The sequence below is a fragment of the Lutra lutra genome, chromosome 2 (assembly GCF_902655055.1).
Source record: "Lutra lutra chromosome 2, mLutLut1.2, whole genome shotgun sequence".
Lineage (NCBI taxonomy): Eukaryota > Metazoa > Chordata > Mammalia > Carnivora > Mustelidae > Lutra > Lutra lutra.
This window is the reverse complement of record NC_062279.1, coordinates 187105025-187393382: the sequence shown is the minus strand read 5'-3', so window position 1 is coordinate 187393382 and position 288358 is coordinate 187105025. Positions and strand designations below refer to the sequence as shown.

The window sequence follows — 288358 nt, the reverse complement described above, 5'->3', positions numbered from 1 at the left end:
TAGCAGGACCTTAGGATCATGACCTGAGTCAAAGGCAGATGCTTAACCAACTGAGCCACCTAGGCGTCCCTCAACATCTTCCTTTTACTTCCTACCCTATGTTAAGGCTTTGGTCCATCTAAAGACCAAATAAAATCTTGACTTGGGTTGCTCTGAGACCTCTCTCCTTGTATACTGAGCACTCTAAGGGAGATGTTTTTGCAGTGGGTGAACCTGTTTCCCAAGGGTGTGTCCTCTCTCTGGTTGGACAAGACATGCCCTCAGAGCTTGCCAGGGCATGATTTTCCAATAATGGAAGCACTGTTCAAGTTCAACAGTCAGGGCAGCAAGAGCACAGCAGCCAGGAGCATCCATGAGAGACAACCAGCAAGCCCAGGACAGACAGACACACATGAAAAAATAAAACTCTTGCATTAGAGCCTAACTAGGGCTGGAAATTCCACTTTGAGTGAAATCCTAACAGTTCAGAGCCAGGAGAGTTGGAGGAAACAGAAACACTCCCATCTATACATACATTTTCCACTGGAGCCCATTCCATCTGCATTTGCTTCTTCAGATCCTCACCAGGAGGACCTTTCTTGCTTTGACCATCAAGAGCATTTGGTTCACGGAAACAAAGGAGACAAAAATGGAATGAAGGAAAAAAGAAAATGGAATGAAGATAGCAAGACCACAAAGGACAAAAATGGGCTGCTGTGAAAACACTTTCTGACTCTAGAGGATGTTGATTTCCGGAATTTCCCTGAAGTCTCCTCTAGACGCTTCATCTGCACAAGGAGGAATATTACAACAGGGAGAGCCATGGCCTAATGGCCAGCAACGCCTGAGTTCTACCACTCCCAATGGTGCCACTCACTTTGCCAAGTGACCTCAGACAAACCACTTCACCTTGAAACTCAGATATCTCTTTCATCAAGTGAGAAATTCAACTCAAAAAAAATGGCAAAATATACATACAATTTTCCATTTTACCTACTTTTAAGGATATATAGTTCAGTGACATTAAATATATTCACACTGTTGTGTAACCATGACCACCATTCATCTCCAGAACTTTTTCATTTTCCCAAATTGAAATGACATACCTATTAAACAGGAACTTCTCATTCCTCAGCCCCTGACACTCACCATTCCATTTTCTGACTCTATGAATTTGATTATTATAAGCACCACATATAAGTGGAATCATATAGTATTTGTCATTTTTTTGTCTGGTTCATTTCACTTATCATAATGTCTTCAAGGTTCATCTTTATTGTAGCATGTGTCAGAATTGCCTCCTTTTTAAGGATGAATAATATTTTTATATGTTTGCCCCATTTTATCTATTTATCCATTGATAGACACTTGCGTTGCTCCCACCTTTTGGCTATTGTGAATAATGCTGTTGTGAACCCGACTGTGCAACTGTCTGAGTCCCTGCTTTCACTCCTTTTGGGTATTTATCCAGATGTGAAATTGTTGAATCATAGGGTGATTCTGTGTTTAATGTCTTGAGGAACCACCATACCATTTCCCACAGTGCTTGTACATTTTACGTTCCCATCAGTAATGTACAAGGGTTCCAATGAGAAACTGAATTTTTATTAGTCAGAGAATCTATTCTTCAAAGGAAATGTTCCAGGAAGCTCTACATGCAAAAGAATTATAGGGGAGTATCCCAGAAGCAATGGGGGTGAGGAGCCCAATAACTCTACAGAACACTTCTGTGGAGTGAAATAAAAACTATAGAAGACATTCTCTCAGGCTTCTTCACACATCAAGCATCATTAGCTTACATTCATGTGATGTACTGAGCAGGTGTTAGACATATTTGATTTACTTATGCATTACCTGCTCCACAAAGGATTTGAAGAGATTTGCAAAAACTCATACAATAAAAATGGATGAAACACATAGGTAAGGGTATCAGGGCAGAGAAAGGAAGAAGGGGTGTCTTTAAGATAGATATATGAGCCTCCACTGCCTCTGCCCACAGGGTCCCTCAGTCCAAGTGTTATGGATGAAGGAATGTTGGAGAAATCCAGGGGGAGACTTCTCTATGAACATATGGAATCTCATATGTCAATGAGGCCAGATTGTTTATGTTATACATGCCTTCACCCAAAGCTACATTGCAAGACTCAAAGAATAAAAGGAATCTATTTTGAGTGGAACAGAAACATGTTGAGGCAGCAGAGTAAGTGCTTCTAAGCATCCACCCAAGTCATAGAGCCTAGATTTAAATCCTAGCTCCACTGCCTGCTAATCCAGGGCAAAGTACTTAACCTCTTTAAGCCTCCATTTTCCCTACTATGAATGAGAGTGATGCTAGAGATTGTTGTGAGAATTAAGTGAGACACTGTATTCAGACATGAGTCCAGGACCTGGTCTATGAGCTATCAGTACCTGGTAGCTAATCCCACGGGAATGATATTTCAGAGGTACACATGCCATATCATTCTTGTTCATTTCTCTGTCCCTGGCACGTAGCAGAATGCTGGCTTATAGTAGGTGTTAAATGGTATTTGTAAACTTGACTTGATGTAACTGTCTTTCCTGTTTGACATGCCCTGTGCCACATTCCCTCTCAGAGTGGTAGGTGACAGGGTTGAAAAGCATGAGGTCACATTATTTAAAAGCCCAGCTCACTAGGTAACACCCAGAGACTAAATGCTCATGGGCTTTGATGAAATGCAAGCTGTGTAATGTACATAACCATGACTGCCCAGGTCAAGGGCCTCTATAGAGCTTCATGCCCTCCCTCTTTAAAGGAATGTGTCTTGCTTATTCCAACAAAGCATGTAAAATAATAAATTAGATAATAAATTAGGACCAGAGAACTCCACGCTTCAATTCAAATATTACTTTCTGAATGTTTAACATGAACATGTTTAAGACTCTTTGCTGGGCACTGTAGGATATTTGAAGTTCAACAAGAAAGCACTACTCTCAAAGCATGTACTTTCTAATAATTGAGTGGCATACGGATTATGGTATAAATATAAGAAAAATGCCATAAAGAAGATCAAATGAATGATACAGGAAATGAAAGAAGGGAGAGAAATCATATTAAGTTGCAATTATCTGGATATGTTTCTTAAGAGAGGTGGTCGTTTCTGATGGTCTTTGAATTTGTCATCATGGGAGGGTTGGGAGGAAGGTTTTGGAGGCAGGAGGAATGATGGGGGTAGGAGGCATGGGGCAGAGAAGTAGAGAAAGCTTGGCAATCAGTAAGTCATCTATTTTAGATGGATCATACAATACATGTAGAAGAACATGTCTAGAAAGAGGGCTTTGGGGGTCTTGAAGGTTCTGATGAGGAATTTACAGAGAAAGGGGAGCAACAGAGATTTTGAGCAAGGGGTTTATAAGATTAGATTGGCATTGGGGAAGGGTAAACTGGCAGTGGTATGTGAAATGGATTGAGGTAGAGAAAAAAACAGGAAGTGGGGTATGACTTAGGGGACAGTTGAAGAGATCCACGCAGAAGTTATGAATGGAGGTGTTGACAGCAAGAACAGATAAGAAGGACCACTGGAGGACGGGTTTTGCAGAGGAAGCTGCTACAAGGTTTAACACTCCTGCTTTACTCTGAGAGAAAATGAAGCATGGCTACTTCATCTTTCCCAAATCAGCTCTTGCAAGCTTCTGGTGAACAGACTCCAGGCTTGGAAGCTAAGTGTGGACCCTGGGTCTGTTGATTGGCAGATGGGTTGGAGAACTGGAAGCATCTCTCATTCTCCCTGATTCTCCATGTGCTTCAACCCAATTCACAGCCTCAGGGGAAAGAGTTAGATGAGTGAGATCTGAGAAGGAAGATTCTCCCCTTGACAGCCTCATCTGTGACAGAATATTGCACAATAGTCACGTGTCTTTTGGAATGTGACAAAGACCAAGATTAGCAGCTTATGTGTTCCTAGCCTCCTGTCCTGTCCCCGCTCCACATCCTCCACCACCTAAAGAGAATTTTCTCTTGATTGCTCAGCTTCTCTCTCTCTTCACTTAGAAGAATTCTGTCTACATGTTCTGTGTTTTCCTTATGACATAATAACAGGGAGAGAGAAACCAGATGGGACAACTAGGAAGAAAGGAGGCAAATTCCTGGTGGCTTGGTTAAGTCCAGGATTACCCTTTGCTCTGTAAAATATTTAGTCATGGGCTAAATAAACAATATAATAAAAAATGAAGCCAGAAGACCAGGTCAACCTATATAAAAAGGAGCTAAGAGAGAAATAGGGAAAAAGAAAATGAATAATAGCCTGGGCTGGGTTTCAGAGAACACTTGAAGGAGAGACTTGGCAAATGAAAGGCTCTGAGACACAAAACGTGTTGCTGGAGTTTCAACAGAATCTTTTAGTGATAATTAAATGTTTCTGTTTGGGTTAATTAAAAGAATTTCTGTTTGGATTGCTTAATGTTTTTAAATATTTTATGTTTTTAATGTTTTAATGTCATAACACGCTGAGACTGGACAACATTGCACCCCGGCTTATAGTCAAGTTGTAGACCAGCAGAATGGCTACCAGTAGGAATTCTGGAACCAAACACTGGAATCTCAATCCCAGTGCTACCACTTAATAGATGTGTGACCTTTGGCTAGACACTTCTCTGTGACTTGGGTGCTTTGTCTATAAAATGAGTTAACAAGAAGGTCCACTGTTGTTGTATTAAGTGAGTTAATATTTATAAAGCTCATATAATGCTCACATAAATCCTGGCACATCGTTAGCACCAGATAAGCATTAGCTATTATTAGCACAGCAAAATGTAAGATTGTAAGATTTTTCTGCTTTAGTTCAAGATGACTACCAGAGAATTATCCTCAACAAAACAGATCCTAAGTTTTGGGGATCTAGGTGGTTGTGATAGGCAGATTTCTTTTCTTTTTTTAAATTTAGCCTTTAAAAAATTTTTTTTATTTTTAAAATGTTTTTCCATTGTACCAGAATTCATTGTTTATGCACCACACCCAGTTCTCCATGCAATACCTGCCCTCCAGAATACCCGCCACAGGCTCACCCAACCTCCTCCCCATCCCTGGCTCCTTCAAAACCCTCAGATTGTTTCTCAGAGTCCACAGTCTCTCATGGTTCATTTCCCCCTCCAATTTCCCCAACTCCCTTCTCCTCTCCATCTCCCAATCTCCTCTGTGTTATTCCTTATGCTCTACAAATAAGTGAAACCATATGATAATTGACTCTCTATTTGACTTATTTCATGACAGGCAGATTTCTAAAATGACTCCCAATGGAGGCAAACCATAAGAGACTTTTAATGATAGAGAACAAACTGAGGGTTGATGGAGGGAGGTGGGTGGTGGATGGGCTAACTGGGTGATGGGGATTAAGGAGGGCACTTGTGATGAGCACTGAGTGTTAGGTATAATTGGTGAATTGCTAAATTCTACTCCTGAAACTAATATTATACTATGTGCTAACTAACTAGAATTTAAATAAAAATTTAAAAGAAATAAAAAAGAAATAAAATGACCCCCAGTGATTCCTACCTCAGGGCTTTCACACTCTTGTGTAATTCCACTCCCCTAGATTGTGGGCTGGGCCTGGTGACTGGTCTGTAATTCATAGAATATGGCAACAGTGATGGGATGCCACCCCTGTGATTAGGTTACAAAAGGTTGTGAGTTGGGTCTTGCTAGCAGACTCTCTCTTGCTGTTTTTGATGATGTCAGATGCCTTGTTGGGGAGAGGCACATATGGCAGGCAAACTGAGGGAAGCCTGTGGCCAACAACCTGTGAGGAACTGAGGCCCTCAATCCAAAAGCCTGTCAGGAATGGCCAATATCCACTGAGTGAGTTGGCAGTGGATCCTGCCTCATTTGAAACTTGATTGTAGCTTTTGAAGAGATCCTGAAGCAAAGATCCCAGCTAAGTCATGTCCAGATTCACAAGCCCAGAAACTGTGAGGTAATGAATATGTGTTGTTTTAAACCACTAAGTTTTAGAGTGATTCGTTGCATAGCAATCAATAACTAATACAGCCATGTGCCAAAGCAGGAACTTGGGAACTGAGCCAAGGGCAGCAATCCAGGTGTAGGACATTGGGTGGAAATTGGGGAGGGCTCGAGAATGATAACCACGATAGAAGGAGTGTCCTCTGTTCAGCACTGGAGAAACCACACCCCAGGTCTACGTGCAGGACCAGAAGAGTGACTCATGCTGAGCCCTTGGAGTTGGGGTAGCTGGGGCTGTCCTAATGCTTCCTGCTTCGGGTGTACATCAGTCCAGGAACACGAAGTTCTCATCTTGCATCAGTGACCTCTCCAAAACACTTGCGTGTAGACTCTTCTGGAAATGCCTCCTTATCTTTAGGAAACCACTCCATTTGCATTTGTTTATTAATTCATGCAACAACTGTGAGCTGGACGGTTCTATGTGGTCTGGATACACCATAAACAAGAAGAAGTGGTCCGCACGCACTTTACAGTTTCTTTTAGCTTTATTCCTATCTTTTAAATGCACCTCTGTCTCCTTCACTGTTGGCGGGGTCGGGGAGGGGTGTACCTCTGATTGCATACCTCTTAAAGTCTGGTGTTCTCCATGGCATTGTCCTGTCTCTCTTTTCTTCTTATCTTCTGTGTCTCCCTGTCTCCCTGAATGATTCCAGGCTCTATCCAGCACTTGTGTGTTGATGATCCTAAATTTGCATTTCTAGCTCAGAATCCCGAATGTCAGATTATACATCCCACTGTATGTGTTCCTTCTATCCCAGATACTTCAAGCTCAAAAATGACCAAAAATTAAACCTATTTCCTCTACTCTTTCCCTCTCCAGTCCTGTCCAAAATTTTTTTCTTGAACATTTCCTCTTCCAAATAACAACTTCATCATCCAGCCCCAAACAGACTGAGTACAAGCATCCTCCCAATTCTTTCCTCCTGGCCTCCGCCTTCCTCCTCCAATCTCGCGAAGTCTTATAGATTTTTACCCCCTCAAGAGCCATTTCCTGTTCTCCATCATGTCTGGGATGGGCCCATTTTAAGCTTGTATCTTCCTTTAGTACGTCTGATGCAATAACCTTTACATTGATTTTCCTGTCTCTGCACTCACCTGCGCTCACACTAGCATCAATGTGAAGTTTCTAATTGCTGGGCGATATAGCTCTGGCTCAAACCCTGCAATGATTCCCCATTGTCCACTGGGTGAAGTCCATATTAGCTTGCTGTTTGCAGCCCTTCATAGTCTCAACCTTATCTCCAGCTCCTTCCGCACATAAACTCTGCACTAGCCACACCGTTTGCAGTCTTCCTCACATGCTGTGAGTAACTCTCTTTTGCTTGAGAGGCCATCCCCTGATCTTGTCTGTCAGGCGAATCCCAAGTCCTTCCTTCCTTGGAATTCCAAGTTCCATCCTTCAAGCCTCAGCTTCAAACATTTCTTTAACTCTAGGCATCTAGCGACAGTTTGCTAAAAGAATAAGGGAACGAATGAGCAAATTAATCAACTGACAGGCCTGAGTCTGCAGATGGGGAGATACAGGGGCCCAGGCATGGGAGATCTAGGAGAGCAGAGGAAGTGGAGCTTTTCCTCTCCATCCTCAGGGCCCATAGCCCAGGCTTGTGCTCACACCTTTATACAAATACACCTGCCACAAGCCTTCTAACCTAGTGAATTCAGCCCATATGGTAAGAATCACATAAAGTCAGAATTAGCCCCTTGAGAATTCCTTAAAAAGCCTCTAAAGAACATTGTGCAGATACACCGTTTCTCAATCTGGTATATCTGGTTTTCTCCAGAGCACAGGAACAGATCTAGCTCTTCAGTTGAGAACCCAGTGAAGAAGTTGGCTTACGTTCAGGTGTCTTGTTAAAAGATAAATGATTATCCTACTCATCATGGTTAGATGCTCCTCACTGAGAGAAGTAGGAGAAAACACAGGCTGAATAAGGCCAGCTGACCCTCTTTCCACATACCTCGATTCCACTCAGGACGGTACATACTCAGTTAACAACCACTCACTTCCCTACTTCAGCCATCCAAGTCCCAAGTCCACTTCTTGACCTCAGAGCCCCTGCCTAAGCCTGGCCTCTCCAGACCAACCCAGACATGTGAACTGCTTCTCTCAAGAAGTACTCTCTGCTCGAGTGAGGTCAACATTCTCTCTGATCTCTCTCAAAGCTCTTTCCTAACTTTCTGTCTTTGCTCAAGCTATGCACTCTGAGAGGAGACCTTCTTGTCCCACCGACAGGTCAAAGCCCCACACATTTCAACCTCTCCCAAGTTTTTTCTCTCCCATGTTGCTGCTAATCTCTCCCATTTCTGAGTTCCTGTTGCCCTTAGGGTCAGGACTGAATATTCAAGTTCAGACTTTAATGGTTGGTCTATAGAACCTTTCCCATGGCCAGGAGTCTTGCAATCCATTAGCAAACATCTGTATCGCTTTGAGAAGGGTATTTGACAAATCAAGAAGAGTAGAGAATTAGAAGGACTGATAAAACCCACTGTTGGCAACTGAAACTCTCACACCCTGCTGGTGGGAGTGAAAACTGTTTGGCGATACTTATTAAAGCTAAATATTTACATATCCTTTGACCCTGCAAAGCCATTCTTGGATATACACATCCAAGAGAAAGGAGTGCTCATGTCCACCAGAACACATGTACAAGCATGTTCATGCCAACTCCATTCTTAATAATCAAAAACTGGAAATAATTCAAATATCTATCAATAGTGGCTTGGATAATATTCTTTAGAATGAAATGTTAGACAGCAATGAAAAAGGATAAACTACTGCTATACAAATACCACGGAGGGACCTTACAGTCGTAATTTTTGTTTCTTTGTTTTTAAATGTAATTATTCTTCAGGTGGCCCAATTCTACATGTACTCTATTTTCATCTAAACTACATGTACATCTATTTTCATTTAAACTATTGTTTAAAATAAAGTATAGCTGACACACAAGGTTATGTTGGTTTCAGGTGTGCAACATAGTGATTCAACAGGTCTATTTGTTATGCTGTGCTCACAAGTGTAGCTGCCATTTTCCACTATGCAGTGTTATTATAATACCACTGACTGTATTCCTTCTGCTGTACCACTCATCCCCGTGGCTTACTCATTCCATAACTGGAAGCTTGTATCCCCACTCCTGTTAACCCTTTTGCCCATCCCCCCTTGCCCCTTCTCTCTGGCAGCCACCCATTTGTTCTTTGTATTCATGTGTCTATTTCTGCTTTTTGTTTGTGCATTTGTTTTTTTAGGTCCCATGTGTAAGAGAAATCATATGGCATTTGTCTTTCTCTGATTTATTTCACTTCGCATAATATACTCCAGGACCATCCATATTGCTGCAAATGGCAAGATCTCATTCTTTTTTTAGCTGAGTACTATTCCGTTGTATAGTCACAGACATAATATTGAGTGAAAGAAGCAAAACACAAAAGATTCCACTTATATGAAGTTCAAGTACAGGCAAAATAATCTATGGTAATAGTGGTTATCTTCAGGGAGTTCTGAGAAACTTTGAGGGTTCTGAAAATAATACTGGTTTGGGTGGTGATTACCCAAGTGTGTATGTAGAAAGTTATCAAGCTGTATGGTTAAGATTGGTATAGTTCACCTGCTTTAAGTGATACCTCGATAAAGAGATAAACAAGAGTGTTCTATAGATATGTTGCTTTTGCTACCCAGCATTTATCTATCTTTTTCTTAAAGTAATTTCACCCAGATTCACCACTGGTCTTCACCTTCAGGGATTGTAAACAAGGCTGATATATAGGTCACATGATCCAGGACTCTTTAATCAGAATGTTCTACACTCTGGCCATAGTAATTGATTCAGGGATAGACATCTGATTTTAAACAAACCAATGAAATTCAAACCCAGAACTTTTATTTTTAAGATTTATTTATTTTAGAGAGAGAGAGAGTGCACACACTGGGAGGGGCGGAGGGAAAAAAAAAAATCCCAAGACGACTCCCTGCTGAGCACAGAGCTCTACCACAGGGCTTGATCTCATGACTCTGATCAGGACATGAGCCAAAACCAAGAATTGGTCACCCAACTGACTGAACCACCCAGGTGCCCCAAACCCAGAACTTTTAAACAAATCCTAAGCTTACATATACATTTACAAGTAGATGACAGGTTCTATCAAAACATGTCGACTGCCTGTTGTTAGAGCTAGCTCCTCAGCAGGGACGGGAGGAACAGAAAAACGATTTCCTAATCCTCACAGTTCCCGTGCTGAAGCTGTTGTGTGACTGTGAGAAACAACTCCCTTCTATGCCCATCCTTCACTTGCCTTAAGGTTGTTGCCTCCCCGGTGAAGTGGATAGGAGTAGAAAGAGTATGTTTTTGGGGTTATCAGATGCCTCCATGAAGACTCAAGGATCACATGACCACAGTCTTGCTACCAGAGAGGCTGGGCAATGTAGGAGTGCTGAAACAAACACATTTGGTGGTCCAAGTTACATCATGTTGGCCACCACTAAGCTTGGCCATGGCTACCGTTCTCACCGACAGCATCCCTCCTGTAAGCATGAGGTCTTGTCCTTGAGCATCCTGCCCCAGGACCTTCTCCAACACCATGAGACCTTGCTTAGACAACAGGTAAGAATAACTCCAGGTACAGGGGAATTCATGTCCCTCTCAGTAACTTCCAGTCACTGAGAGATGGAAACTGGCTGCTAAAGTCTCATCTAAAGTGATAGGAAACCTGTACCTTTCTCACCTTGATAACATGTTCTTTTTTTTTTTTTTTTGAGACTTTATTTACTTGACAGAGAGAGATCACAAGTAGGCAGAGAGGCAGGCAGAGAGAGAGGGAAACAGGCTCCCTGCTGAGCAGAGAGCCCGATGCGGAACTCGATCCCAGGACCCTGAGGTTATAACCGGAGCCAAAGGCAGTGGCTTAACCCACTGAGCCACCCAGGCACCCAACACTTTCCTTCTTGACATCACCTTCCCTACTCCTTCACTCCTACTTCAGATGATCTTTCTGGTAAATTCCCTATGCTAAGCGTTTCTGTCAGACTCTGCTTTGAGGCGGGGGAGGGTGTGCACTCAAAGTAAGACAAGAGCTCATGGAAAATCTGGGGAGCACTAACTTTTCTCACACAGCAGGCTGCAGGGCTTTGTCAACATAAGGTAAGGAAAGGCTTGGAGATGTGAGAACCTCTCACAGGCCTCAGCGGTGTACAGAGCCTTTGGGAGAGGCAGGAGTACAACACCTTAGCCTCCCTCCTTCATGGATACATGTTGGATTTTACTCCAAACTTATTTTGGAATCCCATTTATTGTCTTATTGGCTTATGTTAAAGCAGATTTTTGCTGAGAGGGCATCCCAGGGCTTAGTTCCTTTATGTAAAGGGCAGTGACATGTTGTAATTCTGTTGTTTTTCTTTTCTGTTGAGCTAATGTGAACCTGAGACTTTAATTTTTACATAAGATTATGCCCTCATTTTAGCCCTAATCTATAGCAAATCTGGTTGACACATATAAAATCTAATTATTATTACCTAGCTGTTATCTAACTTTGGCAAGTCATGCCTCAAAGGTAGTTCTGATCCCATAAGTATCTAATTTGGCCTAGAAGTTTCTGGGCCTTGCCAAGTAGATTTACAAATTTAGATCCCACATGTTGGTGGTAGTTAAATATCTACTTTTTAAAAAAGATTTTATTTACTTATTTGACAGAGAGAGAGAGAGATCACAAGTAGGCAGTGGGTTAAGCCTCTGCCTTCGGCTCAGGTCATGATCCCAGGGTCCTGGGATCCAATCCCACATCGGGCTCTCTGATCAGCGGGGAGCCGGTTTCCTCCTCTCTCTGACTGCCTCTCTGCCTACTTGAGATCTCTGTCAAATAAATAAATAAAATCTTAAAAAAAAAAAGAAATATGTATTTAGCTTTTACTCTGTGCTAGCCCCACAGACATTGTTAATCCCTACAGTGCTCTGGCCAGGTGGTAGTCATAATCTCCTTCCTTAGAAGCAAGGAAGCAGGAAGCTCACAGAGCCTCTGTGACATCATGGGCCCCAGGTCATACAACAAGTACAAGGAAAAGCAGAGATCTGAATGTGGGTCCAGTTGAGTCCAGATTTCTTGCTCTTTCATCTGTAGGTCATGCTGATATATCTCTGGGTGAGAGAGTGTATGGGAAGGAGAAGGGGAAGGAGTGTCCCACAAATCAGAGAGTCATAAGATCAGAGGATCTCAGCCTTGAAGGCAGTTTAGAGACCATCTATCCATACCTATGGGCAGGACACACGGGTCCTTCCTGAGGTAGTGCAGGCAGGTCAAGAATCAGGGGGAAGGTCCTGGCCAGGATGTAGGGCGGGGCCTATGTTGTGGGCAGGTGGTTGATAATGGCAATTATAATAAATGAACCACCTGTGCCTGCTTTCCCTGCCTTTTTCCACAGCCTTGAGTTGTGTATGTGTGTACGTGCACACTTGCACATAAACACAAATAGAATTCACCATTTTAACCATTTTATAGTGTATAATTCAGTGGCATTTATGATGTTGTACACCCATCATCGCTATGGAGTTGCTTGGCAAAGGGAAGCTCACTTCTTTTGTAATCTTAAAAAGTCACTTAAGAAGTCACTCTTGGGGCACCTGGGTGGCTTAGTTGGTTAAACGTCTGACTCTGGGTTTCAGCTCAGGTCATGATCTCAGGGTCATGGGATCCAGCCCTACTTGGGGCTTCCTGCTCAGTGCAGTCTGCTTGAGATGGTCTTTCCCTCTCTCTCTATCCTTCCTCTGACTCCCACAGACTCTCTCACTCTCTAAAATAAATTAAAAAAAAAAAAAAAGAAGAAGAAGTCACTTCATTCCCCTCACGCCCAGCCACTTCATTCCCCTCACGCAAGCACTGCTTTTTCTCTATGGATTTGCCTACTCTGAACATTTTACACAAATAGATCACACAATATGTACTCTTTCTTGTCCTCTTTCTAGTCTCTTCTTTCCTACTTGGTATAATATTTTCAAGGTTCATCTCTGCTGTAGGGCATATCAGTACATAATTTCTTTTTATGTCCACAATCTTTTTTTTTTTTTAAGATTTATTTATGTCAGGAATGCCTGGGTAGCTCAGTTGCTTAAATTTACCTTCAGCTCAGGTCATGACCCCAGGGTGCTGGGATTGAATCCAGGCATTGGGCTCCTTGCTCGGCAGGGAGTCTGCTTCTCCCTCTGCCTGCCACTTCCCCCTGCTTGTACTCATGCTCTCTATCTCTGACCAAAAAAATCCTAAAAAAAAAAAAAAAGATTTATTTATTTCAGAGAGAGAGAGAGAGAGCAAGCAGGGGGAGGGACAGAGCAAGAGAGAGAGGGGAAATAGACTCCTGAAGTGTGCAGAGCCCAACAGGGGGCTTGATCTCCTAAACTAGAGATCATGACCCGAACTGAAACCAAGAGTCAGATGCTTAACTGATTGAGACACTGAGGCACCCCAGAATCATTACGTTGTACATCTGAAACTAATATAATGTATGTCAATTATGGCTCAATTTTTAAAATTATAGGTAAAAAAGAAAATCATCTAATCAATCCATTATCACCTTTCCTTATCTGAGCCCACATCTGTTCTATGTAGTGCTACCAGAGGAAAACTCCCAACTCCAGTGACTAATGCCTATTTCTGTGGGGCTCTTGAGATGCCCAGTGACACTTCCTTCCCTACGTCCCTGGGAAGGGCTTTCTTTTGCTCCCCTGGAGCTATTTCAAGGTTTTCTTGTCCAAATTCATTCCATGAGACCATTTCCTCCTTTGCTCCCACTGAATGACCTCCAGCTTCTCAGTGAAAAGATACCATTTGAGGGAGGCTCCGTGGTTGCCCACAGTATACCTCTCACTCTCCTCTTCCAGTCCAGTTCAAATGCAAGTGATTTCCCTCCTTCTGTCAAGAAGCATTCTGTTCTCTGGATCCCATCTCTTCAAGCCCCTGAAAAGATCTCACTTTCATAAGGCTCTAGGATTTATAAATCAGTCTATGCTCCCTTTGGCTAAAGATTTTACCAATTCCTTTTCATCCCAACCCCTGGAGATTCTGAAATGTTTTCCCCTCACAAGGTGTGCTTTGGCACCCTTTTCAGAATCCCTCTCTCTTCTCTATATCCACATCAGGTAGGAAGGATCCTGAAGGCTCATTGTGGCTCATTTGCATCATGTAAACCTTAAATACATATTGTGTAGTGTGTTCCGATATGGCAGGATAATACACTGAACCTTTGTCCTGGTATTTCCTGTCACACTTTCTCTGCCCCACTGTTCAGGCAACCAGGCATTTTGTTCCGTTGTCTCATGGAAACGATGACACAGCAGAATGTGAACAAAGGACACTCATTTTTGGCTTTGGAATTTCAAAATCTCAGGTCTCAGGGCAAATACAAGAACTTGGGAAGAATATAAACAAAGCCAGGCTATCCCTCTAGACTTTATAAAGATTCTACAGTCCAATGAGAGAGGAGAGAGAGGGGCCAGGGTCACAAAGAAAGCTCAGAGGCCAGTGGGCCACCGTGGGGGATGCTGTGGCGCTGCCCACATATCCCCTTCATGACTGAACCCTTATTCCCCCCAGCTTCCAAGAGTAGAGACATCTCACTGAGAGACACCTCCCCAGAGCAGGTGAAGAGGCTGCCTGGCCCAAAATAATACCCCTTCCCTAGAGTCAACCAATAATAACGATTCTTCTGTGTGGAAGGAGACAAGTCTGGACTGCTAGCTTCACCCTAGGGGGCCTCTGAGATGTCATACACCTGCACCTGTACCCCACTTCAAGCTCTATCTCTGTCATTCTGAAAGACCCCCCCACCCCACCCTTACCAGCTCCTGGCGTTCAAATATTCACCTACATAAAAAGATTGCTCAAACACGGCCTGGCTAATTCCAGGAAGATACTCCTGTAAACTGAGGAATGGAAGGAACCTGAAGAAGACCCCAGAGTTCCTGAAGTTTAGCCTAGGGCATGAGAGGAGAAATGGCATGTGGCTTACATAGGTTGAGAAGGCCGGAGCCAGCCTCAGTGTTCCCCACAGCCGTGAACTTCAGCCAGAACAGGATAGAATCAGGGATGTGGCCCGGAGGATCTGGTCATGGCACTGGCAGACAGCGGACCTGAAGATGCCTCAGGGTTAGGATCTGCATGGATGCAGAACTGAGGACCAGATGGGAACAAGGACATCTCAGAAGGTGCCACCGTGATGCCACAGAGCACCCAAATCCAGCCCCTTTCCTCGAGGTCCTGATACTATCTACACCCCCCTGAACTTCCTCAAGAAAAGGAAATCAAGCTGGGAATAGACAGAAATGTCACTCATAGGGCACCTGGGTGGCTAAGTCAGTTGAGCGTCTGCCTTTGGCTCAGGTCACCATCTCAGAGTCCTGGGACCGAGCCCAATATCAGGCTCCTTGCTCAGCAGAGCGTCTGCTTCTCCCTCTCCTTCTGCCTTCCCCACCCCACTCATGTTCTCCCTCTCTTTCAAATAAATAAAATCTTTAAAAAAATAAATATCACTCACATAGGCTATGAAATCATGTTTATCATACCTCTGTGTGACCTCCAAGCCAATAATCAAAACAAAAAATAAGCAACAGATTGGGGAAAATCTTCAACAAGTATAAAGACAAAGGACTACCGTTTTTAACAGGAGTCCACACAAATGGACGAGAAAAATTCAAAGACCCCAAATGGGAAGTGGGAGAGGAAAAATGGGCACCAAAGAGTTGTAGTCAAGATCTTGGGTGGTGTGGGTGGAATTATGGAAGATTTTTACATTTCTGTAATGTTCAAGTGATTCCAAACTGTCACAATTGGGTTATAGTCAAAGCCAATCTTTCATTGTTTATGGTCAGACATTACATTCTGTTTGTATAAACTCTATCAGTTTATCTCAATTGTCTTTTGAAGCACATTCTATCTTATTCTATGTGAGAAAAATGAAGCAATAGGCCTCACGTAGTAAGTGGTGGAGTTAGGATTTATACCCAGAGCCTGGCTCTAGTCTTGGTCTTGACCAGTATGTTATGTTGTCATATATTACATATGCCAAAGCAGCATATTTATCACAGTATGATTTATATGTACATATGTTTTATATCTATAAATATATATTTTTTTAAGAATTTATTTATTTGACAGAAAGAGATCACAAGCAGGCAGAGAGGCAAGCAGAGAGAGAGAGAGGAGAAAGCAGGCTCCCTACTGAGCAGAGAGCCCAATGTGGGACTCAATCCCAGGACCCTGAGATCATGACCTGAGCAGAAGGCAGAGGCTTTTTTTTTTTTTTTTTTTTTTTTTTTAAGAAGGCAGAGGCTTAACCCACTTAGCCACCCAGGTGCCCCTACAAATATATTTATATATAAAACATTCTTTGTACTGGAGGCATATATATATAAACATATGTGGGTTTTATTTTTTTATTTTTTTTTAAGATTTTATTTATTTATTCGACAGAGAGAGATCACAAGCAGGCAGAGAGGCAGTCAGAGAGAGAGGAGGAAGCAGGCTCCCTGCTGAGCAGAGAGCCCGATGCGGGGCTCGATCCCAGGACCCTGAGATCATGACCCGAGCTGAAGGCAGCGGCTTAACCCACTGAGCCACCCAGGCACCCCCATATGTGGGTTTTAATTTGCAGTTAAAGTATTTATGAGGACTACAGACATTAAAAATACTAATGACATAATATTACCCAAAAGATGACCCACGAAATGTGTATACACAGTGATATGTAATTTTCTACACTAACATAAATCTTTGAAGAGGCGCTCATCATGGCATGGCTGACAGTGATTTTTCTATTTGTCAAAGTGCATAAAGTACTACAGGCCAAGGGTTGAATCCATTTATATGCAGTCCAGATGTCCAGGTTAGACCAGCTCCCTCTCCTTCCCATACCACCATCCTGGCTTATCCCGCCACACTATCATTGTCAGGGTCATTGTTTGCTCTGGCACTAGGAATTTGTGAGGGAACTGAAGATCAGAGAGGAGAAGGGTCTTGGCCAAGGCTGCACAGCTAGGAAGAAGCCAAGCATGGACTTAAACCAAGCTTCTCCAGGTTTACTCTAGTTTTTCTGACCCCTATTGTAGTTGCTATTTCCATGCCATCATTCTTCCTTTTCTACCTAAGAATCCAAAGTTTTCAGAAAGACAGAGAGCAAGCTCATGCATAGGAGCATGCACAAGCTGGGGGTTGGGGGACAGAGGGGGAGAGAGAGAGAATCTTAAGGAGACTCCATACTCAGAACCTAACGTGGGGCTTAATCTCACAACTCTGAAATCATGACCTGAGCTGAAACCAACAGTTGGTCATTTAACTGACTGAGCCATCTAGGTGGCCCTGGATTTTTTTTTTTTTAATATGCTTATTTTGAAATAAGTTTGGACCTCTAGGAAATCTGCAAAGATAGCACAGGCTCTGTATACTCTTCACCTGGGTTACCTTAATGTTAACATCTTTCAAAATGTGATACACGTCAAATTAAAAAAAAAATCACTATTACTGGGGCGCCTGGGTGGCCCAGTGGGTTGAACCTCTGCCTTCGGCTCAGGTCATGGTCTTGGGGTCCTGGGATCAAGCCCCGCATCGGGTTCTCTGCTCAGCGGGGAGCCTGCTTCTTCTTCTCTCTCTGCTGCTGCTCTGCCTAATTCTGAACTCTCTTGTCAAATAAATAAATTTTTTTAAAAAAAAAATCACTATTACTAGGATTATTAACCAAATTCAAGACTTTATTCAGATTTCACCAACTTTCCCACCAAGATCCTTTTTCTGTTCTAGGATCCAATCCAAGATACTACATATAGTTGAGCTAATTTTTTCTTTTATTTTTCTCCTAATTTTTTTTTCATACACTAAAACCATCAAAACCCACTCTTCAATTCCACTGGAAAAGACTGCATAAACCTGCCTGTGATTTCCCAAGGGTGCGCAAGGAAAGTTCGCTTTTTAAATGGCCATCCTCAAGAATATACAATCCAGTCAACTCTTCTAAGTACAAGGAACAAAGAAACCCCCAACTCAGCTCAAGGAAGGCTGTGGGGAGAACTCATGGGAGTTCATGGAAGGGGAGCAAAGACTCAAGAATGGGAACTAGAAGAACTGTATGGAATGGAGTCCATCATTTCTGGTTTGTCTCTGAGTCTCTCTCTCCCCGCTGCTACCCACCTCCCTTCTTGGCCTCCTTCTGTACCTCTCTTCTCTTTCCTAACCTACTTCCTCAGCTTAATTGTCCCACAAGTGCCCACATTGGCCATCTTGGCCCACAATCCTGAGAATTCAGCATGTGTCACCAACTATAATTTCACTCTGATTAAATCCCAGCTCATATATCCCAGCCAACCCCCGATTCTCATGGGAGCTAGTCAGTCAATGAATGGCGGTTAAACTTGGGTCTCATTTCCAACCTAATCAACCTTGTAATACATTTATTACAAAGTTCTTTTTTACTGTGGCATAAAAAAATTTATGATGCAAGTGGTCACTAATCTTTGATAATAGATCCATTAGAATCTACTAAAAAATAGAGAAAAGGGATCAAAAATGGAATTTTTAATTGTTGAGGGTAGACAAGAATAAATTCTCTAGGGATTATTAAATATAGCTTTCAGAGGGGCACCCGGGTGGCTCAGTGGGTTAAAGCCTCTGCTTTCAGCTTGGGTCATGATCCCGGGGTCCTGGGATCGAGCCCCGCATCGGGCTCTCTGCTCGGTGGGGAGCCTGCTTCCTCCTCTCTCTCTGCCTGTCTCTCAGCCTGCTTGTGATCTCTGTCAAATAAATAAATAAAATCTTTAAAAATATATATATAGCTTGCAGAGACTATCTCAAAGGATTTTGGACAAACTGCAAGAGATTCAAACATTTCTCAGAATTTCAGGGGAAACAGAATTGAGCTAATGTCCTAGAAAAGGAAGTTCACAGCTAATCCAAATCTCCTAATTAATCTAATAGAATATACTGGCTTTTGATGGTTTTCCCCTTTGGCAGAAGAAAAAATAACCTGCTTATAAATCAATGTTTCCTTAAACAGACAGACCGAAATTTACTACAGTTCTTCAGGGATTTTATGCTTCAATAAACCAACGAGAAAATTCTTCCTTGAATGTACTTATACACCCTGTTCTGCCACTGATACTTTCCACAATTCCTGTCTCTCTCTCGCTCTCTCTCTCCCTCCTTCACTCCTATCTGAGGGTCTACCAGGTGCCACATATTCTTAGGCCTTGATGAAACAGCAGCAAACAATAAGTAATAAAGGGGTTCAGAACATGTTACTTCAAAATATGCTGCTTTGGCATATTATTTTGAGCTAAAGTCACTTGAGAAACAACCTGTACAAGGAAAGTACTCAGAACTTCCCTTTTCTTCTTGAAAACGGGAGATGAGACTCCCAGTGTGAAAGATGCCCTCCTAATACCAGGAGGAAAAAAGGAACATTTTTGTCACCAAAGACAGGTTGTTGAGATTGAGGGAAATTTGTACACACAGGCCTTATTAAAATCTCTTATCTTCTTCTAGTCTTTCCACAACCGACACTCTTTTTTCCAACTTAGTATACAAGCACTTGGACCTAGATACTTCTTTTAATCTGTTAAGACAGTCCCAGCCAGAAACCCTAGGAGGATAGAGAAATTTTCCTCCCCTACAGTAGTAAATAAACAAACTACACAATTAGATGTGTAACACGTTTGGGGACATATAAAGCAAGGGAGGGGCCAGGGGGTGCCGGGGAAGGACACTGCTACTTTAAATAGAGGGTAAAGGAAGTCTCATAAAAATGGGATATTTGAGCAAAGCCTGAAGCAGGTGAAGGAGAAAGGTTTGCAGGAATTTGGGGCAAAAGCAAATGGGAAAGTGCTGGGAGTGTGAGAACAAAGATCAGGACTAGCATTAGTGGGAGGCAAGCTGTACAAAATGCGCAGTTGAATCCAGCTCTGTGTCCAAGTTTTTATACTTTGTATGCCATGGATTTTTTTTTGCATTAATTTTGGTATTTCATTCAAATGTTCTTTATCTTTTTTTTTTTAAAGATTTTTATTTATTTATTTGACAGACAGAGATCACAAGCAGGCAGAGAGGCAGGCAGAGAGAGAGGAGGAAGCAGGCTCCCTGCTGAGCAGAGAGCCTGATGCGGGGCTCGATCCCAGGACCCTGAGATCATGACCCAAGCCGAAGGCAGCGGCTTAACCCACTGAGCCACCCAGGCGCCCCTGTTCTTTATCTTGATTACTGAATTTTTTGGCATCTCAAGACTGATGCCTCCTCACAAGCTTCAGTCTGGCCCAGGCCCTGGAGTTGATGGAGGCAGGGAGGGGAGCCTAGGGGAGAGTAATAGGAAATGAGGTTAGAGAGAAGGGGAGGTAGGGATTCTGCAGAGCTTGGCTTTCACACTGACTGCCATGGGAAGTTGCTGCCCAAACAAACCACTCCAAATGTAGTGGCTTAAAAAACACACATTTGTATGTTATAGTTCTATAGCTCAGAAGCTCAAGCTGTCTTACCAGGATACAATTAAGCTCTCTACCAGGTTGCATTTCTTACCCTGGAAGCTCTGGAGGAGAATCTGTTCCATTGCTCACTTGGTTTGCTAGTGGAATTCAGTTCCAGGCAGTTGTCTGACTGAGGTCCCCCATTCCTTGCTGGGGGTTTGGTGGCCTCTTCCTGCATTTTCAAAGTCAGTACTGGAGGGTCAAGTCCTCTCAGCAAACCTCTCATAGTCTTCTGCTTCCCTCCTCCATGTTTAAAGACCCACGTGATTAGACTGGGCCCACCTGGTAATCCAGAACCATTCCTTCCCCCGCCCCCCACCAACCCATCCCATAAGCACACCTGCACAGTCCCTTTTGCCATGCAGGATATCATCCTCACAGGTTCTGGGGATTAGGACGTGAACATCTTTGGGGGACCATCATTCTGCCCATCACCAGGGCTTTGAGCAATAGAGCAATGATCCCTCCAGCTGCTCTGCTGAGAACAGTGGGGGGACAGGGAGGGGCAGGGAGGATCAGAGCAGAAACAGGGAAACTAGTAAAGACGCTGATGCAGTAGTAATTCAGAGGAGAAATATGGTGGCTTCAACAATGGGATGGCAGCTGTTACTTGCTCAGCGTTACTTGTCAACGGAGCTAGGCTACAGCCAGTAATTATTCAATCAAACACTAATCTGGGTGTTGCTGTGAAGATATTTTGTAAATATGATGAAAGTCTCTAGTGGGTTGACTTTAAGTGAAATGGTCCTAGATTCAGGGTAAGCCTGATTGAATCTGTGAAGAGCCCTCAGAGCACACCTGAGGGTTCCCAGATGAGCAGTCAGCTCTGCCGGTGGACAGCGGCCTCACCTGGTGCCTCAGGGCTCCTGCTTGGCTTTCCTGAGGGCCCACCCTACGGCCTTCAGACTCTCCTAACCAGCCCCACAATGAGGTAAGCTGAGTCCTTGCCATGAATCTCTTACTATGCATATCCAACTGCTTCTACTTCTCTTGTAGAACCACATAGAGGTATAGGTACGGACTCGCTTTTATAATTTAGATGGCTGTCGATACAGATACTAACTGATAGAGATACTGAAGGACTTTTGAATGCAGAGCCAATGGGACTAGTGGACAGGAAGTAGGATGGGAGAGAGAGAGGAATCAAGGATGATTCCAGAGTTTTCTCCCTGAGCCCCTAGAAGGATGGCTCAGTTGTCTCCTTCTAAGACAGGGGCTCACTCTACCATGAAAGCCACTCCAAGAGCACATTCAATTTGCCCCCAAAACAGCCCCTTTCAGAGAGAGGACGTGTCCAGGCAGGAATGGCTGGGCGGGCCTGGCCAGCCCTGAGGTGAGCAGGCTCTCATCCAAAGGGGGAAATGGAGAATAGAGTCACCTCTGTGCTCATGCCACTCATCCAGAAACACTGTGGTTTTCCTTTGCATATTGGAAGAGCAGGTCTCCTTACTGTTCTCTACTCTGAACCTCACCTCCCCCGCTGGTCTGTGCTCTGTGGGAACCAGTTAGCTAAACCCTGAGCCAAAAACTGGCAAGGAGAGCTGAATAGAGACTTTATGAATAAATGTTGCTCTGTGGGCCTTTTTCCTTGTGAGGGAACAGGGTGTGCTTGAAAGTAAAAAGTGTGTTGGGTTTTGTTTTTGTTTTTAATCTTCCTGGAAGGCAGAAAATAAAAAGATTAAAAGGAAAGAACAACATTTATTTGTCTGTCGGTACTGTTCTGGTTAGCAATGGTTGGGTCCCTGACCCCTCTCCAGGCCTCCCAACCTGGCACTGAATAAAACTGAAGACTTGAAAGGAACTTTTCCAAGAGTCTGGCAGCTCAGACAGATACTGAGGTGGCAGAGCTGTGTGGTACCAGCCCACACGCAGAGGGCCCCATTTCTTCTTACCTTCCAGAATGTGGCAACCAGGGCTCCACGAATCTGCAGTCCTGTTCAGGCAAACCTCCACTGCCCATGAACTGTTCCCAGAGAATCGGAACCCCCACCCCTGCAGGGGGCAGGGTGGGATCACTTTCTAGCCTAGTCATTGCCAATATAAATGTTTGAGGGGCTCTCTGATAAGTCAATCAGTAGAGCATCTTCAACCGAAAGGGGACCAAGTATTGCGCTTCTTTGCTCTCATACAAAAGGCAAAAGATTTCATGTCAGGAAGTACTTGGTTGTGCCTGCTAGTTTCCAGAGCCTCATCCTCCTTCCGCCCCTCTTCTGTATTGGCCCACCACCAGTCAGAACCTGATCCTTCCTCCCAGAGAAATATCAGGTGTTTGCTGTTCCTTCAAAAGCCAAATCCTTGAGTTTCTGGTGGACTTCCGCGGATTCCTGCAGGGTCTTTGGTTTTTCTTCTCCAGAAACGCTCACTGCTGAGGTAAAACCAGATGAAGTCCTTATCACCTCAGACCCATACTGCAAAGAACATGAAATATGTTTGTCCCATCTCCCCCCTGCCCTTGATCTCTAAAGGAAAAGGAAAAAGCCCCCAAGGAGTCAGGTTTGGAATAAAAATATGCACCACACAAGATTTTTGTGAAGATTAAATAACTTGTGCCAAAACACGTTGGAAGCTGCCAAGGGCTCTACAGATTAGATATACAGAAGTGTTGGCTGAAAGCCAATCTAGATTGACAAGCACAATGCAGATATAAGAAGCTGAAGCCAACTCCGAGTCCCTGGTGGGTGGCAGCCAGACAAGGGATGTACAGTCATGGTTTGATGGGAAAAGAAGTCTCCCAAGAGAAAGAGACAAGATGAGATTCTTGGCCCAGGAAACAAAATCAAGAAGAGGAGAAATGCCACATAGTAAAGTAAAAAAAAATGATCGTGATATAAGAGGATCTATGGGTTTTTCTTGTTTCTGTTCACTAGGAGTAGAGATGTATGAGAGACACACTCCATGCTAAGGGCACACCCCAGGGGCCCGTGGGACAAGCAACCCCAGAGTCCTTGCCATCTCTGTCTCAGTGCATGGGGTAAAGGACATCCAGAGCGTGGGATCTGGGGAGTGAAGGGAATTTGGGCTTCTACACGGTGTTTCCAGACAAGAGATTTGTTACTTTCTCTTAAACTTCTTTTCTGATGGTCTTGTGGTATGAGTGCTAACGAGAGGATTGAGCTGCCTATGTCTGTCCCACATTTCATCTATTCCCAGAAATGCTTGGCAGAGGAAAACGTAGGTGGAAAGTGTGACAGAAAATGCCTTGGAAACCTGGGGAAGGACGGGGCATTGCTGGAAGGATGAAAACAAAGCTAATGTAAATTGATTGACGACTTGCTGTGGGCCAGGCACTGTTCTAAGTATTTTTCTATTTATTAGTTCATTGGATCCAATTCTAGGAGGCAGGATGGTTAATTCCCATTTAATGGATGATATAACTGAGGGACAGAGAAGTTATTTTGCCCAAGGTCACAGAGGTTAAGCCAGGCTTCGAATGTGGGTTACTTAACTGTATAATCTTCCATGAAGTGGGTATAGCATATTTCCCTAGCCTGTCTCCAGTTAGAAAATGGGGAAGAACATGCTAGCAAGGGCGAGATACATTTGTTTTGACTTGGGTAACCTACAGAGATATAGTATTACAGCTTTGAAGGTTAAAATGTTTTGGCCACTGCATAGTAAAAATGCTTTTGGTGACAAGTAACAGCATACCTAACCAAAATTAGTTAAACAATAAAGTCGTTTATTGGTTTATATACCATTAAGTTGGATTCAGTCTGATTTTAAAAGATTGGATCAATGATTTCATCAGGAACTCTTGGCTTTGCCTTCCTCAGTATGTTTCCATCCTGTCTACCTCATACTAACAAGATGGCTGCAGCAGTTCCAGGCATCCCGTGTCAACAAGATTATGTCCAGTGGAGGAGTTTCCCAACAGAGTCAGGTCAGCTGGACTAAACTGGTCTCATATCTATGCTCTAGCTACAAGGACTCTGAGGATGCCAGTAATTAGAACTCACAGCTTTGGTGAAAGGACAAACTCCTCCAACAAGCAAAAGGGAGGTAGGATGGGGGGGCAGGGGTTGTGCCACTGATTTGGGCACCTCCTGAGTGTTTTTATGTTTTACATTTCTTCATTTCTTAGTTAGATGCACAAAGGACAGACTAAGGTCATGACTTAATGCAAATTGCTGAATCATAACCTAAACAACCCATAGCTGGCTCCAGAGGGGTTTCTGATCTGAGGCGGGACTTACGAGCTACACAGCTCGAAACAGCTACGTGATTCTCTGAAGAGACTGTGCCAACTGTGAAGCCGCATCTGCCCCTGCGTCCCCAGGGGGTTATGGTGGCAGCAGCCTAGGGTCCTCAAGTTTAGCCCAACCCTGCCTCCTCCCTGTCTTTTTGGAAAGAATCTATATCGGTTTCTCTCTCTTTATTCTTCGATCTCATATCCTCCTGCTCACTCTGAAGAGAAAGCCGGCCAATGTAGGAAAGACTTAAATTGGGTCATTCCCTCCTAATAGAATTTTTTGAATACCAGAAATGAAGTTCCCAATGGTCACCAGAGAGAAGGGCTGCTATTTCCAGCACCAGAGTGACAGTAATTGTGCCTGTCAGAATTCAGTTCAGCTACAACAGGAATATTAAACATGGCTTCCACATGGCATGGAAAAGTCATGATTCGGGGCTGGTGAGAAGGCTCCAGAGCTAGGACAGAGCTAAGGCATGATCTATTACCTTACAGGGTTGTCATACAAATTAAATAAGGTAATTTATTTGGTGTCTAGCTCATTATACACTCTTTCTTTTGGTTCGATAATGAAAGTAATAATAAATAATATTAATTGAGCTTTATCTGTGTGCCAGGTCTTGGATAAGGGCTCATTTAATCTTCACAATAGCTCTATGAAGAAGGGACAGTCATTGTCCTAGTTTTATAGACAGGGACACTGAGAGATTAGCTGTCTTGATAAAGATTTCCTAGATAGGTAGTTAGGGTGGAGCTGTGATTCAAACCCAGGCTGTCTATTCCTGAGCCCGAAGGCCTAACCACCATGCTATACCACCACCTCCTTGTTAAAACCCTCCCACCTTCCAACTCCTTTACTCCCCTGACTGTAAAGCAGTCACAAGGTACCTGGGAAAACAGAACATGTAGAAACAAAGAGCAAATTTATACTATTAGGCAATGGGGTCTAGGTGTCAAATGAAGGTTATAGGTCAGATCAAGGAGAAGACCCACTTCCCTGGAGTGGGCATGGAAGGTGTCACAGTAGAGAAGGTGGCCAAGCTGGGTTATGATGAACATGCAGGATTTAGAAGAGTGGAGGAGCGTGGGCCAGGCAGGAGAAATGGAGTAGGTAAGGCTTGGAGGTGGGAAAAGAAATAGCATGGTTAAGAAATAACAAGGAAACAATCTTGACTAAATCATAGGGGTCTTGCAGAGGAATCCTGGGAGAGCAGTTTGGAAATAAAGATTGGAATTAGATTAAGAAGGAATTTAAACGTCATTCTAAATTGCTGAACTGTAGACATCGGGCATTCATAAGGGGTATGTGGTGGGGGGTGGCTTGAATGGTGAAATCATGTGATAGAAGCAGTTTCTTTGGGGAATAATGTGGTAATTGCGGGAGGGGTGACTTGGAGACGCAAAGGCTGGGACTCTAGTTAAGAGGCTTTTGAAATGAACTAGACATGAGGTAATGAGAACTTGAAATGGAGTGTTAGCAGGAGGCATGAATGGAATGGCAGGGATGTGAGAGACACCACTGGAACAGACTTGAGGGGCTTGGCGACTAGGGCTGGGAGTAAGGGAACAGGAGGGATCAGAGATGCTTGCCAAAGATGGGGTGATGGGAGAACATTGTTGTTAATAGAAGCTCTGACGCTTCTAGTCAGGTAGGAACTCTATTGGCCATCCATCCTCTGCAAGATCTTGTGTCCACTGAGCACAAGTGTGTCCACTTACACACTTGGCATGTACCAAAGGTACCTGGACCGGATGGCATCTGCTCTTTCTTCTTTGCTGCCAAGTGTTGCTTCCACTAGGGAAGACTCTAAGTCAGAGGGGAAAGCATAGAGTTTGGGCCAAACACATAGGAATTTAAATCTGCTCTATCCATCACCAGCATGGTAAGCTTAGGCACATTCCTTAATTTCTTTGCAATTCAGTTCTCTTTAAAAAAGGGATGATGATAAGAGGCACCTGGGTGGCCCCCCTGCTTGTGCTCTTTCACTCTCTCTCTCAAATAAATAAATAAAATCTTTTTTAAAAGGGGGGGGGACAATAATACCTACTTGATTGGGTGTTGGAGGGATAAGATACAGAAAGCATTTAGTACTTGACTAACACAAGTTAGATGCTCAGTGATAATGGCTAATATGCTGAGCTTACTATGGGCACTGTTCTTTTTTTTTTAAGATTTTGTTTATTTATTTGACAGAGATCACAAATAGAGAGAGGCAGACGGGGTGGGGGGGAAGCAGGCTCCCCGCTGAGCAGAGCCCAATGTGGGTCTCGATCCCAGGACCCTGAGACCATGACCAGAGCCCAAAGCAGAGGGTTTAACCCACTGAGCCACCCAGGCGCCCCTATGGGCACTGTTCTAACTGCTTGACTTACACTCACTGTTCATTCCTCACAACAATCCTATGAGGAGATACCACTATTACCTCTAACTCACAGATAAAGAAATGAGGTATGAGGAAGATACAGAGTTCACTAAGGTCACAAGGACAAATATGAGGCTGAACCAGAGCTTGAACCCAGGCAATCCAGCTTCAGAATCTGTATTTTTTTTTAAAGATCTTATTTATTTATTTGACAGACGGAGATCACAGAGAAGCAGGCAGAGAGAGAGGAGGAAGCAGGCTCCCTGCTGAGCAGAGAGCCCGATGCGGGGCTTGATACCAGGACCCTGGGATCATGACCCAAGCAGAAGGCAGAGGCTTTAACCCACTGAGCCACCCAGGCGCCCCCAGAATCTGTATTCTTTACCACTTCCCTGCCCTTAAAAGAATGTTGTTTATGGGATGCCTGGGTGGCTCAGTCGTTCAGAATATTGTTTGCAAAAAATTAGTGTGAAGATATTGTTTGCACTAAAGGGATGCAAGAGGAGCAGAAAACATCTCCTCTAAGGGGAATATTAAAAGAATAGCCAGGGACACGTGGGTGGCTCAGTGGGTTAAAGCCTCTGCCTTTGGCTCAGGTCATGATCTCAGGGTCCTGGGATTGAGCCCCGCATTGGGCTCTCTGCTCAGCGGGGAGCCTGCCTTCTCCCCCTGCCTCTCTTCTTACTTGTGATTTCTGTCTGTCAAATAAATAAATAAAATCTTTAAAAAAAAAAAAAGACATAGTGAGAACAGCTAGATCACCAACATGAGAGAAAGGCAACTGGTCATAGTTTGGAGTTGGTCCTTTAGGGCCCCTTTGGTTGCTGAATTCTGGAGAAGGTGAAAAAGGGAGATGTCTCAGGGGAGGCACAGAGTTCAATGCCTGTGGTAGATCCACAGGAGGCTTAGGGCAGTGGTTTTAAACAATCCACACAGAGATTTCAGTATCTTAATTTCTGGTATGGCAGTATGAGTATGTCCCAGCAAAATACCAGAACTGGTTCTCTTTTACCAGTGTTCTCTAGTCAATCTGTAGACAAAACACAATGATTTTTTAATGAAATTCTCAGTGTTGAATATTATGTGTTTTATTATTAATATTATTTAATATTATTAATACCATGTTTACATTATTTAAAAAAAAGATTTGAGGTGCCTTTGAGTAAAAAATTCTTTAAAAATAAAATCATTAAGACATGTATAAATAATAAACATTGTGAATGTAAAAGTTTTATACCTGAAAATCTAAACTAAGATGAACTGAAATATGAGATGAGTTTGCTACTATTGATTAGGAAAATAGACCTAACTGCTTAGATCCCTGTGTTTAGAATTAGGAGTGCAGAACAAACATGGCATTTTGATATGAAGATGAGAAGTCTGAATTTATACTCGTTTTTTTTTTTTTAAGATTTTATTTATTGGGACACCTGGGTGGCTCAGTGGGTTAAGCCTCTGCCTTTAGCTCAGGTCATGATCTCAGGGTCCTGGGATGGAGCCCCCAGTCAGGCTCTCTGTTCAGCGGGGAGCCTGCTTCCCCCTCTCTCTCTGCTTGTCTCTCTGCCTACTTGTGATTTCTCTGTCAAATAAATAAAAATAAAATCTTAAAAAAAGAGAGGGCACACATGCACAGACAGGGGGGGCAGGAGAGGGGAAAAGCAGGCTCCCTGCTGAGCAGGAAGCCCAATGCGGGGGAGGGAGGGGCAGTTGTCAATCCCAGGACCCTGGGATCATGACCTGAGCTGAAGGCAGAGGTTTAACAGACTGAGCCACCCAGGCACCTCCTGAACTTATATTCTTGCTTAGAAAGAGGCCCACATCATACACTATTCTACCTGAGTATCCTGTAATCAAAGCAAAACATACTTTACTAGCTGTATTTCCGCCAAGTAAAGAGCCAATCACAGCTTTAAAGTAAGTCACTAAAGAGAGAAGGGAAAGGGTTTGCTTGGTAAATTAGCAGAGGAGCTTGTGATTTGCATTTGTTTTTTGCTTTAATGGCCTGCCTAAGAGTAAAATGCTGGTTTGGGTAGAGTCTTGAATGATCTTAAATAGGATAATTTGTATGCAACTATTTTTCCTTCACTCAAGTATAGGACCAGCCAATGATATGCAATTTTCTCTCATCAGAGGAAAAACAAAGAACTCTGCAAATACTAGGGAGCGTTATGGTGCCTACCAGTCTTCCTGGGGAGGCAGCCACATAAGATGTCTGGGATTCTGTCTGGCAGCACCTTCCTAGAACTTAGGAACGATCATAAAGTTTGCTGTCATTGTTTGTTGGCTTAAGACTAGACCAAAGAATTTCAGAAGGGTTGTTTCAAGTAGCGTCTCTGATCAAGAAGATTGCAGTTTTCTAAGACGAGAAAAAACACCTTCCATACCATTTGTAGGATTGATAAGTGTGCTGATTTTCCCAGATCTCATCACTCAGTGGGTAAAATGAGATTGCACTGGGATGCCCACCAGCTGACTGGGGCTTCATATCCCAAAGGTTCCCCTTCTGATTTCTGAGATTTCTCCAGGCATGTTTTATTTTATTTTAAGATTTTATTTATTTATTTGACAGATGGAGATCACAAGTAGGCAGATAGGCAGGTAGAGAGAGAGGAAGGGAAGCAGGCTCCCTGCTGATCAGAGAGTCCGATGCGGGGCTCGATCCCAGGACGCTGGGATCATGACCTGAGCTGAAGACAGAGGTTTTAACCTACTGAGTCATCCAGGTGCCTCCAGGGGTGTTTTAGAAACACGAAGAACAGGCCTGCTCTCAGTGGGTACCTGCTAGACCCTGCCTCATCGGCTGCTCCTCCAGTGACTGCAGAGCAAAAGGGAAAGTGGGCATCTGGCTTCTGGGAAGAGGGGAAAGGGATGGGGTTGTGAGAATCTGTTCTTTGGTTTGCACAAAACAAAGCTTTAGCTCATGAAATGGCAGACACTTGGGTCTAGTCCTGATTTGTTATACCGCCTTGCACAGGTCACCTTGGTGCCTTTTGCTTCAAATCCCTTTACTAAAAATGGCACGAATCCTCACATCTCACAAAGATACAGTGGGAACTGGCTATTTAAGGATTGGATGATATTTTGAAAACATCAAATACAAGATAAGTGCTAGGTCAGGAAAACCAAAGACTTGTGGCTTCCCTAATGAGGCAGCAAGAGGTGCCTGTCTTTCTTTCTTCTTGCTTTAAACATCCAAAGGAAATACATTTTTAAGTGTCTGCACAAGATTAGGAGAGAACAATCTCACATTCCCCAAGTCAATAAATTGTTCTTTTAAATGAACGAAGTTGCTGCGTAGATATGAGGCCCATGTTCCAAGGAGGATTAAGTCTTGAAAAATCTTACACAATTTGAAGTTCTATAACTAGTGGCATTAAGATTTTAGAGAATTTGAGAGGAAATGAGGTTCCATAACCAATAGCTGATAATGACATTTGAAATTACTTATTTGTTTATCTAATGACATTTTAATAAAAAACACTTTTAGTCCTAAAATACTGGCATCGATAGCTTTAATGAAAACCTTTACTAAAATTTGAAGGGGTTTAGGAGATAGGAGAGAATGGTAAGGACCATGGAAAGAAGATATAAAATTTGAAAATGTTACTTGCAATTGTGTTCTACTCTCCCATTTGTACTCTTAAAAATCATATCAAAAGAAGCTCCCACCTTTAGAAAATGTGAGACATGTGGGTTGAATGACACCCCCCGCTCAAATTCACATGTTGAAGTCCAACCCCAGGAGCTCAGCATGTAAACTTATTTGGAAATAAAATCATTGCAGATATAATAAAGATGAGGTCACACTGGAGTACTGTGGGCCCCTAGTCCAATAAACTAGTGTCCTTATAAAAAGGGGAAATTTGGACAGAGACACTTGTATCAGGGGGAATGCCATGTGAAGATGAAGGCAGAGATGGGAGGGATGTTTCCACAAGACAAGGGACAACAGAGAGTCCCAGCAAACTTCCAGAAGCAAAGGGAGAAGCGTGGACCAATTGTTCTCTTCTGACTCTCAGGAAGAATCAATTCTGCTGGCACCGTTATCTCAGACTTCTAGCTTCCAGAACTGAGAGACAATACATTTCTGTTGCATAAGCCCCCCAGTTTGTGGTACTTTATTATGATGGTCCCAGCAAACGAATACAGCACATTACATCCACGTCTTTGACCCAGAAGAATCAGAGGTAACATGGAGAAGAAAGGGTTGAAGGAAGTTAACACAAGGTTCTTCAGTACATATTTCACTAATTTAGAGATCAATTGGGTTAACATTATTTTCTTTTTTTAAAAAAGATTTTATTAATTTATTTGACAGAGAGAGACACAGCAAGAGAGGGAATACAAGCAGGGGGTGTAGGAGAGGGAGAAGCAGGCTTCCTGCTCAGCAGGGAGCCCAATGTGATGAGCAGGACCCTGGGATCATGATCTGAGCCAAAGGCAGACACTTAATGACTGAGCCAACCAGATGCCTCAACATTATTTTCTTAAAATACAAAAATTTATTTTAAACTTTATGATAATCAATTATCCTATCTATGGCATATTGTATTTTCCAAAGATGGCCATAATATCTCCTACCCCACATCACTCTTCTGGGACCTTGTCATTTCTCCAGTAAGAATTAAGAATTCTCCACTAATTCCCCTTGAGTTAGGTGGCCTTATGACCCACTTGTAACCATGTGAGAATGTCGTAGAAGTGATGCCAGATGACCTCGAAGGCCATGTCATAAAAGTTGATGCTGCTGTCTCGGAAGCTGAATTACTTACACGGCAGCACTTGACCTCCATATTGTGAGGAAGCTCAACCAGCCGTGGAGAGACTGCATGGACAGGCCATGAGACTACCTGAGGGAGACACCCATTAAGACTGCAGCTTCTCTAGCTTCTCTGCCATTCTAGTTCCAGCCACTGTCTGACTACAACCATATGTGGGGTCCCAGACCAGAACCTCACCACTGAGCCCTCCCTGCATTCCTGACCTCAGAAATTGAAAAAGGTAATAAAATGATTGTGATTAGTTTAACCACAGCTTTGGAGTGATTTATCATGCAGTACTAGTTAATGGTCATGGCTTAATGCATTACTCAGATAATCAAATCTCTTGACTTTTCAATTAATTGTTCCAGACTTTAATTTTCTTTAGAAAGGGGTGGGCAACACAGGAGAAAAATAATTTGGTGACCTAGAAGCATCTACTTTGCAGGTTTCCTCAGAGTCTGGTGGGCCCTTTTGTGTGCCACCAAAAGCTGGAAATATCACTGTCCTTGGCATCCTCCCCCTCATTAATTTGGGATATAAATATGAAGGAGGCACCATTGGATTTGAAACCACCAATCACACTAATGTTTATGTAAATCAGTAAATTTCTGATTTGAGAGTCCTTTTGTTTTCTCCTCCCATATGTGTCCTGATTACACAAAATTGTGCCATCAGCTGCCTTGGACTCGTTAGTTATTACTGGTGCCAGAGTCTTGCATGTTGAATTTTCTAATTTCTGCAACCTTCTATTTTCCATCAGGATCTGGCAGTAATTCTAATGTCTCTGACTTCATTTGTGGTGGGGTGGGAGGGCTGGGATGGTAATGATGGTCATGCTTTGAATCATCTCCAGCCCTCGGCACCTTCCTAATAAAAGCCCCCTCATGTTGTTGGTGCTGACAATACTAGGAAGGACCATTTTCCCCAGTCATTTCCTTCTGTTCAGAAAGAGCCTGGATTTTTTGACACCTTCATGTTCCAGATACTCCCTATCAGTCTGCAGCTTGTTTTCTTTGATTAAAGCTTTCTTCTATCAGGACATTTGAATAAATAATTCCCTCGCCTCCCTTTTGTTGTTAGAGTTCTTGCTCGCTGCTTCTGGTCTCCAAGACAGCCCTCAGCATCTACTGCCAGGGATTAAGACATCTGTGAAATTCACCCTTGGGTTGCAAAAGGCCTTGCAAGGGAGTCTTTTGAAAACATTAACTTCTATTCCTTTTTCAGCCCTGAAACAGTAGTTACTGGGAAATAGTTACTCAGAACATGGCTAGTAGTTAAGAATCTCCACGCACAATAGCTGAGGGGCAACAAGGAAGCTGAAAAGAAAGGGCTTCGTAATCCTTTATTTGTGACTCCTAAGTGGTAGCTGCTAAAAGTGACTTCTGCAAGTGGGCAGCTGCCTCTGCCATTTACACTTAATCAGATAATCACACGGCTGGGAGACACCTTAATCCAGCCTTCTGCATTAGCCAGGGCCGCAAGGCTTTCTGGATTGTTCCAGAATCCTCAAGTGTTGTGCTCACACCTGCACTTGGGAAGGTCAAAACACACGGGGGAGAGGACACATTTCCTCCTTGAAACAGAGGCACAAAGACATTACTTTTACCACCCAATCTTCTCTTTTCTCCCTAAACAATCTTTGGGTGGATATCAACCCCACTCCTCAAATATCACATGAGGTGCTGATCATTATCTTCATTTAACATATGAGAAAACTAAGGTTCAAAGAGGTTAAATTACTGGAGCACCTGGATGGCTCAGTCAGTTAAGCATCAGACCCTGGTTTTGGCTCCAGTCATGATCTCAAGGTCATGAGATCCAGCCCCACATTGGGGTCCATGCTCAATGTGGAATCTGCTTAAGACTCCTTCTCCCCCTCTCTCAGCCCCTCCCCGCTCAAATAAATAAATAAATCTTGAAAAGAAAAGAAAAAGGAGGTTAAATTACTGGCTACAATGTAAGAAAACTAGGACAGGTTGACCAACCCTCCCAGTTTGCCCAGGACTGGGTGTTTCCTAAGACATGGAATATCCAGTGCTAAACCAGGACAGTGCTGGGGAAACCGGGGCCATTGGTCACCATAGGTCTGAGCTAGGTCCATACTTTCTCCAGAATCTTCCCTCTGAATCCTGGTACCACCCTAAATTCTCTTCAGCCTGAGATTTGGCCTTGGGACAGATGGGACAACTACCAGCAGCACCATGAAAAATGCAATTTATTTCCCTTTGAGTCAGGGGACAAAGTCAGTGGTGTTGATGTGAAATGTGAACTAACAGTCAAGAAGGAATTCTGCAGATGTCTTCGGTGCTAAAAGGTAGTTTCATTATAACACAGGGATAGGACCTGTGGGCAGAAAGACCTGCCTGGGGTTGTAAAGAGTGGCTGACTGATCACGTAAGGTTTTCTATCCTGCAGAGGGGCGGGTGATGTTAGGGCCTCAGGAAATTGAGTCTGTAGGTTTCCAGAGGTCTGGCTGTTGGTAAGACTGCCTTTTCTTGTAAATCATGAGGACTGTTGCAAAGTGGTGGAGGCTTATGTCCTGAGTGGCTATGATCTCTATCCTTTGACCATTTCCCCTCTTTGTCCTTGGGCAGCCAGGAGTGCCTGAGCAAGGTCACAAATATTCCACCTGGGAGGGGAGTGTGCTTTGCCCTCAGCTTGCCTTTTGCTCCCTCCTCAATGTCCTCTTTGGGAAGTCAACTCAGGGCACCAGGCCCATTTGCAGTTTATTCAGAACCCACTGGAAAGACTAGTCTGGGAGCTGACTCTCCAGAGAGGTAGAAGTCAGATGCAAGGGTGTACACCACCACTTATGTAATTCACCACAACAGAAGCCATTTTACAAGAGACCTTAAATCATCGCCCACTGCCCTGCCAGGACCTCATTACAGAAACCTCAGAGAAGGCCATGGAGGAGGGAGGTTTTTGCTGAAACGTGCAGAGCAGAATTGTGCTGAATTAGTTAAGAAAATCAACATATTTTTGCCAAAAGCAGAAATTAAGAGCTTTAGACATTTTTTCAGGGATGACGTATAAACAGTTCCACCCACCCTCCCTTCTTCACCCACCCCCAGCCCCAGCCCGCTAAACTCCCCCATCTCTCAGTTTTCTCTTTTAAGATGTTTCCCTGGACTGTAGTGGAAAGTCAGCACTGACCAAACACATGCCTGAAGTATTGTAGCTGGAGCTGGGTCCTGGTTGCTCCCTCTGTTATGTACGCACGCACGCACGCACTAACGCACGCACGCACGCACTAACGCACGCACGCACGCACACATAGAGCCAGGTTTTACCTCTATTTGTTGGATCCCAGGAGGCTTAGGGAGGCCCAGGTGGTTGAGGAGGGGGACTAGGGAGCCCTGGGGAGTGGATCCTTACCAATGGTAGTGAGTGGAGGGTTTCAGGGTCACAACAGTTGCTCACATTGTACCCATCCACTGATGTTTCCTCTCATTTCTCTCAGCCCTAAGTGAGGGGAGCCATTCTCCCCTATGGCTGCTAGGGGTCCCTCCTCTCCACCCAGTAGCCCCCGACTCTCTCCCCTTGGAGTGCGGAAGATTAAAACAGAAAGGACCTCAGAGAGATCATCTACTCAACTCCCTCTTCACTCAGACAGGCAGACGGGGACTGAGGCAGGGAGAAGGTATGGGAGGTTCTGGAGTCACATGCTGAGTCCAGCCTGCCGCAGCCGCTGAGGTGGAGAAGAGGGTGGAGGAAGGAAAAGGTCTGTAGCTGCTAATCAAAACTTATCTCTCCCTTCAGGAGCCCAAAGTATGTTCAACCCCTTCTCCACAGTTCAAACATGCATTTTTTGTTGTTTTTTGGTTTGCCTTCAAGCTTTATATTTTTGTTAGTTCCCTTTTTTCCTTTCTTCTTCCTTTCTGTTTCAAAATCACACAGGGAAGTCAAGTATCTTAAACAGACGGAGCTTGGTGGGCGTACCCCTTGGGAGGAGGGGGTACGGCTCTTCTTTTCCTCCTTGGGGATCCAGTGAGTCACCCTGAGAAGTGGCCACAAAGGTCATGCCAGGTGGTGATTGGTAGCGTGGACTGTGCTGGGGTTTGACACCCAGTCAGGCAAGTTTCAACCAAAGGATTTAGTTTTTCTTCACCCCAGCTCCCCACCTGCTGCTTTCTAAAAGCACAGGGTCCACCCCTGAAATTTCATGGGTGTGGGGACTCTCTTTCCTCACCCTGTGTATTAGGGGATGACAATCAGGCTGAGGTGGCCCCAACCTGCATTACCTTCCTGTCACTCAAGGAATGGCAGCCTCTTTGGTGAGGTTCCACCCCTCTTGAGAATGTCACCCAGCAGCTCCTGCTGGCAGCAGGGAGCCCTCACACAGAGGGAGAGGAGAAGACGCATTTGGAGGCATTCATGGGTGAAGACAGATACCCGCTCCCCCTCTCTCCTTCTCCCACAGGCTGATGCTCCCCATTACCAAGGGCCTTCCCCTCCTCCAGTCAAGAGCATGAATGGGGTTTCTAGGGAAAACAATGCTTTGTGACCTCCCCATTCATTAGACTCTGGATGAAACAAAATGGAATGAGAGGAGACGATGAGTTTTAAGTCAAAGAGCAAAGGCCACGTGGACCATACCAGCTCGAACAGCCTTCCCCAGGCACCTTCGGCAGTGGGGGTGGGGCATGGGCTGCAGCATCCTGACTCCTCATCATGCACTGACTCAGGACTCATCCACAAGGACAGAGGTGGATTAGGTAAGAGGACAGAATCCACACTTGGAAATACATATGGCAGTTCACTGAAAGAATGACCCAATCTCTACCAGTTCACAAAAGGCCAGAGTGCAGTTCTGTTATAACTCTCAGTCCCTCCTCACCAGGGACAGCCATGGGAAACATCTCCAACCCAGGTTAGCTGACATCCTTTTCTGTAACCAGTTTCTCTGCCACTGCTGATCCTCTGCTACCTCCCATGCTGGTTTGGGAAGGGCACCCTGGGGTTCAGCGCTTCCACACCATCTGCAGAGGGAATGAGGTTCTTGGTCGCTCTGCAAGTTCACACCTTGGGGGTAGAAACTTCAGCAAGTATGCTTCTATACTCTGGTCACCCTTCTTCCTAATCTGTTTCTGTCCAAGTCAGATTTTGGCCCTGGGGAGGTTTATATCCCTCATGATAAATTTTCTTAAATGTCTTTGGGAGTTTTCTGTTCCCCAGGAAATGGCTTTTTCTCTCCCGCCACCATTGCACACTTCTCATACATAAAGTGTCCCTCTGCACTTTGGTGACCTGCTTTGAGCAGGAAAGGAATAGCTGCCCACTGTCCAGATATCACCGACTTCTATGTAGCTCTTCCGTGGGTGTTCAGAGTGTTCTGGTAGATAATTAGCTCACTTTAGGGGACCAGTTGAAACAGGGTCTCCTACTTCTCCACCATCTTGCCCCTCCAGTCTATGTAGCTCTTCCAAACACTCCCATTTGCTATGACACCTGGGGCTTTCAGTTCACTATTTTGTGCCCATCATGTGTGGGTTCCACAAAAACGACTAAGGAAAATTGGGTTTCTTTTTGTAACTGTTAGTGGCAACTACCATTTCTTGAACATATACTATGTTCTAGGCATTATGCTAAGTGCTTTACGTATATTATCTCTAGCCCTTCTGGCCAACCTATTTTATAGATGGGGAAACTGAGTCTGAGAGAAGTTGTATAACTTGCCTTGGCTCACATAGATGGGAAGTGGTAGAGGTTGGGACTTGAATGCAAGCCTGCATGGTTCAGCAGTCCGTACTCTTTCCTTTCCACCATTCTTCCAGTCATGCAACACACACTTACGAGCACCGAACATCTCCCAGACACCATTCTTTTCACCACATCCTTCATCCTAATTCTCTTGATCTGTGACAATGCAGAGAAGAGTTCCTGAAGCCCACCGCAAGGAAGAGGTCTAGAACAGCGAAGAAAAGGAAAACAAAATTGCCTATTCGTGTGTTAATTTGAAGTTTGTTCATCACTGGGAGAAGATAAAAACTAAGTGAGAATTACTGTATCAGCCATCTGTTTCCAGCTTACAAATCTGAAGCAGTAGCTGGAGCTCCCAGATGCAAACGTGGGACTATGGGACTCCTCTGAAATATAATAGACAAGAGGAGGAGCAGGAAAATGAATCTTAAACCCTGATAGACTGTTTGGCAAACTTTTTATGCTTAGTTGCAGCAGTAGGCTTGATGATTCTGAGAACTAACAGCATCATCAATCCCATCTGACATAAGAGAAGATAAGAGGCTGCTAGATTCTATGTTATTCCTCGGATACGCAGAAAATCAGTGGTGATACAGACTTATAATCTAAGCTTGTAGACAAAAATCACTGTAGCCAGCTACTTCCCTTATTTGTGGGCTGTTGAAATAGTTTTAACTAAAAATATAGTAATAAAAAATAGTAATAAAATAACTAAAGCTAAAAACATTAAAAACAAATAAACAAGAAAACAAGTGCCATGGCCAGAGAGAGCTGCTTGAGTGAAGCAGAATTGCCATGGCCTGGGCCGGCCATCATGGATTCTGCCAGTGTGGTGGCCACGTGACCCAGTTCTCAGCAAGGAGACATAACCAGAAGTCTGCCGATGGCTTCTGGAAAGACTTTTCTTTTTTTTTTTTTTTTAAGATTTTATTTATTTATTTGACAGAGAGAAATCACAAGTAGGCAGAGAGGCAGGCAGAGAGAGAGGAGGAAGCAGGCTCCCCGCTGAGCAGAAAGCCCGATGTGGGGCTCGAACCCAGGACCTGGGATCATGACCTGAGCCGAAGGCAGCGGCTTAACCCACTGAGCCACCCAGGCGCCCCTGGAAAGACTTTTCTAACAGAAAGAGACACTAAGGAGAAAGCCCATTTTCCCTCCTACCTGTCTTTGATTTTTTTCATTTAGGGATGGGACATACCAAGCCACTGCATCAACCTTGCTGCCACGACATGAGGCAATGCTGTCACCCCGGAGACTACAAAATGGAACACAGAAGATGCCTGGGTTCTTGGTAACCTCATTGCACCACGGGCAACCTGAAACCACACACCTGCAGAGTTCTTAAGTGATGTCAAGTTGCCCAATGGTTTCTGCTGCTTTCGGTTTCAGTTCCATGATACACCGGATGGAGAGGAATTGCCTGAAGCCAACGCGTTATGCAGGAATGAAAGAAACATGCGTGAACCAAGATGGGACCGCTGATTCCAAAACTTCTGTCTATTGGGTTACACAGCCTTCAAAGGAATTTAGAAACTAAGCAAACAGCACCTATCTGTTGAGCACTTACTAGATGCCAGACACTGTATGGGGTGTTGGGGTTACAAGAGTGGGCAAGGCTGGCGAGGTCACCGCGGTCATGGGAATCACCTTCCGGAAGACTGATGGTAAAGAAACAAATAAGGATAGTTGAAAACATTCTGAAGCAACTTCCTAAATATTGATTCAAATCAGTCCTGAGCATAAACCCAGACATCAGCATCACCATCGTCATTGTCACTGTCCTGATAATTCGTGCCAGGCTCTGTGGGTGTTAAATGATAAACAAGACATAGACCCTGCATTCAAGAAATCTGGGAGGCGAGAATCCAGATTTGGCCATAGAACAGTCAAAAGTTAGGCAATGAATTAGGCAACAAAAGAATTCTTCTGGTAACCAGGGTTGGGATAGGCCAGCCCCCCTGTCTCTACTATTCTCCCACACATGTTTTATAACCATTGCCCCCTTTTCCAAGAGAGAAAGAAATATTCTTAATGATTGCTGCTCTTCTTTCCCATATGGCTTCTGTTCCTGAGAGAATCAAGGGGGCTTTTTCTTGTCCAGCGAAGTAAAGAATGTAGGCTGTGTAAATCTGGGTGGCACTTACCCGTCTGTGCAACGTACCAGCAAATACTCACAGATACTCCCATAAATGATCTCACCAAAGCCTGTCTCCCTCCCTTCATCCTCTCAAAATCATACTCAGCTCATGTGTTTAGCAATGCTGTAATTGACTATTAACTGCCATATCTAACTATAAAAAACAGATAAACATCGTCTAACTGGGTCCCCACACCCACGCACATACCCTCACCCTCAGAAACGCTTCCACTGACAATCACACAAACCACGGAACACTCTCGCCCGTTTGGAGCGCTTCTTCCCACAGGCTAGCTCACACACTGGCTTTTTATTTGAGCTCTCATGGGGAATCTCTCAACTCTTAGATAGGAATTTCATTAACAAAGAAAGGGGAGGGGGGAGTCAGGAGGAAAAGTACAGCCGCAGAAGAAAGAAATTAAAATCATTTTTGAAGGGGATCTAAAATTGTATCCTCCTAGCCTGAACCTCCCCTATAACTGTTCTTTATTTGTGCATTCTGTGCCTGAAACATGCGCGCACACACACACACACACACACACACACACACCTTTTCATTGATCTGGAAACTGTCCAGGCTCCCAACTTGGCACCCAACCCACAGAGCTGTGAAATCAACCTCACCAAGCCTGTGGTTTAAAACACGGCACCATCTAACTGGAAACCCATTCAAAATAAGGAACTTGGCGCAATGATCCAGGGTCCTTTGTTTCTTCCTTCCTCTCTCAGCTGCATCTCTCATGTCATCTAGGCAGAGTCTTGCCTGGCCAAGAAAGAGAGCAGGGACAAGAAGGTGGTGCCGAGAAAGTCCCGTGGAACTCAGAAGTCACCGCCCGCCTATCGGACTCGAAGAACCAGGCGGGATGGAACCTGGGCATACTTCCGGCTGTTCCCCTGCTGCCCACGCTGCAGGTTTTTCAGGTCCTTGCTTGAGCGAGCACTCACAGGCGTAAATAAACGTGCTACCAGCAGCCCGCGTCAGCCAGACCGGCTATTTAAGCGGGCTGGCATCAGCAAACTCGGCTTCCAGATCCCGGACTTGCCTTTGCCACTCCACGTAAGTAACTTTCAGAGGTTTGCCTTTACTGCAGAGGAATGAAACTGTGGAAACTGGACCGCAGCGCTCTTCTGTTAGTTACTGCATGTGCTCTTCTGTCGGGGCAAGGCAGGGCTGAAAGGGAGGATAAAAGTTCAGAGCTGGTCCGGAGCAGGGAGCTAGAGACGGCGGCTGGGTGGAAGATAGCAGACCCTTGTAGACAATGCAAGGGGTTGGGGGATCAGGGCAAGGTGGAGTCCGGTCTGGCCTTTTGGCCAGCAGGTGAGATGTTTTTCTTGTTCTCTCCTCTCTCTGGAAGATACTCTGAAACCAGTGTCTGCGTGACTGGGCCAGATGCGTTTGGGTTGATCCCTTAGAAGCTGATGTTATCATTCATATCGGTCTCAAATCAGACATCGCATTATTTTTTAATATCTTTTTATGTCCGGTAAAGCAGAGTAAGAGGCGGTATCTCTGGAGGAAACAGAGACGGCTCAGCAGTGAACCTGCAGCGCTATTTCTTGTTTTGTCTGGTTCTTCTAACACTTATTTACAACAGTGCAAACACTGATCTTGTTTAAGATGAAAAGGAATCCCACGCTCTAGGGGTTTGAGGCAATGTCGGTTTGTGATATTGGAGCCCAGCGTTACCCGGGTGTTTCGGTGGACTGTTAGGTACGGTAGGACAGGAATCATTGAGTACAGAGGCCCCCAGCACTCCATGGGACTTGGGTGAGAGGGTCTTGAAGAGAAGAGGAATGCAGAAAGTTCCCGGGGGACAGCACTGCCAACCCCACAGGCCTTGAGTGGAGCAGGGTGAAGTATAACCAGGGCAGGCGGAGAACAAAATAAAGGTGCTGAGGGGAGGGGCAGGGAGGAGGAAAGGGAGCGGACTGGAGAGGAGTTCCTATTAGGCATCATATTAATAAAATACACGTAGGATTGTAATAGGAATAAAACACGACATAAATTCCGTAGTTCCTCCTTTGGGGTCAAGAATCTGGTGATTAAGAATCTGGCGAAAGCCAAGGACCTTTCCCAGGTAGTTCTCTCCACCCCCCAACACACACCCCGACACTCATTTTCTGGAGCCCTAGAACTCCACAGACCCCCAAATGAATGCATTTAGCTAATTTATCTTTTTTTTAAGAAGATTTTATTTATTTATTTGACAGATAGATCACAAATAGGCAGAAAGAGATCACAAGTAGGCAGAGAGGCAGGCAGAGAAAGAGAGGGAAGCAGGCTCCCTGCTGAGCAGAGAGCCCCATTCGGGCTCGATCCTAGGACCCTGCGATTATGACCTGAGCCAAAGGCAGAGGCTTTAACCCACTGAGCCACCCAGGTGCCCCTAATTTATCATTTTTAAACTGAGTGGAACTGCTGGTTAGGAACCTACAGAGGAGGCGTGGGGAGCTGACCACCCAATCGAAGCTCACTTGTAAGGTCACAAAGATTTGATTCCCATCAAGCAAATAATGAATAAGGGGTTTCTCTGGGCAAAGATAACTTGGGGACCTGGAGGAAGAGAAAAGAAATACAAGATGGGCTCCTATTCTCAAAGAGCTTGATATCTAAAATTTAATAAGAAGAAGCTGGGTGAGGGGCACCTGGGTGGCTCAATGGGTTAAGCCTCTGCCTTCAGCTCAGGTCATGATCTCAGGGTCCTGGGATCCAGCCCCGCATCGGGCTCTCTGCTCAGAGGGGATCCTGCTTCCCTGCCCCCCCCCCTTCCTGCCTCTCTGCCTACTTGTGATCTCTTTCTCTCTCTCTGTCAAATAAATAAATAAAATCTTAAGAAAAAGAAGCCGGGCAAAAATTAGAGCATATTGTACGACTCCATTGGTATAAAGTGATAGAAAATGCAAAGTATAGTAACAGAAAGCAGATCAGCAGTTACCTGGGGAAGAGAATCGGGGGAGAAGAGAGGTAAGGGAATTACCAAGGGGCCCCGGGAAACTTTGGGGGGTGGTGGATATATTCACTGTGTGATTGTGGTTACCATTTCTTACAGGTGAAAATGTATCTGATGGTCCACTTTAGACATGTGTGGTAGTCTATGTCAATTATGCTCCAACAAACAATACTTTAACAACACAGCTTTTCTATATAATTAAGGGCATTTCTAAAAAAATCAGCCTATGCAACATACTGAAAATAAAAAGTATGTTTGGAAAAAAATTAATTCCATAAATAAAATGGAGGATCAGAGGGTCAGGATTGAGGGCTCGTATAGAACCTGGAAGGTTCCAGAGATCATCTAACTCAGCAATTGCAGATCAGGAAAACTGTTTTTTAAAATACCCAGGATAAGCCCCACCCTGACCAATTAAGGAGGATCCCTGGGCATTGTTTTTTAAAGCCCCCCCACCCCCACCCCACCCCCTCCCTGGATTCTAATGCACGGCCTGGGATGAGAACCAGTGAAACCCCAACCTCTCCTTTGCCACAGGAGGCTAGGGAAGCCCAGAGAGAAGGTGGGTCTGCCCCTGACCATAGAACCACCCCTCCCATGGCCCAGGGAAGACAGCCGCAGGATCTCAGAGGAAGAGGAAGCCCTGAGACCACGCTCCTGGGTCCTCAAAACCACACTGGCAGCTCTAGCTAGGACAAGGCATCCAGCGCATTTCATGCAAATTCTTGGAATCCAGACAGGCTCAGGGCAGCCAGCGAGCGGAAAGAATTACTCAGAACCACAAAGGTGCATTATTTAGGGATTGTGCTAACACGTGAGAAGGGATGGTGAAAAGGGATGTTTCAAAACGAAGGCTTCCTTTTGTTCCCTCCCAAAATATCTGGGATAAGCCAGGGGATTATACTAATGGAGAGACCCGCAGCAGACACACCAGGCTCTCTGCTGAGGTGCCCAAGGCGGCCAAGTTGTTCTTGTGGGGATCAGCTCGAGTTCTCAGCCCTGGAAGGAGCCAATCTGGCACCGCGGGGGCGGGGGGGGGGGGTGTTTCTGTGTGAGTTCCAGTCGGTCCTGGGCAGCAGCGTGAGGGGGGTGAAGTTTGCCTCTGGGGCTACTGCTGCTCCTGTCTGTTCCTCACCATGGCTCCTGGGTGGGTGCAGGGGTACCCCTGGGACCGCCCACCACCCCTGCTCTGCCTGGGCCAGCTCCACGTATTAGCTGGTTTCTCCGCTCCCTTCTAGTCCAAACGTATCTGATTTCCAGGGTCTCATCCCCTCCGGGCTTGGCTTCTCCATCTCTGGAAAACTAATTAAAGTTATGATGTTAATAGACAATAATTGTTTAATGAGTTATGTCCCAGGATATTAAATAGGTCCTAGCAAGATAATGTATCTGGGAATTCTTTGAAATGTTATCTAAATATAATTACCATTTGGGGCAATCAGGAGGATCAAAGTTTTAGGAGAAATGTATAATCCCGACTGGTAAAAATTCCAAGCAACTTGCTGGGGGAAAATACACCAAGATTGGGGGTTTGGAGCAGAATTCCTCAAATTCCATCCTGCAGGGAATTCCCTATGGACTGCGGGGCCACACAGCATGCTTTGTCTGAATTGGTCTATTTTTTGTTAAGTGCATATGGGCTTATTGGAGATGGCTGCATTTATCTTTCTGAAAAACAGAGAGCCACCTTAAGGACACTACAGTGGAGATAAAATGTTAGGAAATTCTGCTCACAGGGCTTTACAGGTATTACATGGCTCACCCTCCTGTGTGGACAGCTGGCACTAGCAGTGCCAGTGCCTTGTCCTAGTGACAAGGGGCTTCCTTCCTTGGGGATGCAGTCCTGCAGCTCCGGACAAGGGATCCCCTCAGTTCCTGGGACTCTGGGTCCTTGACAGCCCTGTCTTCCCTCAGAAGCCTGAGATTGCTACAGCTCTCCTTGGCAAGTGGCAGTGGCATCTGGCACGTCCTGCCTCCAAAGAGGGGTGTGGCCAGGTGTGTGATTAACCTGTAGGGAAGCAGAGTCTTCAGGCAGCTGGGAACCCAGAGCGGCTGGGCAGCCGGAGGGCAAGGAGTCTTCCCCCGTGAGCACGTAGCGTCGAGGAGAGGAGGGAGAAGGTAAGCACTGTCCTGGCTCCGGGGAGACCAGGTGCTCAAGTTCGGAGGAAAGGATTAGGCTATTGGCATCAGGTGGCCAGCCCACACTGGTTTAATGCTGCTGTTGGGAAGCCTGATGTTTCTTTCTCTGGCCAGAGTTTCACCAAAAATTGTTTTTTGAAAGATGAGTTGACATGATTGCACAGCTGATAAACATCATTTTTGTAGAACAGTGACAGAATTTCTGCCTTCTTTGGATGGCTTGTCTTTGAATACATCCCTCTCCCCTTTGTTTTCAAATTCTCTTACTGTGGAATGGCTTAACTCACTTGGACTTTTTTTTTTTTTTTAAGACTGTGTCATGACTGAACCCAGATTAATTTTTAGATGTTGTTGATGGCTCCCTCGAACTTTTAAAAAGCCAGGTGGATGGGGATGGTCAAAAGAACTGTGCAAAGATGCAAATGTGGGCGGAAGTGTGGCATATGACTCATGGTAATTTATAAAGTACTTACCTGTCCATCTCAAAGCCAGCACCTGAGGATCCCGAGGCAGCCCCTGGACCACAGCCATCCTGTCTGCTCACTTTGGACAGGCTGGTAGAGAATAATCTATAAGGGATTCTCCTGGTGCAGGGGGTGTGTGCACCTGTTCTTTTCCTGGCTTTGGGTCCCTTGACCGCCCCACCCTTCAATGACCCCAATATGGGTTTGACATGTTGGCGCTGTTGATTCTGAACACACGTGAGTTTTGGGTGTGTGGATTCGTGACCAAACAGGTACAGGTCAGGCTATCCTTTCTATTTGCTGGGAAACTCCCTTCACCGATCTTCAAGTCATAGGTTAAACACTCTTCCACAGAATCCCAGTGTAGACAAGTCCCGGCAGATAACAGTCGAGCCTAGGGAAGTATGAGTCTGATGTTCAGGAGCCTGGGTCCTATCTTCAGTTTTCATTCAGCTTTAATGGAGTTTTGAAACAGAGGGAGCCTGAAATATCTGTTGTTCCAGTGGGTTATTTTTTTTTAAAGATTTTATTTATTTACTTGATAGAGATCACAAGTAGGCAGAGAGGCAGGCAGAGAGAGAGGAAGGGAAGCAGGCTCCCCACTGAGCAGAGAGCCCGATGCGGGACTCGATTCCAGTCCGATGCGGGATCATGACCTGAGCCGAAGGCAGAGGCTTTAACCCACTGAGCCACCCAGATGCCCCTCCTGTGGATTAATAGCGCCCCCTTTCATTTCCAAAAGTACTTAACCTGAGCAATAAACTACATGGTCACCTCTGAATACCACACATAAAGGTTCAAGAGTACAATGAGTTGCCCTGCATCTTACGATGAGTTGGTGGCTGAGCTGGCCCTGGTACCAGCCCTCCCCATGCCTCATTCTGGTCCCTGCCAAGTCACTCACTCGCCCTGTGACTCGGGTTCCCGGTGGGAAGCATTGTGTCCCGACAGCCCAGACGGAGAGCCGGTATATTTATGTTGGCTTGCCAAACAGAAGTTCAACATGAATGCTAGGGGCTCAAGGAATTGTTCATCACAAGGTCAAATTACTCTATTTGCTTCAGGTTCTAATGTTAGCTTATGGCCATGTTTGGATAACGATAGAAGTTCTTTTAAAAGTAGGGAAGTTAATTTTTACCCATTCTCGTATGATTTCTTGTAATTTGCTCCTGGTAGTTTTGATAAAATGTGGCCAAACATGAAAATCCTCCAGATCTTTCAGAGCTACTCTGTCCTTTGATGTTAAAACCAAAACCAGAAACAATCTAAGGCAGACATCGATCGGTTCTGATCTCTTAGTGTGTCCTGGGCAGGAAACTAATGGCTGCCACTGCAGCCACTAGGTCTGGAGGATCATAATGGAAGTTTCCTTAAATTCTTGAGGACATGACGGGTCTGCTTAGATAGTCTAGTCTTCACTGCTGTATCTTCATTTCCTTCCTGTATGGTTTCTCCCTAGGAAAATTTATATAAACAATGTCTCTAGCTCTTATGCCCCTCACTCCTTTCCAAATTTCTGGTCTACTAATGCCCAGGAGTGAAATGTGTTTTAGAAAATATTATTTTTTTTTAAGATTTTATTTATTTATTTCACAGACAGAGATCACAAGTAGGCAGAGAGGCAGACAGAGAGAGAGGAGAAAGCTGGCTCCCCACAGAAGAGAGAGCCCAATGTGGGGCTCGATCCCAGGACCCTGGGATCATGACTGGAGCTGAAGGCAGAGGCTTTAACCCACTGAGCCACCCAGGCGCCCCTAGAAAATATTCTAATTCAGTAACTTGTGCATGGAAGTATCTGTCCTTCTATTGTGTGTTCTTCGTGCTCTTCTGTGGGAATAGAATGGCATCCTTTGGCATTGGGATGAATGAAGCAGGACTAAAGAAAGGGGGAGGTTTACTAAAAAAAAAAAAAAGAGAAAGAAAGGGGGAGGTCATCTCCTCTTTCATTAGCATTATGCCTGGTTCAGGTTCCACAATTTATTTATTTATTTATTTTTAAAGATTATATTTATTTATTTGACAGAGAGAGACACAGAGAGAGAGAGGGAACACGAGCAGGGGGAGTGGAAGAGGGAGAAGCAGGCTTCCTGCAGAGCAGGGAGCCCAATGTGGGGCTCGATCCCAGGACCCCAGGATCATGACCTGAGCTGAAGGCAGATGCTTAGCTGACTGAGCCACCCAGGCACCCCAGGTTCCACAATTTAAAAGGGAGTTTTTCTAGTCCTTGGAACTAGCTTAGAAGAGCTCCTAAATGGCTGAATAATAATAAAATAAGGAACAGCAAAAGGATAACTTGGATAAGAGCAGGCTAGAAAGCCATTTGATATCAGTGTTGAAAAGCCTGGAGGGTGATCATGGTGGTCAACTATCAGCTCTTCACCTGGCCAGCTGAGAGGAAACGGACCAACCCAGGGCTGGTGTGGGCTGCAGCATGAAGGGTACTGAGTAAGCCAGGAAGCAGTCCCTCATTATACAAAAAATACCTTAGGAAGAATTACACAAGTAAACTCTGAAAGAGGGGGCAGCCCAACAGTCCTTTATTTTTTAAAGTCTTTGTTTTGTTTTGAGGCTCATGTCATCATATTCCTTAATTTGTGGTACACAGAAGACCCTTCTTGGGTTTTCCTTCTCATTCTACTTATTTGCTCTCCCACTCACCCTTTATCTTGTTCTCTTAACAGCATATTCTTAAGACTGACCTATGTTGCCAATTATATTTCTAATGTATCTAACGCATTGTTTCTAACTGCTTTTTATTGGTCTCCTATTTCTATGCACGCCATGCATATTGAATCCTCTAGTATTGAACGTTTCTGCTGCTTTCAGGTCTCACAAATGATGCCATAATGAATATACTCCTACGTATGGATGAGCACTCTTTAGATCTGGTTGACGGGAAACAGGAAAGGGAGAGGGGTGGGCTAGATGGTCTATGTTTTCTTTAAGCGATGAGGAATATTGAATTGTCCGTGAGAAATGGAGACACATGATATCACAAGTCCTAGTCCAGTATTTCAAATGTTTAGAAGTTTTTCTTAGTTCCTTAGTAACTTCCTTAATAAGAGACTGAAATAATATTCTGGAGCTTAAAGAGTGTGATCTTCAATGATCTTCCCTTTTCAACGTCATGTTCTTCAACTTGGGCTGGTCAGTTCTGGAAGCATTTCATTTCTCCATATTGACCATTGATTACCTGGACAAAGCAAATGAAATGTTCTAAGGGACCTTATTATTCATAGGGTTGGGTGAAGTTTCTAGAATGTTTTGCTATTTTAATGTTTGCAAAACCTGTTGGCATTCAGTTGCCCAACAGCAGATCCTGAGTCACCAGGAAAGGCATAGGAACCATAATAGGGATATCTTGTATTTATATAGTGTTTATAATTTATAGTGTTATTCATAAGCATAATCTATCTTATTGAATCCTACAACAAATCTGTGAGGCAGGTGGGGGTAGGATTGGTGTAGCAGGGGATACCTTCATCTGTAGATGAAGAAATGGCAGTTCAAAGCAATTAAGTTGTCCAAAGTCACTTGGAAATTTAAGTAACCTTTCTGGAAGCAGAGTGAGGGTCTTCTGAGGCTCCATCGAGCATTTCTTCTTCTTCTCCTCCTCCTCCTTCTTCTTCTTCTTCTTCTTCTTCTTCTTCTTCTTCTTCTTCTTCTTCTTCTTCTTTTTTTAGATTTATTTATTTGAGAGAAAGTGAGCAAAAGAGCATGATTTGGGGGGTGAGGCAGAGGGAGAAACAGAGTCCCCACTGAGCAGGGAGCCCTCCAAGGTGCTGGATCCCAGGACCCTGGGATCAAGAACTCAGCCGAAGGCAGATGCTTAACTGATGGAGCCACCCAGGTGCCCCCTCATCCAGCCTTTCTGCAACATCTCTCTAATGCTCAACGACATGACCTACAGTAGGTTGAGTTATCCCCTGGGCTGGACTTTGTAGAGTATCTGTCTTTTTCAATTATTTTTTTTTAAGATTTTATTTATTTATTTGTCAGAGAGAGAGAGAGAGAGAGAGCGAGCACAGGCAGACAGAGTGGCAGGCAGAGGCAGAGGGAGAAGCAGGCTCCCCACAGAACGAGGAGCCCGATGTGGGACTCGATCCCAGGACGCTGGGATCATGACCTGAGCCGAAGGCAGCGGCTTAACCCACTGAGCCACCCAGGTGTCCCTGTCTTTTTCAATTATTTTGTGATGTTAATAAGAAGGCTCTAGCAGCATACCCTCTGTTTATCCCATTAGCTGAACATCTGTTCATAAAAACAAGTGGGTAAAAAAATAAGGCCCATATAACTGAGTTTCATGGCAACAAGCAAGATGCATGGTTGGACTTTGGCATAATTTGGAGAGCTACAAAGTACCAAGTGCATGTCATCTTATTCATTACCTAATTACAGTCATAAAACAAGAATGGTGGTCGGACCATAAAAAAGAATAATTGATTGAAGTACATTTGCGTAGAGATTATCTTCAAAGAGTCTTTTGTTTCTTTTTTTTTTTTTAAGATTTTATTTATTTATTTGACAGAGAGATAGAGTCCAAGTAGGCAGAGCGGCAGGCAGAGGAAGAAGAAAAAACAGGCTCTCTGCTGAGCAGGGAGCCTGACATGGGCCTTGATCCCAGGACCCTGAGATCATAAACTGAGACAAAGACAGCCCCTTGACTGACTGAGCTGCCCATACGCCCCCAAAGAATCTTTCCTAGACATTTCAAAATGCAAAATCAACCTGAGAAAGTTATGCCTACTTGCACTATGTTACAAACTCCTACAAATAGGCAGCCTAACCATCGACCCATCATGCATGTGCAATACCAGGAAAGTCCCTAACTACTCTTCTTTACCATGCAATTATGGCTCAGGCAAAAGTATTGTAGAACCCAGTATACATTTTTAAAAAGTAAATCATGATGAAATGTCCCCAGAATGACAAATGAATAGCCTTTTTGAGAGTCAGGCACTGGGAATAAGAACCACTTCAGAAAAAAACTCTAATTTTTGTTGACATTCTAAAGCGACTAGATGGGGCGCCTGGGTGGCTCAGTGGGTTAAGCCGCTGCCTTCGGCTCAGGTCATGATCTCAGGGTCCTGGGATCGAGTCCCGCATCGGGCTCTCTGCTCAGCAGGGAGCCTGCTTCCCTTCCCCTCTCTCTGCCTGCCTCTCTGTCTACTTGTGATCTCTCTCTCTGTCAAATAAATAAATAAAATCTTTAAAAAAAATAAATAAAGCGACTAGATGGCTACAGGACAATATGACAATCCTACTCGACTCTCAGTTATCTGTGTGTGGCTTCACTGGATTAGATTTTTAAAATACCAGGCTGATTTCTATCATTAGTGTTTAAATTTTGGAGCGCCTTTCCTCTTCTAAGAAAGAAACCTATTTCTCCCTACCCTGCAGCCTATTAATCTAATTAATTTAATTAATGTCTTCTAAGTCAAGCAGAATTAGGAAGCTAAGTGGGTTACCCAAAATGAAAAGCTTAAAACATAGAAAGGATATTGATAGGGGCATTTGGGTGGCTCAGATGGTTAAGTGTCTGACTCTTGATTTTGGCTCAGGTCATGATCTCAGGGTCATGAGAATCAAGCCCAGAGTTGGGCTCCTCAATCAGCTGAAGATTCTCTCTCCTTCTTCCTCTGTAAGCCCCCAAAATAAATAAATAAGTCTCTTTTTAAAAAAGGATATTTATAACCTGCCATTTTGACTTACTTGTGCCATTGTTCCTCTCCACAAACAGTTTAGAAAGGTGGTCTTTTTTTTTTTTTAAAGATTTTATTTATTTATTTGACAGAGAGAGATCACAAGCAGGCAGAGAGACAGGCAGAGAGAGAGGAAGGGAAGCAGGCTCCCTGCTGAGCAGAGAGCCCGATGCGGGGCTCGATCCCAGGACCCTGGGATCATGACCCGAGCCGAAGGCAGCGGCTTTAACCCACTGAGCCACCCAGGTGCCCCCTCGAAAGGTGGTCTTTTTGTTATTTGCTTCTAGCCTTAGCACTGCAAATTTCTCTTTATGTTTAATGGTTTGCTTTGGAAAATATTAAAGATTTCCCCCCCTCATAACAGAAATCTATTTGTCTAAAAATCTGTTTTCTTAGTGTATTAGGGCATGAGACATTTTCAAAGAGATTTGATAAATCAATTTACTTCACAAGTCTCACCCCTCCTGGATTATCTGGTTTGAAAAGCCCTGAGCACACGGCTGGGCTGGTGGAAATCTCTAGAACAAGCCGTTTTTGTCCCTTTGTTTATATTTGGTCATAGGACAATCTCTGTTTGGGACGTAATGAATATTCACACTTACTAAACATTAGCACAACCATACTAACAATACCCAAAGCAGGCAGAAGCCCAAGTATATTCACCCCATCAGACAAATTTCTTTTTTTTTTTTTTAAAGATTTTATTTATTTATTTGACAGAGAGAAATCACAAGTAGGCAGAGAGGCAGCCAGAGAGAGAGGAGGAAGCAGGCTCCCTGCTGAGCAGAGAGCCCGATGTGGGGCTTGAACCCAGGACCTGGGATCATGACCTGAGCCGAAGGCAGCGGCTTAACCCACTGAGCCACCCAGGCGCCCCGCATCAGACAAATTTCTATCCTACCTATTCAAAGTGGGGTAAAAAGGAAAGGTCAGGAAATTTGAAGCTATAGTGTGCTCTCTGATCGGTGACCACAAAGCTGTAACCATATGATTTCTTAAGAGCAAAAAGCAGCCTCCTGTTCATTACCAAGGTTAGGAATATGTGTTTCTGTCCTACAAGATTCAGAACCACATCTTGTTAAACTCTAACAGCAGTAATGGATACCTAAATTCAATAGGAATGTTTGTACTATCCCACACCTCAGTGAGAAATCGAATGTTTTATGTATACTAAGGGGACCAGATATCCAGATTTGCCTGGGACGCTCTGACGTATGCTGTTGTCTTGGTGTAATTAATCACAGCACCCCCTTTACACACAGATGCTCCAGGTTAGATGGCAAATTATTTGGTTAAATATTAAAGAGCACCTTGGTTCAAAATGTATTGTGGGCTCTTCAGTGGTCCTTTGAAGTAGAAACTAGGCACAAAGTGTTCAGCATACCAGGGACAGAGCCTGGAACAAGCCACTGCATTCCCCTTTCTCAGGTCAGTGACATTAGCAAGCTGCTATTGGGAAATAGCATGATCATTTAAACCCAGGCCATGCCAAGTGTCAGAATTTTAGAGGAGAAATGATCTCCGAGGTCATCTGGCCCAACATCTTCACTTTTCTGGATGAATAAATTATTACACTTCTGAAAACATAAAGGTCATTTTATAGTTTTCTAAGTTGTTTCTTGAGCAGAATCTTAGTGGATCACAATTGAAGTAAGGAAGGAAGTTTTTAGCCACATTTTATAGAGAAGAGAACTAAGTTTCAAATGTTAAAAACAAACAAACAAACAAAAAACCAAACACCTCAGCCAAGGCCATGTGACTACTAAGTAGAAGAGCTAAAATCGAAATGCAGGTCTGACTCTTTGCCCAGTGCTCTTTCCAATATCCCATACCAGTTTAATATTTTCATTCATTAATGAGGATTTAAAATCTCTCTCCTCTATGTAATTCAATAAAGATATATAACACTCCCTCTGTAACTAATGTTGTACACTCAAAATAATTTTATTTCTGCTTCTTTCTCCTACCTGCAAAGAGCTCAGGCCAGCAACTGAACTGTTCTGGCCTGACAGCGCCTCTTGGTGGCTGCCCCAGGAAATGCAAGGCACAAAACCTTTCCTACCACCTTCTTCTTGTCCCTTGGGTAGAAGAAGGAGGAGGTGAGGACTGTGCCGAATAATCTTTGACTTTTTCTTTATTGTTCATTAATTATGTCTCTATAGGAAACTATATTTTCCTATAACTATAGAATATAGTTTCTATAGGAAACTATATTTCCTATTAATTATGACAACCTACTTCTCACATCAGTGCTTCTCAGCATTCCCCTTCTCCCTCCTTCCCCCATTTTATTTCATTTCTGACCCGAATACAGCTCTGATGATTATGTTTTTATGGGTAAGTCATACTTCCCAAAGTGAAAATAAGTTTCAATCACCCCGAATCCAATACGTGTTCACTGTATACCCTACAATGTGTCAGGGACTGCTCCTGACTCTTGGGATACATCAGATTTGGGCTATAAACCTCTAGCCTCCTCCAAGTTCCCTGAACCCCCTTCAATGTCTGTACCAGAACCTCATTTCTCTGAGCCAAGGCTTAATTAAAACTGCTGTTTCTTAAGCATTTGCCTTCAAAGTGAGAGGATAGCTTATTAAATTTCCCTGGGATATTTCAACAGGATGAGTTTCTACCTTTTTTTTTTTTCCTGTAACAAACATTTTAGTTACACTCCCTCCAGTCGGTCAGTAAGCCTGGGATTCTACCTACAGTTTACAGCGTTCTGTCTAGAGAAAACTTCTGAACTCCTAACGATCACTATATAGACTTTCGGAAAAACAACTGAAACAACAGGGAGATCTCCCGTGAGGAGATTAAGGAAGTGGGGTTGCCTTCTTTCATTTGCCTGTTTATTTCTAAGTAGGTTGACTCATTCCTCTACTTATTTCATAGAACAAAGAAGCCCAAGGTTTTATTACTGTCTTTAACCATTTCCCCCACTTCTCTACCTACAGAGTTTCTACTTAGAGCATGAGTTGGGCTACCAGTGAAAAGAATTCTGTGTATACAAAGAATTTTCTGTCCAGGGTTAATTAATGATTAATTTACTGCTGGAAGACCTTCACAGACACTGCCCCCTCCCTTTTCATATCTTGCTATTTTCTGTAAGTGGCTGTAGAAAGTCTAGACCACTGACGGACTTGTTTCAACAACAGTTTCAGGAGTTTCCTTAATCACTTTGACTAAACTCTGTAAATCTAGGGAGTAAGTAGCAGCCATAGTCACTAAGATCTACCTGGTCTGGTTGAAGCCAACCTTTCTGTTCCATTCTGTCAAATGCTGACATCTTTTCTCATTTGTCCACTATATTTTTCACATAATGTCATCTTTCATTTATGTCTGTACCCATTAAAGAAGAGCGTGTGGGGGAAAGCAAGCCAGCCCGGCTGGTGGAGCTGGTAGCAGTCACTGAAATCACTAGCTAATCCATTTCGCTGGGTCACAGCCACGTCTGGTCACCATGTTTCTGTTTCGAAACATGCCACAGGGAGGGGGTCATTGCTGCAAGACTGGCTCTGCCCCACAGGGGAGCCGGCATAGACGCAGGACACTGCCTTACTTTTGTCCCAGGAGCACCACCTGGCTTCACTTCTCCTCTTTCCACAACCACCCTTCAAGGCTCTTCTGTCTACACGGCTACTCCAAGCAAAGAGGAAATCTAGTGTAGTGGCTAAGAACACGGATGCAGAAGCTAGACTTTCTGGGTTTGAATTCCTGCTCTACCACTCACTAGGCTTGTATTTGGGGAAAGTTATATACATCTCTTGGGGAAAGGGATAGAAGTTTCCATTTACTTTTAATTGAATTCCATTCAATTACTACATGGATAAAATGGAGACAAGAAGAGTGCCTGTCCCGTAATGCTGCTTCCTCTGATGGTTACAGGAGTTAACTCGTCTAAGATGTATGACGGTGCCAGGCACGGAGTAATTGCTCAATAAGTATGTTGTTATTGTGCTAGCAGGGATGAGGTGTCTGTATGCAACTCAAAAACAGGAACAACTCTGTGCTGTTTCAGGCAGTGTGGACTAAAAGATATTAGAAGGCAGGGAAGTTATTTTTTCCAATGTAATGTTTTGGTTTTGAACTTGGTCAGTCCTGGTTGTTGAAAACCATGTCTTTCCAACTTATGTCCTCAATCAAGTCATGCCAGATGCCACTGGCTAAGTTCAGCTCAGCAGACAAATGATGAGTACCTATCCAGTGCCAGATTCTCCTAATGAATGCTGGCGAGATGGAAATGTGTAAGACCCATCCCCCACAGGGGAGCATGTCATTCAGTGGAGAAGGCAGGCCAGCAACAAATTATTTTGAAACAATTACAATTTGATCATTATTCTCATAAGCCAAGACAGCCTAGAAAAGTCTACTCACTAGCTTATAGAGTCTTTGTTCCTCCTATTTTAACTCCTCACTACTCATCTACTGTATAGTAATGCTTCCTCATTAATAGATGGGAGGATAAATTGAGAAGTACCAGTGAGAAATGGTGGGGGAGGAATCCAACAACTAAATTGAAATCCACACACAGTGTAGAAGTGCTAATGAGAAAACATGCTACAGATATGACATCCTCACCCTCGCCCATCCCCACCCCGTTAGTTTTGAGAAATTCCAACCAGGGATACATCTTATGATGAAGCAATACAGACAGCATTTGATTTTTTTTTCCAAAAGGTTATGATTTCAATGCTTATATGTTACCATTCCAGGAAAAAAAATTTTTTTAAATAAATTGCAGCCCAGAAAGACTGAAACAATAAATTGCTCTTACCAGTTGTCCTCAGGAGACACCCCACTGAAGGCCTAGCTCACAGTTGTTGAAAGAACAGTATCTTCTGTAAGCAAGCACTTCACAGTTTAGAAATACTTCCCCTACAATAATATCATATAAACTTTACAACAAAGCTGTGAGCTAGGTGAAGGTGTTTGTATCCCTTCTTCACATGAGAGAAACGGAGGCTTGTCAAACTGATGTTTTCTGTTTTGGTTTGTTTTTAAAGATTTTATTTATTTGATAGAGTGAGAGAGGGAACACAAGCAGGAGGAGTGGGAGAGGGAGAAGCAGGCTTCCCTCTAAGCAGGGAGCCCCATGCGGGGCTCGATTCCAGCACCCTGGGATCATGACCTGAGCCTAAGGCAGACACTTAATGACTGAGTCACCCAGGCGCCCCTTGTTTTGGTCTTTTTAGGTAGGCCCCACAACCAGCATGGACCCCAGCTCAGGGCTTGAACTCACAACCCTGAGATCAAGGCCTGAGCTGAGCTCAAGTGTCAGACACTTACCCAACTGAGCCACCCAGTTGCCCCCAAAGTGATGTCTTGAATGATCAGTACTTGGGACTTTTAATTGTTTGTACTCAGGACTGTACTAAGTCAAATTTCACTTTGCTCTTCATTCTGCTGGGTTTCCTGGAATAGGGGGGGTTCTAAAGCAAGAGGAAAACAAGTTGAAAGCGGAATTCCTGGGAATTAGTATGGTGAGTTAGCAGCTCCACACAGCACGTAACAGCACACATCAGATAGGCGGAAGTTCAAAGAAGGCAAGACTTCATATTTTTTTTTAAGATTTTTATTTATTTATTTGACAAAGATCACAAGTAGGCAGAGAGGCAGGCAGAGAGAGAGAAGGAAGCAGGCTCCCTGCTGAGCAGAGAGCCCGATGCGGGACTCGATCCCAGGACCCTGAGATCATGACCTGAGCCTAAGGCAGCGGCTCAACCCACTGAGCCACCCAGGCACCCCAAGACTTCATATTTTTAAGCCTTGGATTTCCAGCAGCAAAGAGAGCTGCCGTCCCACAGCAGGGCTGAAGCGTCAAAAACTAAACCTGATGACACCTTTGCCTGACAGAACCCAGGGGCACAGAGAGGTCCTTGGGATGGGGTGGGCCGGCAACCGGCTGGAATGGCACGTATTCAAGGACAAGTTGGCCTCTCAGTCTTCCTGCCTCATTGAGTCAAGAGCAGCATGTTCTGGGAGGACGGGTGCTTGTCGTTGTGAGCTGGCAGGGGTTCTCCATGCACCTGAAGCTGTTACACGGAGTCCAAAACTAGAAACTCAGATCTTACTGCACAAACTTGAACAAATGTCCCCAATTTATCCATACCCCAAACAATGGAGTCAGAACAAAACCAGAGAGGGGCAAGTCTGTTATGCTTGTGACCTTGGTGTCAGCCACACACCAGGCTTTCTCAGGAGACGTGGGGAGGTTTCTAAGAAGCCTGCAGAAGCAGCTAAGGGAATGAGGCTGCAGAGACCACAGCCAGTCAGCAGTGCCCACCCCACACTGGGAAAGACTGGCTGCCACCAGCACCTGCTAGTCCCTAAAATAACGGACAATGCCAATTAGACCTCACAATCCAAACAGGTGATCCAGTGATATCTGAGAACCTCTGACATCAGTAGAGCATAGGGAAATATATATATATATATATTTTAAAGATTTATTTGAGACAGAGAGAATGTAAGAGTAGAAGCAAGTGGGGATGTAGGGAGGGGTGAAGCGGAGGGAGTGGGACAAGGAGACTCCACGCTGAGCTTGGAGCCCGATGTGGGGCTTGATCTCGTGATCCTGAACCCATGACCTGAGCCCAAATCAAGGGTCAGCTGCTTAACTGGCTGAGCCACCCAGGAGCCCCGAGGAGAATATATGTTAAAGGTATAAATCAGTGTTGTTGCCCAAGATACCACAAACTGCATTTCCTGCCTAGGCCAGAATAAAAGGTAGGATTCCGAGCCTTCTGCAGATGCTACAGACAAATCAGTTAACTTTTCTCAACTGCAAAACAGGACTAATTCCATTCTGATTACTGAGAGAGACAGACCCAAAGAACTAATAACAACTCGTTTATGAACTGGAGTTCAGCACCCCGAGCTCATGGCATCGCAGGCCAAACCCTTGAGCACGTTATCTGTTTTTTCATGTTTATACCGTTTTTTTAAATTTTTTTTAAAGATTTTATTTGTATATATGACAGACAGAGATCACAAGTAGGCAGAGAGGCAGGCAGAGAGAGAGGAAGAAGCAAGCTCCCTGCCAGGCAGAGAGCCCGATGTGGGGCTCGATCCCAGGACTCTGGGATCATGACCTGAGTTGAAGGCAGAGGCTTTAACCCACCGAGCCACCCAGGTGCCCCTGTTTATACCGTTTTAAACCCACAACCTAACAGTCTCTTTTAGACTTCCTGTCTATCCCTACATCCTTTCTTTTTCTTTTCCTGGGTCATTTGAAATTCATACCCATTGTTTTCATTCGGAGACTTTGATATTCACTTTGCAGAGGTGGGGGATGGAGGGGTGGATAATTGATATGGTTAACATGTTTTTTTTTTAACTTTTTTTTTTTAACTTTTTTTTTTTTTTTTGAGCACAGAATCAAGTCGTGACTTCCAGGAACTCTGTAAAAGGGAAAATAGGAACATTTTTAGAATCAGACAGACAAAAGATCTACTATAATTGGTTTTCCATACATCTTTTGCATTGTTTTTGGTGACCCATGGAAAGAACAAGCTACCCTAGAGACAACCCTAAACTCTCAAAAAATACCTCAAATCTCCTGCTTGGCTGGAACAGGAAATACTTTTACACAGTAAATAGTAAACATATGGAACCTTCTAGCCCCGAGAACTTAGGCAAGCTGCATACCTAAATAGCTGAAAGAGGTTTAGGTATTACTCATGCATGAAAAGCATACATAACCATTTTGGCAAAAATTTAAAAGTTTGGCAGTATTGGGGCACTGGGTGGCTCAGTGGGTTAAGCCTCTGCCTTCAGCTCAGGTCATGATCTCAGGGTCCTGGGATCGAGTCCCGCATCGGGCTCTTTGCTCTGCAGGGAGCCTGCTTCCTCTTCTCTCTCTCTCTGCCTGCCTCTCTGCCCACTTGTGATCTCTCTCTGTCAAATAAATAAAATCTTAAAAAAAAAAAAAAGAAAGGGGCGCCTGGGTGGCTCAGTGGGTTAAAGCCTCTGCCTTCAGCTCAGGTCATGATTCCAGGGTCCTGGGATCGAGCCCCACATCGGGCTCTTTGCTCAGCGGGGAGCCTGCTTCCTCCTCTCTCTCTGCCTGACTCTCTGCCTACTTGTAATCTCTGTCTGTCAAATAAATAAATAAAATCTTAAAAAAAAAAAAGTTTGGCAGTATTGATGAGGATGTGGGGCAAAGGAAATGCTATGCACCATTTGTATAGTTTTGTTCAACAGCTTTGGAAAAGAAGTTGATAATATGTTATAAAGTTAAAAGCCGCATATCTTGGGGCTCCTGGGTGACTCAGTCGGTTAAGCGGCCGACTCTTGATTTCCGGCTCAGGTCATGATCTCGGGGTTTGAGATCGAGCCCCAAGTAGGGCTCCCTGCTCAGCAGGGATTCTGCTTGAGATTCTCTCTCTCCCTCTACCCCTTTCCCTGCTCACACACACACGCTCTCTCTCCCTAAAATAAATAAATCTTAAAAAAAAAAAAAAGTCACATATCTTATGACCTGTTCCACTCGTGTATACCCTAGAGAAACCCTCCCAGATGCACTTCAGAAGACATATGATTAAATGTTCCAGGGCCCCTGGGTGGCTCAGTGGGTTAAGCCTCTGCCTTCGGCTCAGGTCATGATCTCAGGGTCCTGGGATCGAGGCCCACATCGGGCTCTCTGCTCAGCAGGGAGCCTGCTTCCTCCCTCTCTCTGCCTGCCTCTCTGCCTATTTGTGATCTCTCTCTGTCAAGTAAATAAGTAAAATCTGTAAAATATATATGTACATTTCTATTTCTATTCAGAATCCTCTTAGGTTATATGTATATGGTATATTCATAGTCTAATGTTCAGTTCTAAGTTCTATTATACAAGTTGCCCATATAAATAACTTAAATCTTAGCCATTCTCTCACAGGAAACTTTAAGAAACAGGAGAAGGACGGGTTGGGAGAGGGGGGGTGGGGTTATGGATATCGGGGAGGGTATGTGCTATGGTGAGTGTTGTGAAGTGTGTAAACCTGGCGATTCGCAGACCTGTACCCCTGGGGATAAAAATATATGTTTATAAAGCTGTAAAAAAAAAAAAAAAAGAAAGAAAGGATGAATCCCCAAGTTTTGTAGCAACATGGACGGGACTGGAAGAGATTATGCTGAGTGAAATAAGTCAAGCAGAGAGAGTCAATTATCATATGGTTTCACTTATTTGTGGAGCATAACAAATAGCATGGAGGACAAGGGGAGATGGAGAGGAGAAGGGAGTTGAGGGAGATTGGAAGGGGAGGTGAACCATGAGAGACTATGGACTCTGAAAAACGATCTGAGAATTTTGAAGGGGTGGGGGGTGGGAGGTTGGGGGCACCCAGTGGTGGGTATTGTAGAGGGCACGGATTGCATGGAGCACTGGGTGTGGTGCAAAAATAATGAATACTGTTATGCTGAAAAAAATAAAAAAATTAAAAAAAAAAAAGAAACAGGAGAAGGACAATCATTTGTCAAGTTTGTCAAATATTCTCCACTATAATTTTTGGCTTCTAAATCAATTACAGGTATTTGTATGAAGTGGAATTTTTCTTTTAATGACCTGCCTTCTTAAATTCTGATTTCAATATAAAAATACAGTTTTCTGAAAGATTTTTAAAGGGTTTCATATTATTTCTAAATTTTTGAAAGCAGGAGAAAATTTCTCTGGATAATTCATTATTTTTTTTTAAGATTTTATTTATTTGTGTGTGAGAGAGAAAAAGCAGGGGAAGAGGCAGAGGGAGAGACAGAGGGACAAGCAGTCTTCCCACTGTACATGGAGCCCAAGGGGGGGCTCCATCCCAGGACCCTGAGATCATGACCTAAGCCAAAGTCACAGACTTAACTGACTGAGCCACTTAGGTGCCCCAATAATTCATAATTTTAAAGGCAATTTCCCCATTCCTGACCATACATATAAAAAGAGTAATAACATAGTGGGTGCCTGGGTGGCTCAGTTGGTTAAGCAACTGCCTTCAGCTCTGGTCATGATCCCAGAGTCCCAGGATCGAGTCCCTCATTGGGCTCCAGCTCCACGGGGAGTCTGTTTCTCCCTCTGACCTTCTCCCCTCTCAGGCTTTCTCTGTTTCTCTCTCTCTCAAATGGATAAATAAAATCTTAAAAAAAAAAAAGATTAATAACATGGTTCTAAATTTTTTTTTTCTGGTGTGTATTTGTGTATTTTAAAAACTTTATTCCTTTAAAGGCAGCTGGATGGCTCAGTCAGTTAAGCATAGTTTTGGCATAACTCTTGGTTTTGGCTCATGTCCTGATCTCAGGGTTGTAGGACTGAGGCCATATCCAGCTCCATGTTCAGCAAGGAATCTGCTTGGGACTCTCTTTCTCCCTCTCCCTCTGCCCCTGTCCCCAATCTCGCTCTGAAGTAAATAAATAGAATCTTTTTTTACCTTTATTCCTTTAAAACCTCCTCAACCTACCATTTACTCAGCTGTTGAGATGATACACAGCATCAGAGGCACAAAATATTTTAATGGTTTTTATAGGTATGAAGTATTAAGTTCTAAACATTTATCATTGATTTTAACGATTAAATTACAAAATCTTGTAAATAAGAGCTGAGATATTTTTTACATCCCTTCCCCACTGGGTTCCTAAAGTAGATTCTGATTCAGGAGGACTGCGGGGGCCCTGGACATTTCTACAAGTGACCCCGAGGCCCAGCCAGGCATGAGAGCTACTGATCAAAGCTTAAGGACATTAATCAAACAAAAAACAAAAACAAACAGACACACAAACAAAAACTCTCTTTGAAAGCAGACTTCTTGTTAGCCTGGAGAGGCTGATCAATATTCCACTCCTATTTTTTTTTTTTTTTTAAGATTTATTCATTGGGGACAGAGAAAGAGGGTGGGGGAGGGGCAGAGGGAAAGGGAGAGAGAGAATGCCAAGCGGACTCCACGATGAGTATGGAGCCAGATCCCAGGACCCTGAGATCTTGGCCAGAGGAGAAATCAAGAATCAGACGTTCAAGCCACTCGGCCACCTAGGTATCCCCTGTTTGTCCATCCTGAGACCCACTGACAGCTTGGGTGCTGCCCCTGGCACCCTGTCCAGAGTAGTTCAGCAAGTGATAAATGAAGAGCCTCCACTTCTCTTGGGGTTGGGGCAGCACAGTGCATTTTCCTCACTTAAGAAAATACTAATGCTTCAAGGGCCCATGGGTTCGTGGAAGTCTGGAGTGAACACGAAGGAAATTGGGGCCAAAGAAACTTGGGAGATGGCCTTAAAAAATGATTCCACGGCTTTTTTCTCTTTTGGCCAGCTCACCACGGGACTGTCTACGAGTATCTACCACTGATAACCATTTGGTTTGATGCTAGTGGTTTTACAAAGAGGTCAGATGGCTGGGAGAGGAAGAAGATAGTAACTGTGAGCTCACAGCAATTTCTGCAGGTTTGTAGAACCTGTAGAATTTGTAGAACTCGTAGAATTTCTACGAGTTTGTAGCACTGTCTGTGAGCTAGCTCAGACAGGGAAATAGCTTTAAAATAACTATCAGGTTAGAGGACAAGGGCAAAACCGTCAACCAGGTGTTGGGATTAATTCAGGAAAAAGCCGGCCGTTTTCATTTAACCTCTTGAAAAGGTTTTGTCTTCCCTTGACCACGAAAGAAAACACGACTACAGGACGCATTACTCTTGGAATGTTCCGTAAGTTATGAATATAACAACAGTGACAACAGAACTTGTGCTGAGATTAAAGTTTAAAGGGCTTTAAAAATATGTTTAGTTCTTTTCATCTGAAAGTGTCTAGACTACCTTCAGAGAGGCTTTTCAACAGTTTGCTTACTGGAAAGAGTTGAGAAGCTTTATAAGGCCCAGGTCACCAGGGTGATTTGGTTTTTACATTCCCTTGAAAAGAAAGCGAAGGAGAGAAGAAATGAAGCAACAGCCGTAAACACTTGTCAGCCGACGAGGGCTGAAAGGACAGAAACTAGGTTTTGTGGAGAAACAGCAGATTGATCTCACTCTAGAGGTCAGATTTGTTTGTTCGGTGTATCTTGGAGAAGTAGGTACGTTCAAATGGACCTCCCACAAGTCTCCTTAGCCGCCAAATGAGTCCAGTGGCCCTCAGCCAACTAACCCACAGAGAACTTTGAAGTCAACCGGAAGCTACCCATGAAACCTCATACAAAGTCCTGTAACAGGAAGCCACACAAATAGAAAAGAAAATGCACCTGATTAAATGTAAGGACAGTAAGAGCCTCTGAGTTACATAATAGTAAGTATGTAACAAAAAGAGATAAGTACATGCAGAGCAGTCCTTGAATCTGAGTCCAGTTTAGAAATCTATGCGCTTGGTTCATATTTCTGAAGGACTGAGAATTCTACAAAGCAAAAATTCTCCTAGAAAAGAGGCAGCATAACTGTGTCCATGGGATTAGATGGAAGCTTTCCAAGAAATAAAATCCGAGGCAGTAGTGTCTCCTCTCCTATACTCTTCTGGGCAAAATGATCAGTGGTGGGGGTTTCCAGTGGGCAGATTTGGCTGGAGTTGGTATCCTATAAGGACAGTCAATGCTCTTTCCAAAGCCCCTGCCTTTAAACTGTTGCCCTCCTGATCTTTTCTGCCAGACTAAAGAAAGGATGGCCTCCTGAGAGGGGTCTCGAAGAGTGCAGGACCAAAACCAAAGCTAAGGCTCTCCCCTCTAGGGTGCTGGTCGTTAATTGGGCATGCTGGAATAGGAAGTCTTCCTGTGCCTCATTCTCCTGGGCTTTTCCAGGAGAGGACTGAAAGTGCTCATCTCCAAGTTTCTTTCCAGCTCTGAACTTCTGGTTCAAAGAAAAGGGGATACAGGTGCCAACAGGAGAGGAGGTGTTTCTGACCTAGAATCAGCAGTTCAGATTTTTAAATGGGGGAGGGGGCATATAACTCACCTGAAAACAGAGATTTCCTGCTGACCTGACAAGTGCCTTAAACCCAAGACTCCCTCCCAGTAGAATGGCTTCTTGTCCTCCCTGCAAGCCTCTCCAAGTGACCCAGAATAGCGGTAAAGACCTTTATCAGGGAGCGCAGGAGGCAGGTCCCAGAAAACCTTGTCCCAGCATCGGGGACGTTATGCAGGCTCCTAGGCAGACTGCGGCTCCTCCCCAGGCACAAACCACCTCAAAACCGACTCAGGATTGTGCTGGATGATTTTGCAATGGTTTGTTTAAACAACAAACCAACCTGATTCCCACACTTGCGCTTCTCTTTTACTGCCAGCGAAGTCGAGCCCTGACCTGTCTCTGCCAAATCCTCCCGGACAGCTTCCAGACTGCAACGTCCGGCACCCCGGTACCTCTTAAATTGTGGGAACGGAGAGGAGGGACGCACGTCTGCCCCCCCCCACCTTTTTTTGGACCCAGTTCAGAGGCTATTTAGACATGGAGAGGATGCAGCAGGCAGTCTTGGTACCCCAAACCTGCCAGAGCGGTGTTTGGCTCTGAAGTAAGGAAATACAAGAGACTTTGAAGCTGGTCATGCAGGGGGCTCCCGGCAGTAGCTACGCCACCGTGTCCAGACCACGCAAGGCAGCGACCAGCCGCGTTGACTGGAGGCTGTGGATTCTTGGCTTCAGGATAATGGGGGGGACGGGGCGGGTGGGATGGCAGAGGAGGTGGCAGATTGCAGAGTGACTCACACAAGCCCTCCAGGGGACATTTCTCCTGATGCTCAATTCCCGGTCCCGGCACGGGCGGGAGGACCCGACATGTCTGCGGACGCTGTCGCCAGCTCTGTAAGAGGCAGAGATGGGAAGCGCCGCTCCAGCTCCCCAACTTTAAGAAGTAACTTCCGTCCTTTGGGTCTTTTCTTCGGAGGAGGGGTGGGGTGCACTGCCCTCCTTGGCTAGAAGCCACTTTAGAGGCAGAAGGACGCGCGGACCGGTGAGGTGTGTCCCCACCCCCGCGACCTGTCGGGACTGTCCCCGCGCAGCTCCCTCTCCCGCGGTGGGCGGGATTTGAAGGCGATTTTCAAAATCGCCGCCGCGCTTCTTCCCCTCCCGCTTAGTCCCCAGGGCCTCGGGGCCAGGAGGGCGCGTCGCGTCATCTTCCTCCCGCCGCCGCCACGGGCCCGGGCCCCGGGGAAAGTTGCCGTGAGAACCGCCCCGCACCCCCCAGTCCCGGGCAGGCCCCGAGGCCCGGAGACGCGCGGCTCAGCCGGCGGACCCTGGGGAGGCTCGGCCGGGAGGGACCGGCAGCCGCCGGGGACTCGCGCGACCGTGCGCCCGCGGGAGAGGCGGCCCCGCACCCCGAGGTGCCCGGCCGGCCGCGCCCCGGATCTCCGTCCTCGCCCGCCGCCGCGCTCACCGCAGCCGCTGCTTTCCTCCCCGCAGCCGCGGCGAGACCATGTCGGCGGAGACCTCGAGCGGCCCCACGGAGGACCAGGTGGAGATCCTGGAGTACAACTTCAACAAGGTTAACAAGCACCCGGACCCCACCACGCTGTGCCTCATCGCGGCCGAGGCCGGCCTTTCCGAGGAGGAGACCCAGGTGAGCCCGGCACGCTCCGCACCCCCTTCCCCCGACCCTGGCCTGCCGGGGCCGTCTCGCGCATGCAGGGGTGCCGCTCGCCCTTCTCCGACCTGCCATCGCTACCGCCCGCACCCCGGGAGCCCGGACGCCGCCGCGCTCCCCCCGCCGCAGCCCGGCGATCTGGCTCCGCGCGCCCGGTCTGCGCCCCCAGCCCCAGCCCAGGACCGTTCAGAACCCTCACGACCCCGCTTCTCCGCGCTTCGCTGCTCTCCCCCGCAGGCCGGGAGGAGCGCGCGGTCCCTGCTCCGGCTCGGGAGCTGCGGCCCCGGTCCCCTCTCGCCTGGCTTCCTCCTCTTCCCGCAGCTCAATTTCTCCCCAGGGCCGTGAGCAAAACCTTCCGAAGAAGTGACTTGTGCGCCCTCTGAGGCCCCCGCTCTCAAATCTGTTCTCGAGTGAGAGTGTCGGGGCGCGAAGGGACTTGAGCGATCGGCTGTAAACTCAGTCCTAGCGTTGGCAAACGCGGAAACTGAGGCCAAGAGGCAGAGAGTTGCCAGGATAGCAAGGGTCTTTCCACCATATCACGCACAGCTTCCCCTTAGCGGCAGAGCTAAGATTGTATATAGTCAGGGAGATTTCATATTTTAAAAAATTCCCGGGCTCTAAGATGTAGTCTTTTTCTGGAGTTTTCCAAGAAGCAAAGCATCTGACATTACAACTGAAGGGAGTGGAAGCAGATGTCCCATTAAGTGCGCTGATTCATTTATCTATTTTTAAAAGCTCCAATGTTATTCGGAATATTGTTTAGGGTAGAGAATGCAACACTGCCCATGATTATTAAACTCCAGGTGCAATGTTGGCTCCTTCTGCTGACTTAAAAAAAAGAAAACCCACAACCCTATCCAGAGTTTTTCTGATTTCTATTTTCCCCCTGGTCATGGAAAGACAATTAGTTATGCATGATAACACTACTTGGAACTGCCCTAGCATCTTTCCCAGGGGAGCCCAAAGCACTTCCACACTTCTAGTCTCAGCTCTAAAGCAGAGATGGTCTTATTTTTCCCATTTTATAGACCAGAGCATCAGGCATTTTGACCTCTCCTCACCTTGAACCATACTCAGCTGAGCCTTTATTTTTTTTTTAAGATTTTATTTATTTATTTGACAGACAGAGATCACAAGTAGGCAGAGAGGCAGGCAGAGAGAGAGAGGAGGAAGCAGGCTCCCTGCTGAGCAGAGAGCCCGATGCGGGGCTCTATCCTAGGACCCTGGGATCATGACCTGAACTGAAGGCAGAGGCTTTAATCCACTGAGCCATCCAGGTGCTCCTCAGCTGAGCCTTTAAAGCTTGTAATGGGGGGCACCTGGGTGGCTCAGTGAGTTAAAGCCTCCGCCTTCCACCCAGGTCATGATCCCAGGGTCCTGGGATTGAGCCCCGCATCCGGCTCTCTGCTCGGTGGGGAGCCTGCTTCCCTTCCTCTCTCTCTGCCTGCCTCTTTGCCCACTTGTGATCTCTGTCTGTCAAATAAATAAATAAAATCTTAAAAAAAAAAAAAAAAGCTTGTAATGGGTGCTCCAGGATAGTCTAGAACCAAGACCCTGGATCCCAAGCCTAAAATGATTTTTACTAATTAAGCCAGATGCACTTTGGAGAATTTGCCCACAGAAAATCCTCTCATCCCTAGGTCAAATAGAAAGTCAAGCATATCCCTTTTTAGCAAAGGGGACAGAGGGAACAGCTGTCGGACTACCCAGAACCAGAACTTAATGGAGGGTGATTTAATGTAATCCAAGTCCTGCAGTTCATGTTTCTTGGAACCCCTGGAGGGGGCAGCTTGCTGAAGCTTTCTCACTTAAAATCCCACACTATATTTAGGAAAGAGGAGTGATCAGAGAGATAATAATAATGTGTCTTTTAAAAAGGCTGTAGATTTATTGTGGGCACAGTTCCAGCTAGGGGTCTAAGCTGCTCTCAGCCTGTTACTCCCACGGTAAATCACCGTCACCAGTGAGGCAGGATAATTACATCGCCCTCTGTGATGGCTGATCCTTGCCAGGTACTGTGCCAGGCGCCCTCCGTGTAGTAAGTCATCTGTGTGTCACAACAGGGCTCTGCGGTAGGTAGCATTAGCCCAGCTGGACAAATAAGAGAACCAAGGCACAGAAAGGTTGGATAACTGGCCCAAGGCCACAACTAGGAAGTAACAGAGCTGGGATTTGAACCGTGGCAGTCTGGGCCACAGTCCAGACTCCTCTAGCTCCCTTGTTGTCTTCACAGAGAGAAAGAATGGGACTGACTAGGGGATGGAGGCGAGGACCGAACATTCCATTTCTTTTCTTTTTTTTTTTAAGATTTTATTTATTTATTTGACAGGCAGAGATCACAAGCAGGCAGAGAGACAGGCAGAGAGAGAGGAAGGGAAGCAGGCTCCTTGCCAAGCAGAGAGCCCGATGCGGGCCTCGATCCCAGGACCCCGGGACCATGACCCAAGTTGAAGGCAGAGGCTTTAACCCACTGAGCCACCCAGGCGCCCTGAACATTCCATTTCTGTTGTATTCTTCCCGAAAAAAAAATCCGTGGATTACATGGATTTTCCATGTATTAGATGGGGAAAAAAATCTATGTATTACATGACGGACATCCCGGCTATGTTCAATCTTTTCTTGACCATCACCTTCTATGAAAGAACTGAAATGAAATCAGGCGAGGGGCAGGAAGAAAGAAAGGGCGCCTAATTCTTTTTGTGATTAAAGTCTACCAAGTCAGACTTCTGATAGCAGGTTCACCTGCCCCCCTCTCCCCCACCACACGGCAGCCGCTCTCCATTGCCCCCCCCCCCCGCCACCATCCTCAAGTGAACAAATGATAGATGTAACCCTGAAATGAGTGGGTGTAGGAGTGAGTCAGCCTCAGAGCAGGGCCCCTGGCTTCCTTTTCCTGCCACAGGGCCAACACCTTCTTCCTCTCTGGGGCTGCCACAGCTCTCCTTGCCCCTCTGCCTTCCTGTATGGACCTGCAGGGGAGCATCAGAGAGTCCAGAGCTCAGAAGGAGGCAACATTTAGCAAGTTTGGGGGAAAAGGCTTCCTCAGGGTATCCATCCTCTGCTTGGGTCCCATTTTCCAATTTCCCATCCTTTCCACCCAAACTCTTTTGCAGCTCGCTCCATCCCCAAGTGCATGGCTTGGTAAGAATGGTTTCTTCTTTAATCTTCTCAAACAACATATATTTATTTTAGAGAGGGGGAGGGGCAGCAGGAGAGAGGGAGAGAGAGAGAGAGAATCTTAAGCAGTTGTCATGCCCAGTGAGGAGCCCAACGTGGGGCTCGATCTCACAACCCTGAGATCATGACCTGAACTGAAATCAAGAGTCGGACTCTTACCTAACTGAGCCGCCCAGGCACCCCCTCAAATAACATTTACATATTTTAAAAAATATTTTATTTATTTGACAACAGAGATCACAAGTAGGCAGAGAGGCAGGCAGAGAGAGAGAAGTGGAGGCAGGCTCCCTGTGGAGCAGAGAGCCCGATGCGGGGCTCGATCCCAGGACCCCGGGACCATGACCTGAGCTGAAGGCAGAGGCTTAACCCACTGAGCCACCCAGGTGCCCCCTACATTTATATTTTTTTAAAGTGTCTTCTGGAGATATAATGCCCAATGGTGAACTTTCAGGCATAAATAAAATTCTTTTTTTTTTTAAGATTTTATTTATTTATTTGACAGACAGATCACAAGTAGGCAGAGAGGCAGGCAGAGAGAAAGGAAGGGAAGCAGGCTCCCCGCTGAGCAGAGAGCCCGATGTGGGGCTCGATCCCAGGACCCTGGGATCATGACCTGAGCCGAAGGCAGCGGCTTTAACCCACTGAGCCACCCAGGCACCCCAGGCATAAATAAAATTCTGTTACATTGTAGCAGGTTTTGCTGGGATTCTAAATAACTCTGTGAAGGCCAGGGTCATGGGGCCTACGTATAAGCTGTGTCTGGTATCAGCATGTCCCTGTTTCTAGTCTTTATCTCTGTTGCCCCTTTCCACAGGGAGAGATCTCCAAAGCCAAAATAATTCTTATTTTTTATGCCTGATCCCTCACCCCTGCCAGAATCAGAGCCATATTCCGATTCAAATAAGCATGAGATGCTCCTTTGACATAATGAACTAGAGCTGATTCACATTGCTGGTACTTTGGCAGGGGGAGGAGAGACTAGAAGTTTGAGACATTCTCTGACATGATGACATTGATGACCTCTTCGTAACTGTCCCACTATAGGACAGTGCTCTCTGCTATTGGGGGGACACCTGCAGGAACCAAGAGAGAGGTGAAGGGAGCTCTAATGTTAATAACTTTTTAAGTGGCCTTTGCTGGATCCTAGAATGGGTGTTTTTGTTTTTTTTTTTTTTCCTCATGACAGTAATAAGATACCTCTTCCATTTAAAAGATAAACCTTACAGAATCCCAACCCCTGTGTCTTTTATTATTTTGAAGTCAGTGTTAGAAGGGGCTGGGAAAAGTCTTTTATCAGTCCCTGGGGAGGTCAGGAAGACCTGGCGTTTTCTATGATCACAAATCCAAGCCCAGCGTAGCTGGCCTTGGTTCTTAGGGAGGTTCCCAGTATCTTTATCTTCTCTTAATGCCCTGGGACTATTCCCAGAACTCCGTGGTTTTAGTTGTTGGAGGTTTTATCAGCGGAATAAAGACCTCTAGAGGTCTCCCCCTGAAATGAACAAAATGTTAGTTACTAGAGAAAAGGACAGGAACAATGTTATTTTGCCTCCATCCCTCCCCACCGCAGTGTCTAATTATCATCTGTTCACTCAGAGTAAATAAATCTCCATCAATGGGGTGAGGTAATGAGGGCCTTCATTTATGAGCCAGTGAGGGATGAATGTCTTTCCCAGGGGATGACTGAAACAAGGAAGAGAAGAATAAAGCCAGGTGGAAAGTTCGTATTGATATGAGGGAGATGTGATAAGACTCACCTCTGGAGGGAAAAAGAAGCAAGCGAGGGGTTTGATGGTTTTTGTCGGACAGCAACTCGTTTGCCAAATTATTACATACACACCTGATTTAAAATATGTATCTTGAGAAAATTGTTACGCTGTTCTTGAACCTCGTTCCATCCCCCAGCACCGGGGTTCGCTTTGTTAGGCATGTGGACGCCAATTTTCCAGTTCACAAATGTGGTCCTCACCGAAGTTATTTTTGGAAACTGTCCATTAATATTCATTACTAGTATAAAGATATGGGTGGCTCTTCTGAATAAGACCAGCTCATTTTGCCTTAAATGAATCCTGACAGAAAATGAGACTTTCCTCCTCCAAGTTTTAATTAGTCAGTCTTAAAAACGTCTCCATGTATTGAGCGGTAGTAACGGGAAATCTTATTGAATCAGACCTTGTCGCCCCAAAACCCCCACAGAGCTACCTCATTAGTGAAACTGGCGCCATGCAGCTCTCAAATATTCACATCTCACAAAAGAGACCATGGATTTAGGAAAGGCCCCAAGATACGATGCTTCTGGACAGGGTCCTTGCCTTATACCGTGCTGCTAAGGGGTGGGGGGATTCTGTGCACAGGGGACCGGGAGACCCAGGCTGGCGAACAGACTGGGATGTAGATCAGGTTGGCTGGGAGGAAACTGGGTTTTTAAAAAAAACAATGTTGAGGAGGGACTAGTGAGGAAACAGAAACAGCAGACACTGATCCTCATGGGAGCCGATGAGTCAGAGGGCCCTGTGGGAAGTCAGACCTCACGCTTTATTCTCCTGTTTCCCAGCCTTTCATGCATCATGGCAAACATTGGGAATGATGATATTTCATGTCACACTGGGACAAACTGGCAAGTTGCTTGGGTAGGTGACCACTGGGGACTCTGCAGTCCGGGGCCTTCCCACAGGAATCTCTATGGTGATCAGTTGTCTATGAGAACTTGAGGAAGCAGCCCTTGTGCTAGAGGTAAAGGATGCGATCAGTGATGATAAAGTGAAAACAGTCTCTGCTTTAGTGGATCTTATATTTTAGAAGGAAATGTAGACTAAAAGCAAGTGAATAAACATAGTAATTACAAATGGTAAAAGTTCTGTGAAGGTAGCAAAGTATTAAAATAGAGAATAAGGAGACGGATGGAGAACCTGCTTTAGGTTCTCACAAAGTGGTTAGGGAAGACTTCATTGAGAAAGTTCTTTTTAAGCTGAGGCCTGAGAATGAGAGAGAGAGATCATCAGATAAAGAATGAAGACAGAACACGCTAAGCATAGGAAATAGCATGAACAAATGTCCTGGGGCAGGAAAGGTAAGTGTCACAGTGAGAAAAACCATCCTTGTGGACACATTCCTTTCCAGTTGGGCCACAGAGGCTACCTTTTATAAAAGGAAGGGATGTTCCAGTTTGCCAGTATGTGACAGGTAATTTTGTACATTTCCCTCCTCCAGAAATGGTTTAAGCAGCGTCTGGCTCAGTGGCGGCGATCGGAAGGCCTGCCCTCAGAGTGCAGATCCGTGACAGACTGAGGAGAGGGTGGGCACTGGCAGCTGCCCTCCATGAAGACCATCCGCCGTTTCTCTCCTCGGCTTAACCCAGCTTTTTGGTTTTTCAGTGTAGTGCTGTGTGTTCCATTGTTAGCTGTCCTGCTATTTAACACAACATTGTATTTTTTTAATGTACATAACCAGAAAAGAAAGTAACCCTAGGCAACTCCATGTAGCTTCTGTGTAAAGCAGTGGCTTGGCTGGGAAGTGGTGGGGCTTGCATTTCCTTTTGGTTCTTGATAACAGATGGTGTGAAAATCATCTAAGTTTGCCTTTTACCATCACCTCCCAGTACCAATTTATTTTTACCATCCATTTCAGAGTAGGCAAGGCCTCTGCTGAAAACGTAACATGAGGAAAACAACTTAGGGAAGTAGAGTCAGAAGGAAATGCTTCCTCCCTCATGTTATGTTTATGAAAAAACCCAGTCAGGCTGGGAGACAGAAAACCAAGTAACAGGGAAAAGATCCACAGAAGTCTTCGATTTACCTTATTTAAATGTATTTGTTAAATTTATTTTACTAAACAAAGTGAACTGCTTTTTGTCTCTGAAATATTCTAAATAAAAACTTTTTGGTTGAAAATGTACTGGATTCTCTGCAGATTTTTAGCTGAATAATCCACGTATCAAAGAAAAACAGAATAGTCCCAAAGTAGGAGCAGACAGCTGTCATTTTTCAAGTCCTTGCTACTCAAAGTGGGGTCCCTACCGGCATCCTCAGCACTAGCTGCAAGCTTCTGAGAAAGGCAGACCTCGGACTCCAGTCCAGACCGACTGAAACCATCTGCGGTTTTAACAAGGTCCCCAAGGGTTTTATAGGCACATGGAAGTGTGAGCAGCACTGGTGTCTCAGAGACCCTACAGGAAGTTTGCACCCATTTTCTATTATAGCACATTTTTTTTAAAGATTTTATTTATTTTTATTTTTTTAATAAATTTTTTTGGTAAACATATAATCTATTATTAGCCCCAGGGGTACAGGTCTGTGAATCGCCAGGTTGGCACACTTCACAGCACTCACCATAGCACATACCCTCTCCAATGTCCATAACCCCACCACCCTTTCCCTACCCTCCTCTCCCCGGCCACCTCAGTTTGTTTTGTGACATTAAGAGTCTCTTACAGTTTGTCTAAAGATTTTATTTGTTTGACAGACAGAGATCACAAGCAGGCGGAGAGGCAGGCAGAGAGAGAGGAAGGGAGGCAGGATCCCCGCTGAGCAGAGAGCCTGATGCGGGGCTCAATCCCAGGACCCTGGGATCATGACCTGAGCCAAAGACAGAGGCTTTAACCCACTGAGCCACCCAGGCGCCCCTATAGCACATTATTTTTTAAAAAGACTTTATTTATTTATTTGACAGAGAGAGGGAGAGAGAACACGTGCACAAGCAGGAGGAGCGGCAGAAGGAGAGAGAAGCAGGCTTCGCGCTGAGCAGGGAGCCCGATGCAGGACTCGATCCCAGGACCCTGGGGATCATGACCTGAGCCAAAGGCAGAGGCTTAACTGACTGAGCCACCCAGGCACCCTTTATCATAGCACATTTAATGTCTTAATGGCCTTACTAGTTCAAAGTGTGTTTGATTGGGGTGCCTGGGTGGCTCAGTCAGTTAAGTGGCCAACTCCGGGCTTTGGCTCAGGTCATGATCTCACAGATGGGGAGATGGAGCCCCAAGCCAGTCTCTGCACTCAGCGGGGAGTCTGCTTGAAGATTCTCTCTGCCCCTCCCATCTCCCCCCAAATAAATAAAAAATAAATAAATAAATAAATAAATAAATATTTTCTTAAAAATTGTGTTTCATTGCATGGGACAATAACTTGACCATAATGGATTAACCAAATTGGCTTTTTGTTTCTTTATTTAATTGATTAGTTGACTATTTTTACCTGAGACATCAGCAAGTAAGTGCCTCTCTAATGTTGTCAAGGACTTATGGTCATTCTGTCTCCTACTTTGCTATCTTTAACTTGTAGCTTTTGTTTTCATGGCTATAAGGTGGATGCTTGGCCATTGAGTCTGCATTTCAAGCAAAAAAAAAAAAAAAGGCGGGGGGGTGTGGTTGTAGAATGCCAGTGAAGTCTCTGATCTTTAAAAAGGGTCTCCTGGAGGCCCCCACCTGGCAACTGTCACTTACATATCATTGGCCAGAATTCAGTCCCATGTTACTCCTAACTGCAAGGGAGCCTAGGAAAGTGAACATTTTTATTTGGGCATATGGCTGCCTTAAGCAAAATCAGGGTTCTGTTAGTAAGAAAGAAGGGGAGAGGGGCACCTGGGTAGCTCAGTTGGTTAGGCATCTACATTTGGCTCAGGTCATGACCCTGTCGTCCTGGGATGGAGCCTCATGTCGGGCTCCCCACTCGGTGGGGAGTCTGCTTCTCCCTCTCCCTCTGTCCCTCCCCCACCCTGTGCTCACTTGTGCTCTCTCTCTGGCCTCTGGCTCTCTCTCTCTCTCTCAATAAAATTAAAAAAAGAAAGAAAGAAGGGGAGGATGGATATTAGAAAGGCCACTAGCAGTGTCTGCCAACCCACCCTGGAATGACACTGGTCTATACTTTTTTTTTTTTTTTTTAAGTAGGATCCACACCCAGCATGGAGCCCAGTGTGGGGCTTGAACTCAGGATGCTGAGATCAAGACCTCAGTTGGGATCAAGAGTCCAACGCTTAACTGACTGAGCCACCTAGGCGCCCCATGACTGGTCTACACTTCTGACTCCGACCTACAATGCAGGCACAACTTTTTTTAGATCTTTAAAATAAAGAGTCCAGAATAAGAAACACTAACAGTTATTCAGAATACAAATGTTTACAAGAACCCATTAAACATCCTTGGCAAATTTCCTCTCCCTATACCTTAAAACATTTCTTCTGGGAATAACACACACTGACCCAGGGTCTGGAAGAATAATGGTCCCCCACATGCTCCCCTGCAACCTAATGAGTGGTATCCTGAGCATTTCCCAGCACCCAGTGCTGGATGCTGACATCACTTTCTGGAAAGAAGGGAGGAAGGGAAGGAGGGAAGGAGGGAGGGAGGGAGGGAGGGAGGAAAGAGAAGAAGGAAAAGAAAGAAAGAAAAGGGGGAAAGGTGGAGACAAGTTAGGAATGTGTGCACGTAAGAAATACCTACAGAGAGAGAACATTCTTTACGTTCCAAAGCACTTTCATAGACACTTGCTAACGGAGAAAAGTAACTGTGGGCGAAGCAGATGCAGAGCACAGTGATGTACCCATGTCAGGGCCTGAGAGAGATGGTAAACCAGGTCTCAGACCCACATCAGACGTCTTCCTAGCACACCAGAGACATGTTTCGAGAACAATCCATCCAGGACGAGAAGAGCTGACGTGTTGGGCAGAGAGCGTGCCCTGGGACTGAGAAGTACAGTGTGTGACAGAAGCATCGCTTCCTGTGCTCCTCAGGCCCAAGAGTCAAGAGTCCTTGACTGGCCCATGCTGGGACAAAATGAGATTCTGTGTCCTTTTAATTAACTAACTAGTTTGTTTAAACCAGTGCCAAGTTTTTATTTATTCATTTCTTGCCTTTGAAGTACTCCTTCATGATGTCCTGGGCTGAGTCTTTGCCACGTCGTTCACTAGCGCACAACAACACCCCCCACCCCCGTCTTCAGTTTCCCAGAATGGCTCCCAGAAGCCCACCCATTCCCCCAGCAGGGCCTCGCCATCAGCCTCCGTTAGGTGCATCTGGTGTTCGGCACGAAGGGTGTCCCCCAACCTGACATGCACGGGCTCGTCACCATAGGATGCAGCACACAGGATGAGTGGCCTTGGAGTTCATCTCAGGCCTTGGTGGCCGGGGCATCCCCGTGCCAGGCCCTCATGGACCCGGGGGTCTTCAGCTCTCCTGGTGTAGCAGTCCTATCGGCCAGCTGCAGGGCCCTCCTTGCCCCGGTGGATCTGTTCCCCGTACTTACCATCCTGAGTTGACTTTTTCAACTGTAATAGGAGGCTGGCAATACCCTACCTCGGAAAAAACACTTTGTAAATAGGAATAATAATTACTATCATTGCAAAGTACTAACGAGATTGGGACCAGGATCGGTGTGATGCCTGAGAGCAGTCATAATGAAAACCCAGAGCTCTACGTTTTACGATCAGGAGTCCCTTCTGGACACCCAGGGCCACACACCAGAGTGGTAACACCCACACCAGACCGAGAACAATCGTCCAATCCTTCTGCATTCCCCGGTGTCCCAGTTCGGCTGTTGCAGACATACTGGCTGCCTAGACCGATCATTGCGCCCGGCCCCTTCCTCTGCAGCCACCTTTCTCTAGCAAGATTGTAGAGGCTGAAAACACTGAAATACTCCTTTTTCCATCCTCACTGGAGACTGTGGTGGTCATGTGATGGGGTCCTGCTGCAGAGGCTTAGGATGAAGGCCTGGCTGGGGGTGAGGAGGTGGGAGGCTTCTGCAAGGGGGTTCACGTTTCTCCCTAAAGAGGACGGGGACAGCAGGCTCTGCTTCTCCTTACTTGCCTTGAGCCAGTTTCATTTATTAATTGTAGAAATAGAGACAAGCAAAAAAGAGAAACAATAAACCCAACAAAATCCATAAAAACTACCCATGATCCCACTACCCAGAGGTAAGCAGTGTAATATATTGAAGGGCGGCATGCTTTTGAGGTTTTATATCAAAAGTTCCCAGGACCCCCTCCTTGGGTGTGATTAAGTGGCTAGAACAGTTCCCAGAATTCAGGAAAACAGTTTACTCACTGGATGACCAGTCTATTGTAGAGGATTTGGTTTGTGGAAGATACGCTGGGCTTCCATGCCCATTGTGGGCACCACACACTTCCCAGCACCTCCCATAAGCTCTGTGAATCCTGTACTTTGGGGCTTTTCCGGAGGCTTCCTTATGTAGGCACAATTGAAGAAATCTTCAACTTTTAGGAAAGCTTTAGTCCACAAAAGCCTTGCCTTGGTGATCCTTCAGGGGATGGGGAAGAAACTGCTGGAGGCACGTTTCCGGCACACGGCGGACTGAAGAAATGTGTGTTTCTTGTAATGGGGTGACAGCATCCTTTTTCCTTTGGAGAACTCCTCCCTCTTTGTGTGGTCCTGGTAGAGCAGTTAGAGCCCCCCCACGCTCCCTACCCAGGACCCCAGCTGGCCAATCACAGTGCCATCTCCCTGCACACACAGGGACTGAAACAAGGTAAGGGCTCTTGACCTCATGTGGGCAAAGTCCTACACCAGAGTTTTCCCAGTTGGAACTGGAGGGGTAATTCTCTACTGTGCGCTTGCATGGAGAGTTAGGAGGAAGAGGGCTGGCGTTGCGGGCAGCCTTCTACCCAACCCCACAGAGAAGGGCACTCTGCCGTGGAAGAGAATGAAGCCAGGCAGAGATGGGGTTTCAAAGGGAAGAAGAGGAAGAGAGGTCAGGTCCTGGGGCCCCAGTTCCCACTCTTCCCTTGGGCTACCCCAGCCTTCCAGGCTCTGTGAATGAAGGAATTCTTTTCTTGCTGTGTATCTGTTATTGGCAGCACAAGGAGCCTGACTAATGTCAGAGTAAAGAAAAGAAGAGACGAATGCACGGAAGGAAGACTATCAGCTACTAGAGTAATTAAGAATCCAGGACAGGGGCACCCAGGAGGCTCAGTGGTTAAGCGTCTGCCTTTGGCTTGGCTCGTGATCACAGAGTTCTGGGATCCAGCCCCAGCTTAGGCTCCCCGCTCAGCAGGAAGACTGCTTCTCCCTCTTCTCCCATTCCTCCACTCTCTCACTGTCTCTCTCTTTCAAATATATCAATAGATCAATAAAGTCTTAAAAAAAACCTAATAAGAATAAAAAAACAAAAACAAACAAAAAAAAGAATACAGGAGAAGCAGTGAATCCAAGCCAAATTTTGAAAAAAAGATTAAAAAAAACAGGAATTTACAGGCCAACAAACCTTGAAAATAATTGGACAGAGTATCAGATTTTTCTCAATTGATGGAGACTCAAGAAAAAAAATTAGTTTTGCACATTAAAGGACAAGATGACAAGTAGGTAATTTATGGACATCAAGGACATACTTTTTTGAACGGACAAAATGTTGTGGGTGGCATTTTGCTCTTCTCTCTTAACCCTCTCCATCTCCATGTAGAATTTTGTTCCCCAGAGTCCACTGTCCACTAAAAGGTCATTTTAAAACGCTTTCAAATGTATCCTTGCCCAAAATCAATGCCAAAGTATCTAGCCATAACAATGCTGATAAGAAAAATAATTTGAACCTTCACATTCTTTTCCCATGATGGAAGTACTGAGAGGTGGTGAAGTGGATGTAAGTCAGGCAAAGATCTGGGACATCAGCCACTGCTTCTGTTGGCAGGAAAGAATGAGATTTGGGGGTTTGATGAAGCCCGGGGTTATGCTGCTGTGCTCTACGTAAACAATTACAGGCATGAAGAAGTAGAAGCTTCTAGAGATCTTCTCCCTTCTCCTTCACCGTCATTTTGTATGCTTAAAAGTATTTAAGTGCTGTTACACTGGGGATATGAGTCTGTCAATATAGATTTCGATGTGGCTTCCTGTAAGAGTTTACCACCTTAACTTAGACAAACATAAGAAACATTAGATTTGAATCTCATTTATGCAACTCATCCAACTCCTTACATATGATGGTAAACTGACTCATAGTTCATATGACTCATCTTTGGAGTTCCAGATTAGCAATGCAGAAGGGTTTTCTTTTTCTTCTTCTTTTTTCAATAGACAGAGAGAGAGAATCCCAGGCAGACTCCCTGCTGAGCAGAGAGCCCAACCTGGGGTTCAATCTCACAACCCCGAGATCATGACCAGAGGTGAGATCAAGAGTCAGTCACTTAACCGAATGAACCACTCAGCTGCCCCGAGAAGGATTTTCTTATTCTTTCCTTCAGATGGAAGCTCCCTCTCTCCATTCCTTTCTTGGAAAGTATTTTATATGGGAATTTGGCATTGTCTGGGAGTGAAGAAGGCAAGTTTCTGGGGATAGAGACCCTAAGGATGAGAATCCTCTAGGCCACAGCTTTGAACTATAATTCAGAAACCTAGAATCTTTTTAGGATATAGAATATATATTCACGTATGAGAAAGAGAGTGCACATGTATATTTGTGTGGCTAGAGGCAGGTGCAGAGAATTCTGTGTGTCCCCTCAGCCCTTCTCTGCTTCTTCCTATAGTTTTATCTGAGGGGATGGCTGCCCAGCTAAAGACTAGCTTTCTCTTCCAGTGAGGTATTTTAGCCTCCAAGATGCCTCCAGTGATCTCTACCTCCTGCTGTTCACACCTTCCCATAGTCCCTCCCCACACTGTACCAGGATTGGTCTGTGTGACCAGTAAAGAAACAAATGATGATGGATCAGTTCTGAAATGAGGTTAAAAGACACTGCAGCTTCTCTGTCTGTGTGTGTCTCTTTGGGATTGTCTTCCCTCTGGGGGAAGCCAGCTGCCATGGCGAGCAGCCCTAGGGAGACGCCCACATGGCAAGCAACCAAGGCCTCCCTACAACAGCCAGTAAGGACAGAGGTCTGCCACCAGCCATGTGAGTGAGCTTGGAAGTGCATCCACCAGCCCCTGTCAAGCCTTCAGATAACAGCAGCCCTTGAGATGTAACCTACCCAGCTAAGCTGCCCCTTATAAATGTTTGCTGTTCGAATCTCCTAAGCTTTGGGATAACTGGTCTTGCCGCAAAAGAGAACTAAAGTACTAGGTGTGGCTGAGGAAGTGACGTGTGCTACTTGTGGGTCATGCCTCTAAAAAGAATAATGTGCCCTCTTGTTTCTCATCCCACTTCCCCTGAACTAGAATAGGACTATGATAATGAGCTGTCGCGTTCATGTAAATGACAGCAGTACCTTAGGGATTGGAGGGCAACAGAACAGAAGGAGCCTGGGTCTCTGTATTCTTCAAAAATATCAGGCTTAGCTGCATGAACAACTGACCTCCAACCAGTGGCTTAAAAGCACGCTTTATGAATAAATGAAACAAGATGGGGTCAGGAGGGAGACAAACCATAAGAGATGCTTTTTTTCTTTTTTTTAAAGATTTTATTTATTTATTTGACAGACAGAAATCACAGAGAAGCAGGCAGAGAGAGAGGAGGAAGCAGGCTCCCTGCTGAGCAGAGAGCCTGATGCGGGGCTCGATCCCAGGACCCTGGGATCATGACCTGAGCTGAAGGCAGAGGCTTTAACCCACTGAACCACCCAGGCGCCCCTCATAAGAGACTCTTAATGTCACAAAACAAACTGAGGGTTGCAGGGAGGAGGGGGGTAAGGGGAAGGTGGTTGGGTTATGGACATTGGGGAGGGTATGTGCTATGGTGAGTGCTATGAAGTGTGTAAACCTGGTGATTCACAGACCTGTGCCCCTGGGGCTAATAATACATTATATGTTAATAAAAATATATATATATTTTTAAAAAGCACGCTTTATTTCTCTATTTCTCCCACAAATCTGCTACAGCTCTGAGAATCTTTACAGGATAGCTGTCCTTCATAGTAATACCGCTTCCTTGCAAATATCAGTGAAAGGGAAAACATGGGCAACTAAATGCTTCTGTGGCACACTCCACACTCACATTTCACCGGCTAAAGCAAATTGCATGGCCCTCTCTAACCCCAACAGGGCAGAGAAGTACAATCCTCCATTATTTTCAGAGAAGGAAGACTGGAGATGTTTTCTCAACAGAACTAATATCTACCAAAGCACTGAACACCATCAAGTCATCACATCAGCCCTGGACTCCTTTCCTGGAAGGAGCCCAATAGAGAAATAACCTTTTATTTTGAGAAAGTCATAGTGTTTGGGGATCTCATTACAGAGCCTAGCCTGCTTCCTTTCTGTTTTTAATTTTTTAAGAGATTTTATTTATTTATTTAACAGAGATCACAAGTAGGCAGAGAGGCAGGCAGAGAGAGTGGGAGGGAAGCAGGCTCCCTGCTGAGCAAAGAGCCCGATGTGGGGCTCCATTCCAGGACCCTGAGATCATGAGCTGAGCCGAAGGCAGAGGCTTAACCCACTGAGCCACCCAGGCACCCCTGTTTCCTAAACAATAAAAGCGCATAGCTTTAAAGAATGGATCTAGGACCTGCCTATCTATTAACTGGTTTTTTAAAGTTATCGACAAAGAAAGTGAAGGCACACAAACGGATAATCCTATTTACTCTTCCAGATCCACTCTCTATCCTTTTCTACCCTGTTCTGTGGCCAAGGAGGGTGACATTTATAGATTGCCTCAACCAAGCTCCCTTCCCTCTGACTGCCGGTTGAGTTACCCAATGATGTTCACTAGCACCAAGATCCAAGAGGATAAGAGTAGGGTAATGTCAGTGTATTTTCCCCCGTCTGTCTATCCAGAGTCCTGGTTTGACAGCCACTATGTTCTTCTAGGCAAGGCCATAGCTTCTGGCAGGAGGCCCTCCCAAAGCTATTGATCTCTTCAGTTTCCAATAACATCTCCCTTCCCTTGACCCATTCCAAGCCTAGAAGTAGTCATTGGTATTCACCTTAATGTCTCACTCCCCCTTGTGGGTTTCCCGTAATACTCTCACATCTTCGGAGAGCCCTTTCATGAATCATTTGCAGTACACTCTGCCGTCTATTTCCTGCCAGTACCCTGACCAAAACAGAGCTTCTCCCTCAAATCACAGCTATAAATCAAAACAACCAATGACATAAAAAATGGGCAGATATGAAAGCCTCAAAATGATGATGACGACCTTTTGGATCAACAGCATAATTGTCAAAGCGAACAGGCATTAGCACCCGGATCTCACAGAGTCTGGGAAAGATACTGCCCTTTATTGGCATCATCACCATCAGGTGAGAAGCCAAGTGGTATCTCAAATATTTGTGATGCCAGGTCATTCTAGCAAAAGCTCTCTGGCATACTTATTCCAAAATTAAAGCTTATCCCCAAATATCTCCATTATTCATTTCAAATATCACTGGCTTACCAGCTTAATTCCTTAGCTGGAGTTCCATGGAGTTCAGCCAGGAAGCTCTGAATTAGGATGGAATTTGCCAGGTTTCTGTTTGAACAAGATTCAGGGAGCCTCCAAAAATCCCACAGGCCACAAAGAACACTGTTTGCAGCCCAAGTGAGAGAAGAAAGAGAAAGAGAGAAGGGAGGGAGGGAGAGATGAAAAGAGAGAGGGAGAGGAAAAAGGAAGGAGGGAGGGTAGGAAAGAAAGAAAAAAGAAAGAAAAGAAAGAGGGGCGCCTGGGTGGCTCAGCCCTTAAGCGTCTGCCTTTGGCTTAGGTCATGATCCCAGAATCCTGGGATTGAGTTCCGCGTGGAGCTCTCTGCTCAGCGGGGAGCCTGCTTCTCCCTCTGCCTCTGCAGCGCCCCCCCTTGCTTGTGTGCATGCTCTCTCTCTCTGACAAATAAATTAAATCTTTAAAAAAAAAAAAAAAGAGAAAGGAAAGAAAGAGGAAGCGAGGAAGGAATCTGCCTATCAAGTTCATCATCATCAAATGAGGAGCTGCCTCTTCTACATTAAAAAACCAAACCAAACCAAACCCAAAAAAACAGAAACAAAAAACCCTTTCATTTGGCGGTGCTCTCCAAAGGGCACAAAGTAGGGACCTAAAAGAAAATATGGTTTTGCTTCCAAACATATCTGCTTCCAATGGGGTATCTGCAGTGGCCAAAGAAGGGGTCAACAAGGAAGGTAATTTTTTTTTTTTTTTTGAGAGAGAGAGTACAAGTGGGGGTGGGGAGGGACAGAGGGAGAGGGAGAAAGAGAATCCCAAGTAGGCTCCCTACCCAGCATGGAGACCAATATCGGGCTCCACTCTAGACCCTGAGATCATGACCTGATCTGGTATCAAAGGTCAGATGCTTAACCGACTGAACCATCCAGGCGCCCCACGGAAGATGATTTTTATCCAGAAATATATCTACAATAGAAATTCCTCCATGATCAAACAGCACAGCTGAGAAGAAAATGAAAAATATCAGATTCTTCATTCATTTATTAAACTATTTCCCCATTCTAACCCAAAACAAACAATGCCAACAAAATCACGTGCATTTGTTTACATGCTTCTGGCTGTAAGCGACCAAATATCCAGCTGAGAGTAGCTTATCAGACTTTCTTTGTCTCATATAAAAAATGTAGGTGATTCCAGGTGTGCCTAATTCAGTCGCCTAACTAGGCCAGAGCTCTAGGTTATCCTCTCTGGGATCTCTTCCCCATCTCCTCCTGGTTGCAAGACACCCCTTCAGTTCCAAGCATCACACCCCACATAATATCCTCCAAAATGCAAGAAGGAATAACCCTGGTTTTCTCTTTAGATGACTCTCATTCTACCTTATCAGGGAGGAAAGCCTTTTCCCAGAAGCCCCCAGCAGTCTTCCCCCTCCCCCTCTTTATCTAGAATTGGGCCCCATGCTCCAACCACCCCATGCCTACAATGGTGAAACTAGCACTTAGAACAGAATAACACATGGCAGGAGCTCATTAAATATTGGTTGAGTGAATGAAAGGTGAATTGGATTACCATGGTTGCCCTAGACTAATTACAGGCCATGTCCTGGAACCCACGCTCTTAGCACACATTGTTGCTTAATTGATCAGGAAAACAGGCATTTCTTATCAAGGAAGATGGAATGAGTGATTTTTGGGCAGTCAGTCAATAGCAAAGGCCACATTAGGCTATTTCTTCTTTTTTTAACTTAATTTTATTTATTTACTTGAGAGAGAGACAGAGTGAGAGAGCATGAAAGGGTAGGTCAGAGGGAGAAGCAGACTCCCCATGGAGTCGGGAGCCTAATGTGGGACTCGATCCCAGGACTCCAGGATCATGACCTGAGCTGAAGGCAGTCGCCCAACCAACTGAGCCACCCAGGTGCCCCTAGGCTATTTCTTATTAAAGCAAGAATGAGAGCAACCCAGGAAAGGGCTTATTGTTTTTTAATAGTTACTTTGGGGGAAAAAAATGTTTTTGGGTTTAAACAAATCGTTCATGCAGGGAGGTATCTCATTAGCAGACAGTTACCATAGTCTAAAAAGAAATTAATCTCCCCCCCCCCCCCCAGCTTAGGCATCATTTCCTTCTGGATATTCTCTTTGCCCAAATGCAGGCTGGGTTAGGTGTATTTCCTGTATATTACCAAGCACTGTCTACTTCCCATAGAACAGCACTTACCACCCCGGATTGTATTTCCTGTTTCTTCTTCGTCCCTGCAGTAGCGGCTGTAAGGGTTCACTAAACTCGGTTTCCTTTTCTTTCCTTTTCCACCCAGCTACATTTCCCAACCTCCTTTGCAGCTGGGGGCGGCCACTGCCCCAGTCTGGTGGATGCGTTGTGGGTAAGGTGGGGCGCGCCCCTTGCAGGCTTGGCGGTAAAAACTCGCGTGAGGTCCCCGGGCTCTCTCCTTCCCCTCTGCGGGCTGAACGCAGAGGGCTCTGCGGGCTCGGAGGATTGTGGAAGGAGCCCGACCTGAAGGGCGGCCTGGAACAGAATTCCTCTCCTCTTACCAACCTGAACTGAGCTATGAGATGCTGAGCTCTATGAGTTTTCACTGTGCTAAGCTACCGAAAACAGGTGCCCGAGTGTGTGTGCGCGTGCGGGCGTGGGCGTGCACTTTTGTTACAGGTTACCCGCCCCCCCCCCCACGCCCCTGACTAATACAATTTCCCACTAGAATGAAAATCTCTTGAAACCAGAAGTCTCTTCCGTCTTGTATTTTGTTTGCTTGTTTGGCTCCAGAGATGGGTGAAGCAGGCTGGGGTCTGCGGGAAGGGGTGGGGGAGCAGAGAGTCAGGTGGTTGAAGAGGGGCCGTTGGCCCAAGGGGCCTCTAGTGGCCTGGGGAGCCGAAGGTCAAGTTCGGCCTGAGGGGGCAGGAGGAAGAAAGCTTTGCTAGGGTCTCAGCTAGCACGGGCCAAGGGGCGTTTGTCTCCCACTTTTTTTCATGGATTTTATATGCACTTTCCACGGGTATTCCTTATCCTAGAGTAGTGCCGGTCACGTAACTGGCACCCAGTGTATTTTTTATGAAATAAATGTAATCAAGTCGCTACTATGTGCCAAAATTGGCTTAACTTTGTAATGTCTTGGTAACTTTTTGTAGCTCCTCACAGCTCAACATTGAAACTAAAAGTAAATCCCTTTAAAAGGGGAATGGGGTTACCTGAGGTAATTGTCCTCCTTGCAACAAGAAAGGGAGAGAAAAAGCTTCATTACCAGATAGAACCTTTCCATCCCCAGCCCCAGGGAAAAAGTGAATGCTGGAAGCTTTTCCCTGATTTTTATGTGTTTAAAGGGACACTCAAAACGTTTTCTGATCAAAAGGACAGTGTCAACAAGGTGCCCTAATATAAAGTCAAGTTAGATGGGCATATTCGTGCTGTTATCCCCAGCACACATTACGTGCAAACATTCCTGAACCTCTAAACAGTGGGAGTAGGGTTTGTTTGTTTTTTTAAGATTTTATTTATTTTTGTCTGAGAGCCCAAGCAAGGGGAGCGGCAGGCGGAAGCAGCAGCAGCCCCCCCACCCCACCCCCCGCCAGCAAGGAGCCCATGGGGGCTTAACTGACTGGTCCACCCAGATTTCCCTCTCAGTAGTTTTTGAAACACCAATGGTATCACCTGGAGTGTCTCTTTAGAAGTGTGAATTCTGGGGCGCTTGGGTGGCTCAGTCCATTAAGCAGCTGCCTTCGGCTCAGGCCATGATCCCAGGTCCTGGGCTCCCTGCTCAGCAGGAAGCCTGATTCTCCCTTTCCCTCTGCCTGCTGCTCTGCCCACTTGTGCTCTCTCTGTCAAATAAATAAAATCTTAAAAAAAATAAAAGTGTAAATTTTGTGGGGTGTCTGAGTGGCTCCGTCCTTAGGCAGCTGCCTTCAGCTCCGCTCAGGTTATGATCCTGGGCTCCTGGGAAGAGCCCAGGGCGTTGGGCTCCCTGCTCAGCGGGAAGCCTGCTTCTCCCGCTCCCAACCCCCTGCTAGTGTTCCCTCTCTTGCTGTCTCTCTGTGTCAATTAAATAAAATCTTTTTTTTTAAAGCATAAATTCTGTGTTTTTAACCAGCTCTCCTGCTCAGTGAAGTATGAGAAACATTGCTACTACCTACCCTGCTTTTTCTTTTTTGTATTATTGTTTTCCAATATGTTAATTGAAAAAAAAATTTAGCATCTCCCATTCCATCAAATCCCTTTAGCTAATGTCCACTCTAGGAAAAAGACCCCCAAATAACGGAGGGTTTCCTTCCTGCGGGCACTGGATGGGGCGGGACAGTTACAGGTGCCCTTTCTGGCCTCTGTTTTTATTCCTTTTCTTTCATCCCTCGGCTGCAGTGTTGCTGGTTCCCTATCTTCCAGATCCTTGCAAATTTCATGCTGCCAGGAGTTTGGCTCAGGAGTTTGCTGACTGCTCTTTAATCTCAAAACTGACCATGGGGGGGCGCCTGGGTGGCTCAGTGGGCTAAAGCCTCTGCTTTTGTCTCAGGTCATGATCCCAGGGTCCTGGAATCGAGCCCCCCACATCGGGCTCTCTGCTCAGCAGGGAGCCTGCTTCTCTCTCTCTCTCTCTCTGCCTGCCTCTCTGCCTACTTGTGAGTTCTGTCAAATAAATAAATAAAATAAAATCTTAAAAAAAAAAACAAAACTGACCATGGGAATTCTCACTGTTGGTGAGTGAAAAATGATACAACCACTCTGGAAAAAAACCCTTCTGGCAGGACAGTGGATAAGCATTTATATTACGAAAAACTACACAGCAATATCAGAAGAACAAACTATAGATACACATAACATGCGTAGACCCCCAAGACCTTATCCTCTGCAAAAGAAGACATACACAAACCAACCCACGCTGTGTAATTCCATTCATATGAAGTTCAAGAACAGGTCAAACTAATCCATAGTGATAGAAATAAGGACAGGGCTACTTCTGGGTGAGAGGAGGGGGCTATGACCGGGAAGAGTTGTAAGAGGATTTTCTGGGAAGAAGGAAACATTCTCCATATTGATTTGGCCTGTGGTTTCACAGATTTATATATGTGTAAAAAATCACTCAGCTAGATTGAGACATGTGCTTAATTCAAGAAAGTTAGTTGGTTTCCACGGCTCTCAAGAAGCAGATCCACATGTCTACACTTCCTACTTCCCTACCCTTCCTGCATTCCACAGGCCTCCGCGATTTCTTGTGTTCTTATTTACCAGAAGTTTCCTGAAGTCGTCCGTCTCTGCCTAGTCTCCCTTCTAGAGTTTCCTCCCATCGCTGTTGCTCTGAGCGGCGCCAAGGCTGATCCCATGTGTTTACTGCCGTCACCCACCTCAAGAGAGGGTTACCAGCCAGAACTGCACAGGCTTGGCCTTCAAAGCCTAAAAAGTAGCTGTTGCTGATCCTTTTCTTTTTTTTTTCTAGTTCTTTTTAATTTTCTATTTTTTTAAGTTCTTCACCAATTTCTTTTTCACAAATTGCCTCCAGCTTCTGGGGACGAATGAAAAAAAATGTTAATACTTCGCTCGGTTGGTGGATTTCATTAGGGCCCCTGTGATTTGAGACCCGAGCCCAGATAGTTTAGCCAAACAGTGCACGTGGCACCAAAGCAAGCTGGTGATCTGCTGGGCAGCGGAGGATTCAGGACCCCAGAGGCTGGGGCTCTGGAAGCCCGAGATTAAAGACGGTTCAATAAAGCCGAGACTTAGAGCTCGATTAAAAAATAAAAAGAGGGGTCAGCAGCCCGGTGTAAAGGTCTTCACATTCCCAGCTCCTTGCATCTTATTTTTTTGTTCAGAACTTCACAAACTATAACATCCAGATTTTTCAGGGCAGAAGTGCCAACCCATTTGGACAGAGTCCAACTTCGGTTCCGCACGGGAACAAATGATGCTCTCTGTCCGCAGTTGAATCCCAGCAACCCAACCCACGGTGAGAGAAGAATGGGAAAGCATAAAATAGGCCCTCTCGGAAGTACCAAACATTCCGAGACGCCCCCAGAAAGGAAAATAGCAGGGAATTAGAGGGGAGGTTAAGGGGCCGTATTGACTTGGAAGAGAGGCTTGTCCTTGAGTGCCACGCAGCTTTCCTTGCCCGTTACAGTTACTGCAGTTACTGGAAAGGAGATTGAGCAGGAGAGTGGTCACTTCTTTTTTTTTTTTTTTTAAGATTTTTATTTTATTTATTTGACAGAGAGAGAGATCACAAGTAGGCAGAGAGGCAGGCAGAGAGAGAGAGGGGGGAAGCAGACTCCCCACTGAGCAGAGAGCCCGATGCGGGGCTCGATCCCAGGACCCTGAGATCATGACCTGAGCCGAAGGAAGAGGCTTAACATACTGATCCCCTCAGGCGCCCCAAGTGGTCACTTCTTGAGTGAACCTGACTTGCTAAGGAGTCATGACTCTCTCAACCTTGGTTACACATGGGAAATCTGCGTGGAGTTTTGAAAACCCCTGGGGTCTGGACCCCACCGTGGAGATTCTGACCCAGCGGGTCTGAGTGTCCCCTGAGCATCAGGGTGTTGTAGGCCTCCCGAATGATTTTAATGGGCAGCTGAGATGAAAACCAAAGATCTAGTTTTGAGACCCTAGGCCCAGCAGGGTAGCTAGTGGGCTACCAAACAGTGAATAACATTTGTTGCTGTGGGTCGTAGTAATCTAGAAAAAGATTTTTTCACATATAAAATTCACTGCTTTTAAGGCCTAGAGTTCAGTGGTTTTTTGTATATTCAGAATTGGGCAACCAGCACCGCTGTATAATTTCAGAACATTTCCATCACCCCCAAAGGAACCTTCGTACCAATGAGCAGTCAATGCCTTTTTCCCCTTCCTTCCGTGTTTGCCCCTGGTGAATAATCCATTTTCTGTCTTTCTGAATTTACCTGTCCTAGAGATTTCAACTAAATGGAATCATATACTAGGTGGCCTTTTGTCCCAGGCTTTTTTCACGCATCATAATGTTTCCAGAGTTCACCCATGTTGTAGCCCATACCACTACTTCATGCCTTTTTTTTTTTTAGAGAGAAATTTTATTTATTTATTTGGCAGAGAGAGAGAGAGGTCATGAGTAGGCAGAGAGGCAGGCAGAGAGAGGGGGGGAAGCAGGCTCCCTGCTGAGCAGAGAGCCCGATGTGGGGCTCAATCCCAGGACCCTGAGATCATGACCTGAGCCGAAGGCAGAGGCTTAACCCACTGAGCCACCCACGTGCCCCTACTTTGTGCCTTTTTATGGCTGAATAATATTCCATTGTGTGGATGGAACACATTTTGATTTTCCATTCTGTTTAATGGGCATTTTCATTATTTCTACTTTTTGGCTCTCATAATGTGGCTATGAACATTCACAGACAAGTTTTTTCTGCAAATGTGCAGTTTCTTTTTTCTTGGGGCTATACCTGGGAATGGCATTGCTGGATCATGTAGGAATGCTGCATCAAACGTTTTTGAGGAACCACCATTGTGGCTACAATGTTTTACACCAGCAGTGAATGAGAATTCCAATTTTTCCATATCCTTGCTAAAACGTGTTTTTTCCATTTTTTTAAATAAACATAACGTGAATGCCGTGATATTCACTGTGGTTTTGATTTGCATTTTCCTAATGATTAATGATGTTGAGCATCTTTTCATGTACTTATTGACCATGTGTATACCCTCTTTTGAGAAATGTCTTTTTAAATCTTTTGCATATTTTTTAAATAAAATTGGGAGTGCGAGAGAGCACAAGGAGAGAGAGAGAGAGAGCGCACAAGCATGGGAAAGGGGCAGAGAGGGAGAAGCAAACTCCCCACTGAGCAGGGAGCCCCATGCAGGACTTGATCCTAGGACCCCGAGATCATGACCTGAGCCAAAGGCAGCCGCTTAACCCACTGATCCACCCAGATATCCTTCTTTTGCATATTTTTACATGGGATTATTTTTCTTTCTATTGTTGAATTGTAAGAAGTCTATATATTGTGGATATGACACCCTAACACATGTATGGTTTGTGGGTTTTTTCTCCCATTCTGTGGGTTGTCTTTTCACTTTCTTTTTTTTTTTTTAAGATTTTATTCATTCATTTGACAGAGAGAAAGATCACAAGTAGGCAGAGAGGCAGCCAGAGAGAAGGGGTGGGGGGAAGCAGGCTCCCTGCGGAGCAGAGAGCTCGATGTGGGGCTCGATCCCAGGACCCTGAGATCATGACCTGAGCCGAAGGCAGCGGCTTAACCCACTGAGCCACCCAGGCGCCCCGTCTTTTCACTTTCTTGATGCATAAAATTCTTCATTTTGATGAAGTCCAATTCACCTAACTTTTCTTTGATGGCTTGTGTATTTTGTGTCATATTTAGGTCATACTACTTTGATTACAAGTAAAATGGTCACTTTCTTTCTCTCTAGCTGCGGTAGGCTGCACCTAAGATGGCTCCAGTGACCCCTGTCACATGATACTCATTCCATTAAGGAATCCCCTTCCCTTGACCATGGGCAGGACCCTATGGCAAAAGCGATGGCATGTCACTTCCAAGATTAGGTGACAAAAAGACCATGACTTCTGTCTTGCTCTCTTTTTCACACTCTTATTCACTCTGAGGGAGGCTGCTGCTGTGTCGTGAGCTGCCTTCTGGAGAGGCCCACACGCCAAAGAACTGAGAGGAGCCTCTGGGAGGGGGAGCTAAGTCACCTCAGCTGCTCCCAGATTCCAGATGCACAGAAACTGAGCTGCTAAGTACTCATGTTAAGCCACTGACCTTCGGGGTAGTTTGTTACACAGCAATAGGTACCGCAAACAATGACTTTTTTGCAAAGACGAAATGAGGGAAATTACTAAGCTGAACTAAACCCCAGCAGCTAAGCCCTCTTGCCCGTTAAGGTCAAGTGAATGGAATTCAGCTGGTTAGCACGAGCAGTCACTGAGCCCTCACTGCACAAGCATTTCATTTACTAAAGGGATTTCCAACCAGATAAGTATATATGGTAATTTAATATATGATATGCATAATAGAAATATAATAAATGATACGTAACTAGTTGCAGCTCAATAACACCAATATCTCTGAAACACTCTTTCAGATCACCTGAACCATTTTCTCTTCCTTGCTTCCCCTCCCCCACAGCTGTTTCACTACCTTCAGACTGGTGTGAGGTTACAGAATACAAGAAATAATACTACCTAAGCAAGGCAAGGTTAGGGAAATGACTTAGTTACCTAAATAATATGCAACATACATCAAGTGACTATATCTCTTGCTCCCAGGGCAGTCTTGATTTCAAGTCCTTCTCATGCTCTGAATGTGTCCTGTTTGGGATTCGGAAAATAGGATTATAGGGGCACCTGGGTGGCTCAGTGGGTTGAGCATCCAACTTTTGATTTTGGCTCAGGTCATGCTCTCAGGTTTGTGGGATCAAGCCCCCCCCCCCCGTCCCCTCCCCCGACATTGCGCTCTGCGCTTAGCATGGTGTCTACTAGTCCTTCTCCCTCTGCTCCTCCCACCGAATGCACTCTCTCTCTCTCAAATGAATAAATAAATAAAATCTTTTTTTTTTTTTTAAGATTTTATTTATTTATTTGACAGACAGAGATCACAAGTAGACAGAGAGGCAGGCAGAGAGAGAGGGGGAAGCAGGCTCCCTGCTGAGCAGAGAGCCCGATGTGGGACTCGATCCCAGGACCCTGAGATCATGACCTGAGCCGAAGGCAGCGGCCCAACCCACTGAGCCACCCAGGCGCCCAATAAATAAAATCTTGAAAAAATAAAAAATAAAAATTAAATGGGGATACCACACATAGACTGTAAGGTCAAATAGTAACCATTTGGAATCTCCTACAGGTTTATATAATTCACTTCTGTTTCAACTAACTCAATCCATTTGCACCATAATTGGGAGCTTTGGGGGCTCATGAGTGAAAACTTGACCAAGAACTCGAGATTCTGTAATTCAAAAATAGGTCACAGGCCATCTTCAAAGCCCAGAAAGTTCCAAAAGAGCAGCAGCAACATAAGGGCTCCTGTGTATGGATTTAGCTGAGTCTACACAAGGATAATAATAAAAGAACTTGCCTTACACTGTCTGGGGGAAAAGCCACGGCAGGGTCATGTTTAACACAAATCCCAGACAGAGGGTTGTTTGGCTCCGAGGAGCAGAGCTGCTGGCTGGAGGGAAGAGGAAAGCTTTGGCGTTCTGTCCTAGTCAGGAATCCACTATTGTCCAGTCCTGGTGCAAAATACTTATTCCATAAAAGCACATGAGTGTCTGGTCTGGCAATAAGAAGGGCCCTCTCCCTTCATTTTCTACTCCTTTGCACAATGTACTCTTTACTGCTTGGGGGGAGCAGAAGAATATGAATCTTCTGAGTCAATTAATAAAGTTAATTTCTCTTGTATATGGAGCCAGAGAATTGGGGGGATGTTAAAAAGCTTGGTAAAGTAGACCCAGATCCCATAAATGTGGGTTAAATGCAGTTTCATTTCATGATGATATACACCTACTGAGTGACTCTGGGGTGACAGGTCTGGGGCCAGAAACTGGGGTGTAGGAATGAACGCTCCTGGACCTACTCTCACTAGATAGATCGCTCAGCATCCAGCCCCGGCACCGCAGCTGAGTCCCAGGGGCTGTCGGCTCCGGCCCCATGTAGTACAGCTGCTCCCTGAGGCCGCGAGCAACTTCAGAACTGAACTCAGCTCAGGATCAGGCAGAAGCTCAGACAGGGTTTCGGTAAGGGTCTCTGCCTTCCTTGCTTTTAAGAGGGGCAAAGCCAGAAATGTATATGCTCAGCCCATTGTGAGATGTCCCAGCAGGGCCCTCTTAGCCACTTTTCAGCTCATTTGGGGATCAGGGATCACCCCAGAGCCACTTAAATGGGAACTCGAGAGGGGAAGGTGATCGCTCCAAGCAGCCGGTTCTCCATCTTCCACACGCGACAGAAGGCTGGGCACCCAAGTCACTTGGTATGATCCAGCAGGGGCAGGATGGACCTGTTGTTGGAGAGGAAAGACTAGAGGACTAGAAAGGTTTAGAATGAGAGTTAATGGCCTTGACAAGGTTGCAGGTGGCCGTGGCTATGGAGAGCGCCTCCAGCCCCGCTGTCCCAGGACTGGTAGCAGACTGGGCGGCTGGAGCAAAGAGTTCGTTCTCCCTTCCTAGTCAGCATGGCACCTGCCAGTGGTGAGACACCCACCCAGAGCCCTGGGACTCCAGCGCACCCAGCCTGGGGAGCCACCTACCCCTACTGAGTGGAGCGGAGAATGAAAAAGCTGTCATTTGACAACTCGCACTGACGGAAGTCCATAGGTTCATACAATCCCTTTGCCCCAGAAATAGGGTCTCTGTATCCTGGACAAAATTTTGAACTTCTGTCCTGGTTTCTGAGCCCCTTTCATACTTTATTTCTAATCCATGGGAGACTGGCCTTTTCCTTTTCAAATTTTCATCCTTTTTCATTACAACATACCTGTCCTATATCTCATTCCTTCAGGGTTTGTGTTCCGCTGAGTAACTACCAAGGTAATCTAAGACCATCATCAAATAGCACGTTCACATTTTAAGATGGGCCTTTGGCGCCTCAGCTTAAAGGAGTATAATACGTGAAAATTCTGAATCAACACAGCAGCGTTTGCAGGTAGGAGACTCAATGTATTAAGGTTTCTGCCTCTTCCCTCCCTGCCCCCCACACACTAATAGTAATATGATGATTTATACTCCCACCCTATTTAATGATTTAGACCCAAACCTTGCCACCTAATGAAAAACAGTTTTAAAATTCCATCCATTCTGATGAACTACGTTTAGATATATGCAGTATCTCCAAAGGTGACCAAAAATGTAATAGTTGTCAATGACTGAGAAGGGAAGTCTTGTGATTTAGCATCAGGGATGTGACCATCATGACCCCACAGGAGTGCTCCAGAGCCTTCCTCAAAACTGGACAAGGCGTAACGAATAACCACCCAAGCTTGTCAGAGGACACACCTTCTCTCTGCACAGGCATTGTGGAGGAAACAAGAAAACAATTCACTCTATCAGAAGGCTTAAAATATACTAGGGGAAGACAGACCTACGTACAATTAAAATATATGGCCAAATACTATTTTGAAACATGGATTTCTTCCCTTTCTTCTCTGTAAGGCTCCTTTCCATCCCTGTAGGCTTCAGCCTCCTTGCCTTGGGGAAGGGATGTAGCAAGGGAGAAAAGAGATAGAATTTGAAAGTAATTTTGCTCCTTGTTCCAAAAGCTTACGCCCTTAGGGAATCCTTGGGGTGGGGCATTGCAGGGGAGATGAAAGGAAGAGAATCTGTGTCATCCCCAGACTGGAAATGTTTGCTCATAGGTGGGAGTAAAGGGGCAAAAATGAGAGGTCATGGATTCCAGGAGCAGAAAGGATCTGTGTCTGGCTTTGCAGAATAGTCACTACTAAGGCAAGAAAATCCCAGGGAATATGGCTGTGTCCAAGCAGGCAGGATCAAAGGCAGCCCTGCCAGAGACTCCCACATCCCCGCCCCAGCAGGAAAGCAGCAGAAACCTGGAGGACCTGCCGGGAGCATATGGAAAAGGAATGACAAGTCTTGGCAGTAACTGTGTGGACCGAGCCGGAGGACCTTCTCCACCCCACCCCTCCCTCAAGCCCCACTACTCAACATCTTGGCACTGGGGAGGCTCCTGGAACCCCAGAAAGGTGTGAGGCTGTTTTTTCCACTAGCTCAGTGGCAAAAGGCTCAAAGTTAGAAAGCAAGCTGAGTTACAGAGAGGAAAAGAATGTTTTCCACAGACCTGAGTTTATGTCCATGACCAAAGGCAGAGAAAGTGAGTGGTCCCAGGGCTGGGGGAGACTGGGGTCTGCTTGTGGACAACGAGTTTGAAGTCTCCTGGATTACCAGACTTCCATCCCAGGGAGGGTATTAAGGAGCTTGTTCTCTGCCTGAGCAAAAACTATGTGTTCTGATGGTGAACTTAAATGAGGGATTGCTGATCAACGAGATACTAATAATTAAGCATTTTGTTAAACACCTTCATATATGTTTGTTGATGTGGTGAATCCTTTAATAAGAATCACTAAGATACAGCCTTTATTTACTGAGTAAACCGAGGGAGATTTGGAACCTTTCCTAAGGCTGAGATTTACTTCTCTGAGACTGATTGAATGTTCATGGCCGTTAACCTAATGAGAGAGCTTATTTTGGCAATGGCTGTGAGACATGCTATTGCTCTCGTTTTGTTCTTTTATGCCCTTGCAAAATAAACAGTGCACCTTTATGCAAAGTAAATGAAGAACCAAAAGCATGTTTTAGCCTGATTTGTGTTGGATGATTCAAGATTTCCCCAAGAACGTACCTACCATGCAGCAATCTCCTCCTCCACCAGTTTACTTTCTCTCCTTAATTAATAATTCCATTTAGGGGGCAGCTTTAGGTTTTCAGAAAAATCAAATGGAAAGTAGAGAGTTCCCATGTCCAGGTATACCTCCTTTTATTGAGTTTCACTTTATTGAGACTTGCAGATACTGTGTTTTTCACCAGTTGAAGATGTGTGGCAGTCCTGAGCAAGTCTGTTGGTGCCATTTTCCCAACACCACCTGCTCACTTTGTGTCTCTGTGACACATTTTGGTAATAGTCACAAATATTTGAAACTTCTTCATTATGATTATATTGCTATGAATGATCTATGATGAGTGATCTTTGATGTCACTATTTTAATTGTTCCAGGCACCACGAACCATGCCCTTATGGGATGGCAAACATAACTAACACATGTTGATGTCTTCTGGCTGTTCCATCTACCAGCCACTCCCCAATTTCTCTCCCTCTCCTCAGACCTCCTTGTTCCCTGAAATTAGGTCTATTAATAACCTACAATGGCCTCGAAGCATTCAAGTCACATATCTCTCATTTTACATCAAATTCTGGGAATGATTAAGCGTAGTGAGGAAGGCATGTTGAAAGCCAATAGGCTGAAAGCTGGGCCTCTTGTACCAGTCAAGTTGTGAATGCAAAGGAAGAGTTCTTGAAGGAAACGGAAAGTGTTACTCTAGTGAACATATAGCTGATAAGAAAGCAGAACAACCTTATTGCTGATATGGAGAAAGTGTGAATGGTCTGGACCGATGATCAAGCCAGCCAAAACATTCCCTTAAATCAAAACCTAATCCAGGGTCACCTGGGTGGCTCAGTGGGTTAAGCGTCTGCCTTCAGCTCAGGTCATGATCTCAGGGTCTTGGGATCCAGCCCCACATCGTCTCTCTGCTCAGGAGGGAGCCTGCTTCCCCCCACCCCTGCCTACTCGTGATCTGTCTCTCTCTGTCAAATAAATAAATTTTTAAAAATTTTTAAAAAGTCAAAACCTAATTCAGAGCAAGGCCATGACTCTCTTCAATTCCAGGAAGGCTGAGAGAGGGGAAGTAGCTGCAGAAGAAAAGTCTGAAGCCAGCAGAGGTTGATCCATGAGGTTCAAAGAAGGAAGCTGCTTTTATGACATAAAAGTGCAAGGTGAAGCTGTAAGTACTGATTAGAAGCTGCGGCAAGTTCCCCAGAGGATCCAGCTAAGAATGAAGGGAGGAGACTAGAAGAAACAACAGACTGTTAATGTAGATGAAACAGCCTTGTACTGGAAGAAGACGCCATCTTGGACTTTCATAGTCAAAGAGGACAAGTCAATGCCTGGCTTCAAAGCTTCAAAGAACAGGCCTTTGTTGGAGGCTAATGTAGCTGGTGACTTTAAAAGGAAGCCCGTGCTCATTTACCCTTTCAAAAGTTCCAGGGTCTTTAAGAATTATGCTGAATTGGCTCTGCCTGTGCTCTGTCAAAGAACAGCCAAGCCTGGATGACAGTACATCTGCTTCCAGCACGGTTTACTGAGTATTTTCAGCTCCCTGTTGAGACCTAATGGGCAGAAAAACAGATTCCTTTGACAATATGACTGCTCATTGACAATGTACCTGGTCATCCAAGAGCTCTGATGGAGATGGACAATGAGACTGACGTTTTCATGCCTGCTAACACAACATCCGTTCTGTCGCCCGCGGATCAAGGGATCATTGTGAGTCTTTTCTCAAGTCTTATTGAAGAAATACATTTCATAAGACTATAGCTGCCACAGATAGTGAGTCCTCTAATGGATCTGAGCAAAGTAAATTGAAAACCTTCTGGAAAAAATTCACCATTCTGGATATCATTAAGAACTTTTGTGATTCACAGGAAGAGGTCCAAATAGCAACATGAATAGGAGTTCGGAAGAAGTTGATTCTAGCTCTCATGGAGGACTTTGAGGGGTTCCAGATGTCAGTGGAGGAAGGAAGTGCACGTGTGGTGGAAATAACAAGAGAACTAGACTGAGGACTGGAGCCTGAAGAGGGGACCGAATTGTTGCAGGCTCATGAGAAAACTGAAGAGATAAGGAGTTACTTCTTATGGGTGAGCAAAGAAAGTGTTTTTTTTTTTTTTTAAGATTTTATTTATTTATTTGATGGAGAGAGAGATCACAAGTAGGCAGAGAGGCAGTCAGAGAGAGAGGAGGAAGCAGGCTCCCTGCTGAGCAGAGAGCCCAATGCGGGCCTCGATCCCAGGACCCTGGGACCATGACCTGAGCTGAAGGCAGAGGCTTTAACCCACTGAGCCGCCCAGGTGCCCAGAAAGTGGTTTCTTGAGATGGAATCTACTCCGTGAAGATGCTGTGAAGACTCAAAATGAGAGCAAAGGGTTTAGGATGTTACATAACCTTTTAGAGCAGCAACAGGAATTGAGAGGATTGACTCTAGTGCGAGAGTAGTTCTACTGTGAGCAAAATGCTATCAAATAGCATCACTGCTGCACAGAAATTGTTTGTAAAAGGAAGACAACTGATGTGGCAACTTCATTGTTTTATTTTAAGAAACTGTCACAGCCACTCCAAACTTCAGCAACCACAGCAGCATTCCACCATCAAGGCAAAACCCTCCACCAGCAAAAACATTATAACTCACTGAAAGCTGAGATGGTGCTTAGTATTTTTTTAGCAATAATTTTCTTCTGCTGCTTTTTTTTTTTTTTTTTTTTTTTTTTTTTTTAGGCAGACTCCACACCCAGCATGGAACCCAAAATGGGACTTGAACTATGAAACTGAGATCAAGACCTGAGCTGAGATCAAGAGTTGGATGCTTGGGGCGCCTGGGTGGCTCAATGGGTTAAAGCCTCTGCCTTCAGCTCAGGTCATGGTCTCAGGGTCCTGGGATCGAGCCCCACATCGGGCTCTCTGCTCAGTGGAGAACCTGCTTCCTCCTCTCTCTCTGCCTGCCTCTCTGACTACTTGTAATCTCTGTCTATCAAATAAATAAATAAAATCTTTAAAAAAAAAAAAGAGTTGGATGCTTAACCAGCTGAGCCACTCCAGCACCCCCGAGTATTTTAAAAGTAAGATCTGCACAGTGTAGGGGTGCTTGGGTGGCTTAGTCAGTTAAGCCTCTGCTTTTGGCTCAGGTAGTGATCCCAGGGTCCTGGGATGAGTCCTGCATCAGGCTCCAGGGAGCCTGCTTCTCCCTCTGCCTCTGCCTCTCTTCCCCTGCAGCCCCTGCTCATGCTCACTCTCTCTCTCTCACAAATAAATAAATAAATAAATAAAATATTTAAAAAATATATATATATGTACAGTGGTGTTTAAACATTAATGTTATTGCACAGTTAATACAGTATAGTATAAACATAACTTTTATGTGCCCTGGGAAACTAAAAATAATGTCTCACTTTACTGCGATATTCATTTTATTGTGGTAGTCTGGAACCAAAGCTGCACTATCTCTGAGATGTGCCCGTACCCCAATACAGGTTAGTTTCTACCTTAACGTGCTACTTAACACGCTACTGCCTTCAATCATGTAGCTCTAGGAAACTCTTGCCTAAAAAGATGAAGTTGCAAATAACTTTTGCAACTTAACCTGGAAGTTGCAAATTAACCTGGAAGTATTTCACTGGTCTCATTAATTCTCAAAGCCTCCTTCAGAAACTCTTGCCCTGCTGTCTCTATCAATCCGTCACCCAATCCTAACTGATCCCAAACTCATAAATACCTCGCCACTGCCCTTTCCTTACTAGATGTGGCTAACATTCCATGAAGGTAGAGATCTCCCTTATCTTAGCGAGCTATAAACTCAGCTTTGCCTCATTCACAAGCTCTTTGGTGGTGCTTTGAGGGGAAACAGTTGGCAATACTATTCTTACTTCCATTTTACAAGTGAGGAAATTGAGGCCCAGAGAGGTTGGTTAATTTATCCAAGACCAGAGCTAGTAAGTGGTGGGTCCGGGGCTGAAATCCTGCCATTCTTCTTCCAGAAAGTGCACTGCCAGCCACAAGTCTATACTTCCTCCCTGTATATTTGAAATCATGCAATGCAGTCATTTATTCTTTCTCGGCCTATGGTCAGCCTTGCAGTAATGATCTCAAAGAAGCCAGATCTCAAAATGGCTTCCTGAGCTAGGCTATGCTTTAAGCTTGCTGAAGCCAGGAATGTGGTGCTTTCAAACTCTCTAAACCCTGAGGCCCTCCCACCTGCTTAAATTGTTACACAAAAAGAGCTGTATTACCTGGGGTCTGTTACCTCTTTGATGTCCACCTGCGTAGGCCACTGCTGTTTTCCACAGAGTGGCTGCCTGACCACCACCATTGTGTCCCTACTATCCTGGGGCGACTTTGCCCCCCGCTTCACACTGAAAACAAACTGCTTCTTTCTGCTCCCCTACGGCACACAGCCACCCTTCTCTGTCCCCCGTCTTATGCCTGCCCTGTCTTGCGATCCAGCCCAGGACGCTCAGCGTCCTGGAAGTTCTAGCAGACCACACCTTGGCAACAGAGAGCGGGCAGGCAGACGCAAGCTGCCGCGGGTGGGGAAGTTCCCCCGTCTGGCAGCCTCTCCCAGACGGAAAAGAAAAACCAACACAAATTAAGAAAGAACGTGTATCTTCAGGCTCTCTCTCCTTACCGCCTGTGGTATGTCTCTGCTGCCAAAGGAGGCCATGGGCCAGGACCTCCTCAGATACGTCCTTAGGAAGCAAAACGCTCCGGAAGGAGGAGTGGGAACTAGTTAAGGTGTGAGGTTTGTCAGCGACCAGCACACTCCCCTGCCTCAGTTCATGAAGGTTCTCACTAGCCAACTGTGGGTCACTTCAGCTCAGGCCTGCTGTGGGTTGCAGGTTATCTCACAAGTGGAAAAAGGGGCTTAAAACACCTAATTGAGGGAGAAATGTCTGCCTGCTCATTGAGCAGACCAAGACCAAGGACATGCTCACAAACCTAATGGAAGCCAGCCGCTGCCACCAGAACCCCTTACTCCTCCCCAACACTCTTGGCATCAGCCTGAGGCTCCACCAGCGTATTACCGTCTCAGTTAACTACTGCTGAATAACCAGTCAACCCAAACTTTAGTAGCTTAAACCAATAACCAGTTTTTCCCGACAATTCTGTGGATTAGCTGGACAGTGCTTTTGCTCATGTTGCTGCCTCTCTCACATGGGCACACTTAGCTGAGGGTGAGCCGGAGGATGGGCCCAGATGGGGTGTCTGAGGGGGCTGAGCCTTGCCATGTGGTCTCTCAAGGAGGCTGGTGTCTTCCCAGGCAGCCCCAGGGCAGCATTCAAAGATGGCAGGAGCAGAAGTCACAAGGCTTCCTGAGGCCTGGGCGTGGAAGTCATACCATGTCACTTCAGCCACAGTCTCTCAGTCTAAGCAAGTCACACAGGCCAGCCCAGCCTCAAGGCGTGCGGAAGCAGACTCCACCTCTGGAGGAGCTGGGTTTCACTGGGACTGCAACGGGCATCACCAAAGGGAGTAAACCCCATTATCCAGAAAGACAGGAGAAGCTTCTTAATCCCACTAATAAAATTGAGAAAACAAGACCCACTTCCTATGTCCTGGATAAGTACTTCCCAAGCACCCAGTGAGGTAGGTGTTACAGACGAACATTTATCTCCCAGTGCTCCTTGGGAAGTCCCACTCTTCCATGTGGAGCGGCAGAATTCCCCAGACAAGGACTTCTTGCCTCTTGCCCTCGCCCACCCCTATTTCCTCCTACCCATGGGAGCAGTGACTCCTCTCCTAGTGAATCTAGGAGGAGTGCATGTCTTCCTTCTCGAGATCTCAGAGGGGTACATTGGCAAAGCCACTTGGTTTACCAAAACCGCCTTCTCCAAATAGCTTTATCCTTTGTAAGTGAGTTATTTTGAACTCTATCTGCCTGGGTTTCTCAATTGTGTCTGAACTCAGGGAGGGAAAGGAGAAGTGTAATTTATTGGCAACTTTCAAATCCCAGCAGTGAGTACTGTTGACCCCTTGTCATTGAGAAGGCAAGGATTTGTACATGGTTGCATAGCTAATACTTGGTGAAGTTTCTTTCCAGCACCAGCCTCCTCCACCCTATCCCTGACTGCAGGAAGTCATTTAACATTTATGTCACCATTGTCCTTCCTTCAGTCAAATCCAGGTTGACAAACAAGTATCTTCAAATCTTCTCCTTCCCACTTATTCTTTACATTTCACATGTCATGCATTTGCAACCCAGAGGTCAAGGGAAGCATGCTGACCCTTGAACATTCAAAGAGAATTAACTTGAAAACCCTCCTGAACCATAAGTTTGGTGAAAGTCCTGAATCCCTCCCATTCCCCTGAATGTGGGGTAGAGTACCAGTTTATCTTATATTACCTTATTCCCAGCGAATTGTAACCCCACAAACCTACTTCCACCAAATTATGAATTAACTCACCATTTTGTACATGCGATACATGTACAAAATGGTGAGTATCCCTGTATCTCTGGACATGGGATACAGACATGTTGCCTTGAATTCTCCCCCTTAAACAGCCATGACACCAAACATTTGGGAGCAAAGCAGACCTGATTGAAAGTACCAGTGTTGGGGCAGTTCTGCATTGCCCAGGACCCCGAGCCTCTGCTGAGACCTGTCGCTGTCCATCCTGGCTCCCCTTCCACTTTGCACTTTATTACGCAAAGCTTGAAGCACGTCCAATAGAAGTGAGAATGCTATAATGAACCCTCTGTCCCCATCACTTAGTTTCAACAATCAACTCACATTCTCATCCACTCCCTTGTTGAGGCTGTTTCAAAGCAAACTCCGGCTATCCCTTCATACACAAGTGCTTTAGCCCACACCTCTAAAAGACTGCTTTTGGAAGCATAATCCCCATACCAATACCCTCCTAAGTATAATTAGCAATTCCTCAATATCAGCAAATACCAAGTCAAGGTTCATACCTTCCTGGTCCCTCATCTCTCCCCGCCTCCATCCCAGGTTCAATCACACTTGACAGAGATGACTTGCACCTGTTAATCCTCAGTAGACAGGTCCACTCACAGCAACACAGACCCATATATGGACTGCCTACCTGAACAGGGCCATCTGTCTTATTGGGGACAGTAGGCCCAATGCCCTTAGCTCACAGTATTTTTAGGATACATTTTTAGGAACAAAAATGTTGCAGCTTTAAATGAGAATGGAAAAAGAAACTTTTAGTTAAAAAAATATTTTAAATATGCAATATTAGTATGTCCATCTTTTTTTTTCCTTTTTTTCAAAGATTTTATTTATTTATTTGACAGAGAGAGATCACAAGTAGGCAGAGCGGCAGGCAGAGAGAGAGGGAAGCAGGCTCCCTGGAGAGCAGAGAGCCCGATGTGGGGCTCGATCCCAGGACCCTGAGATCATGACCTGAGCCAAAGGCAGAGGCTTTAACCCACTGAGCCACCCAGGCACCCCTAGTATGTCCATCTTTATACAAACAGTCATAAAATGTAATTTTTCATATTAATATAAGGAAGAACCCAGAAAGGCAAAAGTGCCCAGGAACCAAGCAAGTCTTAAGATAGCCCGGCACCTGGCATCTCCTTTGAGCTCAAAGCATCCGAAAGGCGTCTTCTAATCTAAGTGTCCAGAACTGAACACATGCTTCACCAGTTTCCTCTTCTGGTCCTCTCCCACTGAAGGGATAAATTGTGGAAATCAAGATTACCCAAATGAGGACACGCCAGGCTATTTATTTAGAGCTTGCTATTATGAGTCAGACGCCGCTGCTTGCATCTGGCAGAGACTCAAAGACAGAGTGTTAGAGCTTTACAGGGGACAAGGAGGAGGTTTGGGCATGCTCTGATTAAAGGCTGCTGGTGTGGGGAGCTCGGAGACGAGCCAACCAGAAATAGGGCATCCTGTGTGACTGGCCTGGGGAGTACGTTTGGCTCTCTCTGGTTGGCTCGGACTTGGAGTTGGGGGCAAAGTCGGCAGCGGTAAGGACCACTGACCAGACAGATCCTGACCCTTCCGGGCTAATTGCTACAGGGGCTGCGGTTTAGGTCCCTAACCTGGTGATCGCTGCGAAGGCTGTAAGTCAGAGTCTACTGTCGTAACGGCCCGGCCGTTGTCCATTTGTGTATTCAGACACTTCTAGCTTATTTCATAACTTAGAAATCCAGGAGTTCTTAACCGCTTCCCTCTCTCTCACACCATATCCAACCCGTCACCAAATGCCATAAAAATTCACTTCCTCAAATCTCTTGTCAGTTTGTCACTCCTTACCATCTCCACTATGGTACCACCAAACTGTTTTCTTCTTTCGTCCAACCTACTAAATAGCCCCCTAACCTGGTCCACCTACTTCTACTGTCTCCTTTCTGATTTATTTGTCCAGGGACGTGTTTTCAAATGGCAACCCTGGTTACATTATCCCTGTGTGTACATTACTCCAACAAGTCTCACGGGTTTTAGGATAAAAAGCAAAGTCTTCAACATGGCCGCCAGGGCCCTGCATGGTCTGGCTTCCCGCCTTCTGCTCCTCTTGCATCGTGCAACCCCATTTCTACCTTTGTTTGAATGAAACCGCTTTCTTTCAGTCCCCACTGCATCTGTCTACCTGCCACAGGGGATTTACTAGAAGGCTGTGGGCACCTGCTGAGTCAAAGGAGTAGGTGAAGGGTCACAGCAGCTCCAGGGACTCAGGGGATAGGAGCAGAATGAAGTCTCATCAGGGCACCGGTACTGGGAAACACCAGCCCTTGCACCACTCTGCATAAGATCCAAAGCCCCTGGGGTGCCTGGGTGGCTCAGTCGGTTAAATGTCTGCCTTTGGCTCAGGTCATCATCTCAGGGTTCTGGAACTGAACCCTGCTTTGGGCTTCCTGCTCATTGGGGAGTCTGCTCCTCCTTCTCCCTCTGCCCCTTACCCCCTGCTTGTGTGCTCGCTCTCTCTCTCTCTCAAATAAATAAAATATTTTAAAAAAAAGTACCAGTAAAGCTTTAAACAATGAAGATAAAGTAATTCTCCAAAAGCAAATTGGGAATTCTTATCAGGAGGAGGAGAAATGGATGCAGGATGGCCCCCAAATCAACAAATGTCCACTAAACACACGTTCCCACTACCTGGACTGAATTCCCATCTCCTATGTGGTTAGTTAACCTTACTCAATTTTTAGATTCCAGCCCAATTATCCCTTCATCAAAGAAATCTTCCTTCTGCCCTCCCAAGGGAGTCAGAGTTCTCTATTCTGTTATTTCCAGCATTATAGTCTCTCTGGCATGGCACTTTGCCACCTGTGTAGTTTTACATTTGTGAATGTGTGAATTACAGCCATCTCTCCCAATTGGCTCAACAGCCCATGAGAGCAGAGCCCACACCTGCTGGGGTTAGTGTGATTATCTCCAATGCCTGGTACAGTACCTGCCAAAGCAAAGACACTCAACAAACATTCACTCAATGTATGAATCAAGCCATAAAGTTTTTTATTTTCCCATTGATACGAACTCTCCCTTCCCCCTCTTAGAAGATAAAAAGAGCTAAATTTGTAAACATTTTTTTCCCAATTCATACTTTTTTACATGATTTTCTTTTTTTAAAAGATTTATTTATTTGAGAGAGAGTGTGAGAGAGAGGGAGTGCAAATGGGGGGAGTGGCAGAGGGAGGGAAAGCAGCAGAATCCCCACTGAGTGCAGAGCAGGATGTGGGGCTTAATCTCACAACCCTGAGATCATGACCTGAGCCGAAATCACAAGCTGGATGCTTAACTGACTGAGTCACTCAGGAACCCCCATAATTTTCTTATTTAATCTTTACAATAATGCAGCAGGAACCCATTTTACACATAAAGAAACAGGCACGGGGTGAGGGCAGAGGTTAGGAAATTTGTTCAAAATCACATACCTGGCATGAATGATCCAAGGAGTGACTAAGCCAGGTCTGCCTCATTCCGAAATGCAAGTTCAAAATTACTACATGATATTGCCTCTCCATAGCACTAGTTATCTCCTTAACACAAAGCTCTGGAGACAGAACTCAGCCAACTGTAAAACCGGTTATCAGATAAGTTCATTTTCATGTAAATCTAAACATGTCATAAAGCTTAGTTTCATTTGTAAAATACTAATCCATGAAGAGAATAAAACAATTAAATTTTAAAAACTCTGGGCAGATGTAACTTGACAGAGAATCCAATGCCTGCCAAATACCTTGCTTTTTCTGTCATTCCTGATAAATGACGCAGCCTGAGTGAAGGAACAGAGATTGGGGCAGGGGCGATTATTTAAGGGAACCTGTTCCCTAAATTTCACCTACGGATTATGAAAAGCATTTCAAGTTATCCCAAAAGGCTTCACCATTTCCGTGTTACTTCTCGGTTAAGGAGGGGAGGTTGGAAAAGCAACACAAAGAATTATTCCCGTTCCCAGGACTTACTAGAGCAGGGACTGAGCAGAGACCAGCTGCTGGGGAATACGGATCTCTCCAGGCAAAGAAAAACAAAGTCGGCAAACGTAAGGAAGTGTTTGCTCAGGTCAGCCAGAGCAATGAGACGGCCAAGATGCTTGTGAGGAGATATAGCAAGGATAAGGCAGGCTCTCAGCTTCTCTTTTATTGCGTGCTCGAGTCTCCAAATCTGCTAAAGACATGACTGCAGGTAACACCAGGAATTGCTATTTGATGGTCACAGTGGTGTTCCCTGGAGGTCTCCATGGTTTGGAGAGGATGCGGGAATACAAGATGATGAGATCAGAGTAGGGAACAAAGTCACCTAATATGTTTTCTAGACACATAACTAGAGTCTGACTGATGTGGCTTTCTGTATTTAATGCACAACTGGTTCTGCCAGCTCGTGGATCCTTGGAGAACACTGACTTTTCAAAGCAGCTGGCTTGACTTTAAAGACATCTGGATCATAATATATAATATGCACAGGAGACCTGAAATGGGGGAAAAAGAATGCGACCTGAAAAAAAATGAACAGAAAATGGAACTATGGTGTTATTCTGTTTTGATTTTTCATAAGTGCCCCATTGTACAGATGAGGACCTGAAGGCTCAGGGAAGTTATAATAACGACCTGTGGTCAAATCCCGATTCATGTATCTGTTAGATTCCAAAGCCCTGGCTCTTTCCACAGAAAGTTAATTCTGGAAAATTTTCAATAATCTGACAATGTTAAAACAAGCCCAGCAGTCCTCTGGTGGCCTAAAAGAAATCAAATTTTTGAAGTTCCCACCTGTAGCACCTTCCCACCAAATAATAACTTTGCCACTGGGGTAGACCCTGACACCTTCACCTTATTCTTCCCTTTCCTTTGTCAATGAACAGAGAAAGAGCTTCATTTCATTGCTGTTGAACTTTATTTCTTTAAAAGGCAAAACACATCATAAAAATATAAAAAGATTATATAAGAATGGACACATCCCCAGTTCCCCGAGCTGAAGGAAGACTTCTACGATACTTTCAGCTTCTCCTAGGTTTTCCTGACGATGCTTACAAGGGGGATCAGGCATTATCTCATAAAGGAAACAATATGAACTGAGATTCAGGCAAGTTAAGAAATCTAAAAAGTAAACAGGAATTAGAGTCCCTTTCTTCTTTGTTGAATGTATTATTTATTTCAAGTAGGTCATGAACACACATGATGCAAAGATATGGAAAAACACAAAAGCTCTATTTAGTAAAAAAGTAAATCTTGCTCCCATCCCAGTTCCCTCGGGCTCCCCAAAAGCAAACATTGTTACTAGCCTCTTGCATACTCTTCTGAGATATTATAGGCACACGCAAGCAAACATATGGCACATACCTGTTTTCTTAGAACATTCTTAGCATCGTGTGCTCTGTTATGTACTTGTATTACTTAACAATATGTTAGATAAATAATCCCATATCCATCCTTACAGAGTTGTTTCCTAGATTAAGTTTCAGTACTCGTCCACGAACCCTTTAACTGCTATCTTATATTTATGGTAAGACCATAGATTTGTCACAATTAATATAACAAGTGATGTTTTTGAACATTTCTTGTATTTCTATGATTATTTTCTTTGGTCTTATTAGGTTAATTTTTCCCCCTCCCTCACACCCCCAGCTTTCCTGTCCCATCTTAGTGATAAATTTGACATACCTTTTATTTGGATTGGCTAGTTCTTGAATTCTGGGAGATAGTTTGCAATGGATAGCGGCATAAGATACTGGCCAGTGGGCATCACGGTCAGGTCGATAATCTCGATGAAGAGGCCTGGCCTTAGCTAGAGCTATTATTCGAGGGGTAGGTTTGTATAGCAAGGCAGCACGGGATATCTATAGTAGAAGAACAAGATACGAAAATAGATCCCAATTTTCCCATCTCCCTCTCTTTACAATGATGGCCCGAACTGAATCACCATCCAGGATTCTTTCCTGGATCACTGTAGCAGACTCCTCATTAGTCTCCTGTTTCCATTTTTGCTCTGTACGATCTAGCCTTCACATACCAATTACTGACGGAGAGAATGAGCATTTTAATGAGAGCATTCCATGAGCCAGACAGTGTTCTAAGTGGGGCACCTACATCATTCCAACTGAATCATCATAATAACCCTATGAGGTATGTACTTTCTGAAGCCCAAGTCAGATTATGTCACTCTCAGGGTCCAGAACCTTCCAACGGTTTCCCATTTTGCTGTGAATAATATTTAGACTCCTTACTGTGGCCTAGAAGGCCCCACGTGATCTGACTGCTATCCCATTCCTCTGACCTCATCTCCCTCCCCTCCCCACCTTCATCACGATGAGCCTTGCCACACAAGGCCCCTCAGGCCCAGCCCTTTCCACCTTGGGACTTTTGCACCTGCTAGCTCTTCTGCTTGAAATCCTCTTCCCTCAACCGTGTCATGGCTGCCTCTTCCTCATTCAAGTCTCTAGACTCAAACATCACAGTTTCAAGGACACCCTCACCATCCAAAATATATCAACCTTTCTGATAACCCTCCTCTACAGAACACTTACTCAATCTTCTTCTTTTTCTTTTTTTAAAGATTTTATTTATTTATTTGACAGAGATCACAAGTAGGCAGAGAGGCAGGCAGGGAGAGAGGAGGAAGCAGGCTCCCTGCTGAGCAGAGAGCCTGATGCAGGGCTCAATCCCAGGACCCTGGGATAATGACCTGAGCCGAAGGCAGAGGCTTTAACCCACTGAGCCACTCAGGCGCCCCTCAATCTTCTTTATAGTACATACCAACACCCCACTTTGTGCACTTATCTCTTTGTTAGTATGTTTATTGTCTGCTTCTCCCCATTAGAATTTAAACTTCTTGAAAGAGGTACATGTTTGCCAAAAGCTAGAGTAAGTGCATAACTGGTGTGGAATATATGTTGATTGACTGACTGATCAACTCCTTCTGCTCTTACTTTGAAAATCACACCTGCCAGGTTGCCTTTCTCTTATGTTGCTTTATCGGTGAAATTGGAAGGATGACATATAGCTCCTGGTCTCTCTCTCTTAAATGCTCACTCGAAAGAATCACGATGGATAAAAACACCCCCTCCGCAGCCCTGAAAGTACTATTTTGCATTGGTACAGACTTGTTTTGGGTTCTAAGAGTATGATTATCCACAGTGGTATCACTTTTTTAAAAGATTTTTTCATAAACTCCCAAACAAACCTAGCAACCAAAGAAAACAACTGTAGCCCCATTTTGTACACCAAAAAACTGAAAATAAAGTGATTTGTCCAAGGGCCACAAGGCAAGTCATTTTAGCAAACTCAAGACGCTTTCCTGAGGGGTTTTGAATCCCAGGCTAGTTTTCTTTCCTAACAGAATTGCATATTATATCCTCAGTTCTCAGAGGGTAAAATTTATCCAACCTCCTTGGCAACATGGTCACTAGATACTTACTGAAAATTAAGTGGGGACTGGGCACCAAGTTGGCACTATAATGAATAGAGGGGAGTGTCAAGGAGAAAGAGGGAGGGAAGCCACTGAGTGTGCTAGGCTCTATGCTGAGCACCAACGCCTTCTCAATGATTTCAGTGGGAACTGTTACCATTATAATCTCTTTGCTCACCTTGCTCCACTCAGCTTCAAGGTCATCCCCACTTCAAGATTTTGTCACGTGCTCTTCCCTTTACTAGAATATTCTTTTCTCAGACTTTCACCTAGCTGACTCCTTCTTGTCACTCAGATTTCACACCAGATAGTCCTTCCTTAGAGAGGCTTTCCCTGACTACCATATATAAAGTAGCTTATTCCTCATCCTCACCCATAGTCAATCATTTCCTACTTTATTTTCTTCATCGCACTTATAATACCTGACCTTATCTGTTTACTTATTTTACTTATTTTCCCTCCATCTTGTTCACTGGGAATGGTAGCTGGCATACAGTAGGCCCTCAAATATTTGAATGAATAAATAAGGTTCAGGAACACTGTCACAACATCACAGAGCTAGTGGTGAGGCTAGAATCTGAACTCAGCTCTTACAGATTCTAAAGCCCATGCTCTTTGCCCTCTATCCTCAGTCTCTCGACATACTTCCAGCTAGGTCTTCTTCATGCCACGGACCACTCTTTCAAGACTATCTTTCCCAATGACTTTGGCCTTTGCCCTATAGTAGCAAAATAACACGGGAGAAACAACCAAAAAATGAAGTGAAGGATGCCAAGGCAGTGGTGGCTTACAGGACGGATGGGCAGTTCACTTTGTTCTCTTTCAAAGCACAGACCCTCTATCTTGATCCTTGGATGGGCAAGGTCTATAGTTCTTGGAGTTGCAACAGCAGTCAGGGCAGGAACTGAAATCTCGGTTCCAATCTAGGGGAGAAAAATAAAATAGGGTCTGTAAGTATTAAATCATAAATACCATCTCCATCAAGGTTCCAAAGAACTGTCTGACCTCTGGACCAGACTTCTCAACAAATCCTGCAGAAAAGATGAGAGTCTTGCAGTAACCCATGGTCATAGCTAAGAGGATCAATTTCCATCTTTCTCAAACTAGGTTGTATGAATTTCAACCCAGCTTTTCAGGAACTTACTGTTAAACTAAAGATGGGGAGGAAATGGCAACATTACTTATTGACTAAGAGATAAACAGTAATGCTGATTTGTGGAATGAAAACTCAGCCAAGAGGATAGGCTCAGGCCTGCTACATGAGAACACCATAAAAGGGAGAGCTCTGTTTTGTTCTTAACTATTTTTGGCCTTTGGAAACTGGGACTCAAAACTGGGACCCAAAGAAAAACAACTGTAGCCCCGTTTTGTATACCAAAAAACTGAAAATAAAGTGATTTGTCCAAGGGCCACATATTACCACAAATCCCCATATTAAATCCCCGTATTAAAATGAACTCAAATGGTTCTCTTCTAATTGGAACAGGTAAGAAAAAGAAACCAAAGCCAAGAGGAAGTAAGGCAGAATCACATTCTCCATAGACAATGCTGTGCTAGTCCCCCAAGTCATTTCTAACTATCTGAATTGTGGAAATGTACTCAACTTATATGGTCTTCTATTTCAATTACGAGTATTTCAAACTCAAAACTTACCAAAAGACTTTAAGAGGGAATATAATCAATAACTGGAAATAAAACAGGATTTTTACTGTGGGCAGAAAAACAACATACAAGGTATGTTGCGAATCTCTTTTTGTGTTAAGACAATGATGATACTAATGCTGACAGTGTTTTACACGTACTAATTCATTTATTCTTCACCTAGGGTATCATTTTTATTTGTATTTCACTCATGGAGAAACTAAGGTACTATATGAAGTTCAGAAATTTATTTAAGTTTTTATTGTGAATAGGTTGCACAGCTGGGATTCAAACCTAAGGTCTTATTTGTCTGCACAATTCCATGATAAGAAAGTCTTTCTTGGATTTTCCCACTCTTCCTCTGATATCTCTCAATACTTTATTTATTCTCTTTTATGAGTACCAAATAATCTTAATTATTTACCTATAGGTCTATGGTTTCTTCTAAATTGAAATTTACTTTAAGGAAAGGAACCATTTTGTCATTCTTATTGTATCCTGTATTATATAACTGATTAAGAACTATGTGCTTAATGAATTGAGTAAATGATTGATTTATTTCCTTTTTTATTATAAGCCTTAATTGAAAATAGCAGTTGTCATATATTTCTTTGATTTTTCCAGAGCCTATTGGAGACAAAGCTTTATTCACCAGAAATGATTAATTAGTACTTCTAGTTAATATAGACACTAAGCCCAGACTGCTTCAGTGATAAATTCTATCAAATATTTAAGAGGAAGAAATAATATAAATTTATATTAACCTACAAAGAATAAGAAATACTACTAATCTATGGTGATAGGATTCTGGAAGTGGTTGGCTCTAGACAGGGATAGAGTGGGATTAACCAGAAACAGGAGGAAATTTTGGGGGATAATGTTTTGTATCTTGATTGAGGTCATTATTGAATGGATATATACATTTGTTAAAAGCTCACTAAACTATACACTTAAGATCTATGCATTTTATATAAATTATAACTCCAGAATTTTAAAATATAAGCTGGGAAAAATACATATCTATATGGTGAAGAATATCTCTAATATGTAAAGAACTGTTATGAATCAATAAAAAATATACAGACCACTAGAAAAATAAATACAGCCATGAATAGACAAAAGTTTACAAAAGGAAACTACACAGGTAAATAAGTGTTGGGAACTATTGAATTTATTAGCAATCTGAGAAGTTGAAGAGTTTTATTAATGAGATAGCATTTTTAATTTGTATTTAAATATTTAATATTTAATAAAATAAATAATATCTAATGTTGCCAAGAATGCAGTGTGAAAGTCAGCCCAAATAATCCAAGTGAATATATAAATCAAAATCACTTTTGTTGGAACATATTTTGGGATAATATATGAATCACCTCAAAAATATTCATACCCTTCATCTGGTAACGTTACTTCTCAAATTTTTGTTCTCAGAAAATAACCAGATTGAGAATGATGGGGGAGGGACACACTGGTAAAATGACCTTATAAATTAGGACAGTAAGTTAGACAAAGCCACGTGAGATATGCAGAGTACAGGTGGTCAATACTCAAAGGTATCTGCTAAATATAAAGTAAGTCTTCAAAGGCAAAATCTCTTGAGTCAAAGATTTTAAAAATCTACACAGGTCTATCAGTCTGAATAGGAGCTGTGGACATCTGTAAATAGAGAGAGAATGATGGATAGCAACTAAGTGAGCTAGGAAACCAACCTTTTTTAAAAAGCGTTGCAGTCTCTGTCAAAGTCACCATAAGAAGAGACAATATGACATTCACAGAGGTTGAAAGACCTTCTACAGGGGCGCCTGGGTGGCTCAGTCAGTTAAACATCTGCCTTCAGCTCAGATCATGATCCTGGAGTTCTGGAATCGAGCCCCACATCAGGCTCCCTGCTCAGCTGGGAGCCTGCTTCTCCCTCCCTCCTGCTCATTCTCTCTCTCTTGAACTGTCTCTCAAATAATTAAATCTTGAAAAAAAAAGACTTTCTACAGTTCATCCATCCAAAGTCTCTGGTGACAAGTAACCTAAGGTACCTATGAGAGTAACTTGGCTTCCTTCATGGGCATGTGTATTTTAAAACACTGGAAGATTCAGCATTAACTGTAAAAAAGTTAAGAGAATTTAAGTAATAGGATTAATACTTTGTATTAAGAATTGCAGGCGCCTAGGTGGCTCAGTGGGTTAAACCTCTGCCTTCAGCTCAGGTCATGGTCTCGGGGTCCTGGGATGGAGCCCCGCAGCAGCCTCTCTGCTCAGCAGGGAGCCTGCTTCCCCCTCTCTCTCTCTGCCTGCCTCTCTGACTACTTGTGATCTCTGTCTGTCAAATAAATAAATAAAAAATCTTAAAAAAAAAAAAGAGTAAGTTGTGCAATGGAGGACTTGGGTGTCTCAGTTGGTCGAGCATCTGACTCTTGATTTTGGCTCAGGTCATGAGTTGGAGTTGTGAGATGGAGCTCTGTGTCGAGTTCTGTGTTTTGCAAGAAGTCTGCTTAAGATTCTCTCTCTCTCCCTCTTTTTGCCCCTTCCCCATGCTCTGTCTCTCTCTCAAATAAATAAATAAATCTTAAAAAAAAAAAGAAAAGAGTAAGTGTGTGCAAGAATTGAGGAAATTTGGACATGGACCATGGAGTAGATATAGTATTTATTAAACTTCCTGATTTTGATAATAATTCTGTGGTTACATAAGATGATGATCTTGTTCTTAAGAAATACACACTGAAATATTTAGGAAAATGGGTGTATGATGTCTGTACCTCTCAAAAATGATTCAGAAAAAATTAAATACACCCACAAACATACATTCATACACACACCCCATATGGAGGAGAGAAAATGATACAACAAATGGAACAAAATGTTAATTCTTACATTTTTTCAGTAAATTAGAAATTGTTATTAAAATAAAAAGTATGTTTATATTATTAAAATTAAAAGCATATGCATGGCGGGCGCCTGGCTGCCTCAGTCAGTGGAGCACATGACTCTTGATCTTGGGGTCCTGGGTCCTGGGTTCAAGCCCCACATCGGGCTCTCTGCTCAGCAGGGAGTCTGCTTCCTCCTCTCTCTCTGCCTGCCTCTCTGCCTACTTGTGATTTCTCTCTGTCAAATAAATAAATAAAATCTTTAAAAAAAAAAAGAAATGTGAAAAACAATCTGAGGGCTTTGAAGGGGCTGGGGGGTGGGAGGTTGGGGGAACCAGGTGGTGGGTATTAGAGAGGACACGGATTGCATGGAGCACTGGGTGTGGTGCAAAAACAATGAATACTGTTATGCTGAAAATAAAAAAAAAATAATTAAGGTAATTTAAAAAAAAATAAATCAAATTAAAATATTAATAAATATAATTTTAATTATTTGAAGGTATTTGATTATGCTTAGAAACCAAATCAAACATTATTCAGGACTCTTCAAGGTCATTGTTAGGACTGCTAGAATTATAAACAGTCATAAAACTTGCAAGCTAAATCTAAAAACCTAAGAAAGAAACAGATTTTTAATTTAAAGTTTTAAAGATGGACTATTAATTATTTAAATCAAGAGCATACTTCTGAACAGTCTATTCCATATACAAAAATCGTGCTCAAGGATACCAAGGTTTTTTTCTTAAATTTTCTGCCACCTCTCGTTGAGAGGTGGGGTTTGTATCCCTGTCCCCTTGACTCTGGCCAGACTTGTAACTGCATCAATCAACAGAATATGACTGCAGTGACATTATGTGACTTCCGAGGCCAAATCATAAAACAACAACAACAACAACAACAACAACAACAAAAAACATGCAGCTGCCACCTAGTTCTTTTGGAATGCTCACCCTTGAAATACTCCATTTTGGGATACTACTTCTCAGAATAAAGCTGCTATGCTGAAAAAAGTCTAAGCCACATGGAAAGGCCCCAGAAGATGTTTCTGTGAATATTCCCAACTGAGTCTAGCCTTTAAGTCACATCAGCCTCCACCCCACATACAGATGCTGTCATGGTCAGAGTGTTTATGTCCCCCTCAAATTCATATGTTGAAGTCCTTACTCAATGTGATAATATTAGGCCTTTGGGAGATAACTAGGTTTAGATGAGGTGATCAGAATAGAACCCTCTTGTGGGATTGGAGTCCTTATCAGAAGAGAGGTACGAACTCTTTCTCTGTGCAAATACAAAGAAGTCATGTGAGAGCACACAGCAAGATGGTGGCTGTCTGCAAACCAGGAAGAGGAGGACCTTCACCAAGACAAGAATCTGGTGACACCTTGATCCTGGACTTGTTGGTCTCCAGAACTGTGAGAAATAAATGTCTTTCAAGCCACCCAGTCTCTCGTATTTTGTTATAGCAGCTCTAGCTGACCAAGGTAGGTGTGAAGGAACTTCCAGCCCTCTACCATTTCAGACAACCAAGCCATTAGAGATATCCCAGCTGAGAGATTTCTAACTCATAAAATCCTTGAGTATAATAGAATGCTTATTGTTTTACACCACTAAGTTTGGGGGTGCATTGGTAGAAAGTAACAGATAGCCAAATCACAACTTTAAGAACTGGTTCTCTGTGTTGATTCTAGATTATCTGGAATTTGTTTTCTGAGCTGACTGGATTTAAAGGTATTAATGATCCTACTGCCAGTAGTGAAAGAAAAAAAAAATACTAGTAGTCCACAGCATGCTGTAGCAAAACAAAAAACAAGGCTTCAGGTGACCAAGCAGGGGCTGCCAGAAATTATTTTAGTGAAATAAAGGAGTATAATGGGATTATTTGGTTTTATTTAATTTATTTATTCGTCAGAGAACGAGGGAGAGCACAAGCAGGGGGAGCAGCAGGCAGAGGGAGAAAGAAGCAGGTCCTCCACTGAGCAGGGAGCCCAATATGGGACTCGATCCCAGGACTCTGGGATCATGACCTGAGCTGAAGGCAGACGCTTAGCCAACAGAGCCACCCTGGCATCCTTAGCTGGTTGTTTCGAAGCACGCTAGAGAAAAGTCAGTTAAGAAATGACTGGCTCAGGCCTTGAAGTTCCCACCTTAATGTCTGAGTAAGGGACCAGAAAGTTTCTGTAATTTCCCTAAAAAATACCCTTATATTCCATGGCCCATAGGGCTGAAAATTCTGAAAACCGAACTCACAATCTAATTCTGTGAGTGGGTTAATTGCAGTGCAAACTGAATTACCAAATTTGTATGGTCTCCTGTGTTAAAGTTAGAGCAACAGTTGGAAAGGAATAGGACCTTGAAAATTGGAATAGGGATATATGATCATATTCCAACAAAGCTAGGGACTTTAAGCCCCTAAATACTCCTGAGCCTTCCTTACTAATACAATTAGCCATTTTTCCCCTTCCTGAAGGGTTTAGGGTCCCCTTGCCTGAAGAACCTATAATAGGTTCCCCTGAAGTAGATTCCTTCCAGGTAACTACTGACCTATCCCTACTATCTCTCACTGCTTCTAGATTTATAACCAGACCCAAGTTCCAACAGCCAAAAGAGCCTTCCAAAGACTTCTCTATCAGCTTCCATACTTGCTTAAGGTCTAATTCTGCACTGTTGTTCTGCTTCTCTGATCAAATCCTAGGTGACACAGTAGCATAGAGGAGGTAGTCAGAAAGTTCATTTGATGAGAGGAGAAAATAGAAAGGGAGAAAAGTAAAATATACCTAGAAATAAGAGGAGAGCATGTTACAGTTATAAACGTGTTTTTACAAAATCAATTAGGAAGTGTTTCACATGGACCCACTTACCTTTTTTGGAGGAACATAGTTTGGATTTGTGGTTTTGGCTATAGAGAGTTGTAATATCCGGGCAGAAGGATAAGAGATTTGAAGAGAATCTCTTGTTAAGTAATCACTGTAGGGCCTATATGCAAATGAACATGAAATATTAAAATCATTGGAGGAAAAATAACTGCATTTTTTCATTGCTGTACTCAACCTCTGATCAATTATGTATAATTTTTCCTATTTCATAAAACTTTTCCCCCATAATCATTACCATAATCTGCCATATTGGTATTTTGTAAAAATTTTTTTTTACTATGATCCACATTAAGACGTTATACTGTGATACAGTACATGTAAATCTGTGTGTGTGTGTGTGTGTGTGCGTGCATGTATCTAAAACAAAATTATTATGAAACAATGCTTGCTCTGAGCAAGGTATTCAGATTTTTAAAATTTCATTTAAAAAAAAAACTGGAATCAGTTTCATGATACCCTGATGGATGGAGACTTGCAGTTTAAAAAACACTTCACTTCCTACCAAAACTTTGTATTAAACTGCTGAGATAAAAATTCCAGCTACCACCAAGGACCCCTCTGTGATAGCCAGTCTCCTCTGCAGTGCGGCTTGAGATGGTACTGGTCATAACTCCCAGCAACTCAGCCAATTTTCACAGGCTGTTCCCCACATATTCCTTTCCTGGTACAAAAATCTATCAACCAACAAACCTACAAACCTAATTTGAAAAAAGTTTTTCATAAATAAATATATGATTGCACTCTAGGGGTAGTCTGTTAGTTTTTAAAACTGACACACAATTAACATACCATAGAATTTACCTTTTTAAAGTGTACAACTCAGTGGTTTCTAGCATATTCACAGAGTTGTGTAAATACTGTCACTATCTAAATTCAGAATGTTTTCATCCCCCCAAAGAGAAACCCCATACTGATTAACAGTTCCTCTCCATTACTTCATTCCCTAACCCTGTGTCCCCAGAACCACCAATCTATTTTCTGTTTCTATGGATCTGCCTACTCTGGAAATTTCAAATAAATGGAAACATACAAATATGTAGCCTTCTGTGTCTGGCTTCCTTCACTTAGCATATTTTCAATATTCCTATATCAGCACAGCATTCTTTTTATGGCGGAATAATAGTCCATCAAATGATTTATCACATTTTGTTTATCCATTCATCCATGGTGAACATTTGAGTTGTTTCCACTTTTTGGCAATTATGAAATGCTGCTACGAATATTCAGTACAAAATTTTGTGTGAGTATATACTTTTAATTCTCTTGGGTATATGCCTAGAAATAGAATGCTGATCATAAAACTCTATTCTTAACATTTTGAGGAGCTAGAAAGTGGTTTTCCAATTAAACTGCACATTTTGCATTCCAACCAGCAATATATGATGGTTTCAATTTCTCCACATCCGCACCAATATGTAGTACTTTCTATAAATTATTATTATTATTATTATTGCCATTCTAAAAGGTTTGAAGTAGTATCTTGTCATTTTAATATGTATTTTGAAAATGATTAATGATATTTGGCATCTTCATGTGTGGTTTCTGTTCATCTGTATGTCTTCTTTGGAGAAATATCTATTCAAATCATTTGTCCATTTTCTAAATTATATTGACTTTTTTTGTACAGTTCTAAAAATTATATAGATATAGATATAGATATAGATACATTCTGAATATTAATCTCTTACCAGATATATGATTCTCAAATATTTTCTCCCAATTTGTAGGTTGTCTTTTTACTTTCTTGATAGTGTCCTTTGAGACACAAAAGTTTTTACTTTTGATGGAATCCAATTTATTATTTTTTGTCACTTATTTCTGTTGTCATATCTAAGAAACCATTGCCTAGGTCGCAAAGATTGAGGTCTATGTTTTTTTCTAAGGGTTTTTATAATTTTTTTCTCTTATATTTATAGGTCTGTGATCCATTTTATTTTTTAAGATTTTTAATTTTTTAAATTTTATTATTATTATAATTTTTAGGTAGGCTCCACGCCCAGCATGGACCTGAGATCAAGAGTCTGACACTTAACTGACCGAGCCACCCAGGCACCCCCAAGATATTTTTATTTTTCAGTAATCTCTACACCCAGTGTGGGACTCAAACTCATATCCCTGAGATGAAGAGTCACATGCTCCTCTGACTGAGCCACCGAGGTGCCCTTGTGATCCACTTTAAATTAATTTTGGTGTGGGGGCGCCTGGGTGGCTCAGTGGGTTAAAGACTCTGCCTTCGGCTCAGGTCATGATCTCAGGGTCCTGGAATAGAGCCCCGCATCGGGCTCTCTGCTCAGCGGGGAGTCTGCTTCCTCTTCTCTGCCTGCCTCTCTGCCTACTTGTGATCTCTGTCTGTCAAATAAATAAATAAAATCTTTAAAAAAAATTAATTTTGGTGTGAAGTAGGGGTCTAACTTCATTTGGATGTCCAGTTATCCCAGCACTAATTGTTTAAAAGACCATTCTTCCCCAATTAATTGTCTTTTTTTGGCATTTTTGTCAAAAATAAATTGACCATAAACATAAGGGTTAACTTCTGGACTCTCAGTTCTATCCCATAGATTTACATGTCTATTGTTACGTCAATAACATGCTGTCTTGATTACTGTAACTCTTAAATAAGTTTCCAGGGGCACTAGGATGGCTCAGTTGGTCAAGGATCTGCCTTCGGCTTAGGTCACAATCCCAGGGTCCTGGGATAGTTCCCCACACTGGGGCTCAACGGGGGTCTGCTTCTCCCTCTGCCCCTCCCCTCACTTGTGCCCGTGCTCTCTCTCTAATAAATAAATCTTTAAAAATAAATAAATAAATAAGCAAGCTTTCAAATAAGCTTTCAAGACTGTTTTTTGTTATGCTAGGTCCCTTCCTTTTCTATAAGAAAGAATTAGAATTAGAATTGCCTTGTTAATTTCTACCAAAAATGGCAGCTGGAATATCAACAGGGATTGTACTGAATACGGAGATCAGTCTGGAGAGAGTTACCAGCATAACAAAATTAAGACTTCCAATTCATGAACAGGAAATTTCTTCCCATTCATTTCAGTCTTTGATTCTTTTAACAATGTTTGTAGCCTTCAGTGTACATGCCTTGAACTTCTTCTAAGTATTTTGTTTTTTATTATTTTTAATTTTAGTAAAAAACATATAACATAAAATTTACCACCTTAGCCATCCTTTTTCTTAACATTTTTTATTTGAGAGAAAGAGAGCACAAGTAGGAGGGGGTAGAGGGAGAGAATCTTCAGACTCCCCACTGAGCTCAATTTTACGACCCATGAAATCACGACCTGAGCCAAAATCAAGAGTTGGATGCTTAACGGACTCAGCCACCCAGGGGCCCCCAACTTACCCATTCTTAAGTATTAAGTGCATTCACATTGTTGAACAACCCTTCTGCAGAACTCTTCATCTTGTGAAACTCTGTAGTAAACAATTAATTTCCCCTACCCTCTAGTCCCAGCCAGCCATCATCCTACTTTCTTTCTTTACAAATTTGACTACAGTTGCTACCACATATAAATGGAATTGTACAGTATTTGTCTTTTTGTTACTGGCTTATTTCACTTAGCTTAATGTCCTCATGGTCCATCCATGTTGGAGCATGTGTCAGAATTTCCTTCCTTTCTAGGACTGAGTAATATGGCATTACATGTATTATAATGTTCTTTTTGGTGCTACTACATATAGAATTGTTTTCTTACCTTCATTTTCAGATTGCTCATTGCTAATGGATATACAATTGTTTTTTTGTATATTGCTCTTAAATTCTGTGCCTTCCTAATTAGAAATAGTTTTACTTTTTCCTTTCCAACCTCAATGCCTTTTACTTCTTTTCCTTGCTTAATTGCTCTAACTAGAATCTCTAGTATGATGCTGAACAGAAATGGAGAGAGCTGATATCCTTGTCTTATTCCTGATCCTAGGGAGAAATCATTCAGTCTTTAACCATTAATTATTATGTTAGCGACGGGCTTTTTGTAGATGCCCTTTATCAGGCTGAGGAAATTCCTTTTTGTACCCAGTTTGTTAAGAATTTTTATCGTGACAGTCTTGTGTTGAATTTTGTCAAATGATTTTTTGACTCTATTGTAAAGTGATCACATGGTTTTGCTTTTCTTATTCTATTAATTTGATGTATTATGTTGATTGTAGTCTGTTGATTCCAACATATTCTTGTATTCCTGGGATAAATTCAACTTGTTTATGAGGCTTTGTTAATTTTATTTCATTCTTTTCTCTTTCTGTTCCTCAGATAGCCTCAATTAACCTATCCTACAGTTTGCTGATTCCTTCTTCCAACTATTCAAGTCTGCTGTTGAGCTCCTCTAGTGAATCAGTTAAAATATATGACACAAAGTCCAAGTTCATATAATATATTTAATGGAGAGCCCTGTGTGTCTTCATTAAACACTTGCTTTTTTTCCCCTTCACGCAGTTCTAACAAGCTTAGTTATCTGTTTCTAATGCACAGAATTGGGGGAAAAAAGAGGCTAGTTAAAATTATGGAAGCAGCCAAATGTCCATCAGTATATGAATGGTTAAAGAAGATGTGGTATATATACGCAATGGAATATTATTCAGTCATAAAAAAGAATGAAATCTTGCCACTTGCAACAACATGGATAGATCTAGAGTATAATGCTAAGTGAAATAAATCAGTCACAGAAAGACAAATACCATATGACTTCTTCCATGTGCAGAATTTAAGAAACAAAGCACATGATAAAGTAAAAAAAAAAGAGAGAGAGAGAGAAATAAAAAACCCAGACTCTTAACTCTTAATAGAGAACACACTGTGATTAACAGAGGAGAGGTGGGTGAGCAGAGGAGTGAAATAGGTGAAGGGGATTACAAGTACACTTATCTTGGTGAACACTAAGTGATATATTAAAGTGCTGAATCACTATATTGTATACCTGAAACTTACATAACACTGTATGCTAACTACACTGGAATTAAAGTTTTCAAAAAGAGGTTAGAGTCCATTCCCCTGACCCCCCCCCCCCCCCCGCAAAAAAGGACAGGAAAACTATAAGCAAATATCTAATAATCTAAAAGCATAGAAGTCAGAATATTTAGTCTAAAGAAAAACTGTGCTTCATCCTTGAACAGCTCCTGGGAGGTTTTCCATATTGAAATATAAGAGTTTATGTTCATAATAAAGATTCAAGCCAATGAACGAATTCAAGCAAAGAAATCTCCTTAGGAAAGTAGGGAAACAACCTAGAAGTACAGGAAGTTCTAGCATTCAAGAAGGTTTCACTTATATGAAACAACAAACTCAGGTCTCTCAAAAAGTGGTGACATATTACTACTGGTTATTTAACCCAAAGATACAAATTGTGATCCAAAGGGGCACCAGGACCCCAATGTTTACAGCAGCACCGTCCACAAAAGCCAAACTATGGAAGAAGCCCAGATGTCCATAGACAGATGAATGGATAAAGAAGATGTGGTCTATGCATACAGTGGAATATTACCCAGCCATCAAAAAACTGATATCTTACCATTTGCACCGACACGGATGGAACTGAGGGTATTATGCTAAGCAAAGTAAGTCAATCAGAGAAAGACAATTATCATATGATCTCACTCATATGAGGAATTTAAGAAATAGAGCAGAGGAACATAGGAGAAGGGAGGGAAAAATAAAACAAGATGAAATCAGAGAGGGAGACAAACCTAAAAGACTCTTAACTACAGCAAACAATTGAGGGCTGCTGGAGGGGAGGTGAGTGGGGGGCTGGGGTAACTGGGTGATGGATATTAAGGAGGGCATGTGATGTAATAAGCACTGGGTATTATGTAAGATTGATGAATCACTGACCTCTACCTCCAAAACCAATAATACATTATGTGTTAATTAACTGAACTTATATTTTAAAAATAAATTCATTTTAAAAAGTTGTGACATTAACAAAGAATTCCTCTGGATTATATATACAGATATATAAGTGTATAAATAAATAAATATAGATCTATAATTATCAAATTATATGTATATTTTAACCAAATCAGATTTTGTTGAACGAACTAATAAGCAAACAAATTTTGTGTGAGGAATTGGGGCTCTTTTGCTGGAGTCTATGACGGAAAAAGACCCAAGTTGTCGGGACGCCTGGGTGGCTCAGTTGGTTAAGCAGCTGCCTTCGGCTCAGGTCATGATCCCAGCGTCCTGGGATCGAGTCCCGCATCGGGCTCCTTACTCATTGGGGAGCCTGCTTCTCCCTCTGCCTCTGCCTGCCATTCTGTCTGCCTGTGCTTGCTCTCTCTCCCTCTCTCTCTCTGAAAAATAAATAAATAAAATCTTTAGAGAAAAAAAAAAAAAAAAAGACCCAAGTTGTCCAGCTTGATCTCTCTATGAATGCAGGAATCTTTTCTAAAATCCATGTAAACTCATCATTCCAGCCTGTGCTTGAATGAGCATTTTCAGGGGTTGGGGTGAAGGTGGCAGTTGACTTCTCCAGATAAACATTTCCATTACTGGAGAGCTGGTCTGAAAGATTTTCCTACACCTAGCTGACACCTGCTGCTCTATAACTTCCTTGTTCTAGATCTAATTCTAGGATCAACACGAAGTAGTTTTATTTTTCCTCCTTCCCTTGTTCAGACACTGACCCTTTCAATATCTGAGCACAGCTACCACTGCTTCCTAGGTCTGTTCTCTAAGCTAAACATGTCATTTCTCTTAACTATATTTCATGCAACATAGTTTCCAGAGGCCTTAGTATTTCACTCAGCTCTTTCTGAATAGTCTCAGATTTATTATCAGTTTCTTAAGGCATAACATCCATAAGTGAACACACACACTTAATGCGTCTTAACTAAAGTACTAGACAGCAGTGCTGTTCCATTAATGCAACTTAACATTTTTCCAACAACCATATCACAATCTTAGCTCCCATGTGGAAGTACCACATAAGCTGTCTTTTAAAGACAAGGAGAAATTCAGCATTCAAAGCAAAGGGAAAAACATCTGAAAAGTCATAGAAACATCAAGTTCTACAAATTGCAAAAATTTATAATGTTTCATTTGCCTATTTCCTTTGAATTGGCTGACAATGCTAAGTTCAGAGTGAATTTTAGTTTCACCACAATTTGAGTCAAATGTAATTACTGGTGGGGCGCCTTGTGGCTCATTCAGTCAAGTGTCTTGACTTCTGATTTCAGCTCAGGTCTGAGGGTCATGAGACTAAGCCCCAAGTCAGGCTCCATTCTGGCCAGGGAGTCTTCCCGAGGTTCTCTCCCTCTCTCTCTGCCTCTGTCCCAACCTGCTCATGCGTGCTGTCTCTCTCTCTCTCTCTAAACAAACAAAACCCACAAATATAATTACTGGTGATGATCCTCTGATTACTGACAAACGCAGCATACAGTTGAGTTTTCACCCTGATCCTCTGAACCACAAGTTGACTTCTAGTTTATGAAACTACATACACTAAAATAAGAAAGATATTGTGAGGTTTAATGAAATTTAATTAGAATTTATGGAGATTATCAAGGTACTCTACCTATTTATTAGATATTCTTTCCTGAATCTGTTGGGCTGTGCCAGCTTCTGGATCCTTTTGGAGGGTCGGCTCAACAGGGCAGGAGAAGGGATCTCCCAAATTACAGACTCTCTACCGCAGCTGTAGTAATATTGAGCCCTGGAAGTTACAGAAGAGAAATGAACTGAGTGAAGCAAGTATGAATTCCAGTAACAGTAATTTCTAATGCTGACCACCAACTCCAGGCCTAGGAGGAGGTATGACATTTTACCCCTTTATTGCTGAGCCATTTTCCACATGGAGAGAAATCAGAAATGGTTGCAGCCCTCAAGCTCCAGGTGGTTTCTAATATCCTATTCCAAAGCGGATTAATTTTCTGTAATAAACTGTGTTCTTTTAAGTGACCAAAAAGAGGGCCTGCGTGGCTCAGTCAGTTAAGTGTCTGCCTTTGGCTGGAGTCATGATCCCAGGCTCCTCCAATCAAGTCCTACACTGGGCTACTGCTTAGTGGGAATCTGCTTCTCTTTCTGGGGTGCCTGGGTGGCTCAGTGGGTTGGGCCTCTGCCTTCGGCTCAGGTCATGATCTCAGGGTCCTGGGATAGAGCCCCGCATCGGGCTTTCTGCTCGGCAGGGAGCCTGCTTCCCTATCTCTCTCTCTGCCTGCCTCTCTGCCTACTTGTGATCTCTCTCTGTCAAATAAATAAATAAAATCTTTAAAAATAAATAAATAAATAAATAACCAAAAAATAACTAATAGAAAAGGAAAATTTGCTCCTTTAAAACCAAATACCTTTTTAGTCTCTCAGAGACAATCACTAGAGTTTGCACAGATATTAAAAGGAAAATTAAAGGCTATATGAACAACTTTATGCAAACACATTTTAAAACTTAGGTGAGGGCGCCTGGGTGGCCTGGGCACCTGGGTTGAGCCTCTGCCTTCAGCTCAGGTCATGATCTCAGGGTCCTGGGATCGAGCCCCAAATCAGGCTCTCTGCTCAGTGGGGAGCCTGCTTCCTCCTCCCTCTCTCTGCCTGCCTCTCTGCCTATGATCTGTCAAATAAACAAAATCTTCAAAAATGAAATTTAAAACTTAGGTGAAATAGATAAAACTCTTTGAGAGACACATACTACCAATGCTCATTCAGAAAGATATAATCTGAAGGGCCCTTGTCACGAGTTTCCTAAGCAATTCCATGGCCTTGCTGCCGCAGCACCGGCTTTGTTTGACCAAGCAGCCTCCAGGCACCTTAAACTGACCTTAGCCCCCATGTCACAAGCACATGCCCTAGATACCAGTCCACCAAGTCATAAGTTCATGTACATTCCTGATACGACTTCGCCAACAGCCCTGTGACCAACAGTCTCCCAACTCCCAATGCCTTCCTTTCTTTATGCATCCTTTAGATATGAGTCCCAAGAAGCTTACCAAAACCCTGCTCTTTTGTTTGAATTGACCAGTCTGGCCTTGGCCTAGGAAGCCCAAAGCACTCCCGCTGCAGATCCTAATGAGGCATGGGCCGGGTCCTGCCTCTCTCTGCAACCTGCTTTAACTTCATGTGTGACTCCTTGAGGCGTGCCACGTACTTCTAGGATCTGTGAGGAACGAACTTCTCTATTTTCTCTATTTCAATTTCTGTTATGGTCTGTTCTTGAACTGTGACCCCCATGCCTCACTTAACAAGCGTTATTTTAACATATTCATAACAGCTGTATACTATTAAATAAATCAAATTTATAGTTAAAAACCTGAACTAGAGGGTATTATGCTAAGTGAAATAAGTCAGTCAGAAAGACCAATATCATATCATTTCACCCATACGTGGAATTTAAGAAACAAATCAGATGAACATAGGGGAAGGGAAGGAAAAATAAAATAAGAGGAAAACAGGGAGGCAAACTGTAAGAGACTCAACTCTAGGAAACAAACTGAGGGTTGCTGGAGAGGGGGAGGGGGGATGAGTTACCTGGGGGATAGGCATTAAGGAGGGCACGTGATGTGATGAGCACTGGGTGTTATATGTAACTGATGAATCACTAAGTTCTACCTCTGAAACTAACAATACAGTATACGTTAATTAAATTAAAGTGAAAACTTTTTAAAAAATCTTTCCACCAAAAAACTCCAGACCTAGATGACTTCATTGTGGATTCTATGAAATACATAAACAAGAAACGCAAATTCTATATACTTTCCAATTGATTCTATGAGAACAGAATTACCAAAAACAAGTAAAGACATTACAAGAAACAAAGGCATTACCACAAAGACACTTTAAGAAAAATCCAGACTATGGGGCGCCTGGGTGGCTCAGTGGGTTAAGCCTCTGCCTTTGGCTCAGGTCATGATCTCAGGGTCCTGGGATCGAGCCCTGCATCGGGCTCTCTGCTCAGCAGGGAGCCTGCTTCCTCCTCTCTTCTGCCTGCCTCTCTGCCTGCTTGTGATCTCTCTCTGTCAAATAAATAAATAAAATCTTTAAAAAAAAAAAAAAAAGAAAAATCCAGACTAATAACCCTCACAGGCACAGATACAAAAATTTTAATTTTATTGGAACACAGGCATGCTAGTTTTCATAACATCTGTGACTGCTTCCTGCTACAATAGTGGAGTTGGGGTAGTTGCAAGGGAGACTTTGTGGTCAACTTTACTATCTACCCACTTCCTGAAAAAGTTTGCTGACTTTTGACTAAAGTTGTAATTAAAAAGAGGTGAAAAATGGCTGCCTTGATTATCTTAGAAAACAAACTTCAGATAAATAATGGTATCTACACCTTTTTCTATTACTTTTACCTCCCTCACTACTTGTGCTCATTCCCTCCCCCACCCCACAGTCTTTCTTCAAAGAACCAACCAGCAGAAAGCCTAGTTATTCAACAAACATGCACTAAAAGCCAATTGGCAATGGGTATCGATTATTACCTTTACATCTAATGATTAACTAACGGTAATCAAGCCCGTGGTGGTATACAAAATCACCAGAAGCTGTCTGGATAAACAGTTCATGCACAACAATGTTATAGATGGTACATATCCCAGCCTAATATTGCCAATTTATTAAAAAATCCAAGGGGCACCTGGGTGACTGGCTTGAGTAGCCAACTCTTGATTTTGGCTCCGGTCATGATCTCGGGCCATGGGATCAAGCCCCATGTGGGGCTCCATGCTCAGCAGGAGTCTACGGGAGATTCTCTCTTTCCCTCTCTCTTTACCCCCCACCACTTGCTCTCACTCTCTCTTTCTAATAAATAAATAAAATCTTTTTAAAAAAATTTTTCATGCAGGGGCACCTGCGTGGCTCAGTGGGTTAAGCTCTGCCTTCAGCTCAGGTCATGATCTCAGGGTTCTGGGATCGAGCCCCGCATCGTGCTCTCTGCTCAACGGGGAGCCTGCTTCCTCCTCCCTCTCTCTCTGCCTGCCTCTCTGCCTACTTGTGATCTCTCTCTGTCGAATAAATTTAAAAAAAAAAAATCTAAAAAAAATTTTTTTTCATGCATTAACTTTTTATTCTTAAAGATTTTTAAAATTTATTTATGACAGAGAGAGAAAGAGAGGGAACACAAGCACAGGGGAGCTGGAGAGGGAGAAGCAGGCTCCCAGCTGAGCAGGGAGCCTGATACGGGGCTTGATCCAGGATGCTAGGATCAAGACCTGAGCAGAAGGCAGACACTTAGCAACTGAGCCAATAAATTTTATTTATTTTACATAAATAAAATCTAAAAAAAAAACAAAAAAACAAAAAAAAAACCTCAAAATCTTGGTAAGCCAAAACATTATAAGATATAATACAAGTTAGCAATAGCTAAATATTACTCTTGCTCTGGAAAAGGTTTACTGTAGCATCAGATTAGGAAATATATAGAATCTTTAATCCTCAATAGTTTTTTACTACAGATTGGATAATTCATGGCTTTCAGCTAAAAGGGCTGGGTTCCATGTTCCTTTTCCCTAGGGACTCCTGATAAAGTAACCCGATAACACACAAACACTAACCTGTTAGGTACATATTGGTGGGAGACTTCTTTGGGATGGGCAAGCTCCTCGAGTCTCTTGGTCAGCTGAGCTTTCAAAGCGATCTGGGCGATAGGGCAAATAGGATCTTGATTCCCCCAAAACAGTTTTCTGTTAAAAAGCAGAAAAATCAAATGGTAAGGAATTCACTACTAATAAACATCTTAGAAATGGCTCATGATGGCTTCCACACTGATTTTACTTCACTTCCAGAACTGTCTCTATTACAGAATTTAACAATTCCCAGTCATTAAAAACAGGTCAACTACTTATACAGTTAAAATAAAAATAAAAGAAGATTGTTTTACCTACTGTCCTAAAACATGGTGACCAAAAACGAACCTATTTTCTGAAAGAGTTCTGTTTCTTCCATTATATAATTAACACTGTAATTTATAATCAGGTCAACATAAAAGAGGCATGCCATCTACCTAACACTGAGCTCCCGTGTGAGGGAAGCCCTATACCAGGGGGTCAGAAAATCAAACAGGATCAGGGAGCAAAGATTCAGTTACTGAATGTGTCCAGAATGAAGTCTCAGGGATCAGGGTAACATTAGTAGCTCCAATTTGTGAAATACTGTGGGCCAGGCAGTGGGCTACGTACTGACATCAGATCTTAGGCATGTTTCCTGAGGAGAGGGTGGAGAGAAAAGGAGAATCAGTGAGGGATTCACCTGAAAAGGCTTCGTGGAAGAAAGTGAAAGGCACAGATTTCCAGAAATAAATAAAAATTTGAAAAAAAGAAATTATGTTCTTAATTTTAAAAACAAGCACTTTGAAAATTAAACTTTCAGGTTATAGTAAAGTTTTAGGATATAACATTAATATTCAAATTCTACTGATTTTTGTATACACCAGCAATGAACAATGGGAATTTGAAACTAAAAGCAGAAGACTACTTACATTAGCACCAAAAAAATATAAATACGTAGGTGTAAATCTAACAACATAAGTATAAGATCTCTATAAAGAAAACTACAAAACTCTGGTAAGAGAAATCAAAGTAGAACTAAATAAATGGAGAGAGAGTCCATGTTCATGGATACCAAGAGCCAATATTGTCAAGATGTGAGTTCTTTCCAACTTGACCTTCAGATCCAGTGCAATCCCAATCATTGTGGGATAGTGAATATCCACAAGTCACATCGTGGATATTCTTTCACAAACTGGTTCTAAATTTTGTGTGGAGAGGCACAAGATCCAGAATAGACAATGCAATATTTAAAAAGAAGAACAAAATCAGAGGACTGCCAGTACCTGACTTCAAAACTTACTATAACCCTACAGTAATCAGACAGCGGTATTGGTCAAAGAATAGACAAAGAGATCAATGGAAAAATACAGATCTAGAATCTAGAAACATCTTTCACAAAAATTAACTTGAAATGTATCATAGCTCTAAGTGTACAACCCCAAACTATAAAACTTCTAGAAGGTAATGTAAGAGAAAATCTAGGTGACTTAACTTTAGCAACTCATTTTTAAATATGACCAAAGCATGATCCATGAAAGAGAAAAATGGATAAGTTGAACTTCATTCAAATTAAAAACTTCTGCTCTGCAAAAGACACTGCTAAGAGAATGAAAAGATGAGCCACAGACTAGGAGAAAATACTTGAAAGACACATATCTGACATCTGACAATCTTACAATATTGTAATCTGGAACTCAGATTACAATACCAATACCACAGATGGGGTGGTTTATAAACAGAAATCTATTTCTCACAATTCTGGGAGTTGGGAAGTCCAAGATCAAAGCGTCAGCAGATTTGGTGCCTGGTGAGGACCTGCTCTCTGGTTCACAATCAGGCATCTTCTCGCTGTATTCCCACATTGCTGAAGGAGCAAGGGAGTTCTCTGAGGTCTCTTTCATAAGGACATTAATCCCATTCATGGATGCTCCATCCTTATGATTTAAATCACCTCCCAAAGGCTTTACCTTCTAATACCATCATGTTGGGGATTAGGTTTTCAATTTATGAATTTTAGGGGAACATCAACATTCAGTCTATAGCATCTGATAAAAGATTGGTATTCAAAATAGACAAAGAACACTTATATTTCAACATTAAGAAAAACACCCAATTAAAAAGTGCAAAAGAGTTGAACACATATGAAATATGCTCAGCATCAGGTCATCAAAGAATTACAAATTAAAATAATGAGAGAGATACAACTATACACCTTTAGACTGGCCAAAATACAAAACACCAAAGGCTGGTGGGGATGTGGAACAACAGGAAGTATCTTATTCATTGATTGTGGGATTGGTAGACACTTCAGATGTTCACAATTACCATATGATCCAGAAATTGCATTCCTAGGTGTTTACCCAAATGAGTTGAGAACTTTTATCTACATGAAAACCTACACATCAATGTTGATAGCATCTTTATTCATAATTGCCAAAAACTGGAAGCAAACAATATATTCTTCAATAGATGAATGGATAACCAAATTATGGTACAACGAGATAACAGAATATTCATCAGTGCTAAAAAGAAATGAGCTACCAAGCAATGAAAAGACACAGAGGAGCCTTAAGTATATATTGTTAAGTGAAAGAAGCCAATATGAAAAGGTTATATACTGTGTCATTTTAACTATATGACAGTATCGAAAAACTATCAAAACTGTAGATAGAGTAAAAAGAGCAGTGGTTGCCAGGGTTTTGGAGAAGGGAGCACAGAGGGAAAGAGACCAATAGGTAGAGCACAGGTGATTTTTAGGGCAAGGAAAGTTACATAATACTGTCATGGTGAATACATGGCATGCATTTGTCAAAATCCATAGAACTGTACAACACGAAAAGTGAACCCTAATGTAAACTACAGACTTTAGTGAGTAATGTGTCAATATTTCTTCACCAACTGTAATAAATGTACCACACTAACACAAGATGTCAATAATGGGAAAAACGAGAGGAGTGGTAGTAATACAGAAACTCTCTCTGTACTTCTGGCCAGTTTTTCTCTACACCTAAAACTGCTTTACAAATAAAGTGTATTATTTTTTAAAAAAAACAACAGGAGATCAGGGGGGGGAAAAGAGGGAAAAATTAAAGCTTTCCTCAAGAGCCAAAGAAGAAAAGGGGGTTCCTGTGGTCAAGGCTGGGAGGTCACCAGGTCCTACTGGCCGGAGATCTAGAGAAGAGGTTTGCTCTAGGCAGAGGCTTAGAGACAGTATGTTAGAAGCAGCAAAGTTGAATCCAAAGGATGGACGCAAGAATTTCAAAGTGGTTTTCAAACCCATCTGCTTATTAGAATCATCTGGGGGCTTTTTACACTCCCAAAGCCTAGGCTGGACTCCAGACCAAGTAAATCAGGATTTCTGGGGAATGGGGCCCAGGTATCAGTGTTTTAATAGGTCCCCAGGTGATTCTACATGCAGACTAATTTGAGAACACTGACTTCGGGGTAGCCTTCCATGTGTTGACTTAACTGAGGGGACAGTATTGGTTCAGTGGGTCCAGTTGACGACAGAGTGGATAAACCTGGGATGCAAGGTTAGTGGGCAAGTAAAAATAATACTTACCTATTTAATGTAGGGAACACAGTCCTCCCAAACAAGACTATGTGATGTTGCCTTACCTATCTGGGGTTCCCCACTGTTTTTGGGGCCTAGAAAGACCTTGGATTCTCTTCCTAGAAAATAAACTAACAAATACCAACTGATTAATTCAGAGAGAATGCTTAACCATATTTAAATATGATTATATCAGATAACTCCTTCTCAAACAAATCCCATCTTGGGAGGGGGGGATCCCAGAGCCCTATTTGATGTGATCTGAAGAGTACTGAAAGTTCAAAGTATTCAAAAATATTGGGGACCTAAAATTCTCACTCCTAAAGTCATGATAATATAGAACATAGTGAAACAAAGACAATAAATATGCAATAAAACCAAGAATTTATTGTCTCCAAAAGACTTTAGATAAAATGCACATTTCATGGGAAAAACTCTCAATTCCCAAACCAAGTTAATTTGTAAATGGCCTGACGGCACTGGATTCTGAGGAGATTGCATAGATAAATTTCAGACAGAGTATTTGGCCTTGGGAAAGCTATGAAATAGGCAAAATATGCTTTGAGTACCACTCAGCCCCCTTTCTTCCCTACTCTGCTCTTTTGAACCTTCCCTGTTTGTTCTGAACACACACACACACACACACACATATATATATAACACACACACACATATCTATATCTATATCTATATATGTTCCTCCACATTTCCAAGCCTCCCTTCAGTTGCTTAATTTTTTTTTATTAAAAATATGTAACGTATTATTTGTTTCAGGGGTACACGTCTGTGAATCATCAGTTTTACACAACTCACAGCACTCACCATAGCATGTACCCTCCCCAACATCCACAACAGTTGTTTAATTTTTTATTTTTATTATTTGTTTGTTTGTTTGTTTTAGAGAAGGGGAAGGGGCAGATGGAGAGGGAGAGAAAGAATCTAAGCAGACTCCATGCCCAGTGTGGAGCCCTCCATGGGGCTTGGGCTCACGACCCTGGGATCATGACCTGAGCTGAAATCAAGAGTCAGAAGCTTAACCGACTGAGCCACCCAGGTGGCCTTCCCTTGTTTAGAGCCATGTGAATAGTTACATCCAACTTCAGCAGAAAAGTGGAATATCAATTCCAGGGCAAGCTAGGAGCTTAGGAGCTAGTGTGCCTCCCCCATTTCCCTCTTCCCCTGTTGCAGTGACTCTGGAAGCCATATATTCCAGATGGCATAGCTAATAGAAGAGGCCAGCCATCTGACACTGGACTGTGACGTGAGGGAGAAACAAACTCTTACTGCATGAAGTCATTACTGCATTAAGAGCCTTCCATTGTGTTACCGCAGCATTGTTTGCCCTGCACAGATTAATACACCACCTATGCTACTGCACTCATACTCTAGTTATGTATGTACTTGCTTGGAGTTTGAAGGGCCCAATCCTTTTTTGCCCACAGTTAGAAACTAACAGAAGTCAGATACGTGGAACAAAAATACTTTCTCTATTATTGATGAAATGGTATTGTAGAGAGTCGTGTGGATTCCTGACATCCCTGAATTGAACTTGTCCCCCCCACACTGCAAGCCTTCCCTTGCAGGGGCTAAGTTTGCTATGTGACAGAAAGCATATGACAAACATCATTCTTTCACCATAGACAGGCGTCCCAAAGAAAGAGGACCCAGAAGGAGGCATCTCTCTCTCACAACTCCATCAAATAGAAGTCATTCCCGCCCCCCTGGAAAGTCTAATAAAGGGATAATAAGGCAAGAGGTCAAGAAAATTACTCAAGGTAGGTGCTTCTAATACAAAAAGGAAAAGCATTCTCCCTAAAACTCGCCTGAACTCTTTAATAGATTTCCTTTTTTCAGTTTCAAGTTTTTATTTAAATTCTAGTTAGTTAACATACAGTGTAATATTAATTTCAGGTGTAGAACTCAGTGACGTATCTCTTACATACAACACCCAGTGCTCATCACAATCAATGCCCCCCTTAATGCTGATCACCCATTTAACCCATCCCCCACCTACCTCCCCTCCAGCAACCCTCAGTTTGTTCTCTATAGTTAAGAGACGGCTTTATGGAAGGAAAAAAAAAAAAGAGAGAGAGAGAGTCTGCTTTATGGTTTGCCTCTCTTTTTCCCCCATGTTCATTTGTTTTGTTTAATTCCCCATATGAATGAAATCATATGGTATTTGTCTTTCTCTGACTTATTTTGCTTAGCGTGATAATCTCCAGCTCCATCCACATCACTGCAAATGGCAACATTTCATTCTTTTTATATTTTCCAAGTTTCACTATGATATGTCTTGGTGGTGACCTATTTTTGTTGAATTTGAGGGGAGTTGTCTGTGCCTCCTGGACATGAGTGCCTGTTTCCTTCCCCAGATTAGGGTAGTTATGTTCAAATAAGTGTGCTCAAATAAAACTTCTGCCCCTTTCTCTCCACTCTTCCTCCTCAGATATGGGTATTATTGTGCTTTATAGAACTGCTGAATTCCCTGTTTGTAATCATGATCTAATAATTTTCTTTCCCTCCTCTTTTCAGCTTCATTACTTTCCATGATTTTATCTCCTATATCACCTATTGGATTCTCCGCTTTTCCTGTCCATGTTATGATTACATCCAGTTGGTTCTGCATTTTAGGGATAGCATTTTTTTTATTTTGGCCTGACAAGTTTTTAGGTCTTTTATCTCTGCAGACATGGTTCCTCCGGTGTTTTCTATGCTTCTTGCAAACCCAGCTAGTATGCTTATGCTGCTATCCTAAATTCTTATTTAGGTATATTGCTTCTATCTGTTTTGAGCAAATCCCTGGGGGAGAATTCCTCTGCCTTGTCATTTTGCCTAAGTTTCTTTTGCGTGTTGTGGAAGATGGCATCTGCCCGTTCTCTCATCCCCAGGTAGGGGGAACTCGTGGCTGTTCAGGAGGCCCTCACAGAAAGAGTGAATAATCTCCCTTCCTGTGTCCCAGGTTTCCGTCAGACCCGTCTTCAACCTGTCTGGTCCCGGGCTGCTGGCATGCCCAGCGCCACAGTTCTGTGTTTTATCTCCGGCCTCTGGCTGGGATTCAAAACCCCCAATCTTAAAGGACCCAGCAAGGTGAGGACCTGCTCCCCTCCCCCAGAGAATAAGCATGCCAGACGGGCACCATTCAGTCCCAGAAAAGCACTTGCAGGGCCGCACAGGTGCGTGGAGCGTATGGTGAATGAAACGCAGTGAAGAGTTGTGACCAGCTATCTGCCCTCTGTGCACACCTCTGTGCACACCTGTCCCCGGCTGTGGAACAGCCACTCAGTGGCGCCCAGCGGATGTTTTGTCCTTGCAGAGGCAATATGCCCTCTTCCAAATGTACTCTAGGAAGGAGAACATTCTCTCCCTGTGTAACTCAGAGGATCCCCGCACCATGATGCCTTGTGCAAACCCTACGGGCTGCTCTCTCTTCCCCTCTCGGTCTTCTCTCCAAGAAAAGGGCTCCCTTCCCTCTGCAGCCCTGTGGCTTTTCTCTCCTCCAGTTCATGGCTCCAAAACAAGCACCTGCCACATTCTCTCTCTCTAATTGTGCGGACTGTTTTCTTAATCCTTAGCTCCATTTCCTAGATGTTCAAAATGATATGTTGATCTGGCTGTGTTCAAGGGATGAGGCAAGCTCAGGGTACCCCTCCTACTCCATCCTCTTACCTCTCCTCCCAAGATTTCATTCTTTTGATGGCTGAGCAATATTCCATTGTTCCACATCTTCTTTATCCACTCATCAGTCGATGGACATTTGGGTTCTCTCCATGACTCGGCTATTGTTAATAATGCTGAAGGGCAATTGCTGGACCATAGGGTGGCTCTATCGTTAACTTTTTGAGGAACCTCCACACTGTTCTCCAGAGTGGCTGCACAAGTTTGTATTCCCATCAACAGCGTAGAAGCGATTCCCTTTTCCCTGCATCCTTGCCAACATCTGTTGCTTTCTGTGTTGTTGATTTTAACCATTCTGACAGGTGTGAAGTGATATCTCATTGTAGGTTGGTTTTTTTTTTTTAAGATTTAATTTCTTTATCTGACAGAGAGAGACAGTCAGAGAGGGAACACAAGCGGGGGGTGGGGGTAGTGGGAGAGGGTAAGGCAGGCTCCCCACTGAGCAAGAAGCCCAATGCGGGGCTTGATCTCAAGACTCTGGGATCATGACCTGAGCGGAAGGCAGCTGCTTAAGGACTGAGCCACCCAGGAGCCCCTCTCATTGTAGTTTTGATTTGTATTTCCCCAATGATGAGTGATGTTAAGCATCCTTTCATGTATCTGTTAGCCATCTGGATGTTTTCTTTGGAAAAATGTCTATGTTTTCTGTCCATTTTTTAACTGGGTTATTTGCTTTCAGGGTGTTGAATTTGATAAGTTCTTTATAAATTTTGGATACGAACCCTTCATCAGATATGTCATTTGCAAGTATATCCTCCCATTCCAAAGGTTGCCTTTTAGTTTTGTTGATTGTTTCCTTTGCTGCGCAGAAGCTTTTTCTCTTGATGAAGTCACAATAGTTCATTTTGCTTTTGTTTTCCTTGACTCAGAAGACATAGTTATTTAGTAAGAAATTGCTAAAGCCAGTGACAAAGAGGTTACTGCTTGTGTTTTCCTCTAGGATTTTGATGGTTTTCTGTCCCACAGTTAGGCCTTTAATCCATTTTGAATTTATTTTTGTGTATGGTGTTAAGTGGTCCAGTTTCATTCTTCTGCATGTGGCTGTCCAATTTTCCCAACGGTATTTAGTTAAGAGACTGTCTTTTTTCCACTGGACATTCTTTCCTGTTTTGTTGAAGATTAGTTGACCATGTAATTGTGGTTCTGTATTCTGTTCTCTATTCTGTTCCACTGATCTATGCATCTGCTTTTGTGCCAGCACCACACTGTCTAGATCATTTCAGCTTTGTGGTAGAGCTTGAAGTCTGCAATTATGATGCCTCCACCTTGGTTTGTTTTTTTTTTTTTTTTTTTTTTTAATCAAGACTGCTTTGGTGATTTGGAGGCTTTTGTGGTTCCACACAAATTTTAGGATTATTTGTTCTAGCTCTGTGAAAAATGCTGGTAGTATTTTGATAGGGATTGCATTAAATGTATAGATTGCTTTGGATAGTATAAACATTTTAACAATATTTGTTCTTCCAATCCATGAGTATGAATTTTTTTTTTCATTTCTTTGAGTCATCTTCAATTTCTTTCATAAGTGTTTCATAGTTTTCAGAGTACAGATCTTTCACCTGTTTGGTTATGTTTATTCCTAGGTATCTTATGGTTATAAATGGGATTGATTCCCTGGTTTCTCTTTCTGTTGCTTCATTATTGGTATATAGAAATGCAACAGATTTCTGTACATTGATTTTATATCCTATGACTTTGCTGAATTTATGTATTAATACTAGCAAATTTTTGGTGGAGTCTTTTGGGTTTTCTCCATAGAGTATCATATCATATCATATCATATCATATCATATCACATCAAATAGTGAAAGTTTTATTTCTTCCTTGCTGATTTGGATGCCTTCTCTTTTTGTTGTCTGCTCGTTGAGGCTAGGACTTCCAGTACCATGTTAAATAGCAGTGGTGAAAACGGACATCCATCCCTGTCTTGCTCCTGACTGTAGAGGAAAAGCTCTGTTTTTCCCCATTGAGGAGATATTAGCTGTGGGCTTTCTGTATATGGCCTTTATGATGTTGAGGTATGTTCCCTCTATCCCTACTTTATTGAGGGTTTTTTAATCAAGAATGTGTGCTGCATTTCGTCAAATGCTTTTTCTGCATCTACTGAGAGAATCATATGCTTCTTATCCCTTCTTTTATTAATATGGTGTATCACATTGATTGATTTGTGAATACTGAACTCCATATAGTTTTATATATTCCTGCAGCCCAGGAATAAACCCTACTTGATCGTGGTGAATGATTCTTTTACTGTACTGTTGGATTTCATTTGCTACTGAAAGTAACAAGTAAAGTAAGTCATCACATTTTTGTTGAGAATTTTTACATCTACGTTCTTCAGGGACATTGGCCTATAGTTCTTTTTCAGTGGGGTCTTTGTCTTGAAATAAGCACTGGCCATGGTGTCAGGTAGGATTCAGGCCTGCCTGACACAGTGTGGGCAGATCCTTATGTGAAAGACATGGTCTCCCTAACTAAATGGTGACTAATGCCTCAAGAAGCTCCTTTTAGAAGAGTGGGAGGAGGCAAGGCGGATTAAATCCTTAAATCAGATTATCTATTTCCATGTTCCTCTGTCTAATTCATTTGTGCTGCTTCAGCCTTTAAGTTACAAAACAACAGGAGGCCAGTATGGTCAGTCTCATCTATAAATGAAAATAACTATGTCCATCTCAAAGGGTTGAATGCCTAGCAACTTCTAACCATGAAGTATTCAATAAATGTTAGTTCCTTTTTCCTTTCCCTCCCACAACATCTAGTATGACATCTTGTATATAGTCAATGCTCAGCAAATGCTAATTGATTTAAATTAAATTGGGGGGGCGCCTGGGTGGCTCAGTGGGTTAAGCTGCTGCCTTTGGCTCAGGTCATGATCTCGGGGTCCTGGGATGGAGTCCCACATCAGGCTCTCTGCTCAGCAGGGAGCCTGCTTCCCTCTCTCTCTGCCTGCCTCTCTGTCTACTTGTGATCTCTCTCTGTCCAATAAATAAATAAAATATTTTAAAAAATTAAATTGGTACTTAGTGGCTTAAAATACAAACTTAGGGGCACCTGGGTGGCTCAGTCAGATACTCAGTCAGTATCTGACTCTTGGTTTCAGCTCAGGTCATGATCTCATGAGTCAAGAGACAGAGCCCTGCATCAGGTTCCATGCTTTGGGAAATCTGCTTCAAGATTCTCTCCCTTTGCACCTCCCCACACACGTGCAAGCATTCGCAAAGGCACGCACGCTCTCTAAAATAAATAAATCTTTAAAAAATAAAGAAAATATAAACTTAGTTTAAGTGCTTATAAGGGAAAAATCATGGAACTGTCAGTAAACCTTTATCACTTGAATAGGTTTCTAGACAAAACACAGGTTTAAAGTTAGTAAGAATGGTACCTCACCTCCATGCTCTTTTTTCCCTAATGTCCAATACTCTGGACTCCTCTAATTTTCCCCCTTTGCTACTGAAGTTAACCTATTTGCTTTTTGTCCCTCAGGACTCTGCTGCTTAATTCATGAGTTCCCAGTCCCAAGTTCTCAAATCCTTAAGGGACCTATGAGGATAATAATGAGAGTCCACCACCTTTAGAATAATTCAGAAGTTCAAGTGGCATCCTACACCACCCACAGTCAGGCTGCAGAGGCTACCCCAAATACCCAATTTGTTTCTGAACTATATCATCTCCATGTTACTTCATGCTGATTGGAGGGTCTGATTATATGTACATCTGCCCTTAATTAAAAAAAATAATAAATGTGGCTTGTTTTGTAAACAACAACAATAAAATCTTTCAAAACATGAGATTGTGGTTGTGAGCAGAGAAAAACAAAATATTTTTTGGTGGTAAAACATTTGTGATCAGCTATGTAACTGATATAATGCAACCCCCAAGTCATTCCTGTTAATATCTAGAAACAAGGAAGATACTGTCAATTGGGGGCCGGGGGGAGTCTACATTCTTATTCAGCAGAAGGGATTCATCAATTCAGCATGGCATGAGCCAACTTTCCAGGGAGGATGGCTAGGTGGAGGAAAAAGAAAGCCAGAGTTGCAAACACAACATCTTATGTACCTTAATCTTTGAACACAAGTGAGCTTCTGGCTTCTATCATCACTTGCAAGCCAAGGTTTCTCTCGCTACCTTTTTTCACTAGCTAAATAAAGTTTTTTTAAATGTATTGTTTTATAGACCAATGACAGTTTCCTCATTTATTCCTATTGACATGTTAACTGAGTTGTGACTTCAACAGGAAATAATCTCATTAGCATTTGCTAATTCTTAGTGGAGGTCTATCACCTATCCTCTTCTTTCACTTCTTGTGGATTATGTCAGCACAAATCCACCCTGTCTCTTCATCTTAACACGGTTTCCCCCTTCTTTCACGCCTTCATTACCTCACAATGTGTAGTCAGGGTTCTGGACGGAAACAAAAGAATGTGGTTGAAGGGTTTTCACTCTTGAAAGTTAAGTTTGGGGGCGCCTGGGTGGCTCAGTGGGTTAAGCCGCTGCCTTCGGCTCAGGTTATGATCTCAGAGTCCTGGGATCTAGCCCCCCCGCATCGGGCTTTCTGCTCAGCAGGGAGCCTGCTTCCTCCTCTCTCTCTGCCTGCTTGTGATCTCTCTGTCAAATAAATAAATAAAATCTTAAAAAAAAAAAAAAGAAAGTTAAGTTTGTTTGTTTTTAATGAGGATTACATTGCTGTCCCATGTCTTCATTGATTATTAGTCTCCTATAGTTTGCCAATAGCTCAGAAAGTTTTTGAAATCCTTACCTTGGGTACAGAACAATAAATATACCTTTATGTAGCAGTCATTATGGAAATGATTGCAGGTCTAAACTTTTGGGGTAATACAAACAAGTCTCTCAGTCAAATGCTCTTTTACATTTAACTATGTTGTTTGTGTTTTTTTGTTTTGTTTTAAGATTCTATTTATTTATGTGACAGACAGAGATCACAAGTAGGTAGAGAGGCAGGCAGAGAAAGAGGAGGAAGCAGGCTCCCTGCTAAGCAGAGAGCCTGAGGCGGGGCTCCATCCCACCCTGAGATCATGACCTGAGCTGAAGGCAGGCAGAGGCTTTAACCCACTGAGCCCCCAGGTGCCCCTACATTTAACTATGTTGTTTATATTCAGAAAATATTTTCTTCCATAACAATCAGGCACAGCATATTCCGTTAACAAGATTCTTTTTTTTTTTAAACAAGATTCTTTTCAGATGACAGGAATAAATAATAAAGATAGCATAGTTTTCTCATAGAATCAAGCCAAATTAACCACCCAAATAAAACACTTTCTTCACAGTCTTTTTTTTAAGTATAATACTTATCAGGTATAAACTATTTCACTGTCTAGTTAGGAGAGTTTGCTCACCCAGAATACATTTATTTGCAGTAGTGTGGTATTTTAAGTGGGTACTTGGTAATACTCGGTAAATGTTAGTTCTATCAGCTCTTCTAATTCAGCCACCAAACAGCCTTGAGAAAGTGACATAATTTATCTGAATTTCATTTTCCCTTAGTAAAATCTAGTTGGTTATATCTGCCCTATGAACTTCTCAGGATTCTTGTGAGAAAAATGAAAAATTTTTAACTGCAAAGCATTACATAAAGATAAGGTGGTACTATTTACTTCCTGAAAGCGCTGAGGAGGAAAAACAAACTAGAAAGCATAGCAAATAAACCCAAAAAACTCTAGGGGTGCCTGGGTGGCTCAGTAAGCTGATCATCAGATTTTTGGTTTTGGCTCAGGTCATGAGATCAAGACTCGCATAGGGCACTGAGCTCAGCAGGGAGTCTGCTTCTCCCTCTACCATTACCCACCCTTGCCCATGCTTCCACTCTCTCGCTCTCAAATAAATAAATCTTTAAAAAGAAAAAGAGAGAGAGAGAGCTCTCCTTATCTCAAGGATTGGGGGGGGGAAGAAATCCAAAAACTCTAAATAATAATTGTAAATGTCAAATAATAACAACAAACATGAATGATTTAATCCATTTATTCAAAGAACGGATACAAATAAAATTATTATTATTTACTTCTCATCTAGATGAGCCATTGATATTAATCTTTGGTATTTCTCTTTAATAATTCTACTCTGTTACTTCTTCTAACTCCATTCTTAGCCAAACAAAGAGTAAGCACCAGTTTTCAGGAGGCATCTGTTTTGTTCTCGAAATTTCACTAGTTACTGTACTTGAAATAGAGACAAGGGGAGATGGAGATACAATGACCCGGAGCCTCACACAATCTGGACATGAGATTGTCAATGCAGCATCCCAAGTCCCTTAAAGGTTCAAACCCAGCATATGACATACACCTAGGATTTAGCAAACCAGTAAAACACTGAGTGAATCTGAGGAGAGCTCTCCTGCATCTCAATCTTCTTTCCCCATCTTACTTCTTAATCAATTTATCTCTCATTTCCTTTTTACACAGGAACTGTCATGAAAAAATGGCCTTATGACAAAGAAAAAGCACAGGAACCCCTAAGATAGGCTTTTCCTTCAGATGCCCCAGATGGAGTCCGCCCCATCAGCTAGCTAGTCGGGGAGAATACTACTATCCCTACAGTCTTACCGTTTTCTTGCAATGCCACAGACACCAGGTTCTACGAAAAGAAAAGTAAAAGCAAACATTAGATTTGATAAGAACAAAGATATGATAAAGACAGCATCACAAATCAATAAAAAAGAGACTGTGAAAAGTACCTAGGGGAATGGTTAAGTTAAATATGTCACACCATGTACCAAAATAAATCACAGGTAAATCAAGGAGTTAAATATTTTTTTAATTGAACTGGAGCTAAAATAAGAGAATATCTACTTAATCACTAGATTTTAATCTGAGTCAAAGGTGACAAGATAATACAGGAATAATATAAATTAAAATATTTAAAACTTAAAACTTTTATGTGCCAAAAAGTAAAACCTGAAAAGGAAATGAAAATATTTGGCAGCAAATATGACAAAGTCTTAACAGTCTTGATAACTGAGATTATAAAAGTATAGAGGAATAAGAAAAACACCGAGGTATGTGTCAAAACTTGAATGGACAAAGGAAAGAAATTAAATTCACATATGAAGACATAAACACACATATAAAGATATACAAATAAAAGTTCACTCTTGCTTGTAATTAAAACAATGTAAGTAAAGAATGAGATTTTTTTAAACTATAAAATTAGCAAAAAAAAAAGTTTTGCAGAGGATAATGAAACTAGATGGGTAAGATGAGATGAGTACTCTTTTTGTACTGCTGTGGAAACCTAAACTAGTATACTTTATGAAAAATGATTTGGAAGTATAAGTCAGCAAGGCTGATATCCTTAATGTAATTCTACTTGTAGAAATGTACTCTAAAGAGGCCCCTGGGGGGGCGCCTGGGTGGCTCAGTGGGTTAAGCCACTGCCTTCGGTTCAGGTCATGATCTCAGGGTCCTGGGATCGAGTCCCACATCGGGCTCTCTGCTCGGCAGAGATCCTGCTTCCCTCTCTCTCTCTCTCTGCCTGCCTCTCTGCCTACTTGTGATCTCTCTCTGTCAAATACATAAATAAAATCTTTAAAAAAAAAAAAAAAAAAAGAGGCCCCTGGGAGGCTCAGTCAGTTAAACATCTGCCTTTGGCTCAGGTTATAATTCCAGGGTTCTGGAATCCAGCCCCACATCGGGTTTCCTGCTCAGCAGGGAACCTGCTTCTCTCCCTCCCTCTGCCTCTCCCCAAGCTTGTACCTCTCTTTTTCTCTCAAATAAATAAAATAAAATCTTAAAAAAAAATTATTCCAAGCAAAGCAAAAATCTATGCACAAAAATGTTCATTGTGGTATCAGTGGAAAATTGGATACACCTTAAGTGTCCAAAACAGAACAAATGGTTAAGAAAATTAAAAATCATGGTTCAGGGGCACCTGGATGGCTCAGTTGGTTGAGTGATGGCCCAGTTGGTTGAGTGTCTGACTTCAGCTCAGGTCATGATCTCAGGTCCCTAGATCCAGCCCTGCGTTGGGCTTGCCACTCAGCAGGAAGTCTGCTTCTCCCTCTCCCTCTGCCCCTACCCCTGCTCATACTCTCTCTGTCAAATAAATAAATAAAATCTTTAAAAGAAATCATGTTCCCAGGTGCCTGGGTGGCTCAGTTGGTCAGGTGTCTGACTCTTGATCTTGGCTGGTCTTGATTTCAAGATCATGAGTTCAGGCCCCACACTGGGGCTCAGCATCGAGCCCACTTAAAAAAAATCATGTTTAGTTTTTTGCTAAATGTGGGAGAACATAGATCATAACGGGCCAAGTTATGTAAAGGCCTATTATTAATAGGCCTCATAAGAACAGCTCGTTCCAGTTTTTTCTTGGGAATTTTTAATCACATCTGAGAGTTCTGAAGTACAGCTGCCTACCCTCTGAAGTATTTTAGGTAAAGGAAAGTGGGTGTGCTCGGGTATCAGATAGACATAGCTCAAACCCCAGTTCTGGTACTGAGCCGTACAACCTTTGGCAAACTGCTTAACTTCTCTGAGACCCAGTTTCCCTTTTTAGATAGGAAGGTAACGGGTATGTCTGTATAAAGATTGGTGACATATATGTGAAGTACCCTGCATATTGTAGATGAGTGGTGATCAGAATCATTAGTGACAACTTCAGAGTGTCAATGTGGGAGCACTACAGGAAACACAGCAACTCAGTAGTGACTGGGTTTCTACTATGCGCAGCATGATGCCAGTGTTGAGAGAACAAAAGTGAGTAAGATAAGTTCATCTCTCAAGGAGTTTACAGCATAGTAGTAGATAGGTTACAAACTTAAAAAAAAAAAGATGGAATTTTTGAATTGGGATGTTTTCTATTACTCTACTTTTTTAAAAAGATTTATCTATTTATTTTAGAGAGGAGAGCACAGACAAGTGGGGGGAGGGCCAAGGGAGAGGGAGACAGAGAGAGAGAAGCAGACTCCCCACTGAGTATGGAGTATGGATGCAGAGTCCTGTCTAAAGACCCTAAGACCAACACCTGGACTGGAATCAAGAGTCAGATGCCCAACTGACTGAGCCACCCAGGCGCCCCATCTATTACTCTACCTTTTAAGGCTCACCTGACTCAGACCTAAGGAAAAGGGGAGAGTGGTCTACAAATACTCCCCTAGTGCCCAGTCATCCTGTCACCCATCACAGATGCAACACTTGTTCGTGGATTTTTAGTGTTTCACCAAGCTTGGTCCCAGCTTCTATACACAGGTCAGAGAGTCACTATAACACTGAATCAATCCTAAAAACACTTCTACAAATACTGATAATATGAATGAATAACATTTCTCCCATAGGCAGAGATTGCACTTTTTAATTTTTTTTAAACAGAGGGAGAGAGGAGCAGAGCTCAGAGAGGGAGAGAGAGAATCTCAAGAGGCTCACACCCAGTGCAGAGCCTGATGAAGGGCTCAATCTCATGACCCTGAGATCATGACCTGAGCCAAAATCAAGAGTCGGACACTGAACTGACTGTGTCACCCAGGCACCCCTCGAACTCTTTATTTTAGAAATACTTTTGATGTTATTTTGCCAATTGGTGGGACAGAACAGCTCTCAGGTGGCTAAAGTCCCAAGCAAAGCATTGTTACAACGGTTTCCAAATTTGTCTGCACATTAGACCCACTCTCGGATCTTTTAAAAATTGTGGAGCCTGGGTCACACCCTAGGCCACAATCTTTGGAGATGGAACACGGGCACTGGTATTTTTCAAAGCAGACAATTTTAGGCTCTGCCACAATATTGTTTAATGGGTAAGACTACTGACTCTGAAATCAAACAGGCTGAAACCAAATCCTGCCTCTAACCAGGAGACAGAGGAAAAGCATTTCAGACTGAGGAGATGGCAAGTGTAAAGGTCCTGAGGTGGAATCAAGCAAAAGACACAGGAAGATAGCTGGTCAGGGTGGCTGGAGGGAAGGGAGCAAGCAAGGACAGCAGGATTTGTGGTTGGGCCAGATCCCAGTGAGCCTTGCAGGAGTTAGGCTTTTATTTAAATGCTACCAGAAGGAAGTCCCTAAAGGATTTTGAGCAAAATGATGAACACCAGCCCCCTCTAAGAGATAATCAGAACATTATGGCTGCAGTAGGCCCTTTAAATGTCTGTATTTTATTCTGTATCACACAAACTACACCACTCACGTTGCCACCTACAGCTAAAAAATGCCATGATCCAAGCCATTTGATGGAAAAGACTGCCATCTGCTGGGACAGAACCTCATGAAACCCGCTCTTCCCCGATGGCAATGATGAAGCACTCTCCGCTGTGAGTTCCACTGCAAGCAGAGTAAAGCATTTTGTAATACAGAAGGATGAAATGTCCACTTGGCCCTCCACTCTGCCTCCTAAAGAGCCCACGTTTGAGATGTTCAGCCTCGAGCCCTGGGTTGTACTGAATGGGGTACCACTGACCTACAAAGAAAAGGCAGGAAGCCCCTCTCAGAAGAGATCTAGGGGGCAGGCACAGGAAGAGGGAAGAGAGAGGCAAGCAGGAACTTGAGAGAAATAGAAGAGGTATTTTTGGAGATTAGCTGTCATGAGGATTGGGACTTGGAAAAGTGGTGTCACAACATTTTTAGTAGGTTTCACTCTATGATCGATGGTACAGTTACTTGCCTGTAAGATACTTCAGTAAGATCTACTTTAGTTAGTTTTCAAGGCTCTTTGAAGTAAAATCTGTGCTTGCTCTATGTGCGCTATTGTTTTAGAGATTGGCCGTGAAGCAGTCCACTTCCACATTGGGTATGACAACGTAAACAGACAGTGGGATGTTCTTCGATATGATGTAATAAGCCATGTGATCCATCACTACTGTTTATTCTCCTGGGCACCGCTCCCTGGCACTGTGCTCTCCCCACTGTCTTAGCTCAAGGTCATGGGCAAGAGATAGGAGACTGAGGTTGAGAAGGCAGAGGCAGAAAGGACAAGTCCTTCCATCTGGTGAAACAACAGCAGCAACGGAAACCAGGGACTTCCTTGCAAACTAGAGCTCAAAACTGTTACATTCTCCAGCTAACTATGAAGCTGTGCCTCTTCTCACATGTACACTTTTGTGACCTTTTTTCTCTTATTTCAAATCTATTTTTCATGTTCTTTTTTACCCAATTTCATCTATGTGAAGACAGCACTGGCAACTTGGGTAGCTGCTAAGAAAGCTGGATGTATAAATCACGCCAAACATCAGTATAAATTCTGAACAGATCAAAGATTTAAATGTTTTTAGGAAAAAAAGATTATAAAAGAAAACACATGGGAAATTCCTTCATAACCTAAAAGTGGAAAAAGGCCTTTCTAATTATGATTCCAAACAGAAGCCATAAAAGAAATGATTGACAAATTTTACCATAAAAATATTTTTGTAGCAGAATAAAATGAAATAAAAACAAGTGAAAACAAGGAGACCAACAAACAAACAGAAAAAAAAAAAAAATGCCCAGGTCATACATATCCTAGACAAACAGCTAATCTCCTTGTAAGTAAGAAAAATACCTAGCAAGTCAAAGGGAATTAGGCAAAGGACATGAAAAAATATGTATCAAAAAGGATGCTTAATGTTATCCACATAGTAAGATAAATGTAAATTAAAACTTAATTGACACACTAGTTTTTTATCAATTAAATTTTTAAAAAGCCAGAAATTCAACCACACACTACAACGGTGAGTCTATAAGAGAACAGACACTTTCATTGCCACTTTCATTGGGCGTATGAAATGCATCGACTCCCATAAAAGGCCATTTTCTTAAATCAAAGTTCCTGGTGTGGGGCATCTGGGTGGCTCAGATGGTTAACTGTCTGTATTCGGCTCGGGTCATGAACCCAGGGTCCTGGGATTGAGCCCCGCATTGGGGTCCCTGCTCAGCGGGGAGTCTGCCTCTCTGCCTCTGACTCTCTCCCCTGCTCATGCTCTCTCTCTCAAATGAATAAATAAAATCTTTAAAAAAAAAAAGTTCCAGGTGTGTTTACCCTCCAGTAACCCACTTCTGGAAATTTATTCTAAAGGCACACCTGCATGATGTGTACTAAATGACATCATGTACACGTTTATCTATTACAACATTGCCCGTAATAACAGCAACATCCTGGAAAAAATGAGGTGTTAAACTTGTAGTGGCACAACTGTGCCATAAAATATGAAGCATTGGATTTTTTTTTTTAAATGAGGAAACTCCCTATGTAGTTATTTGGGAAGTTATACTGTCAAGTGAAGAAGAGGATAGCATGTGCTACTCTTTGGTAAGAAAGGAGGAACACATACATAAGCTTGTACAGTATTTTCTTGTATTTATATAAAGATGCATAGAAATGAATGAAAGTGGCTACTTGTAAAAGGGGACAGAGGGACAGAGTAGGAAAGCAGCATTTCCTTGTAGTCTTTTTTTTTTTTTTAAGACTTTATTTATTTGACAGAAAGAGACACAGCAAGAGAGGGAACACAAGCAGGGGGAGTGGGTGAGGGAGAAGCAGGTTTCCCATCAAGCAGGGAGCCCGATGCAGGGCTTGATCCCAGAACCCTGGGATCATGATCTGAGCCAAAGGTAGCTGCTTCAGGGACTGAGTCACCCAGGCACCCCTCCTTGTAGTCTTTTAAGATTGTTTTGGTTTTTTCATCATGTAAATGTCTTACAAATTTCAAAACAGTTTTAAATTAAAAGTTTACTCAATATGATTTCCCTCCATACTCCCACTCTTGCCTGAGATTCTTTCTTTTAAATCACCTCCCTAATCCCTTATAAATCCAAATTAAAGGGAGCCTGGGTGGCTCAGTCAGCTAAGTACATCAGACTCAAAGCTCATCAAAGCTCAGGTCTTCATCTAAGAGCCCACACTGGGCTCCAGACTGGGCATGTAGCCTAAATAAATAAATAAATAAATAAACAAATAAAACCCAAATGAAGTACTCTTAGTTCTGTATACTTTGAGAGTAAATATTTAATCTTTATTTCAGCCTATTTTATGTAAGTACCTTAAATGAATACTTTGGTCCTATTTTTTTCTGAGTCTTTCTTCTCCATTAAAAGTAGAGGTTAGTATTGCCATTCAACTCAGGAAATTAAGTGATTGTGCTGTGGGATACTCCAATCTGCTTTACTCTGTATGCTATGTGGATGTGTTATTGTTACAGATGTGTTCAGCCTCCCCAACCACACTGACAGTCCTTCAAGGATGGGATCCTTGTCTTACTCATCTAAGGCTCAGTGTCTACACCCTGAACATAGTAAGTACTCTATAAATTTCAAGAGGGACACTAAAGATTAGGTGATGATACACTAGTCAGGTGATAGATGATGGGCCCTATCCTATAATATACATTTTTAAAATATACACACAACCAAACTGCCATGTGTCAGTCATCTTTACAGCCCCACAGGGCACAAAGAGTACCTTAGCAGATGTGTGACAAATGTTTGTTGGAGGAAGGAATCTTATTGAGCAGAAGCAAGGTGACATGCTAACTAAACATTTCCTAATATTTACATGATTTTATATAAATATTGTATAAATATGCTGGACATTTATTAAGCTTTACTGAGGGAATTAATGTAAAGATAGGATTTTTAACCAACTGAGCCACACAGGCACCCAGTAAAGATGGGATTTTTAACAAGGAAAATCTAAAATCTAAAAAACAAATGGGTAAGATAAGAAATTTTAAAGCAGTATTTTCTAGGGGCACCTGAGTGGCTCAGTCATTAAGCGTCTGCCTTCGGCCCAGGTCATGATCCCAGCGTCCTGGGATTGAGCCCCACATCCCGCCCCCTGTTCGTCAGGAAGCCTGCTTCTCCCTCTCCCACTCACCCTGCTTGTATTCCCTCTCTCACTGTGTCTCTCTCTGTCAAATAAATAAATAAAATCTTAAAAAAAAAAACAGTATTTTCTAAAGCCAAGTCTGAAAACTTTTGAGAGTCTCATCATAAAGCTACTTCTGAGAGGGTTTCTACAGACATCACGAGCAGGGAAGGCCCTCTAAGACTAGGCTTTCCCACCTTTTTAAAATGTGGACTGGCAGAGAAAGACCAATAACATATGATTTCATTCATATTTGGAATGTGAGAAACAAAACAAATGAACATGGGGTGGGAAGAGAGAGGAAAACCATAAAACAGACTCTTAACTATAGAGAACAAACTGCTGGTTACCAGAGGGGAGATGGGTGGGGGATGGGTGAAATAGGTGATGGGGATTAATGAGTGCACTTGTGAAGAGCTCCTGGTATTGTATGGAAGTGCTGAGTCACTAAATTCTACACCTGAAACTAATATTACACTATTTGTTAACTAACTGGAATTTATTTTTTTAAAAGATTTACAAAAATTTTTTTAAAGATTTTATTTATTGGGGCACCTGGGTGGCTGAGTGGGGTAAAGCCTCTGCCTTCAGCTCAGGTCATGATCCCAGGGTCCTGGGATTGAGCCCCCGCATTGGGCTCTCTGCTCAGCAGGGAGCCTTCTTCCCCCTCTCTCTGCCTGCCTCTCTGCCTACTTGTGATCTGTCAAATAAATAAAATCTTTAAAAAATATATTTACTTATTTGAGAGAGAGAGAGAGCATGAGAGGAGAGAGGTCAGCGGGAGAAGCAGACTCCCTGCTGAGCAGGGCCCAATGTAGGACTCTATCCCGGGACTCCAGGATCATGACCTGAGCCGAAGGCAGCCGCCCAACAGAGCCACCCAGGCGCCCTTAAAAAAATTTTTTTAAGGGCGCCTGGGTGGCTCTGTGTAGGTTAATAAGCCTCTGCCTTTGGCTCAGGTCTTGATCTCAGGGTCCTGGGATCGAGTCCCGCATCGGGCTCTCTGCTTGGCAGGGAGCCTGCTTTCTCCCTTTCTCTCTGCCTGCCTCTCTGCCTACTTGTGATCTCTCTCTGTCAAATAAATAAATAAAATCTTAAAAAAAAATAAAAAATAAAAAATAAAAAAATAAAAAATAAATAAAAATAAAAAAATTTAAAAAAAAAATTTTTTAAGTAATCACTACACCCAATGTGGGGCTCAAACCCACAACCCAGAGATCAAGAGTCACACACTCCACCAACTGAGCCAGCCAGACACCCCATAACTAACTGGAGTTTAAATAAAAACTTGGGGGGGTGCCTGGGTGGCTCAGTGGGTTAAAGCCTCTGCCTTCAGCTTAGGTCGTGATCCCAGGGTCTTGGGATCCAGCCCCGTATCAGGCTCTCTGCTCTGCAGGGAGCCTGTTTCCTCCTCTCTCTCTGCCTGCCTCTCTGCCTAGTTGTGATTTCTCTCTGTCAAATAAATAAAATTTTTAAAAAAAATAAAAACTTGGAAGACAGAGAGACAGATAAATTAATTAATTAATTAATTAAAAAGAAGAAAGAAAATAAAAATGTGGACTGGGACCTGAATAGGAAATAATCATGAGACAATTATGGAAAAATAATAACCATCTAGGGAGAGGAAACCACAAATACAGATTCTGAAGCAGGGACAAATATGGAATTGGCCTTTTAGAGAACAGAAAAGAAGCCAGTATGACTGGGGCAGAGTAAGCAGGCAGGAATGGAAGGGAGGGAGGTCAGAGGGCCCACAGAATTCTATAGACTCCTGCAAAGGTCTGGTTTATCCTAAGAGCAATGGGAAGCCACAGACAGGATTATATAGTAAGGGTGGCATCCTTACTTTATAAAATATCATCCAGTTTGATCAGGCCCCCAAAAATCCACTATTGCTCCCTAACTCCCCTTCCTTCACCTTCAAATCAAATGCATCCAATGCAAGTTGTTACTTTTTCTATTTCTTGAATTCATTCATTTCCATAGGTACACCCTCACCCTGATTATAGCCATTTCTCATCTGGATTTCTAGATGAGGTTCTCAAGTAGTCTCCCTGATTCTGTGTGTTTCCCCTGAAATCTATTTGCCATTTTCTGGAAGCATTCAGTTGGAGGAATAAGGGAGGAACAAGACTGGGAGAAAATCAAGACTTCTATCTCAAAGTATATTATTTTTGTGATGCCTATGATATATCCATGGAGATGTCCACTAGGCAGTTTGAATACATGAGTGTGGGACTCAGGAAAGAGAGTAGAGCTGGAATATGTAAATTTAGGAGGCAGAAGTACAGACATGCTATTTATTATTATTATTATTTTTTTTTTTTATTTGACAGATAGATCACAAGCAGGCAGAGAGGCAGGCAGAGAGAGAGGAGGAAGCAGGCTCCCTGCTGAGCAGAGAGCCCGATGCGGGGCTCGATCCCAGGACTCTGAGATCATGACCTGATCCGAAGGCAGTGGCTTAACCCACTGAGCCACCCAGGCGCCCCGAGACATGCTATTTAAAGCTGTTAAGTGTACATATGATAGCCAGCGAGGGAAAAGTGGGGAAAAAAAAAAAAAAAAAGGAAAGGGGTCAGAATGGCGCTCCTTAAGAGTTCAGGAAAATAGGGAGGGCTCAGCAAATGAGCCCAAGAAGCAAACAGTCACATAGATGATAAACTGAGGGACTGTTGTGTCACAGAGGTCAAGATTAAGAGGTATATGTGTCAAGAAGGGCGTGGTCAATTGTATTAAATGCCGCCCAGAGGTCAAATAAGATAAACATACTAACACCACTACTGATAATGGCTAACATCTACTAAGCACCTACCAGTACCACAATCTGCCTCTAAATGTTTCACAGGTATTAACTCAATTAATTTTCTTAACAACCCTAAGGACAGAGAAGGAACCATTGCACTTGGTGACAGAGACTGAATGAAGAAATCGTTCATTCAACTATAATTGCTAAGTCCTAACTTGTTCCATGCACTACTTGAGGCATTGAGGATGAAACAGTGGAAAAGGTTTTGCCCTCTGTGAGCTAAACAGTAAACAAACAGACACATAATATTGTACAGTCAGTAAGACAAGTACTTTAAAGAAAAGGAGCAGGCTAGGGAGTGTTCTTTTTGATAGAGTGATCTGGTATATCTTCATAAGGAGACAAATACTTGAGGGAAGGGTGTCCTGGCAGAAGAAAAGTCAAATGAAATGACTGTGAGGTGGGAGCAAGGAGGCCCATGTGGTTGGAGAGTAGAGATGGTGGGACATTTGAATGGGGAGGCAGGTAGGGGCCAGATCATGTGGGGCATTGCAGGGCTGCTGAGGACTTTAGATTACCAACCATGTGAGATGAGAACCCCCTCTCGACGAATGATGGCAGGAGAGTTGCATATAATTAATTTATGTTCTAAGACCCATGACGGCTGTTTGAACAATAAACTGGAGTGGGGCGGGGGAATGGGGCAAGAGTAGAAGCAAGAGCAAGCTGAAAGCTACTGTAGTGGATCAAGCAAGAGATGATAGTGGCTTATAAAGATGATGAAGCTTTAGGGGCGCCTGGGGGGCCCAGTGGGTTAAGCCTCTGCCTTTGGCCCAGGTCATGATCTTGGGGTCCTGGGATAGAGCCCTGCATCGGGCTCTCTGCTCAGCAGGGAACCTGCTTCCCCCCCTCTCTCTCTGCCTATTTGTGATCTGTCAAATAAATAAAATCTTTTAAAAAAAGAAAGATGATGAAGTTTTAGATGTTGATAAGTGTTCAGTCACGATATAGCTCAAAATTGAGGACACATTCAATTTTACATGCCCACTAAGTACTCAAGTGGGGATATTAAATAGACAATTGGTTAGAAAACTCTGGAACTCAAGGGAAAATTTTGAGAAGTTACCAGCATACAACTAAACCATGGAAGTGAGGACGTTGCCTAGGGAACAAGGAAAGTTCTAAAGAATCTGAGAAAACGAGCCATCTCTCACTTCAACCTAGAGGCTGGGAAGAGAAGTTCCTGACTCAAAGAAAACTGAATCAGATAAAACTGATGAGATAGGAAGACAATGAAGGCAAGTAAAGAAGGACTTCCAAGAAAGAGGGAGTGAATGTGTCAAATGAGTAAGATGAGGATGAAGAATTAACCATTGATTTTGGCAAAGCAGAGGTCATTATGACCTCAACAAGAGCAACTTCAGCCAAGTTAGAGATAAATGTTAAAGTGGTTCTTAAGAGAATGAGAAGTGAGGATATGGAAATAATAACAACTGTTTTTGAGGAATTTTTCTCTAAGGAGTAGCAGAAAAATAGGAGTGGTACATGGAGGGGCACATGGGATTAAGGGAGGGTGTTTTGTTTAAAGATGGGAATTACTGCTGCATGTTCATGTGCTGAATGACCTAGCAGAGAAAATAAAATGATGCTAATTTTAGGAGCAAAGAGCTTAAAGTTAGATAGGATGGGATCCAACATACAGGTTGAGAGAATGGCATAGCAATAAAGAGTTCATCCATCAACAGGAGAAAAGGCAGACTATATATGTACAGATGCTTGTAATTTGATAGATTCTATGTTGGAAAATGAGTTGACAGGAGAAATGTAGTATGTTTGCCAAGCAGCATTGAGAGCCCACTTGAATTTCAAAGTCATTAATTTAAAATCAGTCAGCAGGACACCTGGGTGGCTCAGTTGTTAAGGGTCTGCCTTCCGGTCCTGATCCCCCACCCCCCACTCCTGGGATTAAGCTCCACATATTAAGCCCTGCGTTGGGCTCCCTGCTCGGTGGGATGCCTGCTTCCTCTCTCACTCCCCCTGCTTGTGTTCCCTCTCTCACGTGTCTGTCAAATAAATGAATAAAACCTTTAAAACAATTCAAAAATAAAAAAATAAAATCAGCATAGTTGTTTTTCTCTTGTCATTGCTTTTCAAGTGCAGGCAAGAACTGAATTAACTGGGCAAGAATGACAGAGGGAAACAAGGGAGGTAAGCATATTTGCAAGGGAGTGATTCCATTAGTGGACCATGGACTATCAAGTGAGTAAAGGGAGACGGCAGGCAAAAGGTGGTGATACATAATGAAAGTTTAACAGCATCAGTAGGTTAAAAGTCATCCTGAAGCTGAAGAATTGAAAGAGGGGGTATACAAGGAGGAGTGAGTGAGTTGGAAAGATAGGGCAGGGTTAGAGATTAGAGCCGTTGACATAGAAATTTTGGAAACAGCATAGCAATTGACATTACAAAGGCTAGAGAAGTAGATGCCCAAGATGGGGTGAAGGACACCATCATTCAAAGTGAGGAGGTCAAAGAACTGAGAAGCCAAGTGAATCATCCATATGGATACTGAAACCTCCATGCATGGTAACAGGGTTGTTGGTGGAGAGAAAGGCAGTAAATCAGAGCATTTTCAGTGGAGTGGAGGGAAAAGAAAGCTAACTAGGTTTGAGGAGAGAATAAGGAGTGGGAAAATGGGAGTGAGTATAGACAACTTTTTGGACAAGTTTTGCAATGAAAGAACGGAAAAATGATGGCTATGGTGGGAGGAGGAGGGGTCTGAAGAAGACATGGGATCAAGGGTTTTTTCAAGATGAAAGGTTCTTGAGAATATGTTTATAGAGTATAAGTGAGCATTCATGGGACTGATGCATTCAAAATGGAGAAATTAAATCTGTAGGAGAGAAGGGGGATGATGGCAAGAACAAAATTCTTCAGGAGACAAAAGCAAAATCCAAAGCAGAGTGGAGGACTTTGCTTTTCACAGAAAAAGGCACAATTGTTCTTTGAAATATGTAAAAAGAACACATAGGTGTATATTTGGGTAAAGAAATAGATTAGTGGGTAAGAAAATAAGAGAGCTCAGGGTGCCTGGGTGGCTCAGTTGGTTAAGGGTCTACCTTCAGCTCAGGTCATGGTCCCAGGGATACCTGAGACCATGGGATAGAGCCCTGCATGTGTTTCCCCACTCAGTAGGGTGCCTGCTACTCCCTCTCCCTCTGCTGCTCCCCCTGCTTGTCCTCTCTCTCTGTGTCAAATAAATTTTTTAAAAAAAGAAAAGATGAGAGCTCATGACTGTTTCTATTTCCTCAATAAAATAGGAGACAGTCTTTAGCTGTTTTGGGGGGTTGAAAGTGTAATATTTGGAGGAGAGTAAAGAGGACAGTTACTTATCTTCTCAGAGATTAGGAGAATTTACCAGATGAATAAAGTGGGCTAGCTAGGAAGTATCAAGCAACCAGTAAGATGTGTGGTCAAGAAATTGAAGTAAAAGAAACCGTATCATTGTGGGATTTTGTTCAGTAAGAGTCAGCTGCTCACGAGCAGGCAGAGGATGGATGGATAGGTTTAACCAGGGTTGGGGTTTTGGAGAAATATGGTGAGTAGCCAGAGTCAACAGACAAACCACAAAATGGAGGTTGATAAAGAGGAGCCAAGGAAAACATGAGATTAAAAGTGGTCAGCTGAGGTACTGGAAGCCCAATGTGGACAAAGAATTGTTTAGGGTGGGATCATCAATGAAAAGTCCCAAGTGAACCAATGTGGTTAGAGCAAGGTATATTTATACCCAAGACCCACTAGCCCTCTAAGGTATCTTGTGAACTTGTTGAGGACCGTAAACATTTAGCAAGTACACTTTGAATTCCTGCTCAATGAGTGTTTTGTTCCTACAACTTTAATAATGTAATATCTAGCATTTATTGAGTGCCGCTAAGTGCCAAACACTGACAAAAATATCCTCCCTTCAAGGATGCCTCCCTTTAATTGGGGAGAAAGCATCTTAAGTACTGTAACAGAGATAATGTTCAAAGTGGCAACCCAGAGTAAATGCAATGACTAACTATAGGAAAGAATCAAGAAGAGCTTCAAAAAGAAGTTACAGTGATTAATCAAGGACAGCTAGGAGGTCATCAGGAGAAGAGAGGAGAGAGTGAAGAAATTCAGTTTCTCTCATTTACCAAAGTCCTCAGTTACCCATCAGAGTCACATATGATCCAAAGATAGATGACTGCAAAGCAGTAGGTAAATGACCCCAAAATTATCTTTCTTCAAAGTGAGCTCTTGCACGCAACCATTCACATTCGGACTCCAGTTCCAGACAGGGTGGGGTGGCGGGGTGCCTCGGGAGGGGCCCCCACACCTACCGCTCAGGGAAGATGGCGGGATCTTCGGCGGGAACCTAGTCACCAGAGAAGGGGAGATCACCATGGCGGCAGCTCTGGGAAGCAACTGGACTTCGTTGGGCTTGTGGAGCTCTCGGGGAGCATGGGACTCCTGGGGTTTACGGGGCTCACGGAGCTTACGGGGCTTGCGGGGTGCTTGAGGCTCGTAGGCTCTGTGGAACTCATAGGGTTCGTGGGGCTCATAGGGCTTGTGGAGCTCATAGGACGCGTGGGGTTCAGATGTCTCCTCGGGCTCATCAAACTTGTCCCATTGGTCTCGGGGGCTCTGCTTGCTGGCCTCTTCCGGCTCCTCCGGTTCCTCAGATTCCTCCGGCTCCTCAGGCCCCTCAAGCTTGTGCGCCTCCAGGAGCCTCAGTACTAAGGGCTTCCGACGGGCTTCGGAGGGAGCGGATATTTTTCTCGCGCCACGCCCATCCGGAAAGGCAGAGGAGTCTAAAAACTCCTCGTCCTCCATTAGTGCTTAGAAGCTCCAGCTGCGCACCGCGCTGATCGTCGAGGCGGGGCGCAGGAGCGCTCTGTGTCTTCTGCGGGGCAGAAGGGTACGCCCCGCCCCACCCCGCCCCACCCCAACCCCACCCCGCCCCACCCCAAGCAGCGGGGTCTGGGGCCCTGCTCGCACTTTCTCCGGTTGCCAAGGGAACGCGTCTCGCTCTAGGTGCCCGCCGTCGCAAAGGAACAGGCAGGCTCCTGACCTAGCTGTTCCTTTGTCATCAGAGCTGACCACTCTGGAGGGCTTCCCGTTACCCAGGCCTTGGGGACAACATAGCAGCTTTCGGTCTAGTTATGGCACCGCTCAGACAGCAGAACCAGGTCCCTGTTGGGTTTAGAGGGTCTGTGACACCGGTTCTCCAGAGGCCTTTGTTCCTTAACCGTGCTGGGAGGGGTAATATTCTAAGGCCCTGGATCACTAAGATTGACTGCCATCAGTTTCTAATAAATGCACAACAGTCATAATGTGGGTGTGAGAGATGGGCGACACCAACATATCATCTGGTCCAAACTTAATATTCAGGAAAAATCTCAAATTCAGATTTTTTTTTTAAGATTTTATTTATTTGACAGAGATCACAAGTAGGCAGAGAGGCAGGCAGAGAGAGGAGGAGGCAGACTCCCCACTGAGCAGAGAGCGGATGCGGGGCTCAATTCCAGGACACTGAGATCATGACCTGAAGTGAAGGTAGAGGCTTCAACCCACTGAGCCACCCAGGCACCCCTCAAATTCAGATTTTTAAAGTTTTCTTCTCATGAAGTTCTACACACAGTCACAGAGAAACACGGGATTACAAGAATAAGACGTTCATCCACAACTTGTGTTTCGTTACAGGGCACCTGTCTACTAAGTGCACTATAAATCATTGTTTTTCATAAACCCTGTAATTATCATTGTATTTAAGTATAAGATTATGGTATGTGCTATGGTGAGAATACATACATACATATGTACAAGCTTATACAATTGTATTTAAATACAATATACCAGAATTGCCCTGTACCTGGCAAACTCCCCCTGCCCTTTAAATCATTATTAGACTAAGAGATTTTAAAAGGTAAGTCATCTGGCCCTCTCCCAATCTGGAGGAGTGCTTTCAGCCAATTTTCATGGCCATGATGATATGGTAGAGGAGAAAAGAAGTGGGAGGGTTTCCCTGACGTGGGGTTTTTGTTTTTGGTAGAAGACACTAGAGGTGTTCAAGAATAAGTAATCTGTCCAAGTACATGATGAACCCAAGTACACTTTTTGCACACTATGGGTATTGCTTGGACATACTCTGTCTCACAGATGCAAAAAGTTAGAAATATTTGGGTTGTGGATGTCATCTAGAAGAATGAGAAGAGAGTGACATACTTGAATCAGAAATCTGCTCCCTCAGACATGATATAAACATGTGCAGTACTGTATGGAAATTCAAGAATTATATCCCAAATACTTGGAGAAATGAGAAATAAAGTGTTTTAACTCAACACGTGAATAATGAGGCAAGAGTTCTGTAAATTCACCTTAAAAAGGCACTCCCAAATCTGTACTAGTCCACCACTAAATGGAATGCCTTCAAATATCATATCCTAGTGGTTATGTCTGTTCAAAAATTGCAGAGGAGAGAGCGCAAAGGCAACAGACTGCAAACGTTACATACGGCCAGTTCTTCAGGCCTTCTCGAGATGGATCTGTGACCTGATGCCACCACCATACATCAACAGATCCATGCTCACCAGGCACCTTTCTGACCTGACCCAGCTTCGCAGGGATTTCGATTACCAGGAGAGATTAGGATCACACAGAATTAATTCTGGTCCATATCACAGTTACCTATTTGCATTCTGATTTTATACACCAATCTCATGAAACTGACTTACATCTTTCCCAGGAGAAATTTAGGAATCAATCTGGACTCTCTCTTTCCCTCACCCTTCACCCTACCTCCGCTACACCAGCAACTCAAGTTCATCCTTCAAAGGTGTTTTTAATCCATTCTTTTCTTTCCATGTCCTTTTAGCAATTCCAGTCCCAGGCCACAATCATGTCTCTGGATTCTGAAGTGCCCTCAAACTGGTGGAATGACAATCATGACCCTCCAAACGATTTAGAATAAATCTCAAGCTTTGCACCACAAGATGCCCCAGGATCTTGGTCTTTGCCTCTCTCTCTCCAGTCTACTGCGGGCTTGCCCCACCCCTGCTGTCTACATTCCAGCCTCCTCAGTCTTCTCTAACATATCAAACAAACTCTTTCCCATTTCAGCATCTCACTACACCTGTCCCCACTGCCTGGAGCCCACTCCTCCCTTTCTTCACATACTGGCTCTTTTCTATCCTTTAGGGCTTGGCTTAAATATCACCCACTCAAGTCTTTCCAACCCACAGTAATTTTAAAAATGTTTCTGCCATTACTTTCTATCTCAGATCCTTGCCTCAACACAATTTATAATTATTTCATCTGCTTTTTTGTTTTTGTGTGTGCCTCCATAGCTAGAATATAAGCTCCTTGATGACAGGGACAGTCTCTGTCCTGGTAGTTGGTACATGCTCAGTGCTAAGTAGAGTGGACAGCTGTGAACAGCTATCATTCTCTCTGTTGTTTTCCTGCCTAGAATCCCTTCCTCCTTCTTCTAAAAGTAGAACCCATTCTTTCTGTGGGGAACTCATTCCACACGGTTGAGGGGGTTAATCCTGCCCCCCACCCCACCACCAGGTCTGGGCAATTTGGCAACAGGGATTGGTACAGAGATCAATATGTGAGTTCAGCAGAACCAGTCTCCCCTCCATGAGATTTGCTGGATGGCTGTATTAAAAGAGAGGATCCAGGGGCGCCTGGGTGGCTCAGTGAGTTGAAGCCTCTGCCTTCGGCTCGGGTCATGGTCTCAGGGTCCTGGGATCGTGTCCCACATCAGGATCTCTGCTCAGCGGGGAGCCTGCTTCCTCCTCTCTCTGCCTTCCTCTCTGCCTACTTCTGATCTGTCTCTGTCAAAGAAATAAATAAAATCTTTTAAAAAAAATTAAAAAAAAAATAAAAGAGAGGATCCATTTTACCCTGGGATCATGAGCTATATGGATGTTGTAGGCCTAGTGTTGAGAGCAGTTCCTTGCAGAGGGAATCTGAGAATGAAGCCAAAGAGAAGTTAGCAGGACCAGGAGATGGAGAGACAGCCTTGTTATCTCCGAACTCCTGAATCTGCCCATCCCTTAGATTTCCAGTATATTGAGCCCCTCCCAAAATGCCTTTTTTTGGCACACACAAATCTAAGTTGAATTTCCATCATTTTAACTGCAAGAGTTCTGGCATATAGTTGATGGTCAATAAATGTTGACTAAATCAATAAGTGAAAAGACAGATTCATTCTTAGTGTGCTAACTACACTCAAAGTTTCTGAGCCTGGGAAGCTGGCAATGGTCATTATTCTAAGGTAATGAATGCCACTGATGAGGCCCTATTGGAAAACCGGCAGCCAATCAAGCAGCCTCTTCGACAACCTGTCTTGGCTGAGTGTCATTTCAATAGGAACGCTTTTGTCATATACTTCCCTTGCTAGCCGGAGAGCATCTCACGTCCCTGCTTTTTTTTTTTTTTTAAAGATTTTATTTCTTTATTTGACAGAGAGAGAGACAGCGAGAGCAAGAACACAAGCAGGGGGAGTGGGAGAAGGAGAAGCAGGCTTCCTGCTGAGCCAGGAGCCCGATGTGGGGCTTGATCCCAGGACCCTGGGATCATGATGTGAGCAGAAGGCAGATGCTTAACGTCTGAGGCACCCAGGCGCCCCTCAAGTCCCTGCTTTAATCATCCTTAGCATCAAGCAGCCACCGTCATGTCGCCATTCAATAGCTCTTCACTGAGGGAAAAAACTCCAGCCACAACAGTTATTACCAAAATGCAGAAGCTAAAATCAGAGTGTGACAAAAACAAGACTGAACAGAGTTATCACTCCCTATCCAAAAAGCTTTTGGCATCACCTTTGAAATAAGTATCCAGGAACTTATATATACCCACAACTACCTTAGAAAATCTAAAGAAGAGATAGAATCAGAGTTCGGGGCTGGGAGTAGTCTGCATTTGATTTAATCCTTTTCCAGAGTGAACACCAAGACACAATATGGTTAAGGGATTTGTCCAAAGGGCGGTACTTGGCAATCTTTAGGGCTGAGACTGAAATCCAGGGTTTCTGACAATCCTGAATCACTGGGCGATCCAGCTTCCATAGGGCAGATAAAGGAAGGTCTGACTGACCTTAGAAACCCAAGTGGCTGTTGTGATGTGATACTATTCAACATTATTCTGCAACTCTGAAGGTGAGAAAGTCAGTAACCTTGAAGTATCACTCTAACATCTCATCTCTCAGAGGGCAATTAACATCTTGCACATAAATGCCTAAGTTTAAGTATGTTTTATTTCAATCCAATACTAGATAGTGGAGGTTATGTGCTAATATTCAAAGGGGTAATCATCTTCACTAAATTTGTTTTTTTATTTTGCCACAAATCCCAAATTTTAAAAGGAAGGATTTGCAGAACAAATCCTTTTATCAGGGGCGCCTGGGTATCTCAGTCAGTTAGGCATGGTCTACTCAGGTCATGATCCAGTAGTCCTGGGATCTATCCCGGTGTCGGGTTCCCTGCTCAGCAGGGAGTCTGCTTCTTTCTCTGCCCCTCCCCATCTCCATGCTCAATATCTTTCTCAAATAGATAAATAAATAAATATTAAAAAATAAAAAAGAAATAGGGGCACTGGATGGCTCAGTCAGTGAAGTGTCTGCCTTCGGCTCAGGTCATGATCCCAGAGTCCTGGGATCAAGCCCCACATTGGGATCCCTGCTCAGCAGAGAGCCTGCTTCTGGCTCCCCATCTGCCTGCCACTCCCCCTGCTTATGCTCTCTCTCTCTATGCCAAATACATAAATAAAATCTTTTTTAAAAAGAATTAAATAGAAATAGAAGTTTTAATTTTACCTTCACTTATTTCTTTTCCAGTACTCTTCCTTTAATTAAGTAGATGTGAAATTCTGACCTCTACAATTTTCCTTCTCTCTGAATAACTTCTTTTAAACATTTCTTGCAAGGCAGGTCTATTGGCAACAAATTTCCTTGATTTTTTTTTCCTTTTTTTTTTTTAAGATTTTATTTATTTTTGACAGAGATCAAAATCAGGCAAAGAGGCAGGCAGACAGAGAGAGAGAGAGGAGGAAGCAGGCTCCCCGCCGAGCAGAGAGCCCGATATAGGGCTCGATCCCAGGACTCCAGGATCATGACCCAAGCCGAAGGCAGAGGCCTTAACCCACTGAGCCACCCAGGTGCCCCCCTTGATTTTTTTTCGTTTGAGAAAGTCTTCTTTACTTTTGAGGATAATTTTACAAAGTATAGAATTCTAGGTTGGTGGGTTTTCTCTCTCAACACATTAAATGTTTCACTCGCTCTCTTCTTGCATAGTTTCTGAGAAGAAGTACAATGTAATTATCTTTATTTCTCTATAGGTGGTTTTTTTCTTATCTTTAATTTTCTGCAGCTTAAAAATGATACCTCTATGTGTAATTTGGGGGCATTTATCCTGACTGATGTTCTGGACCTTCTGGGATCTGTAGTTTGATGCCTAGCATTAATTTGGGGAAATCTGCACACTCATTATAGTTTCAAATGTTTCTTCTATCTCTTTTTTTCTTTTTGCTCCCCCGATATTCCCTTTACATGCATCTTACATTTTTCATAGTTGTCCTACAGTCCCTAGATATTCTGTTCTGAGTTGTTTTTTGTTTTTTTTTCCCCTGATGTTGCATATGGTTCTGATGTCTCTTCTGTGTGTTTGTTTTTTGTTTTGTTTTGTTTTTTATTAAGTATGCTCCACTTCCAGCACAGAGCCCAATGCAAGGTTTGAGTTCATAACCCTGAGATCAAGACCCAAGCTGAGATCAAGAGTCAGACAGTCAACCAACCATCCCACTGGCTTTATGTAAGTTTTATAATTTTTCCCTGATAGCCAAGCATGATGTACTAAGTAAAAGAAACTGCTATAAACAGACCTTCAGTAATGTGGTGGTGAGGTGTGGGAGGGAGAAGTGCTCTGCAGTCCTGTGATTGGTCTTAGTCTTTTAGTGAGCCTGTGCCTTTGGACTGTGAACTTCACATGTCTGCCTTTGTTTTCTTCTTTGCTTATGTGGGACAAAATGCCTAGAATGGGCTGGAGTTGGGTATTTCTCTTCCCCCGGTTAGGGTTTGATAATACCTCAGGAAGTTAGGTTCTGGTTAACTAGTTTTCCGTGAAGACAGTCCTTGTTAATAAAGAAAGAGTGCTTTGGAATATTACTAAATGGTTCCTTTTTCCCTCTTCTGGAAGCACTATGGGATTTTTCTCTGATATTTGCTGTGGGATCCTCATCAGGCCTGTGGAGCTAAGACTCACAAAATTGTAGGGACCCCACTATGCCTGGATCCCCTGGAGTTTTTAATCATAGTCATCCATCTGAATCTCCAGCAATTCGTCAATCACAGTTCTGGTTTTCCCACCCTGGCACTGGTTCCCACAGTTGGTTTCCACTCATGAAGCTTTGCTCCAGGAAATTGTTATTCTCTGTATTCTCGTATTGGTTTCTTCATCTCAGGGGCAGGCGTTTGCCTTGTGTCCTCATCTCTCTTATGGATCTTAGAAGAGTTGTTGATTTTTAGTCTGTTTAGCTTTTTACTTGTTAGAATGGAGGGGCAGCTTCTGAGCTTCTTACATACTGACTAGAAACTGAAGTCCTTTTGTTTGTTTTTAAAAGATATTTATTTATTTATTTATTTATTTATTTATTTATTTATTTATTTGACAGAGACACAATGAGAGAGGGAACACAAGCAGGGGAAGTGGGAGAGGGAGAAGCAGGTTTCCCTCTGAGCAGAGTGCCTGATGTGGGACTCCACCCCAGGACATTGGGATCAAGACCGGAGCCAAAGACAGATGCTTAAACGCCTGAGCCACTCAGGTGCCCTTTGTTTGTTTGTTTATTTTTTAAAATCAAGACAAGACACTAAATTTAAAAATTGGATTTATATCATGTTTGTAGATGAACAGAGTTATCATAAAATATTTCTAGTGAAGAAAACTTATCTATGTATAAGAGGAAAATTCAAGTATTTAAAAATCAAATCCTCAGTGTTCCTGTTCTAGTATATATCAGGCTCTTAAAAGAGAAGCCTTTTCTAAATCTTTCTAAATGCTATTAATTTCTATTTCTATGTATGTCTGATAATGCTTACTTTTCTCATTGCCTTACCCTGATATTTCTTTCCTTACAGTATTAAGTTAATCTACTTAAGGAAAGACACCTGGATTTTTACTTGAAAAGAGGTAGGTAGTTTCTTAAAATATTTTACTATAAATCTCATGCCATCGAAAAACTACAAATGGTTTGAATGCTTCCTAATGTTCACTTTAATTTTGTTGCTGAAAATCCAAATCCCCCCAAATATACTATTTTACCAATATTTTTAAAGTTTAAAATCTAAACACAGAGAGGCTCTTAATCAATTAACATTATCTTTGTATATATGTCATGCATTAAGAAAATAGTAAATGGCTTATTCTTTTATTTGACAGAGGAAACCTTCGGCTTCAAACCTGTCACTCAACAGTCCCTAGTGAGATTTAGACTGACAGCTGCACAGTGGGTCTGGGCGTGGTCACTGCATATCTGCAGCCAGGTGTGCAATCAAGTCTTTGGCATCTTGCATAACGGAGGGTATTTCTGAGCCGTTCTCAGTCACTTGGGTTCCAAACAAGAACATCTTCCTGTCATTTCCCACCTCAGACAATGCCAACGCTTCATGGATATCTGTAATACGATAGGCTGCTTCGAGATCCTTCAACCCAGAATAGAAAAAGCATAGGAAAGAGCTGGTTATTTTGCAATCCTTTTGGATAGATACATTTATTATTCTCACTTATTGCTCTCAAGATCTCACCTTCATTTTAATGTAAAGGATATTGTTACCCCATTATTATGATCCCAGTGGTTGTCTGAATATAAATATTTTAATCAGAATTATACCAGCAGTGGGGCATCTATCTGGCTTAGTTGGTAGCGCATGCAACGCCTGATCTTGGGGTTTTGAGTGTGAGCCCCCTATTGGGGATAGAGATTACTTACCAAAAAAATGAGAGAGAAAAATAAAGGGCAGCAGAATTATATCAGCAGTTATGAGCTATCATCAAGAAAGAATTTTTGGAATGAAGTTAAATCATTCTAATACCTTAATCAATTTCCAAACACTGTAGTCAATCTGCTTCTATTTTTTTCCATTTCTTTATCCAAATCATATTCAATAGGATCAATTTTTTAATTGAAGTATAGTTGACACACGGTTACATTAGTTTTCAGTGTACAACATAATAATTTGACAACCCTGTATGTTATTCTGTGTTCACCATAATTGTAGCTACCATCTCTCACCATACAATGCTATTATGATACCACTGACTATATTCAGCATATGCCATTATATATGCTGTACCTTTCATCTCAGTGACCTATTCATTCCATAACTGGAAGCCTGTACCTCCCATTCTCTTTCACTCTTTTTTTTTTTTAAGATTTTATTTATTTGTTTGACAGAGAGATCACAAGTAGGTAGAGAGACAGGCAGAGAGAGGGGGAGAACCAGGCTCCCTGCTGAGCAGAGAGCCCAACATGGGGCTCAATCCCAGGACCCCAAGATCATGACCTGAGCCAAGGGCAGAGGCCCAATCCACTGAGCCACCCAGGTGCTCCCCGCTTTCACTCCTTTTTGCCCATCCCCCTACAGCTTTTCCCCATGGCACCCACCAATTTGTTCTCTATACTTATTGGTCTATTTCTCCTTCTTGTTTGTTTGTTCCTTTGTTGTCTAGATTCCACATATAAGTGAAAGCATATGGTATTTTTCTCATTTCACTTAGCATAATAATCTCTAGGTCCACCCCTGTTCTCACAAATGGCAAGATCTCATTCTTTTTTATGGTGAGTAATACTCCAATATGTGTATATATGCTACATCTTCTTTATCCATTTACCTGTTGATGGACACTTGAGTTACTTCCTTATCTTACCTACTGTAAATGATGCTCCAATAATCACAGAGATGCAATACCTTTTCGAAATGGTACTTAAGGTTTTTTGGGTAAATACTCAGTAGTGGAATTATTAGATCATAATGGTATTTCTGTTTTTAATTTTGTGAGGACCCACCATCCTGTCTTCCACAGTGCCTGTACCAATGTACTTTCTTGTCAACAATGGACAAAAGTCCTTTTTTCACATCCTTACCAACACTTATTTCTTGTCTTTTTGATTCTAGCCATTCTGACAGGTATGAAGTGATATCTCATTGTGGTTTCAATTTACATTTTCCTGATGATTAATGGTGTTGGGCATCTTTCTCATGTGTCTGTTGGACATCTGTATATCTTCTTCGGAGAAATGTCTGTTCATTGTATCTCCTACCTATTTTTTAATTGGATTATTTGCTTTTTGAATGTTGAGTTGGGTAAGTTCTCTACATATTTTGCATATTAAGTCCTTATCAGATACATCATTTGCAAATATTTATTCCCAGTCAGTATTTGCCTTTTTTATTATTTATTTTATTTTATTTTTTTAAAGATTTTATTTATTTATTTGACAGAGAGAGAGGGAGAGAGAGAGGGAGAGAGAGCGCACATGAGCAGGGGCAGAGGGAGAGGGAGAAGCAGGCTCCCCACTGAGCAAGGAGCCTGATGTGGGACTCAATCCCAGGACCCCAGGATTATGACCTGAGCTGAAGGTAGCCGCTTTTAACTGACTGAACCACCCAGGTGTCCCAGTATTTGCCTTTTTAAAAAGATTTTGTTTATTTGAGAGAGAGAGATAGAGAGACCACAAGCAGGGGAAAGCAGCAGAGGAGAAGGAGAAGTAGGCTCCCTGCTGAGCAGGAAGCCAACTTGGGGCTCCATCCCAAAACTGGACCGAGGATCACAGCCTGAGCCAAAGGCAGCCACTTAACTGCTTAACCCACTGAGCCACCCAGGTGCCCCTTGCCTTTTTGTTTTGTTGATGGATTACTTTGGTGTGCAGAAGCTTTTTATTTTAATGTAGTCCCAACAGTTTATTTTTGCTTTTATCTCCCTTGCCTCAGGAGACATATCTAGAAAAATGTTTCTGGTGGCATCTGGCTGCAGTTGATACATTTCTAGATATTCATCATCCCAATATATTGCCTGTCTGAGATCAGAATTCACTTATTCTTAGAGCCTGTAGTGACATTTGAACAGTGTTAATAGATCCAGTAAACCTGTGTGCAATGTCTCAAGGTAATAAATTAATGATGGAATTGGAGAGGAAGAAAATATGAGGAAAATGTTGGATTACAAAGAGGGTTCCTTGTAGTCATAAAAGCACATTATGGATAGGGTGCCTGGGTAGCTCAGTCAGTAGAGCATGGAGCTCTTCATCACAGGGTCATAAGTTGGAGCCCCACATTGGATATAGAATTTACTTTAGAAGGAGGAGGAGGAGGAAGGGGTGCCTGTATGACTCAGTCAGTTAAGCATCAGCCTTTGGCTCAGGTCATGATCCTGGAGTCCCAGGGAGCCAGCCCCACACCTGGCTCCCTGCTCAGCAGGAGTCTGTTTCTCCCTCTGCCCCTCCCCCCAACTCATTGCATGCACTCTTTCTCTCTCTTTCACTCACTTACCATGCATTGTTTTCTGATCACAATGCCATGACACTAGTTATCAACCACAATAAAAAGTCTGGAAAGAGCACAAATAGATGGAGGCTGAATAACATGCCTCTAAACAATGAGTGGGTCAACCAAGAAATGAAAAATTACATGAAGAAAGATGAAAATGGAAATACAAGGTACAAAATCTTTGGGACATAGCAAAGGCAGTTCTAAGAGGGAAGTTTATAGCAATACAGGCCTTCCTCAAAAAGCAAGAAAAATCTCAGATAAACAACGTACCCATACACATTCAGGTGCTACAAAAAGAAGAACAAACAAAACCACAAACTAGCAGAAGGAAGGAAATAATAAAGATTGGAGCAGAAGTAAATGACATGGATACTAAAAAAATAAATAAATAAATTCCTAGAAACATATAACCTGACAAAACTGAATTAGGAAGAAATAAAAATTTGAACAGACCAATTACCAGCAACGAAGTTGAATCAGCAATCAAAAAATTCCCAACAAACATAAGTCCACACCACATGGCTTTACAAACGAATTCTACCAAATATTTAAAAAAGAGCTAATACCTATTCTTCTCAAAATACTTCAAAAAAGAGGAAGGAAATCTTTCAGATTCATTCTATGAGGCCAGCATTACACTGATACCAAAACCAGAGAAAGACACCACAAAAAAGAGCACTACAAGCCAATACCTCTGATGAACATAGATGCAAAAATTCTCAACAAAATATTAGCAAACCAAATCCAACAATACATTAAAAAAAATCTTCACCATGATCAAGTGGGATTTATTCCTGGGATGCTAGAGTGGTTCAATAATTGCAAATCAAGCAACATGATACATCACATCGATAAAAGAAAGGATAAAAACCATATGATCATTTCAACAGTTGCAGAAAAATATTTGACAAGGTAATTAATCCTTTCATGATAAAAACCCTCCACAAAGTAGGTTTAGAGAGAACATACTTCAGCATAATAAAGGCCATATATGAAAAACCCACAGCTAACATCATACTTAATGGGGAAAAACTGAGAGTTCTCCCCTAAGGTAAGGAACAACACAAGGATGTCCACTCTCACCACTTTTATTCAACATAATACTGGAAGTCCTAGCCACAGCAATCAGCCAAGAAAAAGAAATAAAGGCATCCAAATCAGTAAGCAAGAAGTCAAACTTTCAGTATTTGCAGATGACATGACACTATAGAAAACCCTGAAGACTCCACCAAAAAACTATTAGAACTGATAAATGAATTCAGCAAAGTTGCAAGATACAAAATCAATGTACAGAAATCTTTGCATTTCTATACATTAATAATGAAGGAGCAGAAAGAGAAATTAAGGGAAAAAAGTCTCATTTATAACTGCACCAAAAATAATAAAATACCCAAGAATAAACCTAACGGAGGAGGCAAAAGACCTGTATTCTGAAAAGTATAAAACTTTGTTGAAAGAAACTGAAGACAATACAAAGACATGGAAAGACATCACATGCTCATGGATTAGAAGAACAAATATTGTTAAAATATCTATACAACCCAAAGCAGTATACAGATTTAATGTGATAGCTACCAAATACCAACAGCATTTTCCACAGAACTAGAACAATTATAGAATTTGTATTGAACCACAAGACCCCCAAAAGCCAAAGCAATCTTGAAAAAGAAAAACAAAACTGGAGGTAGCACAATTCTAGACTTGAAGTTATACTACAAAGCTGTATTAATCAAAACAGTATGGTACTGGCACAAAAACAGACACAGATCAACAGAACAGAGTACAAAGCCCAGAAATAAACTCAAAATTACATGGTCAATTAATCTAGGATAAAGGAGGCAAGAATATGCAATGGGAAAAACAAATAGTGTTGGGAAAACTAGAGAGCAACATGCAAAAGAATGAAACTGGACCATTTTCTTATACAATACACAAAAGCCAACTAAAAATGGATTAAGGACCTAAATGTGAGACCTGAAACCAAAAAATCCTAGAAGATAGCACAGGCAGCAATTACTCTGAAACTGGCCATAACAACATCTTTCTAGATACTTCTGCCAAGGTAAGGCAAACAAAAACAAAAATAAACTATTGGAACTACACAAAATAAAAAGCTTCTCCACAGCAAAAACAAAACACAACAAAATTAAAAGATAACCTACTGAATGGAAGAAGATATTCACAAATGACCTATCCCATAAAGAATTAGTATCCAAAATATATAAAGAACTTACACAACTCAAAACACAAAAAAAACGAATAATCCAATTTTAAAAAATGGACAGAAGACATTAACAGATGTTTTCTAAAGAAGACATACAAATGGCCAATAGACACATGAAAAGATGCTCTCAACACATTCACTCATCATCGGGGAAATGCAAATCAAAACCACAATGAGTTATCACCTCACACCTTTCAGAATGGCTAAAATCAAAACCACAAGAAATAACAAGTATTGGCAAGAATGGGAAAAAAAGAAAGCCTCATGCACTGTTGGTGGGAATGTAAACTGGTGCAGCCTTGTGGAAAATAGTATGGAGTTCCTCAAAAGAGTAAAAATAGGGGCGCGTGGGTGGCTCAGTGGGTTAAAACCTCTGCCTTCGGCTGGGGTCATGATCCCAGGGCCTTGGGATCGAGCCCCGCATTGGGCTCTTTGCTCAGCGGACAGCCTGCTTCCTCCTCTCTCTCTGCCTGCCTCTCTGCCTACTTGTTATCTTGTCAAATAAATAAATAAATAACCTTAAAAAAAAAAAAGGAGTAAAAATAGAACTATCCTGGGATGCCTGGCTGGCTCAGTCAGTAGAGCAAATGACCCTTGAGCTCAAAGCCATGAGTTTGAGCCCCACACTGGGTATAGAGTTTACTTTAAATAAAAAAATAGAACTACCCTATAATCGAGTAATCACACTACTGGGTATTTCCCCAAAGAATAAGGAAACACTAATTCAAAGGGATATATGCACCCCTATGTATACTGAAGCATAATTTACAACTGTCAAACTATGGAAGCAATCCAAGTATCTATCAATAGATGGTTAAACAAGATGTAAAACACACACACACACACACACACACACACACACAGGAATATCACTCAGCCATTAAAAAGAAGGAAATCTTGCCATTTGCAACAACATGGATGGATCTACAGAGTACAATGCTAAGTGAAATAAGCCAGTGAGAGAAAGAAAAATACCATATGGTTTGCTCCATGTGAAATTTAAGAAACAAGAGAAACAAAGGAAAGAAAAAGAGACACCCCCAAAAAACATGCTCTTAACTATAGAGAACAGTTTCCAGACAGGAGGTGAGTGGGGGGCTGGGTGAAATAGGTGAAGACAATTAAGAGTATACCTACCTTGATGCACACTGAATAATATTTGAAACTACTGAATTACCGCATTATACACCTGAAAGTAATATATATTGCTGTATGTTCACTGGAATGAAAATAAACTTCTAAAAATGTCATTTAAAAAAATAAATGGAGGGGCGCCTGGGTGGCTCAGTGGGTTAAGCCGCTGCCTTCGGCTCAGGTCATGATCTCGGAGTCCTGGGATCGAGTCCTGCGTCGGGCTCTCTGCTCAGCAGGGAGCCTGCTTCCTCCTGTCTCTCTGCCTGCCTCTCTGCCTGCTTGTGATCTCTCTCTGTCAAATAAATAAATAAAATCTTAAAAAAAATTAAAAAAAATAAATGGAAAGCGATGTATAAAGAAGATAACCATAAGCAAAGTAAAATAATAGTCAACAAGTTGCTGAGGAAGATACACAGAACGCCTGTAAGTAATAAAGGATTATTTTTCTGAAAGATAGGAAAGATTTCTACAACTCAAATAAGAAAAGATAAACAACCTAATAGAAATTTGGGAAGAGATATTAAAAGAAAATTCACGGGGGCGCCTGGGTGGCTCAGTCAGTAGAGTGACCGACTCTTCACGTCCACTCAGGTCATGATCTTGGGGTCGTGGGATCAAGCCCCATGTTGGGTTCTGCACCGGGCATGGAGCTTGCTTGAGATTCTTTTTCTGCCTCTCCTTTAGCCCCTCCCTTCTCTCTCACTTGCTCTGTCTCTAAAAATAAATAAAAAAAGACAATCCACAGATGTGGAAATGAGTTTCAAAGAATGAAATGAATCTGAAACTAATAACCAACGCACATCTGAAAAGATGTTGAAGCTGAACCAGTAATTTGGGAAATGCAAATTAGAATAACGGGATAAAATTTCAGCCCCATCAGACTGGCAAAAATGAAAAAGGTTGACAATACCAAGTACTGAAATGGATGTGGAGTTGTAAAAATCGGTCATATTCTGCTAGCTGGAGAGTAAATTGGTGCAATATCTTTGGAAAGCAGCTCGGTAAGATCTAGTAAAGCTGATGATGTGCAAATCTGAAAACCCAGCAATTTCTTTTCTAGATGTATGCACTAGAGAAATGTTGATACACATCTACAAGGAGATACATACATGAAGATTCACTGTAGCACTGTTTATAATAATAAACCATTAGAAATAACCCAAACACCCAGAATGAAAGTGGTAAAATTGTGGTATATTCATGCAATGGGATACTATAGAGCTCACTTGCGTGTACCATGGTCTTCGTAGTTTATGGTATGTAAGATGCTCCCGTTTAAAACAAAACAAAACAAAAGCTCCAGCTCCTCTTTTAAATATAATCTGCAGGACTAGCTTCTGTGCTGGACTGGAACATAGATTCCTTTAGGTAGTCGTTTGTAATTACTTAGTTTACTGCCATTAAGCATTCACCCTCAGAAGTAGTGGGACAATTAAGTTCCCTAATGACTGGCTATCTTGAAGCAATTGAAGGAGGGGCTTTACTATTACAATGCTGCAGATGTTTAGTATTTTTTACTTTTTTTATTGTGGTAAAATACACATAACAAAATTTATCATCTTAACCATGCATGAGAGCACAGTTCAGTACATTCACGCTGCTGTACAACTGTCCACCTCCAGAAGTCTTTTCATCTTGCAAAACTGAACCTCTGTACCCCAAAGCAGTAACTCCCATTTCTACCTCCCCAAACCCAAGGCAACCATCGCTAGTATAAACCCTGTACCCATTAAACAATGACTCCTCCTTCTCCTCTCCTCTCCTCCCATTCCCTTGTAACCTCCAATTTACTTTCTGTCTCTATGAATTTGACTACTCCAGGTACCTCATGAAAGTGGGATCATATGATATTTGTTGTTTTCTTGCTGGGTTATTTCCCTTAGCATAAGGTCCTCAAGGTTTATCCATATCACAGCATGTGTCAGAATTTCCTTTTCTAAGGCTGAATTGTCTGCATGTATCATGTTTTATTTATCCATTCACCCATGGAGGGACACTTGGGTTGCTTCTACCTTTTGACTATTGTGAATAATTCTGTTGTGAATATGGATGGATGAGTATCTGTTCACGTTCCTGCTTTCAATTCTTTTGAGTATACACCCAGACGTGGAATTGCTGGATATGCAAATTCTATTTTTAATTTTTGGAAGGAACTGCCATACTGTTTTCTAAAGTGGCTGCACCATTTTACGTTCCCAACAACACTGTACAGGGTTCCAATTTCTCCAGGGTTGTTTGTTTTATATTTTTTATGTGTGTGTAATAAATTCAGGTCAGGCTAATTGATCTAAAGCAAACTATTCCTTTATGTACGGTAGACGCTCAAATATTTTGTTGAAATCAATTCAACCACCAGTAAATATTTACTGAGTTAAATTCAACGCATATTTGTTGCATTTCTACTATGCTTGTCCAGTATAAGGGACACAAAGATGAATAATGGTTTTTATTTTCAAGGAGTTTATAATCCAATAGATCTTATACGTCTAAACTAAACTGCATATACAGCATATTGTTAAATATCTAGCTATTAAAAGTAGACATTTCTATTTCTTTAAGTAATAATAAAACTATTAAGTGAAACTTAGAGTTGCCCAGATTTTTACCTGTTTGTTTGCAAATACAACCAGAGGAAGGATTGGGTTTGTTTCAATTAATTGATGAAGGTGTTTCTTGGCTTCAGGTAATCTGTTGTGATCAGCTGAATCCACCACAAAGATCAGCAGCAATCCTCTGGATAGATACATTTCCCAATAGGAACGGAAAGGTTCACTGCCACCAACTACAGAGAACAGCGGAGAAAAAAATACGCCAAAAACATAGCAGAAGCAGCTGCTGAGAAGGCAGGGAAGACACTCTTAGTTAATTTCCAAACACTGGACAGGTGTTCTGATAAAACGCCACTGTGTCAGAGTGTATCCAATTCTGAGAATGACCAGAGGCATGTTACTAGGGAAATGGCTGGTGGGAATATTTACCCTCCATAAGTGGTTCAATCATTCTGGGACACAAAGACTCAGCATAAAGACTAGATACTACCTTGAATACAGTGGATGCCCCCTGACCTGTAACACGAGCGGCCAAGGGGGCACACCTAACAGTTGAGCTCAGAAAATGGGAGTATGTCACTAAAATAATTCAGGGGGGGTAGGTTAAAACACACCTTTCTCCAAAATAAGTTTTAAATAGACGAATTCCCTGGCCAGACTCACTTGCACAGTCTTTTTCCTTTATCAAAATCCCAGAACTAATTTCTCCTCTTAACACTGAACTAAGATTTAATAGGATCCTGTGGGCATTAAAGAAAGAAAATGCCTTTGGATTATTTCATTCCGCTGATTCTTCCCAGAAGAAAGTTTCTGGCAATGATAATAATATATACACAATGAATTTAGTTTTGATTTTTCTCCTAGAACAGAGGCTGGCAAATTATGGCCCACAGTCTAAATCTGGCCCCACTGCCTATTTTTGGAAGCACAGGAACAAAGAATGGATTTTACATCTTTAAATGCTGCGGGGGGAGAGAAAGAATAACATTTCATGACATGTAAAAGTATCATATTTGGATTTCAGTGTCTAGAAATAAAGTTTATCAGAACACAGACGTGGACTTGCCATGTATTGTCTGTATTGTCTGTGGCTGCTTCCACGGTACAACAGAGTTTAGTGGCTGCCTAGAGACCATGTGGCCCCCAAAGCTTAAATTATTTACTCCCTAGCCCTTTACAGAAAAAGTTTGAAGACCCTTGTTTTAGAAACTTAACAAAAACATTTAAAAATACTTCTGGGAAAGGGTCTTGATTTGTCTGTTCTTTGTTTGAATTAGCTAGGCTAATTCCCTAAATAAAGCATTTTGTGTTACTAACTTTTTAAAAGAATGTTGTGTAATCTTCTAAGTAATTCATATGGTTTCAACATATTTAGTTTAAGCATGAATGAACATTTGGGTTGTTCCTCATTTTTGTGTGTCTGTGTGTGATACCATCACATTTCACCTATATTGGGATTTTCATCTTTTTGTTACTAACTTCTAACTTAATTGCAATGTATTCAAAGAACATGGTTTGGATGATGCCCCTTCTCTGAAAAATTTTTTAACACCTGTTGTATGGTCCACCAGGTGGTCAGTTTTGATAAATGTTACATGAATCTTTGAGAGGAACATGTATTTTAGCTTTGGGATGTAGCTAAAATTGTCTAATTGAACAATCTTATATTGTCCATTGGATGAAACTTGTTGGTTGTGTCTATATTCTCTGTATCCTTGCTGATTTTTTTCCTCTTTGATTTTAATAATTTGACAATACGTTGAAAGTCCCTCACTCCAATGGTAGATATATCCATTTCTTCCCCTAATCAGATTCTCCTTTTCTTTTTCATTCCTTTGTTCCTTCCTTCCTTTCTTTTCACTTTTTGTATTTTGAGACTATTTTTCTAGCTATCTATTTGGTTAAAATTATTATCTCTTCTATAGCTTCTGAACAAATTAAAACCTGTATTCCAGATAATGTTGTTAGCTGAAAGATTTGCCTACACGTTGACCAGTTTCTCTGCCCATATTTTCTTTCTGTAACTGGATGAATGGAAAAATAAAAAGGTGATTACAGTAATCTAAGGGAGAGACGGTGTAGGTTCCAGCTGACATAGGTGCAGTAGGAAAAGATGTAACTGATGAATTCCAGCTTTGTTTAGAGGTAGAAAAACTCCTAGTGTTTTATTTGCGGACTACAGTTGGGGGTACAAAAGGAGACATCAAGGGTGGCTCCTATTTTTCTGGCTTGTAACACGATAGATAAGGAACTATTTACGGACCAGTAGATTATAGGGAAAGGAACAGATACGGAGATAAAGCAAGCACTTTGTCTCGACCATTTTAGGTTTGAGAGGCCAATTAGGCATCCAGGTGAAGAGGTCAGGTGACCTTTGGATATGCTCGGGTTGTATAGATAAATCTGGGTGTCATTAACACAGAGATGGTATTTAAGGCCAATAGGATGGATGAAATCATCCAAGGAGAGAATGTAAAGAACCGAATATAATGCAACTTTGGGGAACGACACTATTTAGAGAGGGGGTGACCCCAGAATTACTGTAGCATAGAGACTTCTGGGCTGCCCTCTGGTCACAAAAAGAGATTTGGGGCTTGTTTATAGTTGCATTTGCAGAGAGGGAAGTATGTGTATTTGCTGTATTTACTTAGATTGAATGTTTCTTGGGGTAGTGAGGGAATTGACAGCGTATTATAGGAGGGGGTGCTCTAGCCTTCCTTGCAGCTCCCTCTCAAGCCAGCACTGAAAAAAGGAGGAAATAAGAAAAGGAAGTGATTTCCTCCACACTGAACTATTAAACCACATATGCATTCTAAAGCCGTAGGCAAACCTGACCCAGTGTGACTTTTCATAAGGGTACAATGATGCTAACAATAGGTCTGGCTTAAGGTATAACAACATAAGCCTATCCTGTTAGTCATGGGAAAGCAGGCTTACTCTCCAGAAACTCCATCTGGCTATCCTCGGTGTTGATGCATACTGCATTGAAACCTTGGGTGGGTGCCACGCTGTGCTGGACTCGGTTTAAAGCAAGAGAGTGCAGAACGCTGGTCTTTCCTGCTCCGTCGAGGCCCAAACACAAGGATCTGCTTATTTTTCTCCTGTGAAAACAAAAGACCAATCAATAAACTCATGCAACCAGGGGTTTGTTTCCCTGGCTCCTGGCAGTGCGTCTGCCTGTGGTAGGACCCAATAATAATTGTGGAATTGTAAACCAGAACAAAAATTCATGAAACATTTAATATGTCTAGGAGCACCTGGCTGTCTCCGTCGGTAGAGCATGGGTCTTGGGGTCGTGATTTCAAGCCCCATGTTGGGTGCAGAGTTTACTTAAAAAAAAAAATTAATAGAACTAGGACAAATCGTACTAGTCTGTATTTTATAATCAGCAATTAGTTATGTGGTATTAATCACACACCCCCAACTAGAATGGTGGTGATCAATCTATTAAATATAGACTATATATAACAGGATTTATAGGTGGTGCCATAGATCACAGGATGTGATCTTCACTTTGCTGCTGAGTTCATTTCCACTGCAGACTGTAACAGAATTCAGTTTGTTGTTTGGGATCTTGGACATCTGTGGTTCATGCACTCACTATGCATTCAGCATGTAAGCACCCGGTCTCATAGTATTGATCTGTTTTCTTTTCCCAATTGGATCACTAACTAGATAAAAGACTAGGGGAAGTTTCCCCTCTTATACTTTTTAATAGAAGTATCATGATTAAATGAAAAGGCTAAGGTTATAGAAACTGTTGTTAAACAGGTTTCCAATCACAAATGAACATTTATTTTAGAATCAGATGTTAAAACCTGTTGAACTTGACATAAACTTTAGAAAGAAGCATTCCACCAACATACCAGACTTAGAAATTTTTATAACAAGTGATTGAGAGACAAGAAGGGCAGGTTGGTATGAAAAGTTCAGAGTGCTCAGAAAAGTGACTTTTAGGGTGCAAAATTTAATGTGAACAGTAATAAAGGACTAACAATACAAATTGCCCACAGGAATTTAATTCTATTTCCCAAACTGCCTACTGAAGAAGTTTCTCATGCACAAAAACACCAGTAATTGTCTTCAATGACACTGGTTTGGAAGTAACAATAATCTTTTACATTTATACTTGAACACTAAATATTGATGTTAGATTTAGACTGGTTTTCTAGTAAAAAGTGAATTTTTTTTACTATCCCACTTTTTCTTTTTTTTGAAAATAAGATCTATGTGAAAGTGAGATGTTTGAAGATCTGGTCTAGTAGGGTCTTGTTTAGACAGCATAATTTATGAAAACTGTCTTGTGAATAGAAGAATTAGAAAAAGTACATGTTTGTTTTGGAATTTTTTAAAAAAAGATTTTTATCTATTTATTTGACAGAGAAAAATCACAAGTAGACAGAGAGGCAGGCAGGGGTGGGGGGGATGCAGGCTCCCCAGAGAGTAGAGAGCCTGACGCGGGGCTCTATCTCAGGACCCTGAGATCATGACCTGAGCTGAAGGCAGAGGCTTAACCCCCTGAGCCACCCAGGCGCCCTCTTTTCGGAATTCTTGATGGCTCTTAAAGCAAATGGTATTTCCATAGTTATTTTCTATCTTCATCCCCATTCCCTCCCATCTGCATCTAAACATGAGAGTATCATTCTGGAAGTGTGGTGAGGAAGAAGGACTTCATGGATAGAGAATATCTCATAGGATGATTTAAATTGCATGCTCTAAAGCAGATTTGGGCCCAAGAAATCGCTGTAGGGTGTGAATTGTGTCCCCCTTACTGTCTCCACCAACGGCCCAGTCAAGACTACCCCAACATACTTTATCAATTCCAACAAGCAATCCTCCCTCCATTTTAACATCTCCAAAACGAGGGTTTTACAATTCATGGTGTGTCTTTTTTTTTTTTTTTTTTTTTTTGGAGAGAGAGAGAGAGAGGGCGGGGTTGGGGGAAGGGGCAAAGGGAAAAGGGAGAATCTTAAGACTCCTAGCTGAGCACACAGCCCCACGGGGGGCTTGATCTCAAGACACTGAGATCATGACCTGAGCTGACATCAAGAGTTGGATTCTTAATCAACTAAGCCACCCAAGTGTCTGGGTATGTCATATTTTTGATTGGCAGCATTTTTTTTCTTTCTCAGCGGTGCCAAAATAATGGTATCTGAGATCCTAGGAAATATTGTGAGTAAAAACGGTTCCCTACTCTCCTTCCAACCACATGGCTGTCCCTACTCTATCCTGTCTAGAAATTCTGCAGTCACTGCTTACATTTTACTTTATCTTTTTTTTTTTTTAAAGCAAAACACATGCTAAAATACATGCTTTCTTATGTTGATCATCTCTTAAGGAAAGCTAGGATTATTGTTAAACCAAAAGTTCTGACACAATTTGTGATTTTGAGCGCCACTGTTCCCTGTCAATAGTCATTATTTTAACCATATATGGGTCTATAATAGTTTGTGTTTTACCAGAGATCAAATCGCCGTTAATAATTCAAATTGTTTAGAACCAGAAAGCACCTGTGAGCTCAGGAACTCCAGGAGCAAGAAGCTTATTAAGATGATTCAAACAATGCCAGTTTTTTATTTCTTTTTATCCTACACCCCCTCAATTTTTTCACTGTGGTAAAATACACATAAATATAATAGAAATAAAATATAATATAAAACATACCGTCTTACCCACTATTAAGGATACGATTCGGTAGTATTAAAATACGTTCAGAATGCTGAGACTGTAGTCATTGCCATTCTCCCTCCCCTCAGAGCCTCAGGCAACCACCAATTCTACTCTATGACTTTGACTCCCCTAGGTACCTCATATAAGTAGTCATAGTATTTCTTTTTTTTTTTTTTAAAGATTTTATTTATTTGACAGACAGAGATCACAAGCAGGCAGAGCGGCAGGCGGGGGGGGGGGGGGGGGGAGGGGGGAAGCAGGCTCCCCGCTAAGCAGAGAGCCCGATGTGGGGCTCGATCCCAGGACCCTGGGACCATGACCCCCGCCGAAGGCAGAGGCCTCAAACCACTGAGCACACCCAGGCGCCCCCATAGCATTTCTTTTTGCGATTGCAGTGCCTGGTTTCTGAGACCTCTCCGTTAAAACTTTGCGACCACCCTCGGGGCGCTGGTGGTGGGAAAACAATGGAAGCAGTAACCACGGAGAAAGTCCAGCCCTCGGACGCATCTGCACGAATTCGGGAACCCCGCACCACGGAGAGCAGCTGGACACAGTCCGCGGGCCGCGAGGCTCGGGGCTGGTGTCGGTGAGGGAGGCGGGATGCCCGCAGGTGCCCGCTTCCGCCCGGTGCGGACCAACCCCGACCTCCTCTTCCTCACCGCGGCACCACCCGCGGGGGGTGGGCGGGGGGACGCAGGGCAGGGTTAGGGCTGAGGGTAAGGCAGGTGACAGGGAGAAGGGGCCAGCGACGGGTCTTGGGAAGCTTGGCACACCCCCTTCCATCCACAGAGTAAAATGCCCTCAAACCCAGACCCGATTCCCTCCCGCGCGGGTCGGGGCCTCGGACGTAACAGAGCCGGCGGCGCTCGGGCCTGATGGTCCACAATGGCCTTGGAGAGCCGGGCGAGGCCCGGGTCCCTTACCGGCGGCTCCAGCGGGGGCTTGTCAAGGCGCTGTTGTCCTCTTCTCTTTCTCTTCTTTTCCCTTGAGTTGTTCCTTCTCTTTCTCGGTCTCCCAATCTTTCCTCTTTTCCTCCTCTTTACAGTTACTATTATCCTCCTTTCCTTCTCTTTTCCTTTAATTTTCTCCTTCTCCACCTCCGTCTTTTTCTCTTCCTTTCCTTTTTCCCGAATTTTCTCTTTCTCTGGCTCCTTCCCCTTCTTCATCACCTTCCCCTTATCATTCACCTTCCCCTTCTCCATCACCTTCCCCTTCTCCATCACCTTCCCCTTCTCCATCGCCTTCCCCTTCTCCATCACCTTTCCCTTCTCCATCCCCACCGCCCTAATTTCCTCTATCCGCGCGCCCGCGCGCTGGAGCCTGGGTCCTGGGTCCCGGCAGGTGTGGCCCCCGTGGCGGACTTAAGGTGGAGACGTAGGTCCACGCGGCGTAGACAACACCCGCGGTCACTCCGCGGCCGAGGCCAGTACCCCGGCGCGCTGGCTGCCGCCGCGCATCTGACGCCCGCTAGCGGGGGTCTGCGGCGCCGCGGATTCGCCGAACCCGGGGCGGGGGAGAGGATAGAGGGGAGAGCCAGAGGGAGCGTTGAACATAGGGAGGTGGGGAGGCCCAGCTGCGAGAGTTGGGAGAGGCCCGTGGGAATTATCTTCAGGGTAGGAAAATCGCCCTAGGCGACCCCGGAGGTCGCACAATGCCCCCGATTCCCTCGTACTGAGCGCAGTGTCTCAGAAAGGCCTTCCAAGTCGGCCCAGTTCCAGGCATGTCACCTCCCCCACATCATCCTAGAGCCGCCCGGCCCACGTGTCTCCCATCGGAAGAACGCTTTGGAAACCAGCGCCCAGAGTGTCCCAAGGTTTCCCGGCCAGTTATCACAAGTCTGAAGTGAAGTCGGTTATCTTCCCGCCCTCCGACCCGTGTTAATTCCACAAGGAAGGTCTAGAGGCCGATATCCAGGATGCTTAAGAGAAACATGCACAGTTCCTTTAAATTCCGGCTACACGTCGCTTAAATAAATTACCTGGAGATTAAATTAGTAGTTCCGCCAGGAAACAGATACTAATGATGATGGGTAATAAAACTACAACCTAAACAAAATGGTCATCCCCAGTGATCCCGTATGTGGCAAATTAGGTAACCACGGGACTTTTCAAAGGTGGTGTTAACATTTCTTAAATTGTTTGAGGGGCGCCTGGGTGGCTCAGTGGGTTAAAGCCTCTGCCTTCAGCTCAGGTCATGATCCCAGGTCCTGAGATGGAGCCTTGTAATCGGGCTCTCTGCTCGACGGGGAGCCTGCTTCCCCCTCTCTCTCTGCCTGCCTCTCTGCCTACTTGTGATCTCTGTCAAATAAATAAAATCTTTAAAAAAAAAAAACCTGGTTGAAAAGTATACGGATTTTTTTGTTGTTGTTGTTGTTAAACTGCTCTCAATATATTTCACAATCTAAATTATCTTAACGCAATGAACTGGCTTTCATCAGGATCTACTGTTCAGATAGGCTTGTAAACAACTGTGAATGACAGGCTGGTTCCAGGTTTGAGTGAGTAATATGTTTTTAAGGTGAGCAGTTTACAAGCAGCCTTGAAAATGCTGTGCTTAGTAATTTTAAAAATGTTTACTCCTCGGCTTGTTTATAAACACATATGAACACGAAGTTATATTGTAACACATATGAAACCAAAGTTGTCACTGAAGTTACAACTCGGTTCTCTTCAGTTCCAGCAGATTAGTTCTGAAGCTTTGTGGGAAGGGCAAGAAAGAATTCTAGATAGTCAGCTTAAAAAATTCTTAGGTATACCAACCAGGAAGTCCTTTATAAAATGCCGAAACCCAAAACACCTTAATCTATACACACTGAGGGAATATTTTATTTTAAAATGTACCACAGTGAATCGATGTATCCATACTGGTTTTTATAAATGTACACACACACACTCACACAAAGTATATGTCCTTGATTAAAGACCTGTCCAAAAGAAATAATTACTAGAAAATTAATGTAAATGTTTATACTTCATTTGACAATTATGACTTATTTAAATTGAGGTTTCAGTTGCTTAGTAATGACTGGTAATAACAATGGCTAGTTATTCCAATGACTAAATAGAGAAATACAAATTTCACTGTTGGTGCCTTACTTGGGTTAAAATTTTTATCAATGGATAACTTTCACCAAAATTCTGGCTCAATCAACCTAAAAATGATTATCCTTCACCACAGAAATTTAATGGAATCCTAAATAACAGCTTACAAACAATTACCCCTGTAATGGGGTATATATTCAGAAGGAATAAGTCATCACTCTTACCAAAATATTCTTTAAGCTCAAAAAGTATTATGTCAGGATAAGTCATTCATATGTAAGAGGGTCTCTTGTTTAGATGTTACTGCAGATTCTGATTAGGCAGCACCACATTTCTTACTCTTGTAATGGAGGAAAGCCTTTTAACCTTTAAACCTTTGAAGAAGTTCAATAGATATGTTCAGAGTCAAACACAGCAGCACTTTATTAACAAGGATGAAGTAATATCACAAGGAAATACTCAAAGTCTAAATTCAATGCTATCTTGGGCAGCACAAAATGAATACTAACAAGGGTGGCATCCCAGTGTGCCTGTCTCACAGCTGTTCAGTGGGAAAGTGGCTTGTAAGCAAGGAAGACCAGAGAAACACTGACACCACACTGACTGTACAATACTTCATTACTTTGAGAAGGGTAATGAATAGTTGTACCCCAAATGACAAAGGCAAATCATTTTAGTATCTATTAACTGGGCCAAAAAGTTCTGTTAGGTTGCCCATTGGAACTCTGGAGGATTTCCTCTCTACCTAGAAGTCACTGTTCATGCTCCTAACAGGGCCATTAAATCTCTCTATCTGAGACACTCCAACCTATCTAACCTCAGAACGCTGGGTCTTAGGGGTCAACTTCCTGCAACGCTGATACATTTTCCTTGAGTTCTTTAATGGGGCTAATGTCAGCATAATGTCATCATAATCTGAAAACAATACGGGGTGCAAAGGAGTCCTAATTTATATACGTGTGTGTATATGAACATACACACACATTTCATTACTATGTATTTAGTATGTATATATTGTTTCCCATACTCCAGGATCACATAACAGAGAATATATGGTTAAAACTGATCAAGACATTTACTTCAGTTTTTTGGTTGTCATTCATGTAATGAAGTGAAGAACACCAGTGTATTAGTAAGGTCCCTTTTTATCACATGATATTTCTAAGCAGATACTTGGAATGCTCAGAAGATTCCACTTTCAGTCTCCTAAGGCCTCCTAAGACATAATTTAAAGTGGGATTTGATAGGAAAAAGTATCTTCAGGCTCCAGTTGAAACAGAAGTAGCTTCTGTTTAAATCCTAGGAAACTCTGGATAACATGCCTTGTTTGTGAAACTAAAAAAACACCAGATCACAGCGCACAAAGAGAAAAAATGCAACAGAGATCAAGGTAGGAAAATGCCCAATTACTTTGAGTCCTTATCATCTGTGCAAAGCTAGGTGGTACAAGTAGGCCACGTCTGACTAGGCAGAGTTTGTGCAAGATATTTTCCTGTGTGATACACAAGAAAATCATTTCATGAAAATGTGGGGATGGGAGAGGGAGTAGCTCTGTGCTTCTTGCTGTGTTACCTTTATTATGTTCCTAGTGTCAGTGAGACTAAAATAGCCTGCAAAGAATGTTCTCATCACCAGCCACCTTTTCCACTTTCTTCTTTTTCTGTGCGTTTCTTTTTTGTTGCCGGAGCCCCTGCAGGTTTCTGGTGTCTTGGGGTTATGATATTACTTGTAGCTGCTGATGCTGTTGCTGCGCTGCCAGGTCTTGGGGAGGTTGGTGGGCTGCTCACAGTTTTACTGGCATCCCTGAAATCATCAGATCAGGAGAGTGCTGGTCATTCATATATTCAACAAAGGAAAGGACTATAAAACGTATGTATGGGATTTTACTTTCTACTCCTAACTACCTCCCCACACATATTCTACTTATTTTAAAGAGGGCTCCCCAACTTCCTATCCATTTTTCTTGGAATACAATATTTACTGCTTTATAGTTAAAGTAATATATGGTTCATGCCAATTTTTAGAAAGCATAGGAAAAAAGAAAAACATTTAAAGGACTCATAACCTTGCAATGTAAGAATAACTTGTTTAGTAACAAATTTAAATTTCTAGTCCTCTATTTATATTATCTTGTTGTTCTTTATACTCAATTAGTGTGAAGGACTCAGTGAATTAAGCTTCCTTTGAAGATACTGGAATCCTAACATTTATGATACAATTCTATAATCCTATATTTACTATATAATCAAACCAGAAACACCACCTTTTCTTTCCTTTACATATGCGTACTGGCAAAACACTTATTAAAGATAACTGTGTTCCTTATACTTAAAATATATCTTAAAAATTCTTACTAATGATACTGAGTCCATCTGAGAAAGAATCAACCTATGCTCTGAGTGATTTCTGAGGAGCAATGACTTACAGTTCAGATGAAGCTCCTGCAGTTGCTCCCTGGGTCCCTTTTCCAATCTGATCCTTCTTTTTACCCTTCTTTTCTTCCCCGGTAGTAAGAACGTTCTCGCATTGGTAGCCATCTTTCTGGGTCTGGGGTCACCTTTGGGTCATAATTCTTAGGCAATTTTCCTGTGTAATAAGTGATAAAGAAATAAGGTATGTCCACAAGGTTTTCAAGTTGGTTGCTTAAAGAATGTGTCCAGGCCTGGGAATAAATAACATTAAAACTGAAATAAGTTCATCTGAGAAAAAGTTTTATTTGTATAATCTAGCCAGGGAAAAGACCTTATTAAGCATGACACAAATTTCCATCAAAGAAAGGACTTTACATATGTATCTATTAAAAAATATTTTTTTAAAGTTTCATTTATTTTTTAAATAATTTCTATACCTAATGTGAGGCCCAAACTCACAACCCTAATATCAAGAGTTCTGACTGAGCCAGACAAGTGCCTCTATATAAAAATATTTAATTCATTTGGTAAGAGATACATTTTTAACAGAAATAACAAAAAAATTTGCATTATATAGAGAGTGGACCGACATTCTTAATACAGAAAGAGGTCTTAATAATCAATAGATAAATCATGCAAAGAAAAATGGGCACTGCCTATAATTTGGGTAAGGCCAGGAGAAACTAAAATCCGTAATCATGTGAAAAAATACTACCGCACTAATATAAATGAAAAGATAGCAAAATTCTATCAAACTAACAAATATAAAAGGCAGTAACATACCAGTGTTGAGAGACAGTAAAAAATACTCAAACACTACGGCAGAAGTGTACAACGGTTATAGCCTTTGTAGAGACATTTAATTTGGCAGTACTAGTCAAAATTTATACTTCTAGAAATTTATCCTGCAGCTACCCATTAGACACAAAGTTATGTGCAAGAATATGGGGGCACCTTGGTGACTCAGTCGGTTGAGCATCCAACTCTTGATGTTGGCTCAGGTCATGATCTCAGGATCGTGGGACTGAACCTGTTGGGCTCCACGCAGAGTGGGGAGTCTCCTTTTCTCTCTGCCCTCCACCCCCGCTTGCACTCTCTCTAAAATAAATAAATCTAAAAAAAGGAATATTCTCTATGGTATTCTTTAAAATAGTAAACTAACTTGGGGCACCTGGGTGGCTCAGTTGTTAAGCATCTACCTTTGGCTCAGGTCATTATTTCAGGGTCCTGGGATCGAGTTCCATCTCTGGATCCTTGCTCAGCAGGGAGCCTGCTTCTCCCTCTCCCACTCCCCCTGCTTGTGTTCCCTCTCTCACTGTCTCTCTCTGTCAAATAAATAAATAAAATCTTAAAATAAATTGTCTATCAATAGGAGAATTATTAAATAAACTACAGTATGCCCATATGCCCATACTCAAAGAAGCTATAGCTATGGGGACACCTGGGTGGCTCAGTTGGTTAAACATCTGCCTTCGGCTCAGGTCACTATCCCAGGGTCCTAGGACTGAATCCCACATCAGGCTCCTGGCTCAGATGGGATCTTGCTTCTCCCTCTGCCTGCTGCTCCCACTGCTTGCACATGTTCTCTCTCACCTTCCCTGTCCCCAACAAATAAAAAATCTTAAAAAAAAAAAAAAAAATTAGAAGCTATAGCTATGGGTTAAAAAGTACATTTACATTTAATAATTTGGAGAAATGTCTGCACAATACACTCTAAAGTAGAAGATTAAAACAAATTATCCTGATGACATTGTTCATATCAATTTTGTAAAAATTTTTATTGACTGAGCATGTAAATGTATAATAATATATGTTTCTATATACAAAAAAGTTAAATTGTAATTATCTCTGGGAGTATGAATTTTGGGGGAATTTTCCATGCTTTATTGCCATTGTTTGTTTGTTTTTAAGATTTTATTTATTTATTTGACAGAGAGCGAGATCACAAGTAGGCAGAGAGGCAGGTAGAGAGAGGGGGAAGCAGGCTCCCTGCTGAGCAGACAGCCCGATATGGGGCTCAATCCCAGGACCCTGAGATCATGACCCGGGCCAAAGGCAGAGGCTTAACCATTGAGCCACCCAGGTGCCCCGCTTTATTGCCATTGTATAATGAAGTTTTATTTGAAGTTTTATTTGTTTATTTGTTTTTAGAATGAGCATATATCGCTTTTAAGTTTTAAAAAATACCCATCTGGAAACCATAAAAAATAGAAAAAAAAGTAAAACTGCAGGTTATTACTACCTGTAATTATCAGTTGTTCCCTTGCAATATTACTAATACATAAAACAAATACTTAGAATTTGACTCAATCTCAGGTTTGTTGTGTTCGAGTCCCATATTGGGCATGGAGCCTAACTAAAAATAAACTAAAGAAAGAAGGAAAGAAGGAAAGACAGACAGAATGAATCTGATTTATAGCAGAGATTTCCCAGACTCAGGAACAGGTAGATGGCTCCAGGGATAACTTCTGACTAGTTGAAGCCAAACATAATAATTCTACCTACTCTTGCCAGGAATTAAAAACACAGCCTAAACCAATCAATGCATGTCATTCCCCTGGTTAATGGTTCAGGCTTGGACACTGACCTATGTTGGCCCATGAGATTAATCAGAAAGACATCACAACTGCAGAAAGGCCCTCTCTGAACTGCTGGATATAAGTGACAAGCCCTGGGGGTGCCTGGGTGGCGCAGTCAGTTGAGCATCCAACTTTTGGTTTCGATCTTAGGGTCATGAGACTGAGCCTTGTGTTGCGCTCCACACTCAGCATGGAGTCTGCCTGGGACTCTCTTTCCCTCGCCCTCTGCCCCTGCCCTCCCCCACCCCCGTATGTACTCTTTAAAATAAATCTTTAAAAACAAACAAACAAACAAAAAACAACAAGCCCCGACTGTTGCTAACAAACATATGACTCTAATGGGATTCAGTTTTGTACACAGACAAATAAAGAGATACAACTTCCAGATCAGTAAAGCTTTCCTATACATAGCCATTTTCATAAATAGCCAGTCTGATGGAGTTCAGTTTGTAGCTGAAAGCAGCCTAAAGAATAAAGGGCTTACTATGTACAAGGCATCATTCTGAGATCTTTACATGTGGTATCTCATTTAATCCCATGAGGTATAAAATTGTCACATTCCATTTTATAGATGAAAAATTCGGGCAGGTACGTTAAGTAATTTGTTTAGTCACAACAAAAGAGCAATGTTAACTACAGCAACAATCTGAATTCAGGCAATCAAACTCTCTAGAGCTGTAGTTTTTTTAAAAAATTAAATATTAGCTATAGTCAAGATAAGCATCACTGTTCAAAGACAGTAGAGAGAACGGTATTTTTGTCCGAAGACTTTTATACTGGGCTAAACTCAAGCTTTTATCCTGTAAAAGCTAAAGATAAAAAAGAAAAAATCCTTACCCTTCTTTTTTTTCTTCTTCTTTTTCAAATCTCCCTGTCTACAAAGAGAAGAAAAATCATTACCATTGTCGTGATAAAATAATTACACAGCATTAAACATGTGCAGAAGAGTGAGTGGGTACTTTATCCTTAGGCATTTAAGATTTGGCTGTCTCACCAAAAATTAGCTAGCTGGGATATTAACACCGGTTAAGTTTATTTTATTTATTTATAAAAGGATTTTATTTATTTGACAGAGACAGAGACAGCGAGAGAGGGAGCACAAGCAGGGGGAGTGGGAGAGGGAAAAGCAGGCTTCCCATTGAGCAGGGAGCCCGATACGGGGCTCGATCCCAGGACACTGAGGTTATCACCTGAGCGGAAGGCAGACGCTTAACAACTAAGCCACTCAGACACCCCAATACTGGTTGAGTTTAATCAAGCTTCACACACTGTAGTTTTTGGAAAATGGTTTTAAATAGAGGATTAGCAAGGTTTTCAGAAAACAGGTATCATTTATACTGCCATACATTAAGTCTATACAAAAAGAGAAGAAATCTGCATAAACATGAAAATCTATAACACTACTTTAAGTTACATGTTTGGCAAAACTAGAGAACAAATAACTAAACTCTTAGGCAAAAGAACATGTATGGTATCATACATGCAGAGACTACCCCTGGGAGGGTATGTAAGACAAGTAACATTGGTTGTGATCTTGGAGAGAGGAGAGCACACAGGGATGGGAAGAAGCTTTTACTTTCTGTTTTTATCTTCCAAATCTTAAACCTGGTGAGTTTGCTGAATCTTTAAAAATCTTTATTAGGGGAGCGCCTGGGTGGCTCAGTGAGTTAGAGCCTCTGCCTTCGGCTCAAGTCATGATCCCAGAGTCCTGGGATCGAGCAGGAAGCCTGCTTCCCTCCCCGGACTCTCTCTCTGCCTACTTGTGATCTCTGTCAAATAAATAAAATCTTAAAAAAAAAAAAGTCTTTATTAGGTACACTTAAGAAAGGGGGAGGCGCCTGGGTGGCTCAGTGATTAGGCGTCTGCCTTAGGCTCAGGTCATGATGTCATGGGATGGAGCCCATCAGACTCCCTGCTGGGCGGGAAGCCTGCTTCTCCCTCTCCCACTCCCTCTCTCTCTGTCAAATAAATAAATAAAATAAAAATCTAAAAAAAAAAAAAAAAAAAAAAGAAACAAAACCAAAAACGGAAGGGGTGCTGAAAGAAGCACAAGAAATTAAAAAAAAAAAAAAAAAAACCCACTTCAGAAAAATTAAGTACTCTGACAGCTGTAAGAGGAAGACATAAAAATATCTCTGTACATAATCATATGTGATATGCCTCTATGGCCTATGGGAACCATGAAACAGTGAACTAAAAAGATGAGACAGCAACAATTTCTGCCCAGAATTCATTCAATCAAGCCATTCAATTGTGGAAATTCTTTCAGGGTATCCTGAAGAATAAGAAATTCAACACACAGTGTTGTACTTTAAAAAAAAGACCTTCATCTCTCACCCAGACTATCTAACAGCCTTCTAAACTGTCTCTCTACAAATCACTCAAATCACTCTCCAGCCATACCTGCAATTTCCCAAAGGTTCTCTGCCATTTGTTATTTGCCTTTGCTCACACTTGGCCTAATTCATCCTCCTCAAGAGTCAACACAATCATCTCTTCCATGAGGTGATTTCCTAACCCCCGACCGTCCCCAGGAAGGACTATACCATCTCCTCCCCCGACCCCAGGGTACTCCTCTATGCCCTGCACAATCACAGAACATAAACCTTTATTGCAATTACTGCAATATTTTCTTCTGCTAGACTTAGGTTCTTTGAAGGGCAAGGACCATAAACTTATTTTTTGTCAACAACATAGTGTATCTTCAAAAGAAACTAAACCTTTGGGGTACCTGGCTGGCTCCATCAGTAGAGCACGTAACTCATGATCTCAGGGTTGTGAGTTCAAGCCCCATGTGGGATATAGAGATTACTTAAAAAATAAAATCTTAGGGGCGCCTGGGTGGCTCAGTGGGTTAAGCCTCTGCCTTCGGCTCAGGTCATGATCCCAGGGTCCTGGGATCGAGCCCCGTATTGGACTCTCTGCTCAGCAGGGAGCCTGCTTCCCCTTCTCTCTCTCTGTCTGCCTCTCTGCATACTTGTGATCTCTATCAAATAAATAAATAAAATCTTTTAAAAAAATAAAATAAAATCTTAAAAAGAAAAACAAAACTAAACTTTTTTATCGAAAAGTTAGCATAAAAGCCTTTAATAATGCCTAATGAAAATAACGTGATGAAATTTAAAAGCCTTAATAATTGTCTAAGGAAAAGGAGAGGATTAAAGGACTAGAAAAGAACTATATTCTTACTAATTATTCAACTTTGAAAGAGGAAAAATAAATACTGAAATTAAATAGGGGGCACCGGGTGGCTCAGTCAGTTAGGCAACCACCTGAGCATGGATGGATGGGGGAGGGAGGGGGAGAGAGGGAGAAAGAGAGAGAGAGAAAGAACGAAAGAGAGAGAGAGAGAGAGAGGGAGGGAGGGAGAAGGAGGGAGGAAGAAAATGTTTAAATAGGCATTATTTGAAAATTCCCTTAAGATTTGGCTTGAATTTTTCATTTTGGGGTTCTTTATAAAGTTTGAGATGGGACTCATATGATGAAATGGAATTTGGGACAAGGTAGTATTTCTGAGACTCCAGTTCCTAATTTTAGTTTTAAAAATTATGAGCGGGATGCCTGGGTGGCTCACTATTTAAGCATCTGCCTTCGCCTTGGGTTGTGATCCCGAGGTGTGGGACCAAGTCTGGCTCCTTACTCAGCAGGAAGCCTGCTTCTCCCTCTGCCTGCAGCAACCCCTGCTTGTGCTTGCTAGTCCTCTCTCTGATAAATAAATAAAATCTAAAAAAAAATTTTTTTTTTGATCTATTATGAGGATGACAATGCTTTTTTACCAGAGTTCATAATGAAGTTACTCATATAGTGTTGCTGATGTATTTTTAAGTTAGGAAAAAATTTACATTTCAAACAGCACTCAGAAAAAGAGAAAACAGGGATGCCTGAGTGGCTGTCATTAACCATCTGCCTTCAGCTCAGGTTAGGGTTAGATCTCAGTGTCCTGGGATCAAGCCCCACATCAGGCTCGCTGCTCAGCAGGTAGTCTGCTTCTCCCTTACACTCTGGCCTCACCCACCACCATTTGTGCTCTCTCTAGCACCCTCTCTCTCAATAAATTAAAAAAAAAAAAAAAAAAATTTTTTTTTTTTTTTAAAAGGAGAAAACTGAAAAACCATGAAAGCCACAAATTTGGGGAAGGGTTATATCTCTTCCATTCTCTATTCATCCCAAGTCTCTATTCATGGAATCTTAAACATTTCACTATAGGCCTCACTTTGTTTCTGAGATGGCCAGTGGGAGAATAATCAGATTTGACTTTTTAAAAGTTAATGAAGCTAGCTAATCTTTCCTCCAAATCAGCAAAATAAACCTCATCTGAACTGAGTATAGAATTACTAAATGATGTGCTAAATACACATAAAAAATTTACAGATAAAGTAGGGGACAACCAGCTAATGGAATACTATGCATAAAAAGAATGAAATATGTCTATATTAAGAATATGGAGAAGGGACACCTGCGTGGCTCAGTTAAATGTCTGACTTGGGCTCAGGTCATTATCTCAGGTCCAAGGACTGAGCCCCACCTTGGGCTCCCTGCTTCTCCTCTGCCCCTCACCCCTGCTCATGCTCTCTTTCTCTCAAGCAAATAAATAAAATCTTAAAAAAAGAAAAAAAGAACATGGAGGAATCTCCACAACTTAGTAAATGAAAGCAAGGTGGAAAACAGTAACTACAATGTAATCCCCTTCTGTAAAAAAAACGATAAATAAATTAAAAAATCCAAGGAAAATATTTCTAAATCACCTTTGTGTGTAAACACAAAGAAGATCCTGAAGGATATACACTCAATACAAAAGGTTCATTTTGGGGTGTGATGGGGGGAAGTGATAAACAGAACGAGGACTAAGAATTGGGCATAGCAAAAAAGAGGGTAAAAAGAAACAAGAGGGACTTAACCTTTATTCTCGAGGAATTTTCAGAGAATGCATTTTTCATTCCTAAAGTAATTTAAAGTCCACACTAGTGAAGGTTACAACAAAAACATTACCCTTGCTCCTTTGGTTGACTATCTCCGGCAACTTTTCCACCCTTTTTCCGAATGTAAGTAGCACCAGGAGAATTTTCAAGAGCCTCCACATCTACTTTTAGAGACATGCTATCTGACGAGGGCAGGTGTTTACTAAGGCTGGAATCAAACAGGAGTTCAGGAACACAATGTATACACATATATATGTCTGCCAAAAGAAAAAGTCTTTTTTTTTAAAATATCCTTTCTCAAAAGTGAAAAAAAAAGTGTCCTCAAATCTTCTATAGAATAACAAATTAGGGGCGCCTGGGTGGCTCAGTCCATTAAGCATCTGCCTTTGGTTCAGGTCATGATCCCAAAGTTATGGAACTGAACCCTTAATTTGGCTCCCTGCTCAGCAGGGAGTCTGCTTCTCCCTATGTCCCTCACCTCCGCTCATGCTGTCTCTCTCTCAAATAATAAAATTAAAAAAATAAATAACAAATCAGTTGATAAGTTCAATTATACATTACATACCCTGAAAAAATAAGTCATGATCTAAACATCTATTCATTAACTCAGTGCTGTACTTCAAGATGGGGTTTAATAAAGTCTCTATTCCAAAACAACTACCAAACATAGATTTGCTCGCTACAAAGGTCTGACTTGTGGCTACTTCCATGACTCCACCTTGGGTTTGGGAGTACACCCTGATGAGACTATGATCCAAACTCAGCCAATCAGGGCACTGAATCTCTTATCTTCAGTAACTGTTAGGCATGTGATTTAAGGCAGTTCAATGAGAATGACATTTCAGAATCTTTGACAACTACCCAAATAAAATATGCTTTTTCTTTCTTTCTTTTTTTTTTGCGGCTGGACTTGAACCTGAAGAGATATAAACTGCATCTTGACTTCATTTTTGCTTCTGGATCAAATTGTACCCCAAGTTGGATCTATTACTGTATTTTTCAGTCATGTTGATCAATAAATTCTCATTTTTGCTCTTACTAGTTAGAAGAGTGCTCCGTTTGTTTGCTGAAATTTACAACAGAAAAAGCCACGGTCGCAATAGGTATTGGAAGGGATCTAGCATGCCACTTGGGAACTGTCTGGAATAATAAAAAGCTCAAAAGGATACGCTTTTGCCTTCTCAGGATCTACAAGTGAGTAAGCAGAAATAAGCTGTGCCAGGGTGTGAATATCTTTCGGATTTTGTCTAAAAAAAAAAAAAAAGAAAGAAAGTTAGTGAACAGTTTATGAACCTGGAAAAAATAAACAAGCAAAATAACCTCCTTGTATCAAATAACAGCAATAAAATTTGTATTTTTACATCTTCAGCTTTCAGAACTTACTTCCATAGCTGTTCTAGGTCACTAATTGCCTCTTTCTTCCGCCCATATTTGAGTTTGAAGTTTGCAGCTTCTCTTATCAAGGAAAAATGAGCAGAAGATTTGGGCTAAAGGTTCAATAAAAAAAGGAAAAAATTTTAACTTAGATATCTACCAAGCGCGTGAAGTTACTATATTCATTAGACCCTTAAGATGGACCTATCTATTAAATTCCTCAAAGTTTTATTGAATGAACTAAACAACAACAACAAAATCACAAAAACATACAGGGAGGGAGGTAGACAAATTATACAAGTGATGGCCAATTTTTCAGTGTATGAATTTGGATCACAGCCTATTTTGTTTTAGATTGTCCACAACTAGAAATATTTCCTTATAATCAAATCTTAAAGATATGTCACCACAGTTCTCAAGCATTAATGCAGTATTTCCCAGAACACTGCTATCCCTCTACTGTCAATAGTGCCAATAGTATAAATGCCACCTGTGTGCGTGTGTATTTGTAAGTTGGATACTGCCTATGCAGAGACTCATACTGGAAAAAATGAAGATGTTCCTGTTCCATGTAAACATGAGATACAATTATTTTTTCTTTTTTTAAAAGATTTTATTTATTTGACAGAGAGATCAAAAGAGAGCATAAGAAGGCAGAATGGCAGGCAGAAGGAGAGGGAGAAGCAGGCTCCCCGCTGAGCATGAAGCCAGATGTGGGGCTCAATCTCAGGACCCTGGGATCAGGACCTGAGCCTAAGGGAGACGCTTAATGACTGAGCCACCCAGGTGCCCCATGAGATACAATAATTGCACATATTGATGTTCCACCACTTACTACCATCCACAAGCTCTCTAGCCACTAAAGATGAGCACTCCCATATGTGCTCATGTATTATTGTTTGAGATTATACACAAATACACATAACGAACCAGAAAGGACTTCAAAACAGTAACTGAGCATTTTTTTTTTCATTTTGAAATAACTCTTATTTCTAATAGCTTTATTTGGATCTGGTATACTTAAAAAAAATTAATTTGACAATCTAACAGTATAGTGATTTGGACTATTTCAATTCTCGTAACTTGAGCTCACTCCTACAGCTTTTTATTTTTAGATAGAGACATGCCCTCAAAACAATTTACTTACCTGATGATTTTGATACCACTGGATAGCTTGCGTGAAGACTTCAATGGCACTATCGATATCCTCCTCGTGGCTGTACATAGTCACTAATGCAGATACCTACCCAGACAAAAGTATAAATTAATGAATAAAATTTCCCCTTCTCTCCCAGAATAAGCTTTTTGAGAATGAAAAAATTAGGAAAAAATAGCAAATAAAAGTTGTTAGGCTCTTTGCCTGTACCAAATTCATCATAAAAATTATTATCTTTCTAGGCCATAATAACTAGAAATACCATATACAACCATGGTTCCTAAATACAAAGGTAGTTATCTATAAAATATAACTTTCCTCTTAAACCAGTGCCAGTTCACACTTTGTTACTAGTGCATAGCAAGGTAAGTGTAACAGTTGAGAATAAGTGCTTAGAAAATTAGTTTATATAATAAAATACTACTGGGACATCCAATGTGTGATCAGTGAGGTACACACCAGTGTGGCTAAATTTCCATGATAAGTTCTATCTGGCCTGAGCTACAAAAGGCCAGTGAAAAGCTTGCCTTGGTGTGTTGGAGGGACAGCAAGGAGACCCATGTGGCTAGAGTAGAGTGAGAGTAAGAGGAGCAACATGAGATGAGGACAGAAAGGAAACAGAAACAAGAAGATGGATCGTTGAGAAAATCATTAAAACTGATGAACCTCTGGCTAAATTGATCAGAAAACAAAAAAGAAGACCCGAACAACCAGTACCAGGAATGAGAGAGGGTCTTCAGATATTAAAGGGATAAATAGGAAATACCTGAACAACTTTTATGCCAGTAAGTTCCACAATGATGAAAATGGACAAATTTCTTGAAAGGTAACAGAAGGCAAGATATGAAATTTTAGGAATTTGTATTTGATTCTAATATAGAATAATTGTAGTCCAGCCTTGAAAATGTTAATCTTCAAAGGAGAAAGCATTATCATAATAGTATTATATATTTACTGAGTGCCAACTGTAAACGAGCTGTATTAGAGGATACAGACATGAATAAATGTCCCTAATCAATATATATACATACCACCACCAAAAGCGTTAGACTCTATTTTGAAACAGATGCTTTCATAGCTATATTGGTGATTTCAATCTGTGATGACTGAATCAACACAGAACTAAAAACTACATTTATTAGCCACTATCACTTAATTTTTTAACTCAAAATATCACATTGAAGACATGATAAAATAATTTAGGCTAAGAAATTCCCTATATGGGTCTTAGGTTGTTTAAGCTTGGCTTTTAGTGATAATATAAGGCTTAAATAGTGCCTGGCATATTTACCTGAATAATAAACTAACCCAAAGCAGAACACAAAATGACATTAAATGCAGACCAGATAAGTAACTTATTTTCACTACTACTCCTACATTATGAATAAACAGAAACTAAATACAAAGAAACATCAAACATACCAATAGACTATATAATTCCACTGCTTTTATGGTCTTATTTTAGTTATAAACTCACCATGCCTGGTTTATGCTTTAACTCTTCTATGCTTCTCAATATTAGACATGCTTTGGATATATTACCTTAAGAAATTAAAAACATCATCATCATTATCATACCAAAGTAAGCTTATTATTAAAAACAACAACAAATTTAAGTCCTATTTTGTAGAATCTCAAAAAAAAATTTTTTTGCCAAATTTTTAAAACCACATAGTTCACAACTACTTCAGAAACAATTCAACCATGTTTCCATTAAAATATTTTAATAATGATGAAATAATTATTAATACCTTGGGAAATTTTCAGCTGTGCCATGGTCAGCTTAATTTCAGCTGCATTTTCTGGATGCTGATCTGAAAACTCCTAAAACATTTTTAGTTGGAGAAAAAAAAAAAACCACAATTTACACAACTAACAACACACAGTTCAATTGTCACTTCTACACAGAACTTAAAATCCAGTTTTGTTTTTTTTTTTTTTTTAAAGATCTTGTTTATTTATTTGACGCTGAGAGAGATCACAAGTAGGCAGAGGCAGGCAGAGAGAGAAGGGGAAGCAGGCTCCCCACTCAGCAGAGGGCCAGATGCGGGGCTCAATCCCAGGACCCTGAGACCAGGACATGAGCCGAAGGCTGAGGCCCAACTGACTGAGCCACCCAGATGCCCCTAAAATCCAGCTTTAAAATATTAAAGTCTGGTTTCAGGTCAAAATTGTAATTCTGGGAAAATTTTGAAACAAAATTTGAAAAATTTTGTTTTAAAATTATGCTCTGAAAGTGTAATAATACCAAGTTCCAGGAAATCACTAATAGAGAAATAATAAGATTACTACATAGTTTTGTTTGTTTAAATAAGATACTCAAATAGATGCTGCCTCCTTACTGAGGATACCTGCTAGGTAATTTTGCCCTTCAGGATGGTCCTAATTTTACCCTGTTCAACTTTCAAGGATACTGAACCCTCAGGAATTTCAAACATGTAATCTAACAGCTGATTTAGAATGATGAAAACCAAGTTAGTATCTCTGTATTGTTTGACGTTTTGGACTGGGACTCATTGGAAAATACATTACTGGAAAAAAGAGGTTAAGCATACTCTGGCATCATAAACCTAAAACAAACCTTTAACTCATGCTAAATTGATCTTCAAATGAAAACCATTCTTCAGGTTTATGGTAAACATCCACTAATGCAAATGTTTTTTAAAAATTTTTTTAAAGTAGGCTCCCAGCCCAACGTGAAGCCCCCAGCACAGGGCCCGAATTTACCCACCCTGAGATCAAGACCTGAGCTGAGATCAAGAGTCCAACACTCAACCAACTGAGGCACCCCGGTGTCCCAAAATGTATATTAATGTACATAAAATGTACGTAAAACATAAAACATAAAATGTACATAAACAAAGCTGTAGCTCAAGAATTCACTACAGTGACACTCCGGAATTTGTCTAGTGGTATGTTACCTACTAGTTTTCCCACTTCATTTGCAAGTTTGCAGGCTACTATAATGAAAATGAAACAACGATGCAACTACATGACACCTCATTAAAAATTAAAATAATTCCTTTACCTGAAGCAGCTCTATTGCTTTTGCATGTTGCTTTTCACGGCAGAGCTGGGCAGCTTGGATTAATACAGGCAGGAGATGCTCAGGACTTTGGGACTGTAAACTGGCAGATATTTTGCGGCACTGTTCTGCCTAAAAAACAGCATTTTCCCCCCAAAAAATAAGCTGGTTAATGAAATTAAACATTAAGTGACCAAAAAGAAAAGGAGCGATGGGGGTGGAAGGGACAGGAGCTCAGCTGAAAGACAATAGTGAAGAACTATCTAGGATAAAGAAGTGGTTTATAGTGTCTATTCTCAATTTTTTCCTGTAAGAAGATTTCCATTTATTGAATTTAAGCTATGAGTTGCAAAAGGATTTAGGAAAGGACTAGTTCTTTGGGTGGGGGTTGTGGGCAGAAGGAGAAAGAGAGAATCTCAAACAGGTTCCATGCCCAGCTTAGATCCAGACACCCAACAAGGGCTTGGTCTCACAACCCTGAGATCATGGGCTGAGCCAAAATCAAGAGCTGGATGTGTAACCCAATGAGCCACCCATGCATCCAAGAAAGGACTAGTTCTAAATATTAATTTGGATGCTTAAATTCCAGAGTTTTGTTTAAAAAAAGAAAATACAATTATCACCCTTTGCTTAAAGCAACAAAATGTATAGGTATTTCTTGTCAAAGTATTCAAGAATAATCTGGCTCAGTTCTACGTAATGAAAATGTTACTGCCTCTCACTCTCCCACTGAAAACCTCTGCTATGGAAGAATATGAAATCTTTAGAATTAATCCGTATTAGAATTAGAATTGACCTCCTCAGCATTTGCAACTTGAATAATTATGCACAAACTATAATGAAAGACAGATCTTAAACCTGTAATCACAGCTGACATCTTTGATGATTTCTACTTTAATTCAGAGAGATCAGAAATAAGATGAGAATAGTACCTCACTTACAAGTGTGAAAAGTGCTCTCTTCCTCTTAAAAGGTAGCTACAGACCTTTGCAAATAACTGGGCAAATCACTTGTTTAACAAAATCTATGAAATATGACATTCTGAAACATACACTGGTGTAAGACAAAAACTATACACAGATTGGACTGTTACATCCATTATGCCTCATATGCCATACTCGAAAAGGTTTAGCTAGAGCAATGAGAGATGTTACTTACCTGGTTTGTGTACATAGCAAGCAAAGCTTTGTTAAATTCTATAGCTTGCAGCTGTTTCTTAGAAAGCTTAAACTCTACTCCTTCTGCATTGGTTAATTTCACCTTCTTCTTGGAGTCAAAGACATTTTGGTCCTGACAAAGAAAAATTCATCTGCCATTAACAGCAATCTCAGACTTTAATCTTTTAACACTTCAAGGCTTTACTCCTCTTCCATTTAGTTATTTTATACACAAAAGAGCTTGGAAGATAATACATCTACCTGGTTAGGTTGTTTAAATCCCTAAAAAAATCTGTCTTGGGTTCTTGGTTTTCTTTTGATTTATCCTTCCACTATTAACTGCTTGTTTTGAGCTTCTTGAAGAAAAGTGGACAGAACAAATCTGACATTGGAAATCAGGACTACAAAGGTACAAAGAAAGCTGCAATCTACAAACTATGCCCTTTAGAATTTATATGACAAATGAGGAAAGTAATTCTTTCCTCTTTGAAACAGTCATTATGTAAGCAAATCATTAAAATTCAGAAATAGATTCACACCCCTTTTGAAACCATTTTTAGCACCCCAAAAAAAAAAAATGCTAATGTAACATAGCTACTGTTTTTCTTTTCCTTAAGGCCCTTCTTACCTAGGCAGTAGCTCAAAGAAGCTCAAATTCCCAAACTTCTATGTGCAGCACAAACAGTATTATCTGCCTTTAAAAAGTCCTGTTAAGAATTACAGAATGTCAGGGGCTGCCTGGGTGGCTCAATGGGTTAAGCCTCTGCCTTCAGCTCAGGTCATGATCTCAGGGGCCTGGGATCAAGTCCTGCATGAGGCTCTCTGCTAGGCAGGGAGCCTGCTTCCTCCTCCCTCTCTCTCTCTCTCTGCTCGCCTCTCTGCCTACTTTGATCTCTGTCAAATAAATAAAATCTTAAAAAAAAAAAAAGAAAGAAAAAAATAATTACAGAATGTTGGGGTGCCTGGGTGGCTCAGTGGGTTAAAGCCTCTGCCTTTGGCTTAGGTCATGATCTCAGGGTCCTGGGATCAAGCCCTGCATCAGGCTCTCTGCTCTGCGGAGAGCCTGCTTCCCCCACACCCGCCTGCCTCTATGCCTACTTGTGATTTCTCTGTGTGTCAAATAAATAAATAAAATCTTTAAAAATATATATATTCACAAATAAGTGATAAACTATGTTTTTCAAACCAGGTCTTCTACTAGTTTGAAGACTAAAAGGAGACAAAGAAGAAATCTAAAATAAATACCACTTATTCTGAGTTTGAAGCTTCAAACCACTGTAAAATTATTTTAACGTACAGCAAAAACTTTCATATATATCAATTTCTTTTTAAGATTTTATTTATTTGAGAGAGAGAAAGCACAAGCTGGGAAGAAGGACAGAGGGAGAGGGAGCAGCAGACTCCCTGCTGAGCAGGGAGCCCAACGAAGAACTAGATTCCAGGACCCCAAGACCATGACCCGAGCCAAAGGTAGACAGTTAACCGACTGAGCCACCCTGCTGCCCCACACATAAATCAATTAAGAAACCAGATTTCTAGTTGGTTCTCCTCTGTACTCTTTTAATACTTCAATTCATCATGCATACCACTGCCAGACTTCTCTTAAACTTTGCTATCATGGTACTTATTAAAAAATTTGATTTTCAAGGCCTTCTATACCATACCGTTCAATCTAAATTTTAAAAATTTTGGGGGCGCCTGGGTGGCTCAGTGGGTTAAAAGCCTCTGCCTTCAGCTCCGGTCATGATCCCAGGGTCCTGGTATCAAGCCCCACATCAGCATCCCTGCTCAGCAGGGAGCCTGTTTCCTCCTCTCTCTCTGCCTGCCTCTCTGACTACTTGTGATCTCTGCCAAATAAATAAAATATTTTAAAAAATTTTTTTAAATTTTAACTAGCATGTATGTGTCCTCTTAACTTCTGTTTTCTCACTTTCTTCCCCTAAGTCATAAGTATTTCTCCGTATGTTCATTTGCTTATGCTGTTGGTTAACTTTCAAACCGTAACTCTCTTTATCAAGGGTCAGCTACAAATTTGCCAGCTCAGAGATCTTTTCTTTCACCAATACTGTAGTTAAAAGTAAAAAATTTAAACATGCACAATTTTTTTCAATATCAGAATGAGACTTTTAAATGATGTAATGATTGAGACTGACTTTCATTATTTCTTCTGCATTATCTATTGAATTCAGCACTATTTTGAATAAAAAGTCTGTTGACTCAAGAATGTTAGGGCCGTATATCCCTCTCCCTCTGTGATCTGCTTGCTCTCACTCTCTCTCAAATAAATAAATTTTTTAAAATCTTAAAAAAAAAATACAGATGGGGTGCCTGGGTGGCTCAGTCTTTAAGTATCTGCCTTCAGCTCAGGTCACAATCTCAAGGTCCCAGGATCGAGTCTCCCATAGGGCTCCCTGCTCAGCATTGAGTCTGATTCTCCCTCTCTCTCTGTGATCTCCCTCTCACTCTCTCTCAAATGAAGTTTTAAAAAATATATATTTTTTAAAAGTTTGGTATATACTTACAACAAGATTAAGATATCTTTCCTTCCTGTAATTATAGCAGGTAAAATGAATTCATCCTCACAGCATTTCAAATAATTCACACACACACACAGGCAAGTATATAATGCTGCTAAGATTCAAATGCCAGAATCAATTTTTGAAAACCTAAACCATGCCAAAGGCCTGCAACATGCTCTAACTACTACTCTCTCTAATGCCATTATCTCAGCTCTGGAGCCGTCTGAATTTCTGCTATTGGAGGAGGGAAGTACCATGAAGGACTTTGTGGAGTCAAGACACTGGAATCTGAATCCAAGTTCTACCTCTAACAGGCTGTGACCTTATACAAATTACTTAACTCCTTTTAGCCTCAGATTATATTCCTACAAATTGGAGGCAAGTACTGCCACCTAAAAATATAAGAAGATAGCACTTGAAAAATCACAGTTTATCAAAAGAAATCAAATGTTACTTTTCTTTTTTTTAAAAAGATTTATTTATTTATTTATTTGACAGAAAGAGAGGTCACAAGTAGGCAGAGAGGCAGGCATCGAGGCAGGTAGAGAGAGACGGGGAAGCAGGCTCCCTGATGAGCAGAGACACTGATGCGGGGCTTGATCCCAGGACCCTGAGTTCATGACCTAAGCCAAAGGCAGAGGCTTAACCCAGTGAGCCACCCAGGTGCCCCAAAAGTTACTTACTTTCTACTGACTTCAATTTCAACTCTGAAATGTTCTTCCATTAAAACAATGTTCTAAATGGTGGTTAATTTTACTAGTACGGTAGTCTTTAGAATCATTTATATTCATACTTGTATTATTTTATATGTGCTTTGGGGTGGGAATGTCTCCCTTTCCCCAAAATAAAAACCACCAGAAGAAAAAAATTATATATAGAAAATTTGTCCTCAGACTCACTAGATGAAAATGACACATAAGGTACACACATGCTTAGTTTAAAACTCCAAACAATTTATTTTTCAATCTATAGATTCTCCACATTATTATAAACTGGGAAAAGGGTAAGACTGTCCAGAGACTGTAACTGCAAAAAAGTTTTATTAGCTGAATATAGCTTGCAGAATCATCATCATAAAAGTTAAGCTGTGATTGTGATTTTGCTACAACCAGACTGTGTACAGAAAAAAGAAGTTAACCTAGGATGAAGCAGGTAATACGTTTTCAATGTAAAATATAAGTTTAAGAAAGCCATGGATATGCCATACCTTGTTAATAGTAATGATGTTGTTTGCAATCACAGCTAGCAATCCCACATCTGTTGGCCTATGAACAATAAGCAACAGTCAAAAAGAAACAAACTTTTAAAAGAGGCTTCATCCCCTTATAAAAGGTACTTCATTTTAATAACTTACTTACTTTAGTTTTATTATCTGATTGTAAAGTTGCAACGCTTCCTCTGTACGACCCTGCAGCTGCAGAATATAGGCCATCTGCCCATGAATGATGGCCAGTTCTGCCTGTGGGTCTTCCTCAGTCCCATCCTAAGGAGAAAAAGAAACATTTTTCCCCCTGTAAATTCTCCAAATCCATCTCCATATTTACCAAGTATTCCAAACATTCAAAGGTACACAATCTTAAAGAGAACATATGATTTTCAGAGAGCTTCCCTTCAGAGAGCTTCCCTTATAATCAGTTTGCTTAAATTTAGAAATTTGATAAAGGTGATTTCAAAAGCAAATTATTGTGTAAACAGGTGAGCACCAGAAAACAATAAAAGACTGGTGAAAAGGCCAACAACTGTAAGGACTCTATAATGAAACTACTTCATGACTGTCTCTAAGACAACTGGAAATCTGGGGCGCCTGGGTGGCTTAGCGGGTTGGGCCTCTGCCTTCAGTTCAGGTCATGATCTCAGGGTCCTGGGATCGAGCCCCACATCAGGCTCTCTGCTCAGCAGGGAGCCTGCTTCCTCCTCTCTCTCTGCCTACTTGTGACTGTCTGTCAAATAAGTAAATAAAATCTTAAAAAAAAAAAAAAGACAACTAGAAATCATGACTGTTGGATTATTTGTGGTTCATTTAAGAAATATGCATGGGATTCCTATGAAAGGACCCATATGCAAAGATCTGAGCCTTACATCTAAAACAAGAGAATGAATTTATATTAATATAAATTTAAAATAAAATGTATAAGGCATATGAAAAATTCTGGTATTGTAATTTCCCAGCCTAAGACTCCCATCAAATAATTGATCAAGAGGATTTTTTACTATGATTTATATTTAATAAATCACCACCTATTCCAACAAATCAATAAATACTACAATGAAGCGCCCTATAAGTTTATATTAGTCAGAAGTGTAAAATTTGGGTTTAATAACAGTGGAATACTTACAGAGTCTTCTGATAATGAACGGCGGCAAAGATCTATAGGAAAAAATGATTTTAAAATTAATATTGCAGGGTAACTCTCATTCCTTTCACCATTCTGAAGAGTAAGAATTAAATTCTTAGGCAGAAGATTTCAAGATAATTTTAATAACAAGCAAATTTGTAATTTATTACTAGCATCAACATAAATAATAATAAACATTACATAAATACGATCAGTCCCGGACTATTCTAGCTCTCTGGCATTTTTCTTTCATTTGTAATCTCTAGGTTAAAAAAAAATTTAAGGGCATTGAAAAAATATAAATGCAACAAATGTTCATCGCAAAAAAATCAATGACAAAAATGTAGTAAAGACAATAATCCCACCACCAAGAGACAACCACTATTAGCATTTTCATTACTATTTTTAAAATGCAAAGGCACAGCTGCTTTTAAAATGAAAGTGTGATATTCCATATACGATTTTGAAATCTCTCCTCCCCATTTATTATATTGTGGACATCTTTATAATAAATATCTACATTATTATTATTTTTTAAAATAAAGATTTATTTATTTATTTATTTATTTTAGAGACAGGGAGAGAGAGGGATGGAGGGAGGGAGGGAGGGAGGGAGGGGAGAAGCAGACTCCCTGCTGGGCATGGAGCCTGATGTGGAGCTAGATCCCAGGACCCATGAGATCATGATCTGAGCCAAAAACCAGAGTAGGACCCTTAATGGACTGAGCCACCCAGGTACCCCTAGATCTACATTTTTATTTTAAATGACTGCACAATAGTCTATTCTGTGGTCATGGTAAAACTTAGCCAGTCCTCTTACAGGACAAAACTCATGACGTTTCTAATTTTTTTCTTATGACCATCCCTTCAATTAGCATTCATACAAATACATATATGAATTTATCTAATTATTTCCTTACAATAAATTTCATTTACCTAATTACTGTTAATTATTAATTAATCTAATTATTCCTTCAAATGAAATCCTTGGATCAAAGGGTATGCAAATTTTAAGATCTTCCACATATCACCAAATTCCCCACTGCAAAGTCAGTATTACCTTAACACTCAAAACTTCCATGTATAAGAATGTCTTTTTCCCACACCATTGTCAATACTGGGTATAACCAAGAAATTATAATTCTCAAGCATACTTTTCTTCTCATGATACTCCAAATTCTGCTTTTATTTTAACCTTCAACATTTAAAATTGACCCTCCTTCACCTTTTTCACCCCCACTGTCACTGCAGTCCCTACATCACTTTTATAACTTCCAGGGAAATATGTATGCAAAAGAAAAGTCTACATGTTTTTGGAGTTGAAACCAAACATAAGGTAATAAGACTATTTTTCTTTTTTTCTTAACCAAAAGCTTCAAAGCATGTAAATGTTGCATGTGAAAACATACTAAGGGGAGTTAAACTGTGCTTGAATGGTGTTACCAATATAAATGCAGTATACACACACAGGCACACTGATTATCACCGTACCTGAATGCCAGCTTAATAATGATAACCAAGGGGTGCCTGGGTGGCTCAGTGGGTTAAAGCCTCTGCCTTCGGCTCAGGTCATGATCCCAGGCTCTCTGCTCGGCGGGGGGCCTGCTTCCTCCTCTCTCTCTGCCTGCCTCTCTGCCTACTTGTGATCTCTGTCTGTCAAATAAATAAATAAAATCTTTGAAAAAAAAATGATGACAGCCAATACTTGTTAGATGTTTATGTTATATATGCTAGGTACTATTATAAATGCTTGACATTAACTCAATTTACATTTAACACTCACAGTAACTTATTAAAAAACCTCAAAAATAAGGTCTGGTATGGATGAAAATGGACAAGTACTCTGGCTTAGGGTTTAGACACAAATAGGGAAGATATGCTAAAATGCCAAGAGAAAGGCTAGATGAACTTTGAGAAATTCTTACTGCATCATGTAATTTCCAATTATATAGTTTCCAATTATAAGTCTCACAAATATCAAATTCAATTTTTGGAAATAATGTTTTAAGTTATACGCACATTACAATCACACATAATTTTAATAAACTTCCAACCTTCAGCTTTTTGCAGGATTTTCATTGCTTGGCTCAGCTGGCCTTGTCCTATCAGAGCACATGCAGCATTGTAGCATAGTTCGTGTGTGCCTTCTTGGAGGCCCAAGTTCTCCTGTCATGGAGCAAAATACCAGTCAAACACTAGACAGGAATCTCATTCCATAGCTGTGTGGGTACACAGGGATACTCACTGGAACCACTTTTTCCCAATTGCTTTGAGCTGCAACTACGGCTGAAAGGTTTGTTTTTCTCTCTTCATCATAATCATCTTGGGAGTTTCGGACGAGATCTCTATACACCACTAAGCATTCATCATAGCGTTCTAACCGGTATAACTACGGGGACAAATACCAAGTAAAAGATCAGAGGGGAAGACAAATGTAGTATTATGCCTCAAATATTATATAAACCCTTTTTTGAATCACTAAGTAGGAAAGCTTATTCAGCATGATACAGGCAGTCAACAGTCTTTCCCTTACAATTTTTCAATTAGTTCTGGGTGCTACTAACTCTTCCAAAAACTTGGAATGAATGAATCTCTACTATACTGTAGATCTACAGCCATGATTCAAATAGAAGTCATTGTATTACCTCCTTCCTGAGGCTAGGAAAGTGCCTAAGTGGGTTGTGAAAGAAAACCTGTCCAAAGAATCACCCTGCTACCTAAATCTGACTTACAATGAAAAAATTTTCCCACCCACAAAACGACTCTTAAGCCCCAGTGAACAGGAACAAAATTAGATGTTAACAAAAGGACTTAATATTTCTTAGGAGTTCACTATATTTAATCATTTCCTTCTCCCAGACAGGGAAAAGCTAGGATAGGGTTAATACCAAGTACATAAAATATAATTCTTGCTTATTTCATTCAAGTTGTTCTCAAAGGGCAATAACAACTGCCACTCTGGGTAAATTAAGTCAACTATAAATGACCAAGACTCATGCCCTTCATCAAACTCAGAATGTTGGCATTTACCCTAAATTTGCCCAGCTTACCTTAAAAGTTCTTTATAAACCTACAATCCATGAACTTGTCCAAATCTTTCTCCAACCTGTATGTATTATTTAACTCTTACTATCTCTTGGGGACAATACATATATTACATTATTTGCCCTGACATTTTAAAAATCTTTAAGAGGGTTTAGTTACTTCTAAAACATTTCTGTCCTCTCATCATTAATAGCTCTTTTTTTACATTAAGCTTAATGAAGTCTCTCAAGCCCTTTCAGAATAAGATAGTTTTGAGGAATTCATAAACTAGTTAAATTCATCCAAATTCTTATCTATCATGATTTATGTTATTTTAACCTTAAAACAAAATGTGTTTAAAGCTAGAAAGAAATACATTTTCAAAACTGTATTAGTATATCCCTGGCCTTCATCTTCCCAACTAAAAAAGTCAAAGTTTATAGGATAGTTTTTAATTCTAATTTTCTAATTACCCTGGAGAAATAATTTATTCACAAATTATTATATATGCAACTGTTTGTGTGAAGATCAATAGGAGAGAATATGTTCAAACCTCAAGAATTGGTTTGGTGGCAAGTTTTGTGGAGCATCAGGATGGGCTAAGGTACCTCATCCCTGCTCCTCACTACAGGTACAGTCATGCCCACTCAGGATGATTGTCAACATGTACTTTAAAGCAGTAATTACCACTTGTCCATAAAGCTCCTTTAATTTGTCTGTCTGCTGATTGGCACTCTCTATTGTCTTCAAGGCATTCTCAATTCTGTTCAGCCTGTACTCACAATATGCCTTCTCAAAGGAAAGAGAATTACTGAAAAAGAAAAACAAAACAAAACAAAAAAACAGTATCTGATCATTAGTTAACACTGCAGAGCATCCACTATATGCCACACACTGCTGTAAGCACCTGTTCTATAGTAAGTCATTTAATCTCTATTAACAATAGATGAGAGGGGCGCCTGGGTGGCTCAGTGGGTTAAAGCCGCTGCCTTCGGCTCAGGTCATGATCCCAGGGTCCTGGGATCGAGCCCCGCATCGGGCGCTCTGCTCGGCGGGAAGCCTGCTTCCCTTCCTCTCTCTCTCTGCCTGCCTCTCTGCCTACTTGTGATCTCTGTCTGTCAAATAAATAAATAAATCTTAAAAAAAAAAAAAAAACAATAGATGAGGAAGGGGCACCTGGGTGGCTCAGTCAGTTAAGCGTCTGCCTTCGGCTCAGATCATGATCCCAGGGTCCTGGGATCCAGTCTTATATCGGACTCCCTGCCTAGCGGGAAGCCTACTTCTCCCTCTCTTTCTGCTGCTCCCCCTGCTTGTGCTCTCTCTCTGTCAAGTAAATAAAGAAAATCTCAAAAACAAACAAACAAACAAACAATAGATGAGGAAACCAACAAAGTTTAGTAACATGCCTGAAAATCAGTTCCCAAGTGGCAGAAAACATTACATCCATTTCCCTTGCCTCTCTGGCTTTCATGGACAATCTTAGAATTAACAGACCTTTGAAACAAACATTTAAGAATGAAATCATGAAATCAAGTAACTAAATACAATCTGAACACTATTATTTTTTTCAAGATTTTTTTTTTCAGTAATCTTCACACCCAACATGGGACTCTAACTCACAACCCTGAGATCAAGCGTCATGTGCTCCACCAACTGAGCCACCCAGGTGCCCCTGAACACTATTCTAAATGAGTTATTACAGAAGTATCTTAGCTCTACTCATCAAATAAGCCATATAAATGTGTTCAAAAAGCAAATGAACAGCAAAGAAAAGGTAACTAAAATCTTAAAAGAACATAGTACTTGTAACCAAACAACTGATAAACACACAACAATAAAAACATGGCCTATCTACATTGACAACCCATCTACATTAATGTGACACTTGAAACTCATTTTGGAGTTTCACTTATTTATTTTTATTTTTTAATTTTTAAAATATTTTATTTATTTATTTGACAGAGAGAGACACAGCAAGAGAGGGAACACAAGTAGGGGGAGTGGGAGAGGGAGAAGCAGGCTTCCCGCCAAGCAGGGAGTCCAAGCGGGGGAGCCCGATACAGGGCTCGATCCCAGAACTCTGGAATCATGACCTGAGCTGAAGGCAGACGCTTAATGACTGAGCCACCCAGGCTCCCCTATTTGCTTATTTTTAAAGATTTTATTCCTTTACTTGACAGAAGGAGAGAGAGCCCAAGCAGGGGAGTAGCAGGGAGAGGAAGAAGCAGGCTCCTGGATGTGGTGCTCAATCCCAGGATCTAGGAACATGACCTGAGCTGAAGGCAGCTGCTTAAAAAATGAGCCACCCAGGCACCCCTACAAGTGACTTTTATTCACTGTTTCTCTATCTAGTGTTTGTTTCTGCAAGTAGAGGAAAATACACATATAAATTCTTATATCCTCCTTTTCTTATACAAAAAGTATACTATATAGTTGTTGTCATTTGAATATGGGTTTGAACTGCCTGAGTCCACTGATTTGTGGATTTTTTCCAATAAATATAGTATAGCACCTTAGATATATTTTCTCGTATGATTTTAATATCATTTTCTTTCCTCTAGCTTACTCTAACCTAAAAATATAGTATACAATACATATAACATAAAAATACATGTTAATCAACTATTTATGTCATCTGTTAGGCCTCCAGTCAATAGTAGGCTATCAGTACAGTTTTTTGTTTTTTTTTTTTAAAGATTTTTTATTTATTTATTTGAGAGAGAGACAGTGAGAGAGAGCATGAGTGAGGAGAAGGTCAGAGGGAGAAGCAGACTCCCCATGGAGCTGGGAGCCCGATGCGGGACTCGATCCCGGGACTCTGGGATCATGACCTGAGCTGAAAGCAGTCGTCCAACCAAGTGAGCCACCCAGGTGTCCCTATCAGTACAGTTTTTGAGGAGTCTAAAGTCATACAAAGATTTTCAACTGTGCAGAGGGTTGGTACCCCAACCCCTGAGATGCTCAAGTGTCAACTTTATAATCCAGTATTTCATTAAAGAGTAAATATGCTGCCAAAAACTTTATTTTTTTAAAAGATTTTATTTATTTATTTTCCAAAGATTTTATTTATTCACTTGACAGAGAGAGATTACAAGTAGGCAGAGAGGCAGGCCGAGAGAGAGAGAGGGAGAAGCAGGCTCCCTGCTGAGCAGAGAGCCCAACTCAGGACTCAATCCTAGGACCCTGGGATCATGACCCGGGTGGAAGGCAGAGGCCCAACCCACTGAGCCACCCAGGTGCCCAAGATTTTATTTATTTATTTGACAGAAACAGATCACAAGTAGGCAGAGAGGCAGGCAGAGCAGGGGAAGGGAAGCAGGCACCCCAGCGAGCAGAAAGCCTGATGCAGGGCTCAATCCCAGAACCCTGGGATCATGACCTGAGCTGAAGGCAGAGGATTTAACCCACTGAGCCACCCAGGTGCCCCCCAAAACTTTATTTTATACATATTTCTATTGGGGAATTAGGCATAACTATAAATAAAAATCAAATTACAGTAAAAATTTAGAATATAAATTCACATTTCATGAAATGATAAATTAAATAAATGAAAAAGATTAACAACAGCAAATCTGAGATATTCTAAAGACTGCTGAAGAACTCTGACACCAAACGATCTTGACCTAAAATCATACTCACCTCAATAATTCTCAAAGGAGGTAAGCACAAAGGTCAGGCTATACCTGACTTATATACTGATAAATGTGTGTGTGTGTGTGTATACATATATATACATATATAAGTGTATATGTGTATATATACATATATATGTATATATACATATATAAGTGTATATGTATGTGTATATGTATATATATAAATATATAAGTATATAAATATATATGTATATATAAGTATATAAATGTATATATAAATACATTTATATACTGTCATACCATTCTAAAGGCCTCTACTTACACATCCTACCCTACATGTTCCACCCTCTGACTTTTTAAATTAAACTTCTGAATTGTTCTCCTTATATCCTCCAAAAATTCATTACATTTCTGACCCATATCCTTCAGCAGTTTACCTGCTACTTAGTGGTTCAAAGGGAAGACAGAGGTAAAGAAAAAGGCTCCCTAAAGCAGAAAAGAAGACACTACTGCTCCTTCCAGTTTCAGAAACACTACTTCCAAGCAAAAAAGGAAGGAAGGTAAAAAAATCACTGAATAGTGAGGAAAAAAGAAATAACATGGAAATGGTTGTAGCTATGGTAACCATATTTCTAATAACTGCACAAACAACTAACTGAATCACTTACTTGGCTAACACTTTAGTGTGAGTATTGATGACATTCAAGGCTTCCTTGAAACTTCCATTTTGGATAAGGCATACCACTTTACAGTGTAGGGCAGTTACATCATCCTTGTTGATCTGCAGTACTAGAGAACAATTTTAGGAAAACAAGTTTAAAATCCATTTCCTTCTCACATTTTTACTAAATTTTCCCACCCCTTGCCTCAAGAAGCTACACTTCCAACTGTATAGCAGCAACAACAATTAGTTGAAACATTAAAGAAAATGACTGATCATTTTTAACTTAGGAAGCGGCAAAAAGGCAGTTATAATTTAGTAAGATTTCCAATGAGATTCCCAAGATGCATGTAGCAAAAAGAAAATTTTAAATAATGAAATAAAGAACTAAGAACCTATTTTTCTCCAGTTTTTTCACCTTAGGACACATGCTACATCCTATACATTTCACCAATCGAAAGAAAGAAAGTTCACCAAGAAAGAAAAAAGTTCATGTAGAATTTGGAAGCAAAAATGACTCAGGTTTGAATACAAGCTTGCGTTAGTGTCTTTAGGTCATGGGCAAATCATTTCACTGCCAAATGTTAGTTTTCTGATCTACAAAGAGTATGAAAGTTTATTAAGAAGATTAAATGAGAATAGTAAAAATCTTTAAGTTGTAAAATATACAAATGCCACTTATTTTGCTGGCAGTACTTCCAAAAACCTTTCAAAATTTCCCTTTTCACATAAGACAACACACCAAAAGAGGACAAGGAAAGACTCGGGTAGCAAAGTTTCAAAGCTAAACAGCTCTTTAGTGTCAAAATGACCCCTATCACCCTCCTTGCCCCTGGACAATGTTAGAAACCCAATTCTGTGTAAGAATCATATAAATTTTCACCAATTAAGAGAATTATGTACCGATCAACAAACTGAAAAAAAAAAAAACCAACCGTGATTAAATAATTTCTGCAAAATACTTACTACACTGCTACTGAATAGTACTGGTTGCAGGTTTAGCCAAAGGCTAAAGCTAATTCAAAACAAGTTTAGGAATCGAATTAACTCTAATCAGTTCCTTAATCAGTTTCCTTACTGTCTGAAATCATCGAAAGTGCACTGTGGCACAATCACTTCTTTTCACATTAACAATAGGATACTGAAAATTATACAATCATGTATGCTACTGACTTACTTTGTATGTTACTGCTTTAAAGAGCCAAACCCTGTCTTTGTAATCACTTTTTCAAATCTACCAAACACAGGCTGCATCTTCAGTAAAGAATTTACCATGGCAGAGAGCATTAAAAAGCATGGCCTTACTGCAATTACACAGTAAAGGATACATGAATATAATAAGTAAACCTCATACCAAAGGCAGCTGACTTAAGATTATTAGTTACAGGGGCGCCTGGGTGGCTCAGTGGGTTAAGGCGTCTGCCTTCAGCTCAGGTCATGATCTCAGGGTCCTGGGATCGACCTCAGGGTCCTGGGATCGAGCTCAGGTCATGATCTCAGGGTCCTGGGATCCAGACCCGCATAGGGCTCTCTGCTCAGCGGGGAGCCTGCTTCCGCGTCTCTCTCTGCCTACCTCTCTGCCTACTTGTGATCTCTGTCTGTCAAATAAATAAATAAGTAAATCTTAAAAAAGAAAAAAAAGATTATTAGTTACAGGGCAAAAACAATCAAAAAACAAAAAACCCAAAACGGAAAAACAAAAAAAAAACAAGCCAAACTTTTCTTCCGACGTTATTTCGAATGTTAATGCTTTCACACACACATCTTCTGATCCAATGACACCGGAGAGAAATTTTATCTATGAGAGTGACAGGCCCAACATCCACATCCAGCCCTCTCCCCTCTCCCCTCAGTCTGTACAGCTCCCACCTTGTCAGCTCCAGCTTCAAAACTACGTGTCCCTAGCAGATTCCTCCCTGCGATGCGGCCCTAAAGAAAAAGCTCCCTCAGCAATACTGTCTTGATCACTCTTCTAAAAGGATGGAAAAAAAGGTGGTGATGTGACATATTTGCGAATTAAGGAGTAAAAACGGAGGAGTCGAGTAAGAAAACAGTTTCAAAAAGGCGCATGGAGTTGCGGTCTCTTTAAATTCCACCCTCGCTACCCCGCGATGGGTAAAGAGCGAAGTACACGTGGCTCTAAGCAACCCTTGGCCCAGGGCTGAAGAGGTGGAGCAGAGCGGCCGCAACCCGCGCCCGCCAGGTGTTCGGACCCCCGCGCGCCGCCGCCGGCAGGATCTCCGATCCCCGCGTCTGCTCCGAGGTGGTCGCGCGCGCCGGAAGGAGGCCGCATCCTCCCTGCGGCCTGGACCCGCCCCAGCACTTACTCTTGTTGACGGTCTTAAGAGCGCGCGTGAAGTCACCGTTCTGACCATAACGGTTTACTTCACCCCAGAGCGCAGACACCGAAACCCCCCCACCACCGCCGCTCGCCATCTTGGAGGAGACGCGGGGAGGGGCGGGGCGGGGCGACCTCTGCCCCGGAAGAGGATCTCGGAGGTGGCCAAGCGGAGGAGGAAGCCGGTGGTTGCTAAGCGTCTTGGATTCGGAAGCGTTGGTATCCCTGAGTCAGTGTTGGAGTTAGTAATCTTAGCCGTCTTCGCTAGAAATTTGTGTGGATAGAAAGAATTGAAACACCTTACCTGAAGCTGGTATGAAGGAACGAGGTGTCGGACCCCGGGAGGGGTTGAGAGGGGGTTCACCAGACAGTTTTGGCTCAAAGCAGCCTGCGTTTCTGGGGCTACAGCAGCTGGCGAGGCAGCACCCCTGTCCCACGAGGCGGACGCAACTGAATGACGATCTAGGGAAGAGAGGAAAGTCTATAGGGTGGTACAAGTACTAACTAGAAACCTTAGGGAGTCCTTTGAAGGAGAGTGGGGAGAGAAACGGCCTCTCTTTGCTGCTGGAGAAATTCCTTCATAGAGGAATTATATTTGAAAAGGATCGTTAAAGGCGATTTAGGGGTAGGGTCTGAATAAAATTCTAGCAGAGAAGCGAATATGGGGAAAGGCACAGAAGAAAAAAAGAACGAACAAGTGCAAAGCACGTTTGATGAAACCCCCTTGGCTGCGCTGTGAGCTCCAGTTCAGGAACAGTCGGCAGTAAGGCCAAAGGATGAGGTGTAAGGGATGAGAATGCCAGGGCTCAGTTCCTGCCTCTGCGACTCTTGTGAGCAAGTTATTTATCAGAGTCCCAGTTTTCCCGACTGTAAAATAGGGAAAATATTATTATTGTTCTGGGGATAACATATACTTCATGCATCCTAGCATGTGCTGGCACTCAACACAAAGACGTAGGGGTTTTTGTAAGAGCTTACATATCAAGATATATTTGAGTGTCGGAACCGAGTATCTGTTGAGTTCTTAAAAACGAGGGGGCATTTTATTGAATGCCCCTGAAGACCCAAATATTGTCCGAGTCCACTAACTCCTGCCACTTCCTCTCTCTTTCCCAGCATCCTATTCTTTTTATCCTTCAGTATTTCTGTACCTGCGTCCAGATTTTAAAAAGTACTTATCTGATCTTGCAAACCAGGCAACATCCCCCATTATTCTCTGATATAGCTCTCTACTTCTGAGCACTCATCGTTTGAAGCCTATCTCTTTATATGGATATCATTTTCTTGAGGACAGGGACCACATTTACTTTTACCACAGTATCTTTAGGATCTAGCACACTGCCTGGCACATATTTGGTACTCAACTTTTTAACAGGAGTTTTTGCCTATTTCTTCCCTAATTTGAGTTCCTTCAGAGTAGAAGGTATGTCCAGCTCCTGGTTGTGTCCAGTGGTGCCTGGTACATTTCATGTCTAATCAATATAGTATAATGTAAAGACAGCACTGCTGGTCTAATGAACTCTATCTCAGGAGAATATAATCTCTGTGAATTAGTAAAAATCATGGAAAGAGTTGTGAACTTTCATTGTGGAACTGTCAGGGATTTTAAGCTAATTATGCTTAGATTTCAGGAGGGCAAGGGAGTTCAGATGACATCTGATATACTCAAAATGTGTAATTTTTTCTGAGGAACAGTTCTATAGTTTTCACTGGATTCTTCAAAGGTGTTTTTATGCAACAGCCCCACCCCACCCGAGGTTAAAAACCACAACCTTAGTGGTGATTCTGTTCTCAGAAGACTGACTTTATAAAAGAATTCAGTTTTAGTTTCTGCTTCAGGCTTGATCCCATACTCTATGTAGCTTCCAAAAATTCCTCAGAATTCTGTTATGGACTCCTATGGTTGTATTGCTTATGTCATTTTCATCAGGTTTTGTTGCAAACAGGATATAAGTATATGGATTTTATCTGTTTTTGTTTGTTTTTGTTTTTGTTAATCTGCCATTTTTGAGACGAGTCTTCCTGAGTGGTCTTTTAAAGAATTTATCTGGGGCACCTGGGTGGCTCAGTTGGTTAAGCAGCTGCCTTAGGCTCAGGTTATGATCCCAGGGTCCTGGGATTGAGTCCCACATCAGGCTCCCTGCTTAGTGAAGAGTCTGCTTCTCCCTCTCCCTCTTCCTGCTGCTCTGCCTACTTGTGTTTTATATCTCTGTCAAATAAATAAATAAAATCTTTAAAACAAATAATTTATCTGATGCCATTCTTCTACCCTCAAGATATCTAAAAGCCTATCATGTAACACCCTTTGTGGTTTGGCCTCTACTGTTTTTTTTTTGTTGTTGTTTTTAAAAATATTTTTATTTATTTATTTGACAGACAGAGATCACAAATAGGCAGAGAGACAGGCAGAGAGAGAGGAGGAAGTGGGCTCCGGGCTGAGCAGAGAGCCTGGCACAGAGCTCAATCCCAGAACCCTGGGATCATGACCTGAGCCGAAGGCAAAGGCTTTAACCCACTAAGCCACCCCGGTGCCCCTGGCCTCTACTTTCTATCTCCCCAACCCACATAGGTCTTCTGTTACTCACTCCCTAGTCCCCTTGCATGTAATACTCGACATTTAGTTATGTGTGGTTCTTTGTTGCTATACCTATGGGATTTTGCACATTTATTCACTCAACAAATATTTACTAAATACTTTGTATGTGTTAGCATCTGGCATATATTGGTTGCTAGGGATACAATTTAAAAAATAAGACAACTCTGTATACAAAGAGTACATTCATTCACAATATATATTTGTTCTTTAAATCCCTTCCTTCTTTGTGTACTCAGAATCCCTGACCATTTACTCCATATTAAGACAATGTAGTGTTTTGAAATTGTCTGCCCCTGAAAGACTCCAAAATTCATTGAGGGCAGAAATTGGATCTCATTCATTGCTACATCCCCAGGATCTTGCACGTAACTGCTACTCAAATCCTTACTTTTTTGCACCATGCATTTAGCTACTTTTGATTTCTGAGAAGCTTCCGTGTACAGTATCTTGTCATTTTATCCACTCTGTGAAGTAGGCAGAAAACATATTTAGTTGTACCTTACAAATGAAGCTCACAGTAATGTACCCAGTGAAATCTTTTCATTTCCATTCTACTGCTATTTTCACTGGACCACAATGCTAAGTGAACAACCCCATGCCAAGTATTTTGAGGTCATGGGGATGGTGCAAAAAGCACCATTAAGGGGCGCCTGGGTGGCTCAGTGGGTTAAAGCCTCTGCCTTCAGCTCAGGTCATGATCCCAGGGTCCTGGGATCGAGCCCCACATCCGGCTCTCCGCTTGGTGGGGAGTTTGCTTCCCCCTCTCTCTCTCTGCCTGCCTCTCTGCCTACTTGTGATCTCTCTCTCTCTGTCAAAAAAAAAAAAAAAAAAAAAAAAAAAAAGCACCATTAAATATTTTCACTCCTGGGGCACCTGGGTGGCTCAGTTGGTTAAGCAACTGTCTTCAGCTCAGGTCCTAATCCCAGGGTCCTGGGATTAAGCCCGTGTCAGGCTCCTTACTCAGCAGGGAGCCTGCCTCTTCCTCTCCCTCTGCCTGCTATTCCACCTGCTTCTCTCTCTCTGTCAAATAAATAAATAAATTAAAAAAAAAATTCACTCTGGCTTCCCAAAAACTGCTGGGCTGAAGATGTGTGGATAAGCCATATTATGCTGATTTTCTGTTCTTTTTTCCTGTTTAGAAATGAAATCAACTGAAGGGAATATTAAATTCAAGGTGATTTTCATGGCAAATCAGTTCCACTCATACCGTCTTCTACAGTTTACCAAACGGGATATTACATAGCGTATTCATGTGTCAGGATATACTTTACATATGTTGACTCATTTAATTCTCCTAACAGTATGAGGGAGGGAGTATTATTAGTCTTATTTTACACTTGGAAGTAGAGGCATAAAAAAAAAAGTAATTTACTGAAGGTCACATCATCCTCCACCTGGACTTGTAATAGATCCTTAACCAATCTCCTTGCTTGTCCACACAATAGCCAGAGAACTTTAAAAACATGTTAAATAGGTCATGTCATGCCCCTACTCAAACTTTCCAGTGGTTTTTCTTTCACACTTCAGTGTGGCCTAGGTCCTAAGTGATCTAGCCTTTACTTACATCATCTTCCACTCTTACCTTTGCTCACCAGAGCTCCAGCAATAGTGGCATTTGAGAACCTCCTCAAAAAGGCAGAGCTGTTTTCCTTCCTGCACCCAGTCTGTGTACTTCGCCACATTTTTGTATGGCTTGCTTTTACATCATTGCTCTATTCTTTGCAAAAACCTTCCTCATCCCCAGCACTGTTCTATCATGTTGGTTATTCTCCATATGCACTTATATTTTTATGACATCTTTTATACTTTTAAGACATCTTTTATGGTTAACCCCAATAAGATTTTTGTGACAGTGGGGGTTCTGTTTCTGTTCAGTGCTGCTTTCCTAGGGCCTAGAATAACCAGGCAAACCATGTTATTTCATGAATAGATGAATGAATAAAGATTCACACATCTTTATCTTTTATTTGGCTACAGTGTTTACATTTCAGAAGGCTTTAAAGCAACAGCAACTGTAAGCATGCCTTTATGATACAAAGTATAGTACTGTATTACCTGGGACAAATATTTCTTCCTTTTTATGTTCACCTACAAGCCCAAAGAAAGTATAATCACCCAAAGATGGCAAACCAGGTAGGTTTGCATAAATTAATCTAACAGTTAAAATACTTTCAAACAAGTATTTTCTCTAGTATTAATGAAACTACCCTACTGAGGATATACATACTCTAAAAAACTAATAATGAAATTGATAATGACCATTAAAACAGTCAGTCCTATCTACTAGTCTAAATGTGTTTTGAAATTTCTCATGTACTACACCAAAGCAGGTGGAATTTTTGCAGGTAGAGAAAGAAGAGCTAAAATTGCAGCCAATGACTATTCAGAGGCCACAAAACCAAAGTTTAAAAGATGTTAAAATCATCTATTTTTTTTTAAGATTTTATTTATTCATTTGAGAGATGGAGATCACAAGTAGGCAAAGAAGCAGACAGAGGAGGAAGCAGGCTCCCTGCTGAGCAGAGAGCCCCATGCAGGGCCTGATCCCAGGACCCTGGGACCATGATCCAAGCCGAAGGCCGAGGCTTTAACCCACTGAGCCATCCAGGCACCCCCAAATCATCTATTTTTAATTTTCTTGTGAACTAATGTAAGAGAATGAAGCAGTAATTTCTACAATTGTCCCATGGCTAGCAGATTGCTAGGCATAATACACCAAAGCAAAAGGCAATGTGAGGAAATAAAGTGTAAGATTATTCTCCTCTCTTGCAGCTTCCAATCCAACAAAGAAAAAGGGATTTGGGAAGGTTTCATGGAGAGAGTGAAGATGAAGCTCTAGTAACAGATTTTAATGACAGAATAGATACTAATAGTTTAAGAACTGAAAAGTACATTGAATAAAGATGTGGTATGTATATACAATGGAATATTACTCAGTCATCAAAAGGATGAATTCTTGCCATTTGCAGTGACACGGGGGCTAGAGTGTATCATGCTAAGTGAAACCAGTCAGAGAAAGACAAATACCGTATGATTTCACTCGTGTGAGATTTAAGAAACAAACAGATAAACATATGAGGGGGTGGGAAGAGGGAAAAACCGTAACTCTTAATGATAGAGAAAAAAACTGAGGGTTGATGGAGGACCTGGGTTGGGGATGGGCTAAATGAGTGATGGGTATTACGCAGGGCACTTGTTATCTTGTGCACTGGGTGTTGTATTTTAAGTAATGAATGACTGAATTCTGCTCCCAAAACCAATAGTGCACTGTATGTGAACTAACTAGAATTTATAAACTAAAACTAAAAATTAAGGAAAAAAAAAGATTAAAAGTACAGATAAGTAATAGTCCAAAAATTATGAGGAAAGCAAGTTCCCTTGATGGGTTGCACCAGTGATTCTTTTTTTTTTTTTAAGATTTTATTTATTTGACAGGCAGAGATCACAAGTAGGCAGAGAGAGAGAGAGAGAGGAAGAGAAGCAGGCTTCCCAGTGAGCAGAGAGCCCGATGCAGGGCTCGATCCCAGGAGTCTGGGATCGAGACCTGAGACGAAGGCAGAGGCTTTAACGGACTGAGCCACCCAGGCGCCCCTGCACCAATGATTCTTAAACTACAAAACATGGATAGGCTTCAAGGGAATGCAGAAACTAATGGAATCTGTTAGTAAATTTTGAGTGCAATTCTCTAGGGAGAGTGTCAAGGGCATTCATATTTCCAAAACAGTCTATGTTGCAAAAGAGATGTTAACAGTTTATGATGTAGGTCCCTGGACAACTTCAAAATGTTGAGAATGCAGACCACCTAGATCGGTCCAATAATGTAGAATTTGACCCCCACTTGAGGCTTTTGTACAGAGGATGGGTTAACCGGAAAATTCAGAACTCTGTCAGAGAGAAACATTAAGGATGAAATAACACTTCTGGTTTGGGACAGAGAGTATATAGCCAGTTAACAGGCTGGATGGCAGATGAAGTAAGTTTGGAGCATTCAAACAGAGAGAGAAATGTACAGTTCAAACTACAAGTCTACAAACACAGACCAAGGAGTTAGTAATGCTAGTTTTAGCTGAAGGAGTTACTCCAACGATTATTTCTAAGTAATGGAGAGACTCAACAGAAGAAATATCAGTACTCAAAGGGAAAGGATAATATAAGAAAAATACCAGTATTAAGGCTGGAATATCTTGGTGTCTAGTCCAAGAAAGGAATGGTTAGAACAATCATACCCGGCCCCACGAGATGAGGTAAAAGAAGTAATAAGAGATAGTAGCTTGTTAACAAGCTACTATCAGAGGAAGGTGAAAAGGTGTGGACAGTGTAAGACAGTGGCAAGGATCTTATCAAGATTTCGTCTTCAGCAGAGATATTTTTTTTCCACACAATCACAGTGTTTTGGTTTTTTCAAAAGATTTTATTTATTTGTCAGAGAAAAAGAGACAGAGTGAGCACGAGCAGGGGAGCAGCAGGCAGAGGGAGAAGCAGTTTCCCTGCTGAGCAAGGAGCCTGACACAGGACTCAATGCCAGGACGCTGGGGTTACTGCCTGAGCTGAAGGCAGACACTTAACCAACTGAACCACCCAGGCATCCCTACAGCAGAGATTCTTAACATTTTTAATCCCTTGGATAAATACCATGATTGCCCCCTTTCCACAAAAGCGAACACATATATAAAATTCTACATGGTAGTTTAAGGGGTTCATAGACATTCAGATTAAAGTTTAGTGATCTATAAAAAAGTCCTCAGGTCTGCATACTCTAACAGTGATTTCCAAACATGATTTATAGATTAATGATGAACTATTAACACCTCTCAGTAACAATCGCTCCTTTAGAGGTGAATCTTACTGGGTACCCTGCCCACACTTACGCTGTTGTAAGATATGGTTATCAACTAGGAGATTCCAATTTTGGAAAATTGTGGTAGGCTGAGGACTGTTAGTTTAGCTAAAACATGTATTATCAGAATTAAAAGAATTTTATGATCCACAGAGGCACCCATTATAGCTAAATTAAGATTTACCAAGTCTTTCATCTGGAATGACAAAGATGACTCTACCTTTTTTTTTTCCTCCATGGGAAATTGCCCTGACATCCATCAGAGAAGCTCTTGGAAAAGGCCCCTATCTATGGTTTCCACAGTATCCCTTCATCTTATTTCATGTGTCTTCCCTACCCCCAACACCCATTTCAACTCTAAACAAACAAATAAAAGCAGAACAAAACAGGATCTTGGTCTATAGGTGGGGATAAATACACATCTATTTTGAGATACCGACTGCAAATAAAACACCACACCCTTAGGATTTTGTAAAGATCATAAGGTAAAAGAGGACTATATTGCTCTTATCACTCTAAGATACAAACATTTTAACTTTTTAAAACTTACGGGTTGAGATACAGATGGTCAAATAGTAGTTTAGAGCTCTATAATAGGACATTATTAGCATTTAAGAAATGTATTTGTTATCTACTTGTGACTACAGAGTAGCTAAGAGATTTTAAAAGTGTCCTTATAGTAATTTTACTTCCTATAAAGAAATATTAATATGTCCATAGAGTCTACTGATCCATCAATCTAGAGAAGCACTTATTCACTAGTAAATTTTGTTTTCTTTGATTTAAAAATTGTTTTCTTTGATTTAAAAACTTTCACCTTGATCTTTTTCTGAAACTAAACAAGAAATGTAAAGTCTTTCTTAACAACAACAACAACAAAAAAAAGCAATGATGTTTTACAAATTGCCCTCTCTGATTTTCTTGTCAGCCTGCTTCAAGGAAATCCATGTGTTCAATATACTTGCTCGCAGTTTAGCCCATACCAAATGGTTGTTTAATCCAAATATCTGAGCAGCAAACTGAGCTGATCCTTCTGGAGAAAGTATGGTTGAACAGCCAAGACCTATTGGTTCAGAAAGGAAAAGACAGAATATTAATCTGTTAATTATTAATGAAAAGAGGACTTAGTAAATTTTTTTCTTTTTTTAGTTAAAAAAAAAAAAAATCTCTACACCCAACATGGGGCCCCCCAGATCGAGGGTCCCATAGTCTACCACCTGAGCCAGCCAGGGACCCCTAGTAAACTTTTTTTTTTTTTTTAATTTTTTTTTATTTTTTCAGTATAACAGTATTCATTATTTTTGCACCACACCCAGTGCTCCATGCAATCCGTGCCCTCTACAATACCCACCACCTGGTGCCCCCAACCTCCCACCCCCCACCCCTTCAAAATTCTCAGATCGTTTTTCAGAGTCCATAGTCTCTCATGGTTCACCTCCCCTTCCAATTTCCCTCAACTCCCTTCTCCTCTCCATCTCCCCTTGTCCTCCATGCTATTTGTTATGCTCCACAAATAAGTGAAACCATATGATAATTGACTCTCTCCGCTTGACTTATTTCACTCAGCATAATCTTTTCCAGTCCCGTCCATGTTGCTACAAGACTTGGGTATTCATCCTTTCTTTTTTCTTTTTTTTTTTTTTTACAGCTTTATAAACATATATTTTTATCCCCAGGGGTACAGGTCTGCGAATCGCCAGGTTTACACACTTCACAGCACTCACCATAGCACATACCCTCCCCAATATCCATAACCCCACCCCCCTCTCCCAACCCCCTCCCCCCATCAACCCTCAGTTTGTTTTGTGAGATTAAGAGTCACTTATGGTTTGTCTCCCTCCCAATCCCATCTTGTTTCATTTACTCTTCTCCTACCCCCTCAACCCCCCATGTTGCATCTCCTCTCCCTCATATCAGGGAGATCATATGATAGTTCTCTTTCTCCGATTGACTTATTTCGCTAAGCATGATACCCTCTAGTTCCATCCACGTCGTCGCAAATGGCAAGATTTCATTTCTTTTGATGGCTGCATAGTATTCCATTGTGTATATATACCACATCTTCTTTATCCATTCGTCTGTTGATGGACATCTAGGTTCTTTCCATAGTTTGGCTATTGTAGACATTGCTGCTATAAACATTCGGGTGCACGTGCCCCTTCGGATCACTACGTTTGTATCTTTAGGGTAAATACCCAGCAGTGCAATTGCAGGGTCATAGGGTAGTTCTATTTTCAACATTTTGAGGAACCTCCATGCTGTTTTCCAGAGGGGTCGCACCAGCTTGCATTCCCACCAACAGTGTAGGAGGGTTCCCCTTTCTCCGCATCCTCGCCAGCATCTGTCATTTCCTGACTTGTTAATTTTAGCCATTCTGACTGGTGTGAGGTGATATCTCATGGTGGTTTTGATTTGTATTTCCCTGATGCCGAGTGATGTGGAGCACTTTTTCATGTGTCTGTTGGCCATCTGGATGTCTTCTTTGCAGAAATGTCTGTTCATGTCCTCTGCCCATTTCTTGATTGGATTATTTGTTCTTTGGGTGTTGAGTTTGCTAAGTTCTTTATAGATTTTGGACACTAGCCCTTTATCTGATATGTCATTTGCAAATATCTTCTCCCATTCTGTCAGTTGTCTTTTGGTTTTGTTCACTGTTTCCTTTGCTGTGCAAAAGCTTTTGATCTTGATAAAATCCCGAAAGTTCATTTTTGCCCTTGCTTCCCTTGCCTTTGGTGATGTTCCTAGGAAGATGTTGCTGCGACTGAGGTCGAAGAGGTTGCTGCCTGTGTTCTCCTCGAGGATTTTGATGGATTCCTTTCTCACATTGAGATCCTTCATCCATTTTGAGTCTATTTTCGTGTGTGGTGTAAGGAAATGATCCAATTTCATTTTTCTGCATGTGGCTGTCCAATTTTCCCAACACCATTTATTGAAGAGGCTGTCTTTTTTCCATTGGACATTCTTTCCTGCTTTGTCGAAGATGAGTTGACCATAGAGTTGAGGGTCCATTTCTGGGCTCTCTATTCTGTTCCATTGATCTATGTGTCTGTTTTTGTGCCAGTACCATGCTGTCTTGAGGATGACAGCTTTGTAATAGAGCTTGAAGTCCGGAATTGTGATGCCACCAACTTTGGCTTTCTTTTTCAATATTCCTTTGGCTATTCGAGGTCTTTTCTGGTTCCATATAAATTTTAGGATTATTTGTTCCATTTCTTTGAAAAAAATGGATGGTACTTTGATAGGAATTGCATTAAATGTGTAGATTGCTTTAGGTAGCATAGACATTTTCACAATATTTATTCTTCCAATCCAGGAGCATGGAACATTTTTCCATTTCTTTGTGTCTTCCTCAATTTCTTTCATGAGTACTTTATAGTTTTCTGAGTATAGATTCTTAGTCTCTTTGGTTAGGTTTATTCCTAGGTATCTTATAGTTTTGGGTGCAATTGTAAATGGGATGGACTCCTTAATTTCTCTTTCTTCTGTCTTGTTGTTGGTGTAGAGAAATGCAACTGATTTCTGTGCATTGATTTTATATCCTGACACTTTACTGAATTCCTGTACAAGTTCTAGCAGTTTTGGAGTGGAGTCTTTTGGGTTTTCTACATATAGTATCATATCATCTGCGAAGAGTGATAGTTTGACTTCTTCTTTGCCGATTTGGATGCCTTTAATTTCCTTTTGTTGTCTGATTGCTGAGGCTAGGACCTCTAGTACTATGTTGAATAGCAGTGGTGATAACGGACATCCCTGCCGTGTTCCTGACCTTAGCGGAAAAGCTTTCAGTTTTTCTCCATTGAGAATGATATTTGCGGTGGGTTTTTCATAGATGGCTTTGATAATATTGAGGTATGTGCCGTCTATCCCTACACTTTGAAGAGTTTTGATCAGGAAGGGATGCTGTACTTTGTCAAATGCTTTTTCAGCATCTATGGAGAGTATCATATGGTTCTTGTTCTTTCTTTTACTAATGTGTTGTATCACATTGATTGATTTGCGGATGTTGAACCAACCTTGCAGCCCTGGAATAAATCCCACTTGGTCGTGGTGAATAATCCTTTTAATGTACTGTTGAATCCTATTGGCTAGTATTTTGGCGAGAATTTTTGCATCTGTGTTCATCAAGGATATTGGTCTGTAGTTCTCTTTTTTGTTGGGATCCTTGTCTGGTTTGAGGATCAAGGTGATGCTGGCCTCATAAAATGAGTTTGGAAGTTTTCCTTCTATTTCTATTTTTTGGAACAGTTTCAGGAGAATAGGAATTAGTTCTTCTTTAAATGTTTGGTAGAACTCCCCCGGGAAGCCATCTGGCCCTGGGCTTTTGTTTGTTTGGAGATTTTTGATGACTGTTTCAATCTCCTTACTGGTTATGGGTCTGTTCAGGCTTTCTATTTCTTTCTGGTTCAGTTGTGGTAGTTTATATGTCTCTAGGAATGCATCCATTTCTTCCAGATTGTCAAATTTGTTGGTGTAGAGTTGCTCATAGTATGTTCTTATAATTGTATTTCTTTGGTGTTCGTTGTGATCTCTCCTCTTTCATTCATGATTTTATTTATTTGGTTCCTTTCTCTTTTCTTTTTGATAAGTCTGGCCAGGGGTTTATCAATCTTATTAATTCTTTCAAAGAACCAGCTCCTAGTTTCGTTGATTTGTTCTATTGTTTTTTTGGTTTCTATTTCATTGATTTCTGCTCTAATCTTTATGATTTCTCTTCTCCTGCTGGGTTTAGGGTTTCTTTCTTGTTCTTTCTCCAGCTCCTTTAGGTGTAGGGTTAGGTTGTGTACCTGAGACCTTTCTTGTTTCTTGAGAAAGGCTTGTACTGCTATATATTTTCCTCTCAGGACTGCCTTTGTTGTGTCCCACAGATTCTGAACTGTTGTGTTTTCATTATCATTTGTTTCCATAAATTTTTTCAATTCTTCTTTAATTTCCTGGTTGACCCATTCATTCTTTAGAAGGATGCTGTTTAGTCTCCATGTATTTGGGTTCTTTCCAAATTTCCTCTTGTTATTGAGTTCTAGCTTTAGAGCATTGTGGTCTGAAAATATGCAGGGAATGATCCCAATCTTTTGATACCGGTTGAGACTTGATTTAGGACCAAGAATGTGATCTATTCTGGAGAATGTTCCATGTGCACTAGAGAAGAAAGTGTATTCTGTTGCTTTGGGATGAAATGTTCTGAATATATCTGTGATGTCCATCTGGTCCAGTGTGTCATTTAAGGCCTTGATTTCCTTGTTGATCTTTTGCTTGGATGATCTGTCCATTTCAGTGAGGGGAGTGTTAAAAATCCCCTACTATTATTGTATTCTTGTCAATGTGTTTCTTTGATTTTGTTATTAATTGGTTTATATAGTTGGCTGCTCCCATGTTAGGGGCATAGATATTTAAAATTGTTAGATCTTCTTGTTGGACAGTTCCTTTGAGTATGATATAGTGTCCTTCCTCATCTCTTATTATAGTCTTTGGCTTAAAATCTAATTGATCTGATATAAGGATTGCCACTCCTGCTTTCTTCTGATGTCCATTAGCATGGTAAATTCTTTTCCACCCCCTCACTTTAAACCTGGAGGTGTCTTTGGGTTTAAGATGAGTTTCTTGTAGGCAACATATAGATGGGTTTTGTTTTTTTATCCATTCTGATACCCTGTGTCTTTTGATTGGGGCATTTAGCCCATTAACATTCAGAGTAAGTATTGAGAGATATGAATTTAGTGCCATTGTATTGCCTGTAAGGTGACTGTTATTGTATATTGTCTCTGTTTCTTTCTGATCTACTACTTTTAGGGTCTCTCTTTGCTTAGAGGACCCCTTTCAATATTTCCTGTAGAACTGGTTTGGTATTTGCAAATTCTTTCAGTTTTTGTTTGTCCTGGAAGCTTTTAATCTCTCCTTCTATTTTCAATGATAGCCTAGCTGGATATAGTATTCTTGGCTGCATGTTTTTCTCATTTAGTACTCTGAATATATCATGCCAGCTCTTTCTGGCCTGCCAGGTCTCTGTGGATAAGTCTGCTGCCAATCTAATATTTTTACCATTGTACGTTACAGACTTCTTTTCCCGGGCTGCTTTCAGGATCTTTTCTTTGTCACTAAGACTTGTAAATTTTACTATTAGGTGACGGGGTGTGGACCTATTCTTATTGATTTTGAGGGGGGTTCTCTGAACCTCCTGAATTTTGATGCTTGTTCCCTTTGCCATATTGGGGAAATTCTCTCCAATAATTCTCTCCAATATACCTTCTGCTCCCCTCTCTGTTTCCTCTTCTTCTGGAATCCCAATTATTCTAATGTTGTTTCGTCTTATGCTGTCACTTATCTCTCGAATTCTCCCCTCGTGGTCCAGTAGCTGTTTGTCCCTCTTTTGCTCAGCTTCTTTATTCTCTGTCATTTGGTCTTCTATATCGCTAATTCTTTCTTCTGCCTCATTTATCCTAGCAGTGAGAGCCTCCATTTTTTGATTGCACCTCATTAATAGCTTTTTTGATTTCAACTTGGTTAGATTTTAGTTCTTTTATTTCTCCAGAAAGGGCTTTTATATCTCCCGAGAGGGTTGCTTTAATATCTTCCATGCCTTTTTCAAGCCCGGCTAGAACCTTGAGAATCGTCATTCTGAACTCTATATCTGACATATTACCAATGTCTGTATTGATTAGGTCCCTAGGCTTTGGTACTGCCTCTTGTTCTTTTTTTTGTTGTGAATTTTTCCGCCTTGTCATTTTGTCCAGATAAGAGTTTATGAAGGAGCAAGTAAAATACTAAAGGGTGGCAACAACCCCAGGAAAATATGCTTTAGCCAAATCAGAAGAGATCCCAAATCGTGAGGGGGGAGAAAGGGGATAAAAAAGGGTTCAGAAAGAAAAAGAAAAAAAAAAAACTATTAAAAAAAAGAAAGCCGATAAAGAAAAAATATAAAAAGAGGAAAAAAAAATATATATATATATTAGATAAACTATTTAAAAAACGTTAAAAAAGAAAACGGTAAAAGTTAAAAAAATTTAGCAGAAGAAGAGAAAAAGAAAAAAAAATTGAAAAAGAAAAAAAAATTAAATTAACTGCAAGGCTAAAAAAATCATGGGGAGAAAGCCATGAGTTCCGTGCTCTGGAATTCCGCCGCTCTCCTTGGTATTGAAACTGTACTCCTTGGTTGGTGAACTTCGTCCTGGCTGGGTTTCCCGTTGATCTGGGGGAGGGGCCCGTTGTAGTGATTCTCAAGCGTCTTTGCCCCAGGCGGAGTTGCACCGGCCCTTACCCGGGGCCGCGCTGAGTAATCCGCTCGGGTTTGCTTTCGGGAGCTTTTGTTCCCTGAGCGCTTTCCGTAGAGTCCGGAGGACAGGAATGAAGATGGCGGCCTCCCGGTCTCCGGCCCAGAGGAGCCGAGAGCCCGGGGCCCCACTCCTCAGTGCGCCCTCAGAGAACAGCGCCCAATGACTCCCGTCAGCCTGGCCTCCGGCCACGATCCGAGCTGACCGAGCCTGCGACCGGTTCAAGGCAACCCCGAGCTGAGAGTCACTCCTCGGCTCTGTCTCTGTAGCCGGCTTCCCCGCTCTAATACGGGTAAGCTCTGCGACACTCAGACACCCCCGATCCTTCTGCGACCCTGCGGGACCTGAGGCTGCGCTGACCCCGCCTGGGCTTCACCCCAGTTAAGCCTCTGGAGCGATGTCCCTCAGCGGAACAGACTTTTAAAAGTCCTGATTTTGTTCCGTTGCTCCGCCGCTCGCCGGGAGCCGGCCCCTCCCCCCGCGGTCTATCTTCCCGTCGCTTTGGATTCACTTCTTCGCCAGTCCTACCTTGCAGAAAGTGGTTGATTTTCTGTTTCTAGAATTGCTGTTCTTCTTCTCTTCAATCTCCCGTTGGATTTATAGGTGTTTGCAATCTTTAGATAAGCTATTTAGCTGATCTCCCGCTACCCGAAGTAGTCTCAGCTGCTACTTCTCCGCCATCTTGACTCCTCCCCCCCCCCCCCCCTAAACTATTTTATGCTCAGAAAAATCCTGCTAGGGGCGCCTGGGTGGCTCAGTGGGTTAGGCCTCTGCCTTCTGCTCAGGTCATGATCTCAGGGTCCTGGGATCGAGCCCCGCGTCCGGCTCTCTGCTCAGTGGAGAGCCTGCTTCCCCCTCCCCACTCCCTGCCTGCCTCTCTACCTACTTGTGATCTCTCTCTGTCAAATAAATAAATAGAATCTTAAAAAAAAAAAAAGTCCTGCTAATCAAAAACAATAAAAAGCTACTGTATCATCCTTGTCTAAAGTAGGATCTGCAGAAGGAGTTCCATCTCTACTACTGGAGTGGTAAAGTGATTATTAAGAGCATTAAGTAATATTTCTCTACCATGAACTGGTATCTTATATACAGCTATCACTTTTTTTTTTAAATATTTTATTTATTTATTTGACAGAGAGCACGTGTGAGGGAGGAGGGAGCACACATAGCAGGGGGAGCAGCATGCAGAGGGAGAGAGAGGAGCAGATTTGCCAAGCAGGGAGCCCTATGCGGGGCCCGATGCCAAGACCCTGGGATCATAACCTGAGCCAAAGGCAGACGCTTAATGACTGAGCCACCCAGGCACCCCATCTATCACTTTTTGCATTGAATCCATCTGCAAAGAAATTTGGCTTTTTCGAAGTTCTTTTCACATACTGTAAACCTTTATATCACTAATGAAAGGCAACAGAAATAAAACAAGGATCAAGTAGACAGAAGCACCTATTCTTGGATAAACTTGAGGTATCTATTTTTTTTTTTTATTAATTTTCTAGCCACTACTTTTGTCTTTGCACTTTAACTATTCTTTAAGCAGTAAAAAAGTTAAAAGCAAAGAGTAAGTTTACAAAATACCAGGTTCTAAGTAAATTCAATATTAATAGGACCTAAGAAAGTAACTTCCTTGGGGGCCACACGTTTACTCAGACCTTCTTTTTTTTTTTTTTTTTTTTAAGATTTTTTTTATTTATTTGACAGACAGAGATCACAAGTAGGCAGAGAAGCAGGCAGAGAGAGAGAGAGAGAGAAGAGGTAGCAGGCTCCCCGCTAAGCAAGGAGCCCGATGTGGGGCTCGATCCCAGGACCCTGGGATCATGACCCGAGCCGAAGCCAGAGGCTTTAACCCACTGAGCCACCCAGGCGCCCCTTACTCAGACTTTCTATTACGGACTGGTACTATTATACCTGTGTCACTTGAGTGAAGTACTCCTAGCTTACAGATCCGAAACCTCCATTTCCCCAATATTCTTGGAATTCACCAGGCTCTTTGATTACCCCTACCTCCAGTAAGAATCAAGTATATATCACAAGGCAAATTTACTAGTTTATATTAATAAATCAATTTATGTAGCTCCCTCACATACTGTGTGATATTGGTCAAAGTACTTAATGTTAACTTAGTGTCCTTATCTATTAATATGGGAGTATTCAACAAGTTAATATAGATAAAGTACTTGGAGCAGTGCCTTATGCATAGTAAGTACTTGATGAATGAAACAGCTGATGAATGTCAACTGTTAGCAGTAGTAGTCTAGGTACAGGGTTCTACTCTAGTAACTGAAATACCTGTGCCTACACTGCTCAGGACTCCCCTTCTAACATTAGGAAAGCTTAATTAGCAAAAAATTAGGTTATCTAGTTAGCATGCCATAAGAGAAAGACAAATAGAGTTTTCAGGATTTTATAAAGGCCACTGTAAAACTTTTCCTCAAAAGATTATCCCCAATTCTAGTGATCAGAATGTACAAATCTCCCAGGTTCCCTCTCTCTCCTTGGACAGTACTAGATAAAAACTGCCAAATTTTTCCTCATCACATTCTCCCTTTCCTAAACTCCACTGATAATACCTATACTATTCCTCTGGCATAAATTTATACTTTCATTTATAGCCATAATAAATTTTTAACTAGAGAAGTTGATACAATCAGATGTCCAGCTAGAGATCTAGTTAAAGATGGATTAATCACAAGGTGTATCCCTGAAACTGTATAAAGATAACATTAAGTAGCTGAATGTTACGTTTGTTCAGGATGTTTACTGAGTACAAATCAAATATGCTCAGCTGTAAAAAATATTTTTATTAATGGTAATCCTATTTTTTTCTATATTTGAGTTAAAGATATCTGCCAAAGCTTTAAAAAATAAAAATAAAAACAGGAGTAAAGGGAATAAAGAAAATAGACACAAACACATAAGAACAAAGAGAGAACAGTGATAACTTTTTGTCAGTTGAAAAGGAAATGGAGTGGTAACTAACTAAGTAGACCAAGAAAATTTTATCCTAAACTGGAAGCAGGAGAAGCAATGTGACTAACGTTAAAAAGTCCATGTAAAGTTTTGGGGAATCAGTGGCACCCGATACTTTTGAAGGGAGACATGGGGGTGAAAATGTGGCTAAAAAAAGGGGGGGGGGACTGGCTTAAAGTCAAGAAGCAGTTAGGCTATCAAATCTCTTGCTCCACTCTATGTACCTGAGCAATTGCCCCTTCTGCATCATAGCAGAGTCATAAATTCTTATGAAGGGAAAAACAGATTTTAGTCCAGACTTCTGTGGACTGGAGGGTACGAGGCATAGCTGAGACAAGCAATGCTGCAGTGAAAACAGGGGGTGAAGTTTACACAAGTATTAAGATTACCAGATTCCAGAATGCTGGCAGTCAGGTTTATTTCTCAGTCAGGAGAATGAGACTAGAAAGATTCTCTGGATAATTCTAGTCACACATGAGAAAAGATCAAATGACATTCATGTAAGGGGTTATTCAAAGATCAACTCTACCAGATCACCCACCAGTGGAACTTTTTTTTTGGGGGGGGGTAAAGATTCATTTTTTTTTTAGAGAGAGAGAGGGGCATATAGGAAGGGGTCAGAGAGAGAGAATCTCAAGCAGACTCCCTACTGACAAGGGACTCAAACCCACCATCCTGAGATCATGACCCAGGCCAAAACCAAGAGTCTGATACTTAAGCAACTGAGTCACCCAGGCACCATGGAGCCCCCTTCTGACAAGTCCCATCCACTCGCACAGACCGTGCAACTGGTTTTTTATAGTGCCTCCCTCTTAAGAACAGATAGCCAAGGATTACCAGATACCAGACAGGTGAAAAAAGGAGTTAATATGAAAGAAAAACTATAGTAATTTCAGAGAGATAAAAGATGTTATTGCAAAGATTAAACAAGAAAAGGATGGGGGGTGGTGAGAAGACCATAGAACAAAAAAGAGCTCTTAGAAGTTCAATATGCCATAACTGGAATGAAAAAGTCAATAAAAGGGTTGGAGAAATGTTCCAGAGAGTATCGTAATGAGAAAGAGAAAAGAGAAACACAAAGCTCCTATTTTTAATACTAAATCCAAAAAATGAGAAAAAGTGGAGGAGGAAGGAAAGTATTAAGTAACTGAAGAAAATTTCTCAGGACTAAAGAATCAGAGTTCCAGATTTAACCAGCCCACCGAAAGCCCAAGATGAAAATAATCATCAAGACACATCTCTGTGAAATTTAAGAAACACGGGTAGAAAAAGATCCTAAAAGTTTCCAGAAAAAAACAAAGTTCACAAATGACCTAGAATCAGAACGGTAAAAGGGCACTGCAGTTTTCAGTAACTCTGGAAGTTGGAAGACAATTGAGTAATGCCTTCAAGATGCGTTTCTGAAGGAAAGTAATTTTCTTTTTTTAAAATTAATTAATTAATTAATTAATTTGACAGAGAGAGATCACAAGTAGACGGAGAGGCAGGCAGAGAGAGAGAGAGGGAAGCAGGCACCCTGCTGAGCAGAGAGCCCAATGCGGGGCTCGATCCCAGGACCCTGAGATCATGACCTGAGCCGAAGGCAGCGGCTTAATCCACTGAGCCACCCAGGGTGCCCCAGGAAAGTAATTTTCAATCTAGAATTCCATTCCCAAATTATTGAGTGTGAGGCTATGATGGAAATGTTTTAGATATATGAGGTCTCAAAAAGTTTACCATCTGTAGCCCTTCCTCAGGAAGTTCACTAAGAATGCTCTCCAACAAATTAAGGAGTAAACAAAAAAAGGTGAAGACATGGGACCTGGGAAACAGGAGATCTAAGACTAGAGAAGGGCAAAATGCATGTCCAGGATGATGGTTAAGAGAAATTCTGAGATAATGACAGTACAGCAGGCCTAGAGAGAAGCCAGTCCATATCTGAACAGACAGGAAGGCTCAAGTTCTTAACATTTTTGACACATCCCAAGAGCAGATTTACAATAAAATAAAAAAGTTTGGCATTTAAGAAGCAATCAACTCTAACTGAAACAACATGGACTTTCAGGACTGGACGATCAGATCATTATCTTGGACTACGATGCACCTACCACAATATTGTTATTCTATGAGATAATGCTCAATTGAGATTTCTTTGTATGTTATTTATTCTGTCCCCTAATTTATAGAAATAAAATTGCATTTCCTTTACAGAAATAACATAATAACATTTACTTTAAAAAACTCAAAACCATGAATGATATATTCTTGGGTGGGGGGGGGACCAAAATCTGTACTTGATTTATCTACAAATTTCACCAGCAGTTTATAAAAAATATAGAAGACCATGTTAAACATCATTCAGAAATGTAATTAGCCAAATCCAAAATGTGGAAAATTCTTTTTTTTTTTTTTTTTTTAAAGATTTTATTTATTTATTTGTCAGAGAGAGAGAGAGGGAGAGAGAGCAAGCACAGGCAGACAGAATGGCAGGCAGAGGCAGAGGGAGAAGCAGGCTCCCTGATGAGCAAGGAGCCCGATGTGGGACTTGATCCCAGGACGCTGGGATCATGACCCGAGCCGAAGGCAGCTGCTTAACCAACTGAGCCACCCAGGCGTCCCCAAAATGTGGAAAATTCTACAGGACAAATGAAAGTGAAAAAAAGGAGGATTAAATGAGACTTAGGAGAGAGAGCAACTAAATGCAATGTAAGGACTGTGTTACATTGAGTTGAACAAATCAACTGTAAAAACAAATGAGATGATCAGGAAAGCTTAAACACCGACTGAAAATTAGATGATTTAAAAAAAAATTACCATTAATTTTTCTTAAGTGTGAATATGCTATCCTGATTATGATTTATTTTTACAGAGTTTATTTGAGAGACAGCGAGAGCATAAGTGAGAGAACACAAGTGGGGGGAACAGCAGAGTGAGAGAGAGAAGCAGGTGGGGGCAGGGCCCAATCCCAGGACCCGGGATCATGACCTGAGCCAAAGGTAGCCGCTTAACCAACTGAGCCACCCAAGTGCCCCCATGATTATGATTTAAAAACTAGAGTTATGGCACTCCTGGGTGGCTCAGTCTGTTAAGTGCCTGCCTTGGGCTGAGGTCATGATCCCGGGATCCTGGGATCAAGCCCCATATGGGGCTCCTTTATCCAGCAGGGAACCCTCTGCCTGCTCTGCCTGCCACTCTACCTCGTGTGCTCTCTCTCTCGACAAATAAATAAAATCTTAAAAAAATAATATAAAATAATAAAACCTGGAGTTCATATTGCTTAGAGAAGCATATTTAAGTGTAAAATGCTGTGTGCTTGAAAATAATCCAGCAGAAAGGGCTACAGATATAATAAGATATTAAATGTTGAAGCTGAGTAACAGGTGCATAAGATTTCATGTTACTCTTTCTACTATTGTGAATGTTTGAAATTTTTCAATAAACAAGTTTTTTTGGAAGAGAGAAAGCCAGCCCGTGTGTGGGTGGGGGTTGGGGGTGGGGGAGGAGAAGCAACAGAGAGAGAGAACCCCAAGCAGGCTCTATGCTCTTCACGGAGCCCAAAATGGAGTTTGATCTCACAACCTTGAGATCATGACTTGAGCCGAAATCAAGAGTCGGATGTTAAACCAACTGAGCCACCCAGGTGCTCCTTTAATAAACAATTTTAAAAATTCATGTATCTTGGGGTGCCTGGGTGGCTCAGCTGGTTAAGGGTCTGCGTTTGGCTCAGGTCATGATCTCAGGGTCCTGGGATTGAGCCCCGCATTGGGCTTCCTGCTCAGCAGGGAGTCTGCTTCTCCCTCTCCCTCTGACCCTCCCCGCCAGCTTGTATGCTCTCTCTCTCAAATAAATAAAAATCTTTAAAAAAATAGAATAAAATAAAATAAAATTCATGTGTCTTACCACTGGGTAGTCGAAGAGATGACCACACATCCTGAGCTCCCCAGTCTGGAGTGAGTGGAGGGCAGCTGATAACTGGGTATGCAGTGTTACCAGACATCACTGGTCCTAAACCATTGCTTCTGCCCGCCACTGCCACAAATACAGTAGGAATGCCATCCCCTAGGGAAATTACACATTTATAATTGAATTGAAAATAGATTTTAAGATAGGTTAAAACAAAATGCCTATGTGTCTTAACTCCTTCAGTTCCTTTATTAGCAGTCTCCAGAAAAAGCATAAATAAGACACAATTATTGCATATATATTCAATATATATTCACTTCACCACTTATTATATCTTAAGTAACAAAGTAGCAAAAATAAGTTTGGCCATGTTTGAGACCTATAGTATAAAGAGGGTACGAGAGTATTAGTGAGGGAACGGCTCAAAGGCCCTACTTAAAAGGATATGCTTAGGCTCACTGAAACAAAGAATGACACGACTTGAACCAGTGTCTGTCCTGGGGTCCTTCAACCCACAGGGTATAGGGAGACCTTGTTAATGGAGACTAGAGGTTCAGGGGCACATTATCAATGAAGAAAGGTCAATTCAATAATATAGTACCTAAATATTTAAGACCCTTCAATATGTTTTTCTAACACATTTCTTAAACATTTCATTCTTTGGTAAATTTTTAAGTTATTCCTTTGTTTCTTACCACAGAGATTTCTAACCTGGAATCCAAAATTTTATGTATTTACACTTCTCTGGATAAAGAGTTCAGGCTTTCATAACTTTAACAAAGAGGTCTAGGAACTTATCCCAGTTCCCTAGTCCCTCAACACCCCGCCTCAAGCCTTAATAATTATGCTCCTATTAACAACTACCTTTAGAAAGAAAACTCAGATAACATTTTTCCCAGTTGAGAAACATTTGGTTGTTTCCAGGACTCTGTTATTTTAGATCAATACTATCCCATCAAGACATTTCTTTTAAATACCCAATTCTAAAATTATTCCTTAATTTCACATTCAACTACCCACCTCTTAGAAAAGGCTGACCACTAAAAATACTTGAAAGGATCTCTGCTTCAACCTCAGACCTCCCAAAATTGATGTGGGGCCTATCTTCTGTTGGAGCATATTAGAAACAATACTCCAGGGGCTTCTTATTAGATAAAGACTCATTCTAGCCTTTATTTCCCTTCCCTGTTTCACTTTCTTTGGGGGGGGGGGCTCTACTCTTTTATTTATTCATTCTTAACATTTTTTTTTAAAAACTTGAATGCCATCAACACACAACACTGCATTATTTTCATGTGTACCCATGCTGCATTTTCAGTTTTTTTCCCTGAGGCATTCTAAGTGCCTAGAGCATCTTACACTCTTTGGAAGCAAGTATAACGAAACCCTAGACTATCACATTTTCCCCATTGGAACTGTGGCAAATTCTTTTTCAGCATTATTAGTCCAAACATAAAATTTTTTGGGCAAAATCCTGAAATGCTCTAGTTATGTGAAATTTACCTTCATACTCTGCTTTAATCCTCAGAGTTTCATCTGGCCCTTTATGGGCAGATGTTACCCGAAGTTCACATGGAATGCCAAAATTTCCACAAGCCTTCTTTATTTTTTCACAGTGACTGAGATCAGAAGTTGAGCCCATCAATACTACAACTCTGCACTGACTTTCTGATTTCAGAAGCAACTGGAAAAGAAAAACATGGATATGCAAAAGAAAACAGGAAAAAACGTTAAATACAGAATTGAGTACATTAAGAATAATCAGTTTACAGAGCTATAGTAGAGTAAAATTACAACTGGACAGAATATTTTCTTTCTTAATAGACCAAAGTCAAGACAGAGACAAAAAGGACAAAATGATAATTCATTTTTCAAAATAACCTCTTTATAGAAAGGGAAGCAGTCTTCTAATTAAGACCTAAAAAGTAATAAGAATTTTAATCAGGTAAGTTATACTTATTATTATGATATAAAGGAAAGATAAATGCTCAACCCTTCTAATTAATACTCATGAAGCTATAATATAAAATATTTCATCCTAAGATTTTAGTCCATTGTGTTTAATGGAGGTTTTAAGGCATAATCAGCCAAAATAAAGAGATCATATTATAAACCTTCTTTAAGTTAGTTGCTTAGAATTGAAAATACATGGGGCGCCTAGGTGGCTCAGTGGGTTGGAGCCTCTGCCTTCGGCTCAGGTCGTGATCCCGGGGTCCTGGGATTGAGCCCCGCATTGGGCTCTCTGCTCAGCAGAGCCTGCTTCCTCCTCTCTCTCTGCCTGCCTCTCTGCCTACTTGTGATCTCTGTCTGTCAAATAAATATATCTTAAAAAAAAAAAAAAAAAATTGAAAATACATGTTTCCAAGGAAATGAGGTCTTGAAAACTGGCTATGACCCTTGCATAACCACAAATCCCATTCAATTTCCATGGAATTATAGTAATAATACTATAAATCCAAACTATTTATTTGAGAGGGAGGGAGAGCAAGCAGGGGAGCAGGCGGAAGGGCAGAGGGAAAGGGAATCTCAAGCATAATCCCGGCTGAGTGCAGAGCCTGCGCAGGACTTGATCCCAGGACCATGACATCATGACCTGAGCAAAAATCAAGAGTTGGATGCTTTACGTCACGACTGAGCCACCCGGGGACCCTGATAATACCATACCATAAATCTTAAAGTGACATTTTAATGGCACATGGAGTTCTAATTCTGAACTCTACTTATGGAACCCTTGCTAATACAACTCTGAGTAGCTGAGCAGCAGTGGAGAGGTGGGTAGGAAATGTAAGGGGCAGGGAGGAGACAAGGACTCTAGGTTTCCCCATTAGAATCTGGGAGTGTACTGGCCAGTTTAACAACAGGGGGTTTCAGTATGTCACTGAGGATAGTCAGGTGTACATTTCTTTTTTTTTTTTTTTAAAGATTTCATTTATTTGACAGACAGATCACAAGTAGGCAGAGAGGCAGGCAGAGAGAGGGGGGAAGCAGGCTCCCTGCCGAGCAGAGAGCCCGACGTGGGGCTCGATCCCAGGACCTGAGATCATGACCTGAGCCAAAGGCAGAGGCTTAACCCACTGAGCCACCCAGGGACCCCAAGGTGGTACATTTCTTAATGGTGTTCTTTTTTTTTTTTTTAAACCACTGGGGAAAAGGACACCTGGGTGTCTTCGCTGGTTGAGTGGATGACTCCATTTTAGCTCACGTCATGATCTTACAGTCCTGAGACTGAGCCCTATGTCAGGCCCTCTGCTCAGTGGGGCGTCTGCGTCACGATTATCTCTCTCCCTCTGCCTCTCCCTCCACACACATGGACGCATGTGCGCACACACACTCTCTGAAATAACTGGGGGAAAAAAAAACTGTGCCTTCTCATTTTTATTTTTTTTAAAGATTTTATTTATTTATTTAGAGGGCACATGCAAGCAGGGGGAGGTGCAGAGGGAGGGAGAAAGAATCTGAAAGTAGACCCTGCGCTGAACAGAGAGAGCCTGATGCAGGTTTCGACTCCATGACCCTGAGATCCTGAGATCATGACTCGGGCTGAAATCAAGAGTCGGATGCTCAACTGACTGAGCCACCCAGATGCTCCTATTGTCCTTTTTGAAGCAAGATTTTCTTGGAGAAAAACACAGAACAGCATAGGTTTACTACAAAAGTTTTACCTCCACTCTTTCTGCAACCCACTCAAAATTTTTCTTCACCATCAGGAGCCCTTCGGGAGTTACTTCCTTTAGGTCACGATATGACTAGAAAATAAGATAGAAAGTTTAGAATACAGATATCCTACTAGTAATACTCTTGCTAAGTGAACTTACTTGATTTCTGAGTTTTAGGTAGACTACAAAAAGCCTGCATAGCAAGGAATATGTCTGAAAATGTATCTGAACCTATAAATTCATTTCCTGAATTAGAGTAGAGGAAGTTCAGACAGTGAAGTACACTTGCATTTTCATTTAAGGTTAAGTGTTTTCTACACTAGTAACTAGGACTAACTGCCCTGACAATTCTTGTGTATTTAGAGAGCAACTGCCCTACTTTTATTTTTCATAGGACAGAGCAGAAATGGAACCTGGTAATATCCAGAACACTTGGATCCAGATTGACCCTTATTCTTCTAATTATGAAGACCCATCCTCTAGCACCTTAATTTTCAATTGGCCAAATAAGGATGATACTTGTTCTGTGTGACAGTCATAATAAATGAGTTATCTGTTTTGTAAATGCAAAGTACTATTCCTATTTTTTTTTCAGGATATAGGAAATGTAAGAGATATTTATCTTTAGAAGTAAATAGCAATCAACTTGGTTCTTATCATATGGAACAACATTTGCCTTTTCTTTTCCTCCCATCTTCCTAGTCACCCCTATCTTGCCTGATCAGGCAAAGGATAAAAAAAAATCCTGAAGGATTACCTGTTTATCTTTCTGTTGGCTTCGATCTCCTGATGGCCAGAGTCTCCAGGAATCATTATCAATAACATCAGCAAGAACAATCTCTTTGGTGGTTATATCAACACCAAATTCAATCTAGAAATAGCATATCACCAAAGAAAAGTTTTCAAAACTCTACAACTGAAGACATTTTTCAGTTATAATCTTTACTCTCAAATCTCTATTTTATTTGTACCTTCATATCAACCAATGTACAGTTCTGGGGCAACCAGGATTTCTCCAATATTTCAAAAATAGCCTGTGTAGCATGACTCATGATATCCACTTCAGTCTGGCCTATAACAAGTCCAGCAAAGCAAAATTTTGCAGCAATTAGCTGTTCCTCAGACCACTGTGGATCATTGTTGGCATCATCCTGAAAATAAAGTATAGGAGTACGATTAATTTAAATATAAAAATTTTGAACTTTTTTTAAAAGATTTTTTTTATTTAACAGAGAGAGAGAGACACAGCAAAGAGAGGGAACACAAGCAGAGGGAGTGGGAGAGGCAGAAGCAGGCTTCTTGTGAAACAGGGAGCCCAATGTGGGGCTTGATCCCAGGACCCCGGGATCGTGATCTGAGCCAAAGGGAGACACTTAACAACTGAGCCACCCAGGAGCCCCCCAAATTTTGTATTTTTGAGATAAAATGAAGTTCTTTTTTTCTTTGACCGTGAATTTCTCAGAAATATTTATTGTCTCTAAGGACTTAATTTCTGACATGCCCTTTAATTCACAATTATTTTTAATTTGCCTAGTTTTGTTTTAATTTGTCTAGTTTAATAGCTACTTTAAAATTTAAGATATTTAGTAACTTATTCCAGCTGATAAAGTATTTGAAAGAATTTGCTCTCTCTATAAACTAATTTAAATAGAAGTTTGTGGTTTTTTTCTTTATCTGAGTCAACAGAGATAGTAAGAAGGCCAAAGCACACTTTAGTCCACTAAATCTCTCCAGGATGCAGTTTTCATTATCTCCTGAACTTTCTTTTAAGATTTTATTTGATAGAGTGCGCACACAAGTAGGCAGAGTGGCAGACAGAGCGGCAGGCAGAGGGAGGGAAGCAGGCTCCCCGCTGAGCAGAGAGCCGGTGATCCCAGGCCCCTGAGATCACGACCTGAGCTGAAGGCAGAGGCTTAACCCATTGAGCCACCCAGGCGCCCCGCCCCCTTTTTTAAAGATTTAAAATAATCTCCACACCCAATGTGGGGTGTAGAGCGTGAGATCACAATCCCGAGATGAGGAGTTGCTTACTCTGCTGACTGAGCCAGCCAGTCACTGCTCTTCACCTCATTTTTAATAAAAGTTTATGTAAGACTATAAGTCTTGAGGGATATTATTTAATAATTTAAGAGACTTTATATAAAGATATTAGTGAAAAAAGCACTTTCATTTTATTCTAATAGTGTTCCAATTTCACATGAAATTTTTCTTTTATGAATTCTGGATTTGTATTATAGCAGTACGATAAACATTTTAAGGTATATAGGTCACTAATTATACTTGATCTGGGCCAAAAAGACTGAGAGGCAATTTTAGTTCCCTTTTTAAAAATGCTACACAAGGGACCTCTGGGTGGCTCAGTCGATTGAGCATCTGACTTTAGCTTGGTCATGGTCCCAGGTCGCTGGCACTAAGCCCTGCATAGGGCTCCCTGCTCAGCAGGGAGTCTGCTTCTCCCTCTCCCTGCCACTCCTCCTGTTTGTGCACTCTGTCAAATAAATAAAGTCTTAAAAAAAAAAGTGCTACACAAGGTGCACCTCAGTGGCTTGGTCGTTTGAACATCCAGACTTGATTCCAGCTCAGGTCATGAGCTCAGGATCGTGTGATAGAGCCCCATGTCAGGCTCTCTGCTCAGTATGGAGTCTGCTTAGGATTCTTTCTCCCTTACTCTCCCTCCCTCTTCGTTCCTCTCACCGCGTGCTTACTCACCATCTCCCTCTTTCTCTCTCAATAAATAAATAAAATCTTAAAAAAAAAAGGGAAACAATAAAAATACTATATAGACATTACTCCTGACATTGGAACTATTCTTAACAGCATGAACAAAGAGGGAAAGAGAAAGGCAGTTTTATTTGTTGTTGTTGTTTTTAAAGAGTTTGTTTATTGATTTGTCTAACAGAGAGAGAGAGCACAAGTGGGCGCAGCAGGTAGAGGGCAAATCAGGTTCCCCGCTGAGCAAGGAGTACTGGATGCGGGACTTGATCTCAGGACCTGGGATCATGACTTGAGCTGAAGGCACACACTTAACCGACTAAGCCACCCAGGCATCCCGAAAAGCAGTTTCAATAAAGAAAACCAATACAAATGTATAACCACTGATTCTTACACCTTCATTATGTTTTTGCTTGTAAGAGATATTGGTAATAGTTTTTCTGTATCTGAATATAAAAAGATCCCTTGTATTTGCCTTAATTTCAAACTCTTTAAAAATTTAAAAAGTTTCTGAATTGTTACTTTTCTTCCTAATAACTAATATTTTTAAAAATTTATTTATTTCATTTAAATAATTTAATTTAAAATACTTTAAAAGATTTTATTTAGTTTTAACAACATTTAAATCTTTTGACTTTGAAATTATGTTTGTTGCTATATTATAGTAAGACACACAAGCACAGAATAATTACCTTGAAAAACAGCTCCACTTTAGGTGGGTAAAACTTATATCCCTCCTTGACACCAGGATTTCTTTTGAGAAAAGAACCAGTTGCTATTCTTCTACAGACCCATTCAATTGGAATCATTTCACACTTAGGTGCAATGAAAGCTGTCTCCCCACATTTTCTGGTGAAAGCAGTTTTGATACCTACATATTGACAAAAAGTTTTTAAAAAAGCATTAAAGTTCTATTAAAAAAGGTAGATCTGAGGCATAATAAAACAGCTGCTTACAAAAACCAAAATGAATCAAAACCCTATCTAGCCAAATGTGTTATCCCTAAATGATACTATCAAAAATAAATTAACTTTTTTATAAAAAGTAGAAGAAGAAAAAGAAAATTATCAGTATGGCTTTCTTACTGCTCTTCAGAATATTTAAGAGTATTTCATTTTAATGTTGCATGGGAAAGTATATAGTGGATCAGAAGGTCTGGGTTCCAGTGTCTCTACCATTCATTCATTCATACATTCAAAAAAATGCTTTTGAGAAATTTCTCGGCCACCCAACTTTGTATAAAGCATATAACTCATCTAAGGGATACTAAATTATCTTTAAAGCAGATTTGGTTATACGATTCTCATATTTGACAGTCCGGTATTAAATGGGCCTTATAAAATATCAATCTACTTGGGGCGCCTGGGTGTAGTCTCATATCTCTGGGATCAAGCCCCGCATCGGGCTCTCTGCTTGGCGGGGAGCCTGCTTCCTCCTCTCTCTCTGCCTGCCTCTCTGTCTACTTGTGATCTCTGTCTGTCAAATAAATAAATAAAATCTTAAAAAAATATATCAATCTACTTAATCACAATCAGGTACAGCCCTATATTTTGGATCACACTTTTCTCTTAATATTTGAAGAAAATAATCCCTGGAAAAAAGTATTCAACAGGTAGCAGCAAGAACACAGTGGCCAATTTGGCCAAGAGCAAAGAAAACATTTGTTCATTTCCCTTCTATTTTACTCAAACTGTTACTGGAAAACTAGATAAAAAGCTAGCTTGTGATGGGAGCTATTTTACTTGGTGACGTTGGAAAATAACCTCTAAGGACAGCTATATCATGAACCACACAATCCAGCAATCCCACTCCTAGGTATTCTAGGTACTAACACTGCAGCTGAAGATGAGCATTATTAATGTCAACCCATAACGGTTTCCAAGAGATGCTACAGGATTACTCTGTGCTGCCATAAAACCACATACATATGCATTTCCCTACATGAAGGGAATCTACATTTATGTAAGACCTGCACTACTCTAAGTGTTTTATGTTATCTCATTTAACCATACAATTTTTCAGATAGGTATTATTACATTTTACAGTGAAAGAAACGGGGGCTCAAAGAAGTTAAGTAATTTGACATGTTGCCAATCAGTAATGGTGCCTGGACCAGTTTCAAAACCTGCATTTTCTCTGTACTCTCTCTGGGTTTCATCAGTAAGATTCAACTGAAACAGGGAATTGTGATATGCTCCATGAACAGGAACTCTGGAGAAGAATCGGAATGTAAGTAAATGGTCATTTTAACCCTTAAAGAATGATTGAGCTCATGCTAATGGATAGGCAAATGATTTAAATCAGTCCTGAACTACAGGTGGTAACTACATGCCTGACTTTAAGAGTTCTTCCTTTTAAGATCTGTTAAACTTTAGATATACATGCTCATTTGTCTAGCTTGAAAGACTAGTATCCAAATCTATTGTTCAAATATAAATAATAGTTACTTTTACTCAGAGGAAAACTCCTCCTCACATCTGAGAGAACCAAAAGCACAGAAGCAATCTACAGTTATCATCTAGTACAGAAAAAAAAAATTGCTACCCCCCCCCAAAAAAGATGGAGTTTAGATGATACAATGATTGCTTCTAATATACATGGTAATCATCTTAGCAAATTTCAAACTCTCCCCCAGTCTCACTGTTTGCAGAATGTAAGACTCCTATTAAGATTACTAAGAGGGGCGCCTGGGTGGCTCAGTGGGTTGAAGCCGCTGCCTTCGGCTCAGGTCATGATCCCAGGGTCCTGGGATCGAGCCCTGCGTCGGGCTCTCTGCTCAGCAGGGAGCCTGCTTCCCTTCCTCTCTCTCTCTGCCTGCCTCTCTGCCTACTTGTGATCTCTGTCTGTCAAATAAATAAATAAAATCTTTAAAAAAAAAAAAAAAAGATTACTAAGAAAGGGGCGCCTGGGTGGCTCAATCGTTAAGCATCTGCCTTTGGCTCAGGTCATGATCCCAGGGTCCTGGGATCAAGCCCCACATCAGGCACCCTGCTCTGTGGGAAGCCTGCTTCTTTTTCTCTCTCTCCCACTCCCCCTGCTTGTGTTCCCTTTCTCGCTGTGTCTCTGTCAAATAAATAAAATCTTTAAAAAAAAAAAAAAGATTACTAAGAAAATGTCACTTCATACTCTGAATTACAATGGCAGTGTCTGACAGCAAATCAGCCCACATATCCTTAGGGCCACCCACCCATGTATTAAGCTTGCCTGGCTCCTAATCCGTGGTTTGACAACTGCAGGACTTATACCCATTATCACTACTAACACCTAAACATAATTATGGTAGGTTTCTGTGGGGGAACTGAGACTTTATAAGGTTAAGTATTGAGACTAAATCCACACATTTCATTTCATAACTCAGGTGTAGCATGTATATTATTTCCATGGAAAAAGTTTTACTTTTATCTATTACTTGTATAGTATTTTACAGTTTGCTTGTGATTGACAATGAGAAAACCAGAATCCTTTTTTACAAAATCTCATTGGTGCTCTTCCCATTCTAACTTCTAGAAATACCTTAATTAGGAACATACATAACCTTGGTTATAAAGAAAGCAATTTTAAATACGACATTGGTGGTCAACTAGGCATAGGATTTATTTAACTATCAGCAAGTAAAAATTAGATAAGGCAACAGAACTCCTAATCTGTCCTCTAAAACAAATCTAAGAATTTTTTAAAACTTAAGTTTTCCTTAATTTCAGTGTATAAAACCTGAAGAATATCTTTCTTTTTTTTTATTTTTAAAGATTTTTATTTATTTATTTGACAGAGATCACAAGTAGGCAGAGAGGCAGGCGGGGGTGGGGGGAAGCAGGCTCCCTGCTGACGATGCGGGGTTTGATCCCAGGACTCTGAGATCATGACCTGAGCTGAAAGCAGAGGCTTTAACCCAATGAGCCACCCAGGCACCCCAAAACCTGAAGAATATCTTTCAACATTTTCTGTGAACCAAGTAAGTTTTAGTTATGTTAAAGGTGCCAATACAGTAGTTTAAAGATAATTGTTGGAGTACTTCATTTAGGATTACAAACTTTCCCAGCTTTCTCAGACACAGGACTTTCAGAGTAAAACTGGGAAAGTCCTGGACAGAGACAATTTGGGTCACCTTAATTCACTTTCTGTTAAGCCCACAAAGTACAGTGTATACTCCCTTACTGAATAAGCAAATACAAACTTGGGCCTGTACTTATCTTCCATTATTTAGAAATATATATATACCTATACATATCTCTCTTTCCATAACTATGTATAACTACCATGGGAACACAGGAGCTAATTTTTTTTTGTTAACAATTATAGTATTAAGCAACTTTTTAAAATTTTAACATGTATAGGGAGAATGAGATAACTTGGCAAGTTAAAAATGGACCACTTATCCGTACTGCAAAAGGAACCGAAAATTAGTTTGATGCTCTCTGTAGCAATCAACTCAGACACTGAGAAACCACCTATCAAGGAAGCCTTGAAATAAAAATCCTAAAATTTTATTACTTAGGAACTGTGGGTGGTCCTTTACATTTACACAACATACACACTTTCAATGTATAGAGGGATTTATGATGTGAATGACAAATTAGGCTGGCAAACATTTTTTTCCCCACAATACACTAAAAATGTTCAACAGAAAACTAGGAAAGAGGAAAACTATTCAAGAACCCATTCTGAATGGACAAAATAGATTTAATCTGAACTACATTGTTATTCTGCGGAAGGCAGGTACCTCTATACCGACTGGAAATAAAGGTATTAAATTCCCCTTTGGATTCAGAAGATCAATTTAAGAGATTATGGACATGCATTGAAGATCTTGCAGGTTTGGTTCCATGCCACCACAATAAAGCAAATCAAATGAATTTTTTGGTTTCCCAGTGCACATACAAGTTTTATTTATACAATACTGTGGCCTATTAAGTGTTTGATAGCATGTTATCTAAAAAACGTATATATGTTAGTTAAAAAATACTTCATTGCTAAAAAACGCTATCATCTGAGCTTTTAGCAAGTTGTGATCACTGATCACAGTTCACCATAACAAATAAAATACTGAGAAAGTTGGAAATATTGAGAGATTTGCCAAAATGTAACAGCAACATGAAGAGAACAAATGCTGTTGGAAAAATGGCGCCAACAGACTTGCTCAATGCAGGGGCAGGGTTGCCACAAACCTTCCATTTGTAAAAACAAATAAACAAACCAACCCCAACAATATCCACGAGACACAATAAAGCAAAGTGCAATCCAACAGGGTACGCCTGTTAACAGTTACTGGAAGCTCTAAGAAATGAAAGGGATAGTAAAAGGAGACAAAATTATTAAATTATAAAAATTAGAACTGGGAAAGTAAAAAACAAAGCCTTTTTTATTAGATAGATAAGGAACCAGAGGCTTCAAAGGTTGAGCAATCCAAAGCAATGAGGCCTCTTACATTGGAAGAAAAGAGCTCAAATCTTTTATTAGCGAGATTTCATATACTACAGACAAATCAGCATTGACTGAACCCCTGAAGAAAAGCCCATTATCTTAATTCCCCTTTCTTTGCTCCAAGTGCCCTCCACAGAATGTTTTGATCTAGTCTAGATGTCTCTATAGGAAATAGTTTTCTTTCAGTTTTAGAGTAGGAGGTAACCCTGGAGATCTTTCATCAAGTTCAAATCCCTCACTTGGGGCAGAATGAGAAGGTGTGGTAGCAATTTTCAAATACTTTTCAGGGCTTTCAAGTGGAAAAGGGATTTGAAATTCTGTCTTATCTCCAAGGGACAGAGCAAAGAATAACTGTATACAATTGCAGGTACCAAATTTCAACTCCTCAACTGGAGTTGCCTAATACCAAAACAGGCCTCCTTCACAGATGAGTCTCTCCCAGGATGTCTTCCTAGGAGAGAAAAGTTAAAGAGAGGATATGCATGCCAGACAAAGACTGTAGCAAACTGTTAAGATTCCTTAACTAAATGATACTACTTAATTCCAAATTACATGTTGTAGTGAAATTTAAGACTTCCTGGTTTGATTCAAGTAACCTTTTGAGACATCGCCAAACAACATGTTCTTAATCCAAATAATGTCATCTCCCCATGAAAGAGATCGGGGGTGTGTGTGTAGGGGGGGGCAACATTCAAAAGGGAGGAGATTGTGGGGGGAGCCACTTACTTGTTTTCCTGTAACAACTGAAAAATATAACTGGTAGTCAACATGTTGTTAATCCAAATAATGCCATTTCCCCATGAAAGGACCAATATGTGCGTGTGAGAGAGAATGTGAAAGGGGAAGCTATCAGGAGAGCCACTTACCTGCTTCCTTTAACAACTGAAAAATACAACTGGTAGTTTTATTTGAGATTGCAGCTTTTCCTTCCAGGTGATTCTTTCTGGCTGCATTTCCTGCTGTTATCTGGTCCTTGGACTGCAGGAGGACTTTTCCTGGACTATCTGGCAATTCATAGACTTCTTTTGTTTTACCCTCATAGAGTTTCTTACCAATATTCAGTACTGTGGAGATAAAATGGAGACATCAGATTCAGAAAAAAATTTCCTAATTGAAGACTAAGTTATCTAGAATGATCAGAGAACATAGAGTGGTTAAGGAATAATTTTAATAAAAAATTCACTCATCTGCATAGAACTTTATACCCTACAAAGTATTTTCATAGGTATCATATTTGATTCACGTAACTGTGTGACAAGCCATAGTTATGCATATAACTGAATTATGCGGGGCTTAGGGTTGAAAATCTAAACAGAACTTTTACTCCCCCCAAAACTTAAAGCCTACCGTTGATCAGAAGCCCTGCTGATAACATTAAGTGGCTGATTAACACATATTTTCTAAGTTCTATGTATTTTATGCTGTATTCTTACAATAAAGTAAACTAGAGAAAAGAAAAAAATCTTAAAGAAAATGTATTTGCAGTACTGTGTGATAGTAATCGGAGGAAGAAAAAGGCCATGGGAAAGTGGACCCATGCAGTTCAAATCCGTGTTGTTCAAGGGTCAACTGTATACAGATTAGAAAACTAAGTATCAAAAAGCTAGAGGTCATGCCGTTAGGAAATGGCAGAGCCAGACAAAATCATATGTCTTCTGATATCACATTCTTTGCTCTTTCCACTATCAACCCTGCCTCTCTCATAGTAGAACTGAAGTAGAACTACTTTACATTAAGTTAACATAATAGTTATTTTCACATATGTATTTACAATACAATAAACAAGCTTGTAGTGGGGAAAAAAAATGCTTATTTTCTGAGCCTTCCGCTTGGCATGACAGGCAAAATCATTAAGTTGAGCCAAAAGGGTTTCTTGATTTTTAGTTAAAGTGCAAGGGAAGGCACCCCCATCCACTGAAGTTAGCCCATTTCCAAGCACCTCTATTTCTTAATCTTTCTTCCCTACTCCCCAGTGTTAATCCTTTCTCCACACCAACAAATGTGGGAAATGGTGAGGAAGTAAGGACAAAGGAATCCAATTTAATACAGGTCACAGACCTAAAAAAAGTAGACTCTGGTCATTAGAAAGAATGATTTAGATGAAGGTCAGAGATAACAGAAGTTTAAGGACTTAAAATTTCCAAGGGGAGAAATCATTCCTCACGCTCCTGGAACAGACTCAATCTCAGTATTGGCATTTTTTAGTGCCTGTGTACCAGGTACACTAGGGCTATACTAGTACACAAGGCAGAGTTCCTACTCTCAAGCAACCGAGTCTAAAGGAAGCTGAAATTAAACAGGACATCGTATTAATTATGATGTGAGAAATACACAGTCTGTGGGATCACAGGTTCACAGCAGGCCCACCTAACCTAGTCTAGACACTAGAGCAGGAAGTCTGGAACAAAGTAAGGCTGAGTTTGAGATCTAAGGCAAGGATAAACATTTAGTCAGAAAAGAGAAAGGGGTTAGTAGTGGGTGCGGGAAAAAAATACCATGGGGTAACAGTCCATGGCAGGACTTCAGTACGGTTGGAGCTGTGTGTGTGTGTGTGTTTGCACACACGCGCGCATAGTGAGGGAGGGCAACGGCTACAGAGTAGGAAAGAATGGCAGAACTGAGCAGTGGTCAGATCACCAGTTAGTGGAGGTGACCATTAAACAAACCAGTTATAATTCAGTTTAATAGTTACTGCTGCAGGGTACCTAGAGGATGAATTCCCATCCTATTGTAATGTCCTGATTCACCGACAAGGTTTAATAGGCACCTCAATTTAGAGCCTCAGCTTAGTGCTCTAACTTCAGATTTCTCTATTCCCTTTCCAGAACTCTAATTTCTATAACTGAATTTCTATATCCCACTCCCAAGCTTCTGACACGTTCTCCCTAGGCCCAAACAGTGTTTTCTTCCCTTGCATTTCACTGTTCATCCCTCAGGCCTCATACATCATGTTGACTGTGTTTCGATTTTATCCTAAGAACAACCATGTGGCTTTTAAGCACTTTAGCAAAATGACAGATTCTATATTAGATTAAGTTGATAATTTTTCCCCCTAAATTCAATTTTTCTGTGTGGAAGACAATGTACTGACCAGCCAGCACAACCAATTTGGTTCACCATAAATTTAGAAACTGGGTGTGTGGGGGGGAAAAAAAAGTTCTATCAGCATAAATGTCACAAACAAGAGATCTTTTCTGAGGACCTAATCACTCATAGATAAAAGGATTATGTAAATAATATAATTGTAAAGTGAATCAAGGCAACTTTTGGCCTGGTGCTTTTGGAGCTCTTCAGAATCATCATGGCATCAAAAGACTAAAACACAAAATCTCGACCAAAAAAAGTAAATTTTTCAATAGATTCAAATATTAACTTTGGAAATAGCAGGCTATTGACTTAACAGGAAAGCAAGATTTTGAATAATCACTACATATGTTCCTGTGGTTGTTTCGCAGTAACTATTGATTACCAGTATGATTTCTAGGCACCTCTCAACCCCTGTCCATTTCTTTTCTCATCACTCTCTTCCCCTACTTTGTTCTTTTCCCCAACCCCGAGCCAGTTCCGAGTATTTCAGAAAGTTCGGAGAGGTCGGGGAGCGCTGGGTTTCCTACGCCTCGGTTGGCGGTGCCCGGGCCACGTGTTCGCCCGCCCAGCGGCCTAGAGGGGCGGCTGGGAGACCAGGCACATCTAGGGAGGAGGCTGCCCGGAGGGCCGCTGGGCACTCAGGTGGCGGCGACTGCGCCAACTCCAGGCGGGGGTGGGGGAAGGGGGACGGGAAGACCGCGGAGGGCAGGAAGTCCCCAGCAGATTGCCGGGGATGCCCGTTACTCACCCTCAGCTGTCGCCATTATTCTGCGTGGGCTGGGGGCAGCGGCCGCGCCGGGAAGAGAGGAAAGACTCTGGAAAAGAGGAGTGGTCACAGAGGCTCACGTGGGGGGGAAAGGGAAGGCGGCCCACAGACACACACCCCCGGCCAGGACTAGTATTCCCGGGCGCCCACACGCGCTCTCCGCTAGCAACACAGCCTGCCGCCACCGAACCCCCGAGGTCTCTGCCACGCAGGAGCAACTTCGACTCTGGGAGCAGGCTATACCCCCGAGCCTTCCCGCCGCGCAGGCGCAGAGACACAGGCCGTCCCCCCTCACCCCCGTGCGCGGGCGCTGTTCCAGAAGAGGCGAAAAGTGGCGCGCGTTGGAGGCCCCTCCCGTTCTACAGAGGCTCGCTGACCGGCTCCCTTCTCCGCGGCGAGAGCAGATCATAGGTTGGAGCGTACCAAGTAGTGACGGCCGGGGGAAAGCATGTGAGGAGGGCCATACAAAGTTTACATCCTCTGGGACAGAAGTGACGTTAACCCTATTAGTCTCATCACCCCAGTCTTGGGTGTTAGAAAATAACGGAGATTTCCACGTGCAGAGAAAGTACTTTCCCGCAGGGAGCCGGCGGAGGACTAGCTCCACCCCAGCAGTCTGTGGCTCCTCCTCTCAGCCGCGGAGCCTCTCCCTCCCTCCTCACTCATTGGTGCAGCCTGAGGGGGCGGGGCAGGGTGTGCTGGAGGGGAGCGCTAATCACGCTTACTTTGGGAAAGCGCGCGCCGCCGCAGTAGCGAGGGTCGAGCGGCTGGGAAGGAAGCGAGCCTCTGAGGCGTCCGGGCCGAGCGGGCAGCTGGTTGGTGCTCAGGCCCCTGCTGCGGCGGCAGGTCCCTCCACGTGCTTTCGGCGGCGACATGGAGCTGGAGGAGTCGGGAATCCGAGAGGAATGTGGAGTATTCGGGTGCATCGCCTCAGGAGAGTGGCCCACGCAGCTAGATGTGCCGCATGTGATCACTCTGGGACTCGTGGGGCTGCAACACCGGTGAGCAACCGGCTGAGGGGTGGGGGTGGCGGCTCGTCTGCTTCTCTCTCCTTCAGCCCAAGCCGTTTCCCGCGGCCCGTGTTAGCGACCTCGTGTGCGCCTGAGGGCCTGAGAACCGACCTCTGTTTCCTGGATTGATTATCTGCCTGTGGCATCAGCTAGGTTGCCAAGGCGTGCGCGGGCACCACCTTGCATCCCTGGACTCGCTGCTCCCCCCAAACCCTTAATGCTCTTTAGGGGTTCCCCCCCTTCTCCGGTGTGTGCACCTCTCATGAGTCTGGCCAATTTGGAAGTGTCCGGTTCGCTAGGGTTGGCGGAATCGGGACTTCTCCCACTACTTGCCCGTTTTAATCTTGCAGAGCCTGGAGCTGCTTTTGTGAAGGTTTGTGTGGGGTGGCTGCTGGTTGAGGTCCTGCAACACGTTGAGGTGTTCTCGCGGAGCCTTCGACACCACCAGCTTTTGTTTGCAAGGGCAGAGCTTTTGAACAACTTGTGGATGTGAACGTAGTCATAGCTGTGAGATTAGGGATTCTAGAGTTCAGACCCTGGGAAACAGCTACCTGATATTCAGAAGGAAGTACCGGTTGCAGATCTCATACAAACTAAGTGAAAATAAACCAGGCACAGGAAATAGCGCATCCGCAAAAGAGTCACGGGTTTCAGATAATAATGAAGGAGAAGTTTGTAGTAAGAGGATGCCAAAAAAGTAACTCCCTTCTTTAAAAGAGGGGAAGGGGAGCAGTTCCTGTATGACTAGATACATACTGATTTTTGAAAAACTGGTAGATCCCTTTGAATTAAAAAATAACTTAAGTGATCCTTCCATTTCTTACTACCTGGCATTTGATCTAAACGTAGGTTTGACATTCTCACCGAAAGTATTACAAAGTTTTCTTAAGGCAATACTGCAGCAATAACTTTTAAGGAATTTGGCAGTAACATTTATCAGCAATATGGGAGCCACAAGTATAAATGCATTCCAAATGATATGCTTTCCCTAAACAAACTTGGATTGCAAGTAGTCTTTCTGATCTTTGTAGAGTTGCAGATACTTTAGTTTCTTATCTTATGTACTCCCTTTGCTAAGAGCTGTTAGTAATTTAGAGTCAGGGTTGAATCAAAAATATTTTTAACTTGAATGACTCTAATCCTGGATAATTGTGGGTTGACCCTAGTATAGATCTTGTTTTAAAATACTGTACATTTTTTGAGAAGATTAGATAAATAGTCCAAGGATAAACTAAAATCTGCTTATGTGGTAGTTCAGCGCAACATTAGTTTAAAACATTCTTAAGATAAGTTATTTTAGATATTCTGTGAAGGGAAGAGGATCTTCAGTCTTTCCTTTAAATATGTGCCAGAAGAAAAAGGGTTTGTTTGCTTAATGAATACAACTTGATTTCTAGCTACATGCACCTTTCTGTTGTTGCTTTTATATGAAAGAATAGGGATTAGACAGTACAAGATAAAAGCAATAAAAATGTAATTATATGATAATAGCGCAATAATAAATGGATTCTCTGAGGCTGCTCATCTAACCAAATAAGTCTTTGTTAAACTGGTTTTGAAAATTGACCTTGTGATGTTTTCAGTAGCAGTGGCGAGGAACGTAGTAATTTCTGGGGAACAAATGTATTAATGGAAAACTATTTAAGATTTTTCTTGTGTAGACATTGAATCATTAAGGTGCACTGAGAAGACTGGTTCTCTCCCATAAATTCATCCAGTTAAAAATTTTGAATTAGCAAAAGTCCTCACCCTTTAGAGAAAGTGATCTGATTGGAAGAACGATGAAATTTCCTAATGTCTTGAAGATAAAGATCTTCTGCTACTCTGAATTAGTCTGTAGGATTCAGAGATTAAAAACTAATGTTTTTCTATGGCATTGAATCAAGGAACGTTAAAACTGGACACCTAGATAGGTTGTCATAACTTAATATACAGTAGAATTAGTTAAATACACTGTACACTGGTAAGTGGTGATCTGTTGCAGAGTCTCTACCTCCTCACTTCCCAATACTTAGTTGTTTTAAAACAACTGTTGGATTTTTTTTTTCCCTTTTTGATAAAGGAATTTATCTCTTACACATTATCTTCCTAAATCACGGAATCCAGAAGGTGAGATTGCTATCACTTTTGCATTGTATTTGGTTCTGTTTTTGTCTTAAGTATAATCTGATCTAAAAAAATTTAGTTTCAGGGATTACAGAGTACCTGAAAGTTATATTATGCATTTCATGTAAATACAACTAGAACACCAATTACTAGATAGTCATGCACTGGGTACTTAATTCAGATGGGTTCATTCAGAAGCACTTCTTTCTAGTAGTTTTGGCAATTTGGAGATTTATTCCATAGCTCTACTTTCTTTTGGGGAATTTTCGTTTAACATTTTCAGTGAGCTCTTTAGATACAAACTGTGTGTGTATGTGTGTTCATGACAGGTACATATAATTACCACATGCTTTTTCAGTCCTAACAACTTTGGTTCAGTGGTTTGCAGAATTCTGAACAAACCACACCTTTTTAGATCAGAAATCTTCACGTTTCTACCACAGGCATGTCTTTTGAAGACTAGAATGATGTGGACATACTCTGAGGAGTCCATAAAAGGAATTATTAAAATTTCATAGATTTATCCCATCAATCAGCTGATGAAAATGCCCACCCTGAAAGTGAATTATCATTTTCCTGGGTTAGGAATTGAATCTTACTACTGATAAACATTTTTGTACTTCTAAAAATTTGAGATTTACCTGATGAAATTGGATCACGTATGGGGTTTCCTGTCTGTAGAAACATTCTGTAGACTCTTTCCGTTCTGTTACGCATTGAGGAAACCCATTTGCAGTGATCTCAGGAGCGGTTTTCTTAAGAGATACAGACACTGGTCCTGTAAATAGAGTATATAATATTATCAGTAGATAGGTACTTGGGAGAAAGAAATGCACTCAGACAACTTATATAGAATTAGTTTCCAGTTGTCTTCATTTAGTTTGTTGGAGTACACAGGAATAGGTTGTCAGAGAACTTGCATTGAGTTGCAAAATTTAAGGCTGGGGATAACTTTATTTTGATTTTCATCTCTTAGTAAAAATGACCAAAATGTCCCATTTCTATAGTGTTTTACATACCCTTGGTTAGGGAAGTGACTTATGTTAAAACTGTCCTTGCTGGGACGCCTGGGTGGCTCAGTTGGTTGAGCGGCTGCCTTCGGCTCAGGTCGTGGTCCCGGCGTCCTGGGATCGAGTCCCATATCGGGTTCCTTGCTCGGCAGGGAACCTGCTTCTCCCTCTGTCTCTGCCTGCCTCTCTGCCTGCTTGTGATCTCTCTCTCTCTCTGACAAATAAATACATAAAATCTTTAAAAAAAATAAAAATAAAAAATAAAATAAATAAAATAAAACTGTCCTTGCTGATTGTTCCAGTCTTTGGCTTTGAAAGACTTTTTAATTCAATTACTTTTGTAATTTAATGATCTCACTTTTAAATCATTAGTGTTTTAAATTCTTCCAGTTATAACTCTTATTTACAACTTTGCTTTTTGCATCAGTTTGAAGCAGGACTTACCTATCTGCCAAAAAGTTTCAAAGTACTACTGCTTTGTCATTCTGGTCAATATTGGAAATAGTTCTTTAACATAAGATTTGAAATCTACTTTCAGGTTTCCAACATCAGTTTGATCTTGGGCAAGTCTCCTAACTTCTGAGTCTCTTTTCTCATCTGTTGGGCTAGACTTATGTATTAAAAGTTTAATGGGCAAAATCCAGGGGGTTGGGAATGATACTTTTGTGTGGTTAGCCCCTAGCAATTTTCCTTTTCACTAGCATATACACTGTAGGGCATTAAGAGATGGCAAAGGTCAGGGCAACTCATCTGACTTGCACTTTAGGTCCAAAAATGGAGAATAAAATTTTCAGCTCACTTGAGATATAATAAGGGTCGTTGGGGATAGGGATGTTCCTGTTGTTATCTAATACTTCATTCAAAAGATATTTGTTTAGGGGGCACCTGGGTGGCTCAGTGAGTTAAAGTCTCTGCCTTCAGCTCTGGTCATGATCCCAGGGTCCTGGGATCTAGCCCCACATCAGGCTCTCTGCTCAGCAGGGAGCCTCCTTACCCCCCCATCCCCCCACAGCCTCTGCCTGCCTCTCTGTCTACTTGTGATCTCTGTCTGTCAAATAAATAAATAAAATCTTTAAAAAAATATTTGTTTAGCTCCTATTGTATATACATAAGGCACTGTGGTCAGTACTAGGGATACTCTTCTACACAGAGCAGATACCTGGACCTCACAGAGAGGCAGTGTTAGCCAGCAGGCTCAAGAGCACAGACTTCTCTATGCCTCCATTTCCTTCTCTATAAATTGGGTGTAACGATAGCACCTACATCATAGAGTTGTGCTAGGAAGTAAATGCATTAGTATATGTAAAGTACTTAGAACTGTACCTGGATAGATGCTGACCCCATGACCCTCCACCCCACTCTTGGGTATATACTCCACTGCAATGCATGCATATATTTACTAGCAGACATGCCCAAGAATTTTTATAGTATTATTTGTAATAACCTCCATTTGGAAATAATGGAAATGTCCCAACAGTGAAATGGATAAAGAAGGCAGTGGTGTGTGTGCGCGTGTGTGTGTATTTCTTTTTCATATAATGGAATATTCTATGCAATGAAAAAGAGCAGGTGCCTACTACAAGTAAAATCATGGTTGAATCTCACAGTGTTGAGTGAAAGAAGCTTGACATTAAAGAACACATACCCAAAAAGTAAGAACATCTTGTATGATTCCAAATTTATGGTGATAGAAGTCAGAATAATCATAACCTTTATAGGAAGATGATTATGACTGGGAGGCCTGCAGGGTGCTGGTGTAATGTTTTATGTCTTGATTTGAGTGGTAGTCTCACGGGTATGTTCACTTGGTAAAACTTAAGCTCTTCAACTATTTGTGTATACTCAAAATAATTTGATAGATTTTAAATCATAAGATGCTTAAATTTAATTATCCTTAAGATCCAGAGAGATGTAGTGATTTGCTCTGCGTTGAGTTATTGGGATCAGAGAGAGACTGGAACTCAGGTTTTCTGAGTTTCAGTTCACTGCTTTTTCTTCTGTATTTTTATTCTTCTGTTTGCTCCACAATTTTGTATTACCTTTTCTGATACCTGTAATGAGTCAGTTTGGAACTACAGCTCACATAATTAGGTTGACTTATTTGTAGGATTGCTAAAATGTTATACTCATTACTAACTACCTTTAGACAAAACTAAAACTGAGAACTTATTACTTTGTGGGTTTTTTTTCCTTTTCCATCCCAGTCTTCTGATAGCAGCCACTGTAAATTGTAATTTAAAGACTCATGATGAATGGACAGTTGTGCAGAAATTTCTGACTCTGGGAAAGTTTCCATTTATTCTGTTACTTTTAATGAGCTATGACAGAAATCATTGCTCAGCATTTTTCCTCTCACACAGCTTATAAACAATATATTTAGTCTAATTTGTCAAGGACAGGAATAAACATCTCTTATCAGAAAAAAAGCAACAAGTTTTTTTTCAGTGCCAAAACTTGGCATTTCTCAGCTCTTACCATCTTCGTGTGCTTTTCTTTTGATGCTCAAAGTTCTTGGGTTTTTAGTATGACCTTCAAATAATTCTTAAAACAAAAGAACACAGGAAAAGAATCATTGTATGACTGACACCATTTAAAATATATTCATCTTCAAGCATTCAAGTAAACTAAAGTAAAAACATTAAAGTGGTTGGGGAGATAAAGAGGAATGAGTTTAAAAATTAAGAATGCTTTGGAAAGATTGAAATTCTTAAATTAGGTATGTGCTTCAAAATAATTTTTTGGGTCATTTGAACATATAGTAGTGTAAGGATTTTATTTTTGAGAAATCTCTTGCACATTACAAAGCAAAGAAAAAAGTTAATAGAATTTTTATTTTATAAACTCAATTTCAAGGTTACCATGTTTCCATTTGGCAGTTCTGAGAGTTGGTCCTCTTAGGATGCAGTCAACTTCTTCATAAAATCTCATTTTTCTTTGAGGGTTGCCATTTTTCTTTTGTAAAACTCTGTATTCATATTTTAAATTTTTGTATTTGGTACGACATTGTTTCCAGTCTCTGTCTATTCCAAACTGCATTAGTCTTCTGGCAATTTCCTCAAATATTTCTTTGTTTCTTGTGGCCCTTTCAAGCATTTGTTTAATTTTTTCATCAGACCATGTATGTATAAGCGCTCTGACCTCATTGTCACACCAGTGTTTTCCAGCCTCTGTGTCGCTCACTGTTACAATCTGTAAATGATTTTTAGCATCTTCTAAAGGAATATGATTACCTATAAATCAATGTGATTTACAATTATGCAAACTTACAGATAAATCTTGTATTTGAATACCATTTACTTAAAACAACCTGGATTGACATAAAGCACTGATAATTATAATGATTTCAGTATGAGGGTCAGAATTTCTACATATGTTCATATTCAAATAAAATACTTAAAAAATTAAAGCAGACTTATCTCCAGTATTGATGAGATAATTTAGCTGCTTTTCATCAATAGGTAATCTTCACTGGATGTTTGCAAATGTGGAGAGTCTTGGTCTAACTACTTAAACTGGTATATATTAGCCTAAATTATTTTTTTCTTTTTTAAGTAGGCTCCATGCCCAGTGTGGAACCCTATGTAGGGTTTGAACTCAGCACCCTGAGATCAAGATTCCAATGCTCAACTGACTGAACCACCCAGTTGCCCCTAAAAAATTTTTTAAACAATTAGACCCTGTACCTGACACAGTGATACTTTGTGGTGCTTTGGGGCCGCCCACCTCTTCTGAAGCTGTACTTACGGTATCTTCCTCTGTCAGAAAATAAAGAGAATAGCAGTTTAAATTTGCTGTTCACAGAACTCAAATTTATTTTTGCAAGTAAAGGTTATACTGAAAAACTAGCAATGCTGGATTCCAGCATCAAAACTAGCCTTAGGGGCACCTGAGTGGCACAGTCAGTTCAGCATTTGACTCTTGGTTTCAGCTCTGGTCTTGACCTCAGGGTGGTAAGATCAAATCCCACATGGGGCTCTGTGCTCAGTGCTCAGAAAGGCTTGAGACTTTCCTTCCCTTTCCCTCTGCTCCCCCTTTCTCAAGTAAATAAAAAATCTTTAGGAAAAAAAGAACCAAACTATAACCTCATAGCCAAGAATGTTTGTCATCTCTAACCAAATTTTAAAATGCCTTTGTAGGATTCACCACCTTCAAAATCTTGGAAATATTCTGTCTTAAAAGACCCAAAGCACATTCTCTATTTGGGAATATGAATATGATAGCACTTTTATTTTTTTTTTTAAAGATTTTATTTATTTAACAGAGAGAGAGAGAGAGAGATCGCAAGTAGGCAGAGAGGCACGCAGAGAGAGAGGGGGAAGCAGGCTCCCCGCAGAGCAGAGAGCCCAATTCGGGGCTTGATCCCAGGACCCTGAGACCATGACCTGAGCTGAAGGCAGAGGCTTGACCCACTGAGCCATCCAGGTGCCCCTGATAGCACTTTTAGACTCAATTTTGTAATGTCTTCATTGTTACATTTTAACACTTGACAAAGAGCTCTTATATCTCTTTTTCATTGGATCCTCATTGTAACTGAGAGTGATCCTTATTGCAATACACATAAATAGGTAAAAGACCTTAAGATTAAGTGGTCTTGGGGGCGCTTGAATGGCTTAGCCCTTAAGTGTCTGTGTTTGCCTCAGGTTGTGATCTCAGGGTCCTGGGGATCAAGCCCCACATTGGGCTCCCTGCTGGGCGGAAAGCCTGGTTCCTCCTCTCCCACTCCCCTGCTTGTATTCCCTCTCTTGCTGTCTCTTTCTCTGTGTCAAATAAATAAATAAAACCTTAAAAAAAAAAAAAAAGATTAAGGGGTCTTAGTTCTCATGTTGTGTTGTTAATAGCAGACAGTTAAGAAACTGATAGTGCTCAATGTGGTAAATATAACATGCATTTATCGTAGTATAGTATTGTGTGTATAGGAAGTTTACAAGTGAGCTGTTTGTAGTTTGGGGAAAGTTCTTCCTCATGCATATGTTGGATTGCCGTGTTGAAGTATCACAATGCTATGATAGTATTCCTTCACTCCTACTGTAATTTGCTGTATACACTGGGACTTTTTTTTTTTTTCTTAAGATTTATTTATATATTTGAGAGAGAGGTGGAGGGGCAGAGGGAGAGGGAAAAACTCAAGCAGACTCCACACTGAGCATGGAGCTCTGTGTGGGGCTTGATCTCATGACCCTGAGATCAGACCCAAGCTGAAACTAACAGTCAGATACAACCGACTATGCCACGCAGGTGCCTGGGACATTATTTTCTTAAAAAACAGCTTGTGTTACTTTTGTCTGTGGAGTTACTTGTAATGATTATTGTAAAATTGATAAAACTACATAGTGGTTATTATTAATAGACCAGAGAGGCAAAAGGTGAGGTGGTTAGGGAGCCCATAAGCCTATGCAGCAATAGGTATGTGGAGATTTACATTAGGATAGGACTAGATCTTATTTTAAGGACATGTTTGCACAGTAAGACTAGAATGAAGTTTAGCTTTTAGCAGTATTAATACATTAAATGACAGGTTGTACTTTGGAGCCACATAAGGCTGCCTAATAAGTTACTTTTTTTTAAAGTTGAAATTTTTATTGAGATAAACATGCAGTTTTTAGAAATATCAGAGATCCATTTCATACTTGGTCCAGTTTTCTCCAATGGTAACATTTTATTAAAGTAATATACTGTTAAATCAAGGATATTGACATTGTTACAGTTCACTACTCTGATTCAGAGTTCCTGTTCTACTTGTGCTCACTGTGTGTCTATGTGCGTATTATGTTCTATAATAATTTTATCACCTCGTAGATTCATGTCTCCACCATCAAAGTCAAGATACTCCACAGTTCCAACACCATAAGGATCCCTCTCGTTGCCCTTTTATAACTAAACTTACCTCCTTCCATGCCCAAGCCCTTTCCCCACCCTCACCCCAGGGAAGAGCACAATTTGAAGGTAAACTTTGGCAAACCTTATTTCAGCAGAATCAGAATTTATGACATTTTATCTAAGTGACTAAAACCATCACTTCTGGGCTCAAGCATATGCCCTACTTCTGGGAAATAGAAACATTTAGAGATTAGGTGTTTGGTGGAAATTTTGAGTAGTTAGTGCTAGAAAATAAGATATCTTGGAGGTGGCAGTGTGGAAGTCCCTAAATTTAGCATATTTTAAGGAAAGAGAAGCATTTAGTTTCTGTTACATTTCTATCCCAACTGGTATACTGCAGTTCATTTCTGACACTCAGTACCTGGAGTCTACCATTAGACTCCGGAGCTTTAAGGGATCAATCTTCCGTAACACTGCCCTTACTGCTCTCTGCTCAGCAGGGAGCTTGCTTCCTCCTCTCTCTCTGCCTGCCTCTCTGCCTGCTTGTGATCTCTATCTGTCAAATAAATAAATAAAATCTTAAAAAAATTAAAATTAAAAAAATTCAAAAACAAAAACAAACCACTGCCCTTACTTCAGATGTTAGCCACCCTTCCAGCTGACTGACTACAACTTCAGAGGATGCTATGACCCCCTCAGGTTTGATCATTTGCTAGAACAACTCATAGAATTTAGGAAAGCCCTATACTTTAAAAAAATAGGGGCACCTGGGTGACTCAGTGGGTTAAGCCTCTGCCTTCGGCTCAGGTCATGATCTCAGGGTCCTGGGATCGAGCCTCACAGCAGGCTCTCTGCTCAGTGGGGAGCCTGCTTCCTCTCTCTCTCTGCCTGCCTCTCTGCCTACTTGTGATCTCTCTCTGTCAAATAAATTTTTAAAAATCTTAAAAAAAAAAAAAAAAAAGGACTCAGAAACAACCAAATGAGGATCTACAGGGGGTAAGGTCTGAGAGGGTCCTAGATACAGAACCTCCATGACACCTCCCTATGGCATCAGGGCCTGTCATTCTTCCAGCACATCACTGTGTTCATTAACTAGGAAGCACTTCTGAGCTAAAGTTTTTTATTGACATGATTGATTATGGCATATTTAATTAAATCACTGGCCACACGACTGAATTCAGTCTCCAGACTTACTTTCCTGCTAGAGGTCAGGCTGGCCTAAAATTCCAGGCCTCTTAATCACAAGGTTTGTCTTATTGGTGACCAGTCCTATCTTGAAGCATCTAGAAACCCACTTTGGAAATTCCAAAGGTTTTTGAACCTTTATTCTTTATTTTTTTATTTTAATTTTTTTTGAGATTTTATTTTTAAGCAATCTCTGTACCCAATGTGAGGCTCAAACTTACAACCCTGAGATCAAGAGCCACATGCTCTACTGACTTAAGTCAGCCAGGCGGGTCTGTATTCTTTATTATGTCACAGCTTCTTAAAGAGTTTGTGAAAATATAAAAAGGAATAATTAGAAAATTCATACCTTTATAATTATCTAGTTGCCTGTATTTAAATTTATCACCTTACCTAAGTCTCAACTTCTTTTGTACATTTATAATTTTGGGGTTTTCCGAAATTTTAACAATCAAGTCTTTATTTGGATCTTCTATTGGATTAAAAATTTAAAGTTTCTCAGGGCACCTGGGTGGCTAAGTCATTAGTGTTTGCCTTCAGCTCAGGTCATGATCCCAGGGTCCTGGGATTGAGCCCTGCATCAGGCTCCCTGCTCATCAGGAAGCTTGCTTCTCCTTCTCCCACTCCCCCGCTTGTGTTCCCTCTCTTGCTGTGTCTCTCTCTGTCAGATAAATAAATATAAATAAATAAATAAATAATTTAAAGGTTCTCAATATTATGGTACATGTGATAAAAATGCATTAGTTTATAATTTACTGCTAAGATTATCCAAATTGTATTGAAAATGTACAAAAGTGTTTTAAATAGTTCATTTTAAAGAAAATTATTTCCAATTTTTGGTGTATTATAAATAGTAAATGAACTGGAGAAAACAAAAAAACTTGGCATAGCCTCTGATGTCATCTAACAATATCTATCTAACAATAGATAATTTAGTGCCCTCTGCTGGCCATCATATTGTTAATTTTTGTGAAATTGTGGGAATAGTGAACCTTTTAATTTTGGAAATACATTTTACCGCAGCCAAAAAGAAAATAGATAGTTTTAAGATTATTCTTAAAAGAACAGTGTAGTCTTTCACTTGTGATTTTTTAGGATGATAAGAGTAACCTCCAATAGGATGTGTATATGTCGGTCTGTACCCCTCACCCAAAATTGATCTAGTTTTGACTGCCTATACTAGAAAGTTGTGACTTGTGAGAATACAAAGATATTGAAGAATTCCACCTCATATATAAATAGCAACTGATACTGGAGATGAATTAAGTCAATTTTAGGTTTACTCAGAAGAGACAGGTAACTGACAAGACTGTCAAACACAGATTTCCTCGGTAGACAGTCCTTTTTCTGCTAACTTTCTGATTCCTTTTATCATCTCTTGCCTATGCCTCCGGCGGGGAGAAAATAAATTTATATTAGATCCAAAGAAGTAGGTATTCAATTTTCATGGGCCATTTCTTTTTACTTATTGTAATAGGTAGGCATAGCCCAGGAATTCTGTGATTCTTCCCAGTGATTAACTTCTTTCATATTGCATTATTTATGCATTTTTTAAAGTGATCATTGGAATTGGATAATTTTTCTACCCTAAATGGAATCAAATTGGATTTTATGTTTTACTTTCTTCAGCCCTCTGCTGGCCTTACTCTCTAAATATGACAATCTAGCTATGGTTTTCAACCCTGGCTGTGCTTGACGATCTTCTATAAAAATATAGGTGTGTGAACACATCCTGTAACATCCTAGGCCAGAATCTCTGCGAGTTCTAAATTGGGAACTAATTAGTTACCTAGAATCCAGGAGTTCCACTGCTCTAGTTAGATATTTATTTGAAGTAAGAATCTTATAGCATATATTTAAGATGGTAAAAAAATTACTTTCGGGAGATCAGTTTCATGACCAAGTGTCAATGTTAACAGTATGGGGCAATAGCAATTCAATATGAAGTCAAAATGAAGCAACTTCTACTTATTTTTACATGAATGTTCATCACTTTATTGTGTTATTGTTTTTATGTATATATGTATGTATGTATGTATGTATTTTTTAAGTAGGCTCCATGCCCAGCGTGGAGCCCAGTGCGGGGGTTGAACTCATCACCCTGAGATCAAGACCTAAACTGAGATCAGGAATTGGACCTAGTGAGCTTACCCTGCTGCCCCATGTTTTGTTTTTGAGTTTGGTTTTTTTTTTTAAAGATTTTATTTATTTATTTGACAGAGAGAGACACAGCGAGAGATGGAACACAAGCAGGGGAGCGCCTGAGGGAGAGGGAGAAGTGGGCTTCCCACCAAGCAGGGAGCCCAGTGTGGGGCTTGATTCCAGTCATGACCTGAGCGGAACGCAGATGCTTTACGACTGAGCTACCCAGGCACCCCTTCTAAACATATTCCAAATTAACATATGAACATACCAGACAATTTTTTAAAATACTGTCAGTTTATATTTGACTTAATGTTTTCCTTTCACATATAAAAAAATTCTCTTGAGATAATTGTACTTAAGTGAGTCCAGGGGACTAACAAGCTAAAATCTTCTGAATGCTAAAGTTCTTAATTTTTTCTGTGGAAATGTTTGTCTTATTAAACACAGTCTCATTTTAGCTTTTTTACTTTTAGTGACAAGAGTCATTGCTGTGATGCCCTGAGAACCTTAGGAGCCCAGAGTTTTGCTCACCTTTGTTACCATACCCCTAGTCAGCTGCATTTTCCTATCTAATTAGTCTCCCTAATTTCTCCCTGTTTTCACCTTCATCATTCTAGCAGCTTTCCTTTCGCCCACTGAGCTTTTAATCTATCATATCTGATAAGTCAGAGAAAGCAGTTGGCCAAGAGTGTGGGGAATTTGATTACCTGGTTTGTTAATCAGTATGATCTTGTCCAAGCCTATATGAAGCTTTGAACTAAAAGACTATGTATGAGATGTGTGATGGCTAGTTAAGCTTTTGCCTCGGGCCTGGTGATCCCCCCCATTACTCATTTTGGTTTGTGTAAAAGACAAACCATCATATAGAAAGCACTTACTTTTCCTTCACCGCTTTAGTACCCTGTACCGTAGGACAGTGTTTCTCAAACTTGAGCATGCCTGAGCTCCCAGATGATGGTGATGCTGCTACACTTTGAAAACCACAGTTATAGGGAACTTTACTAACAGTTTTCACCTTCCATTTCTGTATTTTGTAAATATGAGTATTACTCTTCGTATAATGTTATAAGCTTGTATGTATGTTCTTACGATATCTTAATTATTATAGAATCTTATTATATATTACACATCAAATGTAATTAAACCACAAAACACTACATTAGGTCCCCACCCTCATGACCTCTAAACCTAATTATCTCCCGAAGTCCCCAGTCCCCATCTCCAAATGCTCTTACATATGTTGGTATGATTTTAGGGGTGACATAGTTCAGTCGATAGCAACATCATATCATAACATGTTATATATTTTTTCACACACAAAAACAAAAAATACTGTTTTACCTGTAGCTGGACTTTGTTTTACATCTCCCTCTCTTAGGTCTTCTGACATATGACCAACAAAGTCATCTTTAGCCGCATCTCCAGCAATGACTGTGTGAATATAGTGGGATATATGGTGGTTTGGTTTTATTCACTTTCAGGAAGTGTTTTTAAACTCTAATATGTTATTTTTACTTTTAAAGTGAACCTGATGGGGGTGTCTGAGTGGCTCAGTCAGTGAAAAGTCTGCCTTCAGCTCAGGTCATGATCCCAGAATCCTGAGATCAAATCTGCCTCAGGCTCCCTGCTCAGTAGGGAGTCTGCTTGCTTCTCTGTTGCTTCTGCCCCTCCCCCACTAGTGTTTTCTCTCTCAAATAAATAGAATCTTTTTAAAAAACCTGATGCTAGATACTGTGGTTCTTTGCTTTTCTCTGGTTTACATTCCCCACCCATAAGCATCTTTAGTCTTAGGTCCCTACAGATACCTGGTATTCTAAGTCTCTAATGAGGTCTTCTGACATATGACTGATGGAATCACCATCAGCTGTATCTCTGGCAGTTACTCTCTGAACATAATCATGCTGCTGCTGTTGGGCGACTTTATCACCAGTCATTTTAATTTTAACAGGACAGATGTCTGGTTCTCTAACAGACCAGTTTCTCCTCCACCAGTGAAAGATTTCAGGACTTCTCGCCACCATTTCTCAATCCTAACTCTGTCATTGCCTCTGTTTCCGCTAGATACGCATTCATACTCTGAGAATTAGGACTGCATTGTTAAAGGCAGATATTAAATGGTCTAGAAACTTTATGGTTAGTAGAGGTCTTTAAGAACATCTTGTCAACTCAGGAGGAGACACGTGGTTCAAGATTCCGCAAAGACTGAGCTAGAACCTCAATTTCCTGACTCTTGGTCTAGAATTCATCTAGTTTATTTCATGCTATTATATCTCTGTGTGTATTCTCTCTCAGTCCTTTGGGTTGAACTCATTTTAAAGAACTTTATGATGTGTCCCAGGAGAACTTACACTTCAAAGACATTCTTATGGATTTTGTGGTTTTCTAAGTTCTTTAATGCTCTTTTTCTGTTAACTCAATTTTACAGCAGTGACTATGAAAAACCTGCTTTTTTAAAAAAAAGAAATATTTTATTTATTTATTTGGCAGACAGAAATCACAAGCAGGCAGAGAGAGGGGGGGAAGCAGGCTCCCTGCTAAGCAGAGAGCTCTGATGTAGGGCTCAATCCCAGAACTCTGGGATCATGACCTGAGCCGAAGGCAGAGGCTTAAACCATTGAGCCACCCAGGCACCGCGGAAAAAATTTGCTTTAACTTCTGCCATTTAGAATGGCAGTTTTACCTTAGTAAAATTGGTCTATTTTTTTTTTTTAAGGTCTTATTTATTTATTTGACAAAGAAAGATCACAAGCAGAGAGGCTGGCAGAGAGAGAGGGGGAAGCAGGCTCCCCGCTGAGTAGAGAGCCCCGATGTAGGACTTGATCCCAGGACCCTGAGATCATGACCTGAGCCGAAGGCAGAGGCTTAACCCGCTGAGCCACCCAGGTGCCCCAAACTTGGTCTGTTTTTAAACTTGTGGAAGTCAGTTTTATTTCATCGATAACTTCATACTACTTTCTGTGTTTTGGAGGAGATTGTGTATACATTACATCTGTTTCATGAAGTGTGTAAGCCTGATGATTCACAGACCTGTACCCCTGGGGCTAATAATACATTATATGTTAATAAAATAAAAAATTAAATTACAAAAAGCTGTTTCATGATAAATTCAACCTTTAGCTTGTGAAGCCTGTTTAACTTAGATTATATTCACATTATTACGCTACTGAAATTTTCATATAATGTGACCTGATGTTTAGATTACTTTTCTTTGCCTTCCTACCTGTCCGATCCTCTTCTGTTTTTACATTGGCACATCCGGTGGCTTGTTTTTCATCTTGGAATTCCTGTTGTTGTGATTTCTCTGTTTTATTGTGTCCCAAAATGGCATCCAACTCAGTAAAAAATTTCATACTCTTAGTTATGCCTTGATCTTGAGCCATTCTTACAATCTTATATTCATGTTTTAAGTTTTTATACTTTGTTCTGCACTGTTTCCAGTCTCTTTCTATCCCAGATTTCTGAAGCTTGGCAGCAATCTGTTCAAATATCCTTTTATTTCTCACTGTTCCTTCTAGTTGTTGTCGTATACTTAGGTCAGACCAGATGCCAATTAGAGCCCTGACTTCTGGCACAGTCCAGTGTTTTCCTCCTTCATTTGCTATAGTTGGAATAAAAGTTGAATTAATACAGGGTTCCATAAATGATGTAGAGTTACCTGTATCAGATGGGGAGGGAAAGAGATATGTACATAGGTTACATACATATGATAAGTAATCAGATGTAACCTTAGTAAACAAAGACATTTTCTCCTTAGGCAATCATAGCTTAGCTTTTTTCTGAAACTAATGGGGAGATGAAATACAGAACCTGAATCTATTTCTTACCATGACAGTGACTGGCTTTTAAAAAGTTGTTTTTAATTGGTCACATTTTTTTTTTTAAGATTTATTTATTTATTTGACAGAGATCACAAACAGGCAGAGAGGCAGGCAGAGAGGGGTTGGGGGAAGCAGGCTCCCCGCTGAGCAGAGAGCCCGATGTGGGGCTTGATCTCAGGACCCTGGGATCACGACCTGAGCTGAAGGCAGAGGTTTTAACCCACTGAGCCACCCAGGTGCCCCTAATTGGTCACATTTTGATCATCTTTTTTTCCCCTGTCATTTCTTTTTTTTTTTTTTTTTTTTAAGATTTTATTTATTTATTTGACAGAGAGAGATCACAAGTAGACGGAGAGGCAGGCAGAGAGAGAGAGAGAGAGGGAAGCAGGCTTCTTGCTGAGCAGAGAGCCCGATGTGGGACTCGATCCCAGGACCCTGAGATCATGACCTGAGCCGAAGGCAGCGGCTTAACCCACTGAGCCACCCAGGCGCCCCAATCCCCTGTCATTTCTTATTCTTCTATCCTGCTCCTTTGGTATGTGGTGTGTATATCACTATATACTGAATGTTGAATATATAATTTTGTATTATTTACTTGCAGAACACAATACATTTAGAAAATGGCTCATTAAGGGCAGCTCTTATTTGTTTTTTGTTCTGTGATAGGATAGGTGGGAGCAATTTATCTCCTCCTTTAATCCAATGATTAAAGGAGGATGGCTACATCCGTTGGCTACATATCAGTATCTCCTGTGGAGCCTTTGTAAATGATTACTTTGCTGTTACTTTTCCCCCTCATCCCCATATTGTGATTCTAGTGCCCAGTCAGGGCTGAGAACCAAGACGATGCATGAATAAAGGGTTGGAAAAAAATCACATTATAACAACTGGTGCTTCTTAACTCCTTATGAAAATAAAAGATGTCCCATTGGCCAAAGACCAAATGTCATTTTTAGTAAAGTATTAGATTTTTTTTTTTTAAGATTTTATTTATTTATTCAACAGACAGAGATCACAAGTAGACAGAGAGGCAGGCAAAGAGAGAGAGGAGGAAGCAGGCTCCCTGCTGAGCAGAGAGCCCGATGCGCTCAATCCCAGGACCCTGATATGACCCGAGCTGAAGGCAGAGGCTTTAACCCCCTGAGCCACTCAGGCGCCCCAGTATTAGTTTTTTTAATGCAAGGTAGTGTGTCAGAAATTCCATAATGCCTTCAGTAGAATGTCCCCACTTAGAAATCCTAGCATGGTACCTTCTGGTTATATCTCTTGCACAGTTTTGCAACTCATTTTATGGTAATGACATTACTTGAGGTTATACTGCTTATTTAAACAACCACATCTGTGTTTGTCTCAGATTTCATGTTTATGTTTAATAAAAAGGTACTTCATACCTCACTATCTATAATGTAAGTCACTAAAAAACACTTTTTAGCATTTTCCTGAAGTATATAGGGAGCTGTTTCTATTTTGTGGTGTGTTTAATGTTTTTGTTTTGAAATGCTTTTCAGTATTTTTCCTTACTTGAATTAACAACCTTCAGTAAGAATTTAGAAGCAGAATGGGGATTTATGTTGACTTTAATTGGGTGAATAAAACTGTCCTTGACCTCATTGATTTGATACTATTTACTTTCAAATGTAGAATTCTGTTTGTCTTGGACCTCAGGAGTGCAAAAGTGACATGTTCATTAAATATTAAGCACCTACTATGTATAATTTTCACCATTATATTCTTTATTATGCTTAAAGAATAAAGGTTGTGAATTTGAAGGCTAACATTACTAAGCAATTTACATTTTGTTAAAGAAAAAATTTATTTTATAAATGTGACTATGGAATTTAAAAAATCACTTATTTTAGAAATGATTTTTTTTTAAGTATACATAGAGGGAAACATAAGATAATCCTATAACTGTTTCTATCGGGAAAAGTCATGAAGTTTCTCAGAAACTAATCTTACTTTCTTATTTGCAATTTGATCAGTTTCATTGTATTTTTAACCCACGATACTGTACCTAATTCCATTGGTCTGATATGAGAAACCAAAAGTAAAGGATTTCCTGAGATGTCTTCTTTATCTTCTAATGTAACTGACATGTTGCCTGCAAAGAGAATAGAATTCCTGTTAGAGTAAGTTCTAAGGAAGGTAAAAATTGAATTAATAATGGCTGGGAATGCTAGTAGCTTGAGCTGAATTTGACCATATTCATGAAGGATTAAAAATTTGTAATAGACACATTTTTTTTTTAAAGATTATTTATTTATTATTTGACAGACAGATCACAAGTAGGCAGAGAGGCAGGCAGAGAGAGAGGAAGGGAAGCAGGCTCCCTGCCAAGCAGAGAGCCTGATGCGGGGCTTGATCCCAGGACTCTGGGATCATGACCTGAGCCGAAGGCAGAGGCTTTAAGCCACTGAGCCACCCAGGTGCTCCATGTAATAGACACATTTTGTAATAAAGTGGTATAATATGGTTTAAATACTTATCTATATAAAGAAAAATTTAATTTCTTCTGTCCATTGACATGGTTTATTTTTAATTTCCACTAGATTTGTTTGCTAATTTTATGTTTCTAGAGATGATTATGGTTTGTTTTCAAATTAAATTACATTTTTTAAAGTGAGATGTTTTCTTGGGGTGCCTGGATGGCCCAGTCAGTTAAGTATCTGACTCTTGATTTCGGCTCAAGTTACAATGTCAGGGTGGTGAGATCTTCAAGTCCTGGGTCAGGCACTGCCCTGAGCGTGGAGCCTCAGCTGGCTTATAATTCTCTCTCTCTCTTCTCTCTGCCACCCCCCTCCTTATGCTTGTGCTCTTTCAGGGGAAAATTAAGTGTTTTCTTTATTTTTGTAATTTAGGTACTTTAACTTAATAGGCACTTGATAAATGATAGTAGCAATATAAAACAGAGGTCCTGTAATGCGATAATCAGAAAATCTTGTTTAATTGGCATATTTGGTCAAATAGCTAAAATTTATTGGTAAATACTAACTTTTCAGAAATTAATCTATGTTTAAGTAGACCAAAGAATGTGTCACTTAAAAGAACCATGCCAACCTTGAAAAATGAAAATGATCCCCTCTTGATCTCCTGGTTTTTTTTTTTTTTTTTTAAGATTTTATTTTATTTATTTGGCAGACAGAGATCACAAGTAGACAGAGAGGCAGGCAGAGAGAGAGACAGGAGGAAGCAGGCTCCCTGCTAAGCAGAGAGCCTGATGTGGGGCTAGATCCCAGAACCCTGGGATCATGACCTGAGCCGAAGGCCAAGGCTTTAACCCACTGAGCCACCCAGGCGCCCCTTGATCTCCTGGTTTTATGGCTTGGATGTTTTCATAAAATGAGGCAGAGACCACTTTTTAAAGTAATCAAATGAGGAAGGTAATTGTGAGGGAAAACTAAAATATATCATTCAAAGGAACCCAACATAGAATTCTGGATTCAGTTGGCACATAAGATAAATCATAATTACAGTGAGGCTGAAGGTTGATCAGGAGATAGTTAAGTACGTTTTGATTACCCTTTGTAACTTTCTGAATCAAAGATTTATTATTCATCATTTCCTTATGTCTTTTCAGTTTTGTTTTACGAGTAACAAATAGCATTCTATTTTACTTTATTATTAGGAGAACAAATATTAGGCATGATTTTAATCGCATGAACATTTAAAATCAGTTCATTATTCAGATGCATTCCATTAAAGAATAAAAAAAGGAATGTTTGTCATCTTGAAGATAATATTAGGGATTCCTATTTTAAAATAGAATAACAAATGAAAAATAAGGGAAGCACTTTTGTTTTCAAATGGCATACAGCTGGTGATACGAAAACTAAAAATCTGTAGTTACATAAGAATTCTCTTTAAGAGAAGTGTGGGAGATGATGTACCTAGTTAATGTAACATGTGAGGTTTGTCATGAGAACAGTAAGGAAAGGTAAGGGTTTGATGTTCTGTATTAGGGCCTAGTTTTGTTTGTTGAAAACAGCCTAGAGCTAAACATCTAGGCCAGAGTGCAAAAGAAAAGCTTTCTTCCCAACTTCTTCAGGAGTATTTTTTCCTTAGGTTGATCATCCTTAGCATCAATCCCAAAATTGTATGCAAGGGTCCCATGCTCTGGAGGTTTTAAATTGAAACTCTTAAGTCATTACTCCTGATGCATTTGTATCGAATAAGAGGAGGGAAATAGAGTGGAAATTTGGTCACTGAAGGAATGTGATCCGGGAGCAATAGTAGGTCAAAGGTATTCTGAGCTTGAGGATGATTATAATTTCCAGAACACGAAGCCTTTTAAGAGTTTGTATTTGAGTCCTTTGCCAAGGCTCAGCCAGGCTACCTGCTGGCTAACAAAGGGAACCAGATCCTCTGTCCTTACCACTCGCATGAGGGTGATCCCCAACAGTGGAAAAGGCACATTCATTTTCTTCCCTTCTTCAGTTTACCATACACCAATAAAAATTCTGCTGGTTCCACCATAGAAAAACCACAAGACATTATAAATGAATCAGACCCGGAGAAAGGGCTTTCTAAGCCTTAAAAAAAACTGTTTGCATTAGCAACTTTAATTAAAAACTTTTGAAAAAATCCAGCCAAAACTGTAAGGCCAAAGAGATCATGCAATTTCTAAGACCTCAGTTGACATGAACAGTTAATTTGTAAAAGTAAACATACAGAAAACTGTTCCATATCACTAGCAATTAAACAAATGCAAAATAAGTTATTTATTGCATATACCATCATAGATAGTTATTTGTTATTAAATTAGCATTCTTCATTATTTGTTAAATTAGCAAAGTCTCTCCCCCACTTCAACCTGATTCTATGATCTGATATGATCATAGGATGGGTTCTCTATAAAAAGGGACAGTCTAAAAAAAAAAAGGGACAGTCTAATTGTTATTAAAGTACAATTCTTTTAGAAAGCAGTTTTTTTAAACACTATTTCAAAGTAATCATACCCTTCCTGACCAACAATTGAACTTCTGATAGTCTCTCCTAAAGTAATAATGTTAATTATGGACAAAAAGTATTGATTATAAGGGGGGCAAATATAAACTCTGCTTTATGCACTCAAATATTATGGAACCATTAAGTAACATGTAATCCTGAATTATAATTAGTTCTGGGTATAATTTAAAGATTATTATTAAAGTAAACAAAATGGTAATGTGCTTGTAATTTTATAATTTAAAAAGTTTAAAGAACAAACCTTGGCATTGTGGATATGTGGGAAGGGACTGGAAATTAGGGAGACCAGTTAAGAGGTTAACTTAATATTCCATGTGATAGATGAAGTTCTGCATGGTGGTAATGAGAATGGAACAGAGAAAAAATTATGAAACATATCAGTAGATTTTTTTTTAAGGACTTAGTGATTGACCAAAGGTCAAGGGCACCTCAGATGTTTCTATTTAAGTGATTGGACATACAGTAATATTAAAGTGGAAGCAATTTATAGGGGCATTAGTTCTGAATGAGGGAAGAGAGAGTGTAGTTTTAGGATTTGGGTTTTGAGATACCTTAAACATACAAGGTTAAGTTGTAATTATGGGCCCTCTGCTTGATAGTGAAAGTGGAAATTTTGGAGCCATAGGGGCACCTAAACGGGTTAGAAGGAGATCCTGTTTAGTGGAGATTAAACACACACACACACACACACACACACACAAACAGGAGTAAGAGAGAGGGTGGGCAAGGAGACTCAGTGACACAAGAGAGGGGCAAAAAATTGCAGTTATTAGAACCCACATCTTTATTACACCAAGACCAACCTCTGGTTAAATTCAAAGCTTTTCAGAATCTGAGTGGTTTACTTGTCATTAATCAATATTTATATAGCATTTAAATGATGAAGAGTGCAGGATGATTAATTGAATAAAATAATGTTATTGCTGTTTAACTTGACAATGACTGTAAAGCTTTCTCAGAATATGGTATAGTACCAGAAACGTAAAGGGAGTATGTTAAGTGGAGTGGATTTTTTACCAAATGATTTATTATTGAGCTTTAAACACAAAGTTCAGATTAACCTAATTAACCAAATTAACCTAACTTTAGCTTCTGTCATTTTACCCTACCCCCCTTTCTCATCTGATACTTTTATTCTACTACTTAAACCATTTTCTTTTGGGTGTTACATTTATTCACCCGTGCCCTGTTTTCTGAGGTGTTACACATCACTGAATGCGTGTGCACGTAGCTCAGTGCTTTGCAGACAGTAGGTATTCGAGATTTTGAATTGAACAACTCTGCTCTTAAAAATAGCATCTGTAAGACTTTGGCTATGGGAGGTATCTCATTACTGCCACTGATTTCCCCACTTTCCCTAGTCCTACATTCAGCTTCCACAGACCGAGCAAATTCTACGTAATTACGATGGGGCTTAACAACACAGCAGGTCAAGAACCTTGTTTTAATATCTAAATCATTTAATCATAAATCATTTATCATATCTGTTTTTGTTTCACTGATGGTTTAAATGGAACTGTTCTTCCAAACGAATAAAGAAATTGTTTATTAGTTCCTAGTATTTTAGTGCTTTTATTGATAAATTTAGGAAAATGGGAATATAAATATAGAGCAGAAAGTTCTATCTTGTTTGGAGCTGTGGAGAAACAACAGCGGAGCATATATTAGATTTTTTTTTTCCTTTTGCCACTCTTAAAAAATTAAAACCTGAAATACTCTCAAAACCTAATCGATTTTCCAAAAAACATATCAGGTATTGCTTAAGGAGAGTTGGCATTAATGGTTAATGTTGTTAATTTTTTTAAGCATTTAATGTTGTTTCAGTGTGTTTTTTAAGTATTTCACAGTTTTAAAAAGTGGAGGTATTTAATCTTTAAAATTTTTACCTTGTGCAAAATAGCATAACAGGTCAATTGTTTTTCTCAACTATGATATTCCAGGCTATGTTTATCATATGGACTCGGAAGTCCCTACTCTTATAGTTTGTTAGGTAAAAACAAAAGAATGCTACTTTTTCTTTTTACCTTCAGTGGTCCCTGGAGCTGCACTTTGGCTCAGCGTTGCCAGGCACCTGCCATTTGCATCTTCCTCTGTTAATTGTGTGGCAGGTTCATACTGCAGGATCGCATCCAGATCATGGAAGAACTTCATAGTTTTAGAGCTGTCTCCAGAGTTATGGGCATATTTAACTGTTCTGTATTCATATTTGAGATTTTTGTACTTTGCCCGGCACTGTTTCCAATCTCTGTATACTCCTAGTGCTTGCAGCCTTTTAGCAATGTAAATAAATATTCCTTTATTTCTCAGGGTTCCACAAAGTTGTTTTCGTATATTTTTTTCTGCCCAGACACTTAGCAGAGCTTTAACCTCTTCTTCAGTCCAGTGCTTTCCTGCTCCACTCTCCATGTTGAAAGTGACCTGGAAATGATTCACTATTTCTAGCCAAGGTTTTGTTTCCTAGGAAACCAGACGGCTGGTTGTCAATAAGGTCCAAAGAGCTGAAAAGATCTAGTTTAACTGGTTCAAGCTGCCTGAGGGGAGTAACTTGAGAAACTGCCAAATAAGCAGGCTCTGTGATTAAAGACGCCTGGACCTAAATGATTCCTAACGTTTTTTCCATTTCAGCCTTAAGGGGAAATTACCCTTGAGATGAAAGGGAAGGAAAACCATTTTCTAATTTCTTTTCTTACATAATGTACTCTGGCGGCTTACTAAAGGATTGTTGATTTTTTTAAAAAATTATAAAAAAGTGGTTGGCAGAGGCTCTTTCTGCCCTAAGATTGATGGCTAACGTTAATTTTTCCCCCTCTGGTACGAATCATTTAGTCTTCTAGCACAGGTTAATATTAAAGACCACATCATTTCACTAAAGAAATCCTATGTCACAAATTGTCCAGTCTTACAGGGTGTATAGTATTATGCATGTCTATTTGATGTATTGATAATTTAGTAAAGGTATTGATAATTTAGTAAAATTTCAATTTTAATTATTTTAGACTTTTACTTCGTAGACATACTTAATGTTGTAGTTTTTCTTGTTATTAAAATGCCAAAACAACTACAGCATGTAGTTTAGAAAAAGATCTATTTTACCGGGGCGCCTGGGTGGCTCAGTGGGTTAGGCCGCTGCTTTCGGCTCAGGTCATGATCCCAGGTCCTGGGTTCGAGCCCCGAATCGGGCTTTCTGCTCGGCAGGGAGCCTGCTTCCTCCTCTCTCTCTGCCTGCCTCTCTGCCTACTTGTGATTTCTCTCTGTCAAATAAATAAATAAAATCTTTAAAAAAAAAAAAAGATCTATTTTACCAAATAAGTCAATATATTAGTTATTAATGTGTACATCCATATATTAGAGATTTACTTTTTATTTCCACCCTGATGTATATTCTTTGGGACAAAAATTTGTTAATAAACATCTGATATTTTTGTCATTTGTTCAGAACTATTAAAAATTGTGGAGCATTTAGAACCTTTATCATTTGATACTCCACAGTAGTACAGATCCTCTTAAGTCTTATATGTTATATGTTACCTCTGGCCTAGCTTTTGGCTTTCTTCTCTCATCTATATCATCACCTAAAAATACTAACACAGGAAATGAAATGCAAAGTACCCAATCAGCGTAAGATTTTTAGAAGCAGTATTTACCCTTTTTGTGGTAACTAAAGTGATAGATACTTGTTGGGAAAAAAGTGGAAAGCGCAGCAAAGCAAAGCAAAAACCTCAAAAATAAATGAATTTTGCTCATGATTCTATTACCCACCACTAGGCATTTTACCTGCTAGTTTACTTGGAGATTTCCATTTACATCTACGTACTCAACTTTATTTAGAGGTCACGTAGCGCAGAGATCAGAAGCATGAGTTCTGTAGTCAGACTGTATTCTCATCCTGGCTGTGCCACCACTCCCTGTGTGACATTGGGCAAGTTTCTACTTCACTTCTGTTTCTTTAGTGTCCTTATCTGTAAAATGGGAATTATAGTCATAGTATCTATTTCAAAGGATTGTTGTGAGAGCCTAGTAAATCAGATCATTCATGTAAATACTTTAGGACAGTGCCTGGCATGTTAGTTAGAACTCAGACAATGTCACTTGCTGCTGGCTGGTCACATCATCATGAATGGGAGTAGCACTAGCATGTAATGTGTCGTCAGTTCCTGGATGCTCTTGAGAAAAGTATGCTTCATAGAGAAGCTTACCAATGAGGTAAATTTATATTTAACAGTTGATGCCTTTTTATATTCACAGGGGTCAGGAGAGTGCTGGTATTGTGACCAGCGATGGGAATTCAGTACCAACATTCAAAACACACAAGGTATATTTGAACATAATGAAATGTTGATAATAAAAATAACAATAGCCAGGTGATACTTAGTATGTTGGTGGGGGAAGGAAATTTGAACAGATAATTTGCATATAGAAGTCATACTCTGGATCAGCCATTTTCCATTTGTCAAATGAAGGTGCATTTCTTTCCGCGTGATGGTTTGCTAGACTGACTCATTGAAGCAGGTCATTTACTTAAACATGCTTTGAATTTTTAAAATGCAATTGATTTAGTGTATTATATTTGACAAATTTGATTGTTTAGTACATTTGTTCTTCAATGTTTTAATGAAAAGTATCTTATAAAACACACTTCAACATTGTGACTATATTAAATGCCATTGAATTGTTTACCTTAAAATGGTTAGTTTTATGTTATGTGAATTTCACCTCAAATTTTTTTCTAAAGAGATGTCTTATGGTTCTTACAATTAGATTAGTACTTATTTAAGATTAGCATTTGGAGCACAGAGGTATTAAGTGAATTGTCTAATTTGGGATTGCCTGAGCAGAAACTTGTCTTTATTGACTAGGGCCACAAGTCTACTTTTTTTTGTCTAAGATGAGCTTTTACTTTGACTTTGCAAGGGAATGGGTCTTGTAAATCATGTCTTTACTCAAGACAATTTGAAGAAATTATATATTTCAAACCTTGGAATTGGACACACAAGATACGCCACTACAGGAAACTGTGAATTAGAAAATTGTCAGCCCTTTGTTGTTGAAACACTTCATGGGAAAATAGCTGTGGCACATAATGGCGAATTGGTAAATGCTGCTCAATTAAGAAAAAAGGTAAGTTTTTTTTTTTATGCTTTTTTTCATGATTGGGATAAATGCATGAAATGAAAGTATTGGGGAACCTTGGTGCAGGGTATTTTCTAATTGTTGCCACCTGTTACCTAACTGCAAAGGACAACTGTATTTGAATTACCTGGGCTACTTGTTATCATTGCAGATTCTAAGATATCTCCCCAGACTCTGGGGTGGGAGGGTGGTCATTTTACATTTTAATATGCTTCTAAAGTGATTCTGATGTGCTGCTTTAGAACAGAGATTTGGAAAAGTTAATATATGGTTGTTGTTAGAAACAGAAATTAGGATTTATGGACTCCTGTCCCTTTTAGCTTTGTCATTATGTCCAAAGCATAAGAAGAAAATGGAATATAAACTTGAAGATAACAAATACAAGAAAAAGTGATTTAGAAACAGTTAATAGGAAACTGGTTGGGGAAAGGGCAAAGAGAGTTTACTTATGTTCTGTTTTTGTTCATAGCATGTTATTTGGAGCATTCTGTGTTAATTTGTGCTTATACCTTTATTCATCAATTCATCTTCCTTTTTTAAAAATTACTTGGTATGGGGCGCCTGGGTGGCTCAGTTGGTTGAGCGTCTGCCTTCAGGTCAGATCATGATCCTGGGGTCCTGGGATCGAGTCCTGCTTGGTCTCCTTGCTTTAGTGGGGAACCTGCTTCTCCTTTGGGTGCTACCTGTGCTTCTGCTTTCTCTCACTCTCTCCAGCACTCTTGTCAAATAAATAAAGTCTTTAAAGTAATAATAATAAAAAATAAAGTTATCTGGTATATTTATATTCCTGATAGCTTAATTATCTATTCTTGCCATTCATTTATGGATACCAAGTTTCTTCCCTCCACTGGATTCTAATAATCTTGATCTGGTCACATTGCAAATAAAACCTCAGGTGGCATTCATTAACAGGATGGTTCTAAACATGCAGTTGTCTCCTTAGCATTCTAGAACCAGGCATTTTACATGGGTTAAGTAGTGAGAGAAGTCAAACGATGGTGAATTTTGGTGGGTGGAAAATACCTAGACCCATGCTTCCATATCACTCATTGTCCTTTTATTTTTAATTCTAGCTTTAGTTATTTCCCAGAGCTTTCTTCTGCCCTCTTCTTAGGCTCTAGTATTATAATGATAATAAAATGGTTTTTTGCCCCCAAATGAAAAAAACTTTTTAATTCATACAAAAAAAAAATCAATATTGAAGTAAAAATTACTTTAAAAAAAAAAGCTCATTGCTTAGAGATAACCATCAAAAGTTCGATTCTGAACAATATCTAGCTCATTCTTTGTAGACATAACCCCTTACCCACATGCCGGATTTCACTTCTACACATTTAGCTGCCTACTGAAAATGTTGTAGAGTATGAGTTTAAACTCAGCCTGTACATGTCGATGGTGATGTTCTAGTCCTGGTCAGTCTTGCTCAGAACCTCGCAATCATCATGAAAGCACTCAACCAATTTTTATTACATCTTCTACATTTAATTTTTCAGTATGGTTAATTCCTTTCTTCTCGTCTGTCAGTGATAATCCGTGAGGGGTGGGTAGCCGCTGGCGCTGCAACCAGCAAACCTGGCTTGAGAGGCCCCACTATAGTATGCCACTCTTAAGGGAATGTATCGTATTGGTCAGGATTGTCAAGGGCTGAAAATGTTAGAATCACAATTCCAAATCCTTGTGCCTTCTCTGCTCTCCCCCACCTTTATTGCGGGTCTACGTTCCTTCAAACTCAGTTTTCAAAAGCTATTCTTTATGCCTCCTAGCACACTTTTTTTTTCCTTGCTTAAAAACCTTCAGAGACTTCCTGGGGTACCTGGGTGTATCAGTCATTAAGCGTCTGCCTTTGGCTCAGGTCATGATCCCAGAGTCCTGGGATCCGGCTCCCTGCTCGGCGAAAAGCCCGCTTCTCCCTCTCCTGTTCCCCCCTGCTTGTGTTCCCTCCCTGGCTGTCTCTCTGTCAGTCAATCAATTAATCAATACATACATACATAAATAAATAAAGCTTCAGAGACTTCCCATTGCCTCCAGCAGTGCTTCCGCATTACTGTATACATGTCATTAGTAGAATGCAGGATTTTCATAACTGAAATTTCACACGATGCCTGATTTCTTGTATAATTGTGGGCTGTTGGGTGAAGAAGGGTCGGGTGGAGCTCTCCCTCTAATGATTACACTTTTCTCCATTCTAAATAGCTTCTGCGGCATGGTATTGGTTTGTCAACAAGTTCTGATAGCGAAATGATTACCCAGTTACTGGCGTATACACCTCCTCAGGAACAAGATGGCACCCCAGATTGGGTAGCAAGGTAAAACTAGACTAAGCTCATAGCTCTGATAATGAGAGCTCTGTCTTACATGTGTTTCTAACTGGAATTATTCATTCAATTATTTAATTCCAGGATTAAAAACCTAATGAAGGAAGCACCCACAGCATACTCCCTGCTTATAATGCACAGAGATGTTATTTATGCAGTAAGAGATCCTTACGGAAATCGTCCTCTATGCATTGGACGTCTTATGCCTGTATCTGATATAAACGATAAAGGTAATGCACTTCAGAAGAAATAAAATTTCATAGTGCTTTTCCAAGTCGTCGTCCTACTGTTGGCACACCCTCCAATCTTTAGGCATAGGAAGTCTAAGAGTGAGAAGGAACTAAGTAAAAAGAAACAAATGATAGTTTTTAAAATACATTTCCTTGAGTATTTCTGAGGATGAGCCATTTTTATTTTTATTTTATTTATTTATTTTTTAAAGATTTTATTTGTTTATTTGACAGAGAGAGATCACAAGTAGACGGAGAGGAAGGCAGAGAGAGAGGGAAGCAGGCTCCCCGCCGAGCAGAGAGCCCGATGCGGGACTCGATCCCAGGACCCTGAGATCATGACCTGAGCTGAAGGCAGTGGCTTAACCCATTGAGCCACCCAGGCGCCCGGATGAGCCATTTTTAAAGAATTTAATAGACATTCCTGTTTTGTCTTGTCTGAATTGCCTTGGCCCAGCTTTTTCATTTGATTGTGGTATGATTTCAGTGATTTTCTTTTTGACTTGTTAGATGTCTATTTGAGACGTTGAAATCAGTTTTTGAAAGAATTTTGGTATCATTAGTTTTATCCTTGGCTCAAGTTGAATGAAGATCAGTTTTTTTCTTTTCAAATTTTTATTTCAGTTCTAGTTAGATTCATGTACTCCTAAAGTTGTAGAAATGGAACAAAAATTTGTAGAAATGGATAGTTTTTAAATTTATCTATTTGGTGTTTAACTGTTCACTTGAAGTAGGTAGCCTCTTGTAAAATTCCTTAAATCCATTAACTAAATTGCCTTGTGATTTACAGAGAAAAAATCTTCAGAAACAGAAGGATGGGTGGTATCTTCAGAATCTTGTAGCTTTTTATCAATTGGTGCAAGGTAAGTTTTGTTTTACTCAGCATATTCACTTTTTCCATATCAATAAAAAATTTTTAAATGAAAGTTTTCTCTCTGATGTCTGTAAGAAGACATATCTATAAATGCAGTTTCTTTTGTACATTGTATTCAGCAGTTGCGCTGACTTTAATGTTCCTGTAATACCTTCTAATTCTGAAATTGCCATCTTGTTTTCACAATACCATGAGACCTATTTTTAGAAAGGAAGACTCAAGAATCTCCTCAACAAGGAGTAGTTACAATCAAAAAATTTAAGCCAGAATAAAATGTTCTCTTTAGCCTCTGTTCTTCCAAAACTCAGTAAAACTTAGGGCTTTTATTTTTCAAAATTCAAAATTAGACTTCAGAGGTAAAAGATATACATATTAGATTTATTGCTGGAGGAATATTACTTTTTAATTTTTAAAGCCATCTCTTAAACGGAACCACTTTTCCTTTATAAGGGCAGGGACTTGGTGTATACTTTACAATAGATGTTATTATCAGTTCTAAGGTCTGGTTTATTTAAAGTCTTCTTTCTTTAACATTGTTTCCCAAGATATTACCGTGAAGTCTTGCCTGGAGAAATCGTGGAAATAACCAAACGTAGTGTCCAAACTCTTGCTATTATACCAAGGTCTGAAGGAAACCCAGTGGCCTTTTGTATCTTTGAATATGTTTATTTTGCGAGACCAGATAGTATATTTGAAGGTAAATAAAATATCTTTAACTTTTTATATAAGTGTCACATTTACCTCATCAAAATGTGGCAGTTCTTGGTTCGAAGGCTTACCTGGCTCTTTGGGGTCACACTGCTCTCTGTTGTGGATATGGGACTGAACCTACAAGTCATATGATGGCTATTTTTCCCTTTCATTTGACTCTTGGGTTTTGTTTTCCTTTTTAGGAGGAAGGATTATGATGTTCAGATGTGTATTAAGGCTAGGTTTTTTTGAATAGTGAATTCCCCAGTTTAAGTATTTCCACTTTAGTTGTTTTATATGTTTTACTTTACTTTTTATACTCCATGTACAGCATTCTAACAAGCTAATTTTCTTAGAATAATAATACCATGTTAAGAAAAAAATAATCTGTTTCCTTTCCCGAACATTCCAGACCAGATGGTTTACACAGTAAGATATCGTTGTGGTCAGCAGCTGGCAATTGAAGCACCTGTGGATGCAGATTTGGTTAGCACTGTTCCGGAATCTGCTACCCCTGCTGCTCTTGGTTATGCAGCAAAGGTATTTTCTTTGGACATGCAGTGAAATGCTTTTGTAGCTCTGAAATTGGAAATCCTTGTTTATAAAGAGAAACCAATATAGTGTAAGGAAAAAGAAAATGTTGGGTCCTTTATAGAGTTACTTTCCAGCCTTTTCATTCAATGGCCCTGCTTTAGTGGAATCTGCCCAGAGATTTGCAGAATGATCCCCTTCATTTAAAAAGATAACATCCTGCGGCACCTGGGTGGCTCAGTGGGTTAAAGCCTCTGCCTTCGGCTCAGGTCATGGTCCCAGGGTCCTGGGATCGAGCCCCACATCGGGCCCTCTGCTCAGCAGGGAGCCTGCTTCTCTGTGATCTCCGTCTGTCAAATAAATAAATAAAATATTTAAAAAAAGATAACCTCCTGAATATATATAGAATTTAGTGGTAATGTTTACTTATTATTAAAACCCATTTCTTGAAGTAGCCTGGTATATTTGTTTCCTGTTTAGTATGGGTGATAATAAAGCCATTTATGTTCATTTTGCTTAAGGTTTTTAAAATTTAATTATTTTAAGTAGGCTCCATGCCAAGTGCAGAGCCCAACACAGGTCTTGAATTCATGACCCTGAGATCAAGACCTGAGCTGAGATCAAGGGCTGATCTTTTAACTGACTGAGCCACCCAGGCACTCCTTTTTTCTAAAACCTTTTTTTTTTTCCTAAAACTTTTTAAAATTTTATTTTATGTAATGTTGTTACATTACATAAAATAAATGTTTTACTATGCTTAATTTCATTTTTCATAACTAGGTTGATTATATAACTATAGCGATCCTGGGGTGTCCTGCTCAACATTCACTACACTGAAAAGTTTAGGTTATTTGTTTTTAAAAGAAACAATATGCATACATTTTAGATTGGTATTACCTTGAAAGAAGGATATCACTACCTGCCTCCTCAGAAAGCATATCCTTTGTATACTGGTTTTAATTAATTTCTTGCTGATAATTTTTAATTGCTATCAATTTTTCTGACAGTGATTTATTCTTTGTCATGTCTTCGCATACTTAGTGTTCCCTTCCAAAACAGAGAAATATTTGTTTAAAAGCATTGGAACTCCTGGCAAATGAATTGGTTTTCCCACCAATTGGTGGAAAATATAATGAGTATATTACTTTGAATGATTTTTCTTTTTGCCTTTTTTCCCTATAGTTTAAATAGTGAAGGAAAATTGTAATCTGTTGATGGAGAGTTCAGAATACCAATTTAAAATGTTTGTATACATATCATAATGGAAGCATGACCTAGAGAAAATAGGAACCTACAGTTCTCTATTGGGTCTCATGTCCTTTTATTTCTTATCTATCAGTGTGGGCTTCCATATGTGGAAGTGCTGTGTAAAAACCGGTATGTAGGAAGAACCTTCATTCAACCAAACATGAGGTTAAGACAACTTGGTGTTGCAAAAAAATTTGGAGTATTGTCGGACAACTTTAAAGGCAAAAGAATTGTTCTTATAGATGACTCAATTGTAAGAGGCAATACCATCTCACCCATAATCAAATTGCTCAAAGAATCTGGCGCAAAAGAGGTAAGTGATATTAAAATTATCCTAAAGTGTCGATAATTAACCATAGGATACTGACATAAAAATTGCAGTTTAGTACAGTGAATGAAAATGGATAGTTCAATAAAATAAATTGTCATCTTTCAAATAAGTTGGTTTAGTAATAACTGTGTGCAACAACTTGGAAAACATATATGTAGTCTAAAAACTAAAACCACAAAATAGAATGCTTTTTAAATTTTTAGAGTATTTGTCTTTTTTAAGATGCAGAACAAATCCTATTATAATAAATTTGCCACATTGGGTTATATTTTTAAATCTCAGAGCTTATTCTAACTCACTATCTCAGTAATTCTAATTACAGAAGTGATTTTTAAAAAATAAATTACAATTACAGAAATGTCATTTATAACTAATAGTTGAATGGACTCAAAACTAACGTCTGTTTTAGGAGGAAGTGGCATGGAAAGCAATGGCAGTCTTTCTACAAAGCTTTAAAGATAATTGTGATTATGAGGGACGCCTGGGTGGCGCAGTCAGTTGGGAATCCGACTCTTGGTTTCTACTAGGGTTACGATCCGGGGATCGTGAGATCAAACCCAGCATGAGGCTCTGCGCTCAGTGTAGAGTGCCAGTGGGACTCTTTTCCCTCTCCATTTGCCCTTCCCGCTCATGCACGCTTTCTCTCTAAAAAGTAAATAAGTTTGATTGGTTTTTTTTTTAAAGGTAATTGTGGTTGTGAGTTTCCAACTTTTTTATGACTGTTATTATGATTATGATTATCTCTTCAGAATTTTTTTTTTTTTTTTAAAGAATGCAAGAGAGCTTGTGAGCATGTGAGGGAGGTAAGGGGCAGAGGGAGAGAGAGAATCTCAAGCAGGTTCCAATCGAAGCTCCATCTCATGACGCTGAGATCATGACCTAAGCCAAATCAAGAGTCAGACTGCTTACTAACTGGGCCACCCAGGCGCCCCTTGCATGATTATTCTTAAAATGAATGTTAAAATAATGTGTGAAAATGATTTCTTTCCAAGGTGCACATTAGAGTAGCTTCACCACCAATTAGATATCCATGCTTTATGGGAATAAACATACCAACAAAAGAAGAGCTTATTGCCAATAAACCTGAATTTGAACATCTTGCAAAATATCTGGGTAGGTATTAAAATTTCTCTAAGCTTTTTTTCACAGAGAAAATCCAAAGCTTCTCAGTTTTTACACTTGTAGGAAAAAACAATGTCCAGTATTTGTTAAAAATACATGTCGGATGACATGCTGAGCAGATACTGAACACTCTTCCGAATAATGAGAGTGCCTGGTGTGTATAGACCCCATGGTAAGTGCTATATTGGAGACCTAGGCCAAGGTGAGATCCAGTGAAAAGGAAGAAAAGCTTTCCAGGTAGAGGGAACGGCAGGCATTTTAGTTAAAGCCTTCCAAAGATCAGATCCCAAGAAAAACAAAAACAATTTTACCACAGATTCTAATGGAATAATTTGTATGTGGGTACAAATCAGAAAGTGAAAAGGTACTGTAGGGTTATCTTTGATAATGAAGTCAGCAGACTTGGAGATCTAGGTTATCCTGGAGAAGACATTTGCTTTTCAAATTAGATGAGATTAACTATTTAAATGTTACACGGATGTTTAGCCGGTGTACCTTGGTACCTCCGCACTGCTTGATTATGGCTGGTGTTTCTTTTAACATGGCTGTGCCTTACCAGTTAAAAGATTTTGAATATCACCCAGTTGATACCTTATTGTGAACATTTACCCTTTGCCAGGAACATATCTATATTATTATAATAATATCGTGGCTACTCTACAGTTAGGCAATGTTTCCCTAATCTTATAGATTAAAAAATAGATTTAGGAAAAGTAAGTGACCTTGAGCTTAAAATTGAACCCAGATTTTCCTGACTTCAGAGTCTATTTTGTAATCCAGAAAATTACTCCTGAAGCTTTCTGAATGCATTCTAGATTTGAAGCTTCTACTGTTATTTTAAATTACATTCTTCCTTGAATTCCAATTTCATGTTTTAAAAAATAATAAAGGCCCAGAGTTTTATTGCTTACTCCTTCCCTCCTCCTCCCCCTTTTAAAGTAGCTTAAGGAGGAATTTTTATCCTGGCTTGAGTTTTTCTGTTTGTAACTGTTGTCTTTTGAAGCAGATCATCTTTTCCAAAGGAAGCGTAATGACCTTTTCCTTTTTCTCTCTTTCCCCCGTAGGAGCAAACAGTGTTGTATATCTGTCAGTGGGAGGACTGGTTTCATCTGTACAAGAAGGGGTAAAGTTTAAAAAACAGAAAGTGGAAAAGCAGGATATTATGATTCAAGAGAATGGGAATGGTCTGGAATGCTTTGAAAAGAATGGTCATTGTACAGCTTGTCTCACTGGAAAATACCCTGTGGAATTGGAATGGTAGCTGGTAGGGACAGATATGATTTTTTAAGATACAAAGTTGGTCAAGAAGTTTTCGTGGTGGTTAACACCCTGTTCATTTACTGTCACTCCCTTGACACGATGTAAAATGCCACATGCTTATGTTTACCGTTATAAGTTTTGTGATTTCTGAGAAAAGTACCAAAGTGCTTTCTTTAACAATCCTAGATAAATATTTTGTGTTATCTAGGAATTTGGATGATCCTTTCAGTTGTTATTTCGTAGTTTAGTACTTTGAGGCTACCACTTCTGAGATCATATACATTTAATTTTGCATCAGCAACAATAATGCAAAGAATAGGTAAATTTCTGTTTTAGTGAGTATTGCCAGGCACTATACCTTCCCACAGATTCTTAGAGAATTTTGTGGACTGTTTCTTGAAAGTTATTGAAATTCACTTGTGGAATATTTTCGTAATTGAACCTTGCTAATTGTGTAAAGTACTACAACATTGGTGTTTCTTTTGTTTTTTGTTATTTCTTTTAAACGCACAAGCATTGGCTAGCCTTTTTTACCTGGTCAGAGAAGGCGGGGGTGAGTGGCATTTGCTAGGTCCATGCTTTAAAGAGTTAGAAGGAGGTTAGACTGAGGTGGTATGATGCAAACAGGACATGAGTTAAATATAACATTTCATGCAAACCTTGAATCCTTTATATCCCAAAAGTGTCAGGCTCCTGGAGTTCTCAGTGTGGTTTTGACCTTGGCTTCCCTGTCTTACAAATATATGCCTTTTTGTGCCTCGCTTTTCCTGCCTGTGCAACGGGGTACTTATATTGCAAGATTAAAAATTATAGGAATATGAAAAAGTGGTCATGCTTTTGGAGGTTAGAATCATTTCACCCCTCAATTTTAAGATAGTGCATGATTATTAGTTTTTGAAATGTTGGCTGTTATTCTGAAATTGAGATTTCATTCTGATAAAGGGAGGCATACAGTTTAGCAGTGCTTTGCCATCTGTCTTTGAGATGTCTTAAAAATGATTCTAAAAACATGTCTATGGAAGGTGTTTTCCTACATTTGACTATAAAGTATGATTCATACTACTTAGTGCCCTTATAGTATAAGCCCAGCAAGTAACCTAGTACATTTGAAGTAAAAAATAAATTTTTAGATTCTAACAACCTTTTTATCCTTATTAATTATATTCTTTTAATGAAGTGCTTGATCATTTGCAAACATATACACATATATGACACATATATGTATAAATATATATACATAGTGGAAATGAAATGATCAAGTAGAAACATTGTAGGGGCCAATTTTGTTTAAAAATTGAGGTGACAACTATTTTGGAATTAGCATGCCCATCTAATTCTGAGCATCACCTTATCACTTTTTTCTACTTTTATTTTATTGGGATTTAAGAAACACAGTTTTTTAAAAGTGTTTTCTTATAACATCTGAGATTGAAAATTTTAAGTTGACCTGCCCCCCAACTCCTGTTTATGTGAGATTTTTTAAAACATAAAGGTGTTTGTTTCTGTGTTATTAAGTTACCTTAATTTGATGTATATAGTGTCCAAATCCATTTAGAAATTTAATATTTATTAATAACTGAAATCTTCTGTCTTCATTTGGTATATAGTCTCATATGTTATATTATATATGGCAGGCCAAGATAAAATCTTGACAGTTCTTTAAGCCCATATGCAGCGGACAGTAGCAGGTCACATAACCCTGTGGCAGTGACATAAGCAAATTGGCATTTGAATAAAGCCCTGGGACCATTTGAGTGTATAGCCTCTTGTCTTAAATGTATTCCTCGTGTCAGCGTGGAGGAGGCAAGACCTGTGGGTCAGTTTTGAATTGGCCTCACTTACATTTGATTTTTAAAAGCAAGAGACTCAGGGAAAGTACTAAACCAAAATCTCTGATTTGACTTTTGTGTTTTCCATAGTTTTTTGTCTCCCATTGTTTTTATTTTGTTTTACTGAGATGCTTTTATAAAGAAATAGGGTACTGTGAGAGTTTGGTAATTCTACAAATTTCTTAATGTTTCTCCATCATGACCTTTTATTTCCCAAGTTTCTGAAGTCAGTTAAATTACAGTTTTTTACAAATACTCTCAAATGTTGTTTAACTGCTTAAAATTAAAATAAGCAGAGTATTGAAAATCACAAAGAAGATAAAAAATGTGTTTTCACAGGATCTTTATTGTGAATTAAACTAAGCCTACTTTTTTGTGACTTCATTGTGATGCGTTGGTGACAAATACATGTAATAAGTATGTTTAAATATGTGTGTGTGCTTTTTTTAAATAGTGACCTTTAGTTAGTACATTATGATGAATAGCGCAGTAGTAGTGACATCCACGCTTCGTTCTTGACACTAGCTAGTCAGATCTTATTTCTCTGATCCAGACATTTCAATAAATAGGCCATTGCTTATGAACAGGAAAAAAACTCCGGCTGAGTAGAAAGGACACATAACGTTATTTAAAATGTAATGCTAATAAGTAAGCACTATAATATTAGTAAGCTCTGCAGAAAGACTATTGGGAATGGGGAGTGTAACAGAAGAGGTGTCACAGATTTCCAAAATGTGTGCGTGCATGTGTTTGTGTGTTGGGGGAATTTTTTTTAAATCAAAGTAGGTAAATCAATAAACTGTGGTACATCC

At 41.4% G+C, this 288358-nt stretch overlaps 6 protein-coding genes across 15 annotated transcripts; 2 read left to right on the top strand and 4 right to left on the bottom strand.

Annotated features, from left to right (window-relative positions):
* The first annotated feature begins 40482 nt into the window (after positions 1–40482).
* HOPX (HOP homeobox) lies at positions 40483–72403 on the top strand. Of its 4 annotated transcripts, none has more exons than XM_047719387.1 (3): positions 40483–40648; positions 65168–65324; positions 71733–72403. In XM_047719387.1, the coding sequence occupies exons 2-3, from the start codon at positions 65181–65183 to the stop codon at positions 71808–71810; spliced, it is 222 nt and encodes a 73-aa protein (XP_047575343.1). In that variant the 5' UTR covers positions 40483–40648; positions 65168–65180; the 3' UTR covers positions 71811–72403. The 4 variants fall into 4 exon arrangements, with proteins under 4 accessions (XP_047575343.1, XP_047575342.1, XP_047575344.1 ...); XM_047719386.1 differs by lacking the exon at positions 40483–40648 and adding an exon at positions 44514–44660; XM_047719388.1 differs by lacking the exon at positions 40483–40648 and adding an exon at positions 64828–64927.
* A 33191-nt stretch (positions 72404–105594) lies between these two features.
* On the bottom strand, positions 105595–156412 carry THEGL (theg spermatid protein like). 4 transcript variants are annotated; one of them, XM_047719384.1, is made up of 9 exons: positions 155822–156412; positions 141494–141524; positions 131327–131392; positions 127715–127843; positions 123748–123885; positions 116228–116342; positions 109662–109793; positions 107127–107302; positions 105595–105963 (listed from the first exon to the last, which is right to left on the bottom strand). In XM_047719384.1, the coding sequence occupies exons 1-9, from the start codon at positions 156312–156314 to the stop codon at positions 105876–105878; spliced, it is 1368 nt and encodes a 455-aa protein (XP_047575340.1). In that variant the 5' UTR covers positions 156315–156412; the 3' UTR covers positions 105595–105875. The 4 variants fall into 4 exon arrangements, with proteins under 4 accessions (XP_047575340.1, XP_047575337.1, XP_047575338.1 ...); XM_047719381.1 differs by having other exon boundaries at positions 105595–105937; XM_047719382.1 differs by having other exon boundaries at positions 105595–105937; positions 123769–123885.
* Positions 156413–163292: 6880 nt separating this feature from the next.
* Positions 163293–180375, bottom strand: ARL9 (ADP ribosylation factor like GTPase 9). Its single transcript, XM_047719380.1, is given in 7 exon segments — positions 163293–164181; positions 172993–173168; positions 175873–176011; positions 176013–176036; positions 179529–179555; positions 179557–179672; positions 179675–180375. Coding segments are annotated over 7 exon segments (867 nt in total). The 5' UTR covers positions 179880–180375; the 3' UTR covers positions 163293–164001.
* Positions 180376–182044: 1669 nt separating this feature from the next.
* On the bottom strand, positions 182045–212881 carry SRP72 (signal recognition particle 72). The gene is given in 20 exon segments (XM_047719379.1): positions 182045–183449; positions 184072–184142; positions 184144–184232; positions 187474–187511; positions 191626–191763; positions 192725–192802; positions 192939–193042; positions 194077–194172; positions 195563–195627; positions 195837–195909; positions 197114–197242; positions 198269–198400; positions 201994–202051; positions 202145–202269; positions 203123–203154; positions 205177–205288; positions 205368–205511; positions 206834–206957; positions 210411–210531; positions 212731–212881. Coding segments are annotated over 20 exon segments (2013 nt in total). The 5' UTR covers positions 212840–212881; the 3' UTR covers positions 182045–183274.
* An 8090-nt stretch (positions 212882–220971) lies between these two features.
* On the bottom strand, positions 220972–274407 carry PAICS (phosphoribosylaminoimidazole carboxylase and phosphoribosylaminoimidazolesuccinocarboxamide synthase). Of its 4 annotated transcripts, XM_047719374.1 has the most exons (15): positions 274011–274407; positions 269036–269122; positions 266424–266858; positions 264545–264634; positions 256532–256597; positions 253688–253824; positions 249913–249979; positions 246944–247141; positions 241349–241527; positions 238916–239095; positions 238702–238815; positions 237951–238034; positions 235792–235972; positions 234286–234444; positions 220972–221237 (listed from the first exon to the last, which is right to left on the bottom strand). In XM_047719374.1, the coding sequence occupies exons 1-15, from the start codon at positions 274390–274392 to the stop codon at positions 221071–221073; spliced, it is 2526 nt and encodes an 841-aa protein (XP_047575330.1). In that variant the 5' UTR covers positions 274393–274407; the 3' UTR covers positions 220972–221070. The 4 variants fall into 4 exon arrangements, with proteins under 4 accessions (XP_047575330.1, XP_047575332.1, XP_047575331.1 ...); XM_047719376.1 differs by lacking the exons at positions 253688–253824; positions 256532–256597; positions 264545–264634; ... (1 more) ...; positions 269036–269122; positions 274011–274407 and adding an exon at positions 250354–250467; XM_047719375.1 differs by lacking the exons at positions 253688–253824; positions 256532–256597; positions 264545–264634; ... (1 more) ...; positions 269036–269122; positions 274011–274407 and adding an exon at positions 250226–250308.
* On the top strand, positions 250663–287966 carry PPAT (phosphoribosyl pyrophosphate amidotransferase). The gene is made up of 11 exons (XM_047719378.1): positions 250663–250931; positions 276232–276298; positions 276898–277104; positions 279310–279422; positions 279516–279661; positions 280452–280524; positions 281081–281232; positions 281638–281765; positions 283096–283317; positions 284328–284448; positions 285522–287966. Exons 1-11 carry the CDS (start codon positions 250804–250806, stop codon positions 285716–285718), a joined length of 1554 nt encoding a protein of 517 aa, XP_047575334.1. The 5' UTR covers positions 250663–250803; the 3' UTR covers positions 285719–287966.
* Positions 287967–288358: the final 392 nt, after the last annotated feature.

Coding starts and splice junctions, on each gene's coding strand:
- THEGL (XM_047719381.1), bottom strand. CDS start 156,314: ATGGAGGACGAGGAGTTTTTAGACTCCTCTGCCTTTCCGGATGGGCGT. Junction 116,343..123,747: donor AAAGAATATCTAATAAATAG/GTAGAGTACCTT, acceptor ATTTGCATATAG/GCCCTACAGTGATTACTTAA. Junction 109,794..116,227: donor ACTATGTTCCTCCAAAAAAG/GTAAGTGGGTCC, acceptor TTTCTCCCCTAG/ATTGGAACCGAGATTTCAGT.
- PAICS (XM_047719374.1), bottom strand. CDS start 274,392: ATGGAGAGTGGAGCAGGAAAGCACTGGACTGAAGAAGAGGTTAAAGCT. Junction 266,859..269,035: donor TATCAGACCAATGGAATTAG/GTACAGTATCGT, acceptor CATCTGATACAG/GTAACTCTACATCATTTATG. Junction 238,816..238,915: donor GTACATTGGTTGATATGAAG/GTACAAATAAAA, acceptor TGCTATTTCTAG/ATTGAATTTGGTGTTGATAT.
- PPAT (XM_047719378.1), top strand. CDS start 250,804: ATGGAGCTGGAGGAGTCGGGAATCCGAGAGGAATGTGGAGTATTCGGG. Junction 276,299..276,897: donor CAACATTCAAAACACACAAG/GTATATTTGAAC, acceptor TGACTTTGCAAG/GGAATGGGTCTTGTAAATCA. Junction 280,525..281,080: donor TTTTTATCAATTGGTGCAAG/GTAAGTTTTGTT, acceptor TTGTTTCCCAAG/ATATTACCGTGAAGTCTTGC.
- HOPX (XM_047719387.1), top strand. CDS start 65,181: ATGTCGGCGGAGACCTCGAGCGGCCCCACGGAGGACCAGGTGGAGATC. Junction 65,325..71,732: donor TTTCCGAGGAGGAGACCCAG/GTGAGCCCGGCA, acceptor TCCCTCCTCCAG/AAATGGTTTAAGCAGCGTCT.